This window comes from Platichthys flesus, chromosome 12 (genome assembly GCF_949316205.1).
Source record: "Platichthys flesus chromosome 12, fPlaFle2.1, whole genome shotgun sequence".
NCBI lineage: Eukaryota > Metazoa > Chordata > Actinopteri > Pleuronectiformes > Pleuronectidae > Platichthys > Platichthys flesus.
The window spans coordinates 24040948-24329305 of record NC_084956.1 but is presented as its reverse complement, the minus strand read 5'-3'; the positions used below and the strand labels follow the sequence as shown (position 1 = coordinate 24329305).

General features: G+C 41.2%; 13 protein-coding genes across 22 annotated transcripts; 8 read left to right on the top strand and 5 right to left on the bottom strand.

Moving 5' to 3' along the window:
• The first annotated feature begins 6853 nt into the window (after positions 1-6853).
• fbxo28 (F-box protein 28) lies at positions 6854-19712 on the top strand. The gene is made up of 5 exons (XM_062401462.1): positions 6854-7059; positions 8062-8171; positions 9533-9671; positions 16921-17116; positions 17768-19712. The coding sequence occupies exons 1-5, from the start codon at positions 6871-6873 to the stop codon at positions 18271-18273; spliced, it is 1140 nt and encodes a 379-aa protein (XP_062257446.1). The 5' UTR covers positions 6854-6870; the 3' UTR covers positions 18274-19712.
• A 6187-nt stretch (positions 19713-25899) lies between these two features.
• On the top strand, positions 25900-51762 carry degs1 (delta(4)-desaturase, sphingolipid 1). The gene is made up of 3 exons (XM_062400937.1): positions 25900-26113; positions 36217-36959; positions 49880-51762. The coding sequence occupies exons 1-3, from the start codon at positions 26032-26034 to the stop codon at positions 50024-50026; spliced, it is 972 nt and encodes a 323-aa protein (XP_062256921.1). The 5' UTR covers positions 25900-26031; the 3' UTR covers positions 50027-51762.
• On the top strand, positions 36966-42836 carry LOC133966155 (uncharacterized). 2 transcript variants are annotated; one of them, XM_062400935.1, is made up of 5 exons: positions 36966-38382; positions 38615-38720; positions 39764-40505; positions 41743-41961; positions 42544-42836. In XM_062400935.1, the coding sequence occupies exons 2-5, from the start codon at positions 38618-38620 to the stop codon at positions 42752-42754; spliced, it is 1275 nt and encodes a 424-aa protein (XP_062256919.1). In that variant the 5' UTR covers positions 36966-38382; positions 38615-38617; the 3' UTR covers positions 42755-42836. The 2 variants fall into 2 exon arrangements, with proteins under 2 accessions (XP_062256919.1, XP_062256918.1); XM_062400934.1 differs by having other exon boundaries at positions 36966-38720.
• Positions 42860-47401, bottom strand: LOC133966154 (G2/M phase-specific E3 ubiquitin-protein ligase-like). Of its 3 annotated transcripts, none has more exons than XM_062400931.1 (8): positions 46563-47401; positions 46405-46478; positions 46149-46235; positions 45450-45757; positions 45193-45374; positions 44424-44596; positions 44123-44337; positions 42860-43976 (listed from the first exon to the last, which is right to left on the bottom strand). In XM_062400931.1, the coding sequence occupies exons 1-8, from the start codon at positions 46656-46658 to the stop codon at positions 43819-43821; spliced, it is 1293 nt and encodes a 430-aa protein (XP_062256915.1). In that variant the 5' UTR covers positions 46659-47401; the 3' UTR covers positions 42860-43818. The 3 variants fall into 3 exon arrangements, with proteins under 3 accessions (XP_062256915.1, XP_062256916.1, XP_062256917.1); XM_062400932.1 differs by having other exon boundaries at positions 44460-44596; XM_062400933.1 differs by lacking the exon at positions 46563-47401 and having other exon boundaries at positions 46405-46519.
• A 3389-nt stretch (positions 51763-55151) lies between the features above and the next one.
• nvl (nuclear VCP like) lies at positions 55152-83931 on the bottom strand. 2 transcript variants are annotated; one of them, XM_062400928.1, is made up of 24 exons: positions 83809-83931; positions 82156-82227; positions 81447-81517; positions 81134-81186; positions 80766-80856; positions 71115-71178; positions 70354-70599; positions 69033-69138; positions 68027-68103; positions 67644-67778; positions 66444-66545; positions 66200-66317; positions 65553-65697; positions 62642-62954; positions 61964-62185; positions 61218-61322; positions 60469-60531; positions 60135-60254; positions 59220-59319; positions 58591-58697; positions 57828-57904; positions 57579-57670; positions 56323-56420; positions 55152-55326 (listed from the first exon to the last, which is right to left on the bottom strand). In XM_062400928.1, the coding sequence occupies exons 2-24, from the start codon at positions 82207-82209 to the stop codon at positions 55282-55284; spliced, it is 2604 nt and encodes an 867-aa protein (XP_062256912.1). In that variant the 5' UTR covers positions 82210-82227; positions 83809-83931; the 3' UTR covers positions 55152-55281. The 2 variants fall into 2 exon arrangements, with proteins under 2 accessions (XP_062256912.1, XP_062256914.1); XM_062400930.1 differs by having other exon boundaries at positions 69033-69135.
• LOC133966156 (E3 SUMO-protein ligase ZBED1-like) lies at positions 74919-76626 on the top strand. Its single transcript, XM_062400936.1, has 2 exons — positions 74919-75571; positions 75708-76626. The coding sequence occupies exons 1-2, from the start codon at positions 74930-74932 to the stop codon at positions 76107-76109; spliced, it is 1044 nt and encodes a 347-aa protein (XP_062256920.1). The 5' UTR covers positions 74919-74929; the 3' UTR covers positions 76110-76626.
• Positions 83932-85742: 1811 nt separating the features above from the next.
• On the top strand, positions 85743-90163 carry si:ch211-189a15.5 (uncharacterized). Its single transcript, XM_062401592.1, has 7 exons — positions 85743-86117; positions 86588-86697; positions 86961-87087; positions 87559-87681; positions 88178-88679; positions 89284-89562; positions 89660-90163. The coding sequence occupies exons 1-7, from the start codon at positions 85779-85781 to the stop codon at positions 89755-89757; spliced, it is 1578 nt and encodes a 525-aa protein (XP_062257576.1). The 5' UTR covers positions 85743-85778; the 3' UTR covers positions 89758-90163.
• Positions 90164-93711: 3548 nt separating this feature from the next.
• tk2 (thymidine kinase 2) lies at positions 93712-102188 on the bottom strand. 4 transcript variants are annotated; one of them, XM_062401108.1, is made up of 10 exons: positions 101912-102180; positions 99603-99640; positions 99289-99363; positions 98695-98748; positions 98101-98190; positions 97877-97950; positions 97312-97400; positions 96913-96992; positions 96679-96759; positions 93712-94740 (listed from the first exon to the last, which is right to left on the bottom strand). In XM_062401108.1, exons 1-10 carry the CDS (start codon positions 102087-102089, stop codon positions 94654-94656), a joined length of 846 nt encoding a protein of 281 aa, XP_062257092.1. In that variant the 5' UTR covers positions 102090-102180; the 3' UTR covers positions 93712-94653. The 4 variants fall into 4 exon arrangements, 2 of the variants coding, with proteins under 2 accessions (XP_062257092.1, XP_062257093.1); XM_062401109.1 differs by lacking the exon at positions 93712-94740 and having other exon boundaries at positions 96681-96819; positions 101912-102187; XR_009923933.1 differs by lacking the exon at positions 93712-94740 and having other exon boundaries at positions 96690-96759; positions 96913-97112; positions 101912-102188.
• A 1651-nt stretch (positions 102189-103839) lies between these two features.
• On the top strand, positions 103840-110464 carry aprt (adenine phosphoribosyltransferase). The gene is made up of 5 exons (XM_062401517.1): positions 103840-103999; positions 104971-105074; positions 106740-106873; positions 108096-108174; positions 109487-110464. Exons 1-5 carry the CDS (start codon positions 103911-103913, stop codon positions 109624-109626), a joined length of 546 nt encoding a protein of 181 aa, XP_062257501.1. The 5' UTR covers positions 103840-103910; the 3' UTR covers positions 109627-110464.
• A 1332-nt stretch (positions 110465-111796) lies between these two features.
• Positions 111797-117178, bottom strand: cdt1 (chromatin licensing and DNA replication factor 1). Its single transcript, XM_062400464.1, has 10 exons — positions 116601-117178; positions 116055-116186; positions 114756-115039; positions 114411-114605; positions 113809-113954; positions 113554-113654; positions 113242-113430; positions 112975-113139; positions 112587-112788; positions 111797-112459 (listed from the first exon to the last, which is right to left on the bottom strand). The coding sequence occupies exons 1-10, from the start codon at positions 117057-117059 to the stop codon at positions 112296-112298; spliced, it is 2037 nt and encodes a 678-aa protein (XP_062256448.1). The 5' UTR covers positions 117060-117178; the 3' UTR covers positions 111797-112295.
• Positions 117179-119077: 1899 nt separating this feature from the next.
• On the top strand, positions 119078-233179 carry piezo1 (piezo type mechanosensitive ion channel component 1 (Er blood group)). 3 transcript variants are annotated; one of them, XM_062400808.1, is made up of 54 exons: positions 119082-119454; positions 162743-162838; positions 182104-182269; positions 182614-182755; positions 186004-186304; positions 187226-187439; positions 190560-190731; positions 192504-192572; positions 193250-193313; positions 194299-194402; positions 194577-194656; positions 194872-195052; positions 195484-195589; positions 195973-196151; positions 196369-196517; positions 196717-196875; positions 197689-197795; positions 198640-198806; positions 199443-199619; positions 201392-201517; positions 201660-201860; positions 202144-202348; positions 202763-202867; positions 203662-203818; positions 204351-204594; positions 205500-205596; positions 206226-206391; positions 207000-207089; positions 207951-208033; positions 208309-208377; positions 208471-208571; positions 208696-208840; positions 211915-211980; positions 212360-212532; positions 212878-212987; positions 213102-213278; positions 213552-213810; positions 218241-218429; positions 218960-219160; positions 219293-219533; positions 220232-220379; positions 220741-220888; positions 221063-221215; positions 221529-221590; positions 221754-221912; positions 223111-223258; positions 224389-224577; positions 225152-225244; positions 225881-226053; positions 227581-227703; positions 227802-227881; positions 230304-230493; positions 231059-231200; positions 231473-233179. In XM_062400808.1, the coding sequence occupies exons 1-54, from the start codon at positions 119391-119393 to the stop codon at positions 231599-231601; spliced, it is 7839 nt and encodes a 2612-aa protein (XP_062256792.1). In that variant the 5' UTR covers positions 119082-119390; the 3' UTR covers positions 231602-233179. The 3 variants fall into 3 exon arrangements, 2 of the variants coding, with proteins under 2 accessions (XP_062256793.1, XP_062256792.1); XR_009923916.1 differs by lacking the exons at positions 230304-230493; positions 231059-231200; positions 231473-233179 and adding an exon at positions 227007-227252 and having other exon boundaries at positions 119078-119454; positions 227802-227819; XM_062400809.1 differs by lacking the exons at positions 227581-227703; positions 227802-227881; positions 230304-230493; positions 231059-231200; positions 231473-233179 and adding exons at positions 226788-226924; positions 227007-227144 and having other exon boundaries at positions 119078-119454.
• A 5246-nt stretch (positions 233180-238425) lies between these two features.
• On the top strand, positions 238426-261031 carry tm9sf2 (transmembrane 9 superfamily member 2). Its single transcript, XM_062400811.1, has 17 exons — positions 238426-238643; positions 242426-242493; positions 246761-246854; positions 248610-248737; positions 249126-249255; positions 251081-251205; positions 251434-251545; positions 252475-252554; positions 252688-252796; positions 254306-254438; positions 255038-255157; positions 255517-255574; positions 256123-256282; positions 256634-256785; positions 257180-257291; positions 258191-258362; positions 259051-261031. Exons 1-17 carry the CDS (start codon positions 238527-238529, stop codon positions 259116-259118), a joined length of 1938 nt encoding a protein of 645 aa, XP_062256795.1. The 5' UTR covers positions 238426-238526; the 3' UTR covers positions 259119-261031.
• A 685-nt stretch (positions 261032-261716) lies between these two features.
• On the bottom strand, positions 261717-282990 carry pcca (propionyl-CoA carboxylase subunit alpha). The gene is made up of 23 exons (XM_062400810.1): positions 282908-282990; positions 274249-274326; positions 273948-273995; positions 273655-273723; positions 272954-273067; positions 272542-272595; positions 271682-271813; positions 271262-271298; positions 270718-270796; positions 269465-269567; positions 268950-269044; positions 268173-268323; positions 267349-267492; positions 266657-266731; positions 266397-266465; positions 266173-266248; positions 265858-266071; positions 265584-265686; positions 265369-265467; positions 265225-265278; positions 264469-264609; positions 262528-262605; positions 261717-262416 (listed from the first exon to the last, which is right to left on the bottom strand). The coding sequence occupies exons 1-23, from the start codon at positions 282959-282961 to the stop codon at positions 262348-262350; spliced, it is 2136 nt and encodes a 711-aa protein (XP_062256794.1). The 5' UTR covers positions 282962-282990; the 3' UTR covers positions 261717-262347.
• Between the last annotated feature and the right edge of the window lie 5368 nt (positions 282991-288358).

Below are 288358 nucleotides of genomic sequence, written 5' to 3'. Positions count from 1 at the left end.
TCCTGGGGCGCACATCATCCTGTGAGCACATCATTCTGTGCACACATCATCCTGGGGCGCACATCATCCTGCAGCGCACATCCTCCTGTGGCTCACATAATCCTGGGGCGCACATCGGCGCACATCATCCTGCTGCGCACATCATCCTGCTGCGCAAATCACCGCGAATTATCCTGCCGCACATCATCCTGTGCGCACATCATCCTGTGCGCACATCATCCTGCAGCACATCATCCTGTGGCTCACATAATCCTGGGGCGCACATCGGCGCACATCGGCGCACATCATCCTGCTGCGCACATCTTCCTGCCACGCACATCATCCTGCAGCACACATCATCCTGCGTCACACATCATCCTGGGGCGCACATCGGCGCACATCATCCTGCGTCACACATCATCCTGGAGCGCACATCGGTGCACATCATCCTGCTGCGCACATCATCCTGCTGCGCATATCATCATCCTGCTGCGCATATCATCATCTGCCGCGCATATCATCATCACCGCACATCATCGTGCCTCGCACATCATCCGGTGGTGCATATCATCCTGCCGCCCACATCATCCAGCAGCGCACATCATCCTTGGGCAAACATCGGTGCACATCGTCCTGCAGCGCACATCATCCTGCTGCGCACATCACCGCACATTATCTTTGCGCACATCATCCTGTGCGCACATCATCCTGTGCGCACATCATCCTGGGGCGCACATCATCCTGCAGCGCACATCATCCTGTGGCTCACATAATCCTGGGGCGCACATCATCCTGCTGCGCACATCATCCTGTAGCTCACATAATCCTGGGGCGCACATCGGCGCACATCATCCTGCTGCGCACATCACGCACATTATCCTGGCGCACATCATCCTGTGGGCACATCATCCTGTGCGCACATCATCCTGTGCGCACATCATCCTGGGGCGCACATCATCCTGCAGCGCACATCATCCTGTGGCTCACATAATCCTTGGGCGCACATCGGCGCACATCATCCTGCTGCGCACATCTTCCTGCCACGCACATCATCCTGTGGCACACATCATCCTGCGGCGCACATCATCCTGTGGCTCACATAATCCTGGGGAGCACATCGGCGCACATCATCCTGCTGCGCACATCTTCCTGCCACGCACATCATCCTGTGGCGCACATCATCCTGCGGCGCATATCATTCTGGGGCGTACATAGGTGCACATCATCCTGCAGCGCACATCATCGTGCAGCTCACTTCATCCTTCTGCGCACATCATCCTGCTGCGCACATCATCCTGCAGCACACATCATCCTGCGTCACACATCAGCTCACATCGTCCTGTGGCACACATCATCTTGCAGCATACATCGTCCTGCGGCGCACATCATCCTGCGGAGCACATCATCCTGGGGCATACATCGGCGCACATCGTCCTGCTGCGCACATCTTCCTGCCACGCACATCATCCTGCAGCACACATCATCCTGCGTCACACATCATCCTGGGGCGCACATCGGTGCACATCATCCTGCCACGCATATCATCAGCTGCTGCGCATATCATCATCACCGTACATCATCCTGGGGCGCACATTGGTGCCCATCTTCCTGCTGCAGGCAACGTCCTGCCACACACATCATTGTGCAGCACACATCATCCTGCTGCGCACATCATCCTGCAGCACACATCATCCTGCGTCACACATCATCCTTGGGCAAACATCGGCGCACATCGTCCTGCGGCCTACATCGTCCTGCTGCGCACATCATCCTGCTGTGCACATCACCGCACATTATCCTGGCGCACATCATCCTGTGTGCACATCATCCTGGGGCGCACATTGGCGCACATCATCCTGCTGCGCACATCGTCCTGCAGCGCAAATCATCCTGCGGCGCACATCATCCTGCTGCGCATATCATCATCTGCTGCGCATATCATCATCACTGCACATCATCGTGCCTCGCGCATCATCCGGCGGCGCATATCATCCTGCTGCGCACATCATCCTGGGGCGTACATAGGCGCACATCATCCTGCAGCGCACATCATCCTGCTGCGCACATCACCGCACATTATCCTGGCGCACATCATCCTGTGCGCACATCATCCTGGGGCGCACATCATCCTGCAGCGCACATCATCCTGCATGCACACATCATCCTGCGTCACACATCATCCTTGGGCAAACATCAGTGCACATCGTCCTGCAGCGCACATCATCCTGCTGCGCACACCACCGCACATTATCTTTGCGCACATCATCCTGTGTGCACATCATCCTGGGGCTCGCATCATCATCACCGCACATCATCAAGCAGCACACATCATCCTTGGGCGCACATCATCGTGCCTTGCAGATCATCATCACCGCACTTCATCGTGCGGCGCACATCATCCTGCCACGCATATCATCAGCTGCTGCGCATATCATCATCACCGTACATCATCCTGGGGCGCACATTGGTGCCCATCTTCCTGCTGCAGGCAACGTCCTGCCACGCACATCATTGTGAAGCGCACTTCATCCTGTGGTGCACATCATCCTGGGGCGCACATCGGCACACATCTGCGCACATTGTCCTGCGGCGCACATCATCATCACCGCACATTATTAAGCGGTGCACATCATCCTGCGGCGCACATCATCCTGCCTTGCATATCATCATCACTGCACTTCATCGTGCGGCGCACATCATCCTGCCACGCATATCATCATCTGCTGCACATCATCCTGCAGCGCACATCATCCTGCAGCGCACATCATCCTGGGGCGCACATCGGCGCAGATCATCCTGAGTCGCATATCATCATCACCGCATATTATCATCACTGCACATCATCGTGTGACACACATCATCCTGCAGCACACATCATCCTGCAGCGCAAATCATCCTGTGGCACATCATCCTGCTGCGTACATCGGCGCACATCATCCTGGGGCGCACATCAAAGGAGGAGGGTTGGACCTAGAGCTAGAAGTTCCACCCCACATAACAGCCTTTGGATTAAATTTGATATTCTAGCATTTAACAATACATGACAAAATCGATTTATGTATGTGGGTTTAGATACAGCATTAAAGTCATGAAGTTTTTTTGAGAAGTGATGGCCTATTTCAATGGCAAGATAAAAAAAAAGAATCAACAGAAGAATACGGAAGCGTATTGCATTGACTTTTATTTTTCATTTTTTTTGGCATTTTTAATTTATACTGTGTTGTGCAGAATTGTGTGCATTGATGTTTGAGCTCGGGGCGCATTTCCATGTAGAACCGCTACTGACTGTAGATGTGCTTCGGTGAATATTTCCTCCACCAGGACTTGTGGTATGTTTGTATTGATTTCAGTTTTCCAATATTTGGTGAACAAATGGCCTGTAAGGCAAATGGAGGTGTTGGTCTCCATTACAGATCTGTAATTTTATTAAGAACTCTTCAACTTAAGTGGGATGAATCACAAGATTTAATTCCATTCTTAATTTTTTGTTATAAAGTTTCTCAATTGTATCAAATTGTATCTCAAAATTACTCAAAGCTGCCATCCTTATGGAGTATGTATAGATAAATCCATACTTTGCAAATCAAAGACCAAATCTCATTTCACCCCTTGGCCCTATCCCTCCCCAACCCTTGTCTTCCAGGGTTATCTTGCCCCTTGAAACGGGGTCATAAGGGGTTGGTGGTGGAAATCTTTGTCTATGAATTTGGACAGCATTTTATGACTTTAAGAAGCTGTTGCATCATCAGTAGTCGTCGCGAAAGCCTGACACGTCATCAATAGTCTCGGCTTTAACAGACAAGACAAAACGTTTTGCGGGGGATGTCATTGGTATAACATTGTTGAGATTTTTAATAAAGCAATGCTTATTGAGCATCCAGTCGTCGGAATATGGAATATAATATGATACTAATAAGAATCAGAATTGGGATTTATTATTAGGTAGGTTTAGCCTACACATACAAGGAATTATCTGTGGTGTGTTTAGTAAAAGTACAAATGAAAAATCATGTAAAAAATATAAACATATAATCTTCATTACAGATAAACCAGGTAGGATGAGCCCAAAGTTTTCTAACTTAGCTCTGCACTATAGTCTGTTAATAATTAGCTCTGCACACAACGTCTATCACGCAAACATTAAAAAGTGACAGTATCCTGTAGAACAATTTTTTTCTGTACTCACTAATGACAAGGAATGATTCTGAAGTAGCTCTGGGGCATAAATACGGGCCAAGAGAATCAATCAATCAATCAATAACATTTTATTTGTATAGCACATATTCACAAATCACAATTAGTCTTATGGGGCTTTAACCAGGTGTGACATCCTGTTCAACAGTCCATTCCCAACAGACACTGCAATAGTCATACAAGGGGTAACTTGCAATGTGCAACCACAATCACACTAATGAATGTGTCACAAAGGAGAAGAACTTGTATCAACATTATTCTGCTTCAGAACTTTTTACTGTAGTTTTTTCGAATAATCAAATTCATCAGATGTTGAATTTTTATATATGAAATATGTAAAGCAAAACATTGCTGACATGCAATGTATACACATTCCCTTTTATGAAAAACATTCTCTATAAAATATGCAGTACAGATAAACCAGGCAGGATGTATTGGGATTTTAAATTTTAGCTTCTCTGTGTGCCTGACTCAACTCTAAACGATAAAGAAAGGAGGGGGGAGACCGGAACAGTTTTAGCCAGATATATGGCCTTCACACAATTACTTTAAATAACTGTTGCTGCTTAGTCTCATCTCATCTCATCTCATTTTCATCCGCTTATCCGGGGTCGGGTCGCGGGGGGAGCAGCTCAAGCAGGGGGCCCCAGACTTCCCTTTCCCGGGCCACATTGACCAACTCTGACGGGGGGATCCCGAGGCGTTCCCAGGCCAGTGTTGAGATATAATCTCTCCACCTAGTCCTGGGTCTTCCCCGAGGTCTCCTCCCCACTGGACGTGCCTGAAACACCTCCCAAGGAAGGCGCCCAGTGGGCATCCTTACCAGATGCCCGAACCAGAACCAGTGCATACGCACAAACAACATTCAGAGTTTTCCCCCCTACAACCCTTAGGCGCAGGGAGGCGACCCTCTCGTCTACCGGGGTAAACTCCAACACCGCGGCGCTCAGCCGGGGATTTATGAGTATCCCCACACCCGCCCGGCGACAGCCCTTGGCAACTCCGGAGAAGAATAAAGTCCAACCCTTATCCAGGAGTACGGTACCAGAGCTGAGACTGTGCGTGGAGGTAAGCCCCACCAGATCTAACTGATAGCGCTCCACCTCCCTCACAAGCTCCGGTTCCTTTCCCCACAGCGAGGTGACGTTCCACGTCCCCAAAGCCAGCTTCTGCCGCCCGGGTCTGGTCCGTCGAGACCCCTGACCTTCGCTGCCACCCATGTGGCTGCGCACCCGACCCCAACGGGTCTTCCCACAGGTGGTGGGCCCATGAGATGAAGAGAGGGGGGGTGCCCCGTAGTTTGTTCGGGCTATGCCAGACCGGGCTCCGTGGCAAACCCGGCCACCAGACGCTCGCCATCGAGCCCTCCGTCTGGGCCTAGCTCCAGACGGGGGCCCCGGGCTTCCTCCGGGCTGGGTCCCATCTCCTCTTGTATCGATATTCATTGAGGGTTTTTTAACCATTCTTAGTCTGGCCCCTCACCTGACACCACTCTGCCATGAGAGACCCTACCAGGAGCACAAGGCTCCAGACAACACAGCCCTCAGGTTCACAGGGACACGCAAACCTCTCCACCACGATAAGGTGACGGTTCAAGGAGAGGTGTTGCTGGTTAGTGTAAATCATTAATCTTTTACTTGTTCTCATTCTAACTTTTGATAATAAAGCATAATTCCCATAGCTTCATTCGACATCACACAGAGTTCAAGTACCTGATAAGCTCTGGAGGTCGGACACATTACATTACATGTCATTTAGCTGACGCTTTTATCCAAAGCGACTTACATTTTTAGAACACTCATCATTTTATGAGGGGCCATCTAGGGGTTCAGTATCTTGCCAAGGACACTTAGGCATGCAGATGGGATAGAGTGGGATTCGAACCGGCGACCTTCTTGTTGCAGAGCACCCTCTCTATCCCCTAGGCCACGCTCTCCCCGGACACAGTAACATTGTTTTGATAGAGCAGGAACACAATATTCTTTACAACAATGACAACAACATCGGCCTACATGGCGTCAGCTGTGTCAAGGCTGGTCAAGAATGAACATTTTGCTTAGCAACTATCAGGGGAGGAGTGAGATTGGAAGCTACTGCTCGTCATATCCTTACTCATATGCCAAGAGGATGGGCTACGCCTGCTCACTATTGAGGAAGAACCAAGGAAACTTCCCCTCGTATTTGACCAATCCTGTTCAACCTAGCCTACTGTTATAAAATATATCAGACACCGGCTGTTTGATGCGACTTGAGACTTCCCCGGGGCTGCTAGAGTGCCGGGGTAGTGTGTTGGATGCCCATTGTTAAACTTTTCATACCTTTTCATTGCTTCTCAATAAATGATAGATTGAACCAAACCGAGATCGGCTCTTCTCATATCTAGGATAAACAAAAACGCAGCGACAGATGAGCACAGAGTTGTCTAACTTCACTCTGCACCCTAGATAAATAAAACGTAGAAAAACATTGACTATGAATTTATTTCTCCTGTTTCCGGGATCAGGGGCTATGGTTACCATAGATATATATATATATATATATATATATATATATATATATATAAAGTGTTTATATATATCTATGATGGTTACCAAGCCATTTTTTTCTTTCTAGTAGGAACATATTTTATACTTGGGGAAAATGGCACCCTAGCTTCCTTTCTATACGTCACATCCGCCTCTTCCTGGGCATAGGAAGATGGCGGCCGTCGTGGAGAGGGTCGATGGATATGATGGCTCCTTGGACTCAGAAGCGGTGTCATCGAGACAGTCCACTCCTCCACCGGACCATCCGCACCAGAACAACCCGCTGTTAGGACTGCCCATCGTGGCCATTGAGACTATCCTCAATTTCTTGTCCTACGATGAAATCAGCCTGCTCCGCTCGGTAAGCAGAACAAAAACAAGGCAGCTGGAAGGAGAACAAAGCCACTGTTAGCCTTATGCACTGCCTCTCTCTACAGGATGGCTGCGAGAAATGTTTGTAGAAACTGTGTCGGAGCAGCGTTTCATTGAGAGCCCAAGTTTAACTTGGGATCAACGGTGGAAGTAGAGCAGCCGCAGGCTGCAGTGCTCGTTGGGCTGCTTCGTGGTTAGCACAGAGCTGAGAGACAGACAGCAGCAGGACATATAGAGCACAGAGCTGAGAGACAGACAGCAGCAGGACCGATAGAGCACAGAGCTGAGAGACCGCCAGCAGCAGAACATGTAGACCTGAGAGACAGACAGCAGCAGGACATATAGAGCACAGAGCTGAGAGACAGACAGCAGCAGGACATATAGAGCACAGAGCTGAGAGACAGACAGCAGCAGGACCGATAGAGCACAGAGCTGAGAGACAGCCAGCAGCAGAACATGTAGACCTGAGAGACAGACAGCAGCAGGACATATAGAGCACAGAGCTGAGAGACAGACAGCAGCAGGAACACGTAGAGCACAGAGTTGAGAGACAGACAGCAGCAGAACATGTAGAGCACAGAGCTGAGAGACAGACAGCAGCAGAACATGTAGAGCCCAGAGCTGAGAGACAGACAGCAGCAGAACATGTAGAGCCCAGAGCTGAGAGACAGACAGCAGCAGAACATGTAGAGCACAGAGCTTAGCGACAGACAGCAGCAGGAACATGTAGAGCTGAGCGACAGACAGCAGCAGGAACATGTAGAGCTGAGAGACAGACAGCAGCAGGACATGTAGAGCACAGAGCTGAGAGACAGACAGCGACAGGACATGTAGAGAACAGTGCTCCTGTGGGAGGTGTCAGTAGCTGGGTTTATCTTGAAGGGATTCACTGCTATGTCCCCCTACAGCTCCTCCAGCACAACCCTCATTCTGCAGCTCCAGTCTACATACTCCAAAACAGTATTTTTGCTTACCAGTTTGTTTTCTCTAGGTTTGCAAGCGCAAGGACATTATCTGCCAGCGTGTTCTCAACCAAGGCTTCCTCAAGGTGGAGCGTTACCATAGTCTGTGTCAAAGACAAGTTAAAGCTCAACTACCCAGGTCAGTGTCACACCAGCATGAGCTCTCCAGATAAAAACAATTGTTCACCCTTGTTGAGTTTTAGCCACACACACTGAAATATCATGGGACATCATATGTCTTGGACGGGACATTTTGAAGTCCAGTGTCGGTATTTGGCCCCCTTGTTGTTAGTGATGTTGTTGAAGGGCTTAGTGGAATAATATTTTAGTAAATAATAACGATTATGTGAATTAAATGTATTTCCTTATAACGGTACTTAAATTGAGATTACTAAATTAATTGAATGATACAGGCTGACAGCCTGGTACTGAGTTTACATCTTGTGTGTATGCTGTGTAGTAATGGCGTTAGTTAGCAGCAGAAAGCAGCAGCAGCCCTGGTCCTCTAGACTTATTCCAGTCACAGCACTGCTTAGAGCTAGAGATCCTTTTATGGATCCCAGTAAACTGACAGCAGTTCACTTAATGTGAGGCTCTTCAGAAACCTTAAAGAATATTTTAAATCTGCATGACTAAATAACACATAATTAATATATTCACTATCAACTGTCAACAATGAATACCTGCACTGCGGCTGTGGATCAGGAGTTAAAGCTGCTTGATCCCAGTCTCTCACAATCCGCAAGTCAAACTGTTCTTGAGCAAGATACTTAACCTAAAATTACCCCTGATGGCTGTGTGGGCAGTGTGTAAATGTTAAAGGGTTTGCATTTATATAGCGCTTCTCTAGTCTTGATGACCACTCAAAGTGCTTTTACAGTACAGTTTTTGCCATTCACGCACTCACACATTCATACAGTGCCTCTGTGCAGCACTTTCTCTTATCATACATCGATCACACAGGCGGCTGTGGCTGAGGGGGTTAGAGTGGTCATCTTCCAACCAGAAGGTCGGCCGTTCGATCCCAGTCTTCCCTATCTGTGTGCTTAAGTGTCCTTGGGCAAGATGCTACCCTGAATGGCCCCTTACAGAAAGAAAAAAAATTATGCCATGCACCCATTCACACACATACACAGTGCATCTACGGGCAGCACTTTCTTTTCTTCCTATGTGGTGAAAAATGCAATATAAATACAGACCATTTCACATTTTCTCTTCACTCATCTCAACAAGCCCAGGCTGTTTTAAAATGTTGTGTTCTTGGATTTATAATTGTGCAAAAGTTGAATCCACAGTAGCTAAAGCTTTGTAGTCAGGTTCTCTCATACTTTTTGGTCATGTTGGGTCAATAACCTTGAAAGATTAGACATGCTAAACAACTGCAATGGGACAGAACATTTATGGATTTTTAGTATTTCTGGTTGATCTGTGATTTGATTACAAAGCATCTAATTATTGATCTAAACTAACACCAGACTGATTTTAATGAATTGTCTGCAGGCGAGAATCCGAGAGGAGAAATCATTCACTGGCCCGTCATGCAGATATCCTGGCTGCCGTGGAAACGCGCCTCTCTCTGCTCAACATGACCTTCATGAAATATGTCGACTCCAACCTCTGCTGCTTCATCCCTGGAAAGGTAAGCTCAGCTGACTGTCCACAGATCAGCAGCAACACTCTGTAAAGAGAGGACCAGTATAATTACCTTGTGAAAAGGCCTCCTCTCATTGCAGAAGCATGCTCACTCTAATCCCTCATTTAATTTATACCAAGACGTGCTGTCTTAGTTATATTCAGGTTGTACCCACAGAGTTTGATTCAAGTGATTCAAGACTTTATTGTCATGTGCACAACAATAACATATAGCAGTCGCTGGCAATAAAATGCTTGGGTCACAGGCTTACTTGTAGCCATGCACAAAATATTACACAAGCAAAAAAATAGAATAGAATATAAGAAAACCAAGGGTTTAATGAAAGCGACACATAGAACTATCATTAGCAAAATGGTTTGCATATCAGAGCTGTAATTAGATTTTTAACAGAGTTCTCGATACAAGTGTATAAAATCATGTTATATGTTCCCAACTTTATTTCATAAAAGTTTATTAATGTGGTTTTAGAGAAAATGCCAAAGATATATATATTTTTTTAAGTAGTGGATGCAAACTGAACTTGGGGTCGCAGTCTCCCTCATCATCGTCGTCATCGCCTTCATCGTCTTGCTCCTGATACACAAAAACAATCATTCTAAGATTGCAAACAGCCCTTGACTATGAAAAACAAAACACATAAGAGGGTCTGGTGTAAGTTTACAGTTAAGCAGTGATAACCGTGATGTCTGAATGTCTGGTATTCAGATCAAATGCAGTGTTTGTGAGTGTAGAGTGGTTCCACTAACCTCTTCATCTCCCTCTTCCAACTCCTCCTCTTCGAACTGCAATGACAATTTCAGGGCCTCCTCAGTTAAGTACAGCACAGCTCTGGGAACTATTCTCTCATGGTAGAAATTACCGATCTCAGAGTCTTCATCCAGTAGAAAAGAATGCAGAGACCATACAGAGAAATTAGCACTGAATCACTTCATATGGTGTGTAAAGAGGAAAAATTGGATTTCAATTACTACAGTCATTTTTAATTAACAGTTTACCCTATAGTCTCAGTCTGACGGTGTAGTTGTTTTATTACTGAGTCATCTTGTGCATTAGCTGTAACAACATGTGAAACCCTTTTACGACAAAAACTCTGTTATTATTAGTGAGGTTAGAAAAAAAAGCTGTCAATGAACTGACTGAAGGTGACATCATCCAGTCCTTCCTCCACTAAATCAGGATCTTTAGCCTCAGTGTAAGATCCATATGAGATTCAAATATATTTAGAACTTTTGAACAAACTGAGATTCAAAGAACTTCTCCTTTTAAGTCATGTTAAATGAATCCACACAAATACACGTCAGTCAAAATTATGTATTACTTTCTGGCAAGTAAAATAACTGACCTAAAAAATAAAAATGTTGACTCTGTAATGAATAAAGAAAAAGTTTCCTCTTAGTGAGATTAAAATGTATTTCCTCAGAAGGTAGACATGGGTATAAAAAGTTGTGTAAGTGACATTCCGCTGGAGTTGCCATGGTGAAAATAAAAACAACCTTTTACTTCAATAATTCTGTGGTGACTCGTCAAAACCAGTATTTGCGGTATCTTATCTGATTTTTTTTATCTCTGCCCAATTAAGAAATACACAATAAATATTGTTGACACATCTGTATATATTATAATTCCAACATTAATTTGATATATTTGAACATATATTAGTTCCAAATTATAAGCAAGTGACGGCTCATTCTCTTAAGCACTCCTCAGCCCTGGAGCTCCACACCTTAAAACACTCTACACAGACTTATTTATATTCACCAGTCATAGGCCAAGACTATGACAGAACCAGTAAGACAAACATTTGCTCAACCAATCAGTGTTTACGGCAGAATAGGCCCGGGCATGTTTGATAGAAAACATTGTCTTTCCTTAAATAGGAAAGACAATATAGTCAGTAAGGTAACATACTGATCCTATAATAAAACATTACTTATTTGAATATACTTTTCTATTTAATGGATCAGTCACTGTATTATTCATCTACCAACTGAAGCAAAACCCCTGACCTTACTCACTTTTAAGGAAGGTAAATCAAGCATGGGAGTATTAAACTGAGAATTTTGGGGGTTTCCGCCTCCATTTTGCAGTCAATGATCTATACTCTTCTATAATTACTTCATTTATCTCAACTTTTGAAGATCTTTGAGATGGTTCATCTTAAAAGATTAGCAATTAATTTATAGGCTGATCAGTAATTTTCACAAAGTTTAAGGTTGTGACCAGAAAGGCAGATTCCTGAAACTTTGCCTAATAGCTTAAGTCTGTCATATATCCCAGTTATCACCACTTTAATTGTCCAAGCTGGAAAATAATGGTAAAACTCAAGTTGATGTTAACAAAGTTTTATGTGCATAGTCCAACATCATTTTCAAACAGACATGCTGCTTAGTCTGTTGACTGCAGAGTGACTCTGCAATCTGACACAGTAGGAGTGTGGCGCCAGCTGCTGCTGAGATTACATTACATTACATTACATGTCATTTGGCTGACGCTTTTGTCCAAAGCGACTTACAATTAGTACACTCAAATTCATGAGGGGCCATTTAGGGGTTAAGTATCTTGCCAGGGCACTTCGGCATGCAGATGGGATAAGGTCATTGCAGTGATGGTGAACCACATTGCATGCATGTTAACATATTACCACAGTGCCTGTGAAGAATGTTGACTGTCAGTGTCAGTGTGTGTCTTAGTTGTGATGTAAGTGTGCAACTCTCTCTCTCAGAAATCTCAATAGTTTGCTCAAGGCCTCTGTAAACGTCTACACACCTAACCAAGCTTTAAATATTAAATGGATACTTGTATGCAAGAGACATGCAGAAATTGGTGAAAAGAAATAGGTGTAATTGACATTTAAACCTGCAGCAAAAACCTATGCATCTCATGTGTGTTCTCACCTTTAACTGGATTAAAGAAGTTGAAGAAAGAGTGGTTGGGGACCTGTTTGGTAACAGTGGGAACGGTGCCACAGTCGTTATGTTTCTGCTTTATTGTTCTCACTGTCATATCCTTGCCCTTATGCCAATTTATCTGACAGCTAGAGCGAGGAGGTGTCAAGAGCAAGAGAACAAAAAGCTAAAGTTAGAATCAATGCCAAGAGGAGGCTTACATGTGGGATGTTAATACATTAAGATAGAAATGTTTTTCAAACCATGCAACAGCCATTTTTGTTACTTTACAACTTAATGTTCGTGTGCTCTGGAACCTACCCTTCACAGTCAATAGTCTCTTGGCCCTCAAATGAGAAGGGGTCTGGGGCAACCATTTGCCCCAGACATTTGACTCAAAGTGGAACTCTAATGTGAAACTCTATGAGGCACAAATGAGAGATGAACCATTTAAATCTACCTCTAGCATGTCACTGAGCATGTCCACACTCTTGAATCTGGTGACCCATAACTATTCTGTAAGTATTGCGATTCGATATTACGATTTCTTGTGATTTTTATTTTTTTTATTTTTTTTTTTTATAAATACTGGACAATGGAAAACAGTTGAATCATACCTTCAAATACAACACAGACAAATTCACTTAGAGCTTTACAAGTTTTACTTCAAATATTAACATTAATGTAATGACTGCCGGGCAGCCAATAGAGAAAATAAACAAAAATGTGCCCTAAAAATGTGCATAGTCCCTGTCAACTGCACACAAACTGACAGATTAACGTATTCCACTTAGGCTACTTTTAAACAATATATAAAAGTTAAATTAAATAGAATGAATAAATGTTTACTCAAAATATAAACTTTGAAATAAACAAAAAGTAGGCTATGCTTCACTGTTGTTTGCATGTAGGCTATGCAAAGCTAGTGCTTGGATATGTTTAGATTCTTGTGCAAAAACAAGAGCTGGTCAACATGTTCTGGGGGAGGTTGGTCCTCCCCCCCATATATCGGCCCCTGTATAAAACCAAAAAAAGAAAAAGATTTGGGAGGCAGTGTGGCGATTTAAAATTGTTTTTCATAAGATTCACGATTCGTAACTGAAACTATTTTTTCCCCAATCCCTAGTGAATAGGATGAAAGGCTAAAGCAGTCACTCCTTTTAAACTAAAGCCATCTTAGGTAAATAACATGCGTATCAGCATGTTGAAACCTGTCAACCTGTCCACCTTTACCTTCTTATCAACCAGAGTAAAAAAACATTGAAAACCATCTGCACTGACCTTTCCAAGAAGTGGAAGGTGACAGGTATGTCCATCTGTCCGACAGGGTTTTGCATCACTGGCTCCCCTTTACCGGGCAAACCAACAAAGCACAAAGATTTGTATTCATCAAAAGTTTACGAGTGCTATGAGTCTAATTGGAAAGGCTATTAGGAGAGTTTCGATACATTTTTGCCAAGTGCAAGATTGGAAAACTTCAATACTGCAATCATTTTCAAACACTATCTAGATTGAACAGTTTTGGTGGAGTGGTGTTAAAACCTGTTAAGGTTTCTGGTGGAATAGACCAAACACAAAATGCTGAAATAATGCAGAACTCAGAATATGTAGCATGAGGATTACAAGGATTTACAACATAATCCAATTAAGTTAAACAATCATATGGCATAATCTATATGTTAATCTATCGTATATCTGTCTGTTTATCCGTCAACCTATCTATCATATATGTCTATCTATTTTATTAGTTTCCTAATAATAAATAATTAATATCTGAATCTTTGATGTCTTTAACAGTAAAATGCAGAGTTAAGAGGAATTAGGGCAGATTAGAGGAGTTAAAAAGTCTTATGGCCTCTGGGATGAAATTCTCTCTGAGCCTGGTGGTGTGGCCCCAGAGGCTCCAGTACCGTCGGCCAGATGGCAGAAGGTAGAACAGTTTATGGTTCTTTGATATGGGACTTTAATGAGTATGTTGGCCTTCTTCCTACATTGCTGGGTGTAGAGGTCATCCATGGATGGCAGCTCTGTCCTAGTGATGTGCTGAGCAGACTTCACCGCCCTTTGTTGAGATGGGGGTTGCTGTCTTGGCACCAAGATGTCTGGGCTCAGACCTTCTCTCTGTAGGCCGTCTCATCTTCGCCGGTGATCAGGCCTATGACGGTTGTGTCATCATCAAATTTGATGGTGTGGGAGCTGTGGGTGGCCATGCATTATTTCGTGAACAAGGAGTAGAGGGGAAGAATTAACATGCGAGAGAGGGAGGTGACGAGCCGAAGGTCACTGAGTTTGGTGAACAGCATTCTCACATGTGTCCCTCTTGTCCAGGTGGGAGAGGGCAGTGTGTAGGGATAGGGAGATGGCATCTGCTGTTAACCTATTTGGCCTGTAAGCAAACTGAAGTGGGTCTAGTGCAGTGATTGTCAAACTGTGTGGCTCTGTTTGGGGCGCAGAGGCATAACAGGTGGGGCGCGCGACCGGGAGGGGGAAATGTGAGGCGGAACTAATGTTTTGACGTCTGGATCTCTTTAACGGTGGAACAGTAAAAAAAAAACTTTCTTTCGCCGTAGCCAGGGGTCGCCCATTGCTGCGGCTCCCTGTACAGTGTTGTGATTGTCGCGCATATTTTTCGCGAAAAAACTGAACTGACGTTCACGTTAATTTGTTAAATCATCATCGTACAAACAAGACAAAGTGGTCTTTGGTTCACAGTGAATAAAGGAAGGACATGAGGAGAGACCAGTGTGTATTTTAGGTCGGAAAACTCTGGCAGCTGACAGTATGAGATCCAACTAATTAAGAAGACACTTAGAAATATTACATTCCAGTCACATGCATGTGTTCTTTTTTGTTGTGCTATATCATCGTTGTAACAGTGATTATAATTTTATAAATTGCTTCTCTATTTTTGAAAAAGTACAGATTGATGGAGGAATGTAGTGATAAATGTCACCAGAAGTACTTCAATTAAATTGAATTTAAGCAAAGTTATTGCACTGTTCTTTGAAAAAAGTGGCAAATGTCTCAAAAAGTTGTTTGAAAAAGGTTTTTTATATGCACATCAGAAATTCCTGAAAGTAATGTGACTTTAATGTATTTTATGTAAATACACATGTTAAACCTGGCCCATTTTGTCATAATTTTGTTGGGGCAGGGGAGCGGGCGGGCATGACAAATTTTTTAGCTCCAAGAGGGGCATGACAGAAAAAGTTTGAGAACCACTGGTCTAGTAAGTCAGGAAGGGAGGAGGTGATGAGCGATTCGACTAACCGCTCAAGGCACTTCATTATGAGTGCTACTGGGCGTTAGTCGTTCAGGTCGAGGGTTTCTGGTTTCTTTGAAACAGGGACAATGATTGTCTCCTTGAAGCATATGGGGACAATGGACTGGAGCATTGACAATGTCTGTGAATACATCTGCCAGCTGATCTTCACACAATTTCAGAGCTCGGGATACCATCAGGTCCAGGGGCCATGCGTATGTTAATCCGTTTGTGATCTTCACACATCTACCCTGGATATTACAGGGTGGCAGCAGGCCTCTTGTATCTTCACAGCCGGGGAGTTGCTCCAAGAGTGAGCATAAAAGGTGTTCAGTTCATCACCACCTCAGCACTGCTGGTCTTTCTTTTGCAGTCTGAGATTGTTTTAAATCAAGCCCACAAGTTCTTCGTCTTGGAGCCCCAGATGTGAGACTCCACTTTGTCCCTGTACTGTCTCTTGGCACTGCTAATAGCACTCCGGACCGGTAGCTAGACTTCCTGTACACCACCAGATCACCTGAGGGCACTCAGGTGATCACTTGAAGGCGTCGGTCTTGGTTTTGTTGTGCCTGTCTAAATTTTGTTGAATATCCTGAAGAACAAAATTTGTATATTTCTATTTCTATCATCTCATTGTGAAAAGTTCTCTAACAGTGACCATCTTTCTCTCATGCAAAGTAATTATTATTTTATCTCGCTTAAACAACATTCTGTTTAGTGAGTTTTCAGATGTTGGGGTGATTTTCCGCGAGGTTTTCTCCTCCACCTAGAAGTTTAAGTTTTTATCCCGCTCTCCATAGCAATCTAATTGTCTATTATAGAAACAAATTATCATAGAATTTCAACATAAGACAGGTTCAATGTGTTATGATCACTAAATATAATATATAAATATGGTCAGGGAAGAATAAATCCTCCTCAGTGGTTATTTCTTGTTGGCTTTAGTTCCCATACAAGGTCAGCAGAAGGCCCAGTGAGATTAACACGTGTGTTAAAATCCATCATTGTTTCATTGTTGACATTCATATTAGTTGTATATTTTCTGATTTCTTGGCTTATTTGCTCATCATCTGTTGTGTTTTATCAGGTGATAGATGAGATTTATCGTGTGCTGCGCTATGTGAACTCCACTCGTGCCCCCCAGCGAGCTCATGAGGTTCTTCAGGAGCTGAGGGATATCTCCTCCATGGCCATGGAGTACTTTGATGAGAAGATCGTCCCCATCCTGAAGAAGAAGCTGCCAGGTGCTGATCTGTCTGGCCGTCTGATTGGGTCTACACCAGGTAACAGACATGTGTTTCTCCTGGCTCCTAAACATAGACATCACCTACACAGTGATGGTACGTGATAAAATGATGGTAGCAGTTCATATTTAAACTACTGCCATATTTGTTATTCTGGCCAGAATATCTGAAAACACACTCTTAAACACTCCTATCTTGGTACACCATACTTGGCCTAAATTTGACATAGGTACCATATAGGTAACTACATCAATAATGTTCAGATACAAATGAAGTTTCAAACTAGGAATAGTAGTTGGTTGATTGGTTGTAGCGTTTCTCACTTAAAATTTGCATTTCCTAGTTTAATGGTATCTTCATCAGCTGAGAGACATAGTAGTTGCCTGAATACTTGTACAGACAATTAACCTTACTTATAAATATAACTGTCGCATCAGCCAGTAATGCGGCTGCAGTGCATTCAAATCCTTCAAATACAGGTCAGGAGTTTCAGTTAATGTTCCCCCTGATACTTTAGAAAGGAGAAAAAACATGATCTCAGTGATTCTTGACTGAGATATTGTTGCTGTCAACAGACTGTTTGAGTTTTTCTGAAACTGCTGGTCTGGGATTTTCTCTCACATCAGTCTTCCATGTTTTATGTTTTTTGTGCATCAGTAAAAGATCCCTGACACTGTCCTTTTCCATCAGTGGCAGGTCCATCTACCTCCCTGACCACCATGTCCCTGCTTGCCAAGAACACACCGTCACGCTCTGAGATGACCAAGGTGCAGCAGCAGATGAAGGTGAATGGGGCGTCCATGACAGTAATGCGGAGGGAGATGCAAGAAATCCGTGTGAAACAGCTGGAGCAGCAGAAGCAACTGCAGGACCAGGAGCAGAAGCTTTTGGAACAGACCCAGGTGATTGGTGAACAGAACGCCCGGCTTGCGGAGCTAGAGCACAAGCTCCGTGAACTGATGGACAGTAGCGCCGCTGCAATTGGAGGATCCAGGCCCAACACAGCTCTCCCCTCCACATCTAGCAGCGTGTCCTCAACTGTCGCCAGTACGTCTGGTACTGTGCCGGCAAGTGGCAGCATGGCTGACGTCTCAATACCAGTAGAGCCAGAGGGTCAGGGAGGGTCATCACTCAAACGCACAAGAAAGAACTCGGACCTTCCACGGCAGTCGAAACGGCTGCGCAGCAAGAAATAAGAGACTCAGTGTGTCATTTAGTTAAGTTTTGTTTTTGGTTTCAACATCTGACTGATCACACCTTATTCCCAATGACCTGCGTCACCGACACTCATTGTCTGTCCAGTTAGTGAGATGAGTCAGGAATAGAAATATCCCTGTATACTTTACCAGTGTTTTCTCTTTTTTTGTGGTATTGGATTTGAGAATAGTGTTAAATACATTGCTGCTGTATCACAGTTAAAACAATGAGCCCACAGCTTCATCACGACTTTGCACAACGTTGACAGGGTCAACATTAGATTTTAATTTACTGTCTTTGTTTTTCTATATTTCTCTTGTTAACAAATAGCACGAAAACACCCACAGCAACGGGTTGGTGTGTCCTTCTACACTCTCTGATTTCCCCTGTGGCTTTCAGCTCTGAGCCAATTGGCTCATTCTGAGGACGTGAATCTTATAGATCTATAGGAACTTTTTTTTAAAGCTCCCAACAAAGGTGCTTGCTGCAGTATTTCTTTTTTTTTAAGTCCTCAACTTGGGAGTTGTCTACAAAAAGAAAAATATAGAATATCTCCAAATTTATAGGGATTATTAGTCACAGCTATATCAGGGGGTGGGCAAGAAGTTGGCCTATTGTAGCGAGATTACATTGAAATGACTGCACAGATTTTTAATGTAGATGCTTTTCCAAGAAGCTTTTATGTTTATGTTCTGGTATTACAGAACAGAAATTCAGATGTTCTGTAAAAAATTGGAATATCTAAAGTGACAAAGTGCATGACTTATTCATAATACTACTTATAATGCTGAAACCAAATTGAAGTGACATGTTATAGGTAATAATTGATGTCCCTTCCATTTTCACATGACGAAGTCTGCATCCATAAACATTCATTTAATTCACATTAGCTTTTTCCTGACCTGGCTATGTGCAATAACAATCATCTAAACAAGTAGATTATATTCCTTTCCAGTTGCTTTGTTATTCTATTCAAAATTGCTGCTCAGACTTTTCCAGTTAAATAAGTTTATGAATCCCCTTTAAGGAAGGATGTGATCTTACAGAAGGAAAAGGAAGTGTTCAGGTATTATTAGTCAGTGTCACCTGTTGACTGATGCCTTCTCTGCTTTGCAGGGCCTAACAGAGAGGTAAATTATGTCTATGAGGGGATTGCATTTCCCAGATGTCATTGTTCGAAATGCAGCTGTGGCTCCGCTTTGTGTGAAAATAATTCTTCAGAAGATGTACAGCGAGAGCAGACACTTTATAGCTCTGATGTTAATGCTTTCCCATTAGAAGTTACTGTATGTGGACAAAGGAACTATAGGACTACAGTCCAATGGCAACACAATTTTAAGCATCTGTCCTTCACGGATCCTACTGGTGTTTTTACATATTTCATCCCATATTCTACAATTATTGTACCGCTCAATACAGCTAAACATTTTGCAAAGAACACCGAGTGTTACTGTTTTTTTTATCTGGTGTTTCTACTTTCCAGGCAGCAATTGACTTCTACTGATTTCAATGCAGAAACGTGCATCTCATGACTTGATTTTTCTAAATGTAAAACAAACGGTCGAAACGTGTTCAAATCTCTCCTCTTTTTGACCCTGTGGTTGCACAATCATATTCTTGAAATGAGATCATATATATATTCACTCAAGGACCTCCTACTTGCTTGTTCCAGAGCTTTCAATTATATCCCACAGTCTTAATAATTAGAAATAGCTGATAACATTGCACTTTGATGCTCTGTTATCCTTGAGTGTTCAGGGTTTCTGGAGACTGAGTCAGATCATCATGTCCAACATCTGCTGGACTCAGACTCAGTGTTTCTATTGGCTAATCATTTTTATAAATCAGTGGAAATGCAGAAGTATACTGTTCTGCCGGTTAAAGGAGCTGTTCATCTAGCTCTTCAGTGCCATGCATTTACTTTGGTCTTTTTCTTGTCAACATTTAGTATCTGATAATATCTGCAGCTACTCCAGAGTAAGGGAAGTAATTGGTATTTAGCAAGCGGTAGATGTCTCTACTGGGTATAAGGAAATATACTTAAAGGTTCAGTGTGAAGAATTCAGGAGGATCTATCGGTTGTGTTTTTGTTACCTTATGAGTCCATTATAACTTAATCCGCATTGGCCTTTGTCACAATTGGCCATGTTGTACCAGTTTGCGCCACCATGTGTCAGTGGACTAACTAAACAATAAGAGGAAGGGCTGTATTCATGTTCCCTGTAGGGCACCATATGTTATTCTACACAATTGGGAGGGTTAGTAAGTTGAATGCATATTCACCACTAGATTTCACCGAAATACTGAACCTTTAAGCAGTGTATATTTTTTAACTTGTGTTGCAACTGAAGGTGAAACTCTGCCTATTATGATCTGTGTAAATTACGTAGTGACTCGTTTGTAGTGACAAATAAGGGTTGCTTGTGCTCAGCAGAATAGCTCAGAGAAACGTGAGTTTCCTCAGTTGTTAAAAAAAACATTGTCTCTGCCCCGTGTGCAGTCGCACTATTCCCCTCTCCTGTACAAACGTGTCTCTTGCGTTATGAGGCTAGATCAGCTGTGAGCCCATATTGTGGCTGCACTTTTGTCTTCTCAGTTGGAAGCTTTTCTGTTGTTTGGATGACCTGAACCACTCATTGCATGAAACTTTGGAAATGCAGGTCACATCTTGGTGAACACTAGGGTGTATTACAATGACACTCTGCAGCAAAACACAAGAAGGTGTAATCTAGTGGCTTAATTTGAGAGTACGTCTCAGTTTAGATAATTATACTGTTATCTTAATGTACTTAAAGGTGTAGATTGCCGATTATTATTTATACAAAGAAACCAATCTTTTGAGTGGGCTAACTTTCTGCAAAATGTACAGTTTTGACATACACATTGCTGTTACAAGTGTACATTTGAAACCCTTTTTTTTATTCTCTTTTTATTTAGAAAGGCACATTTCCATCACATACATTAAATACAGCTTTAGTCTGTCAAGGACATAAGAAAGGATGGATGTAGTAAGTTTGGGTGATTTTGTTCATACTGCCTTTCTGGGATTTTGGTTTATGGACCTAAATTACTCGAAGTAGGAACAATAATAAAGGTAAAGAGAACACAACCGGGGAGCGCACATCACATCAAAAAAAAAAGGAGGATCACACAAAACACAAGTATATTCAAATAAAATCAGATCTAACAGGTTTTACATACTCAGTCCATTTGGTCCAGGTCTTTCTCGACCTTGAGGGAAAAAGAGATCTTTTCCATAACATAAATCTCATACACAATTTCAATCCATTCATCAATGGTGGGAGAGTCCAATTTTAACCATTTCCTCGTGACACATTTCTTACTAGCTGCCAAAAGTATAGCGAGCAGTTTTTTGTCTTTTATGTTCCACATTTCAAACAATATATTGCCCAAAAACAAAGCTTCACATTTTAATGGGATGTTCACATTAAATACATTGTTTATATGTTTATGGATCTCTTCCCAGTAAGACCTCATTGCTTGGCAGTCCCAGAAAATATGGAAGTGGTTGGCTCCAATAGATCCACAGAGCCTCCAACAGTCGTCTCCGCTGCCCTGGTGTCGTTTTTGTATGGGTGTGATAAAAAATCTTGTTATATTATTCTAGCAGAACTCCCGCCATGTATTTGACCCGGTCGAGAACCATTGTAGTTGACATATTTTCTCCCAGCTCTCCTGTGAGATCTTTACCCCTATTTCCTTTTCCCTTTTGTGATCCATTTCTTAAATCTGCCGTCGATTTTATTTGTTGTAAAGTCTGAGTCATAGGCACACCACCTCATAATTTTATATGTGTTTTTTAATCTGCAAATTTTAATTTGAAACCCTTTTAAAACTCAGATTATCAATTTATCTGTGTGTTTAACCAATCACAAGCTCTACTTTTACAGGTAATGTTCTGCGTCACTTCATGGTATAATTTATAATGTAGTTGTTGATATAATTTTAGCAATTGCTGTTTTCAGTGACTTCAGAGCAGCACTTTACAGGAAAGACTGTCTAAATTTACTCCAGGAGTAATGTGAGACTGCTCGTGCTTTGATCTTAATGTTAATTTGATGCAGAGGAACTAATCATATTAACTTACCCATAACGCATTCAAGTCATAAGCATGGTTAACATCCTCATCTCTACCATTCTTTAGGAGGTCATTGCTGCAATAGATTCTATATATAATTGATATCCAGGCAGCTTTTTTTGTGCTACATATTTTGGACATTTCAGGGTTGGCACAACTAGCTGTAAACACATCACGTTTTAAAATCTTAGTGTGTGTGTTCCATTTGTTCTAGTTAAACAAAAAGGGACACTAAATTAAAAACTAGAATAAGTTAAAGGCACAATCCACAGTTGTATAACACAATTCCTTCCTTCTCCCTTCCTTCCTATTCCCACATTGTCTGCATTCCAGGGAGGGTCACATGGAAGAATGTTCCTCAACATACATTTTGTGTTTCAGGAACAGCAATGGAAGAACAGTAACCCCATCTTCACCTGCCATTAAAAGCATTCTATTTCATATGTGTTCCAACCCTGAACAGGTTTCGCTATTCAGGCTCTGCAACCTGAGACATCTGCAGTCATGGCCCCATCAGGGAGTAGTGAGCATTTATTGTGTCCCCTATAAAAACCTAGCGAAAACCTTGTGTACCTCTCGTTTCTACACGCGCCCTCTGATGACGGATTTTTCATCTACTAAGACTCGCCTGCATTAACAGTTATTATCTCCAACTCCTAGATGATCTATTAGCTTACACATACACAGTACACTGCTATCCTAACAACAAGCTCTGGATCACCACTAAGCGGAAAGTTCTTCTCAACAAGAAGAAGAAAGCCTTCATTTCTTGGGACAGAGAAGAAGTGAGGATCATTCAACATGACCTGAGGGGAGTGCAAAGACTCCTACAGGAGGAAGCTGGAGGCCTGACCAGGTGTGGAGACAGCTGGAGAGGCGTCATCAACGCAATTCCACAGATGTCTGTCTGTATGTATGTGCAATTCATATCTCTTTTTCTAATCAGGCCCACACTTGGAATGTGTAGTGTATGGTTTGGTGTGATTTGGAAATGTAATACTTTCAGTATTGATAAAAATGTAATAAACAGGCGACCAGGGCTCTGTAGCAGTCAGTAGTGGTAGGGCAGTGTGCCTTCAGTCTGTGGACCAAGTTGAACATGTCATATATCCTCTGATAAACTCAGGAAGTGGTCTGCAACTGTGACAAAAGCTGCAGGTTAAATCGCCACCAGATGATTTTGTATTTCTATTTCACTATTATTGGTCAATGGTCACTATATCTTGTCTATTAGCAGAATTATTCAAAAACTACTGGATGGTTATCATGAAACCAAGCTTTGGCGGAGGTTTGCGTTCTCTATGTCCTTCTAGTTTCTTTTGTGTTTGTCTGTTATTTCACAGGATTACACAAAAACAACTGGACGGTTGGGCCTTGGTGGATGTACGTGCGCTCTGAGTGCCCTTTCAGTTTGCTAACTTGTTAATTGGTAGGAAAACACAATATCTACTCAAGAAATGTACATGAAATTGTGTGGTGGGATGGGATATTACCAAAGGGAGAGCCCATTGAATTTTGGTGCAAATCCAGATCGGGGGGTTGGATCAACACTGCCTAGCTGCACGACCACTCTCAGACACCATTCAACCGCTCAACCTTCCTACAGCTCCTCCGAAAATTTGTTGGGGGTTTGGATTTTCCTCTCTGCCCAGTCAACCTGCAGATCATCCGAATGTTTTCTTGCTCTCCTGGATCTTCACTTGACTTCAACTGTTCCCCTTAATGACATTTCATTTGATCGAAGTTTCAAGTTGGAAACACTTGGAATTCTTTAACTACCAACCCCCACTGGGCTTTCCAACATCAATTAGCCTTATTTTCAGATCCTCCATCAGAGATTTAGAGGAGCCATGGTTGATGAGTGTTACCACAAGGTTTGAAGAATCCGAGTTTATCATTGACTAAAAATCTCAATGGCAATTATTAACCTGCCTAACAAGTCATTTGAAGTCAACTCAGGCCCAAGGAGCTAATGGAGTTACCATGAGAAAGATGTCAACATTTTTGCGCATAGTGGTGAAATCAAAAACATCCGTGAATAAAGGGGTTGTTGCATTTGTTGCAGGGCTTGAATTTACTATAATATGGAATTTTGTTATTGACTACCCTAGTCCGCATGCACACCTTTAGAGTAACTTCTTATATCATCATATCACATTAGAGTATATTGTAATAATGCAAATGAACGCTCCTACCTACGTGCGTCTCATTTGAATCCACAGGACTTCAACAGGAGAGGATATTGTTGACTTCTGTAACCTGAGAATAACAGTGAATTCCTTTGACAGTAACTGTCTTTGTTTTCCACATTACAAACTCCCAGTTGTGCCAGTTAGGCTTGATCCCTCAGAGCCTCATTTGCAGAGACAATATACTCCTTTGTTGAACATACAGCTTGGTGTTGTTTGGGATGAATATTCTCAGGCTGTTGCATGTCGCTCTCACTCTAATGACACTTGCAACCTCTGTGCATTTACAAGCATATATATTGGAGTCATGATCCCTTTAGAAACACGTCTATAAATGATGTTTTAGAATCGACATTGTGCCGTTTAGGTCTTCACTGACAAGGCATGTCAATTTTATTTATAAAGCACCTTTCATACTCGGAGACAAATGTAAAGACAACGATTTAAAAACTGAAAGCACACTGAAAGCCCAAACCCTTGCCAACTCTGGACCTGATGCAACCCATGGGGAGGGCACACAGGGACTTGGCGAAACAGCTCAGATTTATGCTTAGTGCACCGCAGGAAGAAACTTCAAGATGTGCGTTAAGTGCAGACTTTCAGCTTTAGTTTGAGGGTATTTACATCCAAATCAGGTGAACGGTGTAGGAATTACAACATATTTTATATGTGTCCCTCCCTTTTTAAGGTACCAAAAGTAATTGGACAATTGGCTGCTCAGCTGTTCCATGGCCAGGTGTGTGTTATTCCCTCGTTATTTCATTGACAAGGAGCAGATAAAAGGTCTAGAGTTCATTTCAAGTGTGGTATTTGTGTTTGGAATCTGTTGCTGTCATGAAAGTCTTCACTTAAAGAACATTTTGATGCAGTACAACACAAGACGCGAATTGGGAGCGGCATGCATACATAATCCGACACCGATTAACAATAACTAAACACTTCATTGTAAGTTTTTCACCTAAATCATGCCAATAAATAGTCAATCAATCAATCAATCAAATTTTATTAGCCTTTCTTCAAAGAAAATTGTTCACACTGGACCTTTAAGTCATTTGTCTTCCCCCATAGTAAAGCACTCTGACTCTAATATTTTTAGAAACCTGGCTATGGACCTTTTATAACCAGAGGTAAGCAAGAACTCTACTTATATAAATATGCACCAAATATAGATGATACAATATAGTATCTTAATAATAATATTTTGGAACAGCTTATTTGCCATTAACCCGAAGTTGCATTTAGTGGTAAATTTGGAATAATACGAACTCGGTGAAAAGAGGGCGGATGATGGGCCTGGCCTGGCGGGAGGAGGAGGAGCTGCACCCCGTGTGCTGAGCTCCCTGATGTCTGGGCAGGTCTACAAGGCTGGGCCCTGTCTAGTCTGAAGAGGGAGGAGGCGGAGATCGTACTGTGTTTTTTTAAAGCCATCTTGGGATTCTTACAGACTTGTGTACTATTAAACAGTAAAAATGGGCAACTGGGTCACCCGTGAGGACTACGAATGGGTTTATACGGACCAGCCCCATGCCGACAGGAGAAAAGCGATCCTGGGTGAGTTAGCTTGTGCTTTAGCAAGTTTTTGATTAACCCATCGTTAACTCAACTAAGAATAAACGAAGCTATAGTGTATTCGAGTGGCTACTTTGACGAAATGTGCGTGAGTTAAACATGTATTGGTGTCAATTGTGTTCAGCTGAACAGTTTACTGTCGTAACCAAGCTAACGGTTCCATATCCGCCTGTGTATCCGCCACAGTCCACGCTCACTGACAGAGGTTAGCGTCGGTGATTAGTTACGGCCCCAGTATCAAGATAACGGATTGTGATAATGATTGTAGCCACCGGCTGCTGTGTTAGTTCAGTGTTACATGTTAACGTTAGCAGGGCACCGCCTCTCCTCGACATGACACAACAGGAAAGTTGCGGTAACGGTTCACGTCCTGTCGTCGATGAACTCACATTAACACCGTCATCAACAGGACCAGGAACTGCGTTTGCTTTTTGCGTTTCAGAGATTCTATGTGCTCTTAGAGTGTATTATTTGTCTCTAGCATGTTATAAACTAGCTAGAGGTCTACCACAGATTAATTTAATCCAATATTACGTTCGTTAGACCAACAATCCAAAATCCAACGGTATTTGAACACATCTCCTGGCTCCCCATTTAATCCTGCATTTTAAACCTTGATGTTTAAAAAAGGCCAAACTATTGAATAATTGTTTGATTGATTAATTAGCAACAAAATATCTGTACCTACTTCATCAAACCTGACTTTAGCTAGACGTCACATTTGGATCTGCACCAAACACAAACACTCATAAATATCAGCTTAATTAGATTTTTTATCTGGAAGACTCATAAACTATTCTGATAAATCAACAAAAGATCTTGCAATTTTTAACAAAGTTAACGCATAATACACCCTTCCTACAAGTTTTGTGGTATCTTTCCAGTAGTTTTTGGGTAATCCATGTATAAAAGGACTGACACTCTAAATTTTGTTGTATTGATGTACTAATGTAATATTAACAAGGATGAAATTTAATGTTGCTTGGATATTTGATTTTAAACTGACATCCTGGTGGCTCTTTGATCCATGATTCTTTATCTGAATTTAAGTGGCAGCCTCTTATGCTCCTTTTGTTGAGGCGAACACTAAAAGCCTCCTGTGTCTCAAAAGTAGCCTTTTCTGCCTCAGGCACCTTGAGCCAGGATTTAGTTTTGGATGGTTGAGGATGTTAAACTCCGTAGGCTACAGCTTTTTGCATCCATTGTCTTTGTTCTAGTCTGCACAAAGTACAGTTGATGTTTTGATAATGATACCAGAGCCATGGAGGAAGATACCCACTGACAGCAGAGTGGTTTGAATTATTCAGTATCAGTAGACTCGGGCATGGCTACACTACTGACTAGTTTGGCTGTTGTGAATGTGTTTCCACAGAGAGGGCGGACAAAGTATCTGAAGATTCAGGAACTGAGTTTATATACTGCAGAGAATAAAACCTGTAAACTTACTCCTATTTGGTTAAATTGTATTCATGCCACTCTGGTTTTTGCAGGAGTATAAAGCTTTTGTGTCAGTCTTTGATCATACTGGGGCCTTGTCGTTGCTTGTCAAGAGTTTAGTTGTGTGCAGTCACATGCCTCAGGCCACTCACTGAGGCCCAGCTCAGACGTGTACGTAGGTGGGGGTGGGCAAATCTCACAGGATTTAGTGATAGCTGACGCTTGTCTTTCAGCTGAATCCTCCTACATTTTAGGCAGATGAAACACGTTTATGTAGTCAGGAGAGTTCGTTTGTGTATCCTGTGAGCAGACAATACTATTCTGAGAGTTCAATGTAGTAAAACCTGGTCTCATTGAGTAGACAGGTTGGACTGAGTCAATCATAATCATAGATATATAGTCGCAGTATAGAAGATTGTAGAACTCCAAATAACGTCAGGCTCTGCAAGTTTCATTCCCTTTTAATGACTTGTATGTGACCCTTGTTCCTGCTGGGAATCAATTATGGTTGTTCATAATGTTAACGATAACATCCATTGTAAAGGTCAATAATGTGGCCATGTTCAGCGACTTTTAAAACAAACCAACTTATCAGCTGTTGTCTTATCAACACTTGGAGCAGTCGTCCTCCAATTAGAAGGTTGGCAGTTCAATGCCATTCTTCCCATCTGCATGCCCTCTGCATGCAGAAGTGTCCTTGGGCAAGATGCGGAACTCCGAATGGCCCCTCATATATAAATAAAGTGCTGCTAATAGATGCAGTGTATGAAAGTGTGTGTGAATGGTAAACTGTGATGTAATGCGCTTTGAGTAGTCATCAAGACTAGAAAAGCGCTATATAAATACAGACCATTTATCAATCAATCAATCAATCAAATTTTATTTGTATAGCCCATATTCACAAATTACAATTCATCTCATAGGGCTTTAACAGGGTGTGACATCCTCTGTCCTTAACCCTCAGCAAGAGTAAGGAAAAACTACAAAAAACCCTTTTAACAGGGTAAAAATATGTAGAAACCTCAGAGAGAGCCACATGTGAGGGATCCCTCTCCCAGGACGGACAGAAGTGCAATAGATGCCACGTGCAGGAGAACATCATCAATAATCAAAGTCTCTAGCAGCATTGATGAAGCACAGTCCATGCTCAGCAACCATCTAGACCACGGTCCACCATCCAGACCAGACGCCACTTCAGTCCTCAGTCACCGTCCACCGCCGCCCACCAGGAGGACCCATCACAAGCCACCACTGCGGTCCTGGTCCACCGCCCGTGCCCAATGCCAACGCGACACAGGGTCCGCCACCAGCACCACGATCAGCCCACATGACTCAGAATCCGCCACACTGGATCCAACACCGCGACCCCCGGTGCGCGATCCACAAACCGCAATCCATGGTGCGGCCACAGAGGCCCTGGATCTGCGGGTGATAAAGCAAAGGGATTCCGGGGAAGGGGGATAGGGATGGAGAAGAGGAAGGAGAAGCTGGAAAGAGAAGCTCCGTGTGTCATGTGTCATAAAATAGAACAAGTAACGTTCTGGCGCACTAATTAGCTCTAACTATAAGCTTTATCAAAAAGAAAGGTTTTGAGCCTACTTTTAAACGAACAGATGGTGACTGCCTCCCGAACTGAAAGTGGTAGATTATTCCACAGCCGAGGGGCTTGATGGCTAAAAGCTCTGGCTCCTACTCTACTTTTAGAGAATTTAGGGACGACAAGTAGGCTTGAATTCTGGGAGCGGAGTGCTCTAGTGGGTTTATAAGGTATTAACAGCTCTTTAAGGTATAAAGGCGCTATATTATTAAGGGCCTTGAAGGTGAGGAGGAGAATTTTAAATTCTATTCTAGATTTAACTGGAAGCCAGTGTAGCGATGCTAATATTGGAGAAATGTGCTCTCTTCTCTTTGTTCTCGTCAGGACACGTGCTGCAGCATTTTGGACAAGCTGTAGAGTCTTTAACGACTTCCTGCTGGAGCCTGATAATAATGAATTACAATAGTCCAGTCTCGATGTAACAAAGGCGTGGACTAGTTTTTCTGCATCTTTTTGTGAAAGGACATGTCTAATTTTTGAAATATTACGCAAGTGGAAAAAAGCGGTCCTAGAAATTTGTTTTAAGTGACTATTAAAGGATAAATCAGGATCGAAGATCACTCCCAAGTTCCTGACTGTTTCATTGGAAGCAAGGGCAATGTCGTCTAGCGCAGCTATATCATTAGATAATGCATCTCTAAGGTGTTTGGGGCCAAGTATTATAACCTCTGTTTTGTCTGAGTTTAATAAGAGAAAATTGCGGGTCATCCAGGTTTTTATGTCCTTGAGACATGTTCGAAGTTTAGTTAATTGATTACTTTGTTCAGGTTTTATTGACAAATATAACTGGGTGTCATCCGCATAGCAGTGGAAATTTACCGAGTGTGTCCTGATAATGTTTCCTAGTGGAAGCATATATAATGAGAATAAAATTGGGCCGAGCACAGAGCCCTGTGGAACACCATGATTTACTTTGGTGCGCACAGATGACTCATCATTAATTTGCACAAATTGGGAGCGATCAGAAAAATACGATTTAAACCAGTTAAGGGCGGTTCCATTAATGTTAATTAACTGTTTTAGTCTTTGTAATAAAATTTGATGGTCAATTGTGTCGAATGCTGCACTGAGATCTAACAGAACGAGGACAGACACAAGTCCCTGATCTGAGGCTATTAAAAGGTCATTAGTGACTTTTGCCAAGGCTGTCTCTGTACTGTGATTGGCTCTAAACCCCGATTGAAAGTCTTCATATATATTATTTTCCTGGAGAAACTCACACAGCTGATTGGCTACCACTTTTTCTAAGATTTTAGAAATGAAGGAGAGGTTAGATATTGGTCTGTAATTGGCTAAAACCTCTGGGTCTAGGGTGGGTTTTTTGAGTAGGGGTTTGATGACAGCTATTTTAAAAGACTGTGGTACATAACCTGATGATAATGACAGATTGATAATGTTAAGTAACGAACTATCAATTAGGGGCAGAATGTCTTTAAGTAAGTTGGTAGGAATGGGATCTAAGATACAGGTTGTTGGTTTAGAACCTGAGATTAATTTGGTAAACTGATCACGGGTGATCAGAGAGAAGCTGTCTAAGTAATGGGTAGGATTCTCAGCCGTTTCTGAGATCTCTGTTGTTGGGAGGGTATTAGTGCCAATTGAGGGCAGGAGATGGTTGATTTTATTTCTAATAGTTTGAATTTTATCATTAAAAAAGGTCATAAAGATATTGCTATTTAGGGATGGAGGAATACTGGGTTCGGTGGAGGTGTGACTCTCTGTCAGCCTGGCTACAGTGCAGAAGAGAAACCTGGGGTTATTTTTATTCTCTTCTATTAATTTTGAATAGTAGGCGGCTCTTACTTTGTGGAGAGCCTTTTTATATTCTTTAACACTATTCTTCCAGTCTATGAGGTTTTCAACATTGTTGCTGGAGCGCCACTTCCTTTCTAGTTTTCTTGATAATTGTTTTAACTCATTTGTCTGGGAATTATACCACGGAGCTAATTTACTATGTTTGACATTTTTCTTTTTTAGAGGCGCTATTGAGTCTAATGTTAATCGTAATGAGTCTGCAGAGCTATCGACGAGGTGGTCGATCTCAATGGAGCTCAGGGTTTTAAAGAATTTGTTGTTTATATCTACTGCTAATACGGGTTTAAATGTAATTGGGATTATTTCCTTAAATTTAGCTACAGCACTATCAGGTAGACATCTAGAAAATGAATTTTTTATTAGTGGCATATATTCAGTTATTGAAAAATCAAAGGTTATTAAATTATGGTCTGATAGAACTGGATTGCGCGGAAGTACTGTTAAATTTTCAATTGCGACACCGTACGATAATACAAGGTCAAGTGTGTGGTTACCACAATGAGTAGGTTTGTGCACACACTGACTGAAACCAATAGAGTCTAGTATTGAAATAAATGCTACGCTAAGGCAATCTTTATTATTATCAACATGAATATTAAAGTCACCAACAATAATAATTTTATCGGTCTTTAGGACTAAGTTTGATAAAAACTCAGGGAATTCCTTTAAAAATTCAGTATAAGCCCTGGGAGCACGGTAAACTACGGCAAATATGATTGGCTGTTGGTGGTTCCTTGATTGGCGTGGAAGACTAAGAACCAGACATTCAAATGACTTGTAGCTGAGTTTAGGTTTAGGATTAATTGATAGACTGGAGTTAAAAATAGCAGCAACTCCACCTCCTCGCCCAATTTCTCTAGGAACCTGTGAATTGATATGACTGGGGGGAGTAGATTCATTTAGACTGACATAATCATCAGGATGCAGCCACGTCTCAGTGAGGGACAATAAATCTATGTTGTAATCAGAGACTATTTCATTAACTAAAAGAGCCTTTTTTTCCAGTGATCTAATGTTTAAAAGACCACATTTAAAAGTCTGGGTTTCCTGTATTGTTTCAGAGGTTGTTTTAATTTGTATTAAATTTTTGTGTGGAGTTCTCGTTCTATTATTGTTTAATTTCAATAATTTAATCGGACGGTGAACAGACACAATCTCTATGGGGTTTTGTGACTGATCCAGAGGGAGCGCAGAGAAGTGTTTAGCACTGCAGCTCTGCTTCCTGGTCCCAACTATGGGTTGTCATGTTATAGACTTAGTAATATTCCTAGATAAGAGAGCTGCTCCATCCCAAGTGGGATGAACGCCGTCTCTCCTAACAAGACCAGGTTTTCTCAAAAAAGTTAGCCAATTATCTATAAAGCCCACGCCGTTTACAGGACACCACCTCGACAGCCAGCGGTTAAAAGACAACATGCGGCTAAACATGTCATCACCTGTTGTGTTAGGGAGCGGGCCAGAGAAAACTACTGTGTCCGACATCGTTTTAGCAAAAGCACACACCGACTCAACATTCAATTTAGTGACCTCCGACATACGAAGCCGGGAGTCGTTGCTGCCGACGTGAATTACGATTTTATTGTATTTACCTTTTTTAGATTTAGCCATTAACTTAAGTTTAGATTCGATGTCGCCGGCTCTGGCCCCTGGGATACAATTAACTATGGTCGCTGGTGTCGCTAACCTGACGTTTCTCAGAACCGAGTCGCCAATAATCAGAGTTTGTTTATCAGCGGGTGCCTCGCTGAGTGGAGAGAATCTATTTGAAACGTGAGCTGGTGGCTCTTTAATCAAGGGCTTTCTAAGTCTAGCACTATGCCCCCTCTGGAACGTCACCCATCTGCCCTGGGCTCCCGGCTGCACGGGACTAGTCTGGGGACTGCTCGTTAAGGCTAAGCTACGTGCTAAGCTAGGTGGCTCCGCGGCTAGCGGGAGCCGGCTAACTACAGCTAACGGAGTTTCTAAGCTGCTGAGCCGAGCTTCTAAGTCGCTAAGCCTCGCCTCCATCGCTATCAACACACTACATTTATTACATGTACCACTACTGTTAAGGGAGGCAGAGGAGTAGGTAAACATTAGACACTCGGAGCAAGAGAGAGCAGTAGAGCAACAGGGAGAGAGAGAAGACATCGCTGCTATATAGCTACGAAGGTGAGCTCAGACAGAACACAGAATCACTAAGCACGATAGAATAAGCGTTGGTATGTGCGAGTGTTTAACTACAGACCGGTGATTTTAGCCGTAGTGCTACAGGGAAACAGTGTTTAGCAGCGGAGCTAATTCGCAGAGCGACCACCACCAGTGGCAAGAAAACAGGAAATTTATTGAAATAAATACAGTGTTTTTGGACAAGACACATGAAACTGAATCAATAAGAAAACAAGATAAAGAATTGGATTTCAAGATCATGTAATAACGTTCCAGTGGAGATTAGAGCTCTGATAAGAACCTGGGTCTACAGGTCTACTCATGTTTGTTTCCCAGCAGCTGCGTAGTCTCCTGAATTTTAGTTTGGATTAGGGATGGGACTTCACAGGAGTGTAATGTTCGAATATTCATAACGTTATTGAACAATTAATCGATTATTTGCTAAGGCAGGGGGGAGGGGGAGTCGCGAAGAACGGAGGACGGTTGGCGAGTCTTAGCGAGAAGACGGCGTTGGAGTCCACGGCAGATTCGCACGGCAGATTCAAGTGTGTTGCGCTCTCCACGCTCTTTCTCCTTCTCCCCTCATGTCTCCTCATGTGAGTACTCTGCCGCTGACTTTCTCCACGGCAGCACTGGGCAGGAAGTTAGCTCCTGCTACAGCTCCTGCTACGGCTACAACGAAACATCTCCCCTACCGGGTGCCTGATAAGTGAAATGGACACTGTTAACTGACTTTACAGAGCGAAGTGCGCGGCACGAACTCTATGGACAATTCCTTTGCGATATCTGGACTTCATGCCCACCGTGGTGCCTTGCACTTTAATGACGTGTTGAAGTAATATATGGTTAGTCTCTGTTCGCTGATACTAAATTTCAATATATATACTGAAGTTCTAGTTTGTCGCTTGAATTGAATTGTGTTAAAGAGGCTCACTGTGAAAATATATGTTCCATTATCTGAATGATAAATAAATATACATATATACAATCAATAAATGTGTTTATTTTTCAGTTAAGGAACCCTGGTCTGTGAGTTTAGGGGAAGGGATGGGGCGGTAAGAGTGAATAGATATTTTCTTTAGATGTACACATCACTGACCTGAACTAATAGTCCGTTAAGATATCTGACAGGGATTTAGCACCCGTTACACTCATCTGCTGTAGGAAGTCGCGCTCGCGCAAGATACCGGAAGATGTTGTTCTCATAATGCGCGGGCTAGAACGATTATTCATTAGGCTTGGATTTTTATTTGAATGAATTGTTAATGGCGAATATTCGATTATTCATTACCAACCCTAGTTTGGATCAAGGCACAGTAAGAACACACAACCCCTAGTGTGATGCAGAGTTTAGTACATGTTAAAATATCCAATTCAACTCTGACTGCTGAATGCTTGTGTGCAGTACAAAGAAGGGGCAGGTCTGTATTTGATAAAAGACTGATTCAGAGTGGCTAACACAAGAGTGATGTTAGAGTTCTGTTGAAGGTCAGCTGTTTACTCTCAACCTGTGAGCTGAGTCTGCTTTCACAATGACCTGCTCATTAAACAAACAGTATGTGAAGAGTCAAGGCTGAACCATGACCTCACGTTAATTGGTTTAACTTAAAACAAAGATTTGCCTCTAGATAAATAACGTGCGTAATATAGCCCCATTAGAACTTTATCCATCTGGCTGCCACTCCCACAGAGTAATCTGAATTTTGTGAGATTTTTGCCCCTAACTGCAGATATTAAGGGTCAAACTGGTTAATAAATAACTGACACAAGCCTGTAACATTTTACCTTACCAGTATAGATGTTTTACTACTCAAAATTCTAACATGTTAATACATACCTTAGCATGTGGAAGAGACCTGGAACTAAATTACTTCTTTAGCAAGTCACCTGAAATGCTCTTACATGTTGACAGCACGCAACTTGTCGTAAAGATAACAAAGATTTGACTAAAGGATTTACTGCATAGTTCCAGTCTAAAGCTGAGAGGCACAATACACCAGCTGTTTGACAGCAGTCTGGCATGACCAATTAGCAAAATGTAGCATTTAGCATCTGCATTGACGTTGCCCAATATTCATTTGAAGGCTTATTATATGTTTACATTTGAATTTGGAAGGAATTGCATACATTTCCAAGAATTTTCTATAACCGATTTGTTATGTAGTTTGTGATTGTGGATTCCCAGTGAGATAAATACAGTATCTTCAGAGGAGAGTTATCAGTTTAGATGTTGGTTAACAAGTCATTACGGGTCTTTTCAGTTGCAACTTGGTTTCTCTTATTATTACCTCTGCCAAGGAGGTTACGTTTCATTTGGGTTTGTTGGTTCGTCTGATAGTTTTCAGGATTACCAAAAAACTACTGGACAGATTACCACAAAACTTGTAGGAAGGGTGTGGTATATCGAGGAAATAACCTTAAAATGTTGTTATCAATTTGTTAAACATTGCATAGAATAATTAATAAATCTTAAAGAAAATAAATCTAATTATGGGAACTGATATTTATGAGTGTGTGCTATTTGGTGCAGATCTAAATATAATTCAGGTTCAAGTGAATTAAATGTGGTTTCATAAGAAAACTGTTGGGCCTTGGCAGGGTTATGCACTCTCTCACACTCTCAGTTCCATTCTAGTTTCAACATTGTTCACTCATAATATAGTAAACTTTGAACCACTTAGCTCTATGTTTTAGTTAAACAATTCAAAATAAACTTCAGATAATCTCCTGACATTCTCTGGAGAGCCTGTAAGTGGGAATGCAAATTTCCTAGTGAGAGGCTGCAGACTTTTTGTGAGAGTTTCTCTGGCCAGCCCCTCGTCGATTATATTTAAATTGCAGCTTCTGACTTTTTAATTTAAGGAGAGGTGAAGAGTCTTCTCTGAGAGGTGAAAGACTCTTCTCTGAAGACTCTTCACCCTTATGGAGTGAAGGACACATTTAATAGACACATCTATTGTGACACACGTTTGTTTAATGTTTAATAGATAATGTAGCCCCCTTTCCCTGTTGATTTTACATTGCCATTTAATGAAATGATTAATGTGTGACTTGTTACTAAGTTGTGCATTCTTGTTTTTTTTTACAGCTAAATACCCTGAAATCAAGTCGTTGATGGGTCCTGACCCGAGGTTGAAATGGATTGTGTGCATGATGGTGGTGATACAGTTTTTAGCTTTCTACCTGGTCAAAGACTTGGACTGGAAATGGGTTTTGTTTTGGACCTATGCCTTTGGCAGCTGTATCAATCATTCAATGACCCTTGCTATTCATGAGATCTCCCACAACGCTGCCTTTGGAAACAACAAGGCCATGCGGAATCGATACTTTGCCATGTTTGCCAACCTGCCAATCGGCCTTCCCTACTCTGCCTCCTTCAAACGCTATCATCTGGACCATCATCGCTACCTTGGTGGAGACGGTGTAGATGTCGACATCCCTACTGAGTTTGAAGGCTGGTTCTTCTGCACACGCTTCCGCAAGTTCATCTGGATTATTCTGCAGCCACTTTTCTATGCCATCCGGCCCCTCTGCATCAACCCCAAACCCATCACTCAGCTGGAGGTGACCAACCTGGCAATCCAGCTCACCTTTAACATCCTGCTCTACTGGGTTTGGGGGGCCAAGCCTGTGGTCTACATGCTGGCTGGTTCCTTGTTGGGGATGGGCTTGCACCCCATCTCTGGTCACTTCATTGCTGAGCACTACATGTTCCTCAAGGGCCATGAGACCTACTCCTATTATGGCTCCCTCAACCTGCTAACCTTCAATGTGGGCTACCACAATGAGCACCATGACTTTCCCAGCATCCCAGGACGCAGGCTGCCTATGGTTAGTACATTGAGTGACTCCCTATCGGTCACAGTTGGCAAACTTTTCAATTAGACCACGATTTCAGCTGCATTTCAATGAGTTTAAAAAGGATAAAATTAGTGGCTTAGAGACAAGTCTGTCTAGACGGGCAGCTTATCTAAAATGTTTGTCAAACACAGTATGTGCAACCATGTTACTGTTTGATAATCATGTTCCACACAAGCTGTTTATTTGTGAATTATAGTTACCTCAATGTATTGTTCTTACAATGGTGTTATGTACTATATTCTGTCATTCTGGCCCTGATCTCTTTGAAGCTCTTTTTGCCCATTTGGGTGACTTCATGATCAAAATAATCAGTTATTTTAGTTAGGTTAGTAGTTATTAATTTGTCACTGTCCACGATGTGGAAATTGTCTTTGTCTTTATGGCATCAGCAGACATGACAAATAAGACAGTCAATCAGGGCATGATTTGACATTAGGTTTCTGAGATAGTTTAGTTTATTTTTAATGACCCTCCTCCCTTTGTTTATATATGTACATAAAGACTGTGAACAATACTTACAATCTGGTTGTTATAAAATGTCGAATGACTGTTCAGTTATACTCCCTGTTAATTAGTTTAGATTCAACCATTGTTATTCATACTAAAGTTTGATGTGGACAATAGGGCTGCAACTAACGACTATTCTGATAGTCGATTAGTCATCGATTATTGAAACGATTAATCGACTAATCGGATTATGAATGACAAAAATTCTCAATTGCTCCTATTTAGCAGCAACAGCTTTTAAATTTAGCTTGAGGTTCGAGGCATGCGATGACTGAAAATAAAGACATAGAGATCGATACTTCATTAAAAAAAAAGCGTCTTTTAATAAACTTTGGTGCATATAAGGGTACTGTTGACACAAAAGCAAAGAAATCAAGTTTTTGTCCATTTAAAACCAAGGACAGGCAAAGTTACGGTGGCCCTGAAAGCTCAACGAACAGCAACTTAAGAAAACACATGTAAGTTGACAGAACACCTGCAAAGTAAAAAAACATCTTCATCAATTTCACAACACAACACAACACATTACAGCAACGCGCTGCAAAAAGAGAAAAGCGCTGCAAATACCGGAACGAGCTGCAAATAGAGAAACGCGCAGCAAATACCGGAACGCGATGCAAATACCGTAACGTGCTGCAAAAAGCCAAACGCGCAGCAAACACCGGAACGCGATGCAAATACCGTAACGTGCTGCAAAAAGCCAAACGCGCAGCAAACACCGGAACGCGATGCAAAAAGCCAAACGCGCAGCAAGAAGAGGCCACAACACAACGGAAGTGTTTCCAGGGGACACCTAAAAGTGATGGACACGCCCGGATGTTGTTGCTGCAGCTGTATGGAGTTTCTAAAGCCGGTGTCCGTCTACTACGTGAACGTTAACTAAACTGTAAGTTTTTTTGGTTTATTTTCATAAATAATCACTTTATTACTGTATACTGTTAACCCCCGAGACGTATACGATCTCAAGTAGCATGTCTTTCGGAGGAATGCCTCCTCAATTGTATGAGCTCGAAACATGCCGTCTTTTCCTGTTAACCTGAAGAAACAGCGCTAAAAAGACAGCCCCTGTTTAAGAATAATTTACAGCACTTAGCATTCACATTCTTCATTTTCTCCAGGCAATGTATTGTCCATATTGTGGAAACCAATTGGTTGGACGTAGTGGACGTTTTTGTGGCTCCTGTGGCAGCAACATTGAGTTTTTGTCACCTTTTGCAGAAGATGGTAAGCTCTTCACTAGTATTTGAGTTTAAATGTCTTCTTTGTGCATGATGTAGTACTGTGTTAATGAATGATGTAGACTTACTTTTGTAAGTAATGCCTGTGAAGGAATTATTCTTCTTGTATGTTAAACCTTCCTCTTTTAGGTAAAAGGTTAATTAAGAGTGTTTCCCAGGCCAACCTAAATGGAACAGGGCAATAATGAATGTTATTAAGTACATATGTGTTTGCCCTGCAATGACATGTTAAAATGGCTGCTGTGAAAAGGGCCTGTGGTTAAATGCTCTTTACACCATTGGTAAACCCACACAGGTGATAAAAGTATGCATCTAGGTTTCTGTGTTCTGACATATAAGCTTAATATGCTTAAATACAAAACAATAGTGGTATGTTTACATCATTGGTAGAGAAGGTAATATTGAAGATGAGGTTATCATTGTCAGTGAGACTTTGATGCTAGTAATGTTAAATGCCAATCCATGTTAAAGTTGCGCATACATTGAGCAGACTATTAGCACTTCTGTCCATCCTGGGAGAGGGATCCCTCACATGTGACTCTCTGTGAAAAGTTTTTTTGTAGTTTTTCCTTATGCTTGTTTAGGGTTAAGGGCAGAGGTTGTCGCACCTTGTAAAGCCCTATGGTAACTGGTTTTGAAATTATATAGCTCTTCTCTAGTCTTGATGACCACTCAAAAGCTTAACAGTACAGTTTTACATTCACCCATTCACACACCGCCCAAGGACACCTCAGCATGCAGATAGGTCAGACTGGGGATCTAACTGTCGACCTTCAGGTTGGAGGACGACCACTCTACCCCTCAGCCACAGCCGCCCAATGGCCGTGGCTGTTGTGATTTGTGAATATGAGCTATACAAATAAAATTTGATTGATTGATTGACTAAATACTGTATACTATATGTGTGCATCAAACAGTTCACCTGATTTATTCTTTCTTGCTACTGATACATTTGTGTTTTTCTTATTAGTTTTGTCTCTGCATCCCTGCATTCCTAATGACCCTGTTCTATTTTCCCTTCTGGTCCAGGACCCATATTGGATGAAGTCACGGAGACAGGCCTCATCCAAAAATATTTCTCAGACGGTCACACATACGAGGTGATCCTAGATTTTCTTGGAAAAAAGCACAACATTTTTATGAATCTCAGCACTTTAAAGAGGAGGCTAAAGGAAGCAGGCCTAACTAGGAGGACAAATTATACTCCCATTGCCACTGTGCAGGCAACTGTTGCACAGGAACTGAGAGGCTCTGGTCAGCTGTTAGGTTACAGAGCCATGTGGCAGACATTGCAACAGAAGTATCACCTGACAGTTAAAAGAGATGATGTTAGGCAAACCATTGCCAGACTGGATCCATCTGGAGTTCAACTTCGCTCTAGGCGCAGGTTTGTCAGAAGAGGATACTTCACAGAGGGACCAAACCAAGTGTGGCATGCTGATGGGTATGATAAATTGAAACCCTTTGGTATTGCCATCAGTGGCTGCATTGATGGCTTCTCAAGGAAAGTAATGTGGCTCATGAGTGGCAGCACTAATAACGATCCAGGGATCATAGCACAGTATTATATGCAGTGTGTATCTGAGTTTGGACAACTCCCAGCCCGCCTTCGCACAGACTGTGGAACTGAAAATGGCACTATGGCAGCAATGCATTGTGCATTAAGATCTCAGCATACAGATGACTTTGCAGGATCCCTCAGTCACATGTATGGCACCTCAACGGCAAACCAACGAATCGAGAGTTGGTGGTCTTTCTTCAGAAAGCAAAGGTACAAGACTTTTAAGGTCAATTCCAAGAACATGTACAGTGCTGTGAAAAAGTATTTGCCCCCTTCTGGGTGTCTTATTTTTTTGCATATTTGTCACACTTAAATGTTTCAGATCATCAAACAAATTTTAATATTAGACAAAGATAACCAGAGTAAATACAAAAACAGATGAGAAACAAAGTAATTGACATGTATCAGTCTGGAAAGTTACACAGCCATTTCTAAGGCTTTGGGACTTCAGTGAACCACGGTGAGAGACATTATCCACATATGGAGAAGACTTGGAACAGTGGTGAACCTTACCAGGAGTGGCCAGCCTACTAAAATTACTCCAAGAGCACATCGACGACACCTCCAGGAGGTCATAAAAGACCCCAGAACAACATCTAAGGAACTGCAGGCCTCACTTGCCTCAGTTACGGTCAGTGTTCATGATACATTTGCCAAAAAACCTATTGATGATCCCCAAACTTTTTGGAAGAGTTGGGTACTGTTCAGTCTGGCGTAAAACTAAAACAGCATTTCATAAAAACAACATCATAACAACAGTCAAACATGATGGCGTTAGTGTGAAGGAGAATGTCCGGCCATCAGTTTGTGACATCATGCTCAAGCGCACCAGCATGTCCACCTCTGAATGGCTCAAAAAAAACAAAATGAATGTTTTGGAGTCGCGTAGTCAAAGTCCGGACTTAAATCGGCTTGAGATGCTGTGGCATGAACTTAAACAAGCCATTTATGCTCGAAAACCATCCAATGTTGCTGAATTAAAAGAATTCTGCAAAGAAGAGTGGTCCAAAATTCCTCCATAGCGATGTGAAAGACTCATTGGCAGTTATCACAAACATCTGATTGCAGTTGTTGCCGCCAAGGGGGACACAACCAGTTATTAGGTTTAGGGGGCAATTACTTTTTCACAGAGGGCCAAGTAGGTTTGGATAGACTTTTTCACTTAATAAATGAAATCATCATTTAAAAACTGCATTTTGTATTTAATCTGGTTATCTTTGTCTAATATACAAATTTGTCTGATGATCTGAATCATTTAAGTGTGACAAAAATGCAAAAATAATAAAAATCAGAATTGGGGCAAATACTTTTTCACAGCACTGTATGTAATGCTGCTATGTAGTCAGTTCTGTGTTTTATGTGTTTTCACATGCCAGAGGTTTTCAGCTGTGTCCACAATCTACATTATAAAAGAATAACACTACAAAGACTGTCATTCCACCATTAGGACTCAGTTCTGGATTGATGTCTTCAGTGACCTGAGAGAGAGGCACCTTTTCAACGGCAGCCATGAGCACAAGTGCCTCATACGGTATGTCTTCCTGGCCGTCTTGCAGAAAGAGCTTGATGAGTACAGACAACTTTGGAACAACCACACCATCCGACCTGTTCGTCAATCTCGTTGTCCATCGGGTAAACCAGAAGCCATGTACCACCTGCCTGACAGGTTTGTATTAACAGTATGTGCTATGTGACCATGTTTTATAAATATATGATTGCATTTTCACTTGTGTTAATTTGAACACAATATGTGTGATGCCTGAAGCAGATCAAGTGTATAGTGAGATGCTCTGCAACTTCTACAGGGTCCTGCACTTAGACTTTGCTTACACCTTTGGTATACTGGCCCAATATGACAAATTCATCAAATGACAAATTCCAAAGTATGAAAACTATTTCATTCTTTCCAAAGGGAACTCAGATACTGTTACACAAAAACTAAAAATTACCCTTCCACACCAAACCTACATTTAAAATGTACAAAGCAAAAAGGTGAATTTATCTTATAAATAAAAAAAAGTGCTAATATAATGACTTTATTTGTCTGAAAGAGCTTCTGTCAAACTATAAATTAACTTGTGGCTCATTTCTGTCAACAGAATTTTTTTTTTACATTTTATGACCGCTGAAAAACAGACTGAGTTTGAATTATAATTCTTATTTTGCATTTTTGCCTACCTTTTGGGGGGTTAAATGATCAATTTATAATGACTTGACTTAAAGCTTTTTGATTTCTGACTGGCCTTAGGTTTGACGGAAGGGAATGTGGATTCCCAGTGTCCCAGGAAGCCCTACACCAGTTTGATGACCTACTGCCAGCTCCGCGCAGTCTGTGTGGTGATGTTGATCTCCAAAGTCATTTTGCAGACTTGGAGAGACAGAGTGGGCTTGCTCTACCAGTCAACTGGACAACTGCTGTTGTGAATTACATATCACTCAAGAATATGTCTGGACTTTAGAATCTTCAGCTCCTGGTTCTGCAACATAATTTGACTGGTAGACATACGTGTTATGTAAATAAATTATTGTAAAAATAACTAACATCCAACAGCCTTGTGTATTTGTTCATTTATTTGTTCTGTTACATCAGTTTCTTTTGTAAATATTAGATTTTGTCAACACAATGAATATACCACACATGGAAAACCCTGTGGTCTTTAATGAAAACTGTAACATGTAAAAAATAAAACAGCTTCAAGATGTTGAACAGTGTAACAGTACAATCAAAATGTTTAAACTGAATGTGCCTCGTTTTGATAAAATAGCTTGAAACTTTAACTAACAAATTGCAGGCTAAAAACTCAGACTGATATGAACATGTCTGCATTCCTAAAATGGTCAGAAAATAAGTGGCACATTTGCAGCATTTGCATATAATACTTTAACATTAACTTTGGTGAACCAGGTTTTGGGCTTTAAATAAGTACTTGCTGGACATTCTGTGTGATCCCAGTGATCAGCAATTGGTTTGAGCTTTAAAGAAGCCCAAATCCATGGCTTCTTGAAAGTCTTCATAGCTTTGTAAGATCGGAATCTAAATTGTATTAGAACATACATTTGCGACAGGAAAGTGTGAGGTCTTTTGAAAAAGTATCTGTGGCCAGGGGCGGACTGGGGGAAAAAAGTGGCCCGGGAGTTTCTGTCAGACCGGCCCACTCAATACACGGCGGTGCGCATGCGTATAACTGGGTGCCGCGTTGCGTGTATGTATGCAAATCCAAATTCTCTACACTTCGGCTGTGTAAGAACCAATTTAGAGGTGTTTATTAATAAGGTGGAGATCTTTTCTTACTTTGGACTTCCGAAGTCTGTAAAACACATATTAAAAGACACTTAAAAAAAAATCGAAAAATAGTCACCATGAGTGTGAAGACCGATTGCGAGTAGCAGTATAAAAGCAGTCAGTGCGAATAGATAGGTATAGCTCTTGGAGAAAATTACGCTTGTGCCGCTGTTTCAACCATTGTAGGGCTGATTCGATGATGGGCGTGGGCCGGTACATCATGGTGATGGGCCGTTGGATTTATATTTTCGGCCATCGGCCCACCGGGGATGTCCCCGGTATTCCCGATGGCCAGTCCGCCCCTGTCTGTGGCTGTGGCTGAATAGTTGCAGGAGGAACTTCCCTCAACCCGGTCCCAAACATCAGGACATCCTCCAAAAATGGGCTCGCCTGTTTTTCTGGCAGGGAAGGGGGGAGGAATTTGTTAGGCATTTGTTGTTTAAGAATAGATTGTGGCAGAAAACGATTGCTGCAGTTAAAGTTTTATATCTCACTGTTTAATGCATTGATGATTCTGCAGGTCATATAATTTTGAAGTCAATACCTTCAACGTAGAGCAGATAATCTCGCCAGTAGCCCAGTACTCTGGCCTCTTCCTGACACCTGGTGCTACCAGGTGGACTGAACTCCACCTGAAAGATGTTTTCCAAAGCATCAGCAGTCAGTTTTGTCTCCGTGTAGCACATGAATGAGAAGAACAATGAAGGATGCTGTTCCAGTGCGTTTACAAAATCCAGCGTCGCTAGTCCTTCCTTGAACCTACAACACATACAGAAATATTTATTTATTTGCCAAGTACAATGTACAAGGAATTTGTTCCACAGAATAGACCGAATATGTTATACCTCTGGATGGAATGATGGTTACGATAGATTAAATACCAGTGAATGTAATCCTCGACGACTTTTTTCTGATCCTCCAGAGTCCTCATAAATCGAAAACAGCCTGCTGTCTGAAGCATACTTGAGTGCTTTTCTGTGAGACCCCGAAGTTCCCTCAGTGATGTAGTGCTCTTTATCTAGTGAAAAACATAGAGCAGTTAACAAACCACCTAACAACGGCTTCAGTTCCCAGTCAGAAAAAGGTCTCTGACAACAAAGTAAACCCATGAAAATATTCTAAATATAGCGTTCACTTAAATTGATAAACATTTTTTAACGGTGGCTAAAATCCGTTCTGACCCTGTCTACAGCAGGAATAAGTATCTCATACAACCCTACTTCAAACAAGCCAAACTATCCCTTTAAGGCTGGGAGCACTCATCAAACAGTGGTTTCTACTGGATTTGTTTGGATATCTCTCTGCTGGTCAGAACGTTATGTCAGTATATTGGAAGATGGGATTATCTACAGGCCTTTTATCAACACATAACAGCAGAATATATCTCTTAAAATCAAATTTAAGGCATTATATTAATAACACTGAATTGTGTACATTTAATTCAAAGACAGGTTTGAAAATAGTTAAGTCTATTTTTTATTTAGAGTCCCTTTCCACATGGAAGTTCTCTATTACAATACTGTCAAATTTTTCAGCCACGGAGGTATCAATTTATCTTCTTTTGTGTCGGTTTCATGATTTCTTGAAATTGCTTAACCCAGCCCAACAAAGTACCTCCAAGAGGGCCTTCTTCACTTCCTCATCATGTATGTCCTCAATTGGAGCCTCAATTGTCTTAGATTTACCAATGAGGTAGAGGAAGAGGTTTGGGGAAAGACAACGAGGCCCTGGACCACCATTGACACAGGAGACGGCAATCATTCTTCCTATCTGGAAGTATTCATCCTCTTCTACAGCTACAAAATACAAATATTTCAATGTTAGAACAAATAACTTTGCAACATTATAAAAACGTGACAAATAAGGATTACCTTTGCAATCAAATGACAGGTATTTGGCATTGTCTTTGCCATAAAATACTCGTCTTGTTTTGATGGAGTCCATCAAAAGGGTAAGAAATTCTCTGGTAGGCCCACCGGTGTCCACAGCGTCTTCGGTCAACCCAGCATCATCCTTGAATTTCACCATTATAGTGTAGCTAGGGTCATACGAGGATCGCTTGAACCCTCTAATGGCACCATCCCAGACATTGGCCCGGTTTATATTAAATCTGCTAAAGGACTTTGTGTCAAGTTTCTGTGACAGATTTAGGACCACGTCAGAAGCTGTCAGTCCATCACTGTAGTATAAGAAAACAGTCAGTTAACGGATAGAACATTTTAAGACTGTCTCTTCTTAGATTTGTGGATCATTTAAAATATAACTAAAACTTAGTTTTAGTTTTTTATGGGCTTTACTCGAAAATGATAAGCTGAAGTCTGACATCACAATCTGACCTAAGTAATAGGTTGTTCCACATGACCATGTTCTTCTGCAGAGGGACAACTGGGGAGAACAAACTTGACAGGTCCTTTAAGATTTGACTTTGTTTAATAAATCCTATGACTACTGAATGCAACTCAAAATGTATTCAGTTGACAAAATACATAGTTTGTCTGAGGGTTAGAAAAATAAGGAAGGCTTAAGGTAAACAACTATGTGCTGATAGTACTTCTTATATGTGATAGTACCTGTGATCCTCTTGGAACTTCTCCTCTTCCCCAGAATCTGAGGAACCGCTCTCAATTACAACAGGTGCATATATATCTGTGTATGTACTGTGGAAGGAAGGTAAAAGAACAATTGCCTTTTGAAATAAACTGTGAAATACAGTTTATCTAGTCTGTGTCTAGTATTGTATAAAACAATAACAAACTATGTCGCTGTCCTAATAATTTTTACCACACTGAACATGTCAGAATAAAAAAAAAGCAAGTTATGACTGACTTGTAGAATTCACTTGAAGTGCTGGGCTGATCTACTGAGGTGGTCATCTGCTGGGGCCTTGACGCACTCTTGGTCTGTAACATTGATAAGAGCAAACATCACAGCAAAATCAAAATAATGACAATTGCAGGTTTACTATAGTAAAGAATATTACATACTTGTCCACTGAATGACTGGGATGTTGTCGATCTCCTAAAAAGTACAAATAATTCAAAACGATTTAATAGAAATAGTGACTGTTTTGTAAAGGACATGAAACTCTTTCTGAAACATATTATTTATATGGCTGGTACAGGGACCAAAACAATGTGTCAGCAGATATTTTACTTACAAATCCGGTGTGCTGCTTTCAAGGCTTTCCCATAGCTGCGGAGTGTAAATATCAAACCCTACACTTATTCATAGCCATAACAACGAATCAAACCAATGTATATGCCTCATCTGTTGTCTAGGATATTTAAATGGGTTACAACTGCAGTGTAAGCACAAACATCTTGAACAAATAAATCCCTGAGATGTACCTACCACTGTGTCCGAAAGAGGCGACATATTGGGTGGCACCCTCACCACAATTTACTAATACTAATTACTTAACTGTTGCTGGAATCCCACAAACTCAAAACAATAATCACAAAAAGTATTTTGATTTGTTTTACATGTGCATACACTGTATTTCAATACTTACTCATGACCTCAAGGGTGCAGATATAAAGTGTGAGCCTTTGGTACGCCTTTCCAATAGCCTCTTTGTATTTTTCGATTGTAAAGGGTGTGTCAGTCCCTGGTATATTTTTAACTCGAGAGCCATCCGGATATAGCAAGACATATTCTCCATCTTCCATATCTCGGTTGAAATCTTTCAGTTTTTTCATTGCAACCGCCAAAAGTTGCTCCGCCGTCCACTGAGGTTCCACATTTACGGGAAGTGTTTTCCCTCTTACCGGCTTGAGGCCATGTTTTGTCTGGTTCATGACCCCAACCGAAATCTAGATCAAAAATCATAAAAGATGGAGGACAAAAGGTTAAGAAGGTTGAAAATGCAACTTTACAATGTCAAACATAAACATTAACTAACCTTGACTGCTATTGGTGCATTCTTTGGGCCTTTAGAAAACGTCTTTCTCTCGTTTTCTTTCTGTGCCCTGTAGCTCATGAACTGGTTAGCACATGCCTTTTGTTGACTGGTACCAGCAACAGTCACTGAGAGAGAGAGAGAGAGAGAACAATACAAATTACTTATGACAATGCAGTTCAGTAGATAATATACAAGCAGCTTCGTAGGATAATGTCACCTTTGGACACAATTTTACATGAACTATGGACTTCACCTGCACTTGTTGATGCTGTAGAAGCGTGGATGAAACTAACATCTCGCCCACAGGAGCGGCAATATCTTGGGCTCTGGATTGAGTCCAATAATAAGCCACAAAAAGGACAAAACATTTTTATCTGAAAAATAAATGGGTTAAAGTTAGCATGTTACATTGTATTCTGTTGTTCTGTCTACATTTTTAAATATTAACGCTGTCAACTGCATCTTAATTTGCTTACTTCTTGGTTTAACCATTAATTAAATAATTTATAATTTATTTTTGTCTTCAAACGTTACTTGATGACAGTTCTAAAAGTAATACAAATGTTAAAGCAAGCTAGCGTTTTTCACAATTAAGTGTGTATTTCGTATTTTTCAATTGAAAGTCTAATAATAAGCAAAACGTCAACGCTCAGTTAACAGTATACATCTGCAGTAATAAAGTGATTATTTATGAAAATAAACCAAAGAAACTTACAGTTTAGTTAACTCTCACGTAGTAGACGGACACCGGCTTTAGAAACTCCAAATACCTGCAGTAACACCTTCTGGGCGTGTCCATCACTTTTAGGTGTCCCCTGGAAACACTTCCGTTGTGTTGTGGCCTCTTCTTGCTGCGCGTTTGGCTTTTTGCAGCACGTTCCGGTGTTTGCATCGCGTTCCGGTGTTTGCTGCGCGTTTGGCTTTTTGCAGCACGTTACGGTATTTGCATCGCGTTCCGGTGTTTGCTGCGCGTTTGGCTTTTTGCAGCACGTTACGGTATTTGCATCGCGTTCCGGTGTTTGCTGCGCGTTTGGCTTTTTGCAGCACGTTACGGTATTTGCATCGCGTTCCGGTGTTTGCTGCGCGTTTGGCTTTTTGCAGCACGTTCCGGTGTTTGCATCGTGTTCCGGTGCTTGCTGCGCGTTGGGATTTTTGCAGCACGTTACGGTATTTGCATCTCGTTCCGGTATTTGCTGCGCATTTCTCTATTTGAAGCTCGTTCCGGTATTTGCAGCGCGTTGCTGTAATGTGTTGTGTTGTGAAATTGATGAAGATGTTTTTTTACTTTGCAGGTGTTCTGTCAACTTGCATGTGTTTTCTTAAGTTGCTGTTCGTTGAGCTTTCAGGGCCACCGTACAAAGTGCTAATAATTTTTTCCCATTTTCCTGTGAACCAAGAACAGGCCAAGTGCTGATACTAAAAATAAATAAAAAATCAAGTATCCATTTTTCCTGTTAACAAAAGGACAGGTAAAGTATCAGCAATAAAGACTACAGTCTTCTTTGTACTGCATAATGGTAATTCAAAAATACGTTTGTCAGGCAATAGCAAACATTAAGCTTTTAAACTCGTTAAGCTAACAGGCTATCTTACAGAGGTGAGTCTGCATCACTTACGTTACAATGTCAAACGTGCCTCCTCCGTACAGATATTGCAGGTAGTTTTTTTGCAGGCCATGTTAAGGGTGAAATTCTCCCGAACTATTGACTTCCTGGTACGTGATGCTGTTGCAACGGACCTCGCCATTGGTCCATGTTTTGTCGCTTATGCATATGCGCTATTTTCAGAGATAGGAAGGGAGCAAGATGGCACACTCCTCAGCTACTTCCATCAGCACCTCCGGTGAAACAATGTTTAGTTTAGCTGCACGCCACGAAAAACACGTGCTATGACGTAACCAACGAATCATCGACGAGTAAATACGTTGTCGACGATTTTTGTCGTCTACGTCGATTGCACCCCTAGTAGTCAATGCTTATATGACTCTTAACATCCATAATAACGAGCAGATTCCCTTTTGTGAAACAAACCCCAAAGTCATGGCTGAGAAACCATTTGACCTGATTTGAATTGTATTCTCTCATCAGCGTCTCAGAATATGTGTGGCAAAAAAATAGCTATAGTAAGTGTAAAACAAGATCAACCAGCAGAAGTTTTTAAGTTATCACAGAAGGTACATTTGGTAAGTGCTCTGGAGAGATCCTCAGAACGAAAGTGATCATAATCATCAGTCTCCATGCCCAGTAAACATTAAAACATCAATTATGTTTCTATTTTTTCTTTATGCCATGTTTGCCCTGTAACAGGTCAGTCAGACCCACATCAGCGGCAGAAGTGATAAAACCAGTGTTCTGTGAAGGCAGCATTCACTAATGTTTGAACTCCCTCTTTGATTTCTAGGTGAAGGAAATAGCTGCAGAGTATTATGACAAGCTGCCTCAGTACACGTCATGGATGAAGGTCCTGTACGACTTCATCATGGACGACGCACTGAGCCCGTACTCTCGGGTCAAGAGGAAGCTGAAGGGTGACATCAAACAGGAGTAACATCACTGAAAGCAGCAGTTTACACCATGACAGCAGCCACGCTCACCGTCCTATTAACTTAACAGCTTCTGCGGATTAATACATTCAACATGTGAAATCATGGTGGCGATTGTATAGATTAGTCTTGATTTTTGCTTTTGCTCCAGAGGAATAGGAAATGGTTTCAGGTTATTGTTATATCCAGGTAAGAAAATCCAAAAGAAGTGATGTGAGATTAAAAATGTAAAAAGGGACCGGCTGCACAAAGACTTGACCTTAAAATTGACTTTCTTAATCTTATTTTCTGCCCAGCTGACCTGCGCTCACAGCTATAGCTCACACATACAGTACTGTGTTTGTTTGATTCCCTCTAGAGTTATGACCTGTATTTAAACAGATTGAAAAAGTCCAACATTTTGTGCGCACACAGTTCACACAAGACCTAATGTGAAGCGCTCAGCCATCGCATCATGGTTACAATGACCAAATCACCATTGATTAATTATCAATCAATCAAATTTTATTTGTATAGACCCTATTCACAAATCACAATTTGTCTTATAGGGCTTGAAAAGGTGTGACATCCTCTGTCCTTAACCCTCAACTAGAGTAAGGAAAAACTACAGAAACACCTATTTAACAGAGTAAAAAGAACATAGAAACCTCATAGAGAGCGACACATGTGAGGGGTCCCTCTCCCTGGACGGACAGAAGTGCAATAGATGTCAAGTGTAATTGAGAACATCAGGAAGAAATTGCTAAATAAATGTGTGAAGAGCGACTGAGACGAGCACACACTCACTTAGACAGGAGACCAGTTCTATAAGCAGTTTATGATTCAACGCCGTGTTTTAACTTCATTGTTGCTGAAGAAGCGACGCCCTCGTTCCAGCCTCTGTACATGCGAGTTCTCCATATACATTGGTGCTATTGACTACATAAAAGTCTGTTCCCATGCTTATCGGTAATGTTATTTTAACAACTAAACAACATTCAGATATGACACTGCGTCTGAAACACTGCCAAAAACCTTTGAACCACAGAGACTTTGCAGAACCAGGAGGGTGCCTCAACTGTGCAGTTGTTTCACATCCTTAGTCAACATTTTTTGTCAAAGTTGTAACTGGATCCTCAAACCTCATTACACATAGCATACCAGTGAGAAACCCCTAGTTAGCAGTTTCAGTGGATGTAGGCTGGCCTAAATAAAAGTCTTTGTGCACCAAGCCCCTGATGATTAAGAAAGACACATCGACAACTAACGATAAACTCCCAATATAGTACCATTCACTTAGAAGGTGACAAACCACATACAAGGCTTTCTACGTTCAAGTGTGTGTTGTGCCACATACTTGAATTGTATAAAGGGGAATGACCCTGTATACCTTCCTACTATTTTGGACCAAAGTTGAACTACCACCCTTATGAACTGATCTGTCACAACATTTTGCTGTTTTATCTCTTGATTATGTTTTGAGTCCCCCCCCCCCCCCCCCTACTTTCCCTACTTTTTAACCTGCAACATTTTAATGCAGCACAACATTATATAACCATTGTCATTCGTCCATGCAACCTGTGAATGTAAAAGTCAGCAGAAGAGTCCGTTTGAGGTTGTATTGCATATTAGATGACAGTGTGTTATCATTAGTAGCTCAGAGCTTTGTTTTCAATTTTGCCATTGTTGTCTTAATTTCATCGTTATGAATTAATTCTTGTTGATGAGAATTTGTTTGCCAAGAAGTATTTAATGTTAAAAATGCTGGGCTTTGTTCTCTTTCTTTCCATGCGATCCTGCTTTAAAATGTGGAGCTTCAGGGCTGCAGCTACACCTCAAGTCATGTCCTCTGTGTGTCATGAAGAGGAACCAAATTATTGAATTGGCTGATTCCATACAACATATTTGTATCCAGTATAGACAACCTTATCTACACAAAAGCAATGACTTATTGCCCAAGAAGAATACAATTCTTGATAGTAAAGAGAAGTCTTAGATCAGCATTTAGACCAGGGGCTAAATTGGAAGATTCAAACTTCTCTCCTGATCTAAAGTCATTGAGTGACAATGTTCTTTTACTTTTCCGGTAGGGGAGAGCGGGGTAATGTGAGACATCGGGTAATGTGAGACACCCCTTGTATGTAGGCAACGAAACACATTTGTGGTCATGTGACCATTATGTTTTCAAGCCCCTCCCATTCCCCCTTGCCATGAAGGCAGTGTTTGTGCTGGTGCTGTGGAAAGTACGTTTTTTCACAAAAATGTGTTTTTTGCATGTTAAAGTACATTTTCTTGCTTTGAACTTAATCAACTATTGTGTCAAAACAAATTGAATCAGGTAGAAAAACTTATATCACACATGTTGGTGAACGTAAACATATAAAACCATGTCATTGATGCTAGCTGAAGATTAGCCTGAATTGCTAAGAGATGTGGTGTTTTTCTAAAATGTTGGCTGTGGGGTAAAGTGAGACAAATGCTGTGGGGTAAAGTGAGACATGAAGCACAAGTTAAGTTTAGTCTTAAACATATTTTAGTGTTAGATTACATTATATATGTTTTATATGTCATAAACATTGTAGAAAAGCCATCATGCCAAGAAACTACACCAGGAAAACAACCTGGTGCCAAACACCCCTCGCAGAGATGGAGAGTGCAGCCGCTGAGGTCATGCAAGGAAAGAAGTCCTTAAGAAAAGCTGGAAGGGATAGAAATATTGATAAGACAACCCTCAAAAGATTCATAAAGAAAAAAGAGAAAGGGGAAGTAAAATCAGTAGCCTGGGGTGCAGTAGCTGAGGTAAAGAGAATATTCACAGATGAGATGGACGAGGAGCTTGCCAAACACTTGAAACAACTAGCTGACCAGTTCCATGGCCTTGCTCCAGTTAAGTGCAGTGAATTGGCATTTGAATACGCAGAGAAAAACAATATCCCTGTCCCTGCCAAATGGACAGAGAAACAATGTGCAGGTAAGCTAGGGTGTGCAAGAAATCACATTAATCATAATAATCACAAATGTGCTTAATGGACCAATCCTCATGATTCTGTTACGGTAGTTCTAAAGTGGAAAAAGTAAGTGGATCACTTTACCCCCTTGATTTCTCTGGTCTGTCTCACTTTACCCCTAAGCTGGGGTAAAGTGAGACACAAGACCACTTTTTAAAAAACAATCATATTTTCACTTCCCTTTGTCCTGAAGACAATATGATAATTTCCATTGCTAGGAAACATCCTGAATTAATGGGAAATGTGCACATTTTACTGATATATAGTAAAATATCTCCCCTACGAGTTTTTTACGATCTGATAAATCTAGATAGTTTTATTGAATCCTCAGAGCTTACTCTAAATATCAAGCTGAACTTAATTTAATGTGAATGGGTTAACAGATTTCTATTTATATATCTATTTCATTGTATTTTATCCACCTAATGTATATGTGTGGAGGAGCAAAACACCATTAGCATCAACACAAACTACAGACTTAGTAAATGACCAGGTTCCGGCTCCAGCTATCAAAGGAAGCTTTAATACAGGACAATTATTGACATAATGCATTTCTTCAGTACTTAGACTGACCGTGGCCATGCCAATTCCTGACATGTCTGTGTTTAGAACCTAGTTCCAAATCTGAACCATCAATCCCTGTCTCTTCAAGTATCAAGGTCATGATAATAATACTTCTGTTGATCTGCCCTAAAACTGCAATATGCTGGATGTTATGGTGGCCCTGATGGCTCAACGCACTGCAACTTAAGAAAACACATGCAAGTGGACGAAACACAAGAAAAGTAAGAAAACATATTCATCAATTTGAAAACAAAACACATTACAGAAACATGCTGCAATTACAGAAAACGACAAAGGAAGTGTTTCTCCTAAAAGTGATGTGTTGTGTTTTGTTGTCAAATTGATGAAGATGTTTTCTTACCTTGCTTGAGTTTTGTCCACTTGCATGTGTTTTCTTAAGTTGCAGTTCGTTGAGCTCTCAGGGCCAGCGTAGTACGGTATGTCCTGCTTGGAGAGGACAACATGGGCAAACATTTAGGTTAAGAATAGATCTTACTCAATTCTGGATCAAATCTTACGTAATTTGTAGGTTTTAGATCTCTTGAAACTGTAATATAACCAACAATATATAATGTTATGTTCAGTTTATGTTCCAGTTGTGTTTGCTGTGATGTTTCTTCAGACTCAACTTCTACAGAAAAAAAGCTGAAGATTGGTTTTCAACACAGTATGAGCCACATTTTAACTCAGTGTTGTGATAGGCTCGTAGGTTCCACAGACACCGCCTGCAGCACCAACAGGTGTCAGGAGGTGTCGCCAACATCTTCCTGCTTGAGAAGGTTAGAGTAATTGGAAAGATTATACTGACCTAACCGACCCTACTGTAGCTTGTTTGGATAAAAAGCTGCTGCTATTAACTAACACATGGAAGATTCTTTATTTACCTCTGTATATTACACTATGCTTATCAAATTTTTTAGAACGCTTACTCTTGATTGGCAATACCTGTAATACAGTAACTCAATAGGTTGTGACCGAACAGCTCCCGTCTTGATGCACGTGATTAGTCAGTTAAATATTTCAGGACATTACATTACATTTGGCTGACGCTTTTTTCCAAAGCGACTTACAATTATTACACTCAACATTTATGAGGGGCCATTTAGGGGGGCAGTATCTTGCCAAGGACACTTCGGCATGTAGATGGGGAAGAGTGCCACCACTCAAGAACCACCACTCTACCACCTAGGTCACACCGCCCACAAGTTGGAAGTCTTACACTAAACCTAAACAACTGCTCCATCCAAAGCCATTTATCATCTGTAGGACTAGACTAGAGTAATAACATAGTGGTTGTGTGCATTGAAAAAATTGTTCTTTCATTATGGTTCTAACATCAGCTAACCAGCTTTATAAAGATTGATAGGTTACATTGTCTACTGCTGAGCCATGGAATACAAGCAGAATAATAATGATAAGCGTGTGTCTGATAACAGAAGTGCAATAAAATGCAGTGTGTATTTACACTACAGCAGGTGAGCAATCAGTGAGTGAGCTTAGGATGAGTCAGGCAGTCTGATAGCAGTACAGGAGCTAATATCATGTGATAAGAAATTGGAAGAATAAGAAAACATTTATTTATTGTCGTTTTCCATCACATTTTATTTAAAAAGAAAAAAGGATGCAGTATTCAACCATAATAAAATGTATATGACTTTTATCCGAATGTGGACAAGTAAAAGGGGAACTGCTGGTGAAGTCAGCTGCAGTTATCTGCTGAGGGACTCTCTGAGCTGCTCATACGTCCGTTGATCCTACACAGGAAACATAAAGCAAAGGCACAGTCACTGCATGTTTCTGGTTCTCCAACACAAACAAAAGTTGAACAGCAAACGCATGTAAAGAGGGACGTGCCTCTGCCTAAAGCCCTCACAGCGCAGCAGCTGAGTGCAATAGGTGACGGTCTTCACCTGACTCAGCCTGGCTGCCAACAGTCCACATTGCTGCTGTTTAAGCCTTATTCCTGTAACTGAAATTAGTATTTCCTAGTAGAGTGAAGAGTGTCTAATGTCACTTTATTCTGTGTGGGGACGAGTTGGACTGGTTCTCCATGCTACTTGATAGTGAGGTTATGGGGACAGTGTTCTGATCGACAGTATAATACAGAGCTGTCTATAGTGACACAGTCCAGTCTCATTTCCTGCAGCATGTGGAAAGGTGCCAGAGCAACCGACACACAATGAACCACTGCATTCCACTGGGAGGTGTTCCTGTACAACACAACAACCACACAACTGTTCTATAAACAAGTACATCCATGACGGTGAGTTCTGACAGGAGAATGGACTGGTGACTGAACTTCAACAGTGTTTAGGTACCAACTCAAATGTGTCAAAACATGGCAACAAATGTCTGCTCTGTTTCTTCATCTTAAAAGAGTTTTAGAAGTGTAAAACATCTGTGTTTGAACATTTTTGGAGACTTAGTTAGTTACAGTACTGACAAGTTCACCTTATATAAACAAGTTCTAATTGAAACAAATATCTAAAGTATCAAACTAGCATACAGACGCTAGATGAGGTTCAGAGCTCTGAGTCACAACTCATATCTGCAGCTTGTTTGGTTATTCAAACGGGAAGACATCAAATGAAAAGTGAAATCAGAAAGGACGACAGTGTTGTGGATAAAGACCACAGCAATGCTTCCAAAAACATTTTTTTGGGGAGTTAAAGGTTTAAAACGTGGAACACTTAAAATACAAGTCACATTTAGATTTTTTAAAACTGATCTCCGACTGATCATTTTCTCACCTTTTTGGACACTGATGGTCTCACTTTCTTGAAGGCATCCTCAAAGTTCTGTTTACTGACTCTGATGTGAGCAACTGACCCAGCGGAGCCTGTGGGACCTGTTTGAAACAACGAACAAAAAGGAAATCATCAACTATGTCAAGTCAGCGTGAAAAACACCACAATGCTTTCATGTCGTGTGAATTTTTTTCCACAATAAATGTTTTACAGAGAATAAATTACTATTTTAAACTAACGTAGGAGTTAAATCAAACAAGTGCAAGCAGATGCAGTGCATGCATCTTTAATAGGCGCTGGGAGTCTTCACACGTCAAAAAATTCAGACTGTGATACAAATATTCAAATTTGTTAGTTAATTTTGTAGATGCCTGTAGTGGTTAAATGCATTATTGAGCTCAAATATTTGACTCTCAGACTAGTCTAGTCTATCACACTCGTTGGTCTGAGCTGATTTTAGCTGCCATTCCTGCCCAGTGTCGCTGTAGGCTGTGCAGTCAGCTCCAAACTGAGTCCGCCGGTTTCCAAAGGGGAGATGGAAGCACTGCATGGATCGGGGTTATCCAAGAGTGAGGCAGTTAGCTGTAAATTAATCCAGATTGGAATAATCTAGACAGTGGTGGAAACAAACACTAAGACAGTCCACGTTCACTCATTTAATGTGATTTAAGGTCTCTTGTTTGTCTACATGTTTGAGAAGTGAACTAATTATACTGTATTATTTACTCCGAAGACTGAGTGCCTCAGTGTTTCTGTCCAAGACTGTATGCCTATCGAGACACCTCTGACTCCTGGGATCTTGTTCATATAACCACCATAATGCGACATCTCAATCAATCATCAATCAAATTTGATTTGTAAAGCCCATATTCACAAGTCAAAATTTGTGACACTACTCATTAAAACATTAATGCACATTAATGTCAGACTTGATTATATTAATTTCTCTAATTTTTTTCTTTGGGATGTATTCCTATAGACCAGAGTTATATCAGTCAACTCTGCGTTCTTTGAATAAATGGAATTAATCCAGTGCACAGGTTTGTTTTGTTTTGTTTTGCATTAATGTATAAATCCTAAACCAGTCACAACATTTTACTCCCACGTGTCAAACTGTGCCTCCGACACCAGCAGAGGTCAACAGTGAAGTGAAACCATGGGAGCTCTTGCTGATCCCTTCTTATAGTCCCACATGACAGTTCAGTCCCATTCTTAAACATCAACACAGTGCCGGTATGCAGACATAAGAGTCAGGTTACCAGAGGAGGAAGCTGGAGGATTCTGGGACTTGAGGTAGGCCCTCAGGGCATTAACAGATGCTTCTCTTACTAATGCATTCAGGTCAGCCCCACTGGATCAAACACACATAAGCACACATTTACACTCGGTATGGATATGGATCAATGTCTCAATGTATCATTTTCAATGTTGGCGAAAAAACATGTCCAGCATAAGTATAAACACATGCAAGTGACTGAGGACAGCTGGTGTTCCCAGCTGGGACTTACGTTAAGCAATCACAGCGTTGATCAAGGGCGATCTCTTCAAGACTGACATCTTGCTCCAGTTGAGGTTTGGTCCCCCCCTGCAACAATCATCAACATCTCTCAATTCTGACTCATTTGAGAAGGCCAGCATTCAAAGGTGGTCTGATTTGGGGTTAGCCCAGCTTAGCACAAAGACTGGAGTCAAGGGCAAATAACTACCCTGGCAATACAAAAAAAGCAATTCCTTATTACTGTACTTCCTAGTGACACATTGTTTTTCTAAAGCCGCTGCTTGTGGTTGGACGTTTTGAAGGTCAATCAAAACACTGCCATCAGGTTTAAGACTGAAAAATTCTATCCCATCCCAATCTAAGACAATTATTTTCAGGTGGCAGTAGTTTCTTCGGTGACGAAACATTAATTCAATTCAGTTTTATTTGTATAACGCCAAATCATCACATACATTATCTCAAGGCACTCTACATAGTAAAGAAATTTTCTTTTCACAGGCATTTTGAAGATTCTCTTACTGGGATATAAATCAGAACTATTCTCTCGTCCCCCCAACCAGGCGAGGCATTGAGTCTGGTTCTTCTAGAGGTTCCTTCCAGTTAACAAGAGTTTCTTCTCTCCACGGTCGCCAAAGTGCTTGGTCATTGTGAGAACTGTTGGCTTTCTCCATAATTTTAAGGTCTAGACCTTACTATGTAAAGTGCCTGTTGTGGCAGATTTCTTACTCTCCGCTGTCAATTAAGTGTTTCCTCAGGGTAGTAACTGTATTCACCTTAGTAATAGTGAGCAGGATTTCATGGCGATCTTTTGCAGGCGGCAGGCCCACATACAGAGTTTTATCTAAGCGCCCTGGCCTCAGAATGGCAGGGTCAATGATATCTGGCAAGACACAAAGCAGCAACAGTCACTTAGTGTTTAGAAGATCATTGAAATATGGCTTTAGTTACAAATACTTGGTAGAGGTAAAACAATATAAATAAAAAGATCATGCCCTTTACAACTACAAAAAATAATATTATATATATTAAATATATATGTAAAACCATCACATAAAAACTCCAACTATAGAAAATCTTTACTGGTATAAACAGCTAAATCTACTTGAAAAATGTATAGTTAAAGTATTCCACAGATAACAAAAAAACACTGACTGAATATATACAACATTTTATTAATACTAATGAATCAGCCTTTTACAGCTGCATATGGAGATAGTTTTCACCCCTTACGTAAGTATACAGCTTATATACAGTTTAGTCAAGGGTTTCTCAAGCTCTGGATCAGGTCCCTCCAAAGAGTCACCGGATATAAATATATACTGCACTTACTAATTAATACTTATCCTTTTCAGTTTTGTTAAAATAATTAACCTCACTGGGTCTTGAGCATTATTGAAGGTACCTGGTCTGTTTGTAGCAGCCATGATGAAGACCTGTCGTCGAGTCTCTAAGCCATCCATCTCTGTAAGTAGCTGGTTGACCACCCGCACACTGGCTCCTGACTACACACAGGCACACGCACACACACACACACACAGTATGTCATAAGCTATACTTAATGGTAAATGGACTGTATTATTTGCATAGCTCTTATATCTTAACTACCACTTTACAAGTGCCTTACACGACAGGTCTCATTCATCCATTCACACTCATTGTGCTATAAATACAGTGATTCACTAACACAGCACAGTTCGACATGCTAACAGGATGTCATGCACAGTAAATTATATCAAATAGCATGAGTGAATACTTGGTACTTGTTCAAATTTTAAGAAAAATATTTATGATCTATACTTTTGGAAACTATGCTGCTGTGGTGTATAAATTCGCAAATTTTGAAAACTTACTGAGAATGAAACAATGAATGATTAAATACAAATATAATATAATATAAACAAACTCGGAACCTGATGCGGCCGCGGGGGGAGGGTGGACAAGGAATGGGCGTAACGGCTTTGTGCTGCGTGCATTTTATGCGCCGCAAGAACAAACGCTTCACTTCCTGTGTCCGTCACGCAAAACACCAAACCACGGCCACTAACCGTGTACGCTCCATGCCATCAAGAGCAGAACACAAGATGAAGATTTTATGTAAACCGTTTTAAAGTTGTAAAACAAGGCTTACTTCCTGTTTCAAGTAGCTGACAAATGAACAACACCTAAACAAATCCATACTCACATTTTTAAAGACATTTTACTGTACACTAAAAATACTGTTAGTATGTACACACTGCAGAAGCATGACGCACATTGATACAACCAAACACATGTTTTTGTATAATTTTTTTTCTGTTAAGAAGTCCATCCTTCTCACCTCATGACCTGAGCGACGAGGACACAGAGCGTCAATCTCGTCAAAAAAGATGACGCATGGAGCAGAGTTGCGTCCTCTCTGGAAGACCTGTCTGACAGCTCGTTCACTCTCTCCAACATACTGCAAAAAGCACAGGGCCATGAGATACTGAAACAACTAATTCACAACAGCCATCTGTTACTCACATACAACAGGTTGTGGTGTATGAAAAAAGAAAATGAATGGCAGGGACTAGATAAATACCAGCTACTAGCACAGTAATGTGACAAGGGCAGGAAAATTCAATGCACAGACAGACTCCTTTACACTATGTTCCTACTGCTCACTGACTCACCATATTGAGCAGTTCTGGTCCCTTGACAGAGATGAAGTTGAGGCCTGACTCATTGGCCACTGCCTGTCAGGAGACAACACAGTGAGAAAAAAGAGGAGCCATAAGGCCACTGTTATCAAATACTTGAGCTGCACACAGCCACTGCTGTGGTTCAAATAAGTAATAGCTCACAATTAAGTAGTAGCTAATAATTCCCCCGGAAATCATGATGTCATTTTTTAACATTTCTGTTTGTGTAAACATTAAAAAAATAAGAAAAACGAGATTCATCAGGTTTAGAAGGGAGAGTAAGAGGTGATGGTAAGTGTAGTAGTTTTTGGAACAGAGCCAGGCTAGCTGTTTTCTACTGTTTTGAGTATTTAAGCAAATAAGTATGATTCCCCAAATGCAAAACTGTGCCTTTGATAACACAGTACAACATACATCACTGGTTCTGTAGGATAAATACTTGACTGTGTTGGATGAACTTGCACCTGCAGGAAACTTGAATTACTGAAATCCTATTCTCAGCTCCCAGAAAAGATTATCTTGTCCTAATTTCCAGAGCCACTGTTCTGACTGATTGTGAGATGCTTGATAGATAAAGGTGGCAGCCCTCTTTAGAATTACAAAAAAATTACTCCGAAAGTACCAACATGCTAAATTCATTTAGTAACCATTTTCAATCCTGTGAAAATCTTTAGTAAGTTGACCAGTCATATAAGAGATATTTTAGATGTCATTAAAAAAGTTTAAAAAGCAGTGTCAACCTTGGCAAGCAGTGTTTTTCCACATCCCGGAGGTCCAGCCAGCAAAACTCCAGATGGCGCACTGAGACCCAGCGCTTTGAATTGTTCCGGAGAACGCACAGGAGCCTGCAAGATGCACACACGGTGAATATCATCACAGTCTGTACATACCATTGGTAAATATCAAACAATGTGTGCAGAAAACCTGTTGGAACAATCTATGAATAGACTAACAATGTCTGTCAACCAAAAACTTGTTACTGATCCTGAATTACAGGGGGACCCCAAATTTGACCGGGAAGACTCAATGCTCCCAGCTCATACATGATACAAAATGTATCGTCTGTTCACACCTGACATTAAATCTCCTGACGCAAATCTCACCTCCCTGCTGGATATGTGAATAATCATTTGCATCATGTGTTAGCAAAGACCAAATGTTGCTTTACCCAGTCTGAGTTTACACATGATATGCTTTGTTTGTGAGAGAGAAAGACACAGAGGATGATAGCAGGATCTGAAGGGGCTGAAAGAAACATTGTGCTGTGAACATTTAGGGTTTGACCATAAAAATAAAAATCCTTATTTGGTGGACCATGAGAAGAATTATTTTTGGCTCATTATACAATTGTTGAAGGCAAAAAGAATGTGGCCACATGTATTTAGAGCTCTCCACTTGTGGTCAGATCTCTCAGGATGGATGTTGATATCAGGTGGGAATAGGGTCTAGGTCATGGATGTTAAATGTGAAGAAGCCGGCTGTTTACCAGTATGGCCATGGTGAGCTCCTCTCTGATATCATGCAGTGCCCCCACATTCTCCCAGGTGACATCAGGCACAGTGGCGAAGCCCTCCCTCTTGGCTGAGGGCTGGATACTGGACAAGGAGGCCTGGAAGTCGGACATAAGAATGGACAGGCTGTCCAGCTCTTCCTCTGACAGTGTGTCAGTGGATTTCAGCAGGTGTAGGAGGTGACACAGCTCCCCCTGCTGAACCAGCGCACAATGCATCGAAACAGAAAATAAATAATTTAAAGGAAACCAAAATTTCAATCACAGTTACTAAGGACAATAAAACACAGGAGGGCAAAAGACGTATATCATGTATTATAAATCCCAGTAAATACTGCTCAGCATTAACAAAAGTCCATCAATGATTCAACCATAAGATGGCAGAAGGAAGTGACAGTGCTCCAGAGATTTTTCAGCCTTCTAAGAGGTCTAAAGTGTGGTCATGTTCTAAAGGAAATCTTTCTCTCATATATCTTTCTGTGTGTGTGTGCATGTTTGTTTATCCAATGATAAATGTCAGTACCTGCTGCACATTTCTGCACATGTTTACAATACTGTGATGATACTGATTTCTTCCATCATCGTTATATGACATTTTCACACCGTTTCCTACTGAGAAGGGAGTTTTAGGCGTGTTGCTGAAGCTCCTCATACCTGCAGCTGACTCTGTGCTGACTCTTCCTGAGATACTGGCTTCATGTCTGTTGTCTGTTGCTCCCCAACCTCTCCGTCTGTCACAACAGCCTCAGTCTGAACGTTGCTTGTTAGCAGCTCTGAAGTAGAGATTTGTCCCTCGCCCTGAGGCCACCCTCTCATTTCCAGCAGAGCCCTGTTTACAGCAGTCATGGCAGCTTCGCGGCACAGAGCCATGAGGTCAGCCCCCACATAGCCAGGGGTGAGGTGGGCCAGCTGCTGGTAGTCAAAGTCCTCCGGCAGCTTCAGCTTTCGACACAAAGTCTTCAAGATCCTGACAAAGCACAATGCATGCTGTTTAAACACAACAAATGCCACCAATTTTCACAGATCCCTGTTATTTTCAAAGAAGGAACAATCTACTGGAATATTTGAAATATGCAGCTGTTAATATTTATAATTGAATAAAATCATCATCTATTCCAGTGTCAGTTATACTGTCAAATGAAAAGTTTATAACAAAAATTTTATAAAATTTTCAAAATGTGCATTAACAAGTCTTAACAATCCCTTCAAGGTGCAACATCCTCTGTCATTAGCCATCGACTAGAGCAGGGGTCGGCAGGGGAAGAGCCGCATCGGCAGGCCTCTGGAGACGCATGCAGCTCTTCAGCCCCTCTGCAGTGGATCCCTGTGCAGCGTTGTGCGTGTTGCGCATATTTTTCACGAACAGTGAACTTAACAAATCAGTTTTAATATGATGACGTGAGTGAATGTCATGTTCACGTAAATATTTTTAATCATCTTCGTATCAGTCCGTCATGAAATACCAGGAGCGGGTGAATGTGTATGTGTGTGTGTGTGTGTGTGTGCGCGCTCCCAGATAGCGGACACCGGCCCTGGGGCTCCGCCCCCCACCCAGCTCACTTTCTCAGAAAGAACACAGTGAGATCAGAGCTTGTTCACGTGAAGCAGCCGCTCAGTGACGGACAGGCTGCTTCTTAACAGTGGAAAGGGAGAAAACACTTTCTCTGGTCACAGCTGCTCAGAGATCAGCGCCGCAGCTTCTTGATGAGAGCAGATGCTGCAGTTGGTTTGTACCAAGCTTCAGTTTCTGTGTCTGCCTCAGGTCTGACCTGCTCTCACGTTTTGTTTCAATATTTCGTCAACAATATGTGTCACATCCTATTACGTCTACGGCCCGGCGCTCTTCCCTGCAGGTTGCTTAACTAGAGTTTCTAAACCGTCCTTGGTAAACTAACCATGGATAAATCCCCACAAAGAAAAGTCTGGGAGGAAAATAGAGAGTTTAACTCTGCGTGGACAGATTAATTTACTTTCACTGCCAACGATGAGGGTTTACCTGAATGCTTGATAGTTCTGTGTTTCATTATTTCAAAGTAGGCCTACACATGTATTTTGTTCTCCTCTTCATAAGAGTTTGGTGTTTTCCTTTTTTGTAACAGGTAAAAATAGCAGTTAAATGTCAAAAAAACTAATATTGTCGTTCTATAATTTAATAAATGCAAAAAGCTATAGTTTTTATATATATTGTATAACTATATATAACTTTATAACCTGTGTTATCAAATATGTTTTGCAGCTCTAGACAGATTTGATTTGGGGGAAGAGGGGGCCAAATGGCTCTTTCGATAGTTAAGGTTGCCTACACCTGGACTAGAGGGAGACAAAAAAACACGAATGCAGAAACCTCAGGGAGATACGCAATTGAGATGTTCCTCTCTGATGTCTTTGTCAACGGGAATTGAAAAACCTGTTCCTTGCCAAATGGTCATCACTCTCCCTATCTCTTGTAGGTCAAACTACTGCTGTGGCTGTTATAATAATGTCTGTTTGTGATGGGCTGTTTTCTTGGCCTGTGGTGATGCCTATTTCTGAATTACTCCATGTCATCATGGAGTTTACCTCAAACAGATCTACAATTTACAGACACTTTTTATCAGAGATTTGAATGATTCGTGAACTTAATGCTAATAACTGCCGTTATGTATTGGCAGCAATCGACACAATCTTCAGACCTAACTTCACAACTTTTCAAAGAAGAAGCTCTTTAATTCAGCTTGATATGAAGAATTCAGCAACAAAACAAACACTGTGCTTTGCTTTCTAGACAATTGGCTAAAGAGGAAGTGATTATATGAATGTGCCATGATGAGATCAGCTCCTGCCACACCAGTGAATGTTTGTGTCAGTCTGATATGAAATAAATACAATAAAAAAATATAATTGGCCACCGCTAGTTTATTATGGAACTCTGTCCGCAGAGTGGCTGTTATGCCCCACTGACTGTGCTGGTTGTGTGTTTATTACATTTTTATAAATATTATATGTATCAAATTTTACAGTCAACTTCCTTATATCGGCTTCACACCATTGCTTGTGGCCCATTGAAGTTTTCAAGATATGCGTTTACAGATAGACAGACTTTTGCGGAGTTAAGGAGAAGATTAGTCAGTAGATAAAAAATGACACTCGCTTTACACTACCAAATCTACGCGAAAAGCGTTCCACGGCGGAGAAGGCGGTCCTATCTGTCCATGTCCGTCAAAACGGAGAAGCATACATTGGCCTTAAGTCCCTTGACTCTACTCATTCATATATTTGGTACGTTAAACATTGTGGAAAATCCAGGGAGGATTCACCTCAATGTTACAATTGTACAACTTGCCCTTAGGAATATTCAGTCCACCACATACCTAGCCCAAAGAAACGCATTGTGTACTTGATTTCCAAAAAAACACTGAGGTGGATAATATTTGTATAAAATGTAAATATAATCCTGCTTTCCTCCTTCATATGTTCTGGTCATGCCCCTCCCTAGCTGATTTTTGGAAAATAATATATCGATTAATTACCACAAGGGCATTATTTGCCATTATAATGCCTTTATCTGGGATAATGTATGGCTTACCTGAGACGAGCTGCTTCATCCGGGATGCCCATGCAGATCTCTCTATCAAAGCGTCCAGCTCTGCGTAGGGCAGGGTCTAGGGAGTCTGGCCTGTTGGTGGCGCCGATGACCAGGATCTGAGCTGTCACGGTCAGACTGTTCAAGTCTGCCGGAACACAAGCAACAGTAACATGTCGTATCCTCAATCATTTCAGTGAAATGACAGTATATCTGATACTGTGTTACAGTACAAGTACGATCTGCACTTGTTGTTTCTGTTGGCATTCACTATTTGCAGAGCGCAGTTTTTCATCACTTACAGTTAATGAGATAAAGAAAATGAATGTGAGAGAGCATTTAACAGAGTCAATAATTAAAGTCCCAAAGAGAAACTTTATCAAACAAGTTCAATATGTTAAACTAATTTCATGTAAAGGTTATTAAAAATGTCCAGCATATGTTCAGCTAAGATACAGATGAAAGGACTCTAAGACTTACAATTTTTTGAAATATTCAAACATCAGAGGAAGAATAATAATATGACCTCTGCTGATAGTCAATGTCCCCTTGCAGTTACATTGTAACATTGTTACTAGTTAGTAATATAACCAGTAAGGGGCAATATCAGAGACACTTCCTCATGTCACTGTGATGGCAGTGTAGCATACCGTCCATGCAGGTTAGCAGCTGAGCTACAATCCTCCTCTCCATGTCTTTAGAGGCCACCTCTCTCCTGGGGGTGATGGAGTCTACCTCATCTATGAACAGGATACACGGAGCAGAGCTCTGCCAGGGAGAAAAGAGCCAAGGCTGAATCAGTAATTCCAGTCCCTGGGATTGCTACACCTCCTCTAGTCACTACTCTTTTGGTTAGACCTCGAGAATTATAAGTAGATAAAGAGCACTACTGACCACAGCCAAGTCAAACAGCTCTCTGAGTTTCTGTTCAGATTCTCCAGACACTCCAGACACCAACTCCGGAGCAGACACCTTTAGCAGGGGCAGCTGCAGCTCCTGAAAAACACAATCACATCACTTCATCGAGCAAGCACACAGAATGCACACAAGCTTTTCTGATATTCCATCCCTATCCCCGGGATCCCTTTGCTTTATCACCCGCAGATCCAGGGCCTCTGTGGCCGCACCATGGATTGCGGTTTGTGGATTGCGCCCAGGGGGTCGCGGTGTTGGATCCAGTGTGGCGGATTGTGGATGGTGGATCGTAGTCTAGATGGTTGCTGAGCATGGACTGTGCTTGCAGCAGGACTGCTTGGCATGTCATGTTGGGGTTGTCCTTCGGGATGTCTACCCTCATCAAATGCTGCTAGAGACTTTGATTGTTGAATGTTTTCCTGCACGTGGCATCTATTGCACTTCTGTCCGTCCTGGGAGAGGGATCCCTCACATGTGGCTCTCTCTGAGGTTTCTACATATTTTTACCCTGTTAAAAGGGTTTTTAGTAGTTTTTCCTTACTCTTGCTGAGGGTTAAGGACAAAGGATGTCACACCCTGTTAAGCCCTATGAGATGAATTGTAATTTGTGAATATGGGCTATACAAATAAAATTTGATTGATTGATACCCGTCTTACTGTGGTGTAATTGTAATAAACATGAAACAAACAACAAATCTCAGTTAATATGCATCACATCTCCCCACTCATCCTCCTCTTTGGCTCAGTATTATGAGGTTAGCGTTTCCTTCGACATGATTCAAACTGTGACGTTTGATGGCAAATCAGAGATAATGATTGTGATCATGGCGGCAGCTGATCGTGGATCGTGAATCCTGATCATTGATAGTAGTGGTGGATAATGATCGAGGTGGCGGCTTGTTAAATGACCGCTTACGAAGGTCACAATGTTAGCTGATGTAGCAATGCTACCGTGCATCCCGCATCTACCCTTTGAGATAGCATTATGCAATGTGTGCTTGCAAACAAAATAAGAGCTATACAAATAAAATTGCATTGATGGATCAATCAATCAAATTTTATTTGAATAACCAACCAACCAACTCTAGGTAACAAAGAATCAGTCAATTATGTGTTATCACATGTTCATGTCAACTCATTGTGTTGCTGAATAAAGCTGCACTGAGGAACAGTACTTACACCAGCCACAGCCTGGGCCAGCAAAGTCTTTCCACAGCCGGGAGGTCCATGGAGGAGGAAGCCCCTGGGAGGAACCATTCCCAGATGTTGGTACACCTCTGGGTGACGCATGTGGATCATCAGCTTACAAACCTCCTGCAGTAATGTCAAATAATAAAGTGAAAATTACAAGTGCATAACTCATGCAAAAACAATTCTGAATTAATTTGAATCATACAATTCCTCAAGGCATTTAACAAAAGATAATAAAAGACATGCACTGAATTGCAAAAAAAATGCTTTGATAATTATTGATTAAAGCCATATTATGAAGTCTTAAAAAACCACTGAAGAAAACTTGCTGCAGCTACAAAAGCAGGGGAAAAAAATTAAAGGCTACTAACCGTTAATGTGTCTTCATTACCCCCTACGTCCTCAAACTTCAGAGTCGGATACTGCAGTTCTGGTAACTTTGATTTAGCTGGGGGGGGGAAGAGATCATCAGAAAAACTAGAATTACTGCCCTGTTGTTATAAGACTCTGCCAATCAGTGCAGTTTCAGTCTAGATAAAAAAATATCCCAGACTCATATGAGATAACCTTGATCTTTGAGATCCACTGAGAGTTGACTTTGAGTCCAAATTTGAAGAAATTCTCTCAAGGCATTGTTGAGATATTGTGTTCACAAGAATTGGAAGTACAGGCAGATGAAAACGAAAATTATGTTACAGACAAAGTCATCTGACGTGAACTGAGAAACACCTGAATAAAAAATACTTCATAACCATCGAAGACATTCTTTGAATCAAAAAGTCCTTCAATGTGGTCTTTCCATTCAAAGATCATTTAAAGAGCCCATACTTATACAACTCTGGGATTTAATTTGAGGTATTGGTATCCCTAAGATGATATATCAGTGGTTTAAAGTAAAAAAATTGCTGCAATTTGTCTGCAAAATTCTGCCTGTCTCTGGAGCTACAGACAGAACAAACTGTATCTTTGCCTGCCTCTTGAGCCCCCCCCTCTGATTGGCTCACTTCACTTTGAGTGACAGGCGACCAGGCCTATCGCCCGTCTCATTCTGCAGTTTGTCGATCTTTCTGGTGAACACAGCTGCAAGTCAGTGGACTGGTACCAGCGGTTTGGGGCTGAGAGTCATATGGGGGAGGAAGTACGAAACAAGACCTTTCGATAACATATTTCTTGGAATGGACTGAGTGGAAAAGTCTGCAGAGTGACTGTTGTCATACTTTGAGGGGCCCTACTGACCCCTTCAAGTAATTACGGATAGTAAAAGCCCAGAAAATGTATTGTATATGTATTGCCCTTTAAGATTCTGTTTTATTGTGGTGTTTAATACTATGCTAAGAATATTTTGTGTTTAGACTAAACAACATGAAAAAAGCGTACCTTTTTTGGTCAAGGTTTGAGGCTCGGCTGTTTCAGTTGAGCTCTTTGTCCTTTTTTTAGACTTCCTGCGTGATTTCTCAGGCTCCAGCAAGGACACGTCTGTCTGCTGGTGACAAAAGAACAGAGTAGTTGTTACATGATTTGAGCCATTCCAGATAAACACATACACTGAAATGTCACAACAGGGCCATATTATCATTTATTCACCCCAACCTATTCATTCACTCATTTGGTTTATTGGTGAATTAAACAACACCTTTTAGAAAGGCAGTATTCTAATCAATCCTGATGTATTGTAAAATATCCCCCTGCTCAAACAGTTTGTCTTCTTAGATTTACTGTTTTTCTACAAATGTCCTGTGCATCGCTTTAAGTTATCCTAAACATCAGACTATGTATGTGCACTCGCCAAATTTCTGGCACAAACCAATCAGTACTTTCTATTTTTGGGATCTCTGCAGACAATGATACCAGGGAGGAATTACTGCCTTTGTAAACTGTCCACGGTTGTACAACTGTAAACATCATCATCAGTACCACCTGACATCAGATGTCTCCTTAAAGAAGAAGTTATCTCATTAGAGAGTTTACTTTGATATATTTGCTCAAAACCTGTTCGGCCCTCGAGGGCTGATGTAAAATTTGAAATGGTCCGTATTCCTGGTTTTAACAATTACAACCTATGAATGTCAGTTTGTGTGTTCCCACACATCTTTCAATAATCAAACATGAAAATTGAACTTACATAAATAAATGGGAATTGATTCAATTTAGAATGGAACTTCAACGATAAGTAAGTCATTGAAAGAGAAGTGGCAGCTATTCTGATAAAAGATTCATTTCGAGTAAAAAATAAACGTCAAACATTCGGTGGTTCCAACTTCTCCTGTGTGAGACTTTTTTCCAGTACAATGCTGAAGCAGTCCATTTCAGCTGTTCCTGGTCGCCCCACTGCTCGTCTCAACCCAACCAGTTGAGGCCAATGCGAGTCTAGTGCTGACAATCCATTTAGAAATTAAACTGAAGGTAGTCTAACAGTAAGACTTGTTAATATATACATTATGCTCTGCATCTGTAATGGCTCTGGATGTCATGGGCAGTATTCCAATTTTCTGAGATTTCTTCCCATGCAAAATAACAACTTGCAATGTTTGCAATGTTTGCATCCACAAGATATCAAATCGAAGAACCAGCACCAACGTTTCTTTGTAACATTTCTAAGAGCAGATAACAAGAACATATCCAATAAACACATACTGAGTTAGTACTGTCAAAATATCCTGCATATAAGTGAACAGACTCTCTCTCTTCGGGTACATACATTTGTTGCTCTATGTGTAGGCTCCTCATCACACAGGTCAATGAGAATGTTGCTTTTCTCGGGGCCCCTCCCTTTATCAATGAACCAGCCTCCTCTGGAGACCACAGTGCCTGCACTGGGAGGGGGAGTGGCTGTGCTGACATCACTGCTTGGAGCAGGCTGATCTCTCCTGGGTGAGCCGGTAATGGAGTCAGGGTTTCCCTTCCGATATAGAGATGTAACAGAGCTGTTCATGTGGTTGATGGGCTATGGAAAGCAAAAAGCAGCAGCATGGAATGGTTAGAGCTCATTGTCAAGAGATCCTGTGCCAATAACAGTCTAACAATTAGGAAATGTGCTTGTTGGCCATGTATCCCTGAGTCAGACTAATGAATATGAACTTTATCTCAGTGCATGGACAAGTCCAAGATGTGTTAAACCTGAGTAACAAAAACCAGAAAGAGAAGTTATCTGAAAGTCTACCTATTTTATGTTAAAAAAGTACTCGCCAAATTTGAGTATTTTAATTGCCAAACTGTTATTTTATTCAATTGACATTAAATTAAATTAAGCAGCTTAATTATTTAGAAATTTGTTTGTGAAAGTTCTGGAACCTAACGTAGATTTAATTTCTGTAACGGTCTTTGCAGGGTTGGTGGAGCTGAGGCCCTGTTCGCACCTGACGTCTGAGGGTACAGATGTGAACACACTCAACACATGTTGAGAATACATTTGAGATTGGATTGATCCGACCACATTCAGAGGTTCACATTATATCTTACAGTGTTTTCCTGAATATGTTCAGTGTCAGACGACTCCCCTGAACTGCTGCTGCTGCTCCCCTCACTGTGAACACACACACATGTTTGTACAGCATTAGTTGTAGTTTAAAGAGACAGAATCAGCACAGGAGAAAGGAGGACTGGTTAAACACCTGAGGTCAAGGACATGAGCCGCTCTCAAACCTGCACTGAACTCCAGAGAATCTCCTGCCATTCTCCAGAGCGGCTAAGTATGAGAATGCAAAGGTCTTTCGCGGCAACTCTTCTGCCAGCTTCCTGGTAAAGCTCTGCAGAATGTCAGAGTGAGACGATGTGACAATTCAGATGAAGATCCATCGGAGGATTCACTGCGAGAGAGTGTGTTGATGACACGTCTAACACGTGACAGACACTAACATTTTCATTTTAGTGTAAGTAAAATAAAAAAAAACACCCCAAAAGAATACAAATATCTCAGGAAGTTATTAATGAAGATGTCATGAGAGCTTGGCATCGCCGGTGTCAATGTGCTGTCAACAAAAACATGTGATCTCCTCAGAGGAATTAGCACCTGCTGTGTCTTCCTGCAGCACCTGAACGATCCAGAGATCTCTCTATTGTTATGAACATGTCTGAGCAGAGATTCTCTTTCTTAGCATTCGTTTCGATGTCTCACTATGGGATACGCCCCTCGCGCGTATTCACAGAAGCACTTATTCCAATTCGCCAGCCCTGATAGGCTGGCAGTCGTGACGTCCGCGTCAAGGTGCCGCACCTTAAATAAGGTGGACGCGGCGTCACACGTCATTCAAACACCTCTTCTCGCTTCACGAACAAGCAATTTTATAATCGGCGTTGATGCTAACTAGCTGCTGTCCACAGACCGGAGCTAACACCTCCATCGCCGGACGCTAGTGGAATTAACGTCGATGCGACTGCCTTCACCATAGGTAGTTGCTTCTATTTGATTAGCTAAACGGCACCGGGAGCCTGCGGTCACCACACTGCCTGCCACCGGAGCTAGCTAAAAGCGACTATCACTCCAGATAATTCGCTCCCCTTTAGCACACCAAGCTAAATGGATCAAGCTGCAAAGCTTCCTTCCACCTCGCAACCAGGCGATGCCCATCGCCTGTGCACCTGTGGAAATAAAATATCGAGCATGGACACTCACCAGGTCTGCTCCGCGTGTCTCGGGCTGGAACATGCCCGCGCCGCTGTCAGCAACGCGAGCTCGTGCGCCGACTGCGCCCGCTTCACAGCGAAGAGTCTCCGCCGACGACTAGCACGCCAAGCTAGCATCTCTGAGAGGGACCCTATCCTTTCCAGTGCCACTACCGAGGAACCCCAACCCGGTGTGGACGAGGAGGACGCTCCCGAATCAGAGATTCGGCGCTGGGGCTCCACGCTGGATTTGCTTGACCCGCTAACGGAGCCTCCCCTCATGTTGGATTATGAGGAGGAGGATGAGTCCGACGGCGGGGATTGTCTGGTGTCGGACGGTGACGACGAGGATTATGAATCCTGCTTTGTCCCACCTTCACAGGCTCTCAGCTCTCCAAGCCCTGCAAAGGGCTCGGTTGGGACGATTACGCCCCAGCCCAGTGGCGATATGCACGATGTGTGTAAACGCGCCGCAGAGAGACTGAAGATTCCATGGCCCGCGGTCGTGGCGGAGGCCCCAAGGTCCCGCTACGAGGGGAAGAAATTACCCCAAGCAAAGAGGGCTGCGAGACAACTTCTCCCGGTGTTCCCGGAACTCCTGGAGGAAGTTACCGCCTCATGGAAACATAACCCTTACTCCAGCAAAACCACCATTCAAGGTGCGTCTTCCTTGGATATTGAGGGAATGGATAAGCATGCCATGGCCCGCATGCCTCCCATGGAGCCCCTGGTGGCAGCACACCTTCATCCACGGCTGTCAGCTGCCTCATCCAGGGCCCCCACACTTCCCACGAAAGCCGATCGCTTCCAATCTGCCATGACTGAGCGAGCTTATAAAGCAGCGGCTTTGACGGTGAGGGCTCTCAACGTCACCTCCATGTTGTCAGCTTACCAAGCGGAGCTTTTTGACGACATAGCCGACATGCCCGAAAGTTCCGCGTGGGACGAGATCACCACAATCGCGGATATCTGCCTACGCGTACAGCGATGCGCTGTACAGGCGGCAGGGAAGTGCATGTCGGTGTTGGTGTTACAAGAGAGGACGAGATGGCTGAATCTGACCAATCTGTCTGATAGAGAAAAGGAGGACATCCTGGACATGCCTATTAGGGCTGACCGATAAATCGTATTTTCATCGTCATCGCGATATGAACATGCACGGTTAACACATCGGAAAAGATGCCTGAAACGCGATGAATAAAAATCATTTTATTTACACGCGCCATGTATTCACACCCAGCATGCGAACATTTGACCTATCAGATGGAGCCCTGGATACATGCGCCATGCATTCACACCATTTGGCCAATCAGATGAAGCAACAGCTAGCCGTCGGCTAGCTGTTGCTTCATCTGAAACACACAGCTAGCCGACAGCTAGCTGCCGACTGCGAGGCTATGTAACACGATGGCGGAGAAAGGAGAGAATAGCGAGGAAAATGTGGTTGACGAAGACCTTGTGGTGAAAAAGAACTGCACTTCTGCAATTTGGAGTTATTTTGGATTCCGTAGCGACGACGTGTTACAAACACAGGTACTGTGTAAAACATGCCGAACAGCTGTGGCAACTTCCAGAGGAAACACAACAAACCTCCATCACAACCTGCAACACAACCATAAAGAACTACACGAACAATTCAAAGCTAGCCAAACCACAAAACCAAAAACGTTGAGTAGCAGCAAATCTAAAACCTTGCAACAGTCCATTTCTCAGAGTTTTGCGTGCGTGACTCCTTACGAGAAAACATCCAAACGCCACGGAGAAATAACAGAGGCCATTACTCGTTATTTGGCTAAGGACATGATGCCTATAAACACAGTGACCAAAGATGGTTTTGTGAGTCTGATAAGGAAACTGGACCGAAGATACAGCATTCCATCACGCAATTATTTTTCCCAAGTCGCCATTCCAAAAATGTACGACACATGCAGGAAGACAGTGGAATCGGAACTGGGTCAAATTGAACACTACGCCTGTACCACAGATCTTTGGTCCAGTCGAACGACAGAGCCCTACATCAGCCTCACTGTACACTTCCTGGATCAAGACTTTGAACTGAAAACGCGATGTCTACAGACAGCCTACTTCCCCGGAGAACACACTGGGGAAAACATTGCGTGTGGACTACGTGAGGCTTTGACCAGCTGGAATTTGCGGGAAGAGCAGCTAGCTTGCATCACCACCGACAACGGGTCAAACGTTGTGAAGGCCACCGAACTCAACCACTTGGTCAGACTTCAGTGTTTTGGCCACAGGCTGCATCTTGCCATCGGTAAGTGTAAATTAATACATTTGCTTTACGTGGCATTATTGTTATCTATTGCCGTCTTATTTTGTAATATTATTGTTTTATTATTGTTTTTGTTATTTATTGTTATTATTTTATATTGTTTTTTGAGAACCTCTGTGTCTATTGTTTTGTAACCTATTGATTTTGAGCTCATGCCTACAAGTTAAACTACTACTACATGCCACATAATGGTAGTCTGTCTAGTCCCTGAATCATTACTTTGTAATTACTGTAGTTAACTAGTATGTAGTCCCTGAATTATTACTTTGTAATAATTGTAGTTAATTATGCAGTCTCTGAATTATTTCTTTGTAATTATTAGAAAATTGTTAGATTTGCAGTTAGGCTACAATGATTACTGGTAGGTTTTAATATTTTTTTCATGTGTTTTCCTGTCTTTCCAGAAAATGCTGTTAAAGATGACAGCCGCATTGCCCGTGCTGCTGGGCTTTGTAAAAAATTGGTGGGACATTTCTCCCACAGCTGGAAGCAGAAGATGGCACTGAAAGAAGCACAACAGGAGCACAACCTCCCAGAGCACTCACTCATCACAGAATGCCCAACTAGGTGGGGCTCGAGGCAAAAGATGATGGAGAGGATCTTGGAGCAGCGGCAAGCCATATCTAATGTCCTCTCGGCAGACCGAAAAACACGGCATCTGGTTCCCTCCTGGCAGGACCTGGATGTACTGGAGTCTGTAAACCTGGCATTACACCCTTTGCAAGTATTTACTGATGCTCTTTCCGGGGAAAGCTATGTGAGTGTTTCATATGTGAAACCAGTCCTTCATCTCTTGAATACATCAGTTCTTGCAGAAAAGGAAGATGACACCAATTTAACCAAGACCATTAAAGTGAAAATCCTGGATTACATGAATACAAAGTATGATGACCCAGCAACACAAGAACTTCTGGACACTGCATCCTTCATGGACCCCAGGTTCAAGGTCAGCTACATCAGCAGCGAAAGAGTCCAAGACATCAAGACCAGGGTGATGTCAGAAATGAAAGAAACAGCACGGAAGGTAATTGGGTTATACATTTGACATGAGCACTGGTGGGATACAAGATGTCACATACTGTAATCAGATGGTGCATTATCTGAATGTGAATGGAACATGTGTATTTTTCTATGTATTCTTAATTGTCTCTCTGTTTTAGGAGGGAACACCTTCTGACAACACTGAGGCCCAAAGCATGGATCCACCCAGCAACAAGAAGGCAAAGCGATCATTGGGCAGTTTGCTCAAAACAAGTCCAGGCCCCACCACTTCCACCGCATCTTCCATGCAGCTGGAGCAAGCTCTTGAAGCTGAACTTAACAGCTACTTGCTGTCCCCCACCATTGACAGTGAGGCAGACCCTTTGGCTTGGTGGAAACTCCACCAGGTCACCTACTCAAAGCTAAGCAAACTAGCTCGGAGGTATCTTTGTATAGCTGCCACTAGTTCACCCTCTGAGAGGCTATTCAGCACATCAGGGAATGTGGTAACATGTCAACGTGCATGTTTGAAACCCAGCAAAGTCAACATGCTGGTTTTCTTGGCCAAGAACTTGCCCTAAAGAATAACTTGCCATAAGGGTAGATTTTTTTTTTCCTGATTGTATCTTGATTTAGTTATTTCAATTTTCCCCCGCATACTATAGATCTCTGCACCTTGTTGGGCGGAGTCGAGGGCCTTGATGATTGTAATGGGAGACATTAGTTATTTTAAATTGCCATGCCCATGTTTAATTTATATTTATTTAATTATTTAAGTTGTTTTCCCCCAGATATTTTTTTATTTCAAGAGTTCAATGGTTTTGTTCAGTTTAGAAGAAAATATTTTAAATAGAGCAGGGGAAATTAAACTTCGTTGGGTGTTCATGTTGTGCACTTTGTTCAATAAAAGTTAAATAAAATAATTTATTTCATTTCTTTATTCAGTGGGCATAGGCTATTCAATGTTTGGGGTCTATGTTAGCAGTGTACCTATTATAGCAGAAAGACAGGAACTGTATAGCTAATATGCACACTTCAATATTTGTTTATTTATCGCAAGTCATATCTCATCGCAATATTGAACAATGGTATCGCACATCGCAGATTTTCCTCATATCGTGCAGGCCTAATGCCTGTTGTCCCCGAGGGTGTCTTCGGCTCCGCCCTCGCCTCAATGCAAAAGCGCTGTGAGGCGAAGAAAAAGGAGGATGAGGCGCTACAGCTCTGCCTTCCGAGGAAAGCACCTGCCGCGGCGCCTCCGCCCCCCCGGCAGACTTTCGCTCAGGTTGCCTCTAGGAGCGCCGCTCCTGCTTTCCGCATCTCGAAGCGCCCCAGGGCTCAACCGGGTGCGAACACCAACGGCCCCCCGGAAACGAAGCCCGCTTGGCCGAGAAAGCCCTTCTATTCCCCGTCAACCCAGGCTGCTCAACCGGGTCCGTCGACCAGTCAGCAGGCCAGGCGGAAGAAGAAGGCGACTTAGCGGTCAACCCCACCGCGAGCGGAGCTGCCACCCGTTCCCTGTTCACTGGCAGCCCAGCTATCACGTGTGTTAGGGAAGAAATTACCCAGTGCCACCCATCCCTCTCGGCGACGCGTGGGCCCAGAGCTCAGTTTGTGCGTCCCAGTAAAGAGGCGAAAAGACATGTTTCAGATGCGGGATTGTTCAACGCCACATCAATGTCTCACAAGCACGCACACAGGGTTTGTGTTAATAAAAGGTTTTCCACTGACGTATCCAGGCTCACAGCCAAGGGCGCAGGGTTGCAGAATCATAAAAACACAAAAACAAAACCAACGAAACACAGAGGTGCAGAGCACACTGTTGTTCCCCATAACACCACAAGGGGGAAGCAGCGTCCCACCTGTGGTGAAACATCCCGTTCCGCTCGCTCCGAGCCTATCAGACAGCGCATGCGCAGTGATCTTCGGAAGTGCGCAGCTGGTACGGGCCCCCAAAGATCGTCTGTGTCAGACAGAGCTTCACTCCCCCCTAACTTTGAGGCTAGAGAGTTGGAAAGCATGCACAGCGTCAGAATGGGTATTGAGAACACTGGCCAAAGGCTACAGGCTTCAATTCGCCACAATGCCCCCCCGTTTTCCCGGCCTCATCGCTTCCCGTGCGCAGGGAGAGTCGGCCCGGGTGTTACGGGAAGAAATATCAGCTCTATTAAACAAAAGAGCCATACGAATAGTGCCACACAGGCAGGGACTGGAGGGTTTCTATTCGAGGTATTTCCTGGTCCCAAAGAAAGGGGGAACCTCATTACGTCCCATCCTGGACCTTCGCATTTTGAACTCGTATCTCAGGAGATACAAGTTTCGCATGCTGACACACTCAACGCTGATACGTTTGATCCGACCGGGGGACTGGTTCACATCAATCGATCTGAAAGACGCGTATTTTCACATTCCCATTTATCCTCCGCACAGGAAATATCTGAGGTTCGCTTTTCAGGGCACAGTGTACGAGTATCTGGTACTCCCATTTGGCCTGTCACTGAGCCCGAGGGTGTTTGTGAAATGTGTCGACGCCGCTATAGCTCCCCTCAGGGAGCGGGGTATACGCGTGGCCACTTATCTGGACGACTGGCTGCTGCTGGCGCGCTCAGAGCAAGAGGCTGCGGCGCACACGAGCATTGTACTGACTCACCTGGCCGATCTCGGTTTTGTGGTGAACAGGGAAAAGAATGTGTTAACGCCGAGACAGGAAATTGCCTTTCTGGGTCTCACGTTAAATTCACTGACCTACACGGCTCGCCTGTCAGCCGAGAGAGTGCGCACTTTCAGGTCCACTCTCTCTCATTTTGCCATAACACGTCGGGTCACATACGGACTGTGCCTCAAGTTATTGGGACTGATGGCCTCAACAATATTGGTGGTGAGGCTGGGCAGGCTGTACATGAGATTTTCAGCGCTGGGTGGCTTCTCTCAGACTGGATCCTGTGCGCCACAGACGCCGCAGTGTAACGGCTTGCGCGTCGTGCGTCCTCGCGCTGCTACCATGGCAACGCCCGTCTATGTTGACAGCGGGGGTGAGCATGGGCGCAATATCTGCCAGAAAAGTGATCGCAACGGACGCCAGTCTGTCAGGCTGGGGCGGTGTGTTCGAGGGCAGATCCGCGAATGGGATGTGGAGCACAGATCTCAAACATGCCCATATAAATTATCTGGAGTTGATGGCAGTGTTTCTGACGCTGAAACATTTTCTGCCGTTCCTCCAGGGACATCATGTGTTAGTGAGGACGGACAATACGACCACGGTGGCGTATATCAATCGTCAGGGGGGTCTACGTTCTCTACAGTTACACACTCTTGCACGCAGACTGATATTGTGGAGCGAGGAGCATCTCCTCTCAGTGAGAGCGACTCACGTTCCCGGAATTCAGAATGTGGGTGCGGACCTTTTGTCCAGGGGAAATCCTCTCTACGCGGAGTGGAAACTTCACCCGGCTGTAGTAGCTCAGATTTGGTCACATTTCGGCCGCGCAACAGTGGATCTGTTTGCGTCGAGGGGAAACACACAGTGCCCACTGTTCTTCTCCCTGCACGACCAGAGCGCACCGCTGGGGCTGGATGCGTTCGCTCACGAGTGGCCGCGCGTCCCGCTTTACGCTTTTCCACCTCTGGCTCTGATTCCCCCGACACTGCTCACGGTGCGGGAGAATCGTCTGTCAGTAATTTTGATCGCTCCTCACTGGCCGTCCATGCACTGGCTGGCGGAAGTGAGACAGCTCCTCCACGGTCACCCATGGCCTCTCCCGCTGCGCAGGGACCTGCTCTCCCAGGCGCGCGGACAGATATTTCACCCTCACCCGGAGCGCCTCGCCCTGTGGGCTTGGCCCGTGAGTGGTTTAATCTGAGCCTGACTGGATTATCAAATAATGTTGTAATTCAGAATGCCAGAGCATCATCCACTAGGTCTCTTTATGACTGTAAGTGGAGGTTGTTTGAGGATTGGTGTGCTAAGGCACAGGGAATCCCTTTTCAATGTCCAGTTGGTACAGTCCTGTCCTTCCTGCAGGACTTGATTGATCAAAAGAGGGCATTTTCTACTGTCAAAGTTTACTTGGCAGCTATTTCTGCTTGCCATGTTGGATTTGATGGAAAACCAGTGGGTCAACATCCTCTGGTTTGTCGTTTTATGAAGGGTGCACGGAGGTTGCTGCCCATCTCTAAGACTATGTCACCATCATGGGATCTAGCAGTGTGGTGCTTGGAGCCCTCTCTAGTCATCCTTTTGAACCATTGGATAACGTGGACATGAAAACGTTATCCTTGAAGGTGGCTCTGTTATTGGCTTTGGCTACAGCTAAACGTGTAAGTGATATTCACGCTTTGTCTGTAAATCCAGCATGTATGCGGTTCACCCCAGGGAACCTTGGGGTGACGCTGAGACCGAATCCTGCATTTGTTCCAAAGGTTGTTAAACCATGCTCCCCAGTGGAACTGTCAGCTTTTGTGCCACCTCCCTATGGTTCTGCAGAACAGCAGCGGTTACACATGCTGTGCCCTGTCCGTGCCTTACACACATATGTGGAAAGGACGAGGAGCTTTAGAAAAGGGGATCAGTTGTTTGTGTCCTGGGCTAAGCCCCACTGGGGCAAACCTGTCACCAAACAAAGACTTTCTCACTGGATAGTGGATGCCATTGCATTGGCCTACTCCAGCTCAGGCCTTCAGGTTCCGTGGGCTCCAATGTGGATCTCACTTTTAAGTGAGGGGGGGGGCTGGTGGTCAGTCACCGAGATAAGCTTGTCTGGCAATACGGGAGTCTCCATATCCCATAATGAGACATCGAAACGAATGCTAAGAAAGAGAACTTTAGGTTACTTTCGTAACCCCGGTTCTCTGAGTAGCATGAGTGAGATGTCTCACCAGACCGCCCTTCTTGCTACTGGGGTGAAGCGAGAAGAGGTGTGCTTGTTTTGAATGACGTGTGACGCCGCGTCCACCTTATTTAAGGTGCGGCACCTTGACGCGGACGTCACGACTGCCAGCCTATCAGGGCTGGCGAATTGGAATAAGTGCTTCTGTGAATACGCGCGAGGGGCGTATCCCATAGTGTGACATCTCACTCATGCTACTCAGAGAACCGGGGTTACGAAAGTAACCTAAAGATCTCTTCCTTTGTTGTTCATGTGTGAAAGGCAAACTCCAGAGAAAATACCACCCCAAGTGTGTGGACATTCTCTGGAGTAAATGCCTGAAAACAGCTACAGTTTTGACTTTTGCTTTACCCATTGTCTTTGTGGCTGTGCTTGGCTCTCTTAGCCAAGTGCTTGCTCTCCAGATAATTCAGCCCAGATTCCTTCATGATAGCTTCATAAACTAGGAGAGATAGATGGAAAAGACAGATCGGATCACTACACATTATGCAAAAGAAGAGATTGATCATAAAACAGCAAGGGACTGGTCTATACAGAGAGCAGCAGAGACCATGTGTCTCATTATTTGTTTTCTTTGTGTAACAGAATATTTCTTCAATGTTGACATAAGGTATTATCTCTTGTAATCACATGATGAATATTTTATTATGATTAAAAAACTAAGACCTGCCTTACTATTCTTTCCACTGTGAACTTACAGTTTATAAGGAGCCTCTTACCTTTCTCTACTTGAATCCTGAAAGCTGTCTTGTTTCTTCTGCCATACTCCATTCTGCAATAAAGACATCATAGTATCGTTAGCACCAAAATTACATTCACATCATTAGAAACTAACTGAATTCACAAGAGGTGTACAGTGGTGACTTTATTCTTCTTTTGGGCTGTATAGTTTGGTAGGCATAAATTTCGCCAGATGCATGTCAATGGAGGTAGAAGTGTTGGTGATGATTAAATGGATCTTTTCCTGACTAGAAAAATGGTTAGTGTCAAACAGATAAAGGTTAGTTTTGGTAAGTGTTCTGCAGAACTTGCCTGTGTAACTTCTGAAGGTCGAGGGCCATGGCTGAAAGGTCCACATATTCACGGTTGCTGGATGCCATATACTGAAAGCACAGAGCATCATAAACTGGGTCAATATGACAGACTGATATCAAATATTTCGCAGCCACTTTACAAGGGTGCCATACAGAAGGAAGAGGCTTGAGCCCTCCTGCACACGGCGCAGGTTTGGGTCCAACCGGGCCCTTTTCTGCATGTCTTGCCCACTTCATGCTTACACTGTCTTATTAATACAGACAAAAATTAAAAGATTCAGACTCTTCATAACTCTCTGTCTCTGGTCCCTCTGATCAGCATCACAGACCGTTTTATTGTGTTTCACAGTAAATACTGGGTTTTTCCTTCTCATTTTTTTTAGTTCATGTACACATTTGTACCAGTTAATGTATGAGATTTATTTAACTCTTCCTGTTGATGCATTGGTATGCTGTAAAGTCTGATGACAGAGCTTCTCCATTCAGACATCACCATGATGAAAGCTCACCTTGGAAGACAAATAATAGCTTGGTCTTGTTATCCACTATACAATTGCAATGAGAAAAGAACAGTTTTTGATGTGCTCTAAAAAACTGATGATCAGGTGTGTGTGTGTGCTTATTTGCTTTTACTAAACTCAGATAACATAAACATTTCTATCTATATTCAACATAGAGCTGTAGGATAGTGAAGAGATCAACTTTACCTGCTCCACTCTCTGTCTGAGCCGACTGTCGAGCCCGACACCTCTGTTCTTCATGTCTGTGCTTCTTTCAGTCTGCAGGACACACATTCACAACACATCATGAGCTCTACTGTAAAGTACTACTTCACAAAACTGCTGCTGGTTCCATCTGCAAACAGTTTAATTGCAGAATAGTGAATGATCACTCTCACATATGTGGCGGGTCAGTTCTTAATAAAGTTTTATACTTTTAGCAGTGTCATTTTCCCTGCTCGGGATGTGTTAATTAACCTGACAGGACGGCAACTCCCATAGGCTGCGGGGAGGCGGAGGAGTTTATTTAGGGACACCTTAGCACTCTCCCTCGTCCTCTCTCTCTCCCCACTGCCGGTCCTGTGGGTGTGTGTGGGAGGTTAGCGTGAGCGCACCACGTGTGGTCGAAATTGTTTGTCGCGGTAAGTTGCTGGAAGTTATATAATGTTAAAGGAGATCACAGAGAAAGTGTCCGCAAATAGTAACTGAAGTGTGTGCGACGGTGTCGGCATCGCCGTGGATGCATGCTGTCCCTGCTTTATTTTAATGAATTAAAAGGTATGAGATAAGGATGCGTTTTATGTTTGTAAATGTTTTTAAATATTATAAATGTATTTAAATTGTGTGACCTAACTATAACATGTTTGTTTTATAGGGCTGCCTCCAGCAAAATAGTTACGGTCACTGTTTTTTCCCACTTTAGATTTCATTTAGATTATTTGGTTTGATTATTTGTTTCTTTCTGTTATTTTGTTTGTTCTATGGCAAGGTGCAATATATATGGTTGACTGGGACAGTGCAATTCAGTGGTAGTGACTTGAATAGTGGTGAATTATTTGCTCCATAAAGTAGAGGCCCTCTTTTGTCATTTTGTTGTTGTATATCATTTGCAGTGATTTTCTTAAAGTGTGTTGTGTTTGGTTTTTAATGCATGATATTTGAGCATTGTACAATTGGGTCTGGAGCCTCTAATTTCTCTCTTTTTTTAAGCTTTCATTTATATCAAGTCCAGGCCAGCCTTTCCAACCTTTGCACATGTCACTTTACTGTTTGAGCAGTCTGTTTTAAATCATCATCTATTAAATACATTGTATTTTGTTTTTATATCTCAGCCTCCAATCCCGTCTTATTCTGGATACTTGTTGAACCAAATTGACATTAACTGTCATCTCTGAACCATTTTAATCACTTCACATACAACTGCACAACAGCCCAATGCAGAGAATAAAATGATTAATTATCTGAAATAAAATGATTAATTATCTCACAATCATCAAGTCTGATATGAGAGTCCTTTATCATCATGCAATAATACAGTTTTAGTATTCATTGTAGTAAAACAGCATTAAAAAACTACAAAACACTCAATCAGGAGAGCGCAGCGAATCCTCACAGATTAATAAAATCTGAATTTTTGTATAGTAGGTTTCAAATCACTTTTTTTTTTTACCGACTTTGTCTTGGTGTTTTCTTTTCACAGTGTGATGATGTGATAAAACACACACGCACACACACACACACATAGACGAGGTGAGACAGAGAGACACACACACGTAGACAGAGGGTGCGACAGGGAGAGAGACACACAAAGACATAGAGAGGAGGGATGCTCAGAGAGAGAGAGGGGGGGGGGGTGCTTACCTCAACACCACCGTCACCTGCGTCCACAACTTCTGTGTTAAACTTTGAAAACAGTTCAGTCTCCGACAACGTGACTGCAAACTTACACACCGCTTAACCCGGAAAGGAAAAATAGTGTATCCGGTGGAGGATTTTCAAATTAAAACACTGTCTGTGGCCGTGGACCTACAAGCACAACATCAGCGCAGAGGCGACGAACACACGATTCATCCATGACGTCCTGTGTCAGTCACACATCCACAATTACGATCTTTGAGCCCTAATTAATTATGATATTATTTCACAATAATAGAATCATAATAATAAATTCAAACTCATTACTTTCAATACGTCAAAATGTCTGACTGAATTGTTTGTCTAGTTTTCTTCTTATATAGTTCTGAACAATTTCTCCAAACATTGTGGTGTACATATAGAGATAAAACAAATAACTAATTCTAATTTTCAGGCCAACTTCTCTAATAACGGAGAGGAGCCTTTTACAGACTACACTTACCTTATGTTGGGCATTTAAGCACAAATAATTTTTCAGTTGCCCCTTTAGGTAAGGGTTTATTCTTATAAAATAATAAAAAACAGGTGCTGCTGCCTGAATCACTCATCATAGTCCAATAGAACAGGTTATTTCTGTTAGATTACTTTTTAAATGTATTTATGCAGTTTTAACCTGACAAAGACAAGAGGGCTGCTTGCTATAAATGAAAAGATCTAACAGATAAGACATTATGTTTTGGAGTGAGTGAGCTTAAAACTGATTTGTCTATTTTACAATTTAAAATGTAATGACTATATTTCAATTTGTAGTAAATTAAAATGCAGTATCCAGACTTGATTATTGTAATACCTTATCATCCTCTCGAGTCGAATCATCTCAAAGTTTCAGTCTTGGATATTGACTGCTACGATTTGGAGTAGGCTTAAAATCTTCTGTTTGGTATAGCTTATAGTTAGAGCTGGTTCCTGTCTGTCTCGCTTCTGCTGCTATAGGCCTAGATTGTCCAGGGACATATAATGCCACATGGATGTGTCCCTGGACTAGCCCGGTGGACTAGTACCAGAATAATTGGACTATGGGCATAAAGTTATGGACATCGGACTGGAAGGTCGCTGGTTCAATTCCTTGTGGTGACAATACAACATACCTGCCAGGACAACACCCGGATCTGTTCCAAAGTCCAAAGAGCACTCTCCCTACCCCCACTGTCTAAGTGGCCCTGAGGAAGGCACCTTACTCCCCCAACACCTGCCCCCTGGGCGCATGGCTGCCCACTGCTCTGTGTGTCCTGTGATGTTCAGAAGCAGAAGACAAATTTCCCTACTCTGCATATTGTGTTTGGGATCAATACATTTATCTTATCTTATTGTTTGGATATCACCTACGGCTGAATGGGGAATTGTGATTTGTGGAGACAAATTGTGATTTGTCTCCACAAGCTGTTTGATATAGCTTATAGTTAGAGCTGGTTCCTGTCTGTCTCGCTTCTGCTGCTATAGGCCTAGATTGTCCAGGGACATATAATGCCACATGGATGTGTCCCTGGACTAGCCCGGTGGACTAGTGGCAGAATAATTGGACTATGGGCATAAAGTTATGGACATCGGACTGGAAGGTCGCTGGTTTGATTCTTCATGGTGACAATACAAAATACCTAGTTGTATTGTATAGCCTACAAATTTCACTTGTAGGCTATACAAATTTCATTGTAGGCTATACAAATGAAATTTGATTGATTGATTGAAGAAAAGTTTATATTCTCAGACTCATCTCAGTTAATGCATGATAAGCTCAGTTATCTAAGGGTTTACTAAATTCACTTCAGTGAACCAAGTCTTTTCTCTCACTTCCATTTCCTCATCAGGTTGTTTGACAACCTGTACTTCCTCATTCTCTCTCTCTCTCTCTCTCTCTCTCTCTCTCTCTCTCTCTCTCTCTCTCTCTCTCTCTCTCTCTCTGTGTCTGTGTGGAAGTAATGCAGGACGGCAAAGGAGCAGGAGAACAGGCCGAGGCTTCTCGCCCGGAGCTTTATGAGGATTATTTGAAGTGTTTCAGTGACTGGTTTCCTGGGGATCAGCCGCACCATGATGTTCAGCTGCGGAAGAAGCTGGCTCAATATTTGCTCAGGGAACCGACGCCTCCAGGTACTTTCACTGTGTTCCCGTTCTACCAGGCTGTGGCCGAGGCATGTGACCCTGTTAACACAAACTGCAGGAAACACCTTATGGCCTTCATCAGAGCCACCGAGCTGCTGGAGACCGTCTGTGTCAACCTGTTCCTGCAACCCTGGAGGAAGGAATTCAAGACACTGAAGGTAGAGGCTTTATCCTTCTTTCTTTCTTTCTGTCTTTCTGTCTTTCTTTCTTTCTTTCTTTCTTTCTTTCTTTCTTTCTTTCTGTCTCTTATTATCTAATAGTATGTTGTGCTATAAAATGTTTGTTAGATTAAAGTTGTACCATAGTGGTTATATTAAAACCCATTCTATACTATAGACAAGCTACCTTGGGCTAATACCTTTTGAGAAAATTGATGATCAGATGATCAGATGGAAAGCTGGATATCATCCAACTATGTTTTTCTTTTGTAATTAAACTTTGGTGATGTTTCCAGATAGTTTGATGTAATATCAGTCTTTCCTTTTCCAGCACTATGAAGCAAGATGTCATTCTATAGATGTAGTTTTCCGTGGAATATATGATATATCCGAGATAATTCCTTAATGACCAATTGCAAATAATTAAGACAATCTCATAATATATGTAACTGTGTCTGTGTCTCTTTTAGACTTTCACTGGTCCATTTGTTTACTGTCTTCTACCAGTTCTCAGCAGTTCTACCATTCAGTCAGTACTGGCTTCTATAGGCTACCTGCCTCACTCTGACAGCCCACAAAGGTATGACCAGGGAAAAGAATCAGGACAAGAGTAGCACATATTTCTCCAAGCCTGAAGAAACATACCCCATACACATATGTTTACTTAGACACGGGGTAATAGGCTGAACTTTATACATAAATGTCTTCGCAAAGAATCTCAATGTGTCACCAAAGAATTAGCGTTTCAGGTGACTTTGATGGCAACAGGCAAACGGAACCTGGGGGCCATACATTGAATCTGCCCTGATTTTGTTTTCCTTTTTACTGTTTGATGGATGTCAGTGAGTTCAGACTCTGTGAGGATGCTAACCCAGACAGAGCTATACTGGTGGGCTTCGAACTTCTGCTGGCCCGGTTGGAGTGTTACCACCTCCTGGAGGTCCTGGATAAGGATCAGCTAGGACCAAAGGTAGGATCATTACTGAAGCATTTTTCATATTTTCCATATTATTATACATTACAATTACAATTATTAGAATTCGGCTTTATTTAATGTAACAGTGGGAATTAAGTAATATTCGGATGTATCCAATCCAAGAGATGCACTTTTCTTTCTGCCAAATTTTCAAAATCCTTTGCAATGCGGCTTTTAACAGGATGAAAACAGTAAGATGCATAATGTGGAGACAAACTATGAATTAATAATTAAACACAATAAAAGAAAGTCAAAGGATGAATATAGTCACAGGCTGAATTAAGCAGAATCCATCTATGACAGCAGTTGGCTCTCAGAAAAGGAATGGATTGAAAAAAAGATACGAAGAAATGTATATGCTCATTATATTGAATATTATATTGACCTATAGTGTGAATGTAGCTCATTACCATGTAATTTAAACATAGTTACACTACATATGACAGTTGTGATCCCACGTTGCAGGAGTGGCTGGAGGTTCTCCAGAGGAGAGCTGGGCCTACAAAAGTGGAAGAAGCCCCAGGAAAGGAGAGAAAAATAGGGCCAAAGGAGGAGGAGAAGGAGAAAGACAAAGGAGACAGTAAAGAGGTAGGGCAGAGCGCAGAGAACTGGTTACAATGAAAGAAACAATGAATGGAGACAATGAAAGAAAGAGAAAGAGCCTACAGAGACCAACAGAGAAATCAATACAAATATGAATGTGCTTTTAATGCTGTGTATAGTCATACTTTTTTCTTTACAGTTGAACGATGGGTTTGTGAGGCTAATAACAGGACTTTTATATTATACATACCGTTAGCAGGCTGACTTCATGTAATATCCTGTCAAGTAACATGCTCAATTATACAGTTTTTACAGTATTTCTGCCACATACTGTAAAAAATAAGCAGGTGCATAAAACATAAAAAAAGGGGGACAAAATTATGGTTGATATCAGTTGAGGATGATGAAATAAAAAATATTATACAATTAGCTGTCAAATATATCAGAAATTACACTATCAATGCACAAAACACAGGGTGGCATGACTGGCTGCCAGGTTAACAAACACACAGCTGCAGTCTCTGGTGTTTTAACTTTTCAGGTACTTCTGTATTCAGTCCCCGGGCCTGGAGAGGGAGTCAGGTGCACTCCTCGACGCATTCCCATTGCAGACCAGTTCATTATGGAGATGCAGAGAACTTACCCTGATCTGGCCTTCAGAGGTCGTCCTCTGGTACCAGACAAACCACACCGAGCAAAAAGGATCCGAAGCAGCAGTAAAGATATTCATACTGCCAGTGGTCATTGCAGTGATAACAGTAAAGCTTCTGAGATCCCCAAAAGACACGTTATCAAAAACATCAAAGCTACTTCTAAGATTATCTGCAGTAAAATTGATGGAAGCAAAGCTGATAAAATGTTGGGTGATGAAGGAAGAAGTAGTGGTTTATATGATAACACCCCTGGATACACCACCCGCAGCAGCTGCAGAGACACTGATGGAGACAGGGTGGATGTTGAGCTCAGTGGGCCTCAAGCCATTTCCCTTCAAATGGGCCTGAAGCCTGGATTGACTCCGCCCACAGTAGCTCCCTCCGCAGCAGGTAACACACACACACTCACACACAGCTAATAATACTTTAATAATTAGTATTATTAAAACATTTCTAAGTGACCCTGTGTAATGAAAACTCCCCCCTTTTAATCCTATTGTTGTGCATAGTGCTTAAAAGTGATACCATCGAATGGTGTCCCTTTAGGCATTCAATAAATTAAAATAAAATATAAAACATTAATATTTAAAGTATTCATATTCGATCATAACTTTAGTTGGTTAAAGTTCTCGCGGGGCACCACCCTTCAAAGAAGGGAAAAGATAGCCAATTTATTGATTAAGATCAATCTCATTTAGATCTAGCTCAATTAGAAATCTCAATATTTACTATTAAAGATTATATATATAAAAAAGGCAAAATACCATAACATGTCTATGTACAAAACGTCTAATTGGCTAGTTGGCTTAAATTCTATAATATGATATATGCAATTTTATTAGAATTGATTAGCAAACACTTTAAGGATAAAACAGCCTAACAGGAATGTCTGTTTTTGTACAAAAACAGACATTCCTTGCAAGATACTTGCTTCTAGCTGTACTGGAAATAAATCACACCCTGCAGTTTTCATAGGAAACTCTGATTCTCACAGGCATACCAAAAAAAAGACTGTCTATACCAGCTCTTCCCTCTCTGAGCTCTATGGACGAGGACTGGGAGCTGAGGGGGCTGGCAGAGAGGATGAAGGACCAGCTCCATGTCCAGGAAACCAACGAGGAGGTGAATAGAAAAGAAGAAAACAAGAGAGGAGAGAACACAAATAAAGAAAGGAGGGAGAATGAAAGAAAGATCAGCACAGAGGGAGAGGTGGAGGAGCAGATACTCATGAAACCAGTGGTGGAGACAGGTCCAGCACTGACCTATGATGCAGGTAAAAGCAACAGATTCTCTCAGCCTGGTACTGCATGGATGAAAGAGCAGAAGCGGCCCACCGTTTGTAACCACTCACCCTTGTCACTTCCTTAAAGGTGGAGGCAGCACAGAAGGACAAGAAAAAGAAATAGAAGAAGTGGAATTCAGTGAAGGAGAGGAGGAGCAGCTGGGTCAGAATTTTGTCTTTGTCTAGGTGTCAGAAAAGGTAATAACCGCTCAAGAAAAATTTACATATTTGTTGTTTTTTTTACAAAATCTGCTCTGCCCACTCTCAGGACTTTCCTTAGCTGCTTTTGGTGCAAGTGTTAGATAAGAGGCTTCACCAGTAGACACTCAGACTTGGCTCTTCAATCCTGTCAATGTACATTGTGATTTTGTTGATGTGCTCTGTAACACGTGACACGTTTTGCACTTCTGTGCATACTGGGAGAGGGATCCCACACATGCTTCTCTCTGAGGCGTTTGTTCTCCTGATAAAATGTTTTTCTGGTAGTTTTTCCTAACTCTTGTTGAGGTTTAAGAACAGAGAATATTATCCCTATGATACAAATTGTGATTTGTGAATATGGGCTATACAAATAAAATTTGATTGATGATTATTCCATCTTGAGTGTTCTTACTGCTCTTTATCCTCCAGACAAACAGGGTAGAGATCCTGATCCGTGTTTTCACTACTCATTAGAAAACCAAAGATACAGAAATGTGAATTGAAAGAAACTCCACAACTTTCCAGATTTTTAATGAGTTGTAGGAACCTCAAACAAATCAATTATCCATTTATTCATAACCTGTACATCATAAAGCTGTGCAGTAGTTATATATCTATCGTTACTGGTGGTATGAACAGGCTTGTGTTGACCACAATATAAATGCATTGCAGTTGAATCATATACTCAGGTATTAATAGTGAGTCACACTTTTTAGTTCACAGCAGTATGAAGTCAGGGGTCACGTTTCCGATGTTTATGAGTTGTTAAGAGCTCTAACAAATACAGATTTTCTCACTCAAATTCTACAATGTTATTATTTTGATTCATGCTCAAATGATCCACTATCTCATAAAAGTTACAGATATGAATTAAAAACTGAAAACAGATCTTTGTTTCACAGCTTAGTTTTTACCTCTTCCATTCAAAATCTGAGGATCCCTCAGATTTGTCTGGTGTCTCTGTTTATAAAACGAAATAGTTTAAATTAACTCCAGCTGCAGCTGCGACAACAGTGAAGTATTACTGACACACTGAAGTGTTCATTAACTAATAATGTCATTTCATAATGAGTCAGTGGGACTAAACCAGTATTTTTACTCCATACTAAATATTTTCTGCTAAAATGTATGTTCTTATAATCAAGTAGGATTTTTCATACAGGACTTTTCATGCGGGAATTCTCACATAGCTTAAGTAGGGTAAAAAACAACAACTACAAAAACTAACAAAGAGGTTACACCACATGACTTACCAAAGACAAGATGGGGGAACATAACCATCACTGTCAACATCCTTGATCTCCTTCTACTCCAAAGAAGTGGGGCACCAAGTGTCAGCTGTCCAGTCAATGCTATAGACAGGAGACAATTTATATTGTCTTGAGCCAGTATACCAATGGATCCATGTACCAAATACATAAAATATTCACATCATAACACATCAGCCAGAGGCCTGATGACCCCGATGTTGGGCTGAGTGGTGTTTTACCTCCAACCACAGAGGAGCTGCTGCAGACACAAGTCAGCTAATAACAAGGTAAAGACCTTCTCTCTGTTTGCTTCGATTTTTTCAAACTTCCTTTGAAACCCAATTCACCATTTCACTTACACCACCACTCAGGCATTTTCATTTCAGGACTAAATCTGCACTCACACCAGATCACTCATGCAGAACTACATATAGATTCATATCGTTATAGATTTCAGTGGCAGACTCCTGTCATTGTCATGCTCATCGGAAAGGCTGAGGAGGTCCTTTGTCCCCAGAGCCATTCAGCTTCATAACGCCACACAGTGGGAGAGTGGGGGGGAGAGATCTTCCCGGCATGAGTCGACCATATTCGTGGCACCTATTGCACTTCTGTCCGTCCTGGGAGAGGGATCCCTCACATGTGGCTCTCTCTGAGGTTTCTATGTATTTTTACCCTGTTAAAGTTTTTTTTTGTAGTTTTTCCTTACAGTGTCACGCCCTGTTATAGACCATGAGAAGAATTGTAACTTATGAATATGGGCTATACAGGTAAAATCTGATTGATTGATTGATTTATTCATTGATTTTTCTATATATTTATATATATATATATATATTTCTGCTGTTTTGATAAATATAAGTACAGTTTATATTTTGTTGTACTATCCACTCCAGCACAAAATCACTTTAATACTGGACACTGACACAATCAAGTCATTGCATTCCATACCTGTATCTGTATATATGCTCTCCGTATGTGATATATGTGATGTATGTGAGTTATGTATTTATGTCAGTGATGTGTTAAGTGTACAAGCTACTGGATGATCTGAATTTCCCTCGGGATTAATAAAGTATCCATCTATCTATCTATCTATCTTAGATACAGATTATACACCCCAGCCCATTCACTCCGCTCGGCATCTGCCAATCGACTTGTTGCCCCCTCACTGCGAGCTAACCACTCAACAAAATCACGACTGTTTCCTGGCTCCTAAATGGTGGAATCAATCAATCAATCAATCAATCAAATTCTATTTGTATAATCCATATTCACAAATCACAATTTGTCTCATAGGGCTTTAACATGGTGTGACATCTTCTGTCTTTAACCCTCAGCAAGAGTAAGGAAAAACTACTAAAAACCCTTTTAACAGGGCAAAAATATGTAGAGACCTCGGAGAGCCACATGTGAGGGATCCGTCTCCCAGGACTCAGGGAAGGGGTCGAGTCAGTACTGATGAGATGTGAAAAATAATAAACAAAATTAATAACTATAGTTCAAACAAAAAAAACAACTAGTAGCACTTGAATGACACTTACATGTAGCATTGTAGTTTGGCTTTCTTGAAGAAAATTGTCTTTTCTTGATTCTTGTTGTTCTGGGTTTGTACCCTCATGGTTGAATCCACTTATTGTAAGTAGCTTTGGGTAAAAGGGTCTGCTAAATGAAATATTGGCTGGGAGTTTGGATATTGTAATGTTGTGATATGGCCCAAGTGCCTATTCCTGGTTTCAGTGGCTGCTGTTTTTAACCAGAGCATATTCTTAAAATTGATATATTGATGTATTTTGTTGTGGATTTGATATTTGACTTTGTCTATGTTAGCCAGCCCTAATATGTCTTCTTACTTTACCATTCATGCCCCGAGACTTTGGAACAACCTGCCTGAGGAGATCAGGATTGCAAAAGGTATTACCTCTTTTAAGACTCTTCTTGAAACACACTTTTATAGACTAGCCTTCCTGTGATCTTCTTAATGTTTTGTTTATGTATTTAATATTTTACATCACTCTTCTGGACTGTAAAGAGTTAAGTTGTTTTTTTTTTATTAATTTTAAAAGTAGCTAAAGCTTTTATCACTTACAATCAATGTATTGGCAACACAAAATTGTTTAATGATTGATATAAAGTAATTACATTGTAACTCACATTGACACTTTGTCTAATGAATTATATGAACAATGCATGAACTGCATATGTTACTACACAAGCACAGGGTTGTTTTAGAAAAAAATAGTAAGCTCATTTTACCCAATTAATACTAATTTACAATTTCTCTAACAAATCAGACATGTTCAGTCACCATTTTATTCGAAGATGAAGATTTAACACAATGGATGATATAACCAACTTATATATAAAAATACATTTTTCACATTTTTAGAGGTAGAATCTGAGGATTGCAAGCTTTTTAGCCTCCGATATTTACAATTTTATAATTTGTTAAAAGATCTTTCGAAGTTTTCTCTCCAAGTTCTTAGGATGTTTCATTTCAATAAATCACCCAATTACAATGCATATCACCACACTTGTGATAGTGCCCTGAAGTAAAAGCGTGATCGGGTATCAGGCCTGCATGTCAGAGCGGCTGATCAATTCACATAAATGTCACAAATGCGACATTTCATTTTGATTGGAATTGAGGACTGTCAGTGACTGAGCAGGTAAACCAGAGAGACACACATAGTTAAAAAAATGTTTTAATGCAATGAACAAAAAAACTTCACAACAAATTTGGGCCCATAAAAGGTCAACCACACACCAAAACCAAAACTAAACTCAGGCACCAACTAAAGACAAGTTAACAGCGCAAACTGACCTTCCGAAATTAGACACAGGGGAAACATATATAGTGGCTGATCAGGCCACTCAAACACAAAGGGGACAGACTAAGACATATTAACATTTAAACAAACTACATCAGCCACAAAACATGTCAGTATGATGTCATATAATATTAACCAAGGAAAAAAGTATTAAACATCAATATCAAAGCAGTAATCAAAAATGAACAACCAAAATTTTCCTCTTGATGGACAGCCAAACGACTCCAGTAGCAGCAACCCTCAGCAACTGAACTTTAGAATTTAATATAAACCGAATATATTGTCACTGTTCGTGAAAGAATGGCTATAAATGCTTTTTGTCTGGTTGATAGCAATACTATATATTAAAAGCATGAGTGCCTAAAATGTGTAACGAGCTTGATAAAAAAGAAGTATACATCGCACTATTTTTTCTCATTAAGTCCTTCAACTAGTCTGCTCAACATAAAAGAGCAAGACATATTTAAAATCAAACTTGGTATTGCAGATTTTACTTTTCACTAAATGTTTATATATATATAAAATGCAACATTCCTCGACACTTGGAAGTGTTTCAAGATTTAAAATGCTCTATTTACATACTGATATTCAGTGGAATGTTTCACTTGCACTGAAGGTAGGGTAGTTTTCTGAAGCTTCTCCAACCTGTATGTGACAACCAGTTGTCACATATTGTAAACACCTATCATCCACAACAATTGTTCTGATTCTTAAATAACTTATAAGCTATAGTTGTGAAAAACCTAAATAAATGTAACAGATCAGAGATGTAACTATGGTTTTGTCTGTATGATTAGGAATCAGATGCAACTAGCAGCGAGGATCTTGTCACGATTTTCTTCAAACTGTTGCAGCATCTTCTCTAGATCATGGTCAGCAGGGATAACCTGCACACACAAAAGGTTTTTTAACAAACGAATCAGAAGTACAGGCAGACAACAGCTGCAGGAAATAAAAACATACTACAGATTACGATTACTGATAACTAGTAGAAACACAATCAATGAATCACTCAAATTGTAATTGTATAGCCTATATTCACAAATCACAATTTGCCTCACAGGGCTTATCAAGGTCCCCAATCTTCTGCCCTTAACCCTAAGCAAGTGTAGGGAATGTGTTAGGAATCCCTCTCCCAGAAAGGTCTCAAGTACAAGAGCACTTACTTAGGGGTAACAGTTACAACAATCATTAGAAAACAGTGTCTAACATAAATGGCTACATTTTCAAATGTAAATGGTTAAATGGTTTTGTATTTACATAGCGCTTTTCTAGTCTTGATGACCACTCAAAGCGCTTTACAGTACAGTTTTACATTCACCCATTCATACACACATTCATACAGTGCATCTATTCGCAGCACTTTGTTATTCTATGGGGGGCCATTCAGGGTTCAGCATCTTGCCCATGGACACTTCGGTATGCAGATGGGTCAGACTGGGGATCGAACCGCCGACCTTCAGGTTGGAGGACGACCACTCTACCCCTCAACCACAGCCGCCCCTACATACCCAATGTATGGATAAATATCAGCACTTTAAGTATTTATACAAAAATACAAATTGGGACAGAGCTGTAGGGAGCAAGAGAATGCAGGGCATCTAGGTTTTTATTACTGTATCCTGATATTGTTTCCTAATGGAGGCATATATAAGGTAAACAAAATTCTAGGAATACTGGGGTTCAATAGATCTGTGAGTGACTCACTGTCAGTCCAGCTACAGTGCTGAGGTAACAACTTGGGTGGTTTTTATTTCCCTCTATAAATGTGGAGTAGTGGAGGCCCTTCTTCTATATTTTAAGACTATGTCTGAGAAGATTCTCAGTTATCCAGGTCATGGTTTCTTTAAAGGTTGTACAAGTGTAGGTAGGCAACAAGACGTTTCACCTCTTATCCAAGAGGATTCTTCGGTTCAATACTAGCAAGTCCAATTGCCTACATTCACCTGAAAAAGTTCTGAAACTTTTAAGACTTTCTTTCCAGGCTGAGTGAATTTCAACTATTGAGAAAGATATTGTCACACCTTTGTAATTTTCTTGAGGCTTGACTTAATTCATGCGTGTTGGAATTATACCAAGGAGCTGATTTCTTATGTTTCACAAGGTTCTTTCTTAGAGTCTAGTGTTTATGAATTGAGTCTGCAGTACTATTGACAAGATGATTGAGTTCAGTGGAACTTAGGTTTTTAAAGGTCTCCTATGTTAAATTGGGGAGTAATATGGAGTTAAGTGTCAATGGAATTATTTCCTTAAAGTTATCTACATCAGTATCAGATAGACCTCTCCAAAATCTATTTTGTAGTTCAATAATAATCAAAGGTTAGTAAGTTATGGTCTGATAGAACAGGATTGTGTGGAAGGAATACTCAATGTTAATTTGACACCATATCTTAGAAAAAGGTAAAGGGTGTGGTAACAACAACGAGTGGGTTGATGTACACACCGAATGAAACCAATTGTGTCTCGTATTGAAATAAACTAAGACTATGATTATCAAGGTCCACATAAATATTAAAATCGCCTAGAATAATTACTGTTTTTAAGGACTAGGCTTGATAAAAACTTTGGTAAAAATTCTGAATAAGCCTCAGAAGCATGAGCTTCTGGAGTTCATGACAGAGAATGTTTATGACACCTGGACATACAACATAATCAAATAAAGACAGAGAGATGGAGTGGAAGCACACCACAGTGCAACTTTAGTGTGCTAAGTCATAAAAAAAGAGTCGTCCAAATGGTCGTTCGCGGCTACCTGAAACTACCAGGAAATACCAGTGCAAGATGAAATATCAACACAAACCAAAGCAAAGAGATGAGTCACTCACTAAAACAGGAGCAGGAAGAGGAGAGGAGGTCTTCTTGATGAGCCAGTCTTCATAGAGCTGGTGGATAGACTCCAGATATTCCTGATGGACACGCACAGATAACTCAGCTTACTGGCGACCTCTTCACAGCATCTCAATATTCTATAAAAAACAATTACTTTTCTTCTAAGTTGATGGACTGCTTGTCTATGAATAAACATGCTTATACAATATGCTTTGAGTTTGCCTGCGCACCAGTGGAATGACTTTCTCCTCCTCTCTGCATCTCTGCTTTAACCTCTCGTGGCAGGTCTGAGGAGACGTCTGCAGGTAGACTAGAGCCACAGGAAAAATTCATATAACAATGTGATATATAAACAAAGCTGAGACACCATTAAACTTTGATGCCTGATGGTGGAATATGTGAGTTAGTCTTACTGAAGGGGGCCAAAGTTCTTGACAGATGAGACAAGACAAAACAGACATCTGTCAGTTTGAAAACATTTTTGCACTCTACTATACAGACATATACTAATTATCAACAATTCAGTTTCCAGTCTTCATAGTATAATTTCATTAACAATCATCAGTCAAAAATAACACTGCTATCACTGTGTTTCTTATTATTAAATATATAGTTTATGTTATTCTCACCAATCAGATCAACAGGAATGGAAATATTAGTTGTGATCCAATCAAACCACTCGCTGAGAACAGCGTAGTCCACTTCTGGCATTTTTCCACTGCAAAAAAAATTCAAGGGATGGGACATAAGCCTGAATCCATCAGTATGCTGTTGAATTAGGCTATATGATGACATAAACCCTGAGATGATCAAACATCCTGAAAGGTATCCATACTATGTGTGAGGGTGGTCTCAGCAGATTCAGTCAACAGAAACAAGGCTGTGCTTTTACTTTGACACAGGTACAGGAAATGTTTGTGACATACTTAACAGATCATTTTTACCGTTTGTCTCACCTACCTGTGAACCAAACAATGCATGGTTCACAGGTAGGTGAGACTCCACCTCTCTGGTAAAGCAGCGTGGCTCACGGGCCAGAGACATGCCAATAACACAGCCCTGGCGTAAGAGCTTGAACTCTTATGCAGAAGATTCCATGACTTTAGCCGTTTTCTGGGAACATATGGATTTCTTAATCTAGTCTCATGGTCCGATCCATGGCACTAATAGTTCTTAGGCCAAAGATGACTGTACCTTCTGAAGAGATTATCCACAAAGATGTACTTGGCACTGAAGAGGGACCGCTCCATCATCCTGACAGGCGCCGTCTGGAACCAACAACAATATTTTTGCCCATTGAGCTAATTTCCTGACAAGGTTTACATCAGCACTGTATATGGAACGATTGCAGGTTGACACTGCCTGTTCTAGCTAGACTACAATAAGATGGGTGTCTTTTGAGTTAACAGTACACTTACTATGGATGACAAGTGACGATCCAGCATGGTGAGTTGAATGTAGGTCTGCAGGGTGATGCCCCAGCGCTCAGGATCCTGGTACATCAGAGCCTGCAGGGAAACAAACAAACCAGTATGGCACACGCACAGGAAATCAATTGACCTGCTACCATATCTACTCTATACAATTCCATAGGGTGTCATGAAAATAATCCCATGATAATCATCATATAACATTTCAAATGATTGAGTGTCTGTGTGTGTAGTGCTTCTTTCTTATTCATAAAGTCCATGTATTCCATTATTCCCGTACTCTCAGGAGTCGTTTGGACTTCTATGTCTTGCCGAAGGACACTTCAATATGTGGAATGGAAAAGCTGGAAATCCAACCACCAAATTTCCAGTAGGTGAAGAAAGAAACACCTGAAACTCTGTGAGCCTCAATTAGGTCTTAAAATTAATAGGTTTTTTTTCATTAGAACCTTAATACTACTTATCCATATTATTCTCTCACAATCTTTGCTTAACATAATTGTAGGTCCTTCCCTCCCGACAAAAGTTTGATATTATGTCGTTAGAATCACACAATGACAACAATGGGGTCATTAATGGTACCAGAGGGTTGTGTCCACGGACATTCCTCCATTTAGAGATGGGTTCTGTAAGGACCTGGCACCAGCAAGACAGGGGAGAAAGTACATTAATCAACATTTCTGACATCAAGGGCATACATTCATTACATTACATTACATTATTACATTTCATTTAGCTGACGCTTTTATCCAAAGCGACTTACAATAAGTGCATTCAAACCCGAGGGTACATACCAAGGACGACAAGAATCAAGAAAAATACAATTTCTTCAAATAAAGCAAAACTACAAAGTGCTATAAGTAAGTGCCATTTAAGTGCTACTAAAGTGTTAGTTTCAAAAAGTTTTTTTTTTTTTTTTTTCAAGGTAAAGTCGGAAGAGGTATCTTTCTCTGAATACTAATATTTCTTGACAGAAAGGATGTCAAAAAGGGGAATAGGACTCAAATGTTCAAGCAGAGGAAAAACACACAGTGTGTAAAAGCTAAAACATTTCCTTTCATTTATAATAAAACATCAAGCCTCAAGTTGTGAAAAAGTTACAGTAGAATTTCATGGTAGGAGTGCATGCTCACAACTCTTTAATAAGCACAAACTTGTGCCTCTGCTTTGTTGTACCTCTATATTGCTAGTTTTGCTGAAATACTCCAGACACGTTGTCTTCCCACTGGCAATGTTCCCCTCAACACAGATCTGAAAACAGTGACAGAGAGACATTGGTTCACAGGCCTGTACACAGATAAATAAGGAAAAAGTACTTAAGTTTGTCAAGTGTGCAGATTAGGATTTAGTCAGTCAAATGGCCGATAATAATAATGGAAAAGGAATCCCACAATGACAACATAATGAGTGTAGAACATCTTACACTGCACTCTGAGGAATAATGCATGGAAAGGAAATCTCAGGCTACTGACCATATGGGGGAGACTCACCACTGCTTTCTTATTCTCTCCATTCCGCACAAGCATCCCTTGGAGGAAAGACAACATAGTGAGACAAGACACTTCCCACAAATCCTAGAGCTGGCCTCACTCAGGTCAGAAGGCTAAAATGAGGTCAGAAGGATATAAAATCGAAATGCACAACAGGTACTGTACATAATGAGTAAGTTCATGTCTAGAGATGTTGTGGCTCTGTACTATAGGACATTGGATTAGAAATTAAACTCTCCACAATATGATGTACAGTTTAAATCGTAATAAATAAATTGTTGTCCATTCATTTACTCAATATAAAGCAAACCCCCCCAAAAAATCAGAAACTTAGATTACTTTGCCATTATTCCAATGGATGTACCAATTTTTATGTTTCTAGCCTAAAATATTTAGAAGAAATCCCTAAAAATATGCAAATATTTGATAGTAGACGCCCAATTCCACAAATCAATTCCGCACTTTAGATATAAGTTCGTAGTGGCACCCAAAGCATTCTCACCATATTTTCTGAAATTTGGTTTTGTGGTTAGTGAGCTACAGATTTTGGGGGATTTTAACACTCTCTTTGGGCAAAACTCGACATGCTATGCTCCGCCTGTTTCCGTATACGATACAAACATATCTACCAAGTTTGATGATGATTGGACCAAATGTTGATGAGTTATGGCCAACTGTTTTTTAATTGCAGTTATGTTTGTTGACCGAAACGGATCATTTATAATAGAAATATGTATCTCAGTCTTACAATGCTGTGTACCAAATTTGGTCTTGACAGGATGAAAAACCAAAAAGAAGATTGTCACATCACTGGCGGACTTCTATGGCCTCATTTACTTTAGGGTTAGGGTTAGGGTTAGTGGCCTAACCCTAACCCTAACCCTTTTGTAGAAAAAATTCAGCTGGTCTTGTATGTTGAATTTTTAAGTCAATCAGACTTAGGGTGTGAGGAGGGTTGGTTTGTCAAAATGATTAAGCTCATGTTTCAGCAATGTATCATTCACTTTTAACTTTGCTGAAGTACAGAGACAGCACAATGACATGGTACTTACAGACTGCAGTGCAGAGAGTAGATGAGTTAGTCGAAGCAAACGGTAAAACATTCATTTGACAGAGTTAGTCTCTAACTTATCAGCCACTTAGTCTGCTCTGTTTTTATCATATCACATCTTTTGAAATCAGATATGCTTGAAATTAATCGAATCACCCAATCATTTATTACACCATTTTTCATTTCACAGAAATTTTTACTGGTCCATTTGTTTCCACCTACACTGTGTGATCTTGAACCTAGTATCAAAGTGGATACTTAAAATGTCCATATTTTGCCCATTTATCTGTTCATACTGTGAATAGGGAGCTATGTTTACATGCTTTCATTTTTCAAATACAAATCATTTGTGACCGCTTCAGCACCTCTTTCGATTTTGTCTCCAATTTGTTTCTTGACCTGCCATCCCAAAAAGCCTTGTCTGCTCTGATTGGTTAGCTGGTCCACTTTTTTGTGATTGGGCAACTGGTTGTGCGTTTTGTGCTTTTACACAAATTTGAAAATACATTTTGTGGTCCATCCACTGTTATGTAGCGTAGATGTTTTCAGACCCCATACTAGAAATATGTAACTTATGGTTTGAATTCCTGCTACATCTGCCAATATTGATTTGAAACACTACATATTATCTTATGGTAAAGACTGTCCTTCGTGCAAATCAATGTCAAAGTATAATGTCAGTGTTATAAGGCAGCTGCTTGTAGTGAACATTCTCTGCTGACAGATGACTCACTGACTCAAGTAAACCAGCTTGTCAGCCATGTTTTGATTACGTTTGGTGATATTTCCCTGCTTTGAAGTGAGAACTACGTTTGACTGGACATAACTGTAATTGAGACACAGCAATGATGTCCCCCAAAGCAACAAAGTGAATCATCTTTGTTCTTCCCTCAGTTCCTCTCTGAAACTTTATTAAAAAGCTCTTCCTAGGAAACAGGAACGTTGACACAGAGCAACATCATTTCTCAGCAACGCTCCTCCCCCTTCATGGTGTAACTAAGAAACCAACCGCAGACTGTCTGCTTCCTGTTTACACCGGCAGGTGCATGCGCAGTCAGTGGTTTGAAACGCAGTTGGCAAACGTGTGCACTTAGCTACAATGGCGCCTCAGAGTTTGACATTGGAGTGAAGCCTGCTGCAGTTACAACTCTTACGACTGTTGACAGTGTTTTACTTTATAGAATAAATACGTATTGACCCTTTCTCGGGTGGTTGAGAGAACTGAGGGCCCCCCGTGTGTGCCGAGCCTGCCACTGACCTGCGCTGCTGTGCTGCATGCGGCTGTGCGTTCTGCTCTGAATCAGACTGACGTCTCCAGCAAAAAAATGCAGACCTCTGTTACATCCTGCAATGCTGAGACACGATGGGACCACAGTACAGTGAGCAGACAGGCCTTTAACACACTTCAGTGACACTCCAGCAGCAGCCAGCGACATGTCACACAAACTACGGACACTCTGATTAACCGGACATGTTCTTTGACGTCTATGGTTTTTAATACCAGACACCGTCAAACAGGAAGGACATATACGCCTTCTTCTCAGTTGCATTGAGTAACATTAAAGCCGCACACTGCCACCTACAGTAGAGGAGTACGTACAGTGTTCGGAAATGACAGTTGTTAATCGATGATAACGGATCATGACTCCGGATCGTTTCGTCACTTTATTTCTCGTGTTGTGTGAAACAGGGGAATTCGTGCACACGTTGTTTAAACATGTGTCTTGTGAACTCAAACAAACACAAAGTAAACGTCAGTCCTGTATGTGTCCTAGTGACATGTGGTCAGTGCTGGTGTTTATTGTTTAAGTGTAGAGTGACAGCAGGTCAGAGAACAAGTGAGGAGGAAACAGACTCCGACACATACAGGACGACCGGACTTTAAAGAGCGTCTGTTCTGATCCTGGAGCAGCGACATCACCTCGTTTAGACAATGAACGTTGCAGAAAACATTAATTGATTACGTTATGTCTCTGCATCGATGCATAGTCGCGACATCTGCGATACACACACACTCAACCAAGTTTCCCTGCTCTGCTGCGTCCAACCCACAGTCAGTATCTCATTATTATGAGATACTAAGTCATAATAATGTGAAAGTATCTCATAATAATTAGACACTATCTCATAATTATGAAATACAGGATATCTATTTTCTTCAACACATTGGCAGAAGTGGGCTTCCATGGTTTCTTTATGTGTCGGTCATTATTCGTACAATCAGAGTCTTATCCACCAATAAAGAGCTTGGATATTTAAACATGCAGGGCCGTATGACATTATACTTTTGATAAGAAACAACAACAATGTTATGTTCCTTTGGAGAAATGTTCTCATATCCATCTATCCTCTATCAAATATTTCATCCTTGTCAATCCATTCGTAATGGGTGTGGATTGTTTCCAAACAAAACAAACTGATTGTTTCAAATCATTATTAGGAATTAGGAACCTAATGCCTTAAACCTCTCTTTAGTGTATCTTTAAATACATGTTTCGTTTAACATACTCTGCTTTGTTTATCCTATTGAATTTAAATGGGAGAGAATCAATGGATGCACATGTCTGAGTCAACATAAAGGGAGAATGCAGGAAATACCAAACTAGAAATGCCTTCTGCTTGTGCCTGTAGTACTCAAAGCATTTCAGGTCTACCAGAGAAGTTCTTTCAAGCAGAGAAGTTATATACAAAATCTAATACGAATTGTACTTGATATTCATTTTTTTTAATATATTTTTTACAAATAGTTATGTTATTATGTTGAGAGTAGAGGGGATATCGAGCTCTTATAGTGAGGCCTTTTTATGTTGGTACATAGAAACGAAATTCTGTTATACATGAAAAAAATGAACACATCTTTCTAATTTATAAAGCTATTTTCACCTTACTATTTCCATTGTTTATTAGATACTGAAGCCACCTGAACTAAAACATCTTATCCTTTGGTTAATGGATATCCTACAAAATAACTCAAGAGGTGACTGTTGTCACCCTGTTAAAGCCATATGAGATGAGTTGTAATTTGTGAATATGGGCTATCCAAATAAAATTTGATTGATTGATTGATTGATTGTGGAATTATATTTCAGTCTCGTTTGATTGAGAAGAGATTTGGTCTTTTCTTTTGAGTACTTTCCTTTTCAGAGGGTGTGATACACACTCCAGACCAATTGGTGGTAGTGTAGCGCCACTTTGCTGTTTGCAAGCTGCTGGCCTGAACTTCAGTGAAGAAGCAGCACCAGCAGTAGTGGAGAATCATGGCAGAATCCTCAGAACCCAAAGTGCAGCTGGTTTACAAACTCATCCGAGCTTTTCCAGACTTTCCGAAAAAAGGCATCCTGTTCAGGTGAGCGACTCATTCCTGACATTCGCGCCGTGTGTCACCGTCCTGTCCGCGGCTCCAGCTGCTGTGAAGCTCCCCGCCTCCCTCGCACTCAGCCGGTGTAGGAGCTGCACATGTAGGTCAGCTGCTCTGCAAGAGAAAAGCCCTCTGTGTAGTCTTAAAGAAAGAAAGTGCTTTGGTCTAATTTGTTGGCACAAGGTCCACTATGTAGACAGTTTTAAGTGCCTTTATCCGCGATTTCTCAGAGAACAATTCATGGATCTTGATTACAAAAACAATTCAGGCATGTTTACAGAATTCAGTTTGTGCAAGTTGGTTCAGATCCGTCAACCACCAAGCTCAGATGGTAAACACTGTTCAATATTCTTATAAGCTGACTATTCGTAATTATTTACACTTTACTTTTCTGAAGAGATGTGCGAATGTGGCGACTCTAACGAGTTTAACAGGAGTCAAGTATCAAACTCCACAGTCCAACGCAGGGTTCGCAACCTTTACTATCAGAAGAGCCATTTTGGCCCCTCTTCTACCAAATAAAATTTGTCTGGAGCCACAAAACATAATTGATAGCACAGCTTACAAAGTTATTTTTATACTTTAACTCAAGTGTTGTTCCAGTTCTCACTTAAAATGAACGAGTTCAAAGTTAAGTTCATGCAGATGAAAATAAACTAGTTCACGTTCCTGGTATATATTTTACCATTTTTAACTAAGGTCACGTTTCCAAAAATTAAACTAATTCACATTCATTTGTTCCAGTTGTACTGAGTACAAATTGCTGACTGGTGTTCATCTGCTCCATCTCCACTGATATTGTAAATGAAACACGATGACATCATTGTATGTTTGTAATGACTGTAGTTGTGCTGCTGGAAGAATATGTTCATGTTCACAAACAACTCCCCAAGAAATGCATTACATTGATATTTATTTGATATGACTGGATGCTGATGTATGTTGTGTGTGTCCTGCAGAGACATCTGTCCCCTTCTGAAGGATCCAGCTGCTCTGACAGCAGTGACCGACCTGTTTGAAGAACACGTGAGGAACAATTACAAACAGGTTGATTTAATCGTAGGTAAGAAAACAAAGCAGTACCTCTTTTAATTAATTTAATATCATTGTACTTAATTTATACTGTTAAGTAGTAAGTAAAATAGCAAATACAAGCTTGTAGAATGGTAACAGCCCCTTAAAAAAGTATCTATCAACACTCCTTGAGAATGTAGTTCTGTTAATTACCCATATAAACCAAGTTGGTAACAGGTCAGCTTTCTTCTAATAATAGGCTTAGGCAAACTTACTTATTTTACTTAGTAAAAACTGTATCTTTTCACTCAGAATAACACAGTGATACTGTCAAATGATCACTGTTTACATGAGATGTGTGACTGTGGCTCTATGATTTGAGGCTGGGGTAGTACAGTTTTATACAATGACCCCTCTCAGGCCTGGCCTCTGCCCTAGTCTCTTATCCGGGGAGAAGAAGCACTACTGCCCCGCCCTTTACTGTTCTCCCTTGGTAATAGAAACTTTAGTTGTGCTGCGCCTGCTAAAGAAGATAATGAATGTTTGCATCTCAATGGGCTTAACTAAATATGTATGCATTTGACATACTATAAACTCAGCCTCGTCTCATGTGGATAGTGGATGCTTTATGTAAGATATCTTGTTATACCAAGTGCACAATGTATGCCACTTATAAGTCAATCAATTATAGGTTATTTGTAAAGCCCATATTCACAAATCACAATTTGTCTTATAGGGCTTAACAAGGTGTGACATCTTCTGCCCTTAACCCTTGACAAGAGTCCAACAAAATAACGTAGAAACCTCAGAGAGAGCCAAATATCAGGGATCCCTCTCCCAGGACGGACAGAATTGCAATAGATATCACGATCAGATGCCACCATACTTCACAATGCATCATCATGATCGCCACTCGATCGTGGTCCACCTCCACTATCCACAATTTATATGCCAGCACGATAAATTGACTCATACTCATACATTTAGAGACTTTAGGGACAACAGGTAGGCCTGAATTATGGGAGTGCAAGGCAGATGGGCCCACTGAACCCATAGGTGGAGACACATTTTCATATTTATTACCTTCAGTAAGGAGAATATTGTTGGAGTTTTCACTTTCTCCCAGTGTGTTTTTCAACATTTTTGTTGATCTCTCAGAGAGCAATTTAATGGGTCTTGACTTAATGTCAGATAATCAGATATCATTATAAAGAATAGCACTTGTCACTGGATCTAGGATTGAGCTACAACATTGCAATACTAAAGGAAATATATCAGTGAATGAGTGGTTTGAGGAAATGGCGAAAATCTCCACCTGTGAAAGACTGTTACAACCTAGCCCTTCCTTTTGATTTGAGGTATACGTTAACCCTACATCTACATGCATACATAGGTATTGTATGTGTGCTTATATTTTTATTTATTCATTTGACCCTCGGTTTCTGTTGTAGAGCCTCAGTCCTTGTTCTCTCAGCTCTAAATCAATAAAAAGAAAATTATAAAAGGTTACAATACCGCTATTACAAAAAGTATCATACCGACAAAGCAAATTTGTGAAGTTTATGTTATTGAAAGATGTCTGTATATTTATTATGTATACTACTTAACTGTATCTTCTCCAGATGTGTCTTTCTAATGGACCTTTGTATGGTGCCACTTTTCTTTTTGTTGTCTGTGTGTGTGTGTGTGTGTGTGTGTGTGTGTGTGTGTGCAGGTTTAGATGCACGTGGTTTCCTGTTTGGGCCTCTGCTCGCCCAGCGGCTGGGTGTTGGCTTCGTCCCGATCAGAAAGACAGGCAAACTGCCCGGAGTCATTGCATCTGTGGCGTATGATTTGGAGTATGGCAAGGTAAAGAACACAACACACATGCTAAGCATTTAAACAAACATAAATATTTGCAACACTTGCTGTACCAGTTTCAAAGTGAAGTGTGCCGGCCGAAATTACTAGTTCTTTGGCAAGTTCTTTTCCATATGCTCTATGCTCACAGTGTGTTCTCCAGAGCCTCATGTTTAAATAGAGCCTCCTTTTTTACTGACTATTGTTTTTATTGGAATCTTTGCCCATCTTCTTGTTCAAAAGCTTCTGTTTCATGGCTGTAACTGCTTTCTTCAAATCCCACTGAAAATTTTTTTTATGGGCTTTAAATCCAGAGATAGTGGACCCCTCTAGGACGTTCCTGATATGATTCCTTAATCAAGCTATGGCTCACTTAAAAGTGCTTAGGACCATCTACTTCCTGGAGAATACAGTGATAACCAATGAGTACCACATAACATTCCTCTGTAAAATGGCTTGATGTGACCATGATGCCAGTGAATGTTTTACGCCTACACCTGGTTTTCTGTATGTTTTCCTGATGAGATGCCTATTTTTAGCCATTGTCACATAGCCAGGCAGGTTTGTTATAAACTTCAGTAAAATCCTTCCAATGGTGTTTCCAAGACAGGTCAAGGTCTTGGAAATCTTCATATTACATTTGGTTTTTGAGATGATTAGAAAATATATTCGCTGAGCTTTTGTGAAAGCTCCTGAGTCTTTACCATGGCTGCAACACAACACCCACATCTCTGGGTGAACCACTACTTAATCCAACATAAATTGAAGCAGGTTTTAAAATGAGCAATATTATAAAGAGGTTGAATAACTCACAAGGCAGTTTTACAGTAATGTATTTCTTAAGGTTGAAGGCAATCGATTGATCAATCAATCAATCAATCGATCGAATCTTATTTGTATAGCCCATATTCACAAATCACAATGTGTCTCAAACCTTGAGCATTTCCTCCTACTGGAGCCATGGAGGAGAAATGTGATGTAAATGAGAAAGGACAACTGAAGGCAGAAAATCTGGCATCAAGCATTAACAACTGTTTTATCACTATGTCCTAAAAAAAATTAAAAATTGTTCAGTCTCTTTCCAGTCAGCGGTCATGTACATTGTTAGGGCGAGTAATTCTCTGTATATTTCTTCTTTCATTGTTATCTCAGTCTGTGCTGTTGAATCATTCCTTCAATGTGTTGCTGCTTCCCCACATTTCTCTTAAAGTTGTAACTTGTGTTCCTCCAGGCAGAGGCAGAGGTTCAGGAGGATGCAGTGGCTCCAGGACAGAAGGTTCTGCTCATTGATGACCTTCTAGCAACTGGAGGTATTCTCTGATTAGATCTGCTCTGACACTACGTACAATCTGACTTCAGAATATTTCTATAAATTAAACACAAAACTGTGAGAATGGAATGAACAGCCCTCTAGTAAAATCCTACAAAATGTCCTAAAAAGTAGGCGTGTTGATTAATTTCTACCACGCAAAAGCTGCAAAACGGAAAAAAAGAATATAAATGACAGGATGGAAAAGAGGAGCTATACATTTCTACACTGACAAAGACGTCAACTTGAAAAGACAAGTGAGAAGGGCCGACACCTGTGCCATTGTGGGCTACACAAAAGCACAGGGCTTTCCACAGCAGAATTCATATGTAAGATTCTGAAAATGTTTCTGTTGTGGGTAACACGTTTTACCAGAGGCAGATCCCTGCTCTGCAGGAGAGAGTTGAAGAAATGGAAGATTTTAGCTGCAGGTGGATTCTCCAGAGAGCAGCCACAATGAGGTTGAGTGAGCTGGAGTTTATCAAGGAGAAGAAGAAGCTTGTATTTAGGGTCAATGCAGTGATTCCTTCGACATTGATGTCATTAATAAAAGGACACCTTGGCTTTTGGATGATTTTTCCGACATCCAGTTCATAGTAATTTCCTGATTCTTTTTTCTTATGACAGAGGTATCAACCATCTGTAAATTAAACGTAAAATAATTATGTATTACATTACATCTTTTGCGATTTCGTGAAAACAACCGCAGAGAGATTAAATCATTGGCACAGAGATAAGAATTTTTCACGAGCAATGGGAACTAGCTAATATAGTATTGCTAAAGACCCTGGTAAAATGGACAGATTTAGCAAAATTCGTAACTCTTTGCTTTAGAGAAATTAAGCCCTTAAAGTGAATGTTCACATCATTTTCATCTCTAAATATAAAATTTTCATTTAATTGTGAAGTTATTAATGGCCACCAATTTATTGAGCCCTTAGTCCAATGATCCCACTTTACTTTAAGACATCACCTGAGAGACGCCTACAAGCAGAGAAGTACATCTTGTGTATTTAATAATGCTGTTGCATTTACCCAGTTCAGTCTCCCTTCAATTTAAAGATAAATCAGTGTGAAATAAAGTTCAATCTGCCGAGCAGCAGTAGGAACTCTAATGTGTGGATTAGAGTTGTTTGGGGTTGGACCTCCAAGAATTGAAGTGTGTTTTTTAGGTTCATGCCGAATATGACACCAGAATGTAGCCCTCCCACTTTCAGCCTAATCAGAATGTTTTAGGATCATGGAAGAACGTTGGCTGAGTGATGTCAAGTAATTTAAAAAGCTGTTTGTTTTTATTTCTGTGTGTGTCGCAGGGACAATGTATGCAGCCATTCAGCTGATGAGGAAGCAGGAGGCTGAAATTGTGGGCTGCATGGTGGTCATCGAGCTCAAAGAGCTCAACGGCATTGACAAGCTCAAACCCCACAGTGTGTTCTCCGTGGTTCAGTACTGAGGACACTTCAGCCGCCCACTGGAAATAGGAAAGACACGGTTTTACAACCAGTAGTTACTGTGTCTGTTCTAGTAAAACCAGAAACAGCAACTGCAGTTCCGCTCTATTTTTTTAGTGTTTTAACTTCAACCATATTTGGTTTTCTATTTTCGTCAGAGATATATCATGCATGCTTTGGGGATGACAAAGGTGACAAGGAGATAATTTGGTTTCCATGGTTCCTTCAGGTGTCTTGGAATGTCTTCAATTTTCTGTTCGCCTCTGGGATCATGCACCGTTCCCCTGTGTGCCAAAACTGGAAGAAGCCATTATAGATGGAGGGGGGACTGATAGAAAGGTATACCATTTACTGTGGCATATTAAATGACCATAGGTTAACGTTTGTGGATAATTTAAAGACTTAAAAGTCTCTACGTCTTAATGTTTGTGCAACGAGTGTGTATTTGCTGGACATGAGTTCAGCGCTGACAATTATTCCAGTATATTGAATTATTTTATAACAGAAAAATGTTTGTTGTTTGTTGATCAGGATCTATTTAAATCTATTGTGTGCTGATGGTTGACCTATGACCACCATTCTCTCTTCTGTTGCACTTGTGTTCAGCTTTGTCATCACCAATGGATTTATTACATGACAGAATAAAATTAATAATGAAAAGCAAAGTAGTTGTAATGCTTACCCTGCATGTGCAAAGGTGAATGCAGTATTATGCTGACATGAAAATGTCATTCCTGCCATACGATCATACATTATTTAGAATCAAAACAAGTTTTGGCTTATGACTGTAGTATTATTGGATGCAGAGATAGCCGGTAAAATTTTTATTTGTGAACTCAAGGGTGTCATTTTCTGACTTCATTGTGACTTCTTCTTGCCAACACTTGCACATATGATGGGGATTCATTTTCTGATCAATACCAGCTTTCTCTTTTTTGCAGAGATTTATTAGAAACATGTTTTTGGACCAGATTGTTTTGGACCATGAGATTTAATAATATTCCCACCAAGTTTGGTGGCAATTCATCCATGTGTGTTGTTACACTTGCAAACCTTTAGTAGACCAGGCCTACTGTGTCAAGCATGACCTTAAGTGGAAAAGACAGTTATCATACAAATTATATATAAAAATCAAGTTCGGCTCATGAGGCGTCTTATTTTCCTATTTTTGATCTGAGCAAAATATCCAAGAAAACGAAGAACAAATTAATTACTTGTTTTATAATTTTGGTTTTCTAATGGATTTACATAGCCCTTTCCCAAAGTGCTTTACAGAACAGTATATTTCCATTCAGGTACATTTTCGATAGGGGGCAATTTGGGGTTCAGTATCTTGCCCGAGGACATCAAACTGCCGAGCTTTTGGTTATAGGATGCCTGCTCTAGGCTCCTGGACTATTATTCATGTTACATAATCTTGTCTGTTCGTTAGACCCTATTTGAAACAGCTTTCTGATATAAATGTTGAGCTCTGATGACACTCACATTATTGGTCATTTTCTCAGATATAACAGTTTCTGCTGATGCCTCCAGTCTTACCATCTGCACGACAAGGTTCATCACTTGGTGAATGGAAACTGTTGACCTCACATCAAAGTTCTCATGAATGGTTGATTGTATTGATATTGGCCCCTACTGCATGTGTAATTACAAAAGTTACAATTCGAATGTCAGTGAAATATTTCCTTTACATGAGCTGTAAACCTTTTTGATGTAGTCAGAAGGCAGCAGTAGCACCATTCAGATACCTCAGAAGTAGGCCGTGGAAAACCCAGATAGAAAGCTTAAGTTTAACGCATGCTGTAGCCGTTTAATCTTTGCACAGTACTAAGTGGAGACTGGGCTAGCTGGGTCTTTATTTACACGTTTCAAAGTCCTTCTTAAACCTCAGAAGACTTATTTTTATTCCTGGTGAGAAGGGTAACAAAATATCAACTGTCCAGGCCACAGCAGCAGGTCAGCATTGGGCCAGTCAAATTATCTGCTGCTCTTAATTGTTCACATATTTTTGTCACTTCCTATTGAATACTGGCTTTGGTTTTCCAGTGATGTGATGGTGTCAATAGTTTTGATGGGATTCTATAAAGTTAAAATTGACCATCACCCATGTAAACGTACCTGAACTTTTAACAGAAATTAACCATCCAATCCAGATAATGATGCAAATTTGACTGTTTTACAGACCGTTCCATTTAATAATTGCATTCATGACAAATTATTGAAGACAGTACAGCTTTGTCAAATTGTATTGTTTAAACATTATCAAACAGCGTTTTAAAAATCTAAACACTCAGTGGTTTATTTTAGAAAACAAAGAATGGGCACAGATCAGTGGGCATTGATATAACACTTTCATCAAGAAAAAAAACCCTAAACAAAAAAACAAGTGTGGTTAAAACAACCTGTTTACAACACAGGAGCATATAGGGAATACAAAGACCACGTCAGGCCTTCCAGTGTGGCTCCAGGAAATTGGGGAAGCACTGGGGTCTTCTGGGACAGACCCTGGTATCATAGAGTAGTCTGACTGTTTTTATACCAACAGCATTTAACAGGATTCAGCACAAAACATACTGTGCTAAACTTGTTAATAACAGAGCTGTAATACTTGATGGAAAATACCCTATGGCACTTGAAATTGTTTGCTTGCAACACCTGAATCGGGAGTCTATCAGAGTCTCTCCTCCTCACTCAGTCGTCTGCTCAGTTGGTCCAGAACCACGCTGATCTCCATGTTCTTGTTCAACTTCAGGTAGAAGTCCTTCCTGATTGGATGGATAGTCAGCCAATCAGCAGCAACTTCTGCCAGCAGACGAATATGCTTCTCCATTTCACCTGTTAGAGAGGAGCAGCATCAGCCAATTAGATCATTTTTTCAACAAGGAATTTCCAACAACATTTGTATGAGATACAGCTAAATCACATATCCAACTCTACTGTTACCTCCTTTGTTTGAACCCACCTGTGCTGAGAGCTGACCTGTAGCTGGCCACCATCCTGTTACAGGCCAACTCCATTATTAAAGCCGGTTTCTTCTCTGCAACGAAAACCGTTCGCAGAATCCTTGCCAGCTCCCTAAGCCGTGAAATCATCACCAGACGCTCCTCCTGAGAAGGGTTTCGGGTCATGGTCGCTTGGAGTTTCTGGGATTCCTTTGCTCGAATCTAAAAAAGCACCCAAAAATAATTCAGACAAAGCAAAAGTATGACAAACCACAATAAAGATTTCTAATATGAGGCCGAGGCTGATTCAACCATTTTAATAATACCCCTACAGCACAGTCAATTCCATCCCAGTAGTAATATATAAAATCCTGATCCCCATGACAACTGGTCTACTCTTCCACCTACCCTGTCCAGCAGGGACTGAGACACTCCTTTCAGGGCAGTTGGGACTTGTGCTGCAGATGGAGCTTGAGTCTGGGGGGCTGCTGGGTTTTGTGAAGGAGTGGGCTCCTTACTTTCTGCAGCTTTATCTTCGGTCTTTAGCGAGAGAGAGACCAGAGCCTTCTCCATCTAAACACAGGACAAGATAAGTTATTTTCTCCACCACCCAAAGAACCATAATAGGCAAAATTACAACTGTTGTCATATGAAAACTTAAAGTAGACACAATACCTTGGGTGTGATGAGTGAGCGGGCCTTGTCCAGCACCTCCTGAGCTGTGGCTAGTTTCTCGGTATGAGGAGGCTCAGGCAGAGCGCTTGTTTGGATGGCTGGGACAGTGTCCACATTAAAGCGTGGGTGCCACCGGGTCAGTTTGTCTTCTGGGACAGACACTGGAGGTACCAGCGAAGACAGGAACTCCTAAACACATCACAACATTTTCCCTTGTGTCAGTGAGGACGGCCAACTTAGCTCTTACAACAAAATTTTTACAACAAGACTTTGAGGAGCCTGAATGAATTCTGTACTGGAGGAGCTGCTGACCTTGTGGTGCTGTTTGACAATGTCCACCAGATTCCAGTGGAAAGTGCGTCTTCTCTCCAGGAGACGAGAGGCTGACAGGACAGGACGCTCTTTATTTTGATCTGAGAAAGACACATGCACAAATATATGAAAATTAACACAAGGGCAGTGGACACAATCAAGGGACCTGCATTTAAATATGAGCTTTAACTTCAAATAAATAATGAAAAATGAACATAATATTGAGCAGTAGAAAGACTAAAAGCTGTGTCTAACCAGAGAGAACGACAGGCTCCACAGTAAGCTGGTAGCTGCTCTTCTTAATGCTGCTGTTGAAGGTTGGGATGTTCTTCTCTTGTCTGAATGTGTAGACTTCAGGAACCACCATCTTTATCTGACCAACGTGGCTCTCGTCAAACCTCCTAAGGAAGACAGACAGTAGGCAAACATCAGTTTCTGATTTTAAACAGCAGTATTGCGGCGTGTGTGGCATGGCAACGGCATGGAAGACAATTAAGTGGAAAGACTTAACTTCCGATGTCAGCAGATTGTTTTATTAAGTTCTCTAAAATGCCTGAACAATGTAGTTTTTCTTCCCTGACAACTTATAATTGCTCCAAATTCTCAGACATTTCCTTTGACAGACAACAGGACACAGAAACATCAGTGAAGTCAACAGGTTTTTCAGGTGAAGACCCCACCTCGGCAACAAAGCTGATGTTCCTTAGTAAATGTACATATATTGTTAAATATCCCATTAAAAAAATCCAAATCTCCTTTTTATTTGCATCATGTGAGTTGTGACTAAGTTCACTGATTTTAAGTTAACAGAAACACTCATTAAGTACAACAAGACCATCTCTTTATCCTCCACGTACTTATGCAACATATCCTGAACTCCTTGTTTGACCTTCGCAAAGGTTGCCGTCTCACAGCGGTTGTGCAGCATGGCAACCACGGTGTCCATACTCCTGAACATCTCAGCCAGCACCTTGTACTGGTATGGCAGGGTGAGGCCTGGGTGGGCTGCCTCGGCAAGGGTGTGGTACCGCTGGAACGCTGGCTGCTCAGCTCTGGAGGACGAGAGAGGCAAAAACACTTTGGTCTCGGATCTGGATTTAGACATTATAACGCAATATTAGAGAAGATGTAATGTGTCATCTGCACAATGAAAATTGGTCTTGTTTGAATGCTTTATCTTGCATTGTTGTATATTTGCTCACCTGTCCAGGGTTACTGTCTCCCTCTGCTTGCTCTCCTCTGCCTCTCTCTCCCCCTTTCTTCTCTGAGCTTTAACTGCAAGCTGTTTGACTCGTGTAACATTGAGCTTAATGGCCTTTGCATCCGAGATGGGGGGCGTGGAGGTTTTGGGGTCAGTGGGATTCGTACAGCTGGGCGCCGGACCAGAGGAAGAGGCAACTGAAGCTGTTATGGTTATTTTCTCTGCATGTTTCTTGATCTTCTGAATGCGAGACTTGAGGGCAGCAATGTCTTCTTTACACAGAGCCTGGAAGAAAGAGGGTATTGACATACTGATGAATCTATGACTGCAGGATAATCATCTAGATAATCTTTCTATTGTTGTCAATCAATCCCTTGTACATAGCCAAACCTGGAAGAAATGGATCCAACAACAAGTAATGTCCAAATATCTAAGTCTGATTTCTTATTTCTCAGTGCCACAGGGCCTCATTTTGTTCAAAAACAATTAGTAAGATGTTAATGTAGCGGTTTAGACACATTGGGCTGATCGATGGTATGAAAAATACAGAATAACATGCAACATGTGTCATTTTAATTGCTTAAAATAGATAAACTTCAAAATGTGAGGCAGTTGACATATTCCCAGCATTTTTGGTGCATTGATAACTTGCTGCAGAAGAAAGAGATTGAGCAACACATATGTCATCTGAAGTCAATAGCTGAGTATTTTTCTGTAATTTAAAAGGCTCAGTAACTTGGCCTGGGTTAATGCTCCTAAGGTACTTGGAATAAGATCCTCTGCACTTTCTCCTGTGTGACTGCACATATCTGACTGAGAGCCCCCAGAGAGTAGTATCTGTCCATCTGAACCCCTAGTATAAAGTCTGCAGAAGGTCGGGAGGAGCTGATGTAAGAACAGAGCAGGAGATCCTCTGCAGGATTCACAACTGTTAACATGCTGCCACACCACCATTGACTGTTACAGACAGCTGGTCATCTGCACGACTAATAGTGTGACAACGATAAGATGAACAAGATATGCATTTTACATATAGACAGATGTTAGTGGATTTAGAAGGTAGACGCATGTAGGTGGATACATGAAATATGATCAAAAGCACTCTGCCCAGTTCAAGCTCACTTGGCTTTTAAGAGGATGGGACACAGCACTCAGCTTTACTTGTATTTTCCCCTGTCACCCGGCGAAAGTCTCTAATATAATGATATAGCCTAACCAAAACATGGTGCAACAACACTGCTTGGCTCTCCTATAGTTCCACCACACACACTCTCATCAGTCCAAACAAACTTGATGTTACCTTGCTCGTCTGTCCCACAGTGTTCCCACCGCTGACTGTGTGGTTCCCAGCACTGTGTCCTACTCCTGACACAGGGGCTGCTGGAGACGAGGGAAGTGGGGTCACCTCACTGGTCGGGGGCTGAGTTGCCGTCTTGAAATACACAACACACACAAAAGTAAGTAGAGCCGTTTGACAGATCATTTATGTAGACATTTAAATTATGAATAGTACAAATCATTGTATTGTACCTGTCCATAATGAATATATCACTCACTGTGTAGGTTTGAAAATGAAGGTTTAGTAGGTGTACAGTTAACACCTAAAGACAAATATTTATCAAACTTGTAAATTGTATCAACACTTTTAACCTCGAAATGCATTAGACATTACAGAGGGTGTGGGGTTAGTGCTTTCTTTCTACTTCATATAAAGTACACATTCACACAAGAAGGTGAACTGTGTGCTTCGGCTGCAATCTTCGTGTTAATTCAACAATAAACACCTCAAGGAAACAGCAACGTGGGCTCAGACAGCGAGGAGAGTTACAGGCTGAATTGGTTTTACCTGTGGTGAGTCTTGAGGCAGAACCAGCTTCTTCCTGGCAGTCCTCTTCTTGGTTCTCTCCGGGACCGCAGACTCTCGGGCGGCCTCTTCTTGTCGTTTCTTCTTGGCCGTGCTGTGATCAGCGGTTGCAGAAAACACCGCAGCCCCGAGGTCAAACTCGGCGTCGGCCGAGGTCCGCTTCGGTGTCCGGGGACTGGAGGGGGGTCGCGCAGAGGCGTTGCTGCCGGCAGACTTCTCATCGTTCGACCCCGCTGCCTCTTCGATAAGTCGGACAAACTCTTCGTGGACAGAGGAAGAACAGAGTATAGCTTCTTTATTTTCCACAGACTGTGTGCGTTTGCTGGTCACGCCGGTGTTTAGAGCACAGGCGCCGCGGCTGCGCGGCTTGGCTGCTTTCACAGGGCAAGCGGTGCCGCTCTTTCTATGGGAGAAGAAGTCCGTGACCCGGGCCTGAGACATGCTGCTGCCGCTACAGGAACAATAACACACTGTGGAGTTCTGCTATCAATGCAACCTGGAGGGATTTAAATACCGAGCATCAACAATAGCTCAACAAAACCGGATATAGCCACGCTTCACAGGAAAGAGAAACGAAGTTTCGCGCGAAATCCTATAAGCCACGCCTCTTCCGGGACTCACGTGAGCAACAGGGTGGGAAGTGTTGATGAATGGATCAGATATTTGTAGTATGTTTAACATCAGTAAACATCTGTCCTTGTGTTGGTTTGATTATTTATCATTGATTGACCTCGAATAGTGATAAAGATGATATATAAAACATTTATAGATATAGATTCAAAAGCACATTACATCAGATCCACTGTGGTTAGAAAAGAACTACAGTAAGCTGCTGGACTGTTCATAAATGTTAAGTGAACAATGAATGCATAATACATGCATCATTCCCACAGTATACTATGCATACGAACAATATGACAGGCTGACATCCAAAGATGAATGTGAGGCATGATGGACAGTGTAATAAATTAGCTATCTGTTGTTGAAAGGGAATCGTCTGTTCATTGTACACTGGCTAGGATGATTCACCAACTCTTTTTACATCAGGCTTGAAAATGAGGGTATTTGCTTATCCTAAACACTGGGTCACATTCCCTTCATACCCTTTGTTACCAGTCATTGTGTGATTATAGAGAGCCCTATAATCTAAACTGGTAATTTTGAAGTATCACAGAATATTATAGAGAGAGTTGACTATCTCTAGCAAAGCATGACATTGTTCTAAAGCTGGGGAGGGGAAAACACGAAGGAAGGACAACAGCCTGGCCCCTGAAAGCACATTAGAAACTCTTCAATTCCGCCTCTGTAACTGAGAATATATGATCAATTGTTGATATGACATTTCACTTTTCAATTTCACTCAAAATCTTACAGAGTATTTAATCAGCTTTTTTTTAGGGTAATTTAAAACTCAGTACAGAAGGAACATATTAGCTGTGCTACAATTTAACATGACAATTAAAATTAAGTATATCCTAGTCCAACTGCTTTAGGTTGAAAGTGAATGGCCCAAAATGGACATGATTAATCCTTTTTGACGATCCTCACCTTCCGTCACAGGTTATGATCAATGGTTAAGCTCAGGAATACTGCAGGTATCTCTCCAGGGACAACAAGCTGTCAACAAGCTATTATATTTTTTATATTCCTTTCATTGCAACACACTCAGTTTTCTACTGTTGTGTCCTCGCCTGCGCCTTATTTACACGTGCCTGGATTGATGTCGGAAAATAATGTGTCCCATGACAAAGGATATGAGCAGATTATCATATATTATTGACACACCCAGCCAACATTAGTTTGATCGTAGTGAGATAGATTAACTGGAACACATAATAACAAGTTCCTCATTAACTTAGAAATATGCCCATTCTAATCAGTACTCAATGATAATCATCACCTCATCTAACTCCCTCAGGTTTCCTCCTGCTCTGGAAGATTAGTAGTCGGGGGAACATTATACAGTGTGTGTGAGGGTATGAAAGGATTAAAATGTCTTCACCATTTTTTGATGTCTAATATGAAAGGCACATTTAAAATGTTAAGAAATGTGTTGACTCCCTCCTTTATCTTTCCAACCATCACCTCCATAAGCTCAGGCGCCAGAGTTTATTTGTCCACTAGGGGACGTCACTGAAACACATAATGCAATTTCTTTTGGTGCCAGGTAGTGTCGACTTACCGGGGTCCTGGACAACTTTTAACGTACCAATACTGACTGAAGGGTTCTTGTAACAGATGTCAGTCTTTAAACAAGCAGATATTATTTTAGATTTATACCAAAACCACAGCAGCAGTGAAGTATAGTTATATATGTATGGCTGCAGTAAGCTGCTGACTGACTGAATGACTGTGAGCAGCAGCAGGGAGGTGACTTTCCCCGAGCTGCTCGCTGGAGAATAGCTCCTCTATGAACGCCCTTCACACTCACTTGCCTGTGAATCACATTTTCCACCTACAGCACACTGGGCCCCTCTAAGGGAACTCACACACTGAAGTCTTCTCCCTCACAGTTCCAGAGAGGAGCGGCTCGGTCTGTATCCGAGACACTCACCGCACCGACACAATGGAATAATGGAAACTTTAGTCCTCTGAAGTTTTTTTTGTATTTTTGACGAGACACCATGAGCGCACATCGACCTCATGGCACATTCATTCTTTTGTCACATTTAATCAACAAGCCTGAATGGAGCCGATTGAGTCAGCTGACGTGATCGATGATAGATATTGATGTGTGCTTGATGCTCATCGGAGAGTATTAGTTCCACAGATATGGATCTCCAGGTGATTGTGTGGCTATTCTACTGCTTCCTGATACCCATCGCGCTGTTAACAGGTAACTTACCAACCCTCTTTGATTCCTTGAAACTTAAAACTGTTGGTGCGATTATGTGAGTCAACAAAGTTTCTCTTTGGCCCACTCCCATCTACAATGAGGCGACGTGTGCACGTCGTGAACGCACTGGGTGGTAACTAGTGAAACAGCTGGAGGGAAAACTGTAAAAACAGCAGCTGCAATGTTTCTCTGGTTTGTGTGGCTGATCTGATAGAGGCAGAGACAACGTTAGTGCTGATCCCACCCAGGACACCAGCACTTACAGACTGACATAAACTGGTTTTGTTTCACTAAAAATCTCTGTCCTGTGTGGAGAAGGTGTTGGTGTCCTGTTGTGAAACGCGACAGTGTCGGCGGGTTGGGGAAAAAAACATATAAAACCTCGGGGAGAGCATTGATCTGAGGTTGGAGCATCAGCCGAATGAAGTGTTATTCAAAACTTAATCAACAGATTTTAAGTCATTTTCCACCCATTAGCTGAGGAGAAACCTTAAACTGAATGATAGTTCAATGAGGGTTGTCGGGATTACTCGTGATAGCCTCGCCTAAAGTAACGCAAACAAGTTAATATGTTTCCACTCCAAGATTTGTTCAACGTTAATACACACTGGTTTTCAGAATAAAGGGATCTGACACTGCGATTACTCTGAATATTAGACCGGCCAACTTGACACAACTTCATTCTTTATTTTTCCCTGGTTAATCACATAATTCGTTTACAGTTAATAACAGGCACAGCTACACTCTTGATTGCCTGTTATTATTTATTATTTCCAGCTTAATTTGTGCATTATACGATAATGACTGAATTCACAATGTTGAATCAATCATGCAGTCACACTGGGATGAGGTCCACGTTCTATGGAGGAAGGGCCAAAACATGTCTCTAAGGTTAATAAGTTACCTCGTGTCATGTTTGAGTTAGGGTGAATTCAGGTAATGTGGGATTTTTTATTTAGCAATTTTGACTTCTACGACCACATATTATAACTTTTTGTAATCCTTAAAATACTTTTTAACCACGCCAGAAAAAAGAATGGAGATATCGTACTCAGACCCAGCACATCTTGTAGTGTTCACTGTCCCAAAAAAAGAAAATTGTGCTTGAAAGTTATATTCTGGGACACTTGTATTAGGCTATAAAAAACCTGAATCCCATTTTGTTATGCATTTCGAGCTCAATATTATACATTTTTTGAAATCAATATGAAAAAAAAGACTACTAATATCATTTCAATGTAAAAGTCTTGTAAAATTTGTTTTCATAAAGAACACCAAAATAAATTCTACTAAAGGTGTCTCCCATTAAAAAACTAAAGAAATGTCAGAGATTACCCAAATTCACCCTAAATTCGACAACTTCTTAAATGTGGCAATGATCCACTCTATAGTTAAGAAAGAAAGAAAATCACAATCTTTAGTGCCTCTGTGGGTTTGAGTTTGCAATGTTTATATATATATATATATATATTTATAATTTAAAATGATAATAAATCTATAAAATAATACTTCATTATATGACACAGTAATGCAAAGTTTGAGTTGTTGTTTCTTTGAGCCCATAATTAATTTACAGAGAAAACTTGTAATTATAGGCCTATATTTGTCTTGATAACCACTCAATGCTCCTTACAATACAGTTTTACATTCACCCATTCACACACACATTCATACAGTCCATCTATTAGCAGCACTTTGTTGTTCTATGAGGGGCAATTCAGGGTTCAGCATCTTGCCAAAGGACACTTCGGCATGCAGATGGGGAAGACCTGCTGACCTTCAGGTTGGAGGACGACCGCTCTAGACCTCAGCCACAGCCGCCCACATGGGATTTGTTTTGTGTTGAACACCTTTTTTCTTTATAACATCATTCATTTTAAATTACTGAACATATCACACCATCCTCTCAGATGCGTTGGCTGGACCAGCTGCTTTTGGCAGAGTCTGATGTCAGATGGTATTTAGGATGCTACTTACAGCTGGCTTTGCAGGTTTAGGTCAGTCTTTAATGATTACTGTCTTGGCAAGAATCAATTTATCAAAGACCTGATAGATTGTCTCAAACAGAGAAACACAGTTCAGTGCATGTGTTAGAATGGGGAAAACCTCAGGATGTACAGGCACCTTGTAGGTCTTGAGCAGAGGGAGGTGGTTGTCCGCAGCTTTAAGCTTGTTTTTGCTTTATAGCTTAATGATTTCATGTTGTAGGTTGTCAGGCACATCAGCTGGTTCTGCATTAGCAGCTGAGAATTATGTTAATTTGCTTTTGATGTCCTGAAACGTCTACCAGAGTGCCTGAAGGTGTTTTTCAAACAAAAACATCCGATGTCACAGCAGGCTTTTGTTCTGAGAAATGTCCCTTCCCAGTTGCACCTTCCACACCATCAAATAATTTTAAATTTGAAAGCAGAAAGCTGAGTTGCTGGTTCGGGCCTCAGGACTTGATATTCAGCTCTGAGAGGTACTTGGTAATATCCAATAAAAGCGTCACCTAAATTATATGTAATGTAATTGTAATGGAAAAAGTTCACTGATCAATGTCATACTACTGTGAAGAATGTCTTACTACTGTTTTGACGGTTTTCTGTGCACTTAGCTGATACAACATCAATGTCTTCCACCTCCTGTGTGCTGTATTTGAATCCTCTTTTTGTAACAGTGATGCCAGACGGCGTCACTGTTACAAAAAGAGGATTCAAGTACAGCACACAGGCTGTCTAAAAACCTTCCTTTTTAACTTCTCGTGGTTGCACTCTGAGCCATGTTGCTGGCTGTCTAACCCTCTGCAGAGCTAATTATTAAAACTCTAAGGCAACTCCGGTCTGAGAAACTTATTATTTCAAATCTCATGATAAATTTCCGGGCATTATGTAGTTTCTAAAACCATGTTAGCATATTTGCTTGAGTTAGTGCAACTCAAAATGTTAAACCATATATCTGTCCTGCACCTGTTGAAAGTTATTGTCGAAACAACAGTTTTCATTACAATGTCCAGCTTTCTTGATGTTTTACAGTGGCTTACAGCGTAATGACTTGTATTAAGTTACACTAATTTCTTTTTAGACCAGTGCATTTGACCCCCTTTGATGGCCAATCATGGCTGGGGCTTCATCTGTTTTGTTCAGAACAACTGACAGTAAGGGTAAGGAAAAACTACTAAAAACCCTTTGAACATGGTAAAAATATGTAGAAACCTCAGAGAGCCACATGTGAGGGATCCCTCTCCCAGGACGGACAGAAGTGCAATAGATGACAGGTGTAGGAAAACATCATCAAGATTAAAGTTTTTAGCAACATTGATGAGGGTAAACATTTTGAAGGATAACTTCAATACTACATGTCAAACAGTCCTGCTGCAATCATATTCTATGGTCAGCAGCCAGCAAGATCATGATCCATCATCCAGACCGGATGCCACAATAGTCCACAGTCATTGTCCATTGCCGCTTATTAGGATCCATCATCAGGCGCCGCCTCGGTCGTGGTCCACCACCATTATATGATGCCAACCCGACACAGGATCCGCCATTACCACTACGACCAGCCGACAAGATATAGAATCCGCCATACTGGATCCACCATTGCAATCTCTGATGCGCGATCCACAAATCGTAATCCATGGTGAGGCCACACCGGGCCGGATCTGCGGGACTAGTATGATTTAATGACAAGTATAACTAGGTGTCATCCGCATAGCAGTGGAAATTTACATAGTGTGTCCTGATAATGTTTCCTAGTGGAAGCATATATAATGAGAATAAAATTGGACCAAGCACAGAGCCCTGTGGAACACCATCGTTAACTTTGGTGCGCACAAATGACTAATCATTAATTTGCATGAATTGGGAGCGATCAGAAAAATAAGATTTAAACCAGTTTAGGGCGGTTCCATTCATGTTAATTAACTGTTTAAGTCTTTGTAATAAAATTTGATGGTCAGTTGTGTCCTATGCTGCACTGAGATCTAACAGAAAGAGGACAGACACAGGTCCCTGATCTGAGGCTATTAGAATGTCAGTAGTGACTTTTGCTAATGCTGTCTCTGTGCCGTGATTGGCTCTGAACCCAGACTGAAAGTCTTCATATATATTATTTTCCTGGAGAAACACACATAGCTAATTGCCTACAACTTTGTCTAAGATTTTAGACATGAAGCGGAGATTAGATATTGGTCTGTAATTTGCTAAAATCTCTGGGTCTAGGTTGGGTTTTTTGAGAAGGGGTTTGATTACAGCTATTTTAAAAGACTGTGATACATAACCTGATGATAATGACAAATTGATGTATTAAGTAACAAATTATCAATTAGGGGCAGAATTTCTTTAAGTAATTTTGTCGGAATCGGATCTAAGATACAGGTTGTTGATTATTTTGGTAAACTGATCACGGGTGATCAGACAGAAACGGTCTAAGTAATGGGTAGGATTCTCAGCCGTTTCTGAGATTTCTGTTGTTGGTAGGGTATTAGTGCCAATTGAGGGAAGGAGATGGTTGATTTTATTTCTAATAGTTAGAGATTTATCATTGAAAAAGGTCATAAAGATATTGCTATTAAGGGATGGAGGAATACTGGATTCGGTGAAAGTGTGCCTCTCAGTCAGCCTGTGTCAAATTTTATAACCCCGTAGGTAAATAATTTGATATATATTATTTATATATATATATATATACCCTATTTGTATACCGTCTATGGGTGAAAACATATTGGAAACACAAATTAAGTGGTGGGTTGTTTCTTTACATTCTCATTAAAAAGCAATTGACACATCCAACAGTGACGTGGTGGAGATGGTGTTGAACACTTGTCACTCTCAGTAGCATTGTGTTTTTCAGTTTACGATGTACTGAGGGGAATAACTGCTGTGTAGGCTATGATGAATCACTACAAGAAATACTGTTGGTATCAAGAGAAATGCATCACTTAAAAAACGTAAATATTGCTACAAAATATTATTATGACTAACTTAATAAGGCTACAGGATCCTGTAAAAATAATGACTTTGTTTTGCAGTGATTTAAGTGGTCTCTAGCCAATTCTTTCATCCGATCCTCTGCGCTGCTCTGGAGCAGGAAGAGTGTGCAGCAATGCGGCATAGGTTACACTGAGTAAAAGCACTCCAATTTTGTTATACTGCAAAGCCTATGTTAAGCACAAAGATAACAGGGTAACCCGCTAATGTCCCTCTGTGACACTGAGCAAATCTCATAAATCGATTTGCATGCACGCACAAACACACGCACACACACTCACACATGCACACACACACACAAGCACACACAGACTTGAATTCATTTCCTGGAGACTTAACCTAACCATAACGACTGCTTAACCTATCCCTAACATAAACCACAGACGTAAAAAGCCAGCTTTTCCCAATTAGGGACACAAACACACAAACTTCAGAATGGGTGTTTAGCTTCCATTAAAAAGCAGGCTAAGCTGTGTTGGCTTTGGGTTTATCTCTAGCCTATACACACCAATGTATGAAAATCTGTTTCAGTATGACCCAGTCTGACTGTAGGGAGTAGGTTTTGGTGATGGTTTTTGACATGAAATATAAATTTCGAAAGAAAGGGAGACAGAGTCAGAGAGAGAGAGTCAGAGAGAGAGAGAGAGAGAGAACATGTGACAGGATGACACTAGCTAGAACTAGCAGTGTTCTGTCAACAGTTTATGAGCTTTAACTCAGTTAAAGGAAGTGAAATATGTCGATTAATTATAATAAATTATTTCATATTGTTGTAGTAGTTTAAAGACTTAAAAAAAAATAATGCTTGTAAAGCTTTGCCTTTGAGACCATGGCATTGGATGGGACAAACTCTGTATGTTCTCTCTAAATAGAAAGTTTATGTTGCTATAAATCTCCATCTATCTATCCATTTGTCCATTTCCTTAAATTATTCATCCTGTTAAGAATAAAAGGGCTGGAGCCTTTTCCAGCACACTTTTACATGTGACCCCCCCCAAACCACTGTATGAGTCAATGGTTGTGTTGACTTGACCTAATGTAACTAGTTAACTGTGAACCAGTTTATATACATATATATATATATATATATATATATATATATATATATATATATATATATATATTAGACTTTTGAATATATCCCTCTGGGACCACTTCAATAGCACGATGTATGAGTTCTTCAATGGTAATCTAAATATGAACAATGACTGGATTTGAACTCGAGACAATTCATCCAAATGTTTGCTATACGGGAGTTGGGACTGTGAGACATTAGTTTGGTTTGGCACATGGCCATAGTTTAGGGTTTTAGAAGGGATGAACAAAATAATTAACCATAGGTTTCAGTGAACCAAACTTCTCTCACAACTCGGTGTGTGTTGAAATAAATTCAGTCAATTTTGTAAATATTGTAATTTTGTTGATGTGTTGAACTACAGATGGCATTGTTTGCACTTGGGTATGTAGGGGCGGCTGTGGCTGAGGGGTAGAGTGGTTGTTCTCCAACCTGAAGGTCGGCGGTTCAATCCCCATTCTGAACAATCTGCATGCCGAAGTGTCCTTGGGCAACATGCTGAACCCTGAATGGCCCCCATAGAATAACAAAGTGATGGGATAGATGCACTGTATGAATGTGTGTGTGATTGGGTGAATGTGAAACTGTAGTGTAAAGCACTTTGAGTGGTCATCAAGACTAGAAAAGCGCTATATAAATACGAATCCATTTACTTCTGTTCATCCTGGGAGAGGGATCCCTCACATGTGGCTCTCTCTGGGGTTTATACATTTTTGTCCCCTGTTTTTCCTGACTCTTGTTGAGGGTTAAGGGCAGAGGATGTCACACCTTGTTCAGCCCCATGAGACAAATTTTGATTTGTGAGTATAGGCTATACAAATACAATTTGATTGATCGATTGAGGGTTGATTAATTATTTACATTAGTGTAACAATATCGAGTAGCTAATAGTTAGCTTGGTACCTAGGTGATTAGCCTGTTAGCATCAGCAAGTGAACCAGAGAGCTGCCAGCTTAAATGGTGGCTGGAAGTCTCAAGTATGTCACAATCACGGTGAATTAATCAATTCACCACCATCTATGTCAATAGATAATGGTTTAACTCAAACTGTTGTTAGTTGTGTCCTAATTCAGGGGCATTTCAGGCAGTGACCTTAACGTTTTGGCACTGAGCTCCATTTGATTGTCCAGGTGAAGATACAGAGGAAAATCTGTTGCTTTTAAAAAAGATTACAGAATGCTCCAGCTCTGCCATCATCAGGAGGTTGATGCTTCTACAGGTAGGTGAGCTTTATAGACAGGATATTTCCCTTCATGGTAACATATGTACATTTAACTCTCCCTTGTGTTATTATACCAGCATGTGTTGGGTGTGGTTACATACCAAATATGTAGCTAGCTTCTGTGGTGAGAAGGAGCAATCTTTAAAATAGATCTTAGCTTTGATCCTGGGCAGACACAGCTCACGCTCATCAGTACTCATACTGTGCCCTATATTTTGTGTTGGAAAATATGGCTGTTAAATTGTTGGCAGACTCATTCCATTTGTGGCTTCATTATCGATCTTCTCTAAAAAAAAAAGTCTTTGAATACATATGCCAATTTGCAGGAAATTTTGTCATAAACTTCTTTCAATTTTATGCCCCCTGCTATTAATGTGCCCCGCTCCCTCAGAATTTTGTTTTCACGATGACCATGGGAAAGCTTGTTTTGGATCCAAAACATGGTTGACTGGTTGTTCACATGGATTTATCATACATGTCTGGTTGTGTGACCATGTATGTTGCTTGCTTTTATTGATACAGTTTTGTAAAAAACAAATCAATGAAATAACATACTCACTGCAGATACCTAAGACCGTCACTTAGGACACAAGTGTAGGTAAAACAAAGTAGTTAAAATGTAAACTCCCATACATGCATACATTACAGGGGGATTGTTTGGTTTTTCAAGTGAGATGCCGCCACAATGAAGGCTTCTTCACTTCTATAGCAATGATGCACTGACATGATGTAATGGATCGGTGGTGATGGACAACATCAATGAAGGTAATTGGTCAAAGATGAGCAGTCACTATTCAATCCTGTATCTTATTCACAATTATAAAAAAAATTGTGCAACACAACTTTGCAAGACTTGTAGGACAACCAAGTGAAGTTTGCACATGCTTGAGAACAATGTTATTAATTTAAGAACTTAGAAGTGATGTAGCTCACACACAGGAGACTCATTTCCCCTCAGTGGGGTTAATAATTTGAAGGTGAAGGAGACATAAAGGGCAGTGGTACAAAGACACATTGTAACCTTTCCTTTGTGTATCAGGAGATAGAAAGCTGGATGTGAATCACTCATATCCAGCTAAAAACAATAACTGGCCTGACAAAGACAGTTGTGTGTGTGTTATATGTGAGAGGTGCTAAGCCAGTGAGTCAGAGCCATTCCACACCAGAGCAGTTTAACAAGACTTCATGGCTCAGTGAGATATGTTCGGAGTGTGTGTGAGCTTGGGGTGTGTGGGAGGAAGCCAGAGAGTAGGAGGATGAGAAGTTTTTTCTCTGTTCACAAAGAAGGCAGGGCACAGTTTGGTGTTTCATATCAACATCATCAGGAAAATTACTTTAGCTTTTCTCACGGTTCCTCCTATCCATAGTAAACTGTACAGACTTTTTTTGACTTGGCAGAGCTAAGTCAGATTTTCCTACGTGCTGGCTTCTTTTTCCTCTGCAGTTTTTGTTAAAGAGATACCGGTGCATGTTTGAGCCAGCATGCGGAGAATGTGGCATGTTTGGCGAGTTTAGAGCCAGGACACTGTCTGCTCCAAGGCTCTGACTGGCCTGTATGTAATGGAGCATTAACTCATGGAATATATGACCACATAAATGACTCTCTGGGAAATGTAGATGACATTTAAATACAAACCAGGACAAAAGTTGTTTATTTATCCTCTATACTGGGGTATATGTGAAGAATTATCACAGGTTAGCAGGTTTCTCTTAGTAGTTGTTCAGAATGAGATTAAATCTATGGAACTGAAAACAGACATCCTTTGACGAAGAATACCATTTTTGGCTTCTGACACTAACCATATAATATATACGGAATAGACAGGAGTCCTGCTTCAGCTATCAGATAGAATGTCTCAGACATGTGAAAAGCGTCAGCTCCTTACCTTGGGAACACTTAGAAAGACAGACTGGATGTGAAATACTTGACAGTATTGTGAGCTCACCCCTGAAATTTGTTCCAAAGCAAGTGTTAGCATGTTTTATTAGGATATTGTACCTCTTGGTTACTGCTTGGTGACAATACACTGTATAAGGTATAAGGTTTGCAGGTATGAGTGTAATAAATGTGAAACTGATAAGGAACAATAGGGCCGTCCACACATTACTTCAACATTTTCTCAACATTGTAATTTGGGTCCATATCTTTACAGATATTAAGTTGTAACAGCAGCTGTCTCCTTCCATGTTATTGACTCTTTGTCAAATGGGACTTGAGTCTGATATGTATTGTCCTGTTTTCTATTGTGAATTTGTATACTGGTGCCTTTAACTGTTACTTACCGTAACAACTTACGGTGTCATGTTCTCTATTTGTTTTCTACCTGCATGAGGAAAATGGATGTTAATTAGCATTCCTGCTCACTCCAGAGTATTTACATTTGGTATTTTACACTAATCTCCATTAGTGTGAAACAAACAAATAAATATTTGGTTTCTCAGGTAAAAACCTCTTGTTACATCTTTTCCATTTACTTTAAGGATTCTACTGAAGTGTTTCTCATCTGACACGCACATTTTTGTGTAGGTGGTACATTAGCTAGTGATTTTTTGAGTCTGTTGTGGGGATCGGTCTCTGGTGTTACTTTGCCAAGTACAGTTTTCTGGTCTGTGTAAGACTTTTAATATCCAAACACGACCATTTGACAGAAGTATACTACACTATACTGCTTATTCTTTAATGGTCTTAGGGGTCTGAAGCCAATTTCAGCTGATATTGGGCGAGAGAGGCGGGGTACACACTGAAAAATCGCTGTATGTTACAGAGCTTAATAAAATGATAATTGGGAGCTTTACAATCATAGATATTTATATCACAGTTGCGGCCTCAGTTTCAGAATCATTGATAAAGAGATGTATGAGAAACAAGACAATTTGGAAAAGGCAAAAGTCATGTCTCAGTTTTGATACGAGTTAGACTTCTCTGCTTCACTATGCTCACTCTTCTTATTTTCTTATTCCCTCTTTAACTCAGAGAGAGGTGTGTTTGTATGTTTTAGAGATAGCATGTTTATATCAAACATGTGTTCTGTTCTTCGACTGACTTTGATCAGCTATGATTTTTTGACATGAGATTGGTTGAGTTTAGTAGTCCTGTGTATCATGGCCTCTTTTTTATCTTTTCTAGCAAAAATGATATTTTATCTTTTATTTTGTAAATGCAGACACGTCAGTTTCATTTATATGGCGACAAATCAAGTCTTCTCAGGGCATTTTTTATATAGCAAAGTTCTAGATCTGTGTTTCATCCATATCCGTCTGCACAAAACGGAGCCTGAAGCGTAGGTACGCCACTTCTCACGCAAACAATGGGATTTATAAAAACTAACTTTTTGGAGATTAGAAAGTGGCGATGCAGACGTGAGGTGGTGAACTTCAGACTGATTATTGATCCACTTCATCATTTACATTAAAACCAACAGCTTTAGATGTGCATATCTTTTCCACACAAACCTTTCAATTGGAAAATATAAAAAACAACTTACAGCTAATTATGTTCAGATACCATTAAACAGCACGGTCATTAATAGTTTTTAATATTATCTTCTAACACTGTGCGTGCATGTATCATCAAATCGCTGCAATAAACATGACTCTCTCATCAGGTGCACCGAGCCCAATGGAGATCACTTACAAAAAATAAATAAAATCAATTCACTTTCCAAATAATATGGATGTGTAATCTGTGATATTTGTGCTAAAATGAGTCCAGTATCGCACAGATCGACTGTCGGAACCGAACCATCCAATTACAAACAAAAAATAAATTCTATAGATTAGGGACATCACAGCTGTCTCTGAATTTAATAATACAGCAGTTTTGCTTAAACTATTTTGATTAAAATACGATGATATGAGATACAACAAGTTCCCTCATATTCTGAGTGTGTTTCGCTCCGTTCTTTCTATCGTCTTCACTTTCACTCACAGTAATATCTGCAGCAGCAGCAGAGTATCAGTGTATTTTCTTTATTGTTGACATCACTGCTGTCCCACAAAATCGCTCTTCAACCCCACCTCACTGACAAACATCTCAATGTCAGTGTCAAAAAGTCTCGCTTCCTCTTCTAATCGCTTGATGCCGTGACTGTGTCATAACTCACAGTGGAACCCAATTGGTCAGCAGCATAATTTATTATTCATGAGATGCTTTCCATTGACTGTGATTTATAAAGTGAACATTGTGTTCAGATGATAGTGCACATCGGAATTTCCTTTTGCGTACGCTATTTAGGGCTTTTGTGCGCACGTACAATTTTAGTAGGAATCCCACTCACTGTTTCATAAATAACATTGCTGATATTTAACTTATGATCCTTATGTCATTTGTAAGATGAGATACAGAATAATTATGATTGATAGTGATGTAACATATAATTGTCATCTTTGTTTAGATTTTTGACTTTTTGCCTTTATTGGACAATTAAAGTTATAATAAGATACAAACAGCTAACAACATCAGCTCCCTTGAGATTTGTGGTATGTGTTTGCACTGCATCTTCAACACTGACAACATGAGAATAAACACCTATGCAATGTAGGATAAGTACAACACAGTGTAGATCCAGACCGATTTTTGTATTTGATGACCTTCCTTCTCGACAAGATGCTCTTCGTGAAAATTAGTTACAGTTGGCTGCAAATGTAGACATTTTCCCTTTGGAATTTTTAGTTGCTCGGCAGTTCAGATTTCTCTCTGATCACTGCCAGTTAGCTGAAGCCTCTGTAATCATCACATGCACATGTGGTGTGTTTGTTTTTACTGTCATGGAAGCTGTGGAAATGAACACAGGGGCGACAGTGGGAACCCTGCAGCCAGCTCAGTGTTAACATGCACACAGGGGACAAATTATTTTAACATCAACTATCCATATATTACCCTCAGCAGCGTAATAACACAATGTGTGATCAGGCGCTCTCTCTCTCTCTCTCTGTGTGTGTGTGTGTGTGTGTGTGTGTGTGTGTGTGTGTGTGTTTGACAGAGAGAGAGGGAGGTAGAATGAGTGTAAATTATTCACGTCTCTTTGCCCATTTTCTTTCCACAAAAACAGGAAAGCTGGACTGAATGTACTTAAATGAAAATAATACAGAGAGAGAGAGAGAGCAAGAGAGAGAGAGAGAGAGAGAGAGAGAGAGCTAGTGTTCCATTCTAAAAACACCTTCATCACACGTAGCCTCACTTCTCATTTGTGATGAGTTCCACAGCTGACCTGTTGGTTTTTCCAGAGCAAGTGGAGTGTAGAATGAGACAGAACTGAAATAGAACTGACTGCACTATAAGTGTAATTATAAGTAATAAATAATTAGATGTAAAATGTTACTGTTGAACAGAGATGATAGATAAACTAATATCTATGACAATGACATGACTGCTGTTACATTTATTTTGCCAACCATGGCTCAGAGCACACTTCAGCATGCCTGGGCATTGCCCTGCAGATATTCATTAAACAGGCTAAGGTCCAGAGGAATGTGCAGTTCACATTTTCCAGACAGTTCACGGCATGTTGTGGTTTCACATTTTCATATCTGCAGGATCCAGAGAAGCAAATTCAGTATTTAAATTAACACTAGTCTGTAACTTGGAGCTTGTAAATTGACTGCATTATATTATATTTTTGTCTCAACAATCCCCTTTGTAAACACACATCATTCACTCTTACAGAACAGATGTTAGGCTTCAATGTCTTGCTCAAGTACACTTTGTCAGTAGAGCTCGGGATTGAACCACCAACCTAATGTATGTGACAGGTTTGTGAATAAGTTGATTGGCCTGAGCCACAGCACACCAAAAACATGGAGCTGAAAGTATCATCATCGGACACGCTAAGCCTCAGCCTATGAATTAGAATTTTTCTCAGGACAATACACAAATAGCCTATGTACCTTGAAATAATGATTGGTCATTGCAATTAGCCATTCTGCTCCTTGTCAAATGTACCACATTTCACCATGAATACCAGTCAGTCCAGTTGAGTGGGTATCTCGATGGGCAGGGGCAGCTGTGGCTGAGGGGTAGAGCGGCCGTCCTCCAACAAGGAGGTCGGCAGGTCGATCCCATGTCTTAAAGGGCTCAAATCTTACATACTTCAGTCTCGTAAAATGTTATAGTGACTGTCACCAGATTCTGCTTTCTTTGTGCTATGTTGAGATTTCTAAAGTCCAATGTTTTTAAGGTGCTGACTGTTGCTTGTGCCAGAAGTTGCAGACCGTACTGTTGAGCAGATGTCTCAGGCTGAAATATCTGCTCACAGTTGAGACCTTGAACCATGCTAAACATTCAGAAATCCAATCAAGAGAAACGGTGACAAGAAAAACAGGCAAGGAGACATGATGTGTGGAGGGCAGGTGGAAAATTCCTGGAACAGCATTAAACACATATGAACCGAACAGGCAGATTGAACGTTAGAGAGCAACGTGACTGATCCACTCTGATTACAGACTGGGAGAAGAGAGGAGGAACGGAGGCTCCCACACACACACAAATACACACACACACTTCCAGTCTTCATAAAACCTAAATATACAGTAGCTGTTGGTCATGATGGTGTTGCAGTGAGGTACAGAGGGACCGTGGAATCTGTGTGGAAATGAACGTTTTTAGTTATGATGAGCTGTATGAAACATGCCGTCAGCTGGTAATAAACCCAAACTCTAAATCCTACAAAATTCTTGTACCAGAGAGGAAAAACAAATCGCACAGTGATCCTGAATGCAGCATGACATTGATCTATGAACGGCAGAGGCTACTATTCCAGTTGGTTACATCTTTATATTTCACGCTCGTTCAATAGGACTTAGCTTTACTAATTGTGCATTTTGAAAATTTCCAGCAGCACTTAACTGACAGAGGCCTCTAGATTGATGGCTGTACAATTTAAAACCTATCCAAAGGGACACATGGTTTATGACAGAGCAGCATTCAGCCTCTAACGGACTGACCCCAAACTCTGTCTCTGACCTGCTGAGCCCATATGTTCAAGGGTGTAAACTACTACCAGCTACTGCATCACATCGAACCGTTCATTCTGCATGGAAGGACCCACAGCGCCTCGGTCAGTTTGCAAGAGAGACTGGACTTATACATGAGCAAATAACTAGTATAACTCCACTAAACCACCCTAAAAAGGTGCGCGTTATAACTGTGGTGCCCTCTCTGGCACTTGGTTCCCTACGCACAGCGTATGATGCACCCTGCACACACACTCTCTCCCGTGTGAATTGTATAGTAGGGAAAAGGGGTTATTTGGTTTTCTATTAATAGATAGCTAAAATTAAAGATACACAGTTATAGCGTTTGCAATTAGAAGTGTGGAGTTGACACCGGTTACAGTCTCAGGCTTTGTGTGTTTAGACATCATGTCTGAAAACTCTTTATCAGTCCACCAAAAATGCTGAAGTAAAAAAATGTGTCACCACAATCTGACAATTTCTTTTTATCCTTAATAAACACCTGCTATCATTCCAGGTGAACATCACAGAGGACAGGAAGTGACTGTAGTTGAACTAATTAAAATGAATAATAAATGTAAAGCTGCAGAAATCATTCACGCTAAGTGATAAACGACCGAAGCAGTCAAATTCATTCATCAGATCCTCAAATGCAATTAAAATATTTGCAGTTTCCATTCAATTAACAATCTGATACATTATCCACATATAGTATAAACAACAATACATACTGCACAGCACTCTCCTGTAGTCATTCAAAAGTATAAAGATCTCATGTGAGAGACCAATGCAGGTGTAAATACTGAATACATCATCTGTTGTTCCTCATCAAGTGATATTCTCTGCTCAGATGTTTGCAATGACATAGCAATCTCCGGAGCGTTCAGGCGAGGGGTGGCATAGCAGGCAGAGGCAGGATGTGCAGAGTTCAAGTGTTTTTGTTTAAAGCACATTGACACACTTCGTCTGTGTCTTTTATTTGTATGGCACCATTTTGTCATCCTAAGATATTTGTACTCTTTTTTTTTCTATCAGTGCATTTCTAAAAGAAGCAATACATATTGATGATGGTCTGAGTTGAACTCAAGCTCTAATTTTCCTTTTGCTTAGTCCAGCTGTAGTGTAATTGACCATTCTTGTGCAGATCTCATCAGTTTTCCCTAACTTTCATTTCATATTGAGGTTTCAGATGGTGAGAATTGGAAACTTTTAATGGCTTTCACTTTTCTGTAAGAGTAGAAAGGTCCAAAGGTGTATTTGGTTTATGGGCAGAAAGTAAAATAAAAAACACAACAATAAATCCAAATGCTACAAATTAACTTCATCCCGGAACAAGTGGACCTTCCTGTTTCATCCTCAGCTACTCACAGGCCAAATCACATTAGGTTTGAAATATACCTCATATACCAACAAGGAAAGTATCTTGTTGGAATCTTAGTGGCAAAGAAAAGATCAATTAAATGTACACCAGTAAAATATAATAAGCTCTAGTCTCTTGTTTGAATCTTAGTTGCAAAGAAAGATCAATTAAATGTACACCAGAAAATATAATAAGCTCTGACACTGCTCTGATCGCACTCATAGTTGAATAGCTATTACATCTTCAAGATAAACTATTCTTTTAATCTCCACTTTTTAATCTTTAAATTAAGAGAGAAATTGTGCATTCATTCACAGAAAAATGTAATGATCTTAAGCTGCTTTCAGACATGGACTGAATTCCTCAGATCCTCTGGAGATTCTGCAGTAGGCCCTCTGCTTAATTCCCTGTGCGCAAGTGGGGGGTGAGCGCCACTACATGTGACAGCGGAATTAATAAGTTACATTCTGCGTCACCCCTCAGCTGATGAAAGTGTTGCTTCTGTGAACGTGTCCAAGCAGGACCCCCCCCCCCCCCCCCCCGCGCTACGTTGTGCATGTGTTAAAGTCTAGAAACAATTATACAGAAGTCTGCAAGTCATGTCTGAATTGTGCCACTGAAGACATTTAGAAAAAAAAGCAAACTATTGTAGCATGTCTTAAAAACAGCATCTGAATGGTAGAGCTGTAGATGGAACATGAGAAACAGACAGGGCAAAGTGGTATGGGGAGATAGCTGCTGTGGTTAATAGACCGTGTTATCATGTTAGTCCATAGACATAATTTTAAGGTGTGTTTGATGATTAACATAGGGTGGAGCGCCGTTAGTTTCAGCTTGTACTGAGTGTGGGAACTGACATTGTATTTAAAGACAATAATGTCCTCCCCTGACAATTAAGGAAGTCAAGCTGCAGGGACAGGCCTGGAACACAACTTCAGCAGAAGTTATATAAAACCTGTAAACCACACACAAGCATGTAGCAGCATATAAATGGCCAAATTGACATGGCATTTCACCCCCATATCAGATGACCTACACCATGAGTCACATATAGAAGAGAGGAGATGCCTTCTCCCTGTGAAGGCCAACACTGTTCAATGCTTCAGCCTAAGAGGATTTACAGGGGTTTCCCTCAAATCTCTAATGATCAATGCAGCAGCAGAATGAGCTGAACATTTGAATTAGCTTTGTCATGAAAGAAAATCCATTCATTTCTAATATCCGATAAGATTAAATAATCTTCTAGGCAGTAATGCAGATTGAAATAATTTTTTTTTTTCACATATCCCAGATCTGAATAATCTGGCAGAAAATCTAGTGTTTTGTTATAAAGAGTTAGTGTAGCAGGTTACAAATGACTACAGAGCAGTCAGACAGAAAGGCCTTCAGTGGTGAAAATATGTCAGGTTTATATAAAAAATATATATTTGGATTAATTTGACCAGGCTTTTACTATCAGTAGAAATAGGATTGAATGTAAATTATTTGTGGTATTTGCTTTAAATCTGGTGAAAGTCAGGAACAGGAAACAAAGTAGAGACAAAGAGAGTGGAATGCATCATAGACAGGGGACTCAGAGTAGGAGCAGGAACAGTAGTTATGGTGAAAAAAACAAAAAACTACAGAGGTGAAGAGCTTAACAGACTCTGATTACTCCAGTAGGAAATATGATGGTTACAGTCTGCTGCTGGTTTGAACTCGTGCAGTTCTGCAGACAGGAAGGAACACAATATGTTTTATGCCGTAGCAACCAGAGGAAATAACAATGCGCTCATGTGTTCGATTCTGTGTCTGTCACATAACGACTTTGCCATAAAGTTATTCAGAGAGAGAAGGACAAGAGGGAGCTCCAACAAATAATTTTAAGGTGTGTTTGATGATTAACATAGGGTGGAGCGCCGTTAGTTTCAGCTTGTACTGAGTGTGGGAACTGACATTGTATTTAAAGACAATAATATCCTCCCAAGACAATTAAGGAAGTCAAGCTGCAGGGACAGGCCTGGAACACAACTTCAGCAGAAGTTATATAAAACCTGTAAACCACACACAAGCATGTAGCAGCATATAAATGGCCAAATTGACATGGCATTTCACCCCCATATCAGATGACCTACACCATGAGTCACATATAGAAGAGAGGAGATGCCTTCTCCCTGTGAAGGCCAACACTGTTCAATGCTTCAGCCTAAGAGGATTTACAGGGATTTCCCTGAAATCTCTAATGATCAATGCAGCAGCAGAATGAGCTGAACATTTGAATTAGCTTTGTCATGAAAGAAAATCCATTCATTTCTAATATCCGATAAGATTAAATAATCTTCTAGCCAGTAATGCAGATTGAAATATTTTTTTTTTTTCACATATCCCAGATCTGAATAATCTGGCAGAAAATCTAGTGTTTTGTTATAAAGAGTTAGTGTAGCAGGTTACAAATGACTGCAGAGCAGTCAGACAGAAAGGCCTTCAGTGGTGAAATATGTCAGGTTTATATAAAAAATATATATTTGGATTAATTTGACCAGGCTTTTACTATCAGTAGAAATAGGATTGAAGGGGTGTGGTTATGGCAGCGAACTAGGCACACGTGTTTTGTGTGAGCTCCCGGCAACTTTCGATTAAACTCCTGGAAACTATCCTTTAAGATCACGGACACGAACACCAATCGTTTGATACACCTCTCCAGTATACATATTCGCTATCATGCCGATGAAAAAGACAAAGAACGCCGCTAAAGCGAATTTTTCCCCAACCGAGGAGGACGACGAGGTGGATGCTAGCAGTCAAGCTAGCAACCTAGCTAGCAGCTCTGCTGGCTCAACAGGTAACACAAGCCCTATCGCTACCCTCCCGTCAGAAGTAGCGGCTGCTGAAACGGTCCATAACTTTGATGTCATTCAAAAGCTTGACTTGATAAGAAATGACATTGCCACAAAAATTGACGGAAATCTTAAGGCAATTCAAGATGTTCAGAGGGATGTGCGGGATTTTTCCGGTCGCATGGATGAAGCAGAGAATCGCATTAGCGAGGTCGAGGATGCAGTTAACTCAGAGAAAGGCAAGACTGAAGCGCTGATTAAGCAAGTGGCTCTCCTCACAAACAAGGTCGATGAGCTCGAAAACCGCTCGCGGAGAGCCAACCTCAGGCTGGTTAACCTGCCCGAAAAAGTGGAAAATAAGAACGCAGTTGCTTTCCTCGAGAAGTGGCTGCCTGAAGCACTGGGACCTGCAACCTTTCCTACAGCACCGGTCATCGAGAGCGCACACAGACTCCCCGGTCGGACACAATCTGATCGAACCTCTTCACCGAGAGTCCTTATTATGAAATTTCTGAACTTTCAAGATGCAGTCCGAGTTTTGCGAGCAGCCAGGGCTAAGGGCAAGGTTATTTGTGAAGGACAAGAAGTCATGTTCTTCCCGGACTTATCGGCGGAGCTGCACCGACAGAGGAGGCGTTTTGACGGGGTAAAGCAACAACTGAGATCCCTGAACATTCGCTATGGAATAGTGTACCCAGCCAAGCTTCGTATGACGATCAATGGACAAACACGTGAATTCATCTCCGCAGCAGACGCTGAGAACTTTGTTCAGGGCATACAACGCGATGACGACGCACAGAAGAGGTAAAAAGGATCTATGGAGACTCTCATTAATGACTGGCGCCATTTATTATTATTATTTTTATGATAATAGCTTTTCTCACGAGGTCTGATATTTTTCATTTAGATAAGCAGACAGGTAGACGGTCTCCATAGTAAATATAAATGTCACTTGTTTTTCGAGCTCCTCTAGAATTACACGGTAAGAGAGGATACTTTGTTAATAAAGGTTCGGCAGTGAAAACTATTTTTATTTTATCTTTACTTTTGCCGGGAGACTCAGAAGTCTCGTTTTGCTGTTTTATAGTAACACACCGACGGCTTTGTTTGGTTTAACTGCTCCCTTGCTCGCACTGGATCAGTTTGTGCACTTTACCACATCCAAAGGTAAGGGGGAGGGGGGGAGGGTACGTGAGGCTGTCCTGTTCGTGATGACGGCTGAAGGGGTTTGTGTATGGCAGAAGAACTTCATTTTTTCCTGTATATCTGTTTTTTTTTTTTTTTTTTTGTTTTGTTTTTGTTTTACATTCATCCTTGTACAATGGCACACTCTTACTCACACTGCGAAGTGACCGGTTTGTTACTATATAGATCAGAAAATGTTTGGACAATCTGGTTTATCATCAGTTTAAGATGACTACGAACAAAAATCTAAAATTCACTTCGTGGAATGTAAGGGGGATGGTTAAAGTAACTAAGTTGAAACAGGTTATTACTAGGCTTAAGCAGCTTGATTCATCTATTGCTTTTATCCAAGAGACTCATCTACTTAGGGAGGACTTACTAAAGGTGCGAAGGAGATGGCCAGGCCAAGTACTCGCATCATGTTTCTCCTCTCACTCTAGAGGGGTTATGGTGTTAATTCACAAATCTGTGCCATTTCAAGTGAATAATACTATCTTTGATACAGCTGGTAGATATTTGGTGGTACAGGGCACGCTTTTGAGAGAAGATATAAATTTGGTTAACATCTATGGACCAAATGATGACAATCCCTCATTTTTTGAGAATTTATTTTTATTGATTGCCTCTCTCCCAGGTAAAGTACTGATGACAGGCGATTTTAACTGCACGCTTGACCCAAGGCTTGATCGCTCATCTGGGTCGGACTCCTCATTCTCAAAGTAGAAAGAAAATAAAACAGTTTATAAAAGATCTGAACCTCTGTGACCCTTGGAGGATTCAACACCCAAATAAAATGGAATACTCCTGTTACTCCGCATCATTTAAAACCTACTCCCGCATAGATTATTTTTTAATCTCTACTTCTCTACTTCCCAATGTAGCTAACTGCATATATGATGGCATTGTTCTATCAGATCATGCCCCCACTTCACTATTGTATAATGATTCACATTTAACCAAAAGTTCCTTTTAGTTGGCGCTTACACCCCAAATGGTTACAAAATTCTCATTTCATAAAATTTGTGGGGGAACACGTAGATATTTACTTTGCTATAAATACGGACCAGACATCGGCAGTCATCAGATGGGAGGCTTTCAAAGCATATATTAGAGGGCAAATGATTAGTTTCACTAGTTCTAAATTTAACAAATTTAAACAAAAAATGAACGAGTTGGACTCAAAAATCAGTGAGTTAGAGAGAATGAGTAGCATTGATAATTCGGTAGAAACAAAACAAGAACTATTTGCACTTAAAGCTGAATACGAGGAGCTCTCCACACTTAAAGCTGAAAACAGTCTAATAAGGCTTAAGCAAACTTTTTACGACCAAGGTGAAAAACCCGGGAAAGTGTTAGCCTGGCAAATTAAAAAACTTAACTCAGAAAGAGCCATAAATGCAATTAAGAATGAACAGGGGGTAATCACTACAGATCCATTGGAAATTAACAATACTTTTGTCTCGTTCTACAAGACCCTCTATCAATCTGAATATCCAATAAATCCAAAGAATCAGAACAGTTTCCTAGATGGGCTAGACATTCCATGTATCTCTGAAGATAAAAAACTTGAGCTGGATAAAGATCTGACTTTAGAAGATGTTTCTAACGCCATTCTTAACATGAAGGGCGGTAAGGCATCTGGCCCTGATGGGCTCCCAATCGATATTTATAAATTATTTAAAGAAAAATTGATAGCTCCTTTGTTAGATATGTATGCAGAATCCTTTAATCAAGGTTACCTTCCCCCTTCGCTACGAAGTGCCTTGATCACGCTTATTCTGAAGCCAGGTAGACCGCCAACAGACTGTGGCTCCCACAGACCAATATCACTTTTGAACTCTGACACAAAGATCATTGCTAAAGCCTTGGCTATGAGACTGGAGACCGCCCTACCACCCATGATACACACAGACCAAAATGGCTTTGTTAAAAATCGTCAGGGGTTCCACAATGTGAGGAGAGTTCTCAACATAGTTCATGTATGTGAGGGGGCCCCAGATACTGCCATCCTGTCACTTGATGCGGAGAAGGCATTTGACAGAGTCGAATGGCCCTTTCTCCTGGAGGTGCTTAGGCGTTTTGGGTTCGGTGATTACTTTCGTAGATGGGTTGAAATTCTGTTTGTTGATTCAACTGCAGTAGTATCTACAAATAATTTGATTTCACAACCGTTTAAACTCTTTCGAGGCATGAGACAAGGCTCACCAATTTCGCCTTCACTATTCGTAATAGCAATGGAACCACTAGCAATAGCAATAAGATCAAACCCTTCAATTTGTGGTATTAAGACAGGAGATCTGGAACACCATATAGCATTGTATGCAGATGATACAATTGTATTTCTATCAGATCTAATTAAATCAATACCATCCCTCTTAGAGCTGATCGGCCAGTTTGGTGGCTTCTCTGGTTTTAAGGTGAACAAAGATAAATCCTCTATTATGTTCCTAAATGAACAGGAGAGAATGCATCCAACGGTTTTTCACCCATTTGTAAACGCTATAGACGGTTTTAAATATCTGGGTATTAGAATAACCCCTAAGATAAACACCCTTAGTGCAACTAACTATGAGCCTATGCTGGCTAACCTGTCAGATGATGTCCAAAGATGGACAACTTTGCCTCTGTCTATACTAGGAAGAATAAATATAATTAAAATGAATATATTGCCTAAATTCTTATACATTTTTCAATCAATCCCATTAGCTCCTCCACTTTCTTTTTTCTCTAAAGTAAGGAAGCTGCTTTCAGACTTTATTTGGAACAACAGGAAGCCACGACTTAGACTCTCTCTTCTATACTTGCCTTATGATAGGGGAGGGTTACAACTACCAAACTTACAGTGGTACTACTGGTCTGCACAATTGAGGGCCGCCATGTTTTGGTTCTCTAAAGAAGAGGTCCAGCCCTGGCTACAGATTGAGATGTTGTCTTCAAAGGGTCTGACACTGGATAGTTTTTTATACTCGGCTACCCTCAAGAAACTAAGAAAAAACACTGATAATCTCTTTGTGAAAAACACTATTATTGTCTGGCATGAAGTGCATAAATATCTTGGAGATCTCCCAGTGTTGTCCTGTTTCTCACCTATCTGGGGCAATGAGCACTTTAGCCCGGCTAAGAATGACATGGGGTTTAAAGTATGGTTAAGTAAGGGCATAACTAAACTACTAGATATATATAAGGACAACACTCTAATGTCATTTGACGAGCTGAAAGCAAAATTCGATGTACCACAGAAACACTTCTTTAAATATCTACAACTTAGAAGTTTTATTCTTACATGTTTGAAGAATTCAGTGCAACAACCCCCAATGTCCACACTGGAGATATTTTTTACAAAATCTTGTTCCAGCAAGATTACTCAATTATATAACATATTGGTGGAAAACCATGAAGACAACTCTGAAAGTAAGAGGCAGCAGTGGATTGGGGACTTACAAGAGGACATTTCAGTGGAAGATTGGGGTATAATATGTTCAAAAGTACATACTCAAACCATTAACACACGACTGAGATTAATACAATCTAATTGGATAATGAGAACGTATATCACCCCTGTGAAGTTAAACAGGTTTGATCCTAATTTGCCTGATCGATGCTATAAGTGCAATATTCATCAGGGTACTTTATATCACTGTTTGTGGGAATGTGAGGAGATTCAAAAATTTTGGAGTTCGGTGATACAGTATATCTCTCAAATAACCTCTTCTCCAGTACCGCTAAATCCTAATTTATGTATACTAAGCCTCTATCCAGACAATTGTTCTCTGTCTAGTAGAGATAGGAAAATGGTTGATCTGTGTCTTCTACAGGCCAGGCGCTCAATCGCTCTAGCGTGGAAGAATGTACATTGCCCCTCTCTAGGCAACTGGTTAAACAATTTAACGAGTTTGGCTCTTGAAAAGTTAACCTATGTAGTTAGGAAGAAAGCTTCTCAATTTTACCTTATATGGGAGATGTTTCTGGACTTTATTAAGAATGGGGACATTGAAGAGGCATTGGAAATGCAAGGTGGCTGATCTGTTGTGAGGAAGGTGTGCTGTACTCTGATCCAGGTTTGTGACTGTAATTTTTGTTACTTATGTTTATATTTATTTAACTTTGTTTAATTTAAACTTCATTAGGACTTTCATTGTAAGTTTTTGTCCTTGAATTTATGTTTTAATCATAATTTTTGTGATATTTGTATGATTTACTGTCATTTTTTACTGCCATATATTTAGGTTGGGGAAGGTTCTTGTATGTATGTAAATTGATGTAAATGTATAAAACCAATAAATATATGTTTAAAAAAAAAAAAAAAAGAAATAGGATTGATTGTGAATTATTTGTGGTATTTGCTTTAAATCTGGTGAGAGTCAGGAACAGGAAACAAAGTAGAGACAAAGAGAGTGGAATGCATCAGAGACAGGGGACTCAGAGTAGGAGCAGGAACAGTAGATCTGAGTCAGTAGCTTTCCTGTCCTGCAGTTTCAGTTGTGGTTTTCAGGGTTGGGTTTGTTTGGTTAGTGTCTTTCTACAGATTGCACCACAATAAATGATTTCATCAAGAGACTTATCGTTAGAGGGACACTTAACAATAGTTTATCTTTATATGGGTCGTTATGTCCTTGACTGGTGTCAGTATGGGTTATGGTGAAAAAAACAAAAAACTACAGAGGTGAAGAGCTTAACAGACTGTTTTCTCCAGTAGGAAATATGATGGTTACAGTCTGCTGCTGGTTTGATCTCATGCAGTTCTGCAGACAGGAAGGAACACTATGTTTTATGCCGTAGCAACCAGAGGAAATAACAATGCGCTCATGTGTTTGATTCTTTGTCTGTCACATAACGACTTTGCCATAATGCTTTCAGGGGATTGTTTGTCCTGTCCAAATATTTCAAACTTCAACACAAATGGGTTGAGCAGATATGCCTGTTCAGTTTTGATATTATATGTGTATAAATGAAGATACCCGCCCTAATGTGGGCATTCAAAAAAAGCTCACTTCAAGATCAGATGACATTCTTGGAGGATCCAGAATAAAAATTCAAAATCTAAATGAATATTTGTTGTAATGAATAAGAGTATGGGTTGATGTCAAATTGTTAGCTGACATTCAAGTTCAGTGATGTCACCCAGTCAGTATGAATCATCTTCAGCGAAGCACAAATATAGCAGCAAATGACAGGATCATCTTTTTTGTAGTTGTTTACATATCAGGAGTCAATGTAATACATCATCATCATTATCAAATCTATGAGGATTCATTGAAATAAGCACAGTGCTGCTGCTGTGCATTGTGTTTATGTAGCTACATCTTGGAGGCTTACATATTGTATTTAACATGATGAGATGCTTAATATTGCCATTGTTTATGGCAAGCCCTTTTAACATATGATACGTTTCACTTAACCATCTGTAATTAGATTTTTGTAATCTACTAATACATTTTAACTAGTTATCCTTACAAGATGACTAATAGGAAATATAAATCAAGATATCTGCTTCTCTATTTCATTCTATGACAATGAGTGGTCGTAAAAACTAGTGTACCATTTATTGCCCTAGCTAGTCACATTCATGTAAACTGTTTTTGTGAGTCTTTGATCTTTGGAGTAACCCCACCTTTCAGTGCCCTATGACATGCCCAATGAGGGGCAATATGGCCCCAGTTGCAAAAAAAACTACCTGATAACAGTTAATGGTTTTAATTTTTTACAATCAAAATAGAGAGAGCAGGAAAGTGAAGAAGAGTTTTAGTTTAGCCTTTCCTCTGAGTGCTTCATCAAAAAACGCTGAGCTTGGGTAAGTATAACACTCAACACCAACATGTCCAGTAGATCTGCTCCTACAAATGGGTTCTTCTATTTTTTTGGTAATAGTTTCTGTATGACACATCATACAGCTCATGACAAGAACAAGGCCACAAGAAACTTATTTTCCATTTTGTTGCTTATACGGGCAAGAGTCCCACCCTATCTAAAGATAAGATAAAGATAAAGTAGCTTTATTGTCAATTTCTTTACATGTTCAAGACATACAAGGAATCGATACGACGTTTCCCACTCTCCCACAGTGAAACATATAAAGTGCACAGGCACAACAGATAACACAAGACATACTAAGTAGACATACAGATTTTTTAGTACAGCAGCATATAAGGTTCTCTAAAGTGTAAACGTAATGATTCAAGTGATAAAAGTGCAAAAAGTACAAGAGACAGTTTGTTGCAGAGTCCTGAGTGTTTTTTTTTGGGGGGGGGGATTTTTGCTTCCTGTCAGACTGGAGGATATGGCTGGGGGGAGTGAGGGGAGAGAATTTAGCTTCCTGACAGCTTGGTGTATGAAACTATTTCTGAGTCTGGTGGTGCGGCAACGTAGGCTCCTATTCCTTCTTCCAGAGGATAGGATAGTATAGGCTGGTGTCACTCACAATCGAGATGGCTTTCCGGGTGAGGCGGTTGGTGTAAGTGTCTTGCAAGGAAGGGAGTGGGGCACCAATGATCTTACCAGCCGTTGTTACTATGCGTTGCAGTTTTTTCCTGCTATGGTCAGTGCAGCCACTGCCCCACACAGTGATGCAGCTGGACAGTATGCTTTCAATGGTGCCCCGATAGAAAGAGTTCAGGATGAGTGTGGGAGCTCTCGCTCTTTTGAGATTGCATCACTGGCTTTCTTCGCCAGTGATGCAGAGTTGGTGGCCCAGGAGAGGTCCTCACTGATGTTCACCCCCAGGAATATGGTGCTGCTCACTAGCTCCACAGCAGCACCATTGATGGTCAGTGGTGGGTGCTCAGTGTGGCTTTTCCTGAAGTCAACCACAATCTCCTTTGTCTTGCTGACATTCAGCAGGAGGTTGTTGTTTCTGCACCGGTTGGTCAAAAGGTTGACCTCCTTCCTGTAGTGGGTCTCATCGTTCTTGGTGATGGGACCAGCAGGGTGAAGAGCAGGGGACTGAGCACACAGCCTTGTGGGGCACCTGTGCTGAGTTTGATGCTGCTCGAGGTGTTGTTGCAGACCCGTACTGCTTGTGGCCTCTCACTGAGCTGTCCAGAATCCAATTGCAAAGGGAGGTGTTGAGCCCCAGCTGGTCCAGTTTACAGATGAGTTGTTGTGGGATTATAGTGTTAAACGCTGAACTAAAATCTATGAAAAGCATTCTCACATGTGAGTCTGCTTTTTCCAGGTGGGTGAGGGCTGGGTGGAGAGCAGAGCAGATTGTCTCCTCTGTCGAACGTTTGGCCCGATATGCGAACTGAAAGGGGTCCAGGGTTGTGACTTTTGAACTTGTAGCTTAAGAGCTACAAAACACAAGGCTGTGCAGCACTCCACAGCCATCTTCAGACATTAACTCCGGAGGGTGTCCGCTAGCAGAGGTGTCAAGAAACGAAGTACAAATACTTAGTTACTTTACGAAGTATTTCTACTTCCCGCACGCGCGGGATGACGAACAGGCCGAGGCCGCCACACAACCGCACCGGAGGGGTTCCGAAAAGGAGGAGAGCAAAGCCAGAGCTGCGTGGGGCACCGTCCTCGCAGCATCCGTCATCCTACAGCCTCCGCTAAAGCGCCTCAAGGCCGATATATGCTTCTTCGAGGCCGTTACGGACGGACGAAGGATCGGACGGACACTTTTTGATTCATAGTTCTACGAGCCTTTTTGTTCTGAAAACAATTCACCGCCAGAACAGTAGTTCGCGCAACGGAAGTCGAGCTTAGAGAAGCCTACCTCATGAGGTATATAGAAGAAGTCCACGCTGGTGTTCAGCATGGGGGTGTTCCTGCTGAGGCCCGGCGCCTCCATACTGCTGCACGACCACCCGGACATGAACGGGAATCTACGGAGCTGCAGATCCGCAAGCTGCACTTCCAGCGCATCCTGCTGGCCCGCCGCATCCACGGACACAGAGCTTAAACCGCTGCTGCTCCACTAACTATAACAACGCCGCATTCCAACACTTATAAAATGCAATTCAATGTCGAAGAAATCTAAGTATTCAGAATACGTTACTCAAATTGGTTGGGCATGTAGTCTGTAATGGAATACGTTTTGAAAGTATCCTTCCCAACACTGGAAATGTTACTGACTTGGGAGCATTAAGGCACCTATAATTAAAAAAAAAAAAAAAATCTCAAGATGGTAAATTTTGCACACAGGTTATAAAAGTGCATGCCTTGTGTTTATACTTACAATGACTTTGATTAAATTACTTAAATGCAAACTGATTTGTTGTTCTTGTTTCTGTAATGAGAAGTAAAATAAAAATGTGGGAAAGAATATTGTACAGTTAATATATCTAATATTGTGTTGGTCATATTTAAAGGGGACATATTATGCCCATTTCACCACAGTTGATATGGTTCCTTGGGGTCTTAATGAAATATCTGTAACATTTTTTGGTAAAAATACCACAAGGATAATTTAATTATGTGTTTGAATGTGTTTTCCCTACAGAATGCATTCAACATCTATAGGGCAGATTATGGGCCTTTATGTCCAAGAGGATAGAGCAGTAAGTTTTTCTTTTTTTTTTATGCATGAGATATTAGTCATTTCTGCAATACAAATATGACTGAGGAATAAAATACATAAATTACTCTTCCCTCTGTATTACTTTGCTAACTGCTCATCTTACACGTGTCAATTGTTGACATGTTACATATCAAACATTAAAAGCACACAACTGTTTCTATAAACTTTTATTGTCAGAAAGATTGCCACAGAGCCTTTTAATCATAGTTATTAAATGTAATGGCTGGGACAGAGGTAATAAATACAAAAAATACCAAGTATAATAAAAACATTGATTACAACAATACACTTTGTGCCATCAGTAGCCAAACTGTAAACAAAGGAACACTTTATATTTGTGTGTCACCTTTTATTCTCTTAATACAATGTAAACTTTGCTCAGCCGTTACAGGTATTTGGCATACAGAAGCTTTGTGAGCTGGTGTTGAGGCCATCTGGGTCGGAGAATCAGGGTGGTCCTGCCCTCCTGCTCGGTGCTCCAGATACGCAGAGTGTTCCCTGATGCTCACATAGCTGGCTATAACTTCCTGCTTGTCAGGTTTCTCATACTTGGCAGAGAGATCCTCAGGTTTTGAGATCTTCAGCACCTCATTCACATATGGGGCCGGGTCCTGAAAAACCTTGTGAAAGATGAGGTCCAACAGGTTATCCACGTAATCTGTAATACAAATTGGGGGAAAAAGTTGGACATTTTGCACTTTTTTGTATTTATTATTTTCTTTTTATAATTATATAATTCTATTTATCGTGAAGACGATGAATAAATGTCTTTAAATATTGAAGACCATTTAAAGACAGCAGTTAATTGATATGTTATTTATGTTTCACATACTATTTGTACATTATTTGGATTTTAAATAGAGCCTGTGAGAATCACGGAAGGCTGCCTCTGCTTTCACCGGCTTTGCTGTGCACTCGCCCTTCTTATATATTACATCTGTCCCCTGGCGACACACAGGACACACCACAAACAGCTCCAGGGGGCAGTTTTCATAGACAATATATGTGGGTGTCTTATGAACAGGGTTGGAAGATTCCATTCTATTAGAAAGACAAAGATTTCACCAAAAGGCTGCAACAGCTAAAAAAGTGTAGGATGGTAATCCATCTGATTATTAAAATGTTTAGATTAAATATTGAGTCACTCACGTCAGATCTGCTGACTCAGTCAAGACTGTGATCGAGTCATCATGATCATAGGTAGCATCCTGTGGCTCTCCGAAGTCCATACTTGAACAACTTGGGTTGTCCTCTCATTACATTACATGTCATTTAGCTGACACTTATATCCAAAGCGACTTACATTTTTAGAACACTCATCATTTTATGAGGGGCCATCTAGGGGTTCAGTATCTTGCCAAGGATACTTAGGCATGCAGATGGGATAGAGTGGGATTCGAACCGGCGACCTTCTTGTTGCAGAGCACCACTCTATCCCCTAGGCCACGCTCTCCCTCCTCCAAGTGAGGTCTCTTACAGCTGAGGTCCCAACACCGACATCAGTGCAGCACAGTTTTCTGTGTGCCTATGATAAAACAGACATTCAGTATCCATGGAGTCACAACAAATGAGATGCTGTTACAACTTTAACACGGAGACACAATCAATGACATGATGAATTAACTGAGGGTAAACAAACCTGTACTTTTCTAGTGAGGTCGCAGTGTTTTCATAGAAAGCTGCGTTCCATGTGTGCGCATCTTTGGTGGGTCCGTCTGGCATGCTACCTGATGTAGCCTAGCACCGTGAACAGATGTGCTTGCCTGAACACCAAAAGCAGCAATGTTATTCATGTTTGTACTACTGTCATGCATACAAAGATACAAGGACACATTTTCCCTAACTAGGGCTGGTAATGAATAATCGTTCTAGTCCCGCACATTATGACAACAACATCCTCCGGTATCTTGAACGAGCGGCTGTAGCAGCAGCTGTAGCTGGAAGTTAGGTTCGTGAGTGTTGTGCTCTCCACGCTCTTTCCACCCCTCCGCTTGCGTGTCCTCCCGTTAGTACTGTGCCGCTGATATTTTCCCACGGCAGCACTGGGCTGGAAGTTAGCTACGGCCGGAGCTCGTAGCAGCTACTACAAGCATCCGTAGCTAACTTCAAGCTACAGCAGCTACAACCGGAGCTCGTAGCAGCTGCTCCAAGCATCCGTAGCTAACTTCAAGCTACAGCAGCTACAACCGGAGCTCGTAGCAGCTGCTCCAAGCATCCATAGCTAGCTTCAAGCTACAGCAGCTACAACCGACGCTCATAGCAGCTACTTCACCCCTCCTCCGCTCGAGGGTTCGTAGTAGCTGCTACGGGGCTCGTAGAAGGGGGAAGAGCGTGGAGAGCACAACACTCACGAACCTGCCGTGCAATCACAGTGGACTCCGACGCCGTCTTCTTGCTAAGACTCGCCAGCCATCCTTGATTAATTGTTCAATAGCGTAACATGAAAACTCCTGTAAAGTCTCTCCCTTCCCTCCACCCCCTCACACACACCGCACAACATGCTAACGGCACTAGCCTCCACACAAAATGTCTAAAAGAAGCAAATACCAGAATTATAAAAAAAAAATACTTACATTTCCCTCGTCTTCAGTATTGTGATGGAAAGATGGCACCGACCCCTCTTTCAATAACAACCTTTTTAGAGAATCCATTGTTATATTGGCCTAGGTTGATAAAACAGTCCGATTCAAAGTGGTGGCAGGAACGTTGCCATTGTAGGGGACAGGTGATGTTACAGAATTCACCAAAGACAGTTAACACTAATGTGGTTTGCACACTTACATACCTGGTAGGTAGCTGTGGGGTTACCAAGGTAACAGGTGCACTGGGTGTGGTTAAAGCAGATGTTTTGGTGGCGCCTGGAAGTTCTCTGGGAGTGAATTGTTTGGTCAAAATAAACGCACGCCGAGAGGCGCACAAAACATTAAGATCTCCGGACTCCGTGATTCCCTCGACTCCTACATTGGTGACCTTGATTTCTCTGGACGTATCCAGAGACGGACATGGCGATAAACGCAGTCTCGCTTAAGCTCCCGGAGTTTTGGGAATCGCAACCATCGGCCTGGTTTGCTCAGACGGAGGCGCAGTTCGCGCTGAGAGACATTACAGCAGATACGACCAAGTATTATTACATCGTCGCGTCTCTCAATAGTGCAACAGCGGGCAGAGTGGTGAGCCTATTGGAAAACCCTCCAGAGCACGATAAATATGGTGCGTTGAAGGATCATCTGTTGAAAGCTTACGGGCTCTCCGACTCCGAGCGCGCACGCCGGCTTCTGTCGCTAAACGGTCTCGGCGACTCCAAGCCTTCGGAGTTAATGGATAAGATGCTGTCTCTCCTGGGAAGCCACAAGCCGGAGCTTCTGTTCAAGGAGCTTTTCCTGCAGCAGCTGCCAACTCAGGTGCGGTCTGCTTCGGCCAACACGAGCATCACAGATTGCCGCGCACTGGCTGAGGAAGCCGACAAGCTTGGGACTCACCCGGTGACGGTCCATGGCGCCAGGGGGACACGGCCGTGGTCAGCGCCGCAGCGGTGAAGCGGCAACAGAGCTCCCACCTGTGTTTCTACCATGCACGGTATGGTTCCAAAGCTATACGGTGTTGCCCCCCATGCAGCTACAGCAGGATGGGAAACGGCTCGGCCGGCGCCCACTAGCTGCCATGAGCGTCGGCAGGACATGCAGGCTGTTGTTTATTCAGGATTCCATTTCTGGGCGGCGCTTTCTGTGCGACACAGGAGCGCAGAAGAGCGTTTTGCCTGCATCACAAGTGAACATGCTGAGCGACAGGCACGGCCCCCCGCTGCAAGCGGCCAACGGCACCCCCATCCGCACCTACGGGATCAGGTACGTGGAGCTGTGTTTTGGTGACCAACGTTTCAGCTGGGATTTTATAACAGCCAAAGTTACAGTTCCCCTGCTAGGGGCAGATTTCCTGTGCGCTTATGGGCTATTAGTAGATATCAAGGGCCACCGCTTAATTGATGCGGTGACTCTTTCTTCTTATACCTGCTCAATCGGAGTATCAGACTTTGTGGGGCTCTCCAGCATTATACCAGCCACGGATGAGTTCCACCACCTCCTGATACGGTTTCCAAACTTAACAAAGCCCACGTTCGCATCCAACAGCACCAAACATGGCGTGGAACATCATATGTCTAAAGCAGGCCCACCAGTTCATGCCCGGAGCCGGCGCCTAGACCCGGTAAAGCTGGTTATTGCTAAGGCTGAGTTTGAGAACATGGAGCGCCTGGGAATTATTCGTCGTTCAAGTAGCCCATGGTCTTCACCGCTGCATATTGTAGCAAAGAAAGGCGGCGGATGGCGCCCTTGCGGCGATTACCGCCGGCTCAATGATTAAACGACACCTGATCGTTATCCTGTCCCACACATCCAGGACTTTTCTGCCCGTTTGGCTAATAAAGTCATATTTTCCAAAGTGGACCTAGTCCGTGGCTATCACCAGGTGCCGGTGCACCCACTGGATATACCCAAGACAGCGGTTATCACACCATTTGGCCTCTTCGAATTCCTTCGGATGCCGTTCGGTCTTAAAAATGCAGCACAGACCTTCCAGCGACTGATGGATACAGTACTGAGGGACCTTTCTTTTTTATTTGTTTATCTGGATGATATACTGGTGGCTAGTACATCTAAGGAAGAACACACGTCTCACCTGTTGACACTCTTTGAGCGACTCAGTCAGCATGGCCTGATTATAAACCCCGCCAAGTGTCAGTTTGGGTTGGAGGCTATTGACTTCTTGGGACACCACATTACTAAGGACGGGGCAGTTCCTCTCCCTTCAAAGGTGGAGGCTGTAACAAATTTCCCACGCCCACTCTCAGTGAAGACACTGCAGGAGTTTTTGGGCATGGTGAACTTTTACCACCGCTTTCTTCCTCATGCAGCACAGCTTATACAACCCCTTTATGAGGCCCTGAAGGGTAAAGCAGCCAGGCACGCAGTGATTTGGACAGAGGAAAGGAATAAAGCGTTTGAGGATGCTAAGGCAGCTTTGGCTAAGGCGACGATGCTGGCACACCCCGCACCCAATGTACCGATATCCATCACAAGCGATGCTTCGGACTATGCAGTTGGAGCGGTGCATGAGCAGTGGGTCAAGGGGGCCTGGCAGCCGCTCGCCTTTTTCAGCAGACAACTGCGCCCAAATGAGCGGATTTACAGTACCTTCGATAGGGAGCTGCTAGCCCTCTATCTTGCCATCCGACACTTTCGTTTCCTGCTAGAGGGCCGAAGTTTCACAGCGTACGTGGACCACAAGCCGTTGACTTTCGCTATGGTTAAAGTTGCAGAGCCGTGGTCTGCTCGCCAGCAGCGCCAGCTTTCCTTCATATCGGAGTTCACAACTGATATACAACATGTTGCGGGCAAGCACAACCTGGTGGCTGACTGCCTCTCCCAAGCAATCACTGGAGCCGTCCGGTTTGGTGTGGATTATGATGGCATGGCAGCAGATTAAATTTCCGATCCAGATGTTCAGGCGTTGAGGACGGCTGAGACAGGACTGAGGTTGGAGGATGTTGCTTTTGGTGCTGCTGGCACTACACTTCTATGTGATGTTTCCACAGGCCAGACACGACCAGTCGTTCCAACAGGATGGAGACGACAGATTTTCGACGCTATCCATGGCCTGTCACACCCAGGAAAAAGGCCCTCACAGAAGTTGGGTTAGGGTTAGGGTTAAGTTTGTCTGGCATGGGCTTAAAAAGGATGTGCGGAAATGGGCTGAAACATGTGTGGTGTGCCAACGCTCTAAAGTCCACCGCCACACTAAGGCCCCCCTGGCACATTTCTCAGTTCCCGAAAGAAGGTTTGACCATGTTAACCTGGACCTGGTTGGGCCCCTGCCCACCTCTCAGGGGTTCACACACCTTCTCACCATGGTTGACAGAACCACTCGTTGGTCGGAAGCTGTTCCGTTAGTTTCAACAGCAGCGGCTGATGTGGCTCGGGCATTTATCACCACCTGGGTCGCTCGGTTCGGCATCCCATCTGACATTTCGTCTGACCGGGGCCCGCAGTTTACATCGGGGCTCTGGAACACGGTGGCAGAAAGCCTAGGGACTAAGCTTCACCGCACCACCGCATACCATCCGCAGGCTAACGGGCTGTGCGAGCGGTTCCACCGTTCTTTGAAAGCTGCTCTACGTGCCAGCCTCAAGGACGGTAACTGAGTCGATAGGCTTCCATGGGTCATGTTGGGGCTTAGGACCGCCCCCAAGGAAGACCTACAAGCTTCATCTGCCGAGTTGGTTTATGGCCAGCCATTGAGAGTCCCGGGGGATTTTGTCCCTGACACTACAGTTTCTTGGTCAGCAGCACAACAACGAGCTACGCTCCTGGACAATGCCAAGGTTTTCGCACCAGTTCCCACATCACAACACAGCATCCCTCGTTCTCATATCCCTGTCAAACTTCATTCGGCAGGATATGTATTCATTCGTCATGATGCTCATTGCGGGCCATTTCAACTTCCCTATGACGGGCCATTTCGGGTCATTGAGGCTGGGCCCAAAACATTTATCGTGGACATTGGCGGTAAACCAGAACATGTATCGGTGGACCGGTTGAAACCTGCCCACTTGGATCTCACTCAACCTACTGAGGTAGCTAAGCCTCCACTGCGGGGGCGCCCTCCTGCGCACCCCCTGGGCCAACGTACAGCCTTTCGTGTTCCTCCTGTTAAACCCCCGACTACATCCCCGGATTACGTTTTAAGGAGCCGTGCAGGTCGGGTGATTCGAGCTCCAACGTATTAACTTTGGGTGTGAATTCTGGGGGGACGTATGTAGGGGACAGGTGATGTTACAGAATTCACCAAAGACAGTTAACACTAATGTGGTTTGCACACTTACATACCTGGTAGGGAGCTGTGGGGTTACCAAGGTAACAGGTGCACTGGGTGTGGTTAAAAGCAGATGTTTTGGTGGCGCCCGGAAGTTCTCTGGGAGTGAATTGTTTGGTCAAAATAAACGCACGCAGAGAGGCGCACAAAACAATAAGATCTCCGGACTCCGTGATTCCCTCGACTCCTACACCATCATATATGAACTCAATCGCATATTAAATCGCAATCGCAAATAGATTATTTTCCCAAATCGTTCAGCCCTAGCACCTTTGTGGGGATCTGGGTGCCATGCAGTCGAATCAGGCTGTACCGGTAATGATCTATCCGCAGGTTCACCTACGGAAACCTTGTTACAACTTTTTCTTCCTCTAAATAGTCAAGTTTGATCATCTTCTCGGCGCTGCACCAGGGCCGTTACCGACTCCGGTGGAGCCGATCCGAGGACCTCACTAAACCATCCAATCGGTAGTAGCGACGGGCGGTGTGTACAAAGGGCAGGGCCTAAGCAGCCTGTGAAAGACTGTTAAGTGTTGCAGGGCTCATCTTCAGGCCTGGTAGAGCATGCATAGGCTCAAATAACTTTAAGAACCTGCTGGTTTTGCGGCTGAACAAAGCCTATCGGTAGTATTGTTGTACATACAGGATTAGCCCAAAGGTCTCAAGGTCTCTTTCAATAGAGGTTATTAATAACATTCCACTGAAGTTTTACTTTTAGCATCATTACAATACTTATTGGCAGCTAGTTATCATGTCTTTCACGCCATTAAAAGCATGTTAATGCTCAGTAGTAAACATATGGTACTATAATGTATTTACATAAAAAATGTCCCCTTACATTACATTACTTTTACTTTTATACTTTAAGTAGTTTTGAAACCAGTACTTTTACACTTTTACTTAAGTAAAAAGCTTGAGTTGATACTTCAACTTCTATAAAAGTATTTTTAAACCCTAGTATCTATACTTCTACTTAAGTAATGAATGGGAATACTTTTGACACCTATGTCCGCTAGTGATGGGAAGCTCGTTACTCCCGAGTCCTTGTAAGGATTCGTTCAAAATGAATAAATCTTTCACGAACGACACATCACTAGTGTCCGCAGAATTAGCTAAATAATTAAACAGTGGGGGGGCGCTGCTGAGCTTTGATGGAGTAGGACGTGAGTTTGGAGGCTCCTGCCGATTTCGATTTAAAAATGTAATTCATCTGCGCTTTTTGTTCACATACTTGGTCTTGTTTTGCTCATCGGAACTTTTTTGTTGGGAAGTTTATCTCTGAGCTTCCTAATATGGCGGGAAAAAACTCTAAAACCCGCAATTCGATTCAAACGCAACTGCAGCCTGGTCCACAAGCCGCGACCGCGTCCTCGGGTGACCCGTTGGCTCCTGCAGTGGCTGCCTCGACGCACGCTGACCTTGACACCACGGCCCTCAGGCTCGAGTTGCTGGCCTCGCTCAGGAAAGATATCGCTGACATCTTTAAAAAGGAGCTCCAGGATGCTCTCGGTGATGCGTTGACCACTATCAAGCACGACCTGCAAGCAGTGAAGACACAGCTGGCGAATGATAAAGCTGCTACCGATGCTACCATGTCCGAGCTAAAAGGTACGGTCGGGGGGATGGAGCTAGCGCTCACTGAGTGCTCCGATGACATCGCCGAGATGAAAACTACTATCAAGTCCCTCACTGCTAACGTGGCCATGCTGGAGAATAAGTGTGAAGACCTGGAGTCCAGATCACGGCGTAACAATATAAGAATAGTGGGTGTACCGGAGGGTCCCGACACCTGTTTCACCTCTGCTGTAGCCGCCTTACTGAAGGATGCGTTCGGGCTGGCAAAGGAGCCAGTTTTGGACTGGTCCCACCGGACCCTCCAACCCAAACCCAAGCCCGGAGATCGTCCACGAGCCATTGTGTGCAGACTTCACTATCACGGTGACTGTGTTGACATTTTGCGCCGCGCTAGAGAGCTGAGACAGATTAAAGTCGGAGACTTGTCAATCTCGGGCTTCCCTGACCACACTGCCAAGACAGCTCGGGCTCGGGCTGCATTCAACGAGGTCAGACGCCAACTCCGTGGCATTGACAGCGCTCGGTATGGTCTGATGTATCCAGCGCGACTTCGCATCACATACAACGGGGTTGAGAAGGACTTCGTTTCAGCGGCGGTAGCCAGCAACTATGTCAAGACCTTGATTTCTGAGTGAGCTCTAATACCTTTTCAGTTCTGTGTCCTTTTATTGTTCAAAGCTTGTGCTCACTAGACTGAATAAGCCACCTGTGCAGTATTAGGTGGTTCTCTGTTATATGCACTAACTAGGTTGGTGTCACTATTGTTTGTTTATAGCACGCATTTTTATTTTATATAACGGTTACACCGTATTTGGTATATTTGTACTCCAGATCAGATCAACAATACCTCGTTTTATGCTTTCTGCATTTGTTTGTGCAGGGCTGAGGGCCTTCTGTTATTTGTTAATCTATATATTCACCTGCCTTGTTGTATCAATCTGATCTATGTGCAGAGTTTTTTGGAACATCCACCTTTAGTTGAAACGATATGTTGTATAGTGAGCTTCTCCAATTTCAATATAATGGGTTATCATTGCACACACAGTGTTAAATAGTGTAGAGGTCGGCGGGAGATACTTCTTCTCTCTTTCTCTTTTATTTTGGTTTGTTTCGCGTAGTCTCCGAGTTGTGCAACGCTATTGTGTACGGCTTTTGGTTATTGTGGGAAACACTGCTGTCTCCTTTGTTCTGTAGTTATATGGGGACTTTGGGTGTGTTTGTGTTAAGGGGTTTGTTGGGGAAAGGGTGTCCCACCTCAGCTCTCATTCAACATTTGCATTTTTTTTTAAATGGTTAATGGCAATATAGATCCCAGCATTGCTGGGTCAGGCACACCTCTCAGATTTATCAGTTGGAATATCAGAGGTATGGGTAATCCTGTAAAACGATCTAAGGTTTTTGCACATTTAAAACGTTTAAATTCTGATTTAGTATTTTTTCGGGAGACTCACCTTCGCACCAAAGATCACCATAGGCTACATTGCCCTTGGGTGGGTCAAGTCTTCCACTCAAACTTCGGAAGCAGAATTCGAACTCCTTTCAACTAAAGAGGCAGAGCGCTTGTTACTATGCAGCCGTGGCTCATATTATGAACATGGCGACAAAGCAAGTCGTTTACTGGCACATCAGTTACGACGTCAGGCCACCTCCTGTTTGATACCTAGTATTAAAAACAATGATGACACTATTACTACAGATCCCCTGGAAATTAATGTTAATTTTAAATTATTTTATTCTTCATTATATAAATCTGAATTTCCTACAGACAATACTAAAATGGATGAATTTCTTCAGAATCTTTCAAATCCCGTCGTTGATACAAATACTGCCAGGCATCTCGACTCCCCACTCTCCCTTGTGGAAGTATTAAATGCAATTAAAGCTAAGCAATCTAACAAAGCCCCTGGCCCTGACGGGTTTCCGATTGAATTTTTCAAAACATTTATTGGTAAATTGGCACCTTTACTTTTATCCGTATTCAATGAATCCTTAGAAAGCGGTTCATTACCACCCACCCTGACTCAGGCCACTATTGCGCTCCTTCTTAAAAAGGACAAAGATCCAACCTCCTGTGGTTCCTACAGACCATTATCTCTGCTTAATGCTGATGTAAAGGTGTTGGCTAAAGTAATTGCATCCCGCTTAGAGAATGTGCTTCCTCATATTATATCCGAAGAGCAAAATGGTTTTATAAAGGGACGTCAATTGTTTTTTAATATCCGTACACTTTTCAACATAATTTACTCAAAACATTCTGCATTCAGCATGTCACATTCAACAATCAGATTTACCTTTTCAACTTAGTCCATCAGGGTTTAAATACCTAGGTATTAATGTAACTCGCTCTTTATCCAGCCTTGCATCTGCTAATTTCACTCCTCTCACTGAAAAGATTTCATCAGATATTCAGAGATGGGGTAACCTCCCCCTTTCATTAATTGGCAAGATCAATGTTGTTAAAATGAATATTTTACCAAAATTTCTATTTTTATTCCAATCGCTTCCTCTTTTTTTGCCCAAATTTTTTTTGGACTCACTGGACAAGATGATACGTTCTTTTATTTGGGGTGGGAAACCACCTAGGGTTCTTAAATCTATTTTGCAGAGATGCAGACTTAGTGGAGGACTTGCATTACCTAATTTTCAAACTTACTATTGGGCTGCTCACATTCATAAACTTTGCTATTGGTTAAAATCTCCTGGATCCTCTTGGTGTAAATTTGAATTATCATCCTGTAGGGGGTCTTCTATACCTGCTCTACTTTATTCCTCTTTACCTACAAGACCGTCTTTATATACCGATAATCAAGTGGTTCTTAACACTCTCAAAATCTGGTATCAATTTAGACGGTACTTTAAATTTGAAGCTGCGTCTTCCCTAGGTCCTTTAAATAACAACCATTTATTTCCTCCGTCACTTTTGGACTCGACATTTTCAGTGTGGTACAACAAGGGTATTACACAATTCAGATATTTACATGTAAATGGTGTCTTTGATAGTTTTGCAAATTTGTCATCTCGTTATGACCTCCCTGTTACTCACCTGTTTCGCTATTTTCAAACTCGCAACTTTGTGGCTAAGTGTTTTCCTAATTTCCCCTCTTTGCCTACAGAACACCAGTGGGAAACCATGCTATCATTTGTTCCTCATAACAGAGGAATCATTTCAAAGCTGTATGATTTTATCTTAGCTTTTAGCAACCACTCTAATGCTAAACTTAAGTGTACATGGGAAAGGGAACTGGGAATACAAATACATGAGGAGTCCTGGGAGCAGGCCATAGAGAGGATACGATCTACTACTTCTTGTGCTCGTCTTGGACTTATTCAATTTAAGGTCCTATACAGGACACACTTTTCTAAGTCTAGACTGTCTGAACTGTATCCAGAAGTGGAAGACTGTCACCTTAGCCACATGTTTTTTCTTTGTCCGGATCTGAAAGGTTTCTGGGCGGGTTACTTTACTATTATGTCCACTGTTCTTGGAGTAACCCTCCAACCTTGTCCTCTGATTGCTATATTTGGGATTCCTGACTCTTCACTTGTACTTAACCGTACACAAAAGGACATCATAGCTTTCACATCTTTAATCAGCAAGGCGTTCCTTATTGTTACACTAGAAATCTGCTAAATATCCTTCTATCTCCCAGTGGCTCAAAGACGTAATGTTTTTCTTAAAACTTGAGAAAATTAAATATACGTTGAGAGGATGTACAGTCAAATTTTTCCACAAATGGCAACCCTTTATTTCCTATTTCACTAATTTGAGGGTACTTCCCAACTGAATGTGTGCCTGTTACTGTTGTATCTTTTATTATTGCATCAATAACAAGTAATATGTGAGTTGATCATGAGGTGCTGAGTGTGGACGTGGGTGGGGGGGGGTTGTTCATTGTTTTTACACGGTACTCTGTACTAATTTAATTCAATCTGATTATCTTCTTCTATATTCATATGTGTTTATGTGTCCGTGTGCATATCCATGTGTTTAAAAGAAAAAAGGAAAGGAAATTGTATCTCTTTCATTGGAAGTATTGTAATGTATCTTTCTAATAAAAATATTTTGAAAAAAAAAATAAAATAAAAAATAATTAAACAGTGGATAGTCTGTACTGTGTTCTAAATACTGTAAAATGTATGCAGTGTTTTAATATCAATATTAAATGATAAGGAACAGTATGTCTACAGATTAACAATTACCTTACATGATATTTTGGGTTAGGGTTATTTATTTATTTATTTTTGTGGCAGCTAGGGCAGGCAAACTGGAGCTTATTCAATAATGTAAAAACCAACAATAAAAAAGGACACTTTCGCTCTAGGATTTCAAACTACGGGTCCTCAAGCCCAAAGAAAAACGGCCTAAAAAAAGACCCTCCGATGTTATAGAGCCGATCGATTTTAATCCAGTTTGTCAGACTGTCTGTAAGTGGGTAGTAGTGTTTGTGTATGTACACATGATTTCTCAAAGTTATGTGATGTTACCAGTGTTATGTTTTATCTTGTAATCTGAACAGAGATTCTTTGGGTGATGTGCACTTCAAATAAACCAAGTTGGGCAGATGGCAACTTGTGTTGTAAACCTGTCACTTCTTTGTTGAAAACTGAGATCTAAGCAGGCTGAGATGAATGTACTCCTTTATCCTGGTTGAGCTAATAATGATCAAATCATGTGTTTAACAGGAGAAAATAAACCTTCACATTTTCTTCATTGCTAGGTCTTAATATTGCCAGATCATCTTAATTCCTTCAAGCCAGCAGCACCTCATAAAACATTATCTAAAGGGGTGAAAGAAGTCATCTGCTTAATCTTCACGTTGCAATTCAACTGTAATCCTGGCATTCCCATCATATAGATCTACGCGTTGACATGCAGAGTTGCAGGTGTGACCATTAGCAGGCTCGAACACAGAGCTCGTTGGTAACATGAGTCATGTTCACGGTATTCTCTGTGTACATTGTGTTTACAATGCACAATTTAGCGAGCAAGCAGGTAACGAAATACAAAAACATAGTTATAGAAAGAAAATATGTAGCTTTTCGGAATATCAACATATTTCTATACATATTTTACAACTACAAAAAATATAGTAAAAACCTGAGAATTTTTTTTGAAATGTTGATTTCAACATTTCTGTTAGTTATTCAGATGTTCGCTGCTGGTGGCGCAGGTTGTAACCAGTCGCTATGCCATATATGGAATTGTGGTATAAAGGCCATCATTGATGTCTTAAATACAATACAAAGAAAGGGAATGCGCAGCCAGTCCTCGGTGATGTGTCACGTCCTTTCTCTGGTGAATATGAGATTTTGCTATGAGGAAGAAGGTGCAGGTACATATGCTACTCTGTCTGTGTCAGAGATCCTTTTTACCATCAAGGATCGCTCTGTTAAACAAACACTTTTGATACTTGTCATTCTGTCACCTTGTTGTGGAGCATTATTTTGTTTTAAGGTCTTTTTGTCTTTTTTACAAAACTGCCACAAGTACAACTACCACTTCAGTTTCTTTTGAGTGAGAGAGGTTACCTTAAGTAGAACGAGGAGGAAAACATAAATAAATAGGCTGCATGAGTTAAAAAAAAAGTATGTTTAATTTCAAAGAATAAAATGACCAGAATACTATAAAACGTACATGCTGGTGAGCAGTGGACCATGTAAAAACACAGGATTGGAGTGTGCATTCACATTGTCCACCACCTCTACTGTGCCTTTTCTCCCTCTTGGGCCAGTGGCAAGTCACCAAGATACAGAACCAAGGCAGTCCAGGAAATAACCTCAGTGCTCGGGAAGAAAAGTTCATAGGTACACTTCTTTGTTTCTTGTCATATATCAGTATGAAAAGTCCCTCAAGTCTTTTTCCTTAATGACCATGGCCATGTGTTGGGATCTTTGCGCTGCCAACGCACAAGTGCCGTACAGTATAATCAATTCTGTTCTTGGTATGCTGTATAAACAACAGCTGTGGCTGTCATTATACTGCCAATGTAGACACAGTATTCAACAGCAGCAATAAGGACATACATGGTAGGGATATGACTAGAGATTGAGCAGCAGGAGAAAATAGGCTGACAGGTTGTTCATGACATGAGAATAGTTAATGACAGAGACAGAAGACTGACATTAGGTCTCTCTTAGTATTTCTTACATAATCTGAATAACATGCTCACGCTCTGTAGAGACTTAAGGAAACAAACTTAAGATCCCTGAGGTTGAGTTGGATTACTTTGTCTGAAGCATGACCAGAGAGACTCACTGAGATCCAAAATACGTCAAAAATAATTTAGTTAACTTATTATAAAGTGCACAACTCATAATCGAGATAATGAGCTACTGCAGCTATCAAAAGAAATGTCAGGCAAGAAATCCGGTCTTTTTTCAGTGTCAAGATTAAACAATGTGACAACACAAAAATGTCTGGTCTGTTTTGGTTTGATAGGAAATAAACCTGGTATGAACTAGGGAAACATTGTGGTAATTTGAAAAAGAAAAAAGGGATGAGATTTGTGAAATGTTTCCATTTGATGGAAAGGCGCAGCCATTACAACATGGGGTCTAGAGTTAGTTTTCAGACTCAAGTTGTAATTATCAGCTCATAACTGGTTCATAGCTCAACTACATGTTTCTTTAAAGATCAGAGATTATGGGAATGTAAAATGCCACTTGTCATACATGCAGTCGCAGATACATGTGTGAATGTATGTCTGAGTAATTGCTGTGCTTTGATTACATTTTTTGTTGTCTTGCAGCTTGTCTTTTTCGCTACAACATCCTGTCTCTGGTGTATTTCCTCTGCCTGCTGCTGCTGCCGTGGTTCCTGTGTCCTAATAAACACACAATCCGAGGTAAGCCCATCAGTCTATGTATTATTATGGCATTTTGCACCTATTTGTTTTCTTTGGACTGCAGGGTGTCAAATTATTTCAGTTACTCTAACTACTGGAGGCACTTTCTGTCCTGTGTCTTGTAATCAACTGTACAGATATAAGGTGATATGAGTTTCAGGTGGCAAAGAGAATTTGCTGCCTAATTAAATGTCCCACTGGGCAGGAGGTACTCTTTGTTTTGTAGTTCTACCTCTGTAGCTGACAGAGAAGTGAATATTCAGTGATGGTGGCCATCTGCCAGCAGCAGTTGTGTAGCGGTTGTGTACTCTCTCGTTGCGTTGTGTGATTGAGACCACGATGGAACCATTGGCAGCCAGCCGTTTATTCTGGTGGAATATTTAACATGGGAAATGCTCTTTGAGAACCCTCACAATGGCAGCCTCTCCCAGCCGGGATATACACAGACTGAGCATTTACATGAAAATAAATATCACATTAAACAAATAACTCACAAAATATTTGAATGGGCGTTTGGTGACATACCTGGTGGAATATTTAACATGGGAAATGCTCTTTGAGAACCCTCACAATGGCAGCCTAACATGGGAGAAAGACAAGCTGAAGTACACTTTCATGGCGAAGTCGACGCTAGCTAAGTAGCTACGACCAAAGCTAATGGTAGCCAAGCTAGCGATCCTAAGACTAAAGTCCATTTAAAAGTAATTACAGATTCCAAGCAACACAATATATATGTACAAACAACCAAGTATTAATACAGTATTATGTACATTTAGACTCCCGTAATACATCGCCAAAGTGTGGATTCATGTTTAACTGCTCTGACTACCTACCTCTCCCAGCCGGGATATACACAGACTGAGGAGAGGAGGCAGCAATGTAAAATACAACCCCCGCATTCCGCTAGAGGGAGCTCTAGCACTCCAACCAAGGCTCCCACTACCACAGCCAGCGCAAGGATCTCGCTGGCAATGGCAAGTGGGAAGCATTAACCCTGCTACATTCCCCTCTACTGATTTCCACTTGCCCATCCAAAGAACAACCATACAGGTGCTGTGAGAACCCCTGAAACAAACCAAATCAGGCACAGTAAACAACATACAAATACACAGTGAATAACAAAACAAAAATTCAGTACTGTTCATACTACAGATATCAAGCATTCCAGTCATTGACCATCCCTGAAGAATTAGAATGAGGAAGGCTGCAAAGCCTCCCAACACCCATAGGAAAACATGCCCGTCTACATGTTAGGCCACCTGATACCTCATAATTCACACAGTACAGTTGACAACCACCTGGACCCACAACATTCTATGTCACACAGGTCCCTGCACCATTCAGAGCTTTACCCTTCCTGAGGAAGAAAGGAAAAACAACCAAAAAAAAAGACGGCACTTTAATATACACAAAGATAAATAAATAACATAAAATAAAAAAAAATAAAAATCCATAAACCTTAGAACCCAGCAAAAACTCTCTGGTGCATATTTTGGATGAGCCTGACCACAGGTCTAATAATCCTCCCACCTCTAGATCTCACACCTAGCATTATATCACTGCCAGCAGTATCGGGCTGAGGATGCTGTACCCTGTCTACAGTCAGGGAACCTACAACAGAAGACTGCAAAACAGGTGCTGACACAGGGTCAAGTCGCAAGTCAGTCTGGTCCGAAGGACAGTCAACGTCAGCCGTCAAGTCAGGTGGAACTGTCCAATCGTCTGCATCCCCAGGTAAGTCACAGGAGGTAGACTGGGCCGGAGGGTCAACATCCTCCTCCAGGTCAAGAGGTGCGTCACAAGAAACAGTCCGAACAGGTCCGTCAGCCAACAAGGCATCCAGCGGATCCCCATTAGAGTCTTGGAGTCGTGAGATCCAAGAAACAGTCCTGTCCTCTGAATCACTATCAGGCAGGACGGCAGAACCCACATCACCATCCGGAAAGGAATCATCTACAGCAAAGTCACTCACACAGGAACCGTCATTTTCGGACCCAGGTGGGATAGGCAAGAAGTTGACAGGCATTATCAAATTTCTATGAACCACCTTCTCTCGATCCGTTGTACAGTTCTTGATCCTGAAGGTGTGTGTGTTTTCGTGTTTCTCCACAACAGTGTGCAGGTGACTGTCCCAGCGATCAGCCAACTTTCTCTTCCCACGCTCTCCTTTGTTGGCTAAAAGAACCCTGTCTCCAACTTCCACAGCCGCGCCCCTGAACTTCCTGTTGTATATGGCAGCTTGTCTCTGCTGCTGTTTAGTAGAGGAGGTCTGAGCGATTTTTATGGCCTCTGCCAGATCATGCCTGAGACCCTGCACATAGGCGCCATAATCCACCAGCAGATCATCCTGAAGGACAGACCCAAACAACAGGTCGACTGGCAGCCTGGGCGTCCGCCCAAACATCAGCTGAAATGGAGCAAACCCTGTGGTCTCGTGCACTGTAGCATTATAGGCGAAGGTGAGAGATTTCAGATGCTGCGGCCACCTGTGCTTGGCCTTGGGCGGCAAGGCTCTTATCATTCCACCAAGGGTGCGATTGAATCTCTCAACAGCTCCATTGCCCATGGGGTGGTACGGGGTGGTGCGCGATTTCTGGACACCAGCAGCAATGAGCATCTCGGCTATAAGACTGCTTTCGAAGTTGGCACCCTGGTCCGAATGTATGCGCTCAGGAAAGCCGTATACACAGAAGAAGTTGTTCCAAAGTTGATTTGCAACAGCTTTTGCTGACTGGTTTGGACAGAGGTATGCCTGAGCCAGTTTGGTAAAATGGTCGGTAACCACAAGCACATCAAGTGACTTGTTGGAAGTATCTTCAGCCGACCAAAAGTCAATACAAACCAACTCGAGAGGCCTAGATGTCACTATGCTCTCGAGTGGCGCCCTGCCCTCCGGCTCTGGAGACTTGCTAAAGACACAGCGGCGACAACACCGCACATATTCCTTCACGTCTCTCTCCATGCCTTGCCAGTAGAATCTCTGTCTAGAGAGGTAAAGCGTCCGTCTTTGGCCTTGATGACCAGCTTCATCATGCACACCTCTGAGGACCTCTTCCCTCAGTACCAAGGGTACAACATACTGGTACGTCTTCCGCTTTGTGACAACATCCTTTGAGACACGATAGAGGACGCCTTGTTTGATGGAAAGTTTCTCCCAATGCCTGAGGAGCCTCAAAGTGTCAGCTGGCTCATGCCCACGCTCACGCCTTGATGGACGTCTCTGCCTCTCCACAAAGTGAAGCACCCGACTCAAGCAAGGGTCTGCACGTTGTGAAGCCATCAACGTCTCTTTAGGCAAGGGACGGATGTCGGAATGCTCACGTGGTTGGATGGATTGCACAAGCTGAGGAAGGAGAAAGGCTTGGGGAGGCACATGCTCCTGGCCCAATGACCGCTCTAAGACAGCTGAGACTGCCTGATTGGAAACGGAAGGGCCCAAGGACACTGCCACAGCACTGCTGAGAGATGGCATGACTCGCGGATTGCAGGATTGACGGAACGCATCCTGCACACTGTCAAGGTTCAAGGCGTTCGCCTCCACCATGAGTGCATCATACGGGACCCTGGTGAGACGATGAAGCATACTGGGCTGCACAAAAGGCTCCCGGCTGAGGGCGTCCGCCACAACATTCCTAGATCGGGGATGTATCTTATTTCAAAGTCGAACGGGGCGAGCTTAGCCACCCATCTCTGTTCACAAGCATCGAGTCTGGACTTACTCAGAATGTAGGTCAACGGATTATTGTCCGTCCATGCCGTAAACGTGCGGCCTCTCAGCCAGTGGCTGAATTTGTCACAGACAGCCCACTTGAGCGCCAGAAACTCCAACCTATGTGCTGGGTAGCGAGACTGGGCATAGTTGAGAGATTTGCTGGCGCATGCAATCGGACGTGCTACATTATCCCCCTCAGCCAGTTGAGATAACACAGCACCCAGACCATTGGAGGAGGCGTCCACCGAGAGCAAAAAGGGCCTGCTGAAGTCTGGGTGAGCCAGAGCAGCATTATCTAGCAAAGCTAGTTTTAGCCTCTTGAAAGCCTCTCCGCATTCCGCTGTCCAGTCAGCAGAGGTAAGTTTCCTTGTTACAGGCGTCTTCCTCTTCCCCTTACTGTAACGTGGCCTCTTGACTCCAGAGGTAAGTGCAAAGAGGGGCTTGCTGATCTTCGAGTAGCCCTCAAAGAATTGCTGGTAGAACCCAACCATGCCAAGGAATGATCTTATCTTGGTGGGAGATGGGACAATGCCGGACTCATCCATCAAGTCTTTCTCGCTGAGATTTACAATGGCCTTGACATTCTCAGGGTCTGTGGCAATGCCATGTTTGTCAATGATGTGCCCCAAAAACCTCACAGATGGCCGCAGGAGGTGGCACTTTTTGGGGGCTAACTTTAGATTGTGCACCTTCAATCTCTCAAAAACCATTTCCAGCCTCTGCAAAGCTAGCTGTTCGTTAGGAGCAAAAACTAAAATGTCATTCAAATAGCAGAGGAGGCTTAAGAAGTTTTGGTCACCAAAGATAGCCATCATCATCCTCATGAATGTTGCCGGGCTGTTACACAGACCCTGCGGGAGTCTGTTGTACTCATAAAGCCCAAATGGGGAGGTGAACGCAGTAAACTTCTTATCCTCCTCGTGTACTTCCACATTGTAGTATCCCGAGGTCAAGTCCATGGTCGAGAAAAATGTATTTCCCCCCAGAGCTGCCAAAGCGTCGGCCTGGTGAGGCAGAGGGTGGGCATTCCTGACGGTACGCGCATTCAGCCAGCGAAAATCCGTGCAGAGACGCAAGTCTCCATTCTTTTTCCAAACTAGGACAAGCGGCGATGCATACTCACTCGCAGATTTCCTTATGATCTCTCGCTCCTCCATCTCATTCAAAGCCGTTCGAAGCTTGTCATAGTGAGATGGAGCCAGCCGACGATACGGCAGCCTGAAGGGTTTGCTGTCACTCAGGCGGATGCGGTGGACAAACCCTTTAGCTGTACCGCAGTCCATGCTGTGGCGAGAGAAGATGGACTCATACTTTGTCAGTAGATCAACCAGCTTTGCTTTCCAGAATGGAGACAAATCAGCTGAGTCAATGTCAATGTCCTGCAGACCCAAGTCGTGAAGGGCTGACCTACAAGGCCTGGGAATAGAACGCTCAGAGTCAACTGTCAAGCTCTTCTCGCTACCCGTGTCAGTCAGGTCAGTAGTCTTGGCTACATTACATTCAACACTGTCAGTCTCGTCAGTCCTGTACAAATAGTCATTGTCAAAGTCCTCAAGTGCCACACAGGGGGACGCATCAGCAATCTTGCAGTTCCGTCTCAGAGTCACAGGCTTATTGGAGGGGTTGATAATTCTCACTGGGACCCAACCATCGCCCCAGAGCGGCGTCACCAGTCGCCCTACCATGACGGTCCGTGGCACTGTGCGTGACTGACTTGGTTCCACTACCAGTGTGCTTCCAGCAGAGAGGCACACATGACCAGGCAAGCGCCCCCACACTAAGTGTTCTCGCATAGGCTCTAAAGTCACAGCATGCTTCAGCTTGACTGTGCCCACTTTTTCTGGGATTTCACTGCCTCTCCATTTCTCCACAGTGGCCAACAGCTGCAGAAGACCTTCCTCCTTACCAGACGCCTGAGGCGAAAGAGATGCTGTCTCCCCGAAACTCCCAGAGTGTTTAGCCATTCGAATGAGGTGTTTTATAACGTTGCTGCCCAGAATCAGGTCATCACTCTGACCATCCACAATGAGTGTGGGCACGGAGATCTGGCAGTCATGGACTTTCATCTGCAGCTCGCAAACACCTACAGGACATGTCCTCAACCCTCCACAGCCAATCAGCACAACTGATGTCGGGGCAACAGAGTGAGGGGAAATAACACCTGCGTCCTGCAGCTTTGGAAGTAAGCGTGAGCTCATAGAACAGGCCATTGAACCACTGTCCAACATGGCGCGCACCTCCACAGCATCATGAATCATCACACTAGTGTTGAAAAGATTGTCTTTCGCAGTCAGTCGCTGCGTGTTCTGAAAAATTAAAGTTGAATCACTGACCGTCGTTGTACAAGCATGTGAAAAAACGGACTGAAAAATCATCGTCATATGGGGATGCGCCCGCTGACCCTCCACTAGACCCCTCCTCATGTGGGTCAGCTAGTTTCCCTGCTGTGTGGGTGAACCGGCCAGGGCAGTGGGTGAACCAGGAGCTGGTGGGGCTGAGCAAGTGGCAGCTTGATGCCCAGCAGCATGGCAGCGGAAGCATAGACGTTCGTTCCGACAGTGGGATGCAGTGTCATGGTCATCGCAGCCACAAATAGCGCATGGCCCCCGAGCCCGGGTGCGACCGACAGGTCTCTGTCTAGACTGCCTGTAACGCTGAGGAGACTCCCGCTGTAACAAACGCTCCAGCAGAGTGACAATATGCCCAAGAACGTGACTCTCACCTGACGCCGGCCCACCGGTCATGGCAGGTTGTGCAGTAGGAGTCACTGCAGTCTGCACGTGACTATGCACAGCATCAACAGCCTGGGAATATTGCAGGTGGTCTGTTGGACGTGCAGCTGAACGGCGCTGCTGAAGACGATTTTTGTGATGGTGCTCATCAAGCCGTACCTGCACATCCATGGCAGTCCACTCCTCCAGTGGCCTACAGCTGAAGACCAGAGACAGTTCTCGATCGGGACAGTGAGTGATGAACATAACAGTCACTTCCCTAGAGGAGTCATCAATAGTTTTGCCTTGCCTTTTTAGCCCATCCGTAGCTGTGTCGAGTGCCTTGTTAAGCCGGATCCAATAGTCAACAGCACTTTCATTCTCTAAGGGCTTTGTGTCATAGAAGTCAGCTAGAGGCATGAAAGAAGTCACAGACTCACTAAAGTGTTGCTTGAGTATGTCGAAAATGGGCTGAGGACCTAACCGTAAGACCAAACTAGGCTTGCTACGCACCCCCACTCTCACAACATCACGTGCTCTACCCTGTAGCCTGCCCATTACTTCTTCCGCCTGATCACATAACTGAACATCCCTCTTAGTCAGATACACTTTAACACAGTCTTCCCACTCAGAAACCGAAAGTTTGTCAGTCTTGTCCCCCCTGAAGGGATGCGGTTCACCGCTATGCTGGCTAACAGTTAGGCTCATCTTAGAGAGATCAGCAATGGTGGAAGGGGCCAAAGTAACATCACCAGTTGGGGCGGGCCTAAGACAAGAGGCAATGTTCTCCCCAATACTAGTCCCTATCTGCTTAACTAAGTCAGTTAATACATGCACAGGGACATGGTCCACATCCCTACCCCCAGAAAATGCAGATGGACCAGCTAACTGATCAGCACTAGAAGAAACGTCACCACCCTCAGCACCATTCACTTTGGCCTGTTGAGGAGTGGATGTCAGGGGCCTCCCCCGAAAACCTCCTCTCTGGAGTGATGGGCTAAACATAAATGTCTGACCCCTGCCTAAAGCAGATAAGTTCAGCTCATCCATCTCCAATGAGTCACAATTTCCCAAAACCAAAAATGTACGGTTGAGCAGTGAAAATAGTAAAGAAATAAAAACACATACACAAGTAATGACACGTCACTGTTCAAATGTGACGTTCAACTCAAAAGCAAAATAAAACAAAAAAACAAAAAAAAATAAACTCAATTTGCATTATATGCACGAGAAGGCGAAAGAAAAATAAAACACATATCTTTACAAGATGGTCGGCTGCAACCATATCCCTTGGTTCGAATTATTCCTCTCTTTTTTTTATTACTGAACCTGTCTACTCGAAGCAGCACGGGCGACTCACAGCACGGCCACGTCGTCGGTGCTCACGTGCTACGTGTCGAATGGCGATCCTCAATGGCGCAGCAGACAGGCAGAGAAGACCGGGTCACGGCACCATTTGTAGCGGTTGTGTACTCTCTCGTTGCGTTGTGTGATTGAGACCACGATGGAACCATTGGCAGCCAGCCGTTTATTCTGGTGGAATATTTAACATGGGAAATGCTCTTTGAGAACCCTCACAATGGCAGCCTCTCCCAGCCGGGATATACACAGACTGAGCATTTACATGAAAATAAATATCACATTAAACAAATAACTCACAAAATATTTGAATGGGCGTTTGGTGACATACCTGGTGGAATATTTAACATGGGAAATGCTCTTTGAGAACCCTCACAATGGCAGCCTAACATGGGAGAAAGACAAGCTGAAGTACACTTTCATGGCGAAGTCGACGCTAGTTAAGTAGCTACGACCAAAGCTAATGGTAGCCAAGCTAGCGATCCTAAGACTAAAGTCCATTTAAAAGTAATTACAGATTCCAAGCAACACAATATATATGTACAAACAACCAAGTATTAATACAGTATTATGTACATTTAGACTCCCGTAATACATCGCCAAAGTGTGGATTCATGTTTAACTGCTCTGACTACCTACCTCTCCCAGCCGGGATATACACAGACTGAGGAGAGGAGGCAGCAATGTAAAATACAACCCCCGCATTCCGCTAGAGGGAGCTCTAGCACTCCAACCAAGGCTCCCACTACCACAGCCAGCGTAAGGATCTCGCTGGCAATGGCAAGTGGGAAGCATTAACCCTGCTACAGTTGCAATGTATCTGCACTTTGAAGATTTTCAAATGGGATTACGTTTATATTTAATTTTACAAGGAAAGGCTGAACAGAGGTTAAAGCGGTGATTGTGTTTTTGTGTTTTTGTCCATATAATAAGTTTTATGTTAGACAGAGTTTACATGGAATAAACGGTACATCCCAGCCGTTCTCTGTTCCGAGTGGATATGTACTCAGCAATAAATACTTTATATGAATACTTGACTCATTCAGAAAGGCACAGTATATTGTCAGGAGTGTTAGTCAGAGCTTGAGTGCTTATAGACAGATGATGGGCCCTTTATGCTGATTCATTAATCTGGTCGGATTATTGATAATTTGACAGCAGTGGTGTAAAGTAACGGAGTAGAAGTACTTTGTTACAGTACTTAAGTCGTTTTTTTGAGGATCTATACTTTCCTTGAGTATTTATATTCATCAGGACTTCTACTTTTACTCCACTACATTTAAAAGAAAAAATATTTACTTTTACTCCGTTACATTTTCATTGAACACCTCATTACTCGTTACAAATTCAAATCTGAATATAATTATAATTGTCTCTCATCGCGATTGGATTATCCGGACTGTGCGTGTTTGCGCAATACCGACGGTGTCTCGCGAGGATAACCTGAGGGCGGCACGACTACACGGAGTAAACCACCATGGCTACCTCATCCACCGCTGATGCTGAAGACACGGCCGAAGAACCAAATCCACCACACCCGTGGCCGTATCTCGCGACCATGTTTGCCTTCGTGGGGGTACAAGATACATCCTATCGAATGAAGTGCCTCTTGTGTCTACCGAGGGAGACGGAAATAATGGCGTTTCAAAACTCTCCGTCGAACCTCAAAAAACACATTCAGGTAAGTGAATTAAGTAATGGCAGCCAGAGTCATGTTATGTATTGTGCCAGGAATAAGTGCAAAAGTCTCGCTGGTAAAATATAGTTTGCCAACAGAACAGATACAGTTGAGCATTTTACTTAACATGCTTAACATGCGTGTCTACAAAGTAGACGCGTGCATGCGCGTCCAGGTATGGTCCAAGTGTAGGCGTGCATACACAAATTGTTGTTTGGATTCCATGTAGCTCATAATTGTTATACTTCACCACATTTACAGCTATTTGTAGAGTATATTCTTTCTGCTGAATCTATGTATATTCTGTATGTCCATTGTCTGAGTGCAGTTGGTAATTTATTCTCCCATTTATATTCTCTGGCTGCAACATATTGCATATGGAGACTTCTTCTCTTCGCTGAAGAGCTCTCATGTTACTCAAGACAGCTCCAAGCAACTAGATGGATACCTGGCCCTTACAGCAGAACAGATGGATGTACTGAAGACGTTCCCTGCTGTCTGCAAGTTGTCTGTTAAGCTGAACACACCTCTGCCTGCCTCTGCAGCCTGTGAACGACTATTTAGCATTGCAGGACTTGTCTTCAGCCCTCGAAGAGCTCGGCTGGATTCACGCAATTTTGAGAATCAACTTCTGCTAAAGATGAACCACAAGTTTGTTGACTTTTAATAAAGCACTATGACAAATTAAAGTCATTATAGGCGTTTCCCCATGCAACTAAACAACCTAAACCTCTACCAAAGTTTTACCACTGCATTGAGTTTTTAGGTCTCTTTATTTCAAAATTGTAAACTTTGGTATAGGTTTGGGTTGTGTAGTTGCATGGGGAAACGGGTCTCAAAATCAGACCTTATCAATCACTGTAAATATAAACAAAAAGGAAAAAAACACTGTTGGGTTTTGTAATTTTATGCATTGTCAGTTCATGTTCTACAAGTGTCGCCTTAAGACCTGTTATATGGCATGGTTGTCATGGCACAGTAAGAATACAACCCGACATTTTTTGTTTAAAGTGGTTAAAGTTCTTTGTTAGAAAGGGAGAAAATGTTATTTAATATTTATTTTAAGTTTCATCACTTCCAATTTCACTTGTTCATGTATGAGTTCTATATTATTTTATAAATAATAATTGAAATCAGTTGAAATAAAGTCTGAATAGAACAATTTCGGTTGTTTTGTTTCTGTGTAGGCCTACTATAAAAAGCACCTTACATTTTTAATTTGATACTTGTACTTTTCCTTTTGATACTTAAGTACATTTCAACACTTGATACTTTTGATACTTAAGTACATTTAATATGAGCTACTTTAAGACTTTTACTCAAGTCATTTTCTGACTGGTGACTTTTACTTTTACCGAAGTCACTTTCAGGTAAGATATCTGTACTTTTACTCAAGTATGGCTTTCAAGTACTTTGTACACCACTGTTTGACAGTGTACCCACTTATACAAAACCAATATAAATGTATATTACATTCATACTTAAAATATTAAACACCCTGACATGTTTCTAGATCAATGATGTTATGATCGATCATAATGTATGATCCTTAGAGTGGCTAGATCTTTCATTTTATAGCAAAAATACCAACTCATCGTGTAATAAACAGAAGTTGCTTGTTTTAAGGAGATATGTGATGGTATGACAAAAGTTTTTTGTTGTTACAATGTAAATTGACTTTTATATTATAAAGGGAATATATATATATATATATATAAAACACAACTAATTTATATATATACCAACATAAGTTAAAATGTCGTCATAATAATTGAATCATCAGGTGAGTCCCGCTCCCAAAAAATCTTTTGGGATGTAATGGGCTGTCACATGGACTGTAGGACCTATGGAACATATAGACATATCAGCACACATCAGAAATGTAACTCCAACAAGTCAGTCAACAGTAGCTGCTCTGTTCCTTCCTTCGAGTTTAGCAGCGATAGTGTTTTTCACCCAGTACTTCAAACACAGAGAGCTAAATAAGTGCTGACATGAAAAATGGGATTTGTCAGCTGTGTGTTGGAGCGATGTTTCACTGTTTGTGTTCATTAATGCTGTCGCGCTCAATCCTGTACTGCTTATATTACATTTAGTCACATTTTAGCAACACATTATGTTTTCTGTCTGCTAAAAGTGTGTTTTTGTGTGTGTGTTCCTCTAATTAAAGATTACCTTTTTAAGCATAGACCTCACAGAGGGATGACATTCTTGGAAAGTGAGGACATTTTGGGTCCTTCGCTCCTTACTTTTTCAGAAGGGCTGTATTATGATTAAAAAATATTTTTAGGGATAGGATTAGAATTAGATTTAAGTTAGGGTTAGGGATAGGCATTCAGTTTGGATGGTTAAGGTTTGATTAAGGGGCTAGGAAATGTATTATAATGAGTGTCCTCACTGAGCCACAAGTACAAACATGTGTGTGTGTTATTCTTGAATATGCCTCAGTATATAACTTGGGGTCAAACAAGATTGGATTCTTTCACACTGTCTATTAATAAAGACATATTGATGCATTAGTTTGTACCACACAGAGAGGATGCTGTGTGTATACAGCTGTTTGCTTGAGATGTTGAAAGTATTCACACTTCCTTTTCGGCTTTGATTTACCTTGTAAAATCTGAATTAGTTGTGTTAATTAAATTAGTAACTTAACCTTAAATGTCACCTGAAGATTGTCATATAATACCTTATTGATTTTTCTTAATTTTGATGGTTTATTGATCAGAAAGGGTTATAAATTCTATATAGCATACACATACAGTACATGCAGTGGCATTTATATCACATATGATACAAAGAACACAGTATTCTTAATTAAAGTTCCAACAATTAGTTTCCACTAATAATTCCCACGCTGCTGACAATAAAATGATCCTTGCTAAAAGGAATCATGATCTTTAGTCCTAGTTGCTAATAGGACAAAAGTCATGTTCCCTCCTTTTTCTAGTCTGTCTCTGTTAAAGACACTTTTTATGATCCAGTGATAAAAATGTGTGGAGAGGGTTTTTTTTTTTGGTGGGAGACTGGGTAAAGTTAAAGGTGTGCAGGGTTGGGTGTGGGGTGCAGAGGGGAATTCCCCAAATGGAAAACCCTCTGGCCTGCCAAGACACTGACACGTGCGCAAACACACACACACGCTCTCACACACACACACACAGACAGATAGATATATAAATTGAGCGGGAAAAAAAAATTCAAGCATCTAAGTGGAAGCAGCAGCTTTTGGCTCTGAGGAGAATTAAGAGACAGTTTTTAGAGTTAGAGATTACTCAACACCTGGAATGGTTTCAAATATTCAATTATTGCGTTATGCAGCATGTCAAAGACTTCTATCCCTCTATAGTTATACTTTAAGAAGGGGGTTGGGATTTTGTTAGTCTAGGTTTTTTTGTTAAACAGAACAGACAAACCCGCAGGCAGACAAAACGTGCGCGTTAGACGATCTGTAAGAAGTTATTAATGGACTTGAGGATGCACACCCTGCAGTCTCTATTGTTGCTGGTGACTTCAATAGGGCTTATATGAGGAAAGGTCTGCCTAAATATCATCAGCATATTAACTTTCCCACCCGGGGTGACCAGACTCTTGACCAGACCTGGACATTGTACGGCCCCCGGGCCGCATCCGGCCATTTGGCTGTCTGAGGTCAATGGAATATTAGGAATCACACGTAAATAGGTGAACATCATGGAAAGAATACAACAACATTTCTTTTATTTTGAAGGTGCCTTTTTTTAACATCTACCTGACGTACATACTGAATGCCCGTGAGCGGATGATGTTTTGGCGAACGGAGTTAAGAAGAGATGGGAGTTTAAGTCCGCAAAAATGTCAGCCCACGCTAAGACAAGAAATATCGATGGGAAAGCCATGTGCTTAGTTTGTGGAGAAAAGATCGCTGTTTTTAAGGATTACAATTTGAACCGCCACTACGAGACAAAGCACGGAGAGACTTTTACGGACGAAATGTAACGAGAAGGATCGAGGACATCACTGGAAATCTCGAGCTTCAGCTGCTAAAGAAAGTGGTCGATTTTGACTTTTTCTCCTTGGCTCTGGATGAGGGCTGTGATGTCCGCGACACAGCCCAGTTACTAATCTTTGTACGTGGGATGACGAAAGACTTTGACTTTACTGAGGAGCTGGCAGCAATGCGGTCAATAAAAGGGACGACTTTTGAGGCAGTTGCAAGATAAAGTGAGGGAAATTCACCCGCGGTCATGAAAAACCTGGAAAAGTCATGGAATTGTTATATGTTTATTTCCAGTCCTGCAAAAGTGCTTGAAAAAAATGTAATCCCAAAAGTTTTGGAGAAGTCATGGAGATTTGTTATATTCATATTTTCATTTCGTTAATTTACGCTGAGTTTTAGTTAATTCATATGCTTTTAAAAGGAATACGCTCAAAATATAAGCAGGCGTACGCTCTCATACTAATTGTAATGTTCGGTGGGGAAGCAGGTGAGATAATGCACTACACGCCAGGGAAGTGTAGATTTAAACATGCTTGGCTACAAATGGAAAAGTACATGCCATGTGTTACAACAGACGTCAATCAAACTATTGACTCATTCATTTGTGTAATTAAAGGTTTACTGTATGCTTTGAAATTCTCATTGTTAGCTTAAATACTAAATTTAGTCTCACAAAATGTCGGGTCATGGAAAGTTGGTTTAAAGATGTTATGTAGAAGTCATGGATGTGTATGAACCCTGTGTATTATACATCAGGAGGTGTTGTGTAAGTCAGTGCCAAAAATGAATAATTTTACTGATGTCGTAACTAAATTAGTTAACTTTATCAGGGCAAGAGCATTGAATCTCAGACAGTTTGTTGCACTTTTAGAGGAGCATGAGACTGAACATGGAGACATAGGCTACCACAAAGCTGTCAGATGGCTCAGTCTGGACAAAGGGCTTAAAACAGTATGGGACCTGAGAGCAGAGATTCAAGAGTTTTGTGAAAAAAAAGGCAAGGACATCCCAGAGCTCTCAGATGCAGACTGGATGGAAGATCTTGCATTTGCTGTTGATGTCACTGCAGAAATGAATGAGCCGAATACCAAACTGCAAGGCAGGGGCCTATTTGCACATGGAATGTACAGCCTGGTGAAGGCTATCATAAGAAAGTTGCAGTTTCTTTCAAGCCAGTTGGAGGGTAACATTCCCAACCACATGCCATCTCTATAAGAAGCCACACCATCAGTTGATCACCTCCGCAGGTACACTGGTGGCAGAGCACTTTAAGTCAGCATCACTGCTGGAGTTTTATTCTTCTCTCAAAGAGGAGAACTTTTCATACGTGAGGAGGCATGCTCAGAAGATGTTGGTTCTCTTTGGATCTACTGACATATGTGAACAAACATTTTCTGTGATGAAGTTTAACAAATCCAGATACAGATCCTCTCTCACTGATGATCACCTGTCAGCTGTCCTTCGTATATCCACCTCAGATATTCAACCTGACTTCAGTGCACTTGTTCATGCCCAAAACAGACTTGATTTCTCTCACTTAACAAGAAAAAAACCCGCAAACGGGGTGATTAGACTATATGCAAATAGTAATAGCGCTTTGTATCCAGTTAATTTAAAGCTGATCTTTGGAATATTGCAAAAAAATTTCATTATTTGTTCACAACTGTTCTTTTAAATGTTGATTAAAGTGTGATATATTGTTGGCGTTATTACTTTGCCTGCCTCACTTTTTCATTGCCTAACCATAACATTGACTCTTACCTGTAGAAGCTTATCAAATTAATATGATTGGAATTAAGTTCAGCTTATTGGTCCGGCCCTCCACAACTGTCCATGGTTCTCATGTGGCCCCTCGTTAAAATGAATTGCCCACCCCTGCTCTTGACCATTGTTACTCGCAAATACGGAACAGCTACAAACCCCTCCCCCACCCCGCTTTTTGGAAGTCTGATCATGCTCATCCCATACTACAGACCACGCCTAAAACAGGAAAAAATGTTTTTTCAGGCAGTTCAACGCTGGAGTGCTGAATCCATTAGCCCTCTCCAGGACTGCTTTGAAACCACAGATTGGCAGATGTTCTGTGTTGCAGCTGATGGGGACATTAACGAATACACAGACACTTCATATATCTCCAAATGCATCGATGATGTCAGCCCTAGGGTCAGTGTCAGGACTTTCCCAAACCAAAAGTCCTGGGTAAATGGTAATGTCCGTGCTAAGCTCAGAGCACGGTCCTCTGCCTATAAATCTGGTGACCCGGAGGCTTTGAGGAAGTCCAGATGTGACCTGCGGAGGGCCATCAGAGATGGAAAAAGAGACTACAGGGACAAGCTGGAATCCAACTACTTCAGCTCTGACCCCTGACGCTTGTGGGGTGGCCTGCAACACATCACTGACTATAAAAGGAGAAGTAGCAGTGATGATCAGCAGCATGCCACCTCCCTACCTGATGACCTCAACACCTTCTACGCACGGTTTGAGGCAACCAACACCTTTCCAGCAGCATTTGATGAGGGTAAGCTTCCCGAAGGACAACCCCAACATGACATGCCAAGCAGTCCCGCTGCAATCACAGTCCATGGTCAGCAACCAGCAGGACCACGATCCACCATCCAGACCAGAACGCCACTCCAGTCCTCAGTCACCGTCCACCGCCACCCACCACGAGCCGCCGCCGCGGTCCTGGTCCAATGCCCGTACCCGATGCCAACGCGACACAGGGTCCGCCACCACGATCAGCCCACACGACACAGAATCCGCCACACAGGTTCCGCCACCACCACCACGATCAGCCCACACAACACAGAATTCGCCACACTGGATCCACCACCGCGACCCCCTGTGCGCGATCAACAAACTGCAATCCATGGTGTGGCAACAGAGGCCCTGGATCTGCGGGTGATAAAGCAAAGGGATTCCGGGGAAGGGGGATAGGGATGGAGAAGAGGAAGGAGAAGCTGGAAAAAGAAGCTCTGTGTGTCATGTGTCATAAAATAGAACAAGTAACGTTCTGCCGCACTAATTAGCTCTAACTATAAGCTTTATCAAAAAGGAAGGTTTTGAGCCTACTCTTAAACGAACAGATGGTGTCTGCCTCCCGAACTGAAAGTGGTAGTTTATTCCACAGCAGAGGAGCTTGATGGCTAAAAGCTCTGGCTCCTACTCTACTTTTAAAGACTTTAGGGACGACAAGTAGGCTTGAATTCTGGGAGCGGAGTGCTCTCTTTAGGGACACTAGACTGAAGGGAAACGCCTCTCTCTTTGTCACACATGTTTTTTTTGCATCAGTGTGCCTGAGATGAACGTGATCATGTTTCCCATGAGAAGTTAGGAGATCTCTATTTATAAATTGACTTCAAAGAGAAGGCTGGTGAAATGTTGTGTCATTAAGAAAATGGCTTAAGCAGATGTATGTTCTGAGCTGTGATGGCTTTGATTGTCTTAGTTTCTAACAGTCAGCTGTGCTTGTGGCAGCTCAGCTCTGCCTCCTATACTAAATGTTCACTGACTTACAAGGTTTCAATCAGGAGAGACTTCGATTCAACGAAGATCGGAATAAGGGAATTCTATACACTGGTAGTAGTTCAATCGATCAATCAATGAAATTGTATTTGTACAGCCCATATTAACAAGTCACAATTTGTCTCATAGGGTTCAACAAAGTATGACACCCTCTCACCTTAACCCTCAACAAGAGATGAAAAACTACCAAAAAACCTAAACTTAGAAACCTCAGTGAGCCACATGTGAGGGATCCCTCTCCCGGGACAGACAGAAGTGCAATAGGTGTAAATAGATGCCATGTGTAATGGAGAACATCAGAAAGATGAGAATAAACAGAATGGAACAAAAAAGTAAATGAATTAAGGAGTTATTCTCAGTAATGGTAGAGTATGTGAGTAGTAATCATATTGTATATCAAGTAAACAGTCCACATCGATCATGGTCCACCACCACCATCCACAATCAGCTGCCAACACAATACAGGATCCGTCAATATGATCATGATCAGTTGAGGTTGAGGATCCAGATGAGGTGAGTATGATTCTGTTGAAGACTGGAGGAGATTGGGATGGAGGTGGGTTATGCGCGTCACTGAATGACGGCTGATTGCGGAAGAGAGATTAAAAGTTTGTCAGCAGCCGCATGATTGGTTGGAAATCAATGGCAGAATCTGATTGGCCATTTAGAAACGTCCACAATCATGTGATCAATAAGCATAGAACGAGTAAGAGATTTGAGATTGATTGAATGGGGGCAAAGTCTTCCTGAGTGAACTTCGATGAGCTTCATAAGGGAAAAGGTGACGTAAAAGTGCTACTTGGTGGTTTTTCTACAGATTTTGGTCACACTGCTGCTGCTCTCGTATTCTTCAAAGGAGAATAGACATATATGAGCAGGTAGAGATATATATACAATAAAAAGGGACCACAGTCAATACTATAAGCCAATACTACATGTTGCGTAACACTGAGTCTCACACATATACACACATACACACCCATACACACATACACCCATACACACACACGCACACACGCACAAACACACACACACACACACACACACACACACACACATATACACATACATAAAAGAATGGTTGTAACTTGGTGTTAGGGTGTTTTCCATCCAGAGGTCCGGGGCTGGAAATACAAACAGTGGCAGGGGAAGCTGCTGTGACTGCATCATTGTGACCAGACATACGCTGAGCTCAGTCAGCATCAACTCGAAGCCAAGTGGTGCCCTCATGTTAATTCTTAGCACCTCTTTCACGTGACACCATCTGAATAATTTCTTTGAATTTGTTAGATCACAAGATTAATCAGCAACTATGTTGATCATGTGGAAGTCATTTTAAAAGCAAAAATTACATTTACGAAGCTGGTCTATTTTTATCTTCTGTAGAATTTCTATGCCTCTGCATTGGCGACAGCAGTGGCGAGAGACATTATGTTTTCGGGTTGTCCTTCCATCTGTCCGTCCGTTCGTCCCATTCCACTGAATACGATATCTCAAGAATGCCTTGAGGGAATTTTTTCAAATTTCGTACAAATATTCACTTGGACTCAAGGATGACCTGATTAGATTTTGGTGGTCAAGGGTCAAAGGTAAAGATCACAGTATTTGAGTCCACAAAACACTTCTGGAGTCGCAGGGGTAAACTTTGCTAGAGCATATCCAGAAAAATTGAAGTCAATGGTGAATCCTTCTTCAGATGTAATAAAACAACAGAAACAAAACACAACATGCCTCCATACTGCTCGTGTGGTGTCATTGACATAGGGGTGTCTGAGGTCACCAAAAAAAAACAAGCACTTAATCTATTGTCTAATTCTGGTACAGTCCCAGTTCTCCTTAGTATTCTTTAGCCAGCTTACTTCAATTTGGTATCTAGGGAAACAGTGTGACTGTACTTGATGTGGTCCCAGTAACGGTCAAGACAAGAAGTTTGTGGTATTAAAGGGTTTCAGAAACTTGCATCTCCAGCTATTATGAGCCTAGAGGAGAAAACATACATCACAGAGAGATAGAGAAGAATTTAAGAAGATCTACAGGTCCTTTAAGTTGTTGAAGGATAAATTATTTACTTTTGATGAAGCCTTGTCAACGGTTTGCTTCCAGTTTTTGTGCTGAGAAACATACCACTGTGTTTTCTGTCTCTTGGTACAATGGTTCAATCAATATGCCACATGTGTTCCTTTGTGTTCCTTTAAGCATTATAGTGTGTTTAAGTGAAATTATTTTCTTCTAATTATTTTGTCCTGTACATTAAAATTATGTTTACACATGTTTGATTTACATCCTTGTCTTTTTGTCTTCCAGGTCACACTGGTCGTTTTATAAGAGCAGTGTTCTGTACCAGTCTACTATTTCTACTGGCTCATATCTGCTTTCAGACAGTCCTGTACACGTACCCTCCACTCAACATTGGCATAGGCGATAACTGTTCACAATGGGACAGCATTACCAGACATATAGGTGTATCCAGGTATGTAACTTGTGTTTGATTATGTGTAGCTCCACTTATTCATGCAGCTTTCATTGGTGGTAGGAGGAGTGATGGGGGGAAAGTAACATAAAATTAGAGCAGATAAAGACTTATAGACAGAATAAACATAACAGACACACGTCAGCTGAAGAACATAAACTAAACAGCAAAATTACTAATCTAATAGAAAATACATTTCTGAAAACAAAAACATTAGGAATGCAGCATATAGAGACTTATTGCATGGAAAATCTGGGTATTTTATGAAGTAACAAGATTTGAAGTTGGATGTGCTCTAGGTAAAATGTTTGACCGCCTTAGCCTTTTCCCATACTATGTTGTAGGATTCCTTTGGATGACCCTTGGAGTGTGTTACGCCTTCTATGTCCTGATCTGGGCGTTTGTGTGGTTTCCTTGGTGACAGTGATCCTCTGCAGTAGATTGGTCAGAAACAGAGAAATGGTGGCTGCTGCCAATATTACATCGGTGAGTAGTTACATGAGTGTTTGTAATTATTGTATTATTATTTTTGCAATTATCTGAGGCTTTTATCCAAAGCGACTTACAATAAGTGCATTCAACCATCAGGGTACAAACCCAGAACAATCATGTAAGTACATTAGCTTCAAAAAGCCAAACTACAAGTGCTTTAACCGCCCTAAGTTAAGTGCAAAATATGTGGAACTAAACATAATTATTACAGTTATTATTAAAAAATATATATTAACACCAGAATTGACATCATCTTCTTAAACAAGCTGTAGACGGAAGGGATGTGTCTTGGGTCTGCAGCGGAAGATGTATAGACTTTCTGCAAACAGTCGTGATTTTGTTGAGTGGCTAGCTCACAGTGAGGGAGCCACAAGCTGATTGGCTGATGAAGAGCGGAGTGGGGTGTAAGGTTTGATCATGTCCTAGATGTAGACTGGTCCCAATTAGCTCGGAGATGCTGCATTCTCGATCAGTGCAGAGTCTGGATGGCACTCACAGGTAGACCAGCCAGGAGGGAGTTGCAGTAGTCTAGGCGTGAGATGACCAGAGCCTGGACCAGAACCTGGGCTGCCTGCTGTGTGAGAAAGGGACATATTCTCTTGATGTTGTGCAGCATGTATCTACACTATCAGGTTGTAGCAGCAATGTTGGCAGTAAGGGAAAGTTGACTTTCGAGTGTCATACCCAGGCTCCTTGCGGTCTGGGTAAGGGCTACAACAGAGTTGCCGATGGTGATAGTAAGGTCAGGGCTCGGTCTTGATTTTCAGGTAGGCAAAGATTTGTGCTGCTACCTCTGTTTTAGACTTGGGAAAAGAGAGAATTAGTTGGCTTTAGTGCAGCAGAAAAATATGATGGTTTGACCCCGAATGACTCATTTTTCTTGTGTGTTGCTTCATGTGTTTGCTTTTATGATGGCCTGACGCTGCACTCAGTGGGCTGATCATGGTGGTGGTGGCGGACCCTGTGTGGCAGATTCTGTGTTGTGTGGGGTGCTCGTGGTGGTGGCGGCGGACCCTGTGTCGCGTTGGCATCGGGTACGGGCATTGGACCAGGACCGCGGCGGCGGCTTGTGGTGGGTGGCGGTGGACGGTGACTGAGGACTGGAATGGTGTTCTGGTCTGGATGGTGGATCGTGGTCCTGCTGGTTGCTGACCATGGACTGTGATTGCAGCGGGACATGTCATATTGGGGTTGTCCTTCGGGATGCTTACCCTCATCAAATGCTGCTAGAGACTTTAATCTTTAATCTTAAAGACTTTAATCTTGATGATGTTTTCCTGCACGTGGCAACTATTGCACTTCTGTCCGTCCTGGGAGAGGGATCCCTCACATGTGGCTCTCTCTGAGGTTTCTACGTATTTTTACCCTGTTAAAAGGGTTTTTAGTAGTTTTTCCTTACTCTTGCTGAGGGTTAAGGACAGAGGATGTCACACCCTGTTAAAGCCCTATGAGATGAATTGTAATTTGTGAATATGGGCTATACAAATACAATTTTATTGATTGAGTGATTGATTGATTGAGGGAGGCAGAGATGGGGACTAGGAAAGATCGAGATAGATTGCTCTAAATTGTTCTAATCTTGCTATGACACACCTGTATGCTGCTTGCTGTCTGTCTTCTATCTTTAACACACTCCTTTTAGGACACAGGGTTCAGACTTTGCTCTAATTATTACCTTTTGTCCTTCCTGTTATTTTAAGGAATATAATTTATCTTCATTCTCCCTCGGCCGATTTTCAGATTCTGTGGGTTTCTACCTCTCTGTTTCTCTTTCATTGTTTCTGTCTCCAGGGCTTCCGACCAAACAAACAGTAGAGAGATGTAGGGCAGGAAAGACTGAGTCAGTGGTTTTGAGCGTTTTTCATGTTGATGTGATAAACCCTTGGTCCCTACTGTCTTTGCTTTGTAAAGAGCAGGGTCTCTAATGATTCCAATATCAGTATGTAGTTGATTGTTGTATCCAACACCTCCAGAGCAAGATATCTCAAGAACTACTGGCTACTGGTTTCTATGATATTTCCTGTGGGTATTCAATGGGTTCAATGGTCAGGTCACAAATTACCATTGATTGTGGTCCATGTCAAGTTAATGGCATCAAATTATGATTTTTTTATGATATGTGTTGTTAATGATCCACTTAGGATGAATCTTCATGTTGGCTGACCTCACTGCCTTTCCTCAATTGACTTCATCAATCTATATTTTTGCAATCTGAAGTAGATTTTCTTTACGTTTTTCCTTTGCATCCCTCAGCATTATTTTTTTGTTGGTAAATGTGGTATGCTTATGTCACACATTTTTGCATCTTCAAAACGAAAAACAAGGATGTAAATGCTATAAATTACACATGTCTCTATCAATATTTTGCAGGTGGGTGGCTCCTATGATAAATTAAACTCACAGGAAACTATGATGATTGGCCAAACTTTGCAGGATTCATGGGGCCTGCTGGAACTGACAAGTTACAATTATGATGTTTAAAGCTTCACTAACAGTTTATATCTTTTAGCCTCCTTAATTAAATCAGCTAAGACTTACTGGCGGGCATAGTGGAGCATTGACCAGGTAAAAAGCCACATATTTTCCTCACTAGGTGGTGGAGACCAGATATAGAGAAAAAAGTAAAGTGAATACTGGAAAACCATCTGGTCAATACCTATGATTATAAAAGGACCTTACAAAATGCAAGAGGCATAGTATACCTTGGATGGTTTCCAGACTTTCCCATGGTAGACTTAATAATGTAGCATATTTATAGAAGTCATTATGGTCCCCAAGCCAACTAATGACCCCTGTCTGATTTAATACTTCATGATTTATCACATTATAGACATCAGTCTCCCTATTTTTGTATTGTAAACTTACATTAAATTAAAATGACACAGTCTGTGTTCACTGTACGCATGACACCCCTGTCTTATAAAGTAGACTCAAACCAAAATAAGCTTTACTAATACGTTTATAAAGTGAGGTTAAACAAAAAGTTCTGAGTTTTATTATTACTCAATTTTAGAGTAAATGTGCAAGAACATGATGCAGTAACATTGGTAATCTTATCATCTGGCCTCTTCTTGTGAAGACTACTGCATACTAGAAAAGATGACACAGTTCAGGTAAAGACAACAGAAATAATAAACAGTAATTGAAGAAAATTTGCACCGCTGTAATTTTATGTTTGACTATACTGTAATTCAGTAACTATAACTTTTTTAACTTTTAATTTGATCCCTTTCCCACCTTAGCTAGAAGATGATTCAACAGATAAAACCCCAGATGATGTTGATGATGATGATGTTGATGATGATGAGAAAGAGGAGGAGGAGGAGGAGGAGGAAGAAGAAGAAGAGACATCAGGAGAAGAAGAGACATCAGGAGATGAAGATGTTAAAGATGATGAAGGGAGATCGTTACCTGGTGACCCTGATGAGGAGGTTTCGACAGCAACCAGAGCCAAGCAGATGGCTGAACGGCTGAAGGTCATAGTTCAGAAAATTCTTCGGGACCTGGGCAGAATCTTGGCCATCAGCCTGCTGGCACTGGCTGGTGAGAAGAAGCTGAAAGAAGCTTGAGTACAGTTCAGACATTGGTATTTGGTTCATCTTTAGGTTTAGATCTGTTTTGGCATTCTGAGTCATGTCCAGAGACAGAGAGTCACTAAAGACTGTTGTGAGTGAGGAATATTTGCAGATCAACATCCAGAGAATCTGCCATTCCTCTGTGGCCATTAAGACAGAATGGCCGTGTTGTCTGTGCTCTCAAACTGAAGGTGGTTTGTGTTTCACTTCCATTAATTAAGCAGCTCTCACAGCCATTTCACAGGCTGTTTTCTGATGTAATGTTTTGAATTCAGGCATGTGGCAGCCTCAATTCCAGTAGAACTGTACTAGAATCATGACATAATCTGTGTTAGTGATGTAGGTTTTATGACAGTTTACTATCAAGTGTAATGGTTTTTTTTATGTCTAAACACAAACCACAAAGCTCATCAGATGAGGTGATTTTACATATCTTAAAAATGAGGGAAGATATAAATAGCCAGCACAACAATCATGTCATTCTCACCACTCTGATGTTCCTACTTTCTCTCAAAGCCTTGTTGTCACACTATTGTAAGTTACAAATATTTTTTACTCCCTACATGTTGATTAAGTATGTAAATAAGATTTGGATGTGGTAGAAGACATATTTCCCAACTGCTTTCACTCGGCTAAACATGCCTAAAAACAGAGTATGGCTCTTTAGGATGCATTAATTTGGATTTGATATCTGTCCCTGAATTTGGATGGGACAAGGGGATAAAACCCCTTGAACTCTTGAAATGATGTAAATGTGCAAACATGTATAGCACTCATATTGTTGTGTGAAGGGAGTACAGGGATTACTCATGTTTTTTCCAGTTGTTTATATAGCGTGTCTATGTGTTAACTGAATGTGTGTCTTACCTCTTCTTCCTTTTCCTTCCAGGCATCACACTGCCCTCTGCCTTCTCAGCCATCTACTTCCTGCTGTTTATTGGTGTGTGCACGTGGTGGGCTTACCATCTTCCCATCAGTCACCTGGGTTTCAATGCACTTTGTGTGATGGTGGGCTTCTTCACTGCTGGTCACATGGTTTGTCTGTACTTGTACCAGAGTCTGCTGGCCCAGGCCCTCTTCCCCCCACACAGTCTGTGGGCCAGGTAAGACTGGATCTCACTGTACTGCGAGAAACCATGAATGCTTCAGGGTTGTCTTGGGTGCATGCATGTGCATATAATGTGTGTCTCTGTGTGTGTGGGTGTGTGTGTGTGTGTGTGTGTGTGTGTGTGCGCGTGGGTGTGTAAATACACTAAAACATCTGATTAATATAATTTGACAAAATGTCAATAAAATCTAAAAAGGTGAGACAACCCTCTTTTCTGAACACTAAGATGCTAATCACATTCATTCTTGATACTGTTGGCACTGCACAAAACTACAGATCATGATCACAAGCAAACTTTCACTCTCTGTGTGTCTGTGTTAAATATTGCAATGGTGATGTCACTGCTGAAGGAGAGAATAATAATACAAAGTAATGTGAATAGAACATTTAATTGGCTTGTCACAGATGCCTACCCTACATCTCTGTCAATATTTATTTAATGTTAAAACTAAATTCTGCTCTCCTACATGATTTGCATTCCAAAGATATATTGTTAAATATAAGACATCATTAAGTCTTGGTGAAATATCCAAATTTATTTTGCATTGATTTTGATTTATTTTACTGTAAGGTAAATTATGACTGGATTACCTAGTGAACATATTACAAATGATACAAACGGTTGGTAGCTAAAATGGATCAGGAGTCATGTTTAACATATCTCTGAAGAATTGTAACAAATTATAGCCAAAATCACGAATGTCTAAACAATGCTGAAAGAGTTCAATATATTTTTCTTCACTTTTTAACTGAAACTAGAGCTTTTGCCTTAATCTATCACTTAGCTACCAAGACTTGAGACAGAAATAGAGTCAGAAATGAGTATTAAAAGGCTGCATAAACATAAGGCCCAGATTCTTATGCTCCAACACTGCATTCCAGAGATTAAGACTTCTCTCCAGTCCATCTGCCTTGAGGAGCAAAATTACTTTCATATCTCTGAACTCATTCAGGTTCTTTTGCTATGTGACCTAGAAATTGTATAATATTTGTCCAGCACAGGAGTTGAAGCTCATGTTCCTCCTTTTCAGGAGGACTTCAGTATCTAGTAATAATGTGTAGTGCAATATGTTGTAGAAGTGGACTGAAATTAAACATTAGACAGGAGTGTGATAGATTGTGTTGAGTTTAGAAACAGAAGAAAAATCAGAAATGTGCAAACATGTGAGTTAATAAAGCGCAAATTGAGCTGAGTGGGATTTCAGGGCTGGAATGTTTTGAATTACGTGCCTCATTATATTTTACAAAAGTCTGTCTGTGTCTGTATGACTGTATCTGGGACACATTATCTGGAGAACCGTTCATCTTATTGGCTTCACACTTGGCATATGTATTCTTAATGGCCTAGGGAAGTGCCTAAATTGGTGTGATTCAGATATGCAATTCATTCAATAATACAAATGGAATAAACAGGAAACCAGTGCTCTCTAGAAGTCAGTAGGTGCGGGGAAGTGTGCCTATGTCTTCTTCCATGTCCTCAGATAAACAGCAAAAGTCAGTAACTGTGTCAAACTGCAGGTCAAAAGATCATGCCAGATCATTTTGATAATTACATTTTTTTTATTTAACCACATAGCGGACTTACACAAATATTCATGTTTGTCGCAGGTGCTGATCTCCATCATGGCAACAACATTCATATAATCTTTGCAATTTGTCTACTTTCGTTTTGTTGCTGTAATGTTTTATACTGAGCAGAATTACAGAGCTTTTATTTTGAAAAGTTGTGAACTTGGGTCTGAAGATGGTATCGTTTAAGTAAATCAAGTAAATCATTAAAACTTCTATATAATCCACATACATGAACATTAAAGCTAATTCAGTTTAATTTTATGAAAAATAGTGACTTAAAATCTTCATTGCAGATAAACCAGGTAGGAAGGACATCAAGTTTTCTAACAACTCTGCACCATATAAGTAGTTCTGGAGCAAAAAGAACCACTCCTAAAGGAAAGTTTAGAACAGGCAGTGCACTAGTTTAAATCAAAGGTTTGGAGTTCGTGGTTGTAGCGTGTGGTGGAGGTTGGGCAGGTTAGGAGAAAGATTAATAACAAACATCAATGATGGCAAAATGTGGGTTTGTAGCGGATTTGACATAGTCCTTGACATCGCAGTAAGTGAAGTTTAACTATAATTGGGGGTTAGAATTAGGGTTTTGTTCTCGACAACCTGGACTGTCCAGGGTCAAATTTGAAAATTATTGGATGAGTGTTTCTGAGAATTTCATGGTAGGTTTTATATTTATGTTTTTACTAATTCAAAATGTGCCTTCTGTGCTTGCCACTATTAAATAAAATGGCCTGATTGCGTAAATCATATTATTTACATTCTTTGACCAACCTTGTGCTGAGAGGATGTCCAACTCTATCTGAGTCACAGTTATGATCTCAATTAACTGTTGTCCTTTAACAACTGTGAACTTGTCCCTCACCTTATTGGACCTGCACATACTGTACTTTAGCTTCATACTGTCTCAGCTCTATATCCAAACTATTTATAGAGGTACTTCTCATATATTGCGGCTAAATGCATTCTGGCAAATGTGTCACTATCTTGTTACAGTGCTGACCACAGGTCTTTTCGGACCTGGATTTAGACTCTGTGGTTTCCTGTCACTGTATTTCTTTGATCGTCTATTATTTTCTTACTTTCAAAGTTCTCAGTTGGATTAGATTTACTTTGATGAAGGTCTTAAGCAAGGAAAAATAATCATTATTTTTTGGCATTTGTGGCAAATAGTAATCAATCCAAAAAATTTGTTATTTGTATAGACCATATTGACAAAACACAATTTGTCTCATATGGCTATACAAGGTGCGACATCCTCTGCCCTTATCCCTCAACAAGAGTAAGGAAAACCATTCCCAAAAAATATTAACACAGGGAAAAAAACATAGAAACCTCAGAGAGAGGCACATGTGAGTGATCCCTCTCCAAGGAGTGACAGAAGTGCAATAGATGGTGCTTGTAACTGAAAAAACTGGCAAAATAACAATATTTACAGCATTGATTAGAACTATAAGAGGCATCGATCCCCATGCCATTTATGAATTCTACTGTATCACTTAGCTCTTCTCTCTTTCTCTGTTTTGTCTTCACCTATGTTCCTGTCAAGACTCTTTGGATTGAAAGACATCATCATACCAGGAAACTGCTCCTCGCCCTATGAACTCAACCTCAATGTCAATCACGACTGGCCCGTTTATGTCAACCCAGGAATACTGTTTCTCCTCTACATTACTATAGCAACTGTTCTCAAGACAGGATGTCATGGAACACCGAACCAGGTATGTGCTACTACATCTTTAACAACATAATCATTTTTATGCAAAGGACAACATACAAATTATCAAACAGTCTGACTTTACTCTTAAAGTGTCAAGGTAATTCTCCCCATTTTTTTACCTAATGTCAATATGCATAATTCGATTCAAGATTTTAGACTTTATTTTTGAAACACGGCAGCCTTCCTCAGCTCCATCCTTCAATATTTTCCCTCTGATATCTTCCTACTCTTGTGCTAGTAAAGGCTGTCAAGTCGATAGTGCTAACAAGAATAAATTGATATTTTTTTATTCTATCTGGCTGGTTTTTAAAGTATATAATATATATAAAAATGTCAATAATTTGACTTATGTTATATATGTTGTTGAGTTGTGTTCCTACATTTTTTTACATTACCAAATGTTTCCATCAAGTTTGAAACGTATTCTGTCACGTGTCAGTAGTGTCATGTTCAATTGTGCACATGTCATCATTGTGTTTTAAGAGAAGTACTAATGGATTTGATTTAGGTATTAAGTAATTTAATTTTAAGTTGCTGCAACTGATTTAAACTTATCATTCCTGTGATAGGAAAATCAAAGATTCTCACTCACACGGTAAACTGTTCAGCACTATATTTACCATATTTCAGTAGGAGAAGAAATCAGTGGTTAATTTATCAAGTTGCTGATATTTAAGCTCATTACTCTAATAGTTTGTTTTAACAGTTATGTCTTAACTGTAGCTTGTTAATCAGCTTAAATTCTGATTTATTTTTAAAACCAATTTTCCTATTTCTTAAAAAACATCTACTTTTTAAATTTATTTTAGTTGTTTTTTAGTTGTTTCTTTTACTTTTGCTATTAGCCTTAAAAACCTACTTATACCCCAAATATACTTAAAAGTATACTCAACTTGCTCCAGTGGTGAAGATTCAAAGAAATCCTCTGTCTCTCGTCTTCTCCTATTCTCTCTCTTTTTTCTTTTCTTTTCAGCTGTAATTCCCAGTCAGTTTCATCAAATCTTACACGTTTCTTGTACAGCGACTCATATCAAATCATGAACATTTGTGTTACGTTTTTAGTAACCTTATACCTTCAACCAATCTCAAAAACACTTTTTTAAGAAACAATAAGAAACCCTCTCCAGTATAATGTTGCCTATTGTAATCGCCCCTTGTAATTCCTAATTGCGTGGTTTCCTAAGTTTTGATTCCTTAATACCTTCCTAAAACCCTGCATGAATCAGGTTGTCTTAGAGAAAACTTCATTTCACATTTCTCTTAAGCAAGACACACACAGGTATAAAAAATGTACAAGAATTTATCCAATTTTTTAACAGATTATTATGCTGAGACGATCCGGATTGTCTACATTCCATCTCCTTGAATGGCCCCTGCTGTGAAACCTTTTGCTTAGCTACAGGCAGAAGTCTAGAAACAATACACTCTGAGTCCTATGAGGTCTTTTCACTTAGAAGTCTTAACCATAGAAAACCCATTTGCCATAACATTCTCTATATACTTGTCTTTTCTTTCATTAAACAATAAATAAATACAGAATTTCCCATTACACCACTTTCCAACTCTTTTGGTTACTGGCAGAACAAAGAATCACAAGATGACTGAAATGGAGCAGTTGCCTTTTTTAGCTTTGGTGCAAGTAGAAAAACATCGATCAAGACTTTGCAACCATTTGAAACGTTAGCATGACATTTGCAATATTTTGCTTCATTTATAAAAGCTGTCAGGGGTGATTATGTGTTTCTTTTCCGATGTTCTGTTTGTGTTGAGCAGGTTGGGGGGGAGGAGCTGGAGTTAAGGTCATGGAATAAACAGAAAGATAACTATGAAGATGACACACAGGTACTCATCTAAATGTCTGCACTCTGCTACTCACAACGCTTAATCTATATGGACTTTCACCGTTCTTGCCCAATGCTGATATTTTTATATTAATTCCTCCACTATCACCCTTCTTGAGTGAAGAGAAGCCTGTCAAGCTTCCTCTTCAGAAGCTGTGTATTGTTCAGCGTATTAAAAGTTTTTGACCATCTACTAACCTTTCACTGCTGCTTTTTGAAACAGTGTGCAAGTCACCTGACAAAATATGGTCTACACTAAAACACAACAGAGTGTGAGTTTCAGGATAAATTCCTGAACTTTGGAAAATGGACTCCATATATATATACATATTTATATAGCACTTTTCTTGTCTTAATGGCCATTCCAAGGGCTTGTCACTGGTCTGATGAAGCTGGATTTCTGCTGTCAAGCTTAAGATGTCTAAAATTTGTTTCATGACCATGACAGTGAGTTGAGTGAACTCCAATGACCTCAACAGTCACCAGATCAGAGTTTGACAGCATGAATCCATTAGCCATTCTGCCAATCATGTGTCTGCCTCTGTCAACAGTCCAGGCAGGTGGTAAGATTGTGTGACGGTGTGGGGAATGTTTTCTTGACTCACTGTGGGACCTTAATACCAATCAATCATGTAATCAAGTCAAGAGTTTGCTGTGTGTCTCTTGTTTCTGTTTCAGCTCATGCTCTTGTCAGGAAGCCGCGGAGGAGAAGCTGTGGCTGGAGAGAGTCATACAGACCTGGGTATCAAATGTTCACTTTTTCTCAGAAATCATTTATGTAAATGAAGCAGTTTGTCGGTTCAAAACTTGACAAACATTTGGATTTGATCTATTACAAATCATTTCAGAGTAGTCCTTTAGGACACAGGTTAGAATGACTACAGTTACAAGGAGTGATTCCCAAGGGACAACAGCTTGAAAATCATTTTGATCTTTCATTCAAATAAAAAAAAAAAATGGTTAAAGTGACTCCTGGTATGGTGCTCTAATACTGTTATATAAAGTTAATTAATGAAAAAAAGGACCCAGTAGAATAATTTCTGCCTGTCCTTGTTTCCCTTCAACAATCAATTCTCCTGTGACGACAGTTATCCTGATTCTGGCTGCAACAGATTACCTGCAACAGGAAACTGCAATAACAAAAATGTAAACGCTTCAGCTGACAGGGTAGAGTGTGACCAGAGGTTTACTAAACAATAATTTCTATATAGTACCATTAGCTTCACACTGCATTACACTATTGCCAAATGTCTCTTAAATGAGAATCATTGCTTTGCCTTTCATTTCTGTAACACTGGTGCGATCTGGGAACAGAGTTACATTATACGAGTTATGAGACTGTCAGGCAGGTTTTATCCAATTCTTGAAGTTAGACTAACTTTTTCATAGCAGGAAATGAGTGTGTAGTGAACTTTGTCACAGTTTTCTTGTTCTAACTTTAAGTGGGACCTGTGGATGATGTGGTTAAACTGCTGATCTCTGCATAGCCTGTCTGACCCTTGTGGTTTTGTTCCATCTGACTTTGTTGTGATGTCATGTTGCAAATCTCAGCCATTAAACAAAACTGATAGAGCTGATACTATAAACGTTGTAATAATAAAGAAAATCATTGTTTTCTTTATTATTACAACATAAATAATGTTATAATAATAACCTTATTACTGCTGGTTTGTTATTATTCAGTGTTCTGCTTTGCATACTGAGATGTTGTGTGTTATTTCTGGCAGGTGTTAGTGACGCCCCCAGTTGCCAACAGAGTGAAAGTCCCTTTTTCCTGATGGGAAAGGTGGTGATGCAGCAGAGCTACGTCTGTGCTCTCATAGCCATGATGGTAACTATTGTAATAAAGCACAAGTTTGTACAAATAGAACAAGATATGTCATCACATATGAATGACAAGTGAGTTAGAAATCCTGTAGTAAAAGCATATCAAAACGCTATAGCAATAAGAATCTCACTTAATAGATTTGTTTTTGTTGTCATTTGCTGTTTCCACTATGTTCAGGTGTGGAGCATCACGTACCACAGCTGGCTGACCTTTGTGTTGCTGCTGTGGGCTTGTCTCATCTGGATCCTGCGTGCCAGGTTCGGTTCACACCTGTAGCTGACACAGAACAGATCAAGAATGTGCTGCTATGCTTTATTCATCCCTACAAATGACTGGGCTTCACTTCTATAGCTTTTTAACAAAACAAATACATATCTTACATTCTAAAGTTATGAGGATTTCACAGGCTCTGTTACTACTGTGAAATCTACAACTTTAGAGCTGTTATTCAAGAAGCTGTTTCTCTTTGCAGGCGACATGCAGCCACTCTGTGCTCTCCATTCATCCTGCTCTATGGTCTGGCTCTGTGCTGTCTGCAGTACGTCTGGGCCATGGAGCTTCAGCCTGAGCTACCCACCACTGTGGGGACCATGAGCCTCAGACAGCTTGGACTGGACAGAGCCCAGTATCCCTGTCTAAGACTGGGAGCCATGGTAAGTGAAGAACACAGATACTGGTGATTTTATGATGATGAAATTAAGCCTGTGTCCTTTTATTCTCTGTATGACATTTATCATCAATATAAACTGTTATCACTGACTTCTGGCTTGGGAAAAATGCTATTGGAAGCTGGAGGTCATATATACAGTTGAGTGATATAAAGCAGATCTTTTAGGGCTTTTCTGTCCAAACTGCACTATAGTGGATGGAGGGTGGTTGGGGCAGTTATAACCAAGTCAGTCAATCCAATATTTTCTACCCCCCTATTGTTATTTTCAGAACAAAGTTTTGTTGATTTGGCTCAGTGTTGTACATTCTTGCTCACAATGTTTTATGTGTTTTCCACCCCTCTCTCTCTCTCTCTCTCTCTCTCTCTCTCTCTCTCTCTCTCTCTCTATGTCTCTCTCTCTCTCTCTCACTCTAGCTTTTGTTCTGTCTAACTTTCTGGCTCTTGGTGCGTCAGTCAGTGAAGGAAAATTTCAGCAGGAAGAGGAAAATGGCCACACCACTGCAGGAAGTCACCTCAGGAGGTCCGACATCGCTAAAACACACACACACACACACACACACACACACACACACACATTACATTGGATAATCTAGAGACGACAGTTTCTACATAAAAATACATAGAAATATGTGGATGGGATGATCATTTGCCTCATCACACAATGTCCTGCCATAAATATTAATTGTTATTGTCTATGAAACCAAACATCCTCAGAGATGATGAACCCTCCACTTCTTAAACAAGCAGATGTTGCTACTGCCTCTATTGGGTTAATTTGGCACAAACACAGACTTGTGTTTTGGATACTGTTTTGTATGGCAGGAGGATGGCACATGTTTTACAGGCCCTCTTCAAGGTGGCTCATTTTCTCCTTCCTGTCTAACTTTGTATCCTTGCCATCAGAGGGGGCCGGTAACAAATCAGTGCTGAAGGTTCTGGGATCCATGCTAATGAGCTGTTTTGCCAAATACTGGATCTATGTGTGTGGAGGGATGTTCATCACAGTCTCCTTTGCTGGGAAACTTGTTGGATACAAGATCATCTACATGCTGCTGCTCCTGCTCTTCCTCTCTCTCTATCAGGTAGGAGCAGGCCTACAGGTCATGTTCGGTGTTGTCAGCCCTTATGCCAAAAGAAGTTTCAACAGCTCATCAGAAACCGCTTATATAGATAACTTTGATATGACACGCTAAATTCTCAATTGTTGTTTCTATTTCAACATATATATTTTAAATTAAAAGTCAGTTAAAGAGATATTCATATTGAGTAAATTCATATTGCACATTTCATGTTTCGCAGGTTTACTATTCTCTGTGGAGGCGTCTGCTGAAGCCTTTCTGGTGGCTTGTTGTGGCCTACACCATGCTGGTACTGATCTCCATCTACACTTACCAGTTTGAAGACTTCCCTCGATACTGGAGAAACTTCACTGGCTTCACAGAAGAACAGTATGTTCTCAAAGAAAGTGTCTTCATCAACCCTGCTGATGCTTTTCTTGTTTGCATATATCATATTTAAACCCCTTTTTACCTATGTCTTTAGCAGGATCATTGTGAACCCTGTTTCCTTACCTGGGTCCAGATTTACCATGTAGTTATACAATGTTTTTATTTATGAATAATTTACATATATCCTTGTCGTCCTCAGGCTGGCAGCCATTGGTCTGGAGACATTTGCTCTGTCTGAGCTCTTCAGCAGTATTCTGATCCCTGGGTTCTTCCTGCTGGCCTGTATTCTGCAGCTGCACTACTTCCACAAACCCTTCATGAGAATCACTAACCTGGAGCATGTTAAACCAATACACAAGTAACACAGCCTGCACACTCCCACTGCTCATATCACTTAAGAAATGTGTTTAAAGTTACAGTGATTTGTATGAGTGTCTTCTGTAATGTGATACATTTGAGTGAAGCTGAATCTCTGAGGAAGCAGAGGGTTTAGGGACCAGGCTCACAATCACATCCACAGATAAATACTGTATGGACAGTTGGATTGTTAGTATATCAGGAGGAGTGCAGAGGAGCAATGGAGAAATAAGACCTCAGCCAACACCCTCAAAACAAAACACCCTCCACCTCCTATGAATTCATGCCTGCTACAACCCACAAGAGAATATGTTCAGTTTGATGTTCACGGTTAACTCGTCAGTCCAAACTATAATAATTGTTTACAGTGACTAAAGTGAAGACTATGCTGCTCAGTTTACTTCTAATCCGATTATTACCTATTCATTGAAAAATTAATTTGGCAGACAGAATTCATAAATGAAGTTCCATCCTCTTAACTGGATGTTTGAATTTTTTCCAATGTTATAATTTTGTACAGATTTTCTCTAAATGATTTTTTTTAGTTTTTGTAATTTTAAGTTAGTTTCACTTTAAAGATGTCGCCTTTCATGAATGAAGAACCACTGAAGTTATCAGCATTATCCACTCTGATTAAAAATATAGTACTTACTCTGAACAATTAAACATGATGAATATGTGAGGCATCATATCCCTGCTTACAATCCCAAGTGAATATGTAAACCCACCCCTCTGCTTTCTGTTGAGCTGTTTAACAGTCTTTACCAAGCAATTATATTCTCTCCCTTCTACTAATGACACAATCTGCCTCCAGGAAGAAGAAGAGTGAAAGGACTGAGCCAACTGGGTCTGGGAATGTGGGGGGTGACTTTCAAGAGGAAGACCGTTTGAATACCATGGATGAGGAATCTGAAGATGAAGGTAAAGTTGATGTTAAAATTTAAATAAACATTTTCACAGTTGAAGTAAAATTTCAGATAAGAAACAATTTCTATAATAAAATAATAATAAGAAGAAGAAGACGAAGAAGAAGGAGACGAAGAAGAAGAAGAAGAAGAAGAAGAAGAAGAAGGATTTGATAATAATAGTTAGCAGTAGTAGTCTAATAATGATGACTGATGAAAATTATGAAAGCAGTCGTTTCAGTGATATACTGTAAATTCGTGAAAGACCGAGAGAGGAAGAGAGGAGAACTCAGTGCATCATTGGACATTGGAATCAATCGGCACAGTAGCAGTCAGGGGATAGAGCTGTGAAAAATCGCACGTCAGTTCCAGCTCTCAGTCATACATTTTAGCTTGAAATAACTTATAAATAAACAAAATTACAGAATAATCAGAAAAATCACTTGAATGAATGTGATAAGAACAACATAAAATTACTATTTAGAAACTTTAATTTGACTTTTTAGTTCTATGCCCAATCCTCTAACATGGAGGAGGTAAGGTTTATGACCTTTTCCTCAGCCAGACATTAGGTGACGATTGAAACAGTTAACTTTTATATAGTTATGTTATTAATTCATGTTCATAAGATGATATTAACCATAACTTAAAGACAGCAAAACAGCTAGCTGAGAATAGTGATGGTTTTTTGAAGGAGAGGTGAAGCTTACACGAGAATGTGAATGTGACTAAATTTAAAATCACAAACATTTGCAGAAAGGACTGTTCTCAACTGATTATAATTTTTGCCCTCTCCTTTCTGTCCACCCCTCACCTTGTCACTGTCTCTCTTCATCTGTCCTCTCTCTTCCCTTCTTAAGAGGAGTTGATGCCCAGTAAGTGGGGTCTGGTAATGGACAGGTTACTGGTCCTGTCCAGAAGATTCTCAGACACTCTGACCAAAGTTCAAGTGTTTCTCTGGAGGCTTCTGGAACTCCACATCCTCAAGACGGTGGCCTTCTTCTCTGTGTGGGTGGCACTTGAAGAGGTAAATGCAGTTGGAGTGGATATTGAGTTTGTGCACAAAGAATGAGGCAAATACTGAATAACACACTGCACAGCAGTCAATCATGCCCCAATTATGCCATACGGTTGTCTCAGTACCATGTTGTCCACTGTCTTGAGATTCGAAAAATCCACTTCAACCACACACCCTTCATATTCCACCCAGAAGACATCTAGGATGCTGTTAATATTTATTTGCATAAAAACACTAAGTATAAACAAGCAGCGTTGGACAATCATTTGCTTACCTGTACTCTACTTTTGCAATAAAATACAATTACTCAAAATTAGTAAGTTAGTAATTTGCATATATATATATGTCAGTATCAAAAGTCTGCTGTTGGCCTGATCTATCCATTCTGCCATCTGCATCTGGCCGGCACTTCCTGCTAAAATCTGAATAGCCTGCTTGATCTCGAACATATTTCAAGTGTACAATGTCTAAGGGATCCTAATGAAGTTATGATATAATGCCTTTTATATCACAGAAATTAGAAAGTACACACAGTTTAGATCAACTTAGTTTACTGATAGGTTTAATGTTTCCGTTGCTATCAAAGTGCATGATACCTGACATTAAGCTCTTAAATATGTTGTCCTCTTTCTTGTTTGTCCACAGCCATCTGTGATGAACCTGGTTCTGGTGGTTTTGTGGTCTCTAGCAATGCCCTACGGTCGCTTCAGGCCTATGGCGTCCTGTCTGTCTACAGTCTGGGTGTGTGTCATCATAGTGTGTAAGATGCTGTACCAGCTCAGCGTTGTCAACCCTGTTGAGTACTCCAGTAACTGTAGCATGGTAAGACACACCTGAACATAACCATGCTGTTACGTTACATTCCAGTTCATTTAGAATTTTTTTAATATATTTGTTTTATTTTGTTAACTGCAATTTTAAAAAACAGTATTATTCTACATATTTACACAACAGTTTGAATTAAACCAATTCAACACTTGAATTTTAACATATGACATATTTAACACAATGTCAAAATGGGGTAGAGCATCCTATAACCAGAAGGTTGGCAGTTCAGTCCCAGTCTTCCGCAGGCCCAAGTGTCCTTGGGCAAGCTACTGAACCCCAAAATTGATCCTTCTCATAAAGACTGCACATAGATGCACTCTATGATTGTCTGTTAATGGCAAATATTGTAAAGTGCTTTGAGTGGTCATCAAGTCTAGAAAAGTACAAAATAAATACAAAGCATTTGCAATCCAAAAGTTTTTGACCACATTAAATCTCATGTGTAGATGCAATCAGGAAAGATTTTGATCTGACCTAAGAACTTGGAATTGCCATTATGCAGTATTAGGCGGCTGCATATATGAAAAAAAAACACCTAACCTCAAAAAAATTCTAACAAAAGGTTTCTCAGCTATTTCTAGTAGTATTAGGTGTCCTTAGTAACATACTAAAAGTTTACCAAAGTTTGACCACTAGAAAGTTGTACATTTCAAGATGGCGTCCAAGATGGGCAGGAAGTCCTTGAAATATCCTAACTGCTTCATTTTTTTACCTAGCAAAGTAATGTTGGTGTCTAATCCCATGTTTTTTGGGTCTAGGAATTCATTGGACTTGTTTAAATTGCCCTGGCATAATTATATACCTATGGAATACATGATTTTATGAGATTACTAGGGCTGTAACGGTACACCAATCTCACAATTTGGTTTGTATCACAATGTTTGACCCACAGTTCGATACATAGGCAATGAGATCATTGAAAAGATGATTGGAAAACCTGTTTTTGGAATATCCCTCAAACGGAAAGACCGGGCCAAAAAACCCTTGCAGATGACTCCAGTGTCAAAGTTGCCCAAGACCGAACCATTGATCCTGTGCAGCCCTGTGCAGCCCTGTTTTGACTAATTTTACAGTACCACACAGTTCTTATTAGTTTAGTGTTTATTGGAATAAAAAAAATGGTTATTACCACAGAAACCACCAACACAAGGCAAAACAATATGAAAAAAGAGAAATATGCAATTACTTAAGGGGAATTTGACTTATTTTTCGCATATATATGCTTGTAACCAATTACTTTAATGTATTAATGTACTTGTTTTCACTTATCTATCATGCAAATATGCTAATTAGAATATTAAATGGCCAAAACATGTATCAGGCACCAGTATTCCTGGTCTAGGAGGTTAACAAAGGAGTAATGGTCATTTTAAAGGACCTGACGGCAGCCATTTTGAAAATGGGGCCTTTCTTGGAGTCAAACTTTGGTAAACTTTTAGTATGTTTTAAGTACATCTGATACTACTGTAAACCACTGATAAACCTTTTGTTAGAATTTTTTTGAGGTCAAGTCATATTTGCAGCTGACTATATGTCTATTAGTTTGAGCAGGAAAGTCTGAAACTCCGAACTACACATAAACTTAGCCCATGTCACAGTCACTGCTTCTTCCGTATTTGTCTTGTGTTCTCTCCCCAAGGGCTGGGTCAGTGGGTGGTGTTTTAGAGTAATTTGACCTCACACAATAATAATGTGCTCAACTTTGAGCTGGAATAATAAAGTTTAATTGTCACTCGTGAATTTGTTTGTTTCCACTTTTCCTTCAGCCTTTAATAAATGAAACCAACCTGTTAACAGAGGAGATGATGAACTCCTCTCTGTATAAGTATCCGGTGGATCCAGCCAACTGGTTTGGAATCAGGAAAGATGCCACTGTGCTGGGATACAGCAAGGTATATTCAATATTTTTCGAGTTATCTCCCTGCTCTCCACTATTTCATGAGAGACATTTTACTGTTAAATTATGTTACATCTTCTGTTTTTCTTCCATATATTGAGTCCACTAAATGGTCTTTTCAATGTTTTTATTTTTAGAACCATTTAATTGTGCTGATGTTGTTGGTGTTTGAGGCAACAGTGTATCGTCACCAGTATCACCACCACCGTCAGCTCCAACGATCCCCCCCAACCATCCCTGCTCTGTTCCCTGCTGCCACCAGGGACACTGTAGACCAAGGCCTCATATCCTGCCTCAAGTACCTACTCAACTACACTTTCTACAAGTTTGGATTAGAGGTATCTCGGAAAAAACACTTACTACGGGGCTTTTTAGAGCAGAGAGTAATAAAAAAAGTCTTCATTGAAAAAAACGTAATAAGATATCTGAATCAAAAATAATTGTCTACTGCAAGACTTTTTCTGATGTTATTCAAACAAAGAAGAAATGCTCACAATTTTCTCTGGTAGACTGTTCCAGAGTATCAATAGATTTAAAAAAAAGATTATCAAGTTTAAGAAAATTTGTCCTGTTTCCCGTTATCTTAATTTAAGTTTCTAAAACATTCCCTCTTTTTAAAAGATTTGTTTCCTGATGACGGTGAATGTGATTGGCCAGCGGATGAACTTCTTGGTGATAATCCATGGCTGTTGGTTGGTAGCCATCTTGGTGAAGCGCCGGCGTGCAGCTATTGCCAGGATTTGGCCCAGATATTGTCTCTTTCTGTCCATCTTCATGATCTACCAGTATCTGCTGTGTGTGGGCATACCGCCTGCTCTCTGTATTGGTGAGTGTGTTACGTAAAAATGTTTTCTTAGACTAATGAATGAAGTGATTCGATTTGGGCGGTCTCAAGTCTGCCTGAAGGGAATGTTTTCAAATTTAACCATTTGTTACTGGGACCCAAAGATGAATTGATTAGATATCAGTGGTCAAATGTAAAATCTCACAGTGACCTTATATGACACTGGGAAAAAAGTAGACTGAAATTGTACTGGTTGATGGAGTTATACAATCGCAGTGTAAAGCTTTCTACCGCTACCCTGCCGCCGGACTGCATATTATTAAAACCCTTTGTCCATCCCATTTATAGGCACAGCATAATAGAAACACTTAACCTCATTGTGTTCTGGTCCATTATATGCACACTTCCATTCTACCTTCTTCCAATTTGTAATTCCGTTTGTATGTTGTCCTGCAGATTACCCATGGCGGTGGAACACTCCAGTGTTGATAAACTCAGCTCTCATTAAATGGATCCATCTGCCTGACTTCTACACTGTGCCTAACTCCAGAAACCTTATAGGTCAGTTTTTCTGCTTGTGTACCTGTGGGTCTTTCTGTGGTCATTCACTCATTCATTCATTTAACCAACCATTTATTTATTCATTCACTTATTCAACACTAACATAGTTGTAGATAGAGAAATGTTCCCCTACTCGACTTTCTGTACTTTTAGAGTCATATGAACTTATCGCATAATTATTTTGCATAATTCTGCATTGAACCAATTCAGTAGGTTTGGAGAAGGTTTGGCAAGGCTGCTACTCTATAATATAGCCTAAACAGTAGCCTGAAGTGCGATTCCATCCATGCAAAGCACACTTAAACAAATGTGATTGGTCCACTTGGTAGCATGTCTCGTCCATGTCTAGAGGACAAAACTGACCCTCCTTCTGCCTCAATCAAATTTGGGGTTGTACACATCGTCTCTTTGAATGTCTTCTCTCTTTTCTGTGTTGCAATAATTTCAGTGAAACGAATTAATATTCATCTGTTCAACTCCAACATGATCCACTCAGTTTCAGACACCATTGTTTGAAGTACGCACAGAGTCGGCTAGAAGCTCCACAACCTTAGTGCTAGTTTTGCTGTTGTAGTTTCAGAGCATCACAGCCACAGGAGCTTAAGCTATGACGTAGGGTCTGCATCCATCCAATACATAACATAAATCATAATGTGTTTCTCCCCTTCTCTCTCATCCGCTCTCCAGTCTCACCTTCACTGTCCATCAAGTATCAGAGTTGGTGCTATGATACAGCAGCAGTCGCTGATGATGATGATGATGATGATGTGTTGTTGTTATGTGTGTTTCCACAGCGGACTTTGTGCTGCTGATATGTGCTTCCCAGCAGTGGAAGGTGTTTGAGTGTGAGAACACTGAGGAGTGGATGGTTCTGGCAGGAGAGAACACAGATAACCCTGATCCGATGGAAGGGCGACCGTTTAATCCTGCGCCCAACTTCATTAACTGCAGGTAAACAAAGCATTCCATTCAATTTCAATTTTATTTGTATAGCCCCAAATCATAATATACATTATCACAAGGCACTTTACATAGAAGGTCAAGACCTTAAAAATGTATAGAGAAACCAAACAGTTCCCACAATGAGCAGCACTCTAGCGACAGCGAAGAAGCCTCTAGCAGAACCAGACTCAATGCAGGCGGCCATCTGTCTCGACCGTTTGGGTTGAGCAGGGAAAAATGGGGAGAGGAGAGCTTGGTGGAAGAGAGCGGACAGAAGAGAGATAGGGGGAGAGGGAGGGGAGGGGGAGGAGAGGGAGGGGAGGGGAGGGGGAGAGAGAGGAGAGAGAGATATACATATACCAATATTTTGGAATAACCAAAAACTAGACAAATATTAACCAGGTGGTTTAGACAGCTAGACAATGTGATGAATTAGAGCCTATCATGGACACTGTAGCTAAATTATTATTTCAATATTTAGAAAGAAGCCATTCAACCTGTGTTTGAACACAGTTTTTCTTTTTTCCCGGTCCTCTTTCAGGAGTTACCTGGACATGACTAAAGTTCTGGTGTTTCGTTACCTCTTCTGGTTTGTGCTGTCAGTGGTATTCATCACTGGATCTACCAGGATTTCTGTGTTTGGATTAGGCTACCTGCTCGCCTGCTTCTTTTTTCTACTGTTTGGTACACAGCTCCTGGTCAAGACCTCCAGGACCCGCCTTGCCCTGTGGGACTGTCTCATCATCTATAACGTGGCAGTCATTATATCTAAAAATATGTTATCAGTAAGTACAGCTCATGGTTCTAGTTTGCAACTTTATCAGCATCTAGGTCCCTCTGACTTTATATCTTGGTTTTTAGAAAAATGTGTGACAAAACAAATTCCAAACTACAGCAACTACTAAAAACAATTTTTTTTTATTCCCATAAGTGCATCAACATGTAGTAATGTATGTTTGGTGCTTGGACTGGATTTGGCACCTCCAATCATACCTGAAATTGTGTTCATGGGTGATAGGGAATAGAGATCAGAGGTTGTAATGATAATAGATACACTCTCAGCCAGTCTCATCACTGGTCTATTTGCTCTGAAAAAGATGAGCCAATCACTGTGAGCAGTAAATTAGCTGCAGAGCAATGCTTGACCTGGTTTTTATGTGATCATGAAAATAAGGCCCTTAATGTTACATGATGCAGCACTTCAGAGAGAGGACCTTGGGCTGTATGTTTTGACAATCTCTATCAAAAGTGCCTCTGGGACACACAAACATAACAAAACACCAAAGAAAACTCACTCATAATTAGGATGTACAGGAATAAACCAGCCTTAATGATTATTGGCCAAAATTCTGAAAATCAGACTTGTAATAAACCATATTAATCCTTCAAATAATTAAGGTTAGGGTCGGGGTTAACTACCAGGTCGCCAATAGATTTACGCAGATTATACATATAAGTGAAATAGCCTTCACTTTTAATTGTCAGTCACTTCTTAATTTGCTGTGAAGAGGCCAACTTCGGACACTATTAACTTGTGTCTGAAGTTAATAGGAAAGTTTCCACTGCAACATACATACATATTTTTTCAGAAAAGATTGACACACTATGTGCACATTAAATAAAATAAAATAAAATAAAATGTACATCTGTTGAATTTATTTGTGTATTTCCCTGTGTGTTTGTGTTTCAGATCCTGGCTTGTGTATTTGTATTTGAGATGCAACAGAGCTTCTGTTGGGTTATTCAGCTCTTCAGCCTTGTTTGTACAGTTAAAGGATATTATGACCGTAAGTGGGTTAATAATGATGATTATAACACTGTGTATATAGTCTATATGTATGGATATATAGTGGATATATATATGGATAGTTATTTATATATAATATGTAAAAGAAAGACATTTAAAAAGAGCGACAGCTGTAAGCTAGTTCAGGCAGCCAACTCGAGCTGCGCTGCTCCAATCATGTGACATACATCATGTGACAAACGTCACTCTCCACAATCATCTACAATACACACCCTCCTTATTAGGTGGTCTGTTTAAGCAGAGAATATTTCCCCTCAGTCCCTATGCTTGTCCCGCTGCACCTTCAGCCCCTCCATCACCCCAGCATCCACTTGTAGGCTCCGATATGGGGGGTTACAAGTATTTGCTCATCACTCCAATCATATCTATGTGATCATACGGGGGGCAGTGATTAAGTCAGAGCCTAGATGCCAAACACTCACATGTTCTACTGTTGCAATACATGTTTGAACATGTTCATGTGCCAATGGCCATGTCTTTGAAATGATAATAAATATCCTGCTTTCAAGATTTTTTATTTCAAAGTCACACCAGACACAAGCAGTTGCAGGCATATGTATTCTGCAGAATGGTCTCTGAGAAACTGAATCTGAGTTTATATCATTGCAGCAAAGACAGTGAGTGATAAATCCTGCAGTCTTCCGGTAGAGGAGGCTGGCATCATCTGGGACAGTATCTGTTTTCTCTGCCTGTTGCTGCAGAGACGAGTCTTCCTCAGTTTCTACTTCCTGCATGTGACTGCAGACCTGAAGGCTTCTGCCAAACAGGCCTCAAGGTAATACATACTGTACCAATGAGAAAAGGACTCTATTTGTGACGTGTACAGCCTTCCATGCTGTTGCAAGTGCATTCCTGTGTACAAGATGCGGCTAAAAAGTGCAGTGATTCAACTGATCAAATCTGAGTTGACATGGGGTCTTTCTGACTGTTAACACCAATTATCAACAGCAATACAATGCCTATAATTCATATCCTGTGGGAATTGTCATGTTTTAATAACATCGAATTATATGTAGATTGAATGAGATATTCACATTATATACCACCATAATTGTAGGATTTGCATGATTTGCAAATTACCACATTGAACCTAATCCAGATCACTTAATTCTCTGTCCAAGTTACTTTTATTTTAGACAATCTCATACCAACAACACCTGGTTATTAGCCCCTGTTAGATTAGGTGAACATGAAAATGTAAGCATTCCTTTTTCCATTCTTAATATTTTCAAGAACAGTTGTTGGTTTGCAGAAGATCCCAAAAGTACTGATGCTTATAGTTAATTTGACTCACTTCATTTCTGATTCAAATGAAAGTATTGAGGCTGCTGTCTCCCCAGTTTCTTGCTGAATAATGCAGTGACAACTGTATTTTCCTTTCAGGGGGTTTGAGCTCTTCAGAGCCAGTATTGTGAAGAACATTAAGTTCCACCAACAATCTGAGAAGAAGTCTCTGTCACAGCTCAAGGGATCGTAAGTATTCATAGTATAGTAAGTACAGGTGATTGATTTTGATATTGTAAGTATTAAAATTGCGTATCACAGAAAAAAGAGGAAAAGGAAAAGCAGAATGATGACATTCTTAAAAATATATTTACCACTGGATGATAGCAAGTGTTCAGACGTACTAGCAGCATAGTTCCGGGATATCATTGGTCTATAAATCACTGTCGGTATGTGACTCTGTCCAGATCAAAGCAACTCACCAACAACCAATTTTCTGATCTTTCCTCTGGAGACACCATGTGGTTGACATTATTTGTGAAGGTTGCCAAAAATCACTAATAGTCAAACAAGTGTTTAATTTGAAATACAGAGATCAATATTTAGAGAACAGTCAACCCATATGTTATACTGAAATATTTCCCAACACACGGTTAGTGAGGTCCAACACTGATGTTGGTGATAAGGTCTGTCATCTCAAGGTTAGGGCTGGGACAGCCTGTTCAAATCCTCCAGCACCAAACCATTTCTTTATGGAGAAAGCCATTGTACACAGGGGGGACTGTCATGTTGAGTAGAAGGGAAGTGACAAAACAATATTGTTGACATTCCTGTATAAAATATGATCATATGCTGCAATATTAAAATGGGACTGGCCTAAACCCCCAAAAAATAGACCAAGATTAAAATCACACATATGTTTAGGAACAGGGGTATCGTGGCATCTCATGTATGAGCATAGCATGAGATGTTGTGCAAATGTGCACAATATGCATGTACATTTTTATTCTGTAAATAAATAAAATGTATGAATTTGTTAAAGACACACAAACTCTCACACTAACTATTCTTGCATTAGGAACGTATTCATTTCCTGTACTCTTCTCTTAGGATGCAGAGAATTCGCTCCAAGCAGCAGAAGTATAAAGGTGGACATAAAACAAGTGAAGACTCAAACGAGTGTCCGTCTGCTGGTACGACTCAGTTGCTTACTAACTCAGAAAAGCTCATCCCTGTACCTGTAATTACTCATTGTTACTTGAATTAATTTTAATACTAATATATTATTTTACAAAAAGTTGCATGAATCAGTGTTTGACAAGTAGGATAAAGAAAACATTTAAAAAAAGCTAATAAAATTCACAAATTTGTCTTTAATTCGTAATTCATATTATTAGTAAAAATGTAAGGCTAGTAAAGCCATTCGAATATTAATCCTCTAAAGAAACATTCCCTGGTCTCCTTCCAGACAGCCAGACAGAGACGAAGAAGTCAAGGAAGAGGAAGTGGCACCAGCCGTGGTTGGACCATGCTAAAGGTAAGAAAAGATGTCTGTTTTATCTTTTATATATCTTGATATTAAATATATATATATTATCTTATTTTATCATATATTTTCTTATCCTCACAGTGCTCCACTCTGGAGAGTACTACCTCTTTGAATCAGACAGTGAGGACGAGGAAGATCTGCAGTCTGAGGAACAGAAGCCGCAGAAACAGACTGCTTGTCAGGTCAGACACATGGAGTATACTGAGTTGTGTATACTATATACATGACACTTTTAAGGCTTAATTATATGTATATGAGTATGTTGGTATTTTCATTGTGTTCCTGGTTCTTGTTTCTCTCTTTCAGTTGGCATACCAGGCATGGGTAACCAGTGTGAAAGAAGCTCTTAACGAACGTCAGAGACGCCAGCGACAGTTGAGGAAGGTTGAGAGAAAAGACAAAGAGAGAGAAGGAGGAGTGGATTCACAAAAGGAGGTTTTCTCTGTTATAGGTTAGATACTCTCACATCCGTTTTCACTGAATTGAATAGTGTAGCAAAGGGTAGCAAACTTCTAGCCCAGTTTCAAACAGTTTCGGCCACTATAGCAGAATTGGTCTCTCTCTCTCGCTCTCTCTCTCTCTCTCTCTCTCTCTCTCTCTCTCTCTCTCTCTCTCTATCTCTCCCTCTCTCTCTCTCTCTCCCTCTCTCTCTCCCTCTCTCTCACACGTACATATAATCTTGTACTTTCATGTAAAGCTGCTTAGACCTGCACTGAACTCTGGAGAACCTCCAGACATTCTTCTGAGGGGTAGTATGTGTGAATGGGAATGTCTGAGTGAGAGTGTGAGGAGCAGGAGGAAAAAACAATGCCATATACATACACTGAAGAAGGTTTCAAGAGAGCTTTTGGTGGTGAAGGATCAGAGATTTCCGTGTTGTTGTGAGTGCATCTGAGTGGAGAATATCCTACTGCGTTGTGTGAAAATGTCATTACTCAAAAGGGCCATCACAAAGATATAGGTAAAGGTGCACACACAAACACACACACACATACATCTGGGTGTTTGTGGCTGAGGGGTAGAGTGGTCGTCCTCCAACCTGAAGGTCGGCAGTTCGATCCCCAGTTTGACCCATCTGCATGCCGAAGTGTCCTTGGGCAAGATGCTGAACCCCGAATGGCCCCCCATAGAATAACAAAGTGCTGCGAATAGATGCACTGTATCAATGTGTGTGTGAATGGGTGAATGTAGAACTGTACTGTAAAGTGCTCTGAGTGGTCATCAAGACTAGAAAAGCACTATATAAATACGAAGCCATTTACCATTAAATGGGGAATATGGCTGCTGGTCAGTATTCATTTCTTGAATAACATAAATACTAAAGGTCAATTTTTTTGGATTTAGAGAAATCTATCAGCATGAGTTTTATTACTTTAGAATGAGCACCTCATATAGCCCTACAAATGGTGCTGACATTCTTGGGGCAGTAAAGATGTCAGCATCAGTGTGAGTGGTGGAACATTATCCCAAACAACTACAAAGGTTGGAGGGTTTCTTCCCCTCAGCTTCTCTCCTCAGCTGGCACAAGTCACTTATGCAAGTAATCCCAAAAATAAATGAGCCTCTCTGTGTCGTTAAGACTGATGGTTTATTTCACTACTGTGACCATAGCTGGGGCTCAGAGCGTTGATTGCCTTGAAATTCCAAAGCTTTGCATTCTTGCTCTGCTAACACTTCACCATAATGGTTCACTAGAATGCCCCCAATACTGCTGATGCCACACCAATTACCAGTTACTAGTCTTCCTCACTTGGAGCAGCAGCTCAGACCAAACAATGAGAAATGTATCCACTGGTTTCAGACAGAGAAAACCATTGCCTCAGACTTGGTGATGTTGTCTCCCATCTTGTCCTCTTCACAAGTTACTGAATACCAACCCATTGTTTCTGTTGAAGTTCGCAGAGTGATTGGGTCAACAGATCCATATCATCTGCAAAGAGTTGAGATGCAGTTTAGAGGTTCCCAGAATGGATAATTTTTGCCTCAACTTTACCTTTGCATCCTGTCCAATAATTGGGGCGAGCAGGAATCAAAAAATGGGACAACATTTGATAGAGTCCCAAACCATAGGGGAAACATGTTTGACTTTGTGTTGAGAATACAAACACAATATGATATGGGCCAGATGGCTCATAGCAGTGGCCAAGCTACCCCATACACCTGCAGTACGCCTTACAGGTCCCCCGGCAGGACAAGGTTGTATGTTGATGTTCTCCAATTCACAGAACACACTCAGACTGGATGGTCTAACTTCCATGACCAGTGAGGAATCCTCATTCTCCAGGGACCCTGAGCAGTGTGATACCCTGATAATAGAAGGACACCCTGCAGGCCAAAAATGGGAACTACCACATCAGCCTGCCCCTCCATATTACACTGACCCCAACCTAATGCACTGTCAGCCAAGACAGCCCAAAAACATGCACAGCATCCAACACATCAGGGTGAATCTATCCACAGCCATGCCACTGAGAAGTTCATTACTACCTTTCTGCTGTGGTCCCCTTTTGTCTGTGCTGAAAAAAGGTTCACAACAGGCAGCTTAATAGACTTTCACATGAAATTGCAATCAGTTGTGTTTGGAATGATTATGGATGTTTAACACTGTTTGCCAGGGGCGTTGTTAGCCCTGGGCGTCCGGGGCTTTAGCCCCGGATGTTTTATGAATAGCCCCGGATCAATTTCGCATCAATTTTTTTTTTTTTTTTTTTTTTTTAATTTTTTTTTTTTTTTTTTAATTATAGCCCCGCGATAACATTCGCTGATTATAAAGCAAACGTTTTTCCAAAGCAGTCATGTATGTTTTAGAAAATTTAGATGAATTGCTCCAGTTTCTCCCCTGGCTAGCGTTAGGGTTAGGGTTAGAAGTTCTATTTTAAAAGTACATGCATGCTGTTTTACTGATGTTGAGTGTCAGGCAGGACTTTGAGAGCCAATCAGTTAATTGATTCATTGTTTTTCATAGGCATATACGAGATAACACAAATATGTAGACTGCATTTAATTTTCTATTCCAATGTACCTTTTGTCTCTTGGATGTTTATTAAAGACAAACTGTTCGATAAAGCTGCCAATATATATATTTTTTTAAACACGGTTTATCACAATAAGGGGAGAATAGTTGGCACAGCCTGTACCCTGTATATGTACACACCCACACCCAATGGTCTGCATCCAACAACAGGCATTTGAGGACTGACATTTTTATTTTAACTATTCTACTGCACCAGATTGATGGATTTAACTAACTGACGTGCAAAATTTTCTCCGGGGGGGCAACCCCCCCGGACCCCCCTTAGTCAATGTTCGCCCCTGGGCTAAGCCCCCGATGTCTCATGATCCTAACAACGCCCCTGCTGTTTGCATTTGAAAATGTGCTGTTAATATCTTATATTTAGCTGCTGAAGATGAATGAGAATAGAGTTCACAGAGTTTGGAAAATGTGGTCATGAATCTATTTTGTGTCACCATTGCGACTGTAAATTTCGTTCATATGTTTTGCAAACTGTGTGTGTATGTGTCTAGGTTCTGGGGATGATGTGTTTGAGAGCCCTGTCACTCAGGAGGAGCTGGGGGAGGAACAGGAGTCGGGTAGGTTTACTTTATGGCACTCTTGTGTTTGTAGTCAACTAATGATTGGTAACTAATAAATACTTATGTGTTTTGGTTGTGTGTTAAGATAAAGACGGCATGAAAGAAGAGCCTATTTAGCCTGGCATAACTTAAATAGTATCATCAAAATATAACATTCTTAATATTTGTCTTGTTCCCATTTTACTAATGAGGACAAATATTGTGAAATGTGTTCGTTATACATTAAATTCCCATAATTGAATGGACGAAATAGCTTAGAACCCTAACACTGTAGCCACTCTTAGAATATATACATACCAAATTAAGTTTACTTGGAATCCTGCTCAATCTACAGAGAGTCACAGTTTACTTCCTTCACTGTATTTCCTGCCCCCAGGTCACGGAGAAATGGTTCAGAGGATTTTGGATATCCTGCGCTTCCTATGGGCCATAGTTTTGGCCATGGTGGATGGACTGACTCAGTGGCTCAACCTGCTGACTAAACAGTACAGAGAGACATCTTCTGTTCTGTGCAATGAACGCTACTTCATCATACACAAGATACAGCAGGTAAACATGACACAGACATTTTTGTCAAGAAATGTTGGATGTTTGGAATTCAAAACCCAGCACACACACACACACACACACACACACACACACACACACACACACACACACTCACATCATGTGGACAATAGCTGGATGTTTTATTTTGTTTTGTTTCGTCTCTGGCTATCAACCAACATGTAAAAAGTTATCACATTGACGATGGCAGTCCCTACATTTGCACAGTGTATGATTTGCATAATGAAGCGGAAATTAAAATAAAACAGTTTATTTTCCTAATACACATACACACACACACACACACACACACACACACTAACTTTTGTCTTCCTCTCTGATTTGCAGCATCATACAAATGCAGACTCCACAGATGACCAAATATCTTTAGGCAGTGAGAGTCCCACGCTGGAGACATGTTTGGATGAGACTGATGCAGAAAACTCCAATAAATACAGGTTAATGTGTCTTCTGTTTACCAATTACACATGGATGATAGGCACAGCTAGCAGTAGACATCAACCTCCGTAGGTTTAACTGGAGTTATGTGTGTATTTAAATCACTCTCTCAGATGCCTAGAGGTGGACAGCAGGGCTGTTAGTGGCTGGTGTACCCCCAGGCCAAGGCGCAACAGCACGGACAATCTCTTGAGTCCTGAACCCCCATCCAGCACCATGGACCTGGTACCCTACTCATCCAAAAATCAACACAGACACTCAAGAACAGCCAGTGAACTGCTGGGAGACAGGTAGATACTGGGGACACGCTTGACTGAAGGCCAACTACAATCCACATCCAGTGTTTTTTTTATTTTTATTTGACCACCTTGGTCTGTCAGAGTGCTTTGAGAAGGGCAACAGAAATAAAATGATTTTGTGAATTAACTTGTGTAAAGAAAACTAATTTATTGGATCTTGTGTTTTATTTTGAAGCTATGGCCATGGGTCACTATCAGTCACTGGATGATTTGTGATAATTGAATACAAGTGGCTGTGACTCTTCCTTCTCTTTCTCCCTGCAGGCAGTTCTTCATCGAGGAGCTGGAACAGAGCAGAGACTTCTATAATAACCAGAGCCGTCTACTCCAGCTGCTGTTTGCCATGTACAACCTGCTGGCAGCAAACTCAGAGCTTGTCTGTTATTTCATCATAGTTTTAAACAATGTGGTCAGCGCCTCTGTAATATCACTGGTCCTGCCCATATTGGTGTTCCTATGGGCTTTGTTGGCTGTTCCAAGACCAACCAAGAAGTTTTGGATGACTGCTATAGTCTACACAGAGGTATAATCACACCTTTCACAAACTTAACTTCTGCCTTAAACATCACAGGGATATTAAGCAGTTTGTATTGTATCACTGTATGAGGGAAAAAATACAAAATATCAGTGATCAGGAGTTGTAAAACTGGACAATGTTTCAAAACACAAACATGGACTGCACTATGGATTAATACTAATAAGTCATCTGTTTTAAGGCTAGGTTTTTTTTAAATGCAGACACAGCACCAAGGCAGGAAGGTGCAGTGAAGGATATTTAATATGAAAGGCTTACAGATGCTCCACCAATCATCCAACCATTCACATGGGGAGCTGGCGCCAATCCCAAATGACATTGGGATTGCCATAAACAATCACAGGGAGATTAAACAGTTTTGTATTGTATCACTGTATGAGGGAAAAAATTCAAAATATCAGTGATCAGGAGTTGTAAAACTGGACAATGTTTCAAAACACAAACATGGACTGCACTATGGATTAATACTAATAAGTCATCTGTTGTAAGGCTAGGTTTTTAAAATGCAGACACAGCACCAAGGCAGGAAGGTGCAGGGAAGGATATTTAATATGAAAGGCTTACAGATGTTCCACCAATCATCCATCCATCCATCCATTCACAGGGGGAGCTGGAGCCAATCCCAAATTACATTGGGCGAGAAATTAACATACATGATCAAGAAAATTATCAAGAAATCCCCAAATTTCCCACAATGAGCAAACTCTTTTGTGACTGTGGAGGAAAAAAGAAACTCATAAACCCCATCCGGCCGGTTTGATGAATGAACAGCATTTTTAGCTCTGGTTTGTTTTTTGTTTTTTAACTCTAATTAGTTTGTTGTGTGCAACAGCAAACTCCTCAGCTTCCCCCAGCTCTCCAGAGATTTTGACTGTGCCATAATTCCCCATGTTTAAATGTCTCCCTAACTATAAACACTTTTTTCTGGCATGATTCGGACAACATGTCATATGACCTATATCTGATATGCCATATATCATCTCATCATCGCTCATCGTCATCCGCTTATCCGGGGTCGGGTCACTGGGGGAGCAGCTCAAGCAGGGGGCCCCAGACTTACCTTTCCCGGGCCACATTGACCAGCTCTGACGGGGGGATCCCGAGGCGTTCCCAGGCCAGTGTTGAGATATAATCTCTCCACCTAGTCCTGGGTCTTCCCCGAGGTCTCCTCCCCACTGGACGTGCCTGAAAAACCTCCCAAGGGAGGCGCCCAGTGGGCATCCTTACCAGATGCCCGAACCACCTCAGCTGACTCCTTTCTAAGTAAAGGAGCAGCGGCTCTAATCCGATTTCCTCACGGATGACTGAGCTTCTCACCCTATCCCTAAGGGAGACGCCAGCCACCCTTCTGAGAAAACTCATCTCGGCCGCTTGTACCCGCGATCTCGTCCTTTCGGTCATCACCCAGCCCTCATGACCATAGGTGAGGATAGGAACGAAGATCGACCGGTAGATCGAGAGCTTTGCCTTGCGGCTCAGCTCTCTTTTCGTTACAACGGTGCGGTAAAGCGAACGCATTACCGCCCCCGCTGCTCCGATTCTCCGGCCAATCTCACGCTCCATAGTACCCTCACTCGCGAACAAGACCCCGAGGTACTTGAACTCCTTCACTTGGGCTAAGGACTCATTTCCTACCCGGAGTAAGCAATCCATCGGTTTCCTGCTAAGAGTCATGGCCTCAGATTTAGCGGTGCTGATCCTCATCCCAGCCGCTTCACACTCGGCCGCCAGCCGATCCAGTGAGTGCTGAAGGTCACAAGCCAAAGATCCAATGAGGACCACATCATCCGCAAAAAGCAGTGACGAGATCCTCAGACCACCGAACTGCAACCCCTCCCCGCCACGACTACGCCTCGATATCCTGTCCATGTATATCACAAACAGGATTGGTGACAAGGCGCAGCCCTGGCGGAGACCAGCACCCACTGAGAACGAAACTGACTGGCTGCCGAGGACCCGAACACAGCTCTCGCTTTGGGAGTACAGAGATTGGATGGCCCTGAGGAGAGACCCCCTTATCCCATACTCCCGCAGCACCTCCCACAGTTTCTCCCGGGGGACCCGGTCATACGCCTTCTCCAGATCCACAAAACACAAGTGGACCGGATGGGCATACTCCCAGGCCCCCTCCAGGATCCTTGCGAGAGTGAAGAGCTGGTCCGTAGTTCCACGTCCGGGGCGAAAACCGCATTGTTCCTCTTCAATCTGAGGTTCGACGATCGGCCGAACCCTCCTTTCCAGCACCTTGGAGTAGACTTTACCAGGGAGGCTGAGAAGTGTAATACCCCGGTAATTGGTACACACTCTCTGGTCCCCCTTTTTGAACAGGGGAACCACCACCCCGGTTTGCCACTCCTTTGGCACTGTACCCAACTCCCACGCGATGTTGAATAGGCGTGTGAACCATGACAGCCCCTCAACACCCAGAGCCTTTAGCATTTCTGGCACCCTGCAACCGAGTCCGGAGTCCTCCAGGATATCATATCCCGGAAGGCCTCCTTCTTCAATCGGACGGCTTCCCTGACCACCGGTGTCCACCACGGTGTCCGAGGGTTACCGCCCCTTGAGGAGCCTAAGACCCTGAGGCCACAGCTAGCCACCGCAGCTTCAGCAATGGAGGCTTTGAACACCGCCCACTCTGGCTCAATGCCCCCAACCTCCACAGGAATGCCAGAAAAACTCCGCCGGAGGTGTGAGTTGAAGATACCTAGGACGGGGGCCTCCTCCAGACGTTCCCAGTTCACCCGCACTACTCGTTTGAGCTTACCCGGTCTATCCGGAAATTTCCCCCATTCCCTGATCCAACTCACAACCAGATGGTGGTCGGTTGACAGTTCCGCCCCTCTCTTTACCCGAGTGTCCAAAACATGCGGCCTCAGATCAGATGACACAATCACAAAATCGATCATTGATCTTCGGCCTAGGGTACTCTGGTACCAGGTACACTTATGAGCACCCTTATGTTCGAACATGGTGTTTGTTATGGATAATCCATGACTAGCACAGAAGTCCAATAACAAACGACCGCTCGGGTTTAGATCAGGGAGGCCGTTCCTCCCCACCACGCCTCTCCAGGTGTCTCCATCGTTGCCCACGTGGGCGTTGAAGTCACCCAGCAGAACTACGGAGTCCCCTACTGGAGCCCCATACAGGACTCCATTCAGGGTCTCCAAGAAGGCCGAGTACTCTGAGCTGCTGTTTGGTGCATACGCACAAACAACAGTCAGAGTTTTCCCCCCTACAACCCTTAGGCGCAGGGAGGCGACCCTCTCGTCTACCGGGGTAAACTCCAACACCGCAGCGCTCAGCCGGGGATTTATGAGTGTCCCCACACCTGCCCGGCGCCTCACGCCCTCGGCAACTCCGGAGAAGAATAGAGTCCAACCCTTATCCAGGAGTACGGTACCAGAGCTGAGTCTGTGGGTGGAGGTAAGCCCCACCAGATCTAACTGATAGCGCTCCACCTCCCTCACAAGCTCCGGTTCCTTTCCCCACAGCGAGGTGACGTTCCACGTCCCCAGAGCCAGCTTCTGCCGCCCGGGTCTGGTCCGTCGAGACCCCTGACCTTCGCTGCCACCCATGCGGCTGCGCACCCGACCCCAACGGGTCTTCCCACAGGTGGTGGGCCCATGGGATGAAGAGAGGGGGGGGTGCCACGTAGTTTTCTCGGGCTATGCCCGACCGGGCTCCGTGGCAAACCCGGCCACCAGGCGCTCGCCATCGAGCCCTCCGTCTGGGCCTAGCTCCAGACGGGGGCCCCGGGCTTCCTCCGGGCTGGGTCACATCTCCTCTCCTTCCGTTATTCATTGAGGTTTTTTGAATCATTCTTAGTCTGGCCCCTCACCTGAGACCACTCTGCCATGAGAGACCCTACCAGGAGCACAAGGCTCCAGACAACACAGCCCTCAGGTTCATAGGGACACGCAAACCTCTCCACCACGATAAGGTGACGGTTCCAGGAGAGGGAATACAGCATTAATATATGACTGTATTCTTGGACAATTGAATGAATGCTGAACACATTCATTCAATTGTCCAAGAATACAATCATATATTAATGCTGTTAATGAATGCATATTTCCCTCTGCAGTATTCAGAGTGTTTACGGGCCAGCTCAGGGCTTCTTCAGGGATATTCTCCAGGCTGAGTATCGGGCTGCCACTGATGTCTATGCCCTCATGTTCCTGACAGATGTCATTGACTTCATCATTGTCATCTTTGGCTTTTGGGCTTTTGGGGTAAGAGATGGATATGCCATATATAGTATACCATTACCCTTACATTGGCCTTGAATAACTCTTACCACTGAAATCGAATAAAGAGGGAATGGGTCCAAGATAAGTGCACTCAACAGGGCCCAAATAAACTCACATATGACTTTCCTGCCTCCTGACTGATTCTACCGCTTTGTTTTTCAGGTGATGGTGGTGGTGAAATACCTTTTTCAGTTTGGATTCTTTCCCTGGAATAGTGTATATGAGATGACTTTAAATGAAGATAAACCTTTCTTCCCACCTTGCATCCTGGGCCTTGAAAAGACAGACAACTACATCAAATATGATCTTCTGCAGCTGCTGGTCCTGTTCTTCCACAGATCACTGCTGATGGTCAGTTCGTATTTACACTGATTACATTAATGGTTACACTTAACAAACATTAAGCAAGAACAGGAACAATTTGATGGCTACATTATGACATGCATTTTGAGCTGTGGTGGCAAACCAAAGTCTAAGGCCTCCAGTTTCGCTGTAGTAAATCAGCAGTAATGGACACCAAACTGTAGCTTTTTAACTGACCTGTTTTGTTGAACCTGATGTGGGTGTGGTATTAATGTTCCACTTCTTTTCACCTTTAACCTTTGACTAAAGTGTTCTGATCATGGGGAGAGTATTAACTTCATGTATGCATTTCAGTGCATAAACAGTTAGCCCACATGTTATAGTACAGAATGATAATGTACCCCAATTCAGATGCTTACTTTTATAAAACATGCATGCATTTGTCACACAGAGGACCGATGTTTTTATTTTTTAAAACAATATACAGTATTTCAAAGCAGGACAGAGCAGTTGCCCAAACTGAATGAACTGCCCCTAAGTGATGCTCATTTCCACTTAAATATTGTCTGTGCACACAGCGTTATGGTCTCTGGGACCATGAGGGCCCCCTGGAAGAGCAGAGCCCGTCACCAGAAAGTTGTAAGAATGATGGAAAAACTGTTGAAGGAGATGAAGATGGAAGGAGGCAGGAGGGGGGAGAAGAGGAGGAGGAGGGCAGAGTTTCACCCACATCCAACCTAGATAACCTCGAAATGACTGAAAAAGACCAACTTGAAAAGGTTGGTGCAATTATAATTGATATTAGTTGCCGAAATCACTGACCAAAGCAGTGACATCATGTATAGTATCAACAGACAATTTAATGAAATTTCCTTTTAAATATTTATTTTAAATTTTGTCTATCAATGTAGGATAATGTGGAAAATGAGGAGCCGAGTGCCAGCTCTGCTGCTGCTATACCACAGATCGTTGAAGGTGAACCAGCTTCCCTTTGGTCAGAAGAGGGAGTGGAGATACTGAATCCTCCTAGCAGGATAAGCAAGGATACGACAGAGGGAAACAATGAGCATGTGATAGAGGAGGCCCCAAAGAAAAGCAGCAGTATCCGCTTCCGCAGAAAAACTAAACAATCAAAACAACAGCGCAGAAAAGGTTTGTGCTCTCTATATTTGTGGACTGTGATGGTTGAGGTGTTACCCCAACATTAACACAGGCTGTTTTCCATAAAGGTGCACCATACCCACCTTCCCTCGCTGACACCCCAGAGTAAATTAAGCCACATATATGTTCATAATTGTATCTGTTATTATCCCCTTATCTTTTAGTTATTACATGTCCAACTATCTGCGTGATTCATATCTGTTGATAAGCATAAATAACAGCCAATGTTTTTCTTGAGTGATTGTCCAGGGCCTATACCAGGGATGCCAGAAGAGAGAATTTTATTTTGAATAATTATAATAATTATACATTTTTCAGTTTTTTCAAACATCCAACATATCATACCTGTACAAGGTTGGGGTTGCATGAACAAAATTCTCTGACTTATTTTCAGGGATACAGACTAGTGTGAAGAATAAGACGTAAACCCCTTACATCTTAGGGAGCCATCTGATGTATTTGCTGTTGTTGATACACAGGCAGGATTCCTTGCTTACTGTTATCTGCTGTTAGGTTTTTATAGATTATGTGATCCATCCACTAGCATGTTATCTTTACCTTGATCATCTGTGTTCTGACACTGATACAGCATGTGTGATATACATGTACGACATAGAGAAAATATGTTTGAGGTAAGAATTTCTTATTTTTTGGGTTCTAAATCTTTTTGAATTCCACCTTTGTCTCAGTTCCACCTGCTCTGGTGGAGCCCACAGCTGAGACCACTGATCCAAGTAAAGAACAAATAAAGAAGAAGCAGAAAGGCAGGAGGAGAGAGGCAGCCCTTCAGAGACTGCTTGCTTTGGGACACAAGATCAGACATGTCTCAATCTCTGGGTGAGCACAGTATACGGAGGTGTCTTCTAGTTAATATGGGAGTTTTTCTCCTCACAGCTGCCAATGTGTTTGCTCGTTGTGGAAACAGTTTGGTTTCTCCATAATTTTGAGGCCTTGACCTTCTATGTGAAGTATCTTTAGATAATTTTTGTTATGATTTGGCACTATGCAGTTTATTTTATTTTTAACTGAATTAGAAATGCTGTAAATTCAACAACATCTTACTACTTATTATCAGAAATACCTTTAGATACAAGAAATGCAGTTTTAATAAAGAATGAATGTGTTCAGCATTCATTCAATTGTCCAAGAATACAGTCATATATTAGTGCTGTTAATGAATTCATATTTCCCACTGCAGTATTCAGAGTGTTTACAGGCCAGCTCAGGGCTTCTTCAGGGATATTCTCCAGGCTGAGTATCGGGCTGCCACTGATGTCTATGCCCTCATGTTCCTGACAGATGTCATTGACTTCATCATTGTCATCTTTGGCTTTTGGGCTTTTGGGGTAAGAGATGGAAGGAAGATTTGCGATTAAGTTATAAATGAAAAAAAAAGCTATTGTGGCCAGTCTGCACCATCAAAGAGACATGGTATTTTGCCTCTTGTTGTAGCTAACTGTTTTACAGGTTTGAAATGAGTGTACATATGCATATTCCATCACTGATCATCTCTCCTTTAGAAACACACTGCAGCCGCTGATATAGCCTCCACTCTGTCAGAGGACCAGGTTCCTGAGGCCTTTCTGGTGATGCTGCTCATCCAGTTCAGCACCATGATCATTGACAGAGCATTGTACCTACGCAAGGCCGTTTTTGGAAAACTCATCTTCCAGGTTCAGTCCACTTACTCAGATTATTAGCATTCTTGTATTGATGTATATCAGTGAGTGTATTTTCTTTATTGTGTCTCAGTAATCCTCTAATTTACTTACTGGAAAGATTCCTCTGTAACATTGTGTTAGGAAAACTAGGTGACTTTTGGAAAGGAACTGTTTACCCTGACATATTTGTTATTATAACGTTAGAGCTTTGCTCCTAATTTTTAGAGCTTTTCAACTGATGTGCTTTAATGAATTCTAAATATTTGATCATTTTGTTTTTTCTGTCCGTACACCTTCCTATCGTCCCTCTGTTTCTTCCCTCCAGGTGATCCTTGTGTTTGGGATCCACCTGTGGATGTTCTTCATCCTGCCTGCTGTCACTGAAAGGTGAAGCTTAATCAAACCATGCATTTATTGTATTATAATTATTGTATAATCTTTCTTACAGTTTAATTCATCAATTGACCAAAACCTATGTTGGCATTAATGTAAAGATGTATTACTCTGATCAGAACTTTAATCTTCCTCATCTCCTCCTCTCCCTGTTTAGGAAGTTCAATCAGAACTTTGTGGCACAGCTCTGGTACTTTGTCAAGTGTATTTATTTTGGCCTGTCAGCCTATCAGATCCGCTGTGGGTATCCTACTCGTATCCTCGGCAACTTCCTCACCAAGAAATACAACCACCTCAACCTGTTTCTCTTCCAAGGGTATGGACACAAAGCAAGTCTGCAGCTCTTTGTGATGTTTAGTAGAATATCTATTTGGAATAAAACATTAGTTTCAGCTTGCATTTCAACATAGATTATTTTCAACATTTGATGTAAAAAACCTTTCTGTTACCACTGTTAATTTTTTTTATCACAGACTACTGATGCGTTTTACTTAATGCGTCCTGCAAGGTCCCTAAGTAGTGCTATGGGTTGGGGTCTTGAGTGATTGATGAAAGTCAGGTATGCAGGAGTTTTTGCAACAGCCAGGAATACACAGAGCTAAGAGAAAGAAAGAAAGTAGCAGAACGAACAGAATAGTGTGTTTATTCCTCACACCAGTAAATCAGTCTGCATTGACCTTTTTCTGTGTATCTGTTGTCCATGGCTTTTCCATACTGTATGAAAAGTTTCCTCAGTTTATTAAACACGTGCAGCATCCTAAGGTACTAGGACCGATGTACCATCAGGTTTGCAGCTTCTGAGAAGTGCCGTACAAGATTTCAGTGATGCAAGGCACTGCTGTTCACCTGTGTTAACCTGTTAAATTGCTTGAACATGACAACAGACTGCAGGATTATCTCGTAGAACCTCTTCACTCTTATGAAGGAGAAGTCCCAGTTATCAGGGTTCATCAATGGCTCCATCCAAGTTCATTTTTAGCAAAAATCGCACTTCATGTTTCTTCCTTGAAACAAATTTTATTACAAATACTGTTGTATAACATTTATTCCTAAAATTGGTCACCAAGTGAAAATACATTAGAATTGTTGATAAAATAGTAATGGCCCAATTTAATCATATAAATATTTTCACAAAATCATTGTTATAATAATACCTGATTGGAAATCATACATACACATACAGACACACACACACACACACACAGACACACACAAACACACACAATTATGCAAATAATACTCTAAATCAGATAAAGCAATAATAATGAATCATACTAGTCTGTTAATTTGGTTAATGAACCTCTTCTTTTGGAGGGCCTGAAACTCAGTCGTATTATCGACTTTGAGATTATTAAGTTAGTGAAACTTTTGCTAGGGTGGGACCAAAATAGTCAAGGAAGACAATGTACAAATGAGTGTAATGTGTAATATTTATAAAATATACTACTTGATCTAACTTTATATTGAATCTTTTAAATAATTTGTAATTTATGTGCGTGTGGCTGATTGTGTAGGTTTCGTCTGGTGCCATTCCTGGTGGAGCTGCGAGCTGTGATGGACTGGGTTTGGACCGACACAACTCTGTCTTTGCCGAACTGGATGTGTGTGGAGGACATTTATGCCAACATCTTCATCATTAAATGCAGCCGTGAGACAGAGAAGGTACAAAGTGTATAAGTACAGTGACACAACATCGGAACAAGTGTCTTCCTCTGGGACAAGGGTAGTTGAAGAAAAAATGAATTAAAAAGAATAAAGCAACATCTCATAAGAAACAGGTATAGCACTGTACTATATGTGCAAACACAATTAGCCATTATAAAGAACTAACTTAACAGAGTGTTTTGCTTGATCATCCATTCATCAGGGATATATTGATCACCCACTAGCACTGTCATTAGTAACAATTTCCAGCCTCTCAACCCCAACCCTAACCCATTTCCTTGAGTAGATGACTAATGTGTCCACACCTTACACACTTCACACAAAAAAGTCCATAGAAAAATTAAGAATAAATTATAGCAAAAGAGAGAGAGAGAGAGAGAGAGAGAGAGAGAGAGAGAGAGAAAGAGTGAGAGAAAATTGTGTCCCTCTGTAACATCCTGTAACTATCCGGGGGCTTTTTAACACCTGGGTGCTTTTAGTTTGAAAATACAGTTGCCTTTCGGGTTTCCTTGGAGGGTAATATTATCATCCTGGAATTTTTTTTATGAAAATACAGCCTCCTTTAGGCTTCCTGGTAAGATTTTATCACTATGCGGGTGGCTTTATTTTGAAAATGTGTGTATCAGGTTGCCTGACAGAGAGAGCCAGGCAGATACAGACAGAGAGAGGACTCTGTATGTTTCTATTCAGCAGCAGTATAAAGCAAGATTAAACTTCTATCCTCACTTGTTCTTGAACGTGTGACCACCGTCATGTTCACATGTTTCTACCAACTGAGCTATACTCAATGTTTGAGACAGATCTAAGCTCTGGCACAACCCTGGAACAAATAGCTCTTGTCCGAAAACTATAAATCTTATCTGTTAAATAAGCACAATGAGAATCCGAAGACTTTGCCAAACCTACAGATATATTTTTTATTGGTTAGAGTCAACATACGTGTCCATGGGAGCAAGTTAGAAAACTGAGTTTTCGGGCTCTAACCCTAACCCCACTGGGTAAGAGAGATCTATGCTCTAGCGCCGCCAAATCATGACTAGCATGAAAGTCCAATAACAAAAATTTAAGTAGTTAATATAATGAGTCATGTATTTATTATCTGTAAAAATAACATTTTCTTTCCCTAGAAATACCCACAGCCTAAAGGACAAAAGAAGAAGAAGATAGTGAAATATGGAATGGGTGGACTCATCATCTTCTTCTTGATCTGCATCATTTGGTTTCCACTGCTCTTCATTTCATTGGTCCGATCAGTGGTGGGTGTGATCAACCACCCAATTGATGTCACAGTTACTGTCAAGCTTGGAGGATATGAGGTAATCAAGTTTTTTTATAGCAGTATTTTCTACTCTTCTTCTTAGTCACAGTCTATAATATATGAAGTTAACTCACTGTCCAAACTTAGCCAACCTGTTGTACAAATAATTCAGGAGCTGGGCAGCAGCCTGTTAAGATGACCTATAGGCCCACCTACTGTTTTTTATGTGGACATTTGTTTGAAATTCCTGAAAAGGTTGTTCCAAAGTTCATGTTATATATCTTTTCTCTTTGTATAATAAAATGTTGTACTTGTAGCACGAACTGAGTCTGCATCTGAAGCATGATGTATTGAAATAGATTGTGCATTGGTTGGATGGATATTCTCTGTATTTGCCAAACAAAATGAATCAGTTTGTTAAAGTTGTTTTGTATTTGCAAATTATGTTTAGTTTTTTTGTGAAGTTTTTGTGAAAAACTTATATATGCTGAATGTCATAATGCATAGATTCATTTTATTCAGCTCACAAGATGGTTGTTGGTGCAATATGTAATATGGGTTCAAATATAGAACTCAGATGACACAGTTGGCGAAATGTGCATAATCTTGAGCGTTTCTATGTGTGTATCCAGCCCCTGTTCACCATGAGTGTGCAGCAGCAGTCCATTCAGCCCTTCACTGAGGCTGAATATGAACAACTCACTCAAAAGTTTGGAGACAATGCGGTAAACACTTAATTCAATTAGCTTTATGTTCTCTGTGGAAGTGTACTGTTACCATCTATCTTTACTTTTGTTTAAGTGCTGTAGTAAACATTTTTTTTTAATCTTTTATAGAGTAGCTGATAAAATGGAGCTACAGTGCTCCTCTCTAAATTTATATTGGAAAGTTAGCTGTTTGGTACAATAGATTCCTAGATTCCTAATTTTTTTATGAACTTCCCTTCTAAAAAGTCCCTTTTGTTCTATTCAGTTTAATCTACTTTGAATATTAAGTACTGCTGTGAGATCTTCATTACAGCACCACAGAAATCCGACCCTTGACACAGAACTCTACTTTCGAAATATGGCAAATGAATAATACATATGCAAACCACTGCCGGAGTTTTTCTTTGAATGGCTCCTGAAAGAAAGGGTACACAAATAAAACAATATTGTGTCTTCAGTCAGGCCACATACTAATTACTTATTTATTTAATAATTGTTATTTATAGTTATTTACAGCCGTCCTCGTGGATGGCACTGACTTATATGTTTTTGCACTGTGTGTGTGTGTTCGTGTGTGTGTGTGCATGTGTCTGACTTATGTTGCTGCCATGTATACCTGTCTCCCATGCATGTTTTGTGTGTCTGTGTTTTCAGGTAGCCATGCAGTTCATCACTCTCTACAGTTATGAGGACATCGTGACGGCTATGATTGAGGGTAGTTCAGGATCAGTGTGGAGGATCAGCCCTCCCAGCAGACAGGAAGTCATTAAAGAACTACTTGGAAGTCCTGTCGACCTAACACTACGTCTCGTGTGGACTTTCCAGAGGTAAACTTCTCACTATACTAGATAATGCATTATAATATTATACGTTATGCACGCATGTTGTGTATACAACTAGATAGCAAATTGTGTGTCTGAAGGGATATTAAGCAGCAGTCAACACCATGGACAGCAATACAGTTATGTGAACTCTGTGACACTGTCTGACGTGAGCTCCAAGAAGTGATTAAGCTGGTGGCAAATAGAGGCCAGACCACGCTTAACAGCTGCACCCCTCAGCAAGACATTATTATGATTTCAGTCAGGAGGAGACTTAAATTCAACATTTTAACAACATTTATTGACATGAACACAGAAAGTGATGTGAATATTATAGTCTTTTGGCCATTTAGACCCCTATGTAACGTCATCAGGACTAGGAGAGGGTGAAGGAGAACATAGTTCAGGAATTCCCCCCGGGGTCTAGACACTGGTGTGGGCTGAGGATCCAGATGAGGTGCTTATGATTCTGCTGAAGACTGGAGGAGATAAGGGTGGAGGTGGACTATGCGTGTCACTGAATGACTGCAGAAGAGTGCAGAAGAGAGGAGAAGGGATTTAAAGTTTGGGGGCAGCCGTATGAGTGATTGGAAGAGACTGTGGAATCTGGAATTGGCCATTTAGAAATGCCCACAATCAGCTGATCAATAAATGGGTTAGTCTTACTGACTGAACTTACAGGGCTTTGGAATGAATTCCTGTGAGCACTCAGAAAATAACTGTTTCCCACTACCTATCAGATCAAGTGCTGGGGCTTTGGCAGGTTTAGAGTTCCTGAAAAAGGAATGGAGAATTGACAGGCAGAACAGGCTGCAAAAAGATTCCTGCAGCAAAAGGAATGGCTTCTGACCCTTCACAGCCAAGCCCACGTCAACAGGTGTGAGTCAATTGGAGCCTCTCATGGAAAATCCACACAACAATGTCTACTCTGGATTGTAACCTGACACCCAAATGTCCAGACCTGTCTCTAATAGAGCTGATGCTGCAGAGAAGGAGTGGCAGACCTTTAACTGGAGAATCAGGGCACAGGACCTACCAGTCATGCAGCTAGGTGACAGTGTCTTGATGAAGCTTGACTAACAAACAGTGGACTTCATCAAGAGCAGGACTAAAACATTTTGTGTGGCAGCTTTTAGCTGTTGGAAATGTCTGCTTGAGGATGTGAGAGCTGCTGGAATTGCCACATCTTTAAGCGCAAACTTATTGTAAGTCTACTATTAAACCTGGCTTTTGATTATATATACTTTAGATAGACATTTACCTTCCATTATAAAAGAAATCTATTCATCTAATGAATTGTATTTGTTCGGTCTCATCAGCATGTCAGTCATATGTAAAGCACTTTGAACTACATTAACATGTATGAAAGGTGTACAACTGAAAATCTCTGATTTATTGAAGACACCAACCGTTTTTTGTATGTAAATGTAGGTCCTCTACTATATCCAGGATATTACTGCAAACATCTTAGAATATTATATGCTAATAGCTGATTGTAGCTGTCTCTTTTCTCTGGATGTTGCTCCTTGACAGGGACCTGGGTAAAGGAGGGACGGTGGAACACACCTTCGACAAATACTCTATAGACCTGGAACCTGGCAACCCAGTCAGAGCAAATCTGGCCTCACTACTGGTTGGCAATCGCACTAAACCTGTGTACGTTGACTGTCTGGAAAGATGTTTATGTGAAATGCTTTGTGTTTATTTAATTCATAGAATTGTATCTTAAAGCTGGTATCTTCTTTATTTCCTAGGCTTGTTCCTAATATGTTCCCTAACTACATCCGTGCTCCCAATGGAGCTGAGGCCAAACCCGTGAGTCAACTGTATAAAGGTCAGAGTTACTTTTTAAATATATACAATATGAGATTTTCTTTATCTTCAAATTTCAAAACAGACATAATCATTTCCAAGTAAGTCATGGAATAATTACCAAACACCTAAAACAGCAGAATTCTATTATAGATGCAAGTCTCCAAGGATCAAGTCAGAAAGAAGAACAAAATGTCCATAAGGAAACATTATGTCACTGATTCACATTAAAATGTACCTTATGTCAATGAGAAACATTTTCCAGTCCTTTAAAGTGTTCTGTGACACGATGTAACATGTGAGTTACATCGTGTCACAGAACACTTTGGGTCTCACAGGACAAATACAATAGTTCTGGCTGAGTTCAACTGTTGAAGTGGTATTTTCCAACAATTTTATTGTGTGTGCCTGTTTGGTATCTTGATCACTCATTGCCCTCATTGGGAGGAGAGGTGCAGGGGAGGATGTGGTCATATGGAAAAGCATGTTTTTATTCTGATTACAAAATTAACGTCATTTAGAAGAAAAGACAAATGACAGACTCTTAACAGCTTTGTCTATTTGTTTATTCAGCCTACACTAAAGTCAAATATTTTACTCTGGTGACTCAACATCCATCTGAATGCAGCAGGTATCTGTTCCATCAACAGCCTTTAGCTGGAGTGATGACGACACTGTGAAGGCACAGCTACACACGCCAGAGCTGCAGGTTACTCTATATTTTGTGCAATGAGAGCCAGACTGTCACCAAGTAGTACACACACACTGTAACCACATAGAATTCTGCGGTAACGTCAAATCAAATTCTCTGTTGATGAGTGTTTCTACACTTACCACTGAGAATTCAAAGTTGGAGTTAATCACTTATCAATTCAAACTTCTGTCTCTGTCGTTGACACAATCAGGGCTTTCCAAAATGCTAATTTGTATGTATTTATTCACATTATAAACTCTACATGAACAAAAATAGTAAAACTCTGGACAGGATTCCTAAACCGTCAGTGTCCAAGCCACTAATGCAGTGATTCTCAAATGGGGGTACGCGTTACCCTGGGGGTACTTGAAGGTACTCCAGGGGGTACTTGAGATTTTTTTTTAATATATTTAAATTAGCATCCATTCAAAAATCCTTGAAATTTTTTTATTTAACAAATATTCAATAAAATATAAGTGGAAGTTCATGAACCTAAATTTTATATTCAGTAGGATTTTCAATTTAATTATCATAAAAAAACAGTCTCCCCCATACCGATGGTTTGACCCAACCTGGCACACGCCACCTGTCATCGCCGGTCATCACCTGCCTTGAAAACTTCAACAACGGAGTCGAGTTGAAGTGCAGCAGCAATGCTGCTGAAACACGGAGGGACAAGCGCCAAAGAAGGCGAAACCAGAGCAGAGAGCCTTCCTAAACAACACCGTGAGAGCTTGTGCCTCTTCGGAGGGGCGCTAAAACGTAAAAGTTTTCCGTTGTGAAGTTAATGATTCATAACAAGAAGTCTGCGTCTCTACCGGTACCCTTTCAAAATAAAAGCATGTAATACAAAAGCGGAAATGAAATTGTATGACCTTAAAGCGAGCAAATATTTCACAATAAAATAACAGAAAGACGCTTCAATAATATTAACAATAACATAGATTGGGTTATTTTCACTTTTAGTTTTTCTCTGTGGGGAGAGATTAGCCAACAGTGGCATTAAGCCACCACTTCTTCAGCGGTATCTCCAGACAAAACATGAAAGTCATGTTGGTAAGCCACCTGAGTTTTTTAAGAGGAAACTTTCTGAATTCAGGTCATCTCAAGACACGATGCGAAAAGCCTCCCCGAAGCAAACGGAAACAAGCTACCTGTCAGTATTCTTTTCGATCCTTAAAGAAGATATTTTAAGATGATAAATATTAAAAGAATATGTTTTGAGCTAATCTTTTATTTAAAACCAAGTTAATGATTTATTTTTTGGGAAGAAGTGTTTAGCTATAATTAAGTTCATGAGTTCAGTTTGAGAACATATCTTTATTATGATCCCAAAAGAGGTCACTTTAAGTTGATAATTATTTTGAGGTGCACAAATCTTTATTTATAATGAGATTATCGTAAAAGTCTTTAGTTATTTTTATATCTTTTTATTTCGAAATAGTTCAAGAGAGACCACTGCAAATGAGCAATGTTATGGACATTGATGGAGTTTTAAATTTGAATGTGTCTAGTTACAAGGCTTAATAAATCACATTACATCTTTCTTTCAACCAAAAAGGCTTTGCGCTGGTTAGGGGTACTCGGCAGAATTTTTTCTTCGAAGGGGGTACGTCACTGAAAAAAGGTTGAGAACCACTGCACTAATGAACAATAATGGATTATTTCTCATCCCACTCCATATCCCAGTGTTGCAGTCATAGACACCTTCAAGTGTCTGTTTTAACACAGCTGATTGGTTGTCTTGTAGATGATGAAGCCGGTTACATGAATATAACCCTGTCCCTGATGAGTGACCGCTCACTGAATAACAGTAGAAATCAAGAGTGGTGGAACATTGCCATCGCAGGATGTGCCCACACCTCATGTGGAGTTCTACCCATGGTCATATTCAATGACAAAGTCAGTCCACCCAGCCTCGGCTTCCTGGCAGGATATGGGTAAGTAACACAAACACAGACGCGCACACACACACACACACACACACATATATATATATATATATATATATATAGAAGATGAATTAGCTCTAGATAAATAAGATTGTGAGGAATGTTCTCCAGCATGTATCCACAGAGGAAGCAACGGTAATATCGTTTTAACTTTTTCACACACATTAACAAATCTGAAAGATCTTAAAGGTGTGTTTGACTTACAGGGGTAATTGACAGAAGGAGGCAGACAAATACAGATATTTAAATGAGGTAGTACATCTCTTATGCTTCCACCATAGACCATTGTCATTCAGAGATGGAGGAAATGTGGGCTGTTGGCAAGAAACTGAATTCCGAAGGCTATAAAGTCAATGGGTCCAGTACAGTTTACCAAATGTTTCTCTTAAGTGAAGAATTAGAGGTAACAATGTGAATAGATCTTGACATTGTCTGCATGAAAGGAAAGGCACTTGATTCATTAAGATATAATAATTATTAGTTTTTTGTGCTTTCCCCCGGAACGTTATTGGATGTTAACAAAAAAAAATGTCTTTCTAATGTCTCCTTCTAGGATTATGGGTCTGTATGTGTCCGTGGTCTTAGTCATTGGGAAGTTTGTGCGTGGCTTCTTCAGTGAGATCTCCCACTCCATCATGTTTGAGGAGCTGCCCTGTGTGGACCGCATCCTGAAGCTGTGTACAGACATCTTCCTGGTCAGTTTGCAGTGTGTAAACACACACACACACACGCACACGCACACACACGGAGTAAAGATTCAGCATACCCATATGCACAAACTTCAAAGACAGAGTAATATGAATCTTCAAAATTTGTGTACAATTTCCTTTGACCAAGAAATTTCAAATATAGCTGGTCTAATCATAAGAATTATCTCTTTTTCTTTTCAATAATACATCCAAGAAAAGCACAGTCTTGTCACCATGCCCCCAGTCTCCCAATACATTAGAGTTTCTGTGTGTTTTAGGTGCGTGAGACAGGAGAGCTGGAGCTGGAAGAGGAACTTTACTCCAAACTGATCTTCCTCTATCGATCTCCAGAGACGATGATCAAATGGACCAGGGATATCCACAGCCGAGAACAAGACAGATACTGACTGATTAATGTCGGCTGTGATAGAATACAGTGATATATGAAGCGCATTGTAAAGATGTCCAAAGGAGGCTTCATGAGGACACTCCTTATCACTTCTAGAGTGGACATGAACCTACAGCCAAGGACACACATGAAAGAAGATGTACATTAATAGATCATCTTGATGGAACATCTATTGCTGTTGCTTCTTCACAGCTGCCTGAGCACTTTCATCACACCACTTTACACTACCGACTTTTAAAAGTGTGTCTGCAGTCCCATTGTGGTGGGATTCATGGCAGCTGCATGTCGACTTAATGGATTACAATGTCCCTAGAAGGCACAATCAGTGGTCAAAATGAGCTGTGTGTTAATGGTAAGAGGTTAAAGGTAAATCCCAAAAGACATAAATTCCTAAACTCCGTGCATTTCAAGCACCCAGGTGGAGTGACTGTGTGGCTGAAACTGACTTAAGGTTGAAGCAGCTGGAGCTACTGCATTAGTATACTGATTGATCTGAAAACAACAAAATGCTGACAAATAAACCCAGAAATGTTTACCAAGGTAACAAGCATGTCCTGTAGACACCTTGTTTGTTGAACTTTACATCATGAACCAAGGTTTGACAAAGCAAATTGGATTTAAAAGGCCATTTTAGGTTATTTTTCTCATCAGAGGTTCTGAGTTTGCTCTAGGCCACCACATGTCCCGGTTTAAGGAGCAAATAATAAGAGGTCGAAGATATGTGGATTGGTCACATAGGGAAATAGCTTGTTGATGTAGTTCAAGCTGGATGCATGTAGACACTTTAAAAGCCTAGATAATTTCAATTAGATTGTTACTCAGTGGGACAGCATCAAACATACATATCTCAATGAAATAACACAAACAATAGGAGGAAAGTGTCCAGGTAAAATATGGAGAATAAATTAACATCAACAGAAATTATTTTGGAGATGAAATGCTAATTCACTGTTGCTACAGTATGTGCAAGCTTTACATTTAGAAAAGTCCTGGTGCTAGACCACTCAACAAATACACTGGCTATAAGTGAATATTGATTGAAAAGTTAAAGAGCTGATGGCCTCTGGAATGATGGGCTGGACTCATCACTACAAACTCATTTTACTTGGGCTGTCCCTTTTGCCCTTGTCCTCATCCCTCTGACTGAATTAATTTTCTTCGTTCCCTTTCCTGTTGAGGCCTGTTATTCCTTCTCAGTATAACTAAGAAATGTTTCAATAACTTCGGATGCTGAGCAAATATGTGTATATGGTTCAGAGTCTGACAAAGAACTGTAATGATTGCAAGGTATATAGTCAAACCATGTGAAATAAATCTAACCAGGCTTGAGTTTTTACCACCCTCTGTGCTATTACACAATATAATTATGCACATGAAAACAGACATAACACAGATATTTAAGAATTGATAGATTTCCATCAGATGTAGCCCAGGAACAACACACAGTTAATTTAACTGTTTGGTCATTACAGGGGATTAATTTAGTGTCTTTTGATTTGTGGTCATTTGTTTAGTTACAAATACGTTTGGGAATATGAACCACTAAGACAAAATATTAAATGAACATGGCCTTAAAGATGTCTTATTGTATTATTTACATGTGCCAACATTTCCATGGTGCATCAAACAACTCACATTCAACCATTTATTGCAGAAGTTGAACAGGTTTAGTGTTTAGGTGTCTAGGCTCCAACTTAATTACCCCCCATATGTTTATACAGGAATGATGGGAGTGATGAGCAAATACTGGTAACTCCCCGTCAGAGCATACAGGTGTCAGTCTGCTCATCTCGTGTCTGCTGGTATTTTTCCACTCACCTGTCTCTCCTCCACTCTGCCAGTCAGCCACACCTCCTCATCAGGCTAACTCTCCACACCTGTGACAGCCCTGGCTGCATTTAAGCCTGCTCCTGTCTCTGCTTCAGTGCCAGATTGTCTTGTGTTATGCCTGACTTCCAGCGTGTTTTCCCCGGACTGATCACCTGTTGCCGACCCCGCCGATCCCCGACCTGCCTGCCTCGTCTCTGCCCTGGACATTACCTCAGCCTTCTGTCTTCAACCTCGAGTTTCGCCTATTCCCTCCTGGTTACGCTCCTGATCGGCTCTGTGGCTACACAGCTCACCACTGGACCTGTCTACCAGCTAGGTAACCCATCAGCTGTGACTTTACCTTCAGTCGGCGACACCAGGCTTGCTCCTGCTCAGATCTTGCAGATGATCACTGTGAGAAAAGACTTCACCCACTTCTGCCACTGCTTGAACTGTTAAAGACTGCAGTGAACAATAAAAGTCATTACCGACTGATATTTCTTCAGTCGGTAATTAAACTTAACATTTTAAGTTTTATTATTCAGTTTGCTCAACTTTCAATTCTAAGTTGTCATAACTCAACTCCTAGTTGATGTAACTTTTAATTTTACATTGTAGCAACTTTAAATCCTTACTTCCGTGAACTCAACTTCAAATGATGTGACTCTTTATTTTCCATTGTTGCAACTTTTAATTCTAACTTTTGTTAACTTCACTCAGGGTGGATAAAACTCAGAACTGATGATTTTAAATTGTTGCAACTTCGAATTCTTACCTCTATTAAAACTTTTACATTACATGTCATTTAGCTGACGCTTATGTCCAAAGCGACTTACATTTTTAGAACACTCAGCATTTATGAGGGGCCATTTTAGGGGTTCAGTATCTTGCCAAGGACACTTAGGCATGCAGATGGGAAAGAGTGAGATTCGAACCGGCAACCTTCTTGTTGCAGAACACCCGCTCTATCCCCTAGGCCACGCTCTCTCTCCACTACAAGTTAAAGTAACTGATTATTTTAGAATTTACAGTGCTAAAATAAAATGTACTGCTACATTGGTTTGTCAACCTACATGCATTATAATATTGACTGTTACAGCCTGAGATTGCAGAAGTGGAAATGAGCTTTCAATTTTACGTTGTTGTCAGGAATAAAAAGTGAATCAAACAGTTTAATTGTCTTAATTACGAAGCGCCAAGAACATCTCAAGAACTGCAGTTAGCTCTAGGCTAACTGCTAAAGCATTGCACTTAAAGCATGTAACATTATCAAAGATAATGACAACCTCATTTATTAGCTAAGTTGTTACACCATATAACTCTAAATATGAATTCTGACACATTTAATAAAAACAAAAGTAGGTTAATACATACCCGAGTGGTCCCCAGCTCCACCGCAACGACACTGTGGTGGGGCATTCAAGTGACGATCTCCAACTCGGAAAGTTGGCTTTCCCGCGTTTGGCAACACAGACACACAGATTTTTAACAGTGTAGTCTCAAAACAGTGCATCTATGTTCAGCACTTTCTGTATGAGAGTTATTATTATGATGCCTCCATCATGTTTAATATTGCTTACAAAGCTCCTTGGCTTCAGTAAACTCAAGATTATTTCAACCTCTGCAACTACTGGTTGTCATTAATGTGTCCTCATGTCACACCGGTTCTCCTACTCAGAGGCATGACAGTAAGAGGTTTATTATAGGAAATGCATTGGGGTCAACTGTATAATGGTAGATGTACATTCAAGTTGTAAACCAGTAGTTTACTATTACACTTCCATAAAGTTTGGGGCACATTGATGGGCACATACAAATATGAATGGACAGAATTCAAGATTGACATACAAATCCAAAAACACTGGATCCTACATTTCCCATGAGGCAACTTGATGGCTTCTAGCCTTTTTAATTGTGTCCTTCCAGTTTGTTACATGGCTTTTGGGGCGGCTGTGGCTGAGGGGTAGTGTTCGTCCTCCAACCTGAAGGTCGGCAGTTTGATCCCCAGTCTGACCCATCTGCATGCCAAAGTGTCCTTGGGCAAGATGCTGAACCCTGAATGGCCCCCCATAGAATAACAAAGTGCTGCAAATAGATGCACTGTATGAATGGATGGGTGAATGTAAAACTGTACTGTAAAGAGCTTTGAGTGGTCATCAAGACTAGAAAAGCGCTATATAAATACAAAACCATCTACCAAAACCACTTTGGCTTTATAGGCTTTTTGTCCTGAACTTTAGTCTCCAAGTCGAAGCTACACAATGTCATTATCAGATTATTTACTAAGGTCTAGTACTTGCACCCATATGTAGAAGACAGACTTATCAGAATCAATGGAAGAGGAATTATAGCAGGAATGTTGGGTTAGACTGATTGGTTTGATCTCTAGTCTTTTTCAGCAGTTCCCTGCAGAAACATCCCAAAGGTTTGAGCTCCACTCAGTACCTCCCTCTCATCTTTGCCCCACATCAGTGGCGGTTTTGGGCACGGGCGATCTGGGCACCTTTTCATGTCACGTGGAGGGCGGAACGAGCACTTAAAAAAGGATGATGTGCGCTGCTGGATGATGTGCGCTGCACGATGATGTGCACCTTAAGACGATGTGCGCTGATGTGTGCCCCAGGATGATGTGCACCGCAGACGATGTGCGACACAGGATGATGCCGCAGGATGAAGTGCGCCGCACGATGATATGCCCGCACAATGATGTGCGGTGATGATGTGCGCTGCAGGATGATGTCTGCCGCAGGATGATGTGCGGTGATGATGATATGCGCCGCAGGATGAGGTGCGCTGCACGATGATGTGCGGTGATGCAGGATGATGTGCGCAGCAGGATGATGTGCGAGGCAGGATGATGTGCGAGGCAGGATGATGTGCGCCGCACGATGCTGCAGGATGATGTGCCCAGCAGGATGATGTGCGAGGCAGGATGATGTGCGCCGCACGATGAGGTGCACCGCAGGAGAAAGTGCGCCGAAGGATGATGTGCCCAGCAGGATGATGCTGCAGGATGATGTGCGCCGCATGATGATGTGCGCCGCAGGATGAGGTGCGCTGCACGATGATGTGTGGTGATGCAGGATGATGTGCGCCGCACGATGCTGAAGGATGATGTGCCCAGCAGGATGATGTGCGCCGCAGGATGATGTGCGCACGATGATGTGCAGTGATGCAGGATGATGTACGCAGCACGATGAGGTGCACTGCAGGAGAAAGTGCGCTGAAGGATGATGTGCCCAGCAGGATGATGCCACAGGATGATGTGCGCTGAAGGATGAAGTGTGCCACAGGACGATGTGCGCTGCAGGACAATGTGCAGCAGGATGATGTGCGCCAATGTGCGCCCCAGGATGATGTGCGTTGCAGGATTATGTGCCACATGATGATGTGCTGCACGATGATGTGCTTAGCAGGATGATGTGCGCAGAAGGATGTGCGCCCCAGGATGATGTGCTTAGCAGGATGATGTGCGCCCCAGGATGATGTGCGCCCCAGGATGATGTGCGCCCCAGGATGATGTGCGCCCCAGGATGATGTGCGCCCCAGGATGATGTGCGCTGCAGGATCATGTGCGCGGCAGGATGATATGCCGCAGGATGATGTGCGCTGCAGGATGATGTGCGGTGATGATTTGCACCGCAGGATGATGTGCGCTGCACGATGATGTGCGGTGATGATGATATGCGCCGCAGGATGATGTGCGCCGCAAGACGATGTGCGGTGATGATATCCGCCGCTGCCGCAGGATGATGTGCGCAGCAGGATGATGTGTGGTGATGATGTGCGCCACATGATGATGTGCGCCACAGGAGAAAGTGCGCCGCAGGATGATGTGCGCTGCAGGATGATGCTGCAGTCTGATGTGCGCTGCACGATGATGTTGAAGATAAAAAAAATAAAGAATCAACTGAAGAATACGGAAGCGTATTGCATTCACTTTTATTTTTTTGGGCATTTGTAACTTGTACTGTGTTGTGCAAAATTGTGTGCGTTGATTTGTTTTTCGAAGGGGGGGGGGGGGGCAGTGGCAATTCCATGTAGAACCACCACTGCCCCACAGACACCATCTTCAGAAGCAGTAACCTAATGGACACTTTCAAATCCTCAGATGAGACCATATCTCGGTATTGGGGTTTGACCATTTGGCTCAAATCAAACTCAATATTTTCATAATCTCATCATTCTATAAGTAAAGATCAGATCTGTGATGTTTGGATTGATTCTTCATAAAATGGAATACACACTGTGGATAGTGCACACATTAAGGTGCTATTTCCTGAAGATAATGACCAGTTTACATTTAGACTCCTGTTTCCTGTAACTAACTGTTCTGTTCATAATGTGCCTTTCAGTGCATATATACCACTGCAGAACACCACCATGTGGACATTGCTAGATGTTTTCATGTTTTTAGTTTGGTCTTTGGCCATCAGCCAACATGCAAAAAGATAGCTCCATAACACATGGACGATGGCAGTCTCTACATTTGCACAGTCTATAATTTGCATACTGAAGCGGAAATTAAAATAAACCAGTTAATTTCCTAATACACACATGCACTAACGCACACAAATATATATATATATATATATATAAACTGGTCGAAAGTCGTAAGGGAAAACAATAACATAATATATTAATAGAAATTAATTAATAAGAAACTAAGCTAAATGGGAATGTGACTTGATAGGAAAATAGAAATATAGCAAGACAGAAATATAAATTTAGCGTTAATAGATAAATTAATTTCTAAATAAATAAAGAGTATTTTTCGTGCATTTAATGGCACATCAGATTATTTATTGAGTAGCCTACACATATATATATTTAATATTTTGGCAGCTCCGGTCCTTTTTAGCCTGTCCTTCGTCATTTAATTATTATTTTCTGCTCATGATCGATATTTAATAATAATAATAATAATAATACGGGATTCCTGTCATTGTGAAATCCCACAATGCTTATTTTCATGTGGAAGGACTTCCGGCTGTGACGTGTCGGCCTGCATCCCACCCGGATGTTGAATGTCAGACTTCTGTTGATGCAGACAGGACCGTTAAGAGGAGCGAGGTAACCGTGTGATTCTTCCCTTAGGATCCTCCGGAGTGAACATGGTGCTGTGGCTGCTTCGGGCCGCGCTGCTGGCTCGAGCGGCAGGCTTCTACCTGCCGGGTATGGCACCCGTCAGCTTCTGTGAGCCGGGGAAAGACGAAGTTCCAGACTGCAAGGTAAACATGTCACTGGTCACTTGGACCTCCACCATGTCTGCCACCAAGTTACTGCCCGCTTATTGTGGAGAGCAGCCGTTCAACAAGCAGACAGGGGGCATTGGGATGAGAGTTTACAAACCGATGTAAGCGACTAGCTAAAGTTAGCCAAAATATACATTGGGCTAACGCCCCAGGTTACAATGCTAGTCTGTTAAGTCCGGATGCTGAACAGGTATGAGCAGGTTGGGAAGAATTGGTTGTATAGTTAAAAAGTTCTTTATCTTGGATAACCTGAAAAACCCAGCTGGTTTTCATATGGTTCTGTCCACTTTATATACACAGCTGTTTATCATCTGGTTCTGTTCACTTTATAAACCCAGCTGGTTTTCATCATGTTCTGTTCACTACATAAACAAAGCTGGTTTTCGTCTGGTTCTGTTCACTATATAAACACAGCTGGTTATCATCTGGTTCTGTTCACTTTAAAAACACAGCTGGTTATCATTTGGTTCTGTTCACTTTATAAACCCAGCTGGTTTTCAACTGGTTCTGTTCACTTTAAAAACACAGCTGGTTTTCATCTGGTTCTGTTCACTTTATAAACACAGCTGGTTTTCATCTGGTTCTGTTCACTTTATAAACAATGCTGGTTTTCATCTGGTTCTGTTCACTATATAAACACAGCTGGTTATTATCTGGTTCTGTTCACTTTATAAACACAGCTGGTTATCATCTGGTTCTGTTCACTTTATAAACACAGCTGGCGATCATCTGGTTCTGTTCACTATATAAACAAAATTAGTTTTCACCTGGTTCTGTTCACTCTAGTTTCACTGATCCCAGCCTCTAGTTCACGAGTAGCAGGAGTTATTGTAAATGATAAGCCACATCATCAGAGCCATGAATGAAGTAATGAATATTATGTGAGGTGAAACAGTAATGCCTGCAGGTAACATGCAGCTCATTCTATGTAAAGAATGGGATCACATAACTGTAGTAGTAGAAAAAGAAGCGGAAGATCAACACTGGATATGAAAAGTAAAGCTGAGGCCTGAGGAGATGCTGTAAATAAGTTCCGGGACTATTTACACCATCTGTAGTATAGAGTCACTACTTTTTGGTTCTTGTCTGATGGTCAAAAAACTGTTCTAAACAAGTTAGCAGATAGAACTATTCAAATTATTGTTTGTCTTTCTGTTGCTCAATCAGAGGTCCATTTCTGATGTGCTCTGTCCCACAGAGATGCTGCATTTATAATCATGGGATGTATTTAGCAGTGTGGATTATTTTTTCTTATAAAAGTCACTTTTCTTACCACCTTTCTCAAGGCTGGCAATAAAAAGGGAGGCCACACACGCACTGCTGTTTAAATCACAATTTATTTGTTTAACTCAAATTAACTAAATCCTGATGTTTGTAAGTACGAGCGCAAACAGTCTTTTTAGAAATATGTGAAAACATAATGTGAGGTGTGTTGGCAACAAAACCAAACAATGGAGCAAGGTTGAGGAGAGGGCACAGGACTTTGCCTTGAAGAGTAGACAACTAGCCTGGATGCCAGACGAACTTAGCCCCGCCCACAACATTTTAGGTCGGGAAGTTCGGTCTGGAGTCGCTCCGTTAGGGAGAAATTATGCCCGGTTCGAAAGTGACCGGACCAATCAGATTGTCAGGGCGGGCTTTATACCATGATGGACAGATGATCAACAGAAACGTAATCAACCACGTCATCAAAGTGCCCTTGGGTTGAATTCGTTTTCAACAAACCAGCCTGCCGCTGGAGAGCTGAGATGTGTAGATGCTGCCATTGAGTCTGTTTTAGAAGACATCGACAGCGCATTCATTTTGAAAGAGGAACAGAGAACGCAGAGGCGACGCCAAAGCACAGCACCGCGCTAATCCCTATCGTGCCGTAGCTTGGCTGTTCACAACGGACACTGAAGCGACGCTGAACCGCCGGGCAGTGCTAATAATATCACCCGTTGATCTAGTAGTATTCAAGCATATACTAACTTGTTGCTCCAACATTAAGCAACAGCATCCCAACATTTGTCTTTCTTGGTGTTGTCTTTATACAACATGTTCCGAGGATCATACAACTCACTGTACATCTCCAGTTCAATTATTAATTTAATGTCATCCATGTTGAAGAACTTCTCCGCTGTTTGCTCCGTTAAATGTCGGTGTCGAGGGTAAATTACGTATTCTCCACTCAAGCCTATGTGGAGAATACGTAGCCCATCCTCTCTCTCTTTTTATCTTTATCACTGCTTGTGTGGCTGTTGTGGCAGAGGGGGACATTTAATGAATTCAAAGTATCATATTTGATCATTTATATCATATCAAATATGTCATCAATATCGTTTAAAATCATTTTTCAGTGTGTTTCCTGGCGCGATATCCTCGCGTCGAGCGCAAAAAATAGACTCGACGCTGAAACGGTCGCTTCAGCGTCCGGTGTGAACCCGGCGTTAATAAATAACTCACATGAGTCGCTTAACATATGTAACATGCTACGTTGCTCTGATTGGTTGTAGGTCTATCCAATTATGACTAGAGGCATTTTTTTTTCTGGTTCGGTTGTAACACGCCCCATAATCACAGCCCAATGGAGCGGTATCAGACTCACATTCTGACTAGAATTGTGAGTATGACAACGTCAGGCTAGTAGACAACCATCCCAGCTCCACTTTCCATCCAACAACCAGTATCTGGAAAACAAGTAGCAGTTCTACACAAGCAGCAAGGTGGGAAGGGTCATCACTGTATCTAAAGTCTTAAATCCCCGTCAGGATCCTGGTGAATGATGAATCACTTTTCCAGTGGTTTAATCTATCAGTAGCTGGGCTGTTAACAGGTTGTGATCTGATCCCTAACCCTGCTCTTTAGCAGGTTAGCTCTACAGCATAGTTTGCCATCGTGATTTATCACGGTTAAAAGTGAGACCTGAATATCTTATTATATCTAAAGAGAGCTTGATAACCCTACGGGTCCCACTGATACTGACTGAATGATTTTACTTTGCAAGAAGCTCTGAGAGCCATCATCCTGTCTCATATGCTGTCACTTTTCCTGTTTTTAATTTCATATTTGTACTGGCTATGTGACCCAATCCAAATATTGGGAATTGTGATATATTACATCTTGTCATTTCCCTTAACAAGATGTAATATATCACACATTTGAGTGGTTTGCCACATTTAGTGACCTTTGAGCACAAAGACATTAAAAAAACTTCAGTTGGAAGTGGAACCATTCAGACTGATAAAAAAACAAACAGTGAGAACATGATATATAATGCTCATCTTTGCTGCTTCTAGCAGCAACCACACTTTGAAAGACAAACCGCCGACAAGAGCCTGGAAATGTTAGACTGGGAGTAAACTAAAGGCCCACAATATAAAGTAAATCAGCTTGACAATCAACATAATGCAATGCCTAATATCAATAATAATAATAATTGCTAAAAGTTAATTGTGCTGCAAAGTCGGTGTATAATTTTTGTGTGCTTTATCCAAATATGAGTTACACTGCAAAATCTCAACACAGCTTTTTAAACAATATACAGTCAGTTGTCGGGTGTGTTCAGATCTATACTTAGAACTGACCACTTTTGACAATGGATGGATGGTGTGATGGAGTCTTGGTCGGTCGATAACCCGCTGCATAGTACAGGGAACAAGGTTATGTTCAGTGAAACTTAGGAATGAAAATATACCCTGAGTATGTTGAACTTGCTTCGTAGAACAGGCCCCTTCTGTCCTTCTAATATTGTTTGTATCTGCTCTCTTTTCTTCTAGTCCACCATTGACCTGTTTGTGAACAGGCTGGATTCAGTGGAGTCTGTCCTGCCTTATGAATATACTGCGTAAGTTGCACTGTACTATCATTCTACAAATTTGTATCTTCAGGCGGCATAACCTCCTTTACTTCACCCTATTGTTATTGTGGTATTTGTTGTGCAATAGTAGGAGTAGAATTGACGTTGGCTAATTATTAATAATCATGAAATATGATTATTAAAATAACAATTATTTATTAAAAATAATCAAAAATGATAAAGCTATTTATTAAGAACAGTAACACATTTAATTAGAAATGATACGGTTATCCATTAATAATAGTTAAAATAATTAATGAAAACAATAAAATTGTCAATTAAGAATAATACAAATCTGTAATCATTGCTTATTTTTGCGGGGCACCACCCTGGTTACAGGGACCAATGAGTCAATCTATAAATATCAGTCTCATAATGATAAATGTCAAATCAATAATCTCGATATTTAATATTAATAATTATTTAATTAACAGTGAAGGCTTCTAAGTTCGAGCACAGGCAATAATAATCCAGCTGCAATCACATACATATGCACAAATAATCACAGACTACAGATACTTTAATTACAAAAGCATTTATTAAAAAGGGGAAATAAAGTTATGTTATTCAATGATTCATCATTTTAACAAGCTCCGATATTTCAAAGATAAACACAGCAGCAGCACTTATCACAATTCAGAAAATATATGTTAAACCGGCGGTCTACCTATGTATGTCTGTCTCGGTATGTGTGTGTGTCTGTGTCAAAGTGTCTCTCTGTGTGTGTGTTTCTATGTGTGTGCATGTGAAATACAGTTAGTGTTATTTAATGATTCATCATTTTAACAAACTCCCATATTTCAAAGATAACAACAGCAGCCGCTTATCACAATTTGGAAAACACATGTATTAATCTATGTGTATCTGTGTGTGTGTATCTGTCTGTGTCTATCAATGTGTCTCTGTGTCTGTGTGGGTGTGTGTGAGAGAGCGAGAGAGAGAGAAAAAGAAGAGGGGGCGTGGCGATGACGCAGTCACGTCACAACCAAGATGGCGGTCGATCATGATTCGTGGAATCAAGGCCTAAAAACTCTCAAAATGGCGGATTGACTACAAAACAAGATGGCGGAGCCGTTATGAATTTAGAGCCAGAATGGGAGGAGAGTGAGAGAGGAGGCGTGGCAATAATAGACTCAAAATGGTGGTTTAACTTGCGTTATTCAAAATGGAGTCTATGTTAATGACACCATGTGGCCGGAGCTCACACTGGTGGTCGTCACATGAATTACACCAAGGGATTTTCAGACAAAGAGAATTCTTCGTCTCTGCTTTGGCATTCGGCCGCATGGCTTCCAGATGTGTCCAGCCTCTCTGAATATAGATTTAACTATGTTACATGAACTGTATTCTAAATACAGATCGGATGTGTGTATAGGTCGGTTTAGAAGGAGAGAGAGAGAGAATACAAGGAGAGAGCAAAGCTCTCTAAAAAGCACCGTCAGAGACAAGTTATATTTACTTTACCACTCAGCACCCAAGTGGCGTTGTGTGCTGAGGTTTGACCGGTAAAGTATCTTTAACGTTGTTCAAACGGTCACAATGATCTGGAGACGCTGCTCACGGCGCTTAAAAACTATGACACAAGGCCGTAACTGGAAACCGGAAGTGGCGACTCGCCGCTAAAACACTGGAGACTCTGCGGTCTCATACAAAACAAATACATTCAAGTATTAAAACAATACGCTACGTATTAGATTAACATCTGCCCAGACAATAAAGCCTCTTACTGTGACCTTCACGGTGTTGCATGCGCGTGTCGCGCGGATATTTCCGAAGTCCAGTGAATAATCGTGGCCGCTCAAGCTCTGTTGCGCTGGTTCCTCTGTCGCAGCGGCGCGGGCTGGGCCGAATAGGAACGGATTCTGCTTGCTCCTAAACGGGATGAACGTCGTGCTTCGTCTTCAGGGGACGGCTATGGAAGCCGTTTGTAGATCGTTGGGAAAGTAAAGTCCGTGGGGAAAGTGAAACAGTCTGAGATTGTTCCGCGTGCAATTTCCTGTTTGGTCTTTTCAAGTTCAAACAAAAATAGTCTCTATCAAAGTAAGATCAAACTTAAGATAAAAGAAAATGAAAGAAATGAACGAAAATAACTCTGGTTGCCCCCTTTAGCAACTAAATCATCTGGAAAGACCCGGAGGGGTCTGTTGACGTCTTCAGAGCAGGGAAAAATGGCTGATAAACTAAAAGTTAAGGTTACCCCCTTTAGCAACTAAAACAGCTGGGAGGCCCCGAAGGGGCCTCGTGATGTCTTCAGAGCAGGGTAAAAATGGCAGCGATTATTGATGTCTCAGTGATTTTATTCTACCTGAGAGGTTCTGCCTCCTTGAGGTGCTGGTCATAGGATGATGCTGGCTTTAAGCCAATTGAGTGTCAGAGTTGGACCTCAGTGGGGGCGGGGCTTGGAACTCAGCGGGGGTCCTGAAGGCGCTTCAGGACATTTTCCAACCACCAGGGGGAGATTCTCAGGCCTGCTGGAGAATGTTTTCCCTCCAAAAGTTTTACAATCCTTTGTCCTCACCGTCGGCTCCAGTGTCTGGTGTTCAGCCTCTGGACTGTGGCCCAACATATTTTAAAGCTGGAGGGAATTATTGCAGCACCCCGTCATCACTATCATCATTAGTAATTTCTATCAATCAAAAGTAGATTGGCAGGATAATTATCTTATTGTGAGGACAGCAGTGTTTCCCCTTGCGTTCTATAAGGGGGGCGCCCCGCCCCGCCAACGGCACCTCCCGCCCCCCCTGGAAGATCAACTTAATTATTCATTTTATTTTTTATTTTGTAATAAAACGCCAGATCGCCAGAGGAATGTTATGTCTGTCTCTACATGGTCGCGCGTTTAGATGTATCACGCACGGCGGAGGTCCATCCAGATGCGCGCACACACTGACACGTGCGCGCCCACACAGGTGAGCAACCTCCCACCAGTGGACAGAGAGCATCTGAGAATATGTCTCATGAACCACCTGACGCTCCCAGGTTTATGATGGTAACAGCCACTCTCTTGCGAGTAGCAGCCGGAGGAGCTCTCCTGCTCCGGGTCCAAGTGCAGAGAAGAGCCCAAGTGCTGCACGCCCTGCTCCAGACAAGCATTTGTCCGGTCACCACCGGATGACAGGATTTGACCCACTTTGGCTGTTAGAGGGGAAATACTCCCCCTGGCTGTACAATACTGATCTCGGTAAGATGGCGAAGCGCAGCATCGCGAAATTCTCAAGGGCGCAGGCGCCTGGCTGTTAAAACGGGACACGCATTTCTCAGCGCCGTTCAGCCTGCGATTCTGCTTTCTCCTCTTGTTGTATTTAACCGTGAACGCACCACGCCTCCCCTCCATTGTTGCCAACTCCTCAGTAAGGAAAGTAGCTAGTGGCTCTTCTAAAAGTAGCTGAGTGATGCCATCGCCTAATTAGTAATAATGTAATGTAGGCCGTACAAAAAGTGAGAAAAAAATCACCTTAACTATGTTTAGAACTACCAATAAGCTTTATTCTACAGAAGAGTATTACATTCACTAAACTAAAAAATAATTCTGTTTTTCTGTGATAATTATCTCTGAAATTCCGAGATAAATTCCCGATGAATAAAATAAAAAATTAATGCAATACGCTTCCGTATTCTTCTGTTGATTCTTTTTTTTTATCTTGCCATTGAAATATGCCATCACTTCTCAAAATGACTTTAATGCTGTATCTAGACCCACATATATAAATACATTTTTTCCTGTATTATTAAATGTTAGAATATCAAATTGAATCAAAAGGCTGTTATGTGGGGTGGAACTGCTAGCTCTACGTCCAGCCCTCCTCCTTTATCCGGGCTTGGGACCAGCAAAATGATTCAAAAGAGACACTCTGGCAGAGCTAGTCTATATAACACCAGAAAAAGTCTGGTGTTATGGCGCCGCCGCCGCCCCCCCTCCAAAGCTGTAAACCTAGGGGAAACACTGGACAGTGTTCAAGGTTTATCCCTTATTCAGGTATAATAAGTTCTGGTTACGATGATCTTAATTATGTAAATAATTGGAAGTGAATGAGTTGTTCTTCTGTAAAAAATAGTAAAAAACTTAGTAGAAGTAGTTTCTGACATTATATGTACGTTTTTTCATGTTAAATTGTATCTTTCCATCTGCTTTAGTTAATATAAAGAGGAGAGACAACTCAGGCCCAGATAGTAAACAACTGAGTATAGTGTGTAATGGGTATAAAGGTATTGTGCAGTTAAATGTTATCTGAACAGTCTCTTTCTTGTTGTGCAGGTTTGACTTCTGCTCAATGAAAACAGTGAAGCGTCCATCAGAGAATTTGGGCCAGGTTCTTTTTGGAGAGAGAATCGAACCCTCGCCATACAAGGTACAAGGATGGAGGTGGAATCAATAATGATATTTTAGTGGCTATATTTGCATGCACAAAACAGACTTGTGAGCTAGGTATTTAATTAAGCAATAGAAAATACAAATTTTAAATAATCAACAATCATACAATTTGATGAAGGAAAAAAAGAACACTTATATTGAGGGAAGTTTGCAGTTCCTTAAAAAATGATATCAATTTGGGTATGCTGTAAGGAGTACATTACCTCTTTTCAAAACCTTTGGATGCTTTCACTGTAATGTCAGGTCTTGATCAAACAGTATAAAATCTCTTCAAGCCCTGTACATGAGTTACTTAATTTGTAGGATTTTTTATGACCAACGGTATTGTTTTTTCTTTTACTTTCTTGAACTAGACCCGTAAATGAATCACTCATGGACACCATGCAGTGATTTACAGAAATGATTTATTCCATCTTCGCAAGTTTTGATAATGTTTTGATATACAGACCTCCTGAACTTGCTTCTGGTTTTATTCAGGAATCATTAAACCTTTTATCAGATATTATTACAGTATTCCCATTTGGTCAGCATAGATATGTTAGCCATTAGTTGCTTTATTGGGACTTTTTGTTTCCCACCTGTTTAATACATGCCACTATTTACTATGGCTATGAACACCATCATCATTTACCCCCAAACCAGTACATTGAACGGGTTACATTCAACAACAAGCGGAGAAAGCAGAATCATTGGCTGACCAGCGCTGAGAAATGAGCGTCCCGTGTGAACAGCCGGGCGCCTGCGCGCTTGAGAATAGTGCTGCGCGGTGCAGCGCTTCGGCGTGAGTGATATTGAAGAGGAACATTTGTTATAATGAATTGAAATGAAACGTTATAGAAATCGGAAAAGTAATTTCATAATTTGTTTGGCTGACGCATCAGTTTAAAATATTGATGTCGACGCATTTTCAGCGTCAACTAATCGCGACAGCCCTACTATTTACCCCCTTGCAAAGAGGCCCTCCTTATATCCTTCAGTTTTAGATCATTTTTGATCACTCTAAAAAAAAAAAAAATCTTTTGTAAACAATCCAAATTTAGATACAAATTCCATATGGATTCATAAACGTGACCAATCACTTACTGTTTGCATGAGATACAGGACTGTACTCTGTTAAATTCTTCTTGACCTCACCTCATAGAGGTGATCAGTCATTTGAAGCATTATGTTGGCTTCAGGGATGTAAATGGACTGTATTTATGTAGTTATTTTTCAGTCGACCACAAACGCTTTTACAGTTAAGTCACTATACGGAGTGTTTTTTTTATTTTTATTACATCATTCATACACTGTCAGTGCACCTGTCAGGGGCCATTTGGGGGGACGAGCTAGGGATCCAATCACTGAAGTTCTAATTAGTTGACGACCCTCTCAACCCAGATTTAGCCTCCTACATCCTATCCTATTTCTGAATAGATCCTCTTTTGAAATGCTTGGAGATGCCTCATCCTCTTAGGTTTCTGGTGTCCTGCAGGAATCTATTTTGGGTCCCCTATTGTTCACTATAAATAGAGACTATCCGAGAGTATTTCACGTTTTTTTTGTTTTATGTGCAAAGAAAGGTTTTTGGGTTTGACGTGTTTGCTTCAGCTTACTATTTATGTCGAATCATATTTAAATGTATTATTGTAAAAACTTAAAGTGCATTGCTATTATCAGTGATGGTAAACAAACTAAAGCCCACTATTTGCTGTTTTACACTCTCATACTATTGGTATGTCCTTTGTGTCAGTTTGAATTTAAGAAACCTGCAGTGTGTCAGAAGGTGTGTACCAAAACCTACGATACAACAAACCCATCAGACAAAGCCAAACTGGACTTCCTCAAGAAGGGCATGTTACTCAACTACCAGCATCACTGGTATGTATGATTCACTGACATACACACATCAGAAAGTGAATGAAATGAAAATGGGTGCATGCCACACCAAAACACAAGAATACACTCACAAAAAAAAACATTCCTACGAACCCGAATATAACAGAATTCTTCCCCAAAACTGCAGCCCATAGTCAGGTACCTGAAGATTGAGATATCATTCTACTGATTCCAAAAATAAATCAATATTATGCTATCAAAGAACAAGTCAACAAGAATAAATCTGATCAGACGTCTGATGTCAGCTTTCAACCAAAAAAAGAGTGTTAAATGTTATGGGGCCTGATTCTGAATACTCTCTGAAGCATACAGCTCATGGTTCCATTGGTGATCATCATATGCTTTTGTTTTATGGTCTCTGTGAGTGTAGGATTGTGGATAACATGCCAATCACCTGGTGCTATGACATTGAAGATGGACAGAAGTTCTGTAATCCTGGTTTCCCTATTGGCTGCTATGTCACAGAAGCAGGCCATTCCAAAGATGCCTGCGTGGTCAATGTAAGTGGTTTAATCTCGAACATAAACAAAGGCTTCCGTAACAGAAAATGTATAAAGTTTGTAGGAATGTCTTACTCTATGCAAAATAAGTGATGTGTAGTTTCAAAAACAGAAGAATACTTAAATCAGGAGGGAGAGAAGTCATGACGGGCTAAGCAAATCATTCCCTGAGCAGAGCGCTACTTTGAACTAAGATTTTATTCATCTAAATAGAAAAAAATAGATGATCATTGTGTGTTGGCTCTAGTGTTAATAATGTGGCCACAAATACATCACTTTATGTGAAACTAGAATGCAGCTCTGGCCGCAATTTTCTCTCCATTTGTCCGCCCCAAGCCTGATGGTTTCCCCCAATCAAAGGCACCTGCAGCATTTAAAAAAATCGAGATGCCTCAGCCAAAATGCCAGCCTATGTGACCAAACCATACCCAAACCCGAAAATCATTTCAAAATTGTTGTCCAAGAAAGGCCCGACACATTGAGACGCACTCTATGTGAAATACTGAGAAAAATGTAAAAGTACATGAAACATATAAATCTGTAGCAGGTCAGTTGAGTAGGTGGTTCTTAGTGTCCTTCAGTGTTAATGATGCTCAAAGAATGTGACCACATGTGTCCAAAGCACTGTTGAATGTGAGTCTGAGTGATCAGGTTTTAAATTTGTACAGAATGTGGCATTAAGAGACATAGGTGCCTGATGTCCTCTAGTGGGACTGTTACATTCTCCAAAGAACACAAGAATTGGCTTGTCCACCACGGGTGCCCCGTTCTGTTCACAGATGAGAGCAGGTTCACACTGAGCCGGGTGACCGGCGCGAAAGAGTCTGGAAATGCCGTGGTGAATGTTATGGTGCCTGTCACATAATCCAGCATGACCGACTGCTGTAAGGGTACCAGGATTAAATCCTCAGAGTAATATTGGGCCTTACGCTGGTGCAGGGGGCTGCACTAGGACACCACCCGCCAACTCATCAGGAACACGCCCAGATGCTGTCGGGAGTGCATACAGGCACGCAGGGCCATACGCACTACTGAGTCACATGAGTTGCCGTAATAAAATTCATGCAAGTTGGATCATCATGTGATTTCAGTTCTTTACTTTTTTGTTCTCAACAAATTATACAATGTACATCAGTAAAGATATTCAGCTTGAATATCGTGGATCAAGATCTGATATGTGATTTAAGTGATCCCTTAATTTGTTTTAAACGGTGTAAATATTAACATAGAGCAGGAAAGTGAGATGTGATCCGAAGCGGCCCCAGGAGACAAAGTCAGGACACACTTAGTACCAGGTGTGAACAGATGCACTGCACTCAGATCTTTCAGGACAGATATTTAAACCAGGGGACTCATTTATAATCGTTGCACAAAACAGATTCTGAAGGATGTGTGAACCCCTCTTCATGCAAAAGTATTGATTTATATAAAGAAACTTGATGGGAGGATGTGCGCATCTGTACACTAACTGTGAGCCATGCATACAAAGACAGAGACTGGAAAGAGTTGATGCAGACATGAGGTGGTGAATTGAAGCTGAAATGTAGATGCACTTCATCATAAACTATCCCCTCAATATTTTTGCCAGAAAAGTTGCGCTTCATTGATCAGCAGGGTCATTTAATATGTATAAGTTGTTTTGCATTGACCTTTTATGGTTGAATGTCGGGGCCTGTAGAGAGCAGAATAAAAATATGGATTGTGATTTATAAAGGGAGCGTATGATTTTGCAAGTGAAGGTGTGTCGAAGCATGATTTTATAATTATTGTTATATTTTGGTGTACAACATTTTTAGAACTTTTGTGTCTCGGTTTTTATTTCCAGACTAACTTTAAAGAAAGGGATGCATTTTACATCTTTAACCATGTGGACATCACCATCCATTACCATGTTGTTGAGCATGAACAACTCGGAGCCCGGTTGGTTTCTGCCAAGATTGAACCCAAAAGGTAATGAATGACAGTTTTAGCTTATATTGAGTTTTCTAGTCGAGCTGTAGATGCTTGGTTTTTTGCTTAGTTTATTTTCCGAGCAGTTACCTTGTGTTAAAATCATCTGTTTCACAGACTAGTAGAAAGCGTGTATTAAATTGAATAAGCTCTGCCTGCAATGGGATCAGATCTCAATATGCTTACTTATCTGACACCTTTTTTCTTTGTCTCCTTCTGTCTTTGCAGTTATGAAAACCCTAATGATGACAGGCCTGATTGTTCTGGAGAGCCGAAGTTCCTGAAAAACAAATACACAGGAATGTTTAAAATCCAATACACCTATTCTGTCAACTTTATGGTGAGTGCAATTCTATCATCTCTCTAATACAAAGTCATCTCAGCCACACAGTCTCTACCTGTGTTGTATTTAAACATAAAATATTGGGCTAGTAGGAGTGGGCGATATGATTTGAAGGTGCGGCTGATCGATTTATGTTTTCATTTTAATTAGCTACAAGATATACTCAATAAGAACAAGGGCCACCATTAAGCAGTTTAGGGGGGAAACAAATATTGTTTTTTAAAGATGATGATGGTATTGCGCGGTTTCTTGTCTTGGTGACTGACACCGGTTTACCCCAAACCCTTGGCTAGACTTATTTTATTCTATATCACTGGCATGAATGCTGTCATGAGAATAAATATGTTTTTATTTGTGTGATCATACATATAACAACAAACATAAAATAGAGTTTTGTGTTATTTTACCAAATAAATTGACAAAGACTAAATTAACCCTCATCCCAAACAAAGAAGAGTCCTAAGTCATTAAAGGGCTGGTTCACCCAGAAATGAAAATTCACCAATTATCTACTCACCCCTATGCGTATGAGGGGAGTAGGTGAAGTGTTTTAGTCCATAAAACACTTTTGTTGTTTCAGGGGTAAACAGAGTAGCTGATTAGTGACCCATCTTCAGATGTAATAAAACAACAGAAAAAACTTAACATGCCTCCATACTGCTCATGTGGTGTCGTCCAATTGTCCGGAAGCCCTGACATTCATAGTGGACTTTAACATTTCCCTGAATGCACCTCGTCAGAAGATATCAGCCAACAGAAGAAGGACTCACTATTGACTTCAATTGTATTGGATTCTACTCCCACAAAGTTTACCCCTTAGACGCCAGAAGTGCTTTGATCCTGCAATGTCACTGTTAATGCTCTGTAAAAACAAAATTTAGCAGATGCGTTAGGCTGTTTTGATTTTAGTCTGTGTGTTTGTGTAGGAAGACAAGAATATTCGCTGGGCATCTAGATGGGACTACATCCTGGAGTCAATGCCTCACACCAACATCCAGTGGTTCAGGTGAGACTCAAATGAGAACACACATTGATTAATTTCAACCGATAATCAACCCTGGTGTCTCTCAGCTGACTTGCTGATACATTAGTTTATGTGCAAGAAATTTTCTAATTGAATTCCTGTCTCTTCCGTCCAGCATCATGAACTCGTTGGTGATTGTATTGTTCCTGTCTGGAATGGTAGCAATGATCATGCTGAGGACTCTGCATAAAGATATTGCCAGATACAATCAGATGGACTCTGTGGTGAGTACCTGTCTATGTGGAGCTGAGGTTAAGCTGTTCATAGTTCAAGTAAAATTAGCTCATCATTCCTCTAAACCAGTGGTTCTCAACCTTTTTTCAGTGACGTACCCCCTTCGAAGAAAAAATTCTGCCGAGTACCCCTAACCAGCGCAAAGCCTTTTTGGTTGAAAGAAAGATGTAATGTGATTTATTAAGCCTTGTAACTAGACACATTCAAATTTAAAACTCCATCAATGTCCATAACATTGCTCATTTGCAGTGGTCTCTCTTGAACTATTTCGAAATAAAAAGATATACAAATAACTAAAGACTTTTACGATAATCTCATTATAAATAAAGATTTGTGCACCTCAAAATAATTATCAACTTAAAGTGACCTCTTTTGGGATCATAATAAAGATATGTTCTCAAACTGAACTCATGAACTTAATTATAGCTAAACACTTCTTCCCAAAAAATAAATCATTAACTTGGTTTTAAATAAAAGATTAGCTCAAAACATATTCTTTTAATATTTATCATCTTAAAATATCTTCTTTAAGGATCGAAAAGAATACTGACAGGTAGCTTGTTTCCGTTTGCTTCGGGGAGGCTTTTCGCATCGTGTCTTGAGATGACCTGAATTCAGAAAGTTTCCTCTTAAAAAACTCAGGTGGCTTACCAACATGACTTTCATGTTTTGTCTGGAGATACCGCTGAAGAAGTGGTGGCTTATTGCCACTGTTGGCTAATCTCTCCCCACAGAAAAAAACTAAAAGTGAAAATAACCCAATCTATGTTATTGTTAATATTATTGAAGCGTCTTTCTGTTATTTTATTGTGAAATATTTGCTCGCTTTAAGGTCATACAATTTCATTTCTGCTTTTGTATTACATGCTTTTATTTTGAAAGGGTACCGGTAGAGACGCAGACTTCTTGTTATGAATCATTAACTTCACAACGGAAAACTTTTACGTTTTAGCGCCCCTCCGAAGAGGCACAAGCTCTCACGGTGTTGTTTAGGGAAGGCTCTCTGCTCTGGTTTCGCCTTCTTTGGCGCTTGTCCCTCCGTGTTTCAGCAGCATTGCTGCTGCACTTCAACTCGACTCCATTGTTGAAGTTTTCAAGGCAGGTGATGACCGGCGATGACAGGTGGCGTGTGCCAGGTTGGGTCAAACCATCGGTATGGGGGAGACTGTTTTTTTATGATAATTAAATTGAAAATCCTACTGAATATAAAATTTAGGTTCATGAACTTACACTTATATTTTATTGAATATTTGTTAAATAAAAAAATTTCAAGGATTTTTGAATGGATGCTAATTTAAATATATTAAAAAAAAATCTCAAGTACCCCCAGGGGTACGCGTACCCCCATTTGAGAATCACTGCTCTAAACCATCTTTTCTACCACATGAAACTGCGCCGTAACCTAGCTCTGTACATACATGGCACCGCTGCCTCTAGTGGACATCAGGGGTCAAGCTGTGTCATTCTCATCCTGTATTCTCCTCTATCCTGTTCTCCAGGAGGATGCACAGGAAGAGTTTGGATGGAAGTTGGTACATGGAGATGTTTTCCGACCTCCGAGGAAGGGGATGCTGCTGTCGGTCTTCCTTGGTTCTGGCACCCAGATCTTCATTATGACCTTTGTCACCCTTTGTATGTCTTCACACGGCACTATCATTTTTGACAGAAGGTCACAGATGCCAGAGTAGTACCACTGAACGATGACAGTACCTGATACGTTTGTTGCTTTAATCAAAATGCTAGTGTGTTGGAAGTCCAGCAGGGCACATGATATGGTGTCGGATGAAAGGAGGAGGTAAACCTACCCATTTTAACCATATTATCAAATTCTAAAATTGAAAACTACAAATTATCATTATCTCCGAAATGTTTACGGTTCCGTTCCGTCATGTCAGCAGAAGAATGTGAATATTGTGTTTGAGCTTATTTACAAACCAGAGATCACTGGCAGGTTTATTCATGGGATCCTTGTGGAAATGTTAAATCTCAAGTGGGTGATAAAAAATGTATGGTGGCTCATAAGGTTTAGAACATGTCAAGCTTTCAAAAAACTCAACATTACAGAAAACCCAAGAATACAACTGTAAAAAGCATAATGTAGAAATCACACTTAAGATTTTAAAAACTTAAGTGTGGATATTGTCACCAGTGTGAGTGGGTCCTATAACTTCCATACTCATCCTAATTTGAAGTGTATAACATGTAGTAAGGAAAAAGTCCTCTCTCTACAGTCTTTGCCTGTCTCGGGTTCCTCTCCCCGGCAAACCGTGGAGCTTTGATGACGTGTGCTGTTGTTCTCTGGGTCCTTCTTGGAACTCCTGCTGGATATGTGGCAGCCCGCCTCTACAAATGTAAGTCAAGAAAACAGGAAGTTTTTAAGAACATTGAGCTACCAATCAATCAATTAATCATATTTATTTGAAAAGCCTATATAAGCGCTAAAAAGGTGCAACATCCTCTGCCTTTAACAGGAAGTTATTCAAAAAGGTCAGGTGTAATATGATGGAATGCTGTTATACTTCAACTAAAGAAATATGTTCAGTTTATTATTTACATTTGCAACAACAGAAAAATTAATAACATTTGCAGATCACATTTGTACTTAAACTCATCATTAACACAGGTTGCAGACTTTTACACATGTAGATGTATATATCATACTTTCATATTATTCCTTTCTTCATGTTCTTTGTCTTTGCTCGTTTTCCAGCGTTTGGTGGTGAGAAGTGGAAGACCAATGTTTTGCTGACAGCCTTCCTCTGTCCCGGGTAAGACAGTGGCAGCTTTCTCAAATAATAATCAACACAACAATGGACACTATTGTACTAGTTGCATCTGTCTATGGCAATCTGATCACAAGTGTACAGCTCAAAAAAACCCAGTTCATACTTGCTATACTTACTAATCTCCAACAAGTATGTTATGATGTTGCTTTTAGACAGTTTGACTATCACAGGTGTGTGAGAGAGAAAGGTTTGAGTTCTACATTGGAATACAATTTTACTCACTTCAAACAAAAGTAGAAACACATTTATATCGTGGTCGTGCCAATAAATCAGCGATTGTGAAACACTGAAACGTTATAAAGCACAGTTATGAAACATTGTCAGGGGAGCAGGCGGTCCCAGGACACATTTGTGTTCACACTGCTAATACAATTTGACCACGTGTCCAAGACCCCTTTTCAATGTGCCCAGAGTGCATCTGTACACACAGCTAAACCAGTGATCAGATCACCTGAGACAGATGTTCTTAACAGATGTGAACTGGGCTTCAGACACATCCACTTGATCCAACTGTACCTTTCTCTGTTCAGGGTGGTGTTTGCTGATTTCTTTGTGATGAACTTGATTCTGTGGGGAGAAGGGTCTTCAGCAGCCATGCCCTTTGGGACCCTGGTAGCCATATTGGCTCTATGGTTCTGTATTTCCGTGCCACTCACGTTCATAGGTGCATACTTTGGCTTCAAGAGAACAGTAAGTAAATATAAACACACATACTGTCCATCCATTCATGCTTAAGATATTCTGTCATTGGTTGTATACATTTCAGTGTGCTGTCACGTTGTCATCAGTGAACTACTCAATTTACAAATGCTAAAATCAGTCCATTACCACCGCAGTACTTGAATACTAACACTGACTCAGTCAAGTTTTGTCTGTGTTGTCACGTTCTGTGCTGTCATGATGATTTTATACTTAGAACTATTTTTTGGTCAACCCGCAAGAATGTAGATTAATGCTAAAGCATGTCTTTCCAGGCTGTGCATTTCTTAACATCTGACTCTCTCTTTCTCTCTCTGCCTCTCTCTGCTGTGGTTGTTTAAGGGTATTGAGCATCCAGTTCGGACGAATCAGATTCCTCGTCAAATCCCAGAGCAGTCATTCTACACAAAGGCTGTCCCTGGTATCGTCATGGGAGGAATTCTGCCTTTTGGATGCATTTTTATTCAACTCTTCTTCATCCTAAACTCAATCTGGTGAGAAAAAAAGAGACAAAGGTTTACCTGTTACTATTTATAGAAAGTCAGGGTAAATCATACAGTTTATTCTGAGTATTAACAGCGCCAGTCTAGGACTTCTGTATTTGTCTTCAATTTAGAAACTAATTTAGATAAAAACAGGGAATAATCAATATAATATATTATTGATATGGTATGCTTCTATTTCATGGAAAGTTACAGAATGACAAATGGCTGCAGGATATTACACCAAATCTTCTCATTGGGCAAAACTAGAGGTTAACAACATGTCAGATTGTTAAATTGATTTAACGTATATTACAAATAACATTGTGTAGATTGCAATGGTGTGTATTTACGTTAGTCAACTGAAGGATTCAGTATCCATGACATGTCTCTTCCTGTCTTACAGGTCCCATCAGATGTACTACATGTTTGGCTTCCTTTTCCTTGTCTTCATCATCCTGGTCATCACCTGCTCTGAGGCCACCATCCTGCTCTGCTATTTCCACCTGTGTGCTGAGGTAAACTGCATGATCCCTGCAGTACCTGTCAAATCCTCACCATCCGCTTTATGCACCACTATGCTGCACTTCTGCTGTCCAACTTTAGGAATAGTCTCAGTAAATGACAATAACCGAGAACAGAGACCACATTTCTCCCTTGGTTGAACAACTTAACATCCTAAAAGTCTAGAATTTTGGTGTACTTGTGCAGGGCTTGTTCTAGACAGAGTGACCGACAGACATGTTCCTGTAGTTATTAGACAGATTAAATTCTCCTAACGACCTCTATTTTATCTCCCCTTTCCATACTGGAGATGTGTGCTATAATCTTCTGAATAACTCCCTCTTTGATAAACTCTGGAGCCTTCATAATTATTCCTTGTCCTTAGTGGGTCCTCTTAACAGTTCCACAATATGTCACTTTTTATTGTTTGTGTTGGAATTCCTCTTCATTACTGTTCAAGTCTCTGGCTTATATACAAGTTCTAATTGATTTACCTAACTGCTATTATGTTTTCATACATGCATGTCGGCTATTTCAGAGCTCTGTTAAGCAATCGACACAATCTTCAGATCCAAGTTCACAACTTTTTGAAAAATAGCTCTGTAACTAAGCTTGATACAAAGCATTGCAGCTGATGAAATCCAAATAATCAAATGATCAAAATAATCTGGCGAAGAAGAGAAGAGGACATGTTCAACTCTGTCCACTTATTAGATAGTTTAGAGACACAAGGATTTGCTTGGATACGATTTTGAGTTTGTTTATATTTCTGGTACTGTGATCGATTCAACACTCATTCATGACCCTCACTCTGGCTACTAGCTCTTTAAAACATTTCAGTCAGGGCCCATATAAACAAACCTTGATTTGTTCTCGTACATTTAAACTCCAGCTGTATTCCTCTTTTTTACAGGACTACCACTGGCAGTGGCGTTCCTTCCTTACCAGCGGTTTTACTGCTGTCTATTTCCTGATCTATGCCATTCATTACTTCTTCTCAAAGCTGCAAATCACTGGACAGGCCAGCACCTTCCTGTATTTTGGATACACCATGATCATGGCGCTCATCTTTTTCTTATTCACTGGTAGGTATATAAAAAGAAGGGAGGTTGAGGGTGCTACAATGACTCCTACTATTTTGTCACTGTAGTGAGGCTGGTAATCTATTTTGAATGAAACAAAATGGGTGCTGAGACTTTGTCTCATTGTGCGGGTATCGTCCTTTTGTTTTTTAAATCAGGGAAAAGGAAAATGTCCTGATTAGAGCAGTTTTAACAACATAGTAGCTTCAGAAGCTGTTCACACCCTTCACTTATTGAACACTTTATTGAGCTGTAGATCTGTTTACAGCTGCATTCATCTTTTCCTCGTTAGTGACCGGTCTCCCAGAAGACTCCCAAAGCATGATGCTGCCAGCAGTATGCAGGGGAGGGGAAGAGTTCTACATGTGCATTCATCGGTCTTTGTGCATATACACAGTTTTTGCTGTATCCGCCAGGTCCCAGATCTTTCTGATGGGTTCAAAACAATGGGTGAAACCTATGGACTGGCCTGCAGCTGAGATCTAAGAAAAACATAACATTTTAAACAATGAGACCTTTAGTGACTTGAAATACAAAAACTGTATGAAACAGCAATGCGGAGTGTCTGGTGGTGACTCACTGCCCCTCAGCCTCCTAAATGTTGTATCAAGTATGATTCTGATTTAGTGCTGTGGGTTAAGGATCATGTTTGATGTAGCTCTACTTCAAACTGTGTTTTCTCTGTCCTCAGGTGCAATTGGCTTCTTTTCCTGTTTCTGGTTTGTTACCAAGATCTACAGTGTGGTCAAAGTGGACTGAATAAGCATCCAGAGACACAGCACACTGTATTTGGCTGGATGTGGTTTCCTCTCGTAAACATTTGGTGATGTCAAACTGAACTGAACATTGCAATCTGAACTTCCTCCTGGTTTCATTTCTTCAGTCAAACGTGACTCTGCCTCAGACACATGACAGTTTGCTTTGTTTTGTGGGCCTCAAATGTTTGTGTGTGAGTATGTGTACACTGGGTTGTCATTTTGTACCTACAGTATCTGTCTGCATATAATCTGAATGAAATGAATCCTACCTGACACATGAACAGATGCAGTGCACAATGAGCCACAGCTGGAGTGTCCCCGCTATCATGTCGTGCATTTTAGATTTCTTTCATGATCGCTGCACTTTGTTTGCAGACCAATACATGATCTGCTATGTTGTCAGACCTGATGTGTTAAAGTGATGCACAGGTGTAAAATGTGCCCTTGTTCCTATTTTAAATGATATACTTTCTTGATTTGTGTGCAGTACATCTTTAATGAAGTCTGTTATCTGAGTCTCACATTGTGTCCCAAAATGTTTCTTTTCACATTTTTGACACTTGCAGGTCAGTGCAGGCTGTTGCGACTTTTGTTAAAATGTGATCAAAGCCAATCAGCACTTGATGGTTCCTGTGTCTCCTCAGATGATTGTGGAGGTTTTCCTGTCTGTGAGGTGTTGGGGAATAACTGGTTCTGATTAGTCTTCTGCTGAGCTTTTGAGGAGAGGAGCAGGGTCAGCCAACAGTCCGACAGCAGGGCACAGTGTAGAATCCTTTAAGTATTTTAAATTTTATCCAAAAGTTCAGATGAGCCCTGTGGTGCCAGCGTCTGTTCCAACACGCCAGGGGCGAAGCAGCATTTAATCCCACTGGATTCCCAGAGAGGCATTTCTCACTGTCTCTCTAGCTGTATGGTCTGTGCTGTGAGCAAGAACTGATTCATCGCTCCATAATACAGCCAGTGTGTGGCACTTTGTGCATTTTCAGCTGACAGCTTTAATGCTTAAGTTATGTCTGACTAATTTTACCAACAGGCAGTAGTTAGACACTCACTAAGCTGACCTTGTGGGAGTAGACCTCAATATCATATAGGAAAAGCTTTAAAAGTTCTGATTAGAAAAATGAAATGGAATACATTGTGAAACACAGGCCAGCTCTTTTCACTTGCTCTGATCCCCAGCAGATCATGCAAATGAAGGAAGTGCAACTTTGACAGAAAGTTGTGTGTGATGAAGAGTTGCTAATCCGTCCTGTTGCAGTGACACACATTTCACTTCATTAAAGCCCTTACACAGTTCTTTTTCATCAAGGAAACAAAGGATCAATATGGACAACATTGCTCATTAGACAGTGACACCAAAACAAAACAGCAGGTAGCATTTCATTACAACCAAGAGGGCCTCTTGTTTATTGCATAGATTCTACCAAACTACAATATGTTAAAGAAGTTCAAGTACAGTGAAGTCCTTTCAGTAAGGCAAATAATGTATGGGTAGCGTTGAGTCAGTGGTGACATGTCATCACACTGTGTATGGCCTCACTGCCTGTTGTGTTGACTGAACGTGAACACTTCTGAGAAACCGACGGAAAAGAAAACCTGCATATTTAACTAGGTGAGAGAAACGAGTGTGTGAAAACATCCCATCAGCTCCCAACACCACATGGTAACACCGCTTCAACAGCCCTCACTTGTTGGGAGGCTATCATGAGACCGTTTAGAGCAGATGACCTTATTTCACATTTGGCTTTGTGTAGAACTGGTGACTGAGGCCCAGAGTGAATTTTTTTTAAATAACCTTGTCTAATGCTACATTGTGGAGTTGGATATGTAACAGAAGAGAAAGATGTACTCGTTAACGGGATTCAGATATAACAATCAGATTGGTCTAATAATTAAACAGCATTTTCTTCTCTGCTTTTTGTTTTGGTCTTTGTCCTGATGAAATGTTACAGAAAGATCTCAGATTCTCCTTTAAAGTCATTTGACTAACAAATTATTCATATAGTGTAACTACTACATAACAGTGATCTATGATGTCGTCCGTCACAATCCTGTATTGTGATACATTTTCTGCTTTTCTTCACTAAAAAAACTAAAGGATAAGTTAAGAAACAGGCACCTGCACATGTCTACATACGTTAGACTGAGGCTACTATAAAATCCATAAAATAGATCGAGTGAATCAGAGCAGGAAATTAGATATTTATATAAACATTTAGCTGAAGTCAGGTCTATTTAATGTACGACTATATTATAAACTGTTTTATTTGGACTCCTAGATTAGACTGCATATTGTAATTCTTTATCAGATGTTCCAGTAAATCTGTTCAATCCAGAATAGAATACAATCCTGCTCCTCAAATATTAAAGAGCTTGCGGCACTGTATTAACCCTGGCTTTATGAAATATGGAACATTAGAGAGAAGTCTCATCTCTCAGAGAACCAGAGTTACTATGTGTCCAGATCAGTCAGCAGAGGCCAAAGGGAAGATGCAGGCAATGACATGGTTGGCTGGCTAAGTTTGAACTCATTTTCTGTGTCAACTCTTCTCTTGATTCAAGTGTTGTTTCTGACACAGCCACACAGAACAGTCACAGATAGAGTTGTGAAAAGAAAGAGCACTTTATTTGTTGTATGTACTGTGTTTTAGTGTCGGTTCAACCAAATGACAGCAGATAGTTTACCTCGAAGGATATCAACTACACAAATGGTCTTGGTTTTTTCTCCTGTGAGGTTCTGATCTGATCTGAGATTTCTGCTGCAATCCAGTTCAATAGAGGTGAATAGAACTTTCTTTGAAAAATACCGTTTGAAAAGGGTCCATTCCCATAGTGTGAAGTGGCAGCAGCCTTCAATGATGCAGATGTCTCAAAGCCTTGGCATACAAACTGATGTTTTTTTTGTTTAATGTGGATGAACTGACCCGTTAACAAAAAAATAAAAGTCAGGTCTAGAAAACACACTATGCACAGAAATTATAGAAAGTTTTACACAAGGAGAAAGTGGCGGGAGTCTATAGTGGAAGAGCAGTTTAACACTGCAGATAACTGAGTCAGCATCAGGGAAACTACACTGTTTGGGGCAACAATGGAGACTGACCACAGGCAAAACCAAATCCAGCATCTGTTATTGTCCAATGTGTTTGCCAACATGGATCTTCTCTGTGGACACGGGGGAGTAAAGCTCATCCTGGTGCTGATGTCTCACATCCAAAGATCAAAGGTTCGCTTTATTCCAGCTCTACGAGCAGATCGCCTTCTCCCACTGTCTCCCCTGGCTTACAGTGGACGCTTTTAACCTGGAAACGCAGCAGGACACACAAACATTAAGGCTGCCGTTTGTTCATGTGCTATTTTAGTTATAGTAGTAGAAAAATCTAGTTGTAACTGTCAGAATTGTATACTATTACCTTTGCTTGTTTGACAGCAGTCAAACTGTTCTGCATCTTCATGGCTTCAATCACACAGATCTCCTGACCTTCTGCAACCTACACACACACAAATGACAAGAAAGGATATATCCTAGTTAAATATTCAGGGGAATCCCAGAATGAAAATCACTAGTGCTGTTTTAAAACAATTAAAATATTTAGTCACGATTAATCGCATTTATGTCATAGTTAATTCAAAATGATTCACAATAAATCGCAAACTGCTGAGAAACAGACTGAAAAGAAAACCTTCATATTTAATGAGGTGAGAGAAACGAGTGTGTGAACACATCCCATTAGCTCCCAACACCACACGGTAACACTGCTTCAACAGCCCTCACTTGTTGGGAGGCTGTCATGAGACCGTTAAGAGCAGATGACCTTATTTCACATTTGGCTTTGTGTAGAACTGGTGACTGAGGCTCAGTGTTAATTAATCACAATTAATCGCACATTTTTATCTATTCTAAATGTCCCTTTTTTCCATAATTTATTTATTTATTTGAATGCTCTTATCAACATGGAAAAGTGGATTGGCTTGCTTTATGCAAATTTTTTATTTTATTGAAAAAAAAAAACATTGCCAAACAGGGCGGTACAAAATAAAATTAAAAAGTGCACATTTCAGGTAAACAAGGAATCTGCCTATAGTCCAGTTAAACCATGGCTTAATAATTTCTTTTTTTAAAGTTTGCTGTGAACATAACAGTCAGGCCTCTTATTTCAGAAAATAATGAACCGTAACAGTTAGGTTACCAATAAAAGGTAAGCCTACTTCTTCTTTGCTTTCAGCCAGCTACTCAAACAGACAAGCAACAAAATTACAAACAAACAAAATCGACAGGCAAGTGTCGGCCTACTTTGAAACAAATTAAACACAGAACTGTGTAGGGCTATTTGAGTCCTCCCCATATTTGTGGGAAATGTATGAAATAAGAAGTACCCTATTTTGAAATAAATAAAAACATATAGCTGCAGCCTAATAGCTTAAAAATATATATTTTAGTTGGCGAAATATTAAAACAAAAAGCGAGAGCAGGTCAGACTGGAGGCGGACACAGATACTGAAGCTCGGTAAAAAACAACTGCAGCTTCTGCTCTGAGCAGCTGAGACCAGAGACACTCTGTGTTTTCACTGTTTCCATAGTTAAGAACAGTCAGTCAGTCACTGAGAGGCTGCTCCAAGTAAACGAGCTCTGATCTCACTGTTTCTCTCTGAGCGAGTGAGCGGGGCGGAGCACCCGGACTGGTGCACTATCTGGGAGAGCGCACGCGCACGCACACGCACACTCCTGGTACTTCATGACAGCCTGATACGATAATGTTTTTAAAATGATTGTGACTTAGTCCACCACCAACATTTTCATAAGCTGGAGAGTTGGCAGCTCTGCGTTAGTCTTGCAAGGAAAAAATTGACGTTAAAATGGGTTTGCGTTAAAGTCATTTATAACGCGTTTAACTGACAGCACTAAAAATCACACATGCTGGCGTGAGACATTCTGAGGGAGCGATGTTTGAAGTCTGAAGTTTTGAAAAGAGGGATATTCATATGTGAAACTATGGCAGGCCAAATATAATTTTCATTGAATTCTACTAATACCATTACAAATAATGATTATAATGATGATATTAATATGTTGTATTTTAACCATAATCTTTTTGCCAAAATCAGGTAAAATAGACATTATGTGAATATTTTGGCCACGATGAGAATCTTGTGACAGCCTTACAATTATTGAAAGCACACACTCTCTTACCTGCAGTGATACATTTTTGTAATAAATTGACCTTCATCAGGCAAAATATGAGGTGTACGCAAGAGTTTTCACTAGTGTCTGGTCCACGTTTTTAAAAAACCTACTGTTAACACAGACTGCTGAGTAAAAGTTAGTGTAGGTCTAATATATTAGGATGTGTTACCGTATCTCCAGGCTTGACAGACACAGCCACTATTGTTCCTGGCATCGGTGAACGTAGGATACTGCTGGTGTCTTCTGGAACTTTCTCTGGCATGAACGAGTTCAGCTCTGCTGCCAACTTGGACAGAACGCGCAACTGAAACTTCACAGAGAAACACAATATGATTAACACAGGACGGCCCGATGAGACCAAAACCTGATCAAATAAAGAGCATAGATATGGTCTTACACCAGGAGAAGTGTTGCATGTGTGAAAATAAGTTGTTCAATGTGAAGACTAATAAAGGTTCTCATGTGTTGTCACTTGATTTCACTGTTGTTTGGATCTGAATAATAAGTTTGAAAATACAAATTCTAAATATTTATTAATCAGTTACGGGATGGAATCTATGCTAGTGGGAACACCTTGTTAAAGTCCTATACGACAAATTGTGATTTGGTAATACGGGCTACACAAATACAATTTGATTGATTGATTGAACAAAGATGGATGGTCTTGCCCGGGTGCATGCAGTAAATAAATATGGACTATATGGAATAAGCTGAACAGATACTTAGTTTAATGTTATTTTGAAATTCAGTTCCATTTTAAAAATACAATTATATATACAAATTACTTTAGAATTTGTGGAATTTATGGAATTACTGAATGATAAAAAGCAAACTTGTTTTAATATAGTCGTCACAATAGCTGTATGGCAACATTCTGCTCATCACAAGATAATCTGTGTGACTGTGTGCATGTAAGGTAACATACCGATGTGCCCAGGTACTGCAGGACAATCCTTCCTGAGGCATCTCTGGACAGACACTAAAACACAAGACAAAATATGATCTGCACTACATCAGTAGTCATGACCACGGATCTTTGAGGCAAACAAAGAGTGAGTGTGTGTGTTACCTGGAGCATTCTGTGTGTACCGTTGATGGTGATTGGAAGCAGTGGGGAGGCCAGGTTCCACTCTCCAATCACTTCCACCATTCCTCCATCCACCTCTACCTGCATGACACATTATTTTGTACTTTAGTGTCCTTATAGTCATAAGAGACCATCAGAGTCACTTTGTTAGCTACTGATGTGTTTCATTTGTTCATGGATGCACATTAAATACTCACAGTATAAACATTTCCGGATTTGGTCAACTCCATAGCATGGAGTCCCTCCCCCAGCTCCACACACAGCTCCCAGTGGTTACATTCCACAGGGGTGGAGGACACCCTGCAAAACACATAGTTCACTTAAAATTCATCAGAGCCAAAGCATCTGAGCTCGTTCTTCCTCTAGAGACCCATCCACTTGATTTATACCACATAGATGGCTCATCATCACATCGTCATCACTTTCCAACGGCGTGTAGAAAAATAACAGTAAGCTTTCCAGTAAGTTCACCTCAAGTCACCCAGGACCTTCTGTGAACGGAGCTGAGCAGTGATGTAGAGCGCCGCTGCCGAGGCTAGCAGCTCCCTGCGCTTATCCACCTCCAGCTGGTGACCCTTGAAGCCATCAGGATAGACCTCCGGCAGGAAGTTAGTGCTTATGTCCCCAGAGATAAATTTAGGATGGGTTATAATTTCCCGCAGGAGAGGAATGTTGTGGGTCACACCTGGAGAAGCAATACAAAACCACAACAACAAAACATTGGTCGATTTCAAAAGGAGACTATAAGTCTTAGCGAATGTTGATTATAAAGATTTGTTGGTGTACCTCTGATAACATAGTTATCCAGAGCATCCTCCATCTTGGCAAGAGCTTCAGCTCTCGTAGCTCCATAAGTAACCAACTACAAACAGATACCACAGGAAATTGTTACAGAGCCATGAACCCTTCTGCAGCAGCAGCAGTATGCATCCCGCTTTCTTGTTGTGACAACCTGTTTCTAATATATGAAACACAACATTTCCAAATCAAGCTATCACTACTTCACAGACCTTAGAGATCATGGGATCATAGTAGATGCTGATGTCACTGCCCTCCTGGATACCACTGTCTACACGGACCTGACAGGACGAGGGACAGAAAAGACAGTGTTAATATTGCCAGGACAGGTGCTCGTCTCTCATGAACATTTGAGTGGATTTTGTCTGAAGAGATACTTTTTCTTAAATGATCTTCCCTAATGCAGCTCTACTTGGTTATAAAAGATTGGGATACTTGTATGTGACAAATATCTCAGATTATCAAAACTTACATTGCTGAGGTTGAGTGGCTCTTGGTATTGGGACAAGCGTCCGATGGAAGGCAGACCAAAAGACTTGTAAGGATCCTACCAGAGCAAAGCACAGTAAAACAGACGGATTAATGGAAAATACAGTCTCTGGAGTTCGCCTTTCATACATCAACAACGCAGCGTGAGATTCTCTGCTCAGATGTGTTCACAACAACACAAAGATCTCAGCCTTCGAAAGGATGGTGCAGCAGCCAGAGGCAGGAGGGGATGTGGTAATTCCACTGCAGAGATACCATGTTTATGTTTAAAGCACATCAACACCGGTGCCGGCGCTTGTCAGCAAAGCTCTAGACACCTTTGTCAGTGTACGTTTCTATGTGAATTGTTGTACATTGTTTTCAGTTTTTTTTGTTTTGTGTCCGTCGCATATTAGAAACGTCATCAACATGCCCAACCGCTCTCTGTGAATCCTGCCGAAGATCTCCTGCTTTTTCCTCAAACAAGCTCACATGGACATTATCCAGAGTTCTTACTAGGGGACTGGCAGGAGAAACTCTCAAGAAAGTCCAAAAGCTCTCACTAAGGCATTTGCATTCTTACATACAGTCCCTCTGGAGAATGTGAAGAGATTATCCAGAGTTAAGTGAATGTCTAACAGCAGCTTTAAGGAAATATATGCAGCAGGATGTACTCTGGAAAAAATATACACACACCTCGGCATAGACACGACTCTCAACAGCCCAGCCCTTTATTGGGATGTCTTCCTGTTTGTGCTGCAGCTGGTATCCTTTGGCAACCCTGATCATCTGTTCCACCAGGTCCAGGCCAGTAATGCACTCTGTGATTGGATGTTCCACCTGGGGTCAGATGTTAAAAACAGAAGATACTGGTTTCTGTTAGCAAAATAGCAGTGTGCTTCTTCATCAGCAGGTTTGCTCAGTTTTCATTAAGATGGTTATCTATAGGTGTAGTCAAACTCCATGCACTGATGATGACTGAACTATGGTTGAAAGCTCTGATAAACACCTGTATGTAGATTTAAGATTATTTTCCTCACCACAGCTGTGAAAAAAAAAAATGCTTCAATTGCTCTTTACGTATATTTTATATAACCTGTTGTTAAATTTCTTGTAGTAGACAGCTGGGCCATCACTGCTCTTAGATTTGCTCAGTAGCAGCAATAGCACAAACAACATCAACTAGAAATATCAATCAGTAGAATGCATACCTCCACCAAGGCCCCACAGTGACCTGATGGAACCATATTTAAATTGATTAGATCCAGATTTTTTGTTGGATATGCACCAAATTTCCCTAAACCTCATCCCGCTAACAATCTAAAAAACAAACAAAATTCAGACAAACACATTAAACATAATATTCTTGGTGAAGGTATATAAGAGATTAAAATGACAAAACAAACAATATGGTTCTCTCCCTTGGGCTGGATGGAGCCTAATTTAAAGGAGAATATATCACAAATATAGTTCAAATGTATACACACACAAACACAGGGAGACACACAACCCTTACTGACCTGTAGTCTTGTGTTCATCTCCAGGAAGAAAAAGTTCTTCTTAGAATCGACCAGGAACTCCACAGTGCCAGCAGACGAGTACTGCACAGCCTTGGCCAGCTGCACTGCCTGCTCACCCATCGCTCGCCGTGTCACTGGGTCCAGGAAAGTGCTGGTAGGTAAGACAGCACCAGACAGACTCAGTTGTGTAAATGGAGTCTACAAGCTAACTATCGATTAACAACAAAACCATTTATATTTTCTAAAATACATACATAAACTTATCTTTAACCCCATATCTTTAGTGTTGATTATTGTGCAGGCTGCTAAGATATTCACAGTAGACTTGCTGAGCACTTTATTAGGAACTCAGTATACCTGATTATTCATGAAATTGTTGACTGGAATCCAACCACTGACAGTCTGGTTGGTGGAAAACGTGCTCTACCTTGTGAGCCACAGCCAAATGAGACGGACAGACAACCCAAACTCATGATGTCACAGAGACATTAGGACATCCAGCATCTCTGACAACAATACGAGTCTAACGTGCTGGATATGCTGTTCAAGAAAGGTACAATGTTTCACAGTTTGGCTATAACTAAGCTCCTGAAGAACATGAGAGCTGTATGTTGTATATATGATATCTATTTAAACCTCTGGTCTACATTTCCACCTCATCAGTTGTCAGTTGCTGCTATAAATTAAGAATTTCTACAGGTCTTTTGAAAAAAGACCATTTACCCTTGTTGATTTCAAACAAACAGCTGTCAAAAGAGGACAGTGTGTTTCACTAACCTGGGAGCCTCCTCCACCACTTTCTGGTTTCTCCTCTGAATGGAGCACTCCCTCTCATTCAGCCACAGAGCGTTACCATGTTTATCAGCCAGCACCTGTAACAAGCACACAATGTTTGCTAGCTCTTCCTTAATAAGAACACAACTCGACAATTTGTTTAGTCATTTTTGTCACCATAGCTCAAGAACTAATGAGTTAGGGTTAGGGTTACCATTGGTATTCATGTCCTGATCACATTCTCATAGTTTACATGAAAATAAAAATTAAGGCTATTTTATAACTTTTCACACAATCTAGTATTTATTCCGTTTTATTCTGGTCTACACTTAATTTTTTCAAGTTCAAGTTTTTTTCTCAGACAGAGAACAAGAAAAAAGAACTGACATTCAGTTTGTAAAATAATCTTTATTAACAATGAATCTATTACTGAGCATTCAAATGGCCGACTGAGTCCCCTCTCACACTGTCTTTGCTCATTATATGACATTAGATCACTGTGTGCATGTGTCCTATACCTGTATCTCTATATGTCTGGGATTGTCTATGTACTTCTCAATGAGCAACCTGTCGTCTCCGAAGCTGGATGCTGCTTCCTGGGATGAGAACCGGAAACCTTCCCTGCAAAAAAGTGCACAGATACATGCACACACAAATTGCAGCAGTTATAAATACTGCAGAAACAAGCATCGGTCTGTCTAGTGGTCTGTAGAAAAATCTAAGCAGTAGGAGGAGATAGTGAGACCGAAATTCAGGAGGATGAAGTAGCTTTAAGTTAAAATCTAAAGACTTTTAATAGTAATTGTATTTTGAAGCATGTGTAGTAAAACCTTAAGAATACTAAAGGAAGACTAGAAGTAACCAGTTACATTAGCTGTAATAAAAATACAGTGACTTCACTAAGAATTCTGACCACTTCACGTTTATGCACACTTTACTGTGAAGTAGATTTTATGTTAAAAGGATCAAATCAGGCTACACTGAAAACCCACAGTAACAAAGTGAAAACATGTTCTTAGAATTTTACTGTGGCCATTTTGCTACAAAATGTGGAAGACAAGTGCATCCTGCTTTCTTTATTATTGCCTGAGATGTGTCCAGATTTTGGCAAATTATTATTATATATATCAATAAATGTATGTGTCACATCATAACAGTGGATTTGAAGTATGTAAAGAAAGAAATACAGAATTTAAGCAATTTTATGTCGATTTATGTGAAACATGAATAATATCAAGCATTATTTTTAGAATATTGGATAAGCACATGTGATACCTCAGCACAGACGCTGAGTAGCTTCCTCTGAACTCTATCTGATGGAGCCTAAACAAAAGGTAATCTAAGCTTATATATTCTGAACTCGGGGCTCAGCTAAGTGGCAATCTCTCATCTCCAGCTCGTTCACACATCGGCTGCTAGACATAATGAATCCAAGACCATATGACAGCCATACTTAAAACACGACACTGACTTAGTGTTAGATGTTACTCAGAGATTTAGATTATAATAATAAAATCATAGATTTGTTTTAGTGTTATAAAAGTTACTAACACTATCTTAATCAATGCTTATTTAAGTCTATGTATCCTTTTTATTTTGATAAAAGTAATTTAAGTAGTAGACATTGTTAGTGTTGAAATAGAATAACTTTCGTATCTTTTGTTTAAGCTGTGATTCATGATGGTTGTACATTTTCTTGATGGATGTTTTAAAAAATTGATTATTCGGTAATATATAGAGAGGGTGTGGCAGGAACAGAGGAATACAATACCTTGTCTCCTCATCATTCCAAGATATCCTCATTCCTTTCCCTCCTCCTCCTGCAGATGCTTTGATCATCACTGGGTAGCCTAGCAACAACAAAAGAATAAAGCAACACTGATTTTAAGATTGCCCCTCAACTTTCGGAATATAGTTTCATACAATTGGTATCATCGTTGCGCCTAGAAATAGAGCTTGTTTGACTGCTTACATTAAAATAAACCACAAACATCATAACGGTTGATTCCACAGGGTTTAGTACAGTTCTGAGAAAGCATGTAACAGATTAAAATGTTTCCTCTAGGATTTTATTATTTTTGCATCGTGGGCAGGAGAGCCAGTCCCCAATCACTTTGGTTGGACTCTTCTCTTCCTTTGCCAAGAAGAGTATTCTCATTCCAACCATAATCAGCCAGAATCTTACTACCAATGAAGATTTATTAAAGATTAATTGATTAAAAAGCTAAGGGAAAGGCAACCAAATCAGCATGGATCAATTCACACACAGTAACACATATTGTAAACTTTCAGTGTGTAGACAAGTGATGACTTACCAATTTCCTGTGAAATCTTGACAGCTTCCGCTGCAGTCTGAGGGGGGGCAGAGAGGAGTTACTGAATTGACAACTGGCCATAATCTGCCTTTTCCATGCTTCACCTGTAGATCCACTTATATTAACTATGAACATGAGTGACCAACTGCCATGCACTGCCAACTTCAACTATATGTTGAGCCTGGTAGAGGATGTGACTGGCATGTGAACACATACCATCAATAAGACTTGTCTTGACAGTTAAGAATCTTTATTTAAGTCTCTTTGCATTGTCATTTTTGATTGGATCACTACAGTTGTTTTTAGGACACAATTAGTCAATATTGTGTTATTGCTCATTCTAGTGTTCATACACAATCATACTGATTTAATAATATATTCATCTTTCATACATGCAATGCAGTGTATGTGTGCTCATACCTTGACAACTCCATCAAATCCTGGGATGGTGCTGACATTAGCAGCCTTAGCAATTAGCTTGCTCTCAATTTTATCCCCCATTGCCTGGATAGCATGGGTGTCTGGACCAATGAATGCCACGCCCTCTGCCTCCTGGTGAAAAGACAAGGATTTGAACGGTGTGTTTGTATCTAGTACTTCTCTCATTATAGAGATTCAACAAAATACTGGGGTTATTGTCCATGTGGTGGTAACTACTATTGTAACAGCCAGTCAGATTTAAGCATGGTCATTCACTTATTTTCTTTCAGAGAGTGAGAAGAAATGTTGAATTATGCCAAAAAAGGAATATTTACTTTAATTTTTTCATTCAATAATAAAGTACTACTGAAACCTTACAGGAGGTGTGGTTATATAAATGCCAACTAGAATATTTAAGTTATTTTAGAAACAAAAAGCTTTCTGCTGCCTTTTGTGGTAGACCTTGATTTGAGATTATTTCCTCATCGCTAGGTCAAGAATAAGCTTAACTGATCTTAAGCTTTCAAGAAAAAGTAAGTGAACCTGGTCCCTCTCCTCAACATTCTGTATGTTCACACAAAGAATGTTTTTTGGATATGTCTGCTTATATAGTAGATGAAGTCACTATGGATGTGTTTCATGGGAGTATGGCTGGTCATAATTGGTCATTAGGTACTTCAGTATTCATGTTGTTTTTTCAACATTTCACTTAAATTTGTTGATGACTAAAATACATCTGAACAAATCAGGAATAAATGCAATTTCCTAACTTAAAAAAACACAATTCAAACATGTATAATACTCATCATAGCAAACTGCATGTGTTGAGAGAGAGCTGATGTCTGGCCGATTCAACTCACCAGTCGCTTTGCAAACTCTTTGTTTTCAGAGAGAAACCCATAACCAGGATGAACCTGCATGGAGAAAGGAATTCAAACATTGAATTAAAAAAGTGTTTCTTTCTAACACACAGCTGTAGTTTATAAATTATAGATTATGTAACCAGATATATTGTAGATATGAAATGTAGCAAAACATTTGTCCCCAGCAGCAGCTCACTAGATAAATGAATGGTACTCCTATGGAGGAATCGTAGCAGTTCACACATGATTACTAACTGTATATTTACTGAATCTCTTGACGAAGCTGTGTACTGACATGTTCACTGTTCAGATGAGCTACCATATGAACATGTGTATTAAGTACACAGAATGTCCTGCATGCCCTCTGCAACAGTCACATGACATAGATAACAGCTAAATATATGCTTACAGCTTGTGCTCCAGTCGCTCTGATGGCCTCCATGATCGCATCCATGTTCAGGTAGCTCTTATTGGTGGGGGCCGGGCCAACACACACTGCCTCATCAGCCATCTTGGTATGGACCTAGATACACACATACATACATGATGTTAAGTCCTGTCATCTCAGCAGTACAAATTGAGATACAGACTTTACACACACCACTTAAAAAAATACTTTGAATACAAACTTTTGATTGATAGATTGAGTGAGACATGTGCAGACTTGGGCCTTTTAGTGTTGGAAAAAGCCAACATAGTGAACATTTAGAGGACTGTCGCTGTGTCGCAGCTGCCAACCTATTCCAAAAGGGTTTGTAAGAAACTTTCATTTTCAAACCTTTAGAAATTTAAGGGAAAGGTTGAAAAATACCGGATTCCCCCTATATGCTGCACTGAATTTATGTCACACATATCGATATTTCTTGTTCCCCCGTTTTCCCCCGATTGCAGTTGAAGAATCAAACCAGCCAACATGAGTTGTCCAATTCGGCTTTGTTGGGTTATCCACTCTCTAATTCAGCACTTTTTCTATCACAAACCATTGACCCACTGGCTGTGCAGCAGACATTTAGGATCCTTCAGTATACAGACAGCTTCAACTTCTGGGCCAAAGCCACCTGCAAGGATCTTTGGAATTCAATTTAACAGTGGATTAAGTTTATGACTCACTGCACTTGAGTCTACATCACTGTGGACAGCTACAGTCTTGATGCCCATCTTCTTACACGTCTTGATCACCTGATGGAAAAACACAACATTAAAACCGCTTCACTCTACCTTCAACACTAGTTACAGCTCTGAGTTGTTTTGATGGGTACTGGTGGCAATGTGTTGTCAGTGGAGAAAGTAGCAGAGACGGCTCCTGCATCTGAGGTGATCTGAGATGAGGCTTCAGTGAATGTGTTTTAATGTCTTTAACAGGATCAGCTGGGTTTAATTTACATATACTTGTGTTCACTTACTCTGCAAGCAATCTCTCCTCTGTTGGCGATGAGGATCTTATCAAAGGTCTGTGGAGGAAAACATATTGCCACAGTTTAACATTGACACAAGGACTTTCTTGCCAACACCCCTGTTTCGATGAGAACAATAACAAACACACAATTTTATATCCTACCGACTCATTTCATAATGACAACTTCATGCATAATTGCCTTACAAAGATAATATTCAGAAATGTTTTTTTTAGTTTACACAGCAGATTGAATACATCATCGGCTACAGACAAATAGGAAGCAGGAGGAGAAAAGAACTATGGCTTACCTTTTCACTGGTGTTGTACACGGTGGAATATTGAGTCTTACTGTGCAATGTACAACATCTTGACTGGAATGAGCCATACTGCAAAACACATACACATACACAGTATTAGACTACAACATTATTTCCCTCATGCATTATCATGTAGCATTAGGGTTGCTCTGAGTAGTATGTGTAAATTTAATCAATTCCATTTTGGACTCGCCTCATAAATTCCTATTTTCACATCTTTCATAAACCAAACGATGATGTAAAATGAGCAACTTTATTTGTTTTATTGTACACCATACCAAATAGCCGATAGAGCAAAGGTCATTTACACAGTATGTGATGACCCTCAATTAACATGAAGCCAGAAGTGATAATTGGCTAACTTTTTTTGAGAAAACCTGGTCTTGTTATGAGAGACGGCATTCATCCCACTTGGGATGGAGCAGCTCTCTTATCTAGGAATATTACTAAGTCTATAACATGACAACCCATAGTTGGGTCCAGGAAGCAGAGCTGCAGTGCTAAACACTTCTCTGCGCTCCCTCTGGATCAGTCACAAAACCCCATAGAGATTGTGTCTGTCCACCGTCCGATTAAATTATTGAAATTAAACAATAACAGAGCGAGAACTCCACACAATAATCTAATTCAAATAAAAACAACCTCTGAAACAACACAGGGAACTAAAACTTTTAAATGTGGTCTTTTAAACATTAGATCACTGTCATCAAAAGCTATTTTAGTTAATGAAATAGTCTCCGATTACAACATAGATTTATTATCCCTCACTGAGACATGGCTGCATCCTGATGAATATGTCAGTCTAAATGAATCTACTTCCCCCAGTCATATAAATTCACATGTTCCCAGAGAATTTGGACGAGGAGTTGGTGTTGCTGCTATTTTTAACTCCAGTCTATCAATTAACCCTAAACCTAAACTCAGCTACAAATCATTTGAATGTCTGGTTCTTAGTCTTCCACGCCAATCCAGGAAACACCAACAGCCAATCATATTTGCTGTAGTTTACCGTGCTCCCAGGGCTTATACTGAATTTTTAACTGAATTCCCTGAGTTTTTATCTAACTTAGTCCTAAAGACCAATAAAATTATTATTGTTGGTGACTTTAATATACATGTTGACAATAAGAAAGATTGCCGTAGCGTAGCATTTAGTTCAATACTAGACTCAATTGGTTTCAGTCAGTATGTACACCAACCTACTCATTGTGGTAACCACACACTTGACCTTATATTATCGTACGGTGTCGGAATTGAACATTTAACAGTACTTCCGCGCAATCCAGCTCTATCAGACCATAATTTAATAACCTTCGATTTTTCAATAACTGAATATATGCCAATAATATCAGAAACGGCTGAGAATCCTACCAATTACTTAGACAGCTTCTCTCTGATCACCTGTGATCAGTTTACCAAATTAATCTCAGGTTCTTAACCAACAACCTGTATCTTAGATCCCATTCCTACAAAATTACTGAAAGAAATTCTGCCCCTAATTGATAGTTTGTTACTTAATACAATCAATCTGTCATTATCATCAGGTTATGTACCACAGTCTTTTAAAATAGCAGTAATCAAACCCCTTCTCAAAAAAACCACTCTAGACCCAGAGGTTTTAGCCAATGACAGATCAATATCTAATCTCCCCTTCATGTCTAAAATCTTAGAAAAAGTGGTAGCCAATCAGCTGTGTGAGTTTCTCCGGGAAAATAATATATATGAAAACTTTCAGTCGGGGTTTAGAGCCAATCACAGTACAGAGACAGCCTAGGCAAAAGTCACTAATGACCTTTTAATAGCCTCAGATCAGGGACTTGTGTCTGTCCTCGTTCTGTTAGATCTCAGTGCAGCATTCGACACAATTGACCATCAAATTCTATTACAAAGACTCAAACAGTTAATTAACATTAATGGAACCGCCCTTAACTGGTTTCAATCATACTTTTTTACGTTTAAATCGCTCCCAATTCGTGCAAATTAATGATGAGTCATCTGTGCACACCAAAGTAAACCATGGTGTTCCCGAGGGCTCTGTGCTCAGCCCAATTTTATTCTCATATATATGCTTCCACTAGGAAACATTATCAGGACACACTCTGTAAATTTCCACTGATATGCGGATGACACCCAGTTATACTTATCAATAAAACCTGAACAAAGTAATCAATTAACTAAACTTCGAGCATGTCTCAAGGACATAAAAACCTGGACCTGACCCGCAATTTTCTCTTATTAAACTCAGATAAAACAAAGGTTATAATACTTGGCCCTAAACACCTTAGAGATACATTATCTAATGATATAGCTGCGATAGACGACATTGCCCTTTCTTACAATGAACAGTCAGGAACTTGGGAGTGATCTTTGATCCTGATTTGTCCTTTAATTGTCACTTAAAACTAATTTCTAGGACCACCTTTTTCCACTTGCGTTTTTTTCTCAAAAATCAGACAACTCCTTTATCAAAAAGATGCAGAAAAACTAGTCCATGCTTTTGTTACAGCCAGACTGGAGTATTGTTATTCATTATTATCAGGCTCGAGCAGTAAGTTGTTAAAGACTCTGCAGCTTGTCCAAAATGACGCAGCACGTGTCCTGATGAGAACCAAGAGAAGAGAGCACATTTTTCCTGTATTAGCATCGCTACACTGGCTTCCGGTTAAATCAAGAATAGAATTAAAAATTCTCCTCCTCACCTTCAAGGCCCTTAATAATATGGCACCATTTTACCTTAAAGAGCTGTTAGTACCCTATCAACCCACTAGAACACTCCGCTCCCAGAATTTAGGCCTACTTGTCGTCCCTAAGTCTTTAAAAGTAGAGTAGGAGCCAGAGCTTTTAGCCATCAAGCTCCTCTGCTGTGGAATAAACTACCACTTTCAGTTCGGGAGGCAGACACCATCTGTTCGTTTAAGAGTAGGCTCAAAACCTTCCTTTTTGATAAAGCTTATAGTTAGAGCTAATTAGTGCGGCAGAACGTTACTTGTTCTATTTTATGACACATGACACACGGAGCTTCTTTTTCCAGCTTCTCCTTCCTCTTCTCCATCCCTATCCCCCTTTCCCGGGAATCCCTTTGCTTTATCACCCACAGATCCAGGGCCACTGTGGCCGCACCATGGATTGCGGTTTGTTGATCGCACACAGGGGGTCGCGGTGGTGGATCCAGTGTGGCGGATTCTGTGTCGTGTGGGCTGATCGTGATGGTGGTGGCGGACCCTGTGTGGGGGATTCTGTGTCGTGTGGGCTGATCGTGGTGGTGGTGGCGGACCCTGTGTCGCGTTGGCATCGGGTACGGGCATTGGACCAGGACCGCGGCGGTGGCTCGTGGTGGGTGGTGGTGGACGGTGACTGAGGACTGGAGTGGCGTTCTGGTCTGGATGGTGGATCGTGGTCCTGCTGGTTGCTGACCAATGACTGTGATTGCAACGGGACTGCTTGGCATGTCATGTTGGGGTTGTCCTTCGGGATGCTTACCCTCATCAAATGCTGCTAGAGACTTTAATCTTTAATCTTGAAGACTTTAATCTTGATGATGTTTTCCTGCACGTGGCATCTATTGCACTTCTGTCCGTCCTGGGAGAGGGATCCCTCACATGTGGCTCTCTCTGAGGTTTCTACGTATTTTTACCCTGTTAAAAGGGTTTTTAGTAGTTTTTCCTTACTCTTGCTGAGGGTTAAGGACAGAGGATGTCACACCCTGTTAAAGCCCTATGAGATGAATTGTAATTTGTGAATATGGGCTATACAAATACAATTTGATTGATTGATTGATTGAAGTGCTCCCCTCCCTTGGTATTTCCTCAATCTTCTACTCAATATGTGTTCATATAATTAATTTCATTAATCCAATTTTGCCATGGGACACTTAGGATTCTTCAAGTTTTGCAATATGTCTTGCAGCCGTGTTAAGACTAGGGTTGCAGAGGGGCAAATTTTTCTGGAAACTTTCCATGGGAATATTCAGCTCGGGAATTTCGAAAAAAAGATAAATATACGCAAACTAAACGCTGAGCAATAAAAACATAATTCAAAACTCTATTTTAAAGATGTATGGAATGCAGCACACGCTGCAAGTTGAATTTAAACCCTGCACTGTGCATTTCTCCATCACATGCACAGATAATTCCCAGCATCCTGCAAGCTACAGCAGGGCTATTGAGGCCTGCTATAGTGTGCACTTTTAACATAAATTGTTATCTGAAAGTCTAATTTTATGATGTCTCTGAGTGTCATGTAATATCTGTGTACTATTTCATATTTAACAGATTTGCCCTTGCTTTTCTTTTCTTTCACATTTGATATATTATGACCTCACACAGGCCCGGCCCGAGGCATAAGCGATACAAGCGGGCGCTTGGGGCCTCCTGACCGCCAGGGGGCCCCCTATCGGAAAAAAAAATTATAATTAAAAATAATTTAAAATAATAATAATATTAAATAACTTAAACAAGTGACCTGATTGAATGAAATAAAGAATACATCTATACAAGAAAATTCTGATTTTACGATCAATATATCTGCCAGCGTTCAAGTCATGCATATCAACTGCGTGCTCAATCTGCTGACAGATAATTCGCGGTCATAGACAGACACTGCATAATACTCAAGGTTAAGTTGGAAGGGACATATATAAGCATGTCATCTAAAAGGACGTATCTCTCTGGTGCCCAAAAACGGAAAAAGAAAAGGACAGAAGATGAGAAAAAAGAGCAAGATAAAGGTATGATTGCATGATTATTTAAAATATGTTTTGAACTCATTTGAGGGAGGAGCAGCTCAAGCTATCATAGGAGTTAGCTAGCTAGCTAGCGAGTTAATGTCATCTTATATTTGACATCACATGAGCTATATTCATCAACAGTGTATGTATCTCATTAATATACACTTATATAGGTGTATATGACAACGATATTGGCAGTGTTTAGGATGTTCAATCAAACATGTACTGCTAGCTCTTGCCAGGCTTAATCTAACGTTAGCTCGCTGACTGAGGTGGACATTAGCACTAGTAGCTAGCTACATGAAAACAGTACTGTTTTATAAATGTGACATAGTGGTCAGTCTGACAGTGACTAAGTGCAGAGTCTTAGTCCGTGAGATATCGGTTTATATTGGAGGAAACAGCCAAAGGTGAACTTAACCTTCTAGGTGTAAGGGATGCAAGCTAGCATTGCTGTGCTTGTGCACGTTAGTAAAAGTGACATCTCAGCCAAAGATGGAGCACAATGTGCGCTCTGCTCTAAGATCTTTGTTGAGAGATGGCCTATTGGTCTTTATGAGAAAACACCATGTTGAAGTGAGGAGACGTCTGTGATAAAAATATACTTATATTGTATTAATATTATATTTAGGATGTTAAGTGTTCACCACACTGCAATTAGGCTGTGCCTTATTTTGCCTCACTAGAATAGGAATGGTTAGGTGTGGAATTGTTTGTTGATGAGTGTAAGTAATGATGGCAAAATAAACTCATTTTTCATAAACTCACTATCAACTATGCACTTTTGCAATGTTATTTTTTCAGGAACACTGTTGAAGTATTTTGGAGCACAACCAACTGTACCCGCCCCCGATGTGTCATCAAGTGTCAGTGCCTCCACAGCTGATGATACAGCAGGTGAGGTTTTTCTTGATGGCAAATGGCTACATAGTCTTTTAATATGACATGACACATTTAAAAAAAAATAATTAAATTTTTTTTATTTGTTGATTTATTTATTTTATCTTTGCAGGTTCACCCCCAGCAGACTTACAGTCACCTGAAAGTGAGGAAGAACTTTTACCCATTGAGGAACAGTTACCAGCATTGACAGTCACTGATACACCGACTTCAACCTCTGCCGGCATAACAGGTCAGTTAATCTAACAGTTTTTGTTTTATGTTGCCTTACCTAACTGTGAAATATCTTGTGTTATGTTATGATTCTATTTTTGTATCTAATGTCCCTACAGGTCCTTCTACAGCATCCACTGCAATGGATGTCCCATCCACTCCCTCAACAAGCACCAGCTATCAAGGTGGATCAACAGCTCCTCCAATTGACCCAGCTGAATGGTCAGCATTCCTGTCTGACTCAGAAAGGACTGATCTGGTAAGAAGAGGGCCAGTGCAAATTAGTGACACCTTCACCTTCCCCAAAAAATCTAATGGTCGAAGCTTTCATTACCATTATACATGTAGACAATTAGTTAATGGGGTTTAAAAGGTTAATTGAATACTGAGTCACTTTCATTATTTAATCTATGTATCTATGTAACGTTCTATTTTTTATTATATTCATGCTTGTCTATTTTGGTTTTATTTTGTAATTGGAAATTGCTAACTTAATACGCATTTGCACAGTTGCAAATTATTTATTTAATATGTTTGTGATCATTTGTTTGGAATACAGAGGCACTATCATTATTTATTTTTTATTTTTTAATGTTATTTTTGATAATACTAATGTTTGTGTATTTTGATTTCAGTTTAAGATTGCACATTTACAAATCTGTTGAAAGATCTGTTTATTAAACTGATACTTTTAAAAAAAATACAAATGCTGTTGTATTTAATTATTTTACAATTTAACTTCAGTAAACCACACTTGATGCTTTACTTTGAATATGAAAGTTTAAAATAAATCTGTGATCTAAGTGCCCTCTAAGGTTAAAAGGTGACTGTTTTGGTGTAAATAACGACTATAATAATACAGGGGTCTATCAAGGGACAAAAGTCTAGAATATTTTTTGCATGAGAGCAACTGAATGAGCCTTCCAGGCCCAAGAGGTCAAGGGGCACTGAAGCCCAAGCCTAAGTCACCATCTCAATAAGTCAAAAAGCAAAATGCTATGAATATGCTTAAATTTAGGTATTTCCCTTCTCCAGCTGGCCATATAAAAAATACAGGAAATCACATCTACGTAATTCAGTATTAATACAATTGATAATGTCAATTAATTCATTGTCAAATCATTGTAGTGTGACATTTTTGTCAATAATCGTCGAGCGCAAATGACTCCGCTAGGTGGGAAGGGGGGCCCCAATATCAAATTCTGCTTAGGGCCCCCGAAAGGCTTGGGCCGGCCCTGACCTCACATTATCATAATTTTGCCTGATCTGTTACATCACAGCCCACTATCCTTGAAGTTCCGTCCAATATAATGTCTCATTAGTAAAGGAAAGTTATTCTAGCCTTCTGATTAAACACAAAATACGTAATATAAAATAATTTTACATGGGTCCACATTCTGCTGACTTTGATTGATCCCATTCTGAGTTAGAAAATGTAACCACATTCATAACTTCAATTTAAACAGTGTGGAGCTTTAACACAGCTCATCCATACTTTAATCAGACTACAGCTGCTGTATTGTGTACAGTTACTACTACAGTCAGTTTCATTCAACTCATAACTAATCATTTTACAAACCATGTTAGATTTTCTTGACTAAACCAGGTATTCTCTGTCTTTTAATGATTCCTATATGGGAGCAGATATAGGATAGATATCAGCAGATCCGTGGCACTTTCTTTAGGCATGTAGTTACAAATGTGTATCACAGAGAGCATGAATTGGACAACATAAGGAATTCTACTACTTAATTTTCATAAGAAACTTAACTAAATGGAAACTAAAGGCCTCCTGGACCAGCATGCAAATTAAAACTCAACATATGTAAAAGGGCCCACACTGAGTCTAGCTTTGCCAGAAGTTTCTTCCAGTTAAAAAGTCACCAGTACTGCTCGTCGCCATCTTTAAAAGGGCCAGCATGCAAAATCAATGTGTCTCAAAGGCATACGCCAGTCAACTGATACTGTCTGTATAGATGTATGTTGCTGCTGCTTTATTGGAATATTCTGAGGAATGTTGAATGAAGTTTGTCAATAAAGTTGAAGTGAAGAAATGGGAGGGGTTGACGCCTCTGTCTCTCGAGCACTCTGGTCGCAACCTGTCTTCTGCTGTTTTTCACCATTCTGCTCCACAAGAAGTAGATGTTTTTTCATAAGGCAAATATTCCTGACATGAAAACCAAACTTCAATTGTGAACATGATGTGGAGGTGCTGTAAAGAAGTCAGACTGGGCATGACATGAAATCACGGCAACTAAGAAGCTTTGCCCCCTTACATGACAAATGCAAGGACTATCTTATATTGTGCTATTGTGTTGTTCTTACAAAGTATCACAAACAGGTGGTCACAAGGTTACAGTAAGTAACAGGATAAAATACATTTGCGAATGACCAACTGTATTTAGTGAATTTAACTTGGGCCTTGTCCTTGTGATGAAGTGATGGCCAATAGGTCAGTAAACATACCTTACACAACCTCTAGAACCTTTAATATCCCCGTCTGAAGGGCAACCTGTCTCCGTCTACCTGCCTGTCTCGGTCTGTCTGTCTCTGCCTGTCTCTGTCTGTCTGTCGGTCTGTCTGTCAGCGATAACGTCGAAGTAACACCTGCCCTCCTCTGACCGCCTCTCGCTAACTTGTCTTCTCTGTGTCCCAGCGTCTCATGTGAGGGCGCTCGGTCTCAGTGCTCAGGGTCCCGCTAACAACCTCCAGAACCCTGCGGTGCTCGTCGTGAGGAGGTGATAAGTTGCTGACGCTAATGTCGCTCACTCTTTTTATTGTCGTTGTGCAGCCTGGACGAGCTGGACTCACCTTTACGGCGAAAAGCAGCCTACTGAGAGACGGAGAGAGGCTGTGCGCCGCCATGTTGCCCCCACTGTGACGGTCAAACACTGCAACGTCATGACGTCAGAGCTTTACAGCGACCAGAGTGGTACAGAGACAAAGGCGTCAACCCATCACATTTTTTCACTTCAACTTTATTGACAAACTTCATTCAATTTTCCATAGAATATTCCAATAAATCAATAAATAAAGTACACTCTCCAACGCTTTATGTAACAATATAACTTCAAGATACAATGTGATGTAATACAATTATGACTGTAAAGAATAGATCCACATTTTACTAGGCTATCTTAAACCTGATATGATTTATTCGTCATAATTCTGTGAAACATTCTTAACACATTTGACTGTCATCCACAAATCAAGTGAAGCTCTGAAGTTCCAGTGTCTCTCTTCTTGTGTCCCTACACTGTGTCTCTACTGACAGACACAAACATAGACTTTTGTAGTTTAAGTCTGTAAAGATGGGGAATGCCCTCTAAATAACTCAGCAGCTTCTATAAGTTTCACCTATACCTTGGACCTTGAGGAAAATTGTTGGCCGCTGGGAGGATGGCCTTCAAACAAAACTTGAATGTCCATTCAGTACAAATTTGGTCACAAATCTGAATCAATACAACAATCAGAGAGGCGGTGGTCTAGTGGCAGAAACTTGGACTATGGGCAGAGAAGGTCTCTGGTTCGTCTCTGGTTCGACTCCACGGAGAGACAACAAAAGACGAATCTGGATTGATCTGTCCAAAAATCCAAAAGACTCCCTACCCTGTCTAGTGCCCCTGAGCAAGGCACCTTACTCCCCCAACATCTGCTCCCCGAGCGCCGTACATGGTCGCTCACTGCTCTGTGTGTCCTGCACCACATGGGTCAAAAGCAGAAGTTAAATTTCCCTACCTGCATGAGTGTGCCTTTGCATGTCTGTGCATGTGTTTGGGACTAATAAATGGATCTTAATCGATCAGCGAAGTTCTCTATGATGCCCTTTGTCATCAGTTCAGTTGCTGACAGCTATGTTTCTTTTCATTTTGTCTGAATAAAACTGTGAAATATTTATTCTTAACCGCAGTCCATCAATCAATCAATCAAATTGGATTTGTATAGCCCATACTCACAAATCACAATTCGTCTCACAGGGCTTTAACATGGTGTGACATCCTCTGTCCCTAACCCTCAGCAAGAGTAAGGAAAAACAAACAAAAAAAACTTTTAACAGGTAAAAATACGTAGAAACCTCAGAGAGAACCACATGTGGGAAATCCCTCTCTCAGGACGGACAGAAGTGCAATAGATGTCCAGTGTAGGAAAACATCATCAAGATTCAAGTTTATAGCAGTATTGATATACACCACATACAGAACACATACACATCCCACCTCCCTGTTTCAGTTCGCACAGAGATAGTGAGTCTGACATACACCACGTACATAACACATACACATATTGACATATTCGCACACATTCCTTATACCTTTTACTCCACTGTTGCTGCATAGTAAACGCTTTATATGACACATCCCAGCTCCCTGATTCAGTTCGCACAGAGATAGTGAGTAGACCTTGGCCCACAATATCTCCCAGACAGCACACTAACGCAGCTGCACTGATACAGCAACATTATCACCTCTGGTAAAAAAGGACAAAGGAGTGCACGTACGACATCTTCATCACGCGACATTCCAAGAGGATGAGGCACTGTCCCGTCTAGATGCAGCAGCCTCCATCTAGTTTTGACCAATCCAAGAAGAACCCCTGTCACGCCCAATATATCAATATATAATCTATGTGCGCACTCTGTTTAAGCGTCTTTTTTCATGTGTAGCCTTCTGCATAGAACTAGAGACCCATGCATGTTCAATTGCTGGACACCGCGTTTTCCTGACCTGTGACCTCTGAATAAACTTGCTTAATTTCAACTTGAGAACGACGACTCCTCTCCTTTGATTTCCACACGCAACAGCAGCATTGATGAGGGTAAACATTTTGAAGGATAACTTCAATACTATATGTCTAGCAGTCCTGCTGCAATCATAGTCTATGGTCAGCAGCCAGCAGGATCATGATTCACCATCCAGATGGGATTCCACTATAGTCCACAATCATTGTCCACTGCCGCTTATTAGGATCCATCATCAGCCGCCGCCTCGGTCGTTGTCCACCACCACCATGCGATGCCAACGAAACACAGGATCAGAATCAGAATCAGAATCAGAATTCTTTTTATTGCCATGTATATTTGCACATACAGGAAATTGCCTTGGTGTGGTTGGTGCAATTTACAAACAACAAATTAAAAACAACAATAGCGAACAATATAACAATATAAAAAAAAAACAATATATACAGTTAAAGAGTTACGTGCGGTTTTAAGGTGCAGAGATTGGTAATAGTGCCAGTAATATAGAGTTATAAATTATGTGCAAGGTTGGATGGGGGGTGGGGGGTCAGCAGAGTCAGTGTGATGCGGAGTCAGTGTGATGCAGGGGGCTTGTGGGGCTTGTTTGTGAGGGGAAAATACTGTTCAGGTGACGCGGGGTTTTAGTCCTGATGGCCCAGAACCCTTTTCCGGACGGGAGTCTCTGGAACAGGTGGTGAGCGGGATGGGAAGGATCAGCAATGATCTTGCCTGCTCTCTTACTGGTCCTGGAGTGGAACAGATCTATGAGAGCCGGCAGGTCACAGCCGATGACCTTCTCAGCTGACAGGATGATCCGCTGCAGTCTGCCCTTGTCCTTGGCAGTGAAGGCAGCGAACCAGATGGTGATGGATGAGGTGAGGATGGACTCAATGATGGCTGTGTAGAAGTCAACCATCACTTTTCGCGGCATGCTGAATTTCCTCAGTTGCCGCAGGAAGAACATCCTCTGCTGGGCCTTCTTGATGATGGAGGTGATGTTCTCCGCCCATCTCAGGTCCTGTGCAATGATCGTCCCCAGGAATCTGAAAGACACAACTGTTTTAACTGGGGAGTTGCACATGGTGAGAGGGACGGTTTGAGCTGGGCTCCTCCCCAAATCTGCTACCATCTCTACAGTTTTTAAAACGTTCAGCTCCAGGTGGTTCTGGCTGCACCAGGAAGCCAGGCTGTTTACTTCCTCTCTGCAGGCGGCCTCGTCCCCATTGGAAATGAATCCAATAAGGGTGGTGTCGTCAGCAGACTTCAGAAGTTTTACAGAGGGATGGCTGGAGGTGCAGTTGTTCGTGTAAAGAGAGAAGAGGAGAGGAGAGAGCACACAACCCTTTGGGGCTCCAGTGCTGACGGGTGTCAGAGAAAAGCTTCCCCAGCCTCACGCGCTGCCAGGGGCGGACTGGCCATCGGGAATACCGGGGACATCCCCGGTGGGCCGATGGCCGAAAATATAAATCCAACGGCCCATCACTATGATGTACCGGCCCACGCCCATCATCGCATCAGCCCTACAATGGTTGAAACAGCGGCACAAGCGTAATTTTCTCCAAGAGCTATACCTATCTATTCGCACTGACTGCTTTTATACTGCTACTCGCAATCGGTCTTCACACTCATGGTGACTATTTTTCGATTTTTTTTTAAGTGTCTTTTAATATGTGTTTTACAGACTTCGGAAGTCCAAAGTAAGAAAAGATCTCCACCTTATTAATAAACACCTCTAAATTGGTTCTTACACAGCCGAAGTGTAGAGAATTTGGATTTGCATACATACACGCAACGCGGCACCCAGTTATACGCATGCGCACAACCCATGAGGCCCAGCTCTTCGTTGCCTTCGTTGTTTTGGAGAGTGCGAGAGCATGCCGTCGGCACCAAAACGAAAAGGTGGAGCTGAAAAGCTAAGAGATAAAAAGAAAAAATGTCTGGAGAAAGGTGCCTCAAAACATTTAAAAATATCAAATTTCTTTGGAAAACCACCGACTGGTGACAGTGAAAAGGTAAGATAACCCTAACCCCATAGACCGTTATGATCTGGTAAAATAAGCAAGCTGGTGTTGTTGTCAACATCTAGATTATCTATTTTAACATGTTAGCCGTAGTCACTGGCTTACAATTGATGAGCAAGCTATCCATGGTGGTAGTTGTAAATAGGACAATCTTATAATTTCTATTAACCTGTGACAAATAAGTTAACCAGCTAGTTTGTTATGCTAAAATCTAAAATTATAAATAATGTTTATATGTTATCTAGATTGTTAATATGTTATGTAGAGGCGTTGACTTGGCCAAGTATAGCATGCATTTCACAACATATTAAACAAAATGTTAATATGTTATCTAGATTGATGATTCAGCTGCTGGAAGCAGCAGCCAGGGGCATGAGAGCCAAGATAAGAGCCAGGGTACAACGTACACCGTAAGTAACACTTTAATATACCAAGTACAAAAATAGTGTATTTCAATTGAGCAGATGTATTAAGATAAAGTCAGATTAACGAGTTATTAACGACGCTGCAAACCCATTTTAACGACGTCAATGTTTTTCTCGCGAGATTAACGTTCCTTTTGGTCAACAGGCTTGTCTACTTTCTATTGGTAACCTAACTGTTAAGGTTCATTGTTTCTTAAATAAGAGGCCTGGCGATGTTCACAGCAAACTTGAAAAAATGAATTATTAAGCCATGGTTTGACTGCACTATAGGCTGAGTCTTTGTGAAATGTGCACTTTATAATTATATTTTGTAGCGCCCTGTTTGGCAATGTTGTTTTTCAATAAAATAAAACATTTGCATAAAGCAAGCCAATCCACTTTTCCATGTTGATAAGAGCATTACAATAATAGGGACATTCAAAAATTGCGATTAATTGTGTTTAAATATTTTAATAGTTTGACTCATTTCAAGTATATTTATCTAATACACATTGAGTGTACTAACCAATAGTGGAAACTTAATTATAAAAAAGTATTCTTAGTACACTTAAATGTAATGTTTATTAAGTGTAGTTTGCTGATAGTGTTGTGTCAATGGTTTAACATACTAACATGATAAACCTTATTTACCACTCACGTAGGCTGAAGATGACAGTGATAGGGATATCAGCCAGGATGACAGAGAAAGTCAAGGCCAAGAGGATAGGGATAGCAGCCAGGATGACAGAGAAAGTCAAGGCCAAGAGGACAGGGATAGCAGCCATGATGATAGAGAAAGTCGAGGCCAAGATGACAGGGATGATCAAGGGCAAGAAGACACAGAAAGTGAAGGCAAAGATTTTGATTATTTCACCAGGCCGAAGTCAGACACATTTGACCACTTCTTCCGTTTTCACCCACAGCAGAAGGCAGACAAGGCTGTAGTGCAGAGAGCTTTTTTTTGTAAAGACGGCACAAACAGAAAATGGCTTTCATACAGTCAAGAAAAAGAAGCCCTCTTCTGTTCCCTTTGTCTCGCCTTTGCTAATCACACAGAAAGCAGCACGTTCATCACTGGCATGTCCAACCTCACACACAT

What these genes read in the sequence shown, in the direction of transcription:
- degs1 (XM_062400937.1), top strand. Translation starts at nt 26,032, where the DNA reads ATGGGCAACTGGGTCACCCGTGAGGACTACGAATGGGTTTATACGGAC. An exon ending in CAGGAGAAAAGCGATCCTGG is followed by an intron (nt 26,114 to 36,216) that starts GTGAGTTAGCTT and finishes TTTTTTTTACAG; the next exon opens with CTAAATACCCTGAAATCAAG. An exon ending in CAGGACGCAGGCTGCCTATG is followed by an intron (nt 36,960 to 49,879) that starts GTTAGTACATTG and finishes TTTGATTTCTAG; the next exon opens with GTGAAGGAAATAGCTGCAGA.
- cdt1 (XM_062400464.1), bottom strand. Translation starts at nt 117,059, where the DNA reads ATGTCTCAGGCCCGGGTCACGGACTTCTTCTCCCATAGAAAGAGCGGC. An exon ending in TTGTCAAACAGCACCACAAG is followed by an intron (nt 113,431 to 113,553) that starts GTCAGCAGCTCC and finishes TGATGTGTTTAG; the next exon opens with GAGTTCCTGTCTTCGCTGGT. An exon ending in GCTCACTCATCACACCCAAG is followed by an intron (nt 113,140 to 113,241) that starts GTATTGTGTCTA and finishes TCCTGTGTTTAG; the next exon opens with ATGGAGAAGGCTCTGGTCTC.
- LOC133966155 (XM_062400935.1), top strand. Translation starts at nt 38,618, where the DNA reads ATGTATTGTCCATATTGTGGAAACCAATTGGTTGGACGTAGTGGACGT. An exon ending in TCTTTCTTCAGAAAGCAAAG is followed by an intron (nt 40,506 to 41,742) that starts GTACAAGACTTT and finishes TTCCACCATTAG; the next exon opens with GACTCAGTTCTGGATTGATG. An exon ending in ATGTACCACCTGCCTGACAG is followed by an intron (nt 41,962 to 42,543) that starts GTTTGTATTAAC and finishes GACTGGCCTTAG; the next exon opens with GTTTGACGGAAGGGAATGTG.
- piezo1 (XM_062400808.1), top strand. Translation starts at nt 119,391, where the DNA reads ATGGATCTCCAGGTGATTGTGTGGCTATTCTACTGCTTCCTGATACCC. An exon ending in AGAGAGTCATACAGACCTGG is followed by an intron (nt 193,314 to 194,298) that starts GTATCAAATGTT and finishes TATTTCTGGCAG; the next exon opens with GTGTTAGTGACGCCCCCAGT. An exon ending in TTGGAAAACTCATCTTCCAG is followed by an intron (nt 221,216 to 221,528) that starts GTTCAGTCCACT and finishes TCTTCCCTCCAG; the next exon opens with GTGATCCTTGTGTTTGGGAT.
- LOC133966156 (XM_062400936.1), top strand. Translation starts at nt 74,930, where the DNA reads ATGTGTTTTCCTGTCTTTCCAGAAAATGCTGTTAAAGATGACAGCCGC. An exon ending in TGAAAGAAACAGCACGGAAG is followed by an intron (nt 75,572 to 75,707) that starts GTAATTGGGTTA and finishes TCTCTGTTTTAG; the next exon opens with GAGGGAACACCTTCTGACAA.
- tk2 (XM_062401108.1), bottom strand. Translation starts at nt 102,089, where the DNA reads ATGTCGCTGGCTGCTGCTGGAGTGTCACTGAAGTGTGTTAAAGGCCTG. An exon ending in TCCGTGGACACAACCCTCTG is followed by an intron (nt 98,191 to 98,694) that starts GTACCATTAATG and finishes GTTTCCCTGCAG; the next exon opens with GCTCTGATGTACCAGGATCC. An exon ending in GTGGATAATCTCTTCAGAAG is followed by an intron (nt 97,401 to 97,876) that starts GTACAGTCATCT and finishes TTTTTTTTGCAG; the next exon opens with TGGAAAAATGCCAGAAGTGG.
- pcca (XM_062400810.1), bottom strand. Translation starts at nt 282,961, where the DNA reads ATGGCGGCGCACAGCCTCTCTCCGTCTCTCAGTAGGCTGCTTTTCGCC. An exon ending in TGTACAACACCAGTGAAAAG is followed by an intron (nt 273,996 to 274,248) that starts GTAAGCCATAGT and finishes TTTCCTCCACAG; the next exon opens with ACCTTTGATAAGATCCTCAT. An exon ending in AATCCGGAAATGTTTATACT is followed by an intron (nt 265,468 to 265,583) that starts GTGAGTATTTAA and finishes TGTGTCATGCAG; the next exon opens with GTAGAGGTGGATGGAGGAAT.
- fbxo28 (XM_062401462.1), top strand. Translation starts at nt 6,871, where the DNA reads ATGGCGGCCGTCGTGGAGAGGGTCGATGGATATGATGGCTCCTTGGAC. An exon ending in GTTAAAGCTCAACTACCCAG is followed by an intron (nt 8,172 to 9,532) that starts GTCAGTGTCACA and finishes AATTGTCTGCAG; the next exon opens with GCGAGAATCCGAGAGGAGAA. An exon ending in TCTGATTGGGTCTACACCAG is followed by an intron (nt 17,117 to 17,767) that starts GTAACAGACATG and finishes CTTTTCCATCAG; the next exon opens with TGGCAGGTCCATCTACCTCC.
- LOC133966154 (XM_062400931.1), bottom strand. Translation starts at nt 46,658, where the DNA reads ATGTCCTTTACAAAACAGTCACTATTTCTATTAAATCGTTTTGAATTA. An exon ending in CCCAGTCATTCAGTGGACAA is followed by an intron (nt 46,479 to 46,562) that starts GTATGTAATATT and finishes TCAATGTTACAG; the next exon opens with ACCAAGAGTGCGTCAAGGCC. An exon ending in ACTTCAAGTGAATTCTACAA is followed by an intron (nt 46,236 to 46,404) that starts GTCAGTCATAAC and finishes TTCCTTCCACAG; the next exon opens with TACATACACAGATATATATG.
- aprt (XM_062401517.1), top strand. Translation starts at nt 103,911, where the DNA reads ATGGCAGAATCCTCAGAACCCAAAGTGCAGCTGGTTTACAAACTCATC. An exon ending in ACAGGTTGATTTAATCGTAG is followed by an intron (nt 105,075 to 106,739) that starts GTAAGAAAACAA and finishes GTGTGTGTGCAG; the next exon opens with GTTTAGATGCACGTGGTTTC. An exon ending in ATGATTTGGAGTATGGCAAG is followed by an intron (nt 106,874 to 108,095) that starts GTAAAGAACACA and finishes GTGTTCCTCCAG; the next exon opens with GCAGAGGCAGAGGTTCAGGA.
- nvl (XM_062400928.1), bottom strand. Translation starts at nt 82,209, where the DNA reads ATGAAGAACAGAGGTGTCGGGCTCGACAGTCGGCTCAGACAGAGAGTG. An exon ending in CAGCACAGAGTCAGCTGCAG is followed by an intron (nt 62,186 to 62,641) that starts GTATGAGGAGCT and finishes GCGCTGGTTCAG; the next exon opens with CAGGGGGAGCTGTGTCACCT. An exon ending in GACCATCAGTGTCCAAAAAG is followed by an intron (nt 55,327 to 56,322) that starts GTGAGAAAATGA and finishes TTTCCTGTGTAG; the next exon opens with GATCAACGGACGTATGAGCA.
- si:ch211-189a15.5 (XM_062401592.1), top strand. Translation starts at nt 85,779, where the DNA reads ATGCAGGACGGCAAAGGAGCAGGAGAACAGGCCGAGGCTTCTCGCCCG. An exon ending in AGGAATTCAAGACACTGAAG is followed by an intron (nt 86,118 to 86,587) that starts GTAGAGGCTTTA and finishes TGTCTCTTTTAG; the next exon opens with ACTTTCACTGGTCCATTTGT. An exon ending in ACAAAGGAGACAGTAAAGAG is followed by an intron (nt 87,682 to 88,177) that starts GTAGGGCAGAGC and finishes TTAACTTTTCAG; the next exon opens with GTACTTCTGTATTCAGTCCC.
- tm9sf2 (XM_062400811.1), top strand. Translation starts at nt 238,527, where the DNA reads ATGGTGCTGTGGCTGCTTCGGGCCGCGCTGCTGGCTCGAGCGGCAGGC. An exon ending in CTCAACTACCAGCATCACTG is followed by an intron (nt 248,738 to 249,125) that starts GTATGTATGATT and finishes CTGTGAGTGTAG; the next exon opens with GATTGTGGATAACATGCCAA. An exon ending in ATTTCCACCTGTGTGCTGAG is followed by an intron (nt 257,292 to 258,190) that starts GTAAACTGCATG and finishes TCTTTTTTACAG; the next exon opens with GACTACCACTGGCAGTGGCG.